At 42.7% G+C, this 211,975-nt stretch overlaps 9 protein-coding genes and 1 long non-coding RNA gene across 16 annotated transcripts; 3 read left to right on the plus strand and 7 right to left on the minus strand.

Annotated features, from left to right (window-relative positions):
* Positions 1–2,405: 2,405 nt before the first annotated feature.
* DCP1A (decapping mRNA 1A) lies at positions 2,406–34,400 on the plus strand. Its single transcript, XM_014869601.2, has 10 exons — positions 2,406–2,559; positions 3,559–3,599; positions 5,373–5,500; positions 13,902–13,968; positions 18,338–18,476; positions 21,882–22,001; positions 25,235–25,987; positions 26,695–26,760; positions 28,771–28,989; positions 30,465–34,400. Exons 1-10 carry the CDS (start codon positions 2,425–2,427, stop codon positions 30,543–30,545), a joined length of 1,749 nt encoding a protein of 582 aa, XP_014725087.2. The 5' UTR covers positions 2,406–2,424; the 3' UTR covers positions 30,546–34,400.
* Positions 9,051–44,366, minus strand: LOC148222492 (uncharacterized). Its single transcript, XR_015806077.1, has 3 exons — positions 43,027–44,366; positions 24,394–24,494; positions 9,051–9,576 (listed from the first exon to the last, which is right to left on the minus strand). It is a non-coding gene; the product is annotated as an uncharacterized LOC148222492 (long non-coding RNA).
* A 281-nt stretch (positions 44,367–44,647) lies between these two features.
* On the plus strand, positions 44,648–66,645 carry TKT (transketolase). The gene is made up of 14 exons (XM_014869598.2): positions 44,648–44,848; positions 49,549–49,666; positions 50,988–51,101; positions 51,749–51,846; positions 53,458–53,649; positions 54,443–54,561; positions 55,443–55,636; positions 56,175–56,339; positions 56,947–57,103; positions 61,533–61,663; positions 62,702–62,785; positions 62,957–63,050; positions 64,637–64,759; positions 66,351–66,645. Exons 1-14 carry the CDS (start codon positions 44,742–44,744, stop codon positions 66,536–66,538), a joined length of 1,884 nt encoding a protein of 627 aa, XP_014725084.1. The 5' UTR covers positions 44,648–44,741; the 3' UTR covers positions 66,539–66,645.
* Positions 66,646–68,375: 1,730 nt separating this feature from the next.
* TMEM40 (transmembrane protein 40) lies at positions 68,376–85,325 on the minus strand. Of its 5 annotated transcripts, XM_014869552.2 has the most exons (17): positions 85,190–85,325; positions 84,497–84,749; positions 81,049–81,266; positions 80,653–80,707; positions 80,138–80,223; positions 77,244–77,300; positions 76,503–76,642; positions 75,779–75,932; positions 74,315–74,422; positions 73,762–73,815; positions 72,867–72,902; positions 71,774–71,806; positions 70,359–70,424; positions 70,006–70,077; positions 69,851–69,925; positions 69,131–69,193; positions 68,376–68,684 (listed from the first exon to the last, which is right to left on the minus strand). In XM_014869552.2, the coding sequence occupies exons 6-17, from the start codon at positions 77,290–77,292 to the stop codon at positions 68,665–68,667; spliced, it is 870 nt and encodes a 289-aa protein (XP_014725038.2). In that variant the 5' UTR covers positions 77,293–77,300; positions 80,138–80,223; positions 80,653–80,707; positions 81,049–81,266; positions 84,497–84,749; positions 85,190–85,325; the 3' UTR covers positions 68,376–68,664. The 5 variants fall into 5 exon arrangements, with proteins under 5 accessions (XP_014725038.2, XP_088027297.1, XP_088027298.1 ...); XM_088171171.1 differs by lacking the exon at positions 81,049–81,266 and having other exon boundaries at positions 84,497–85,325; XM_088171172.1 differs by lacking the exon at positions 80,653–80,707 and having other exon boundaries at positions 84,497–85,325.
* Positions 85,326–85,473: 148 nt separating this feature from the next.
* On the minus strand, positions 85,474–87,883 carry BRK1 (BRICK1 subunit of SCAR/WAVE actin nucleating complex). The gene is made up of 3 exons (XM_014869605.2): positions 87,722–87,883; positions 87,554–87,636; positions 85,474–87,477 (listed from the first exon to the last, which is right to left on the minus strand). Exons 1-3 carry the CDS (start codon positions 87,837–87,839, stop codon positions 87,451–87,453), a joined length of 228 nt encoding a protein of 75 aa, XP_014725091.1. The 5' UTR covers positions 87,840–87,883; the 3' UTR covers positions 85,474–87,450.
* FANCD2 (FA complementation group D2) lies at positions 87,848–122,197 on the minus strand. Its single transcript, XM_014869553.2, has 43 exons — positions 122,119–122,197; positions 121,825–121,959; positions 121,159–121,226; positions 120,342–120,445; positions 119,764–119,827; positions 118,941–118,993; positions 117,916–117,994; positions 117,245–117,369; positions 115,807–115,894; positions 114,763–114,867; positions 113,997–114,097; positions 113,409–113,517; positions 112,811–112,846; positions 112,292–112,435; positions 111,917–112,051; positions 111,489–111,620; positions 110,245–110,352; positions 108,295–108,404; positions 107,719–107,779; positions 106,908–107,033; positions 106,060–106,133; positions 105,831–105,971; positions 104,949–105,049; positions 104,531–104,646; positions 103,725–103,833; positions 103,102–103,200; positions 102,092–102,201; positions 101,740–101,886; positions 100,518–100,634; positions 99,566–99,694; positions 99,253–99,368; positions 97,639–97,752; positions 96,962–97,089; positions 95,545–95,644; positions 94,724–94,846; positions 93,444–93,537; positions 92,864–92,935; positions 92,000–92,038; positions 91,502–91,576; positions 91,238–91,312; positions 88,668–88,814; positions 88,063–88,149; positions 87,848–87,972 (listed from the first exon to the last, which is right to left on the minus strand). Exons 1-43 carry the CDS (start codon positions 122,183–122,185, stop codon positions 87,895–87,897), a joined length of 4,341 nt encoding a protein of 1,446 aa, XP_014725039.2. The 5' UTR covers positions 122,186–122,197; the 3' UTR covers positions 87,848–87,894.
* A 1,367-nt stretch (positions 122,198–123,564) lies between these two features.
* On the plus strand, positions 123,565–128,100 carry EMC3 (ER membrane protein complex subunit 3). The gene is made up of 8 exons (XM_014869606.2): positions 123,565–123,797; positions 123,874–123,931; positions 124,696–124,789; positions 125,362–125,466; positions 126,161–126,242; positions 126,394–126,473; positions 127,052–127,134; positions 127,853–128,100. The coding sequence occupies exons 1-8, from the start codon at positions 123,643–123,645 to the stop codon at positions 127,979–127,981; spliced, it is 786 nt and encodes a 261-aa protein (XP_014725092.1). The 5' UTR covers positions 123,565–123,642; the 3' UTR covers positions 127,982–128,100.
* Positions 128,101–129,270: 1,170 nt separating this feature from the next.
* On the minus strand, positions 129,271–161,885 carry USP4 (ubiquitin specific peptidase 4). 2 transcript variants are annotated; one of them, XM_014869554.2, is made up of 22 exons: positions 161,742–161,885; positions 161,467–161,624; positions 161,096–161,226; positions 157,520–157,646; positions 156,954–157,099; positions 156,714–156,775; positions 151,349–151,492; positions 150,593–150,710; positions 149,400–149,573; positions 148,635–148,793; positions 147,581–147,805; positions 145,927–146,010; positions 145,463–145,557; positions 136,629–136,820; positions 136,027–136,115; positions 134,918–135,133; positions 134,773–134,843; positions 134,306–134,421; positions 133,671–133,820; positions 132,907–133,010; positions 131,759–131,847; positions 129,271–131,637 (listed from the first exon to the last, which is right to left on the minus strand). In XM_014869554.2, exons 1-22 carry the CDS (start codon positions 161,846–161,848, stop codon positions 131,536–131,538), a joined length of 2,859 nt encoding a protein of 952 aa, XP_014725040.2. In that variant the 5' UTR covers positions 161,849–161,885; the 3' UTR covers positions 129,271–131,535. The 2 variants fall into 2 exon arrangements, with proteins under 2 accessions (XP_014725040.2, XP_088027301.1); XM_088171175.1 differs by lacking the exon at positions 151,349–151,492.
* A 4,419-nt stretch (positions 161,886–166,304) lies between these two features.
* Positions 166,305–167,302, minus strand: GPX1 (glutathione peroxidase 1). The gene is made up of 2 exons (XM_014869607.2): positions 167,003–167,302; positions 166,305–166,904 (listed from the first exon to the last, which is right to left on the minus strand). The coding sequence occupies exons 1-2, from the start codon at positions 167,249–167,251 to the stop codon at positions 166,554–166,556; spliced, it is 600 nt and encodes a 199-aa protein (XP_014725093.2). The 5' UTR covers positions 167,252–167,302; the 3' UTR covers positions 166,305–166,553.
* A 3,436-nt stretch (positions 167,303–170,738) lies between these two features.
* Positions 170,739–194,004, minus strand: RHOA (ras homolog family member A). Of its 2 annotated transcripts, none has more exons than XM_014869610.2 (5): positions 193,877–194,004; positions 176,860–177,017; positions 174,028–174,148; positions 172,693–172,823; positions 170,739–171,998 (listed from the first exon to the last, which is right to left on the minus strand). In XM_014869610.2, the coding sequence occupies exons 2-5, from the start codon at positions 177,013–177,015 to the stop codon at positions 171,825–171,827; spliced, it is 582 nt and encodes a 193-aa protein (XP_014725096.1). In that variant the 5' UTR covers positions 177,016–177,017; positions 193,877–194,004; the 3' UTR covers positions 170,739–171,824. The 2 variants fall into 2 exon arrangements, with proteins under 2 accessions (XP_014725096.1, XP_088027302.1); XM_088171176.1 differs by lacking the exon at positions 193,877–194,004 and adding an exon at positions 186,656–186,722.
* Positions 194,005–211,975: the final 17,971 nt, after the last annotated feature.

A 211,975-nucleotide genomic window follows, 5' to 3' on the forward strand; every position in this document is an offset into this window, starting at 1 on the left:
AGTAATCTACTGTGTAAAAAGAGGGGCCAGAAAAAGAGTTTGTACAACTGAACTGCCAACAGCAAAGCAACAGAGACCCAACCACGGTGTCACAAGCAAATGAAAGAGAAAAAGAGGGTCTTTATTACTTCATCTGCATTAATATTAACATATATTAAGTAGACAACGGTACTTAGGATAATAAATTATCACATCCCATCCGATAAAACCTCAGCAGTACAAGTGAACTATAAAACATGATGGATGCTCTCTTCATTTGTTGAAACACAAATGGAATGTGTCCCACTCACAGTGAAAACACAAAAAACACATCGTGTGCATCATCCCATTTGTGCCCAGCTCTGTGCAAGAATGGGGAACAGGGAGTGAGAGAGGAACATTTCCCCAGCACAGCTGCACAGAGGGCCAGGGAGATTTACACAGCGCATCACTCACAGCACGTGCCTGAGCAGCTACAACTTTGCAGTGTAGCCCAGGACTCTGCCTGTACACACTCTGCTGTGCCTCAAAGCTCAGGAGACACATGACAGCCGTGTGTCATTTCTGATACAAAATATTTTATTCCAATGCAGCAAGAGTGAAGACGTTCAGGAAGAATAAACTCACTGAAATGCAGAACTGGAATTAGCAGATGAAGAGGAAAAACAATCCAGAACCAGAAACCACTGCTCCCTTTTCTTTCTTGCTGCTCCTTGTGATTCACTTTTAATGCAAGATGAAGCCAAGGAGCTTTCACAACTGAGACCTCACACAGCAGAAAAGTTCCTTTGCCAGTAAGTTTTTAAATTTGAAAGATAGCTTTGCTTCACAGTAATCTGGCAGAAAGGAGCAGTTTGATGCAGACATTTAAGATGCCATTTAGAAACAGGGTTTTTTTTAAATTTTTGTTAATTTTCTTTGTTTCAGTTGAGTTCTTAGAATGTTGTTTCTCTATTAAATAGTTTTCAAACTTTAATCTCCTCTTATTGTCTTTCTCTAATATAAACCGTAAGTAAATAATGAGACATTTTACAACAAAGTATTGCCTTTAAGAGCAAACACTACAGAACTAGTGAAAAACCAAATTTTATGGGTTAGGCTCTCCTGTGGCAAAACCATTAGAAGGACATGGACAATTTATGGAGCTCTAAGACATTCCTTAAGACATTTGTTCAGGTTTTTTACTGATGCTTATGCCCTGGGGTTCAAGGGTGAGTTATCACGATGAAGTTTTGTGTCTATAATACTTTTTTCTTTAAAAATACACTTTTATTTCATTCTAGAACTGTTTGATACCAAAACAGGCACATTACTGTCCTGCCACGAAAGCTTTACAGTTTAAAAAAATATACTGGAACTTGGTATTTCCACTTCTTGTGAGAAAGACTTTTTGTGGAACCAAACAACTACTGGATCCTTGTTTATAGCTTGTGCATTAAATGTCAGCCAGTGTGGGAGAAGATTATCCTGTAAAGCTTTATTAAAATCAGAAGTTTGTCCACCTGCAACAAAGAACAACATGACCTGTGGTAATACAGAGCACAGCACACATTCTTTAAATTCTCAGGAGAGTCAGGAGCCTGCCACGAACAAGACTTTGTTTAGAAATTTACAAACCTGGTTTTTTCCTGTCATATTGCACAAAACGCTACAAAGATACTGGAACCTGAGTGATCTTATCTTGGAAGTAGTTCATGCCTTGGTCCTGATGAATATTCTATGCTTTCCTGTTCCTAAAATCACCAGTAATTGAAAAAACTGCAGGAAAAACCTCAGTGAATTGCATGTTACTTCACTCTTGTTTCAGTAAATATAGATATGTAGTACATAGCACTCTACTTTACGTACGACAGCTTAATGTCCTATGTACTTTACCTGAGAAATATATCTGTGAATGTTTGCTATACCTGAAATAAATACTTATTTCCCAAAGTCTTCTAAAATACTGAAAATTCCATATCCCACTGCAGACCCTAAAATACTGATATACCAGAAAATGACAGACACAGGAGCAAAGAGCATCACCCTCAAAGTGCCGGAAGATAATGCCTGAGCTTGTGACCCAGCTCATCACCCTTCACAAGGCTGCCTGCAGTGAACTCTGGATCCTTTGGATTACTAATGGCGTAAATAAATAATAACAAGATGCGAGGGCCAGCCCTCAGCCCTGCCCACGCGTGTCGGAGGGGGCGCGGCCCGGGCCAAAGCCCACGGCCCTGCAAGCCCTCGGTCGCCGGAGCTGCGAGGGAGGGGCGGGGACCCGGGAAGGGGCTGCGGGTCCCGAGTTGAGAAAAGGGACCCGGGAAGGGCCCGGTGGGGCGGGGCCCCAGCAGGCGGGCGGAACTGCAGGCTCGGGCCGAGCGCTCCAGCCGGCGGCGGGGCCGGGCGCACCGGTGCACCGGCTCTGCTGTTGCCGTTCCGCGGGCGGGGCTGCCCGGATCCAAGATGGAGGCGGCGGGCAGAGCGGGGCAGGAGATGAGCCTGGCGGCCCTGCGGCGGCACGACCCCTTCATCACCGGCATCGCCGACGTGACCGGCCAGGTCGCGCTCTACAGCTTCAGCCCCAAGGACAACGAGTGGGTGAGTCTGGCGGGGCGGGCCCGGCCGTGCCCGCGCCCCGGCAGCCGCCTGGGCCGGCGCGTCCGCACGGGGCCCGCGCGGGGCTGCGCTCACCCAGGGGCAAGTTTGGGGTTTGGGCGCGTTCCCCGCACTGGTATTGCGGGAGAGGAGAGGAGAGAGAGGAGGCGAGAGGGAGAGGAGACAAGGAGGTGGAGGAGAAGGGGGAGGGAAAAGCGAGGAAGAGGAAGAAGGAGAGGCGAGGAGGAGGAAGAGGGAGAGGAGAGGCCGTGTGTGCGCTCGGGGAGGCGGCGCCGTTCCCCCTCGGATCGGGGCAGCGCTGGGGCTCGAGGTCTCTTTGGCATAGGGTGGCCAATGACTTTTTCTCCTTTTTAATCGTACTTTGTTATTGTTGCTCGTGTCTGTTGCACAGAACCCTAATTTGGGAAGAGGGGGATTCAAGAAATGTGAGTGTTCGTCATTGCCTTAAAACACAGTTTTGTCTTGACCACCGTGTTCGTCACAGAGCAATAGAAATGGGAATACGGGAAACTTCTCGTTGTCACGTGCAGCCCTGGAGCTGCACAGCCTTCCTGCACTCGGGTCACCAGCCCGTGCTGAGGCTCGCTCTGGAAGCTGGGCCCTGACACAGAGCCATGGCCCGTAGTTCTGCCGTGCTGTGCTGTTGTTGCCGTCCTTGGAGTAAAACCGAAACAAAACCTCTGATATTTGGAGTGTGCCCCGTCAGGCTCAGCATGGGAAGGTTGTGGAACACTTTATGTATCACATCGGCAAATTGAGAGAGTGAACTAAGTATTTTGGAAGGGGATTTAACTTCCTAATATTTCCAATAAGAAAAAATTGGTAGTTTCTGAAAATAGGAGAGCATATTTTTAGACCTGTGATGTCAAACCTTATGGAAAGATAAAGATATTGTAATTCTCTGTAATTAAAACACTGTCCAAAACCAACATTACTATGTGAACAAACACATCCCTCAAGCGTATTTGTTGTCTTTTGCAGGAGAAGACTGACATAGAAGGGACCTTATTTGTGTATAAAAGGTAAGGATTAGTTTGGTTTTTTAGGTGGGGGAGTATAGTGGTGGTGATGTTTGTTTTCCTTCCTTAAGAAAACAAACTCTAGAGGGCTTCCTGCAGAGCTTTCATACTCATCATTTTTTGCTTATCCAAAAATTAACTGCTGTATACTCATTCAAAAAGAATAAACTCTGCACATAGGTGAATAACTCTGTCAAAAGCCCCTAAAAGTACTGCTGAGAAAGCATAAAACTTGAATGCTACATATGTACCCACATCAAAAGTTGGTTTATTGAGCTTATTTATTAATCCAGTAGCATTTGTTAATGCATTGAGTTTGTTAAATGCCATGCGTCCCTTTGTCTCCTAAAATCCATGAAGTTGATGATGAAAACAGTAGAGATGAGAAATTAAATAATGTGTTTTAATTTACTCCTGGACTATAGCATAAATTTTTGTAAATGGATGAAGTTGCCCAAAAACTGGACATCTCGTAGTGTCTTGTTTTGGGGCTATTTAATTTCCTCATCAAAACCATGGAAGAAATTTCCTTTTCTTTAGGACAGCTAAAAGCGAGGGAGAACCAGCACATATTATCCTGTATGAGTTCAAGTTTTAAATTACAGGCAAACAAAAAAATCTAAATGGAATAACACCTTGTTGAAGGTAAAAAGTAGAAATAGTGCAGACTTAAGCCATCCTGAAGCAGACTGTCATAATTTGGTTGTTGCCATATTTTATCCTGGCACTATGTAGGGAAGTTCCTGTTACTTCAGCTCCCAGCTTGGAAATACTTAGTGTAAGAAAGTGAACCAGACTTAAGAAAAATAACAAAACAAAAACCAAAGTAAAAGCTTTCAATGTCACTAGCTGATGATTTCAGACAAGTCCTGTGAGGTGCATTAAGAGACTTGCTTGTGATGGTAATGGTTGTTTACCCTGTCCTTGGAAGCTCTTGACAGATTTTTGTTGTTGATCATTGGGTACAGGTGGTCACACTGTTACAGCAGTGTTTGTATTTACCAGCTAATTGTCTCATTTTTAGTCTGCCTTCGTTGTACTGCTGTTGTTGATGATACACCAGCTTACAAGCACAGCTGAGTGCTGACAGGACATTCAGGCAGCAACAGAAAACAGATCTAAAATATCTTGAACTTTCAATGCTTGCTCAATGTTTTCTTTTTCCCCGTGGTGTCCAGCAAAAATCTAGATAAATAAAAATTGCTTCACTAAGCAATATAATTCTGAATAATTTACTTTCAGGATATTAAGTCCTTATTTCCAGTGTTTCCCTTTAGGAAGAAATTACTGTTTATGGTTCCCCCTGTAAGTGTACTTCATGCTATTTAAGACAGCAGCTTTTTTTATTGTCATGTCTATTTACAGTAAGGTAATGGTGCTGTGTAAGTGGTTTGGTTTTTTTCCTCTAATAAAAAAGAATCTAAAATGCCTCAAAATGATCTTATGTCAAGTATTGAATACATTTGCATTTTAATAGTGGACCTGCCCTAGTTTTTTTGAATAGATTTTTCAGAGGCATATCTTTGATTCAGCAGTTTAACAGTGTAGAACTGTAATGTTAATCCTAATCCTGCTTTGAGGTAAGTATAGTTTGAAATTGAAATTAGATAGCATGCCAAGAAATGGCATAGAAAAGCAAGTGTGAACTTCAGGACTACTAAAGCTTCACATAATAAAGCAATGGAAATTTGAGGATGAATTCATAGCTTGGTTTCAGAAAATTACTTCTGTTGGTGAAGATATTAATCCTTGGTTTTGTTTTAATTGACACAATAGGTCAGCTTCTCCTTATCATGGTTTTACAATAGTGAATCGACTGAATATGCACAACCTGGTTGAACCAGTAAATAAAGATTTGGAGTTTCAGCTCCATGAACCTTTTCTTCTCTACAGAAATGCCAGCTGTGAGTATAACTTCCCCTAATCCAAATAAACTTCAGGTTCAGTTTTATAACCTAGATCACTTCTGATTTACTGTGATGTCTGTTTCAAATATAATGTAATGGGGCAGGTTCCATTGAGATATCTGATGGTGTTTTCTGTCTACAGTGCTAAATCTACTTAAGTAGCTGGCTGTTCTATTGTATTATGATCACTGCCTGCTTTCATTAAAAAGCAAATATACTACCAAAGTGCAATATTGCTCTGGTCTTTAATGATCTGGTAGGTTTAATCTAAACATGTCTCCCTTCTATCAGAATGTTCCCCTGAGTTACAGATGCTTTGGTGTACCTAATAGACCAGTCAAATGTTAATCCCTTCCTTTTTTCCCCTTGGAAGGCCTCTGGGATCTGTAAGAAGTAGGATAGATTCCATGGTGGTGGCAAAGAACAGCCTAAGGCAGATGGTCATCTCAGTTTCATAATCTTAACAATCCTCCTCCTATAAGTGTCACGAAGAGAAAAAAATCAAAACTGGTCAGTAAGTGGAAAAGTCTAGGAGGCTAGGGAAGTGACTGACAACAGATTGGGAAAAGTACTGTATTGAGTTGAGTGTCTAAGCAGATTGCTTGGTTTGGAAGGAAGAGGAGCTGTAGATGGAGGCAATAGGGATAGGATGGACCTTAAGATGTCAGGCAAGAATTGCAGCTGTGAGGTTGGTGACATAAGGGAAGCAAGAAGTTGATTCATTTGTTGGACCTGCTGATGGTATAAGGAAGCAGGAGCAGCTGTGGAATCACCATGGTGTGTGACACTGACTAGAGGATCACTTCAGGGAAGGAATCACAGAATCATTTAGGTTTGAAAATGCCTTTAAAATCATCACACCAAGCCGTTAACCCTGCACTGCACAGTTCACCACTAACCCACATCCCCCAGTGCCACATCGATGCATCATGTAAATACCTCCAGGGATGGTGGCTCCACCACTGCCCTGGGCAGTCTGTTCCAGGGCTTGACAACCCTTTCCATGAAGAAACTTCTCCTAATACCCAATCTAAACCTCTGATGGGACAACTTGAGTCCATTTACTCTTGTCCCATTACTTGTTACTTGGCAGAAGAGACCAAGCACCACCCTGCTACAACCTCCTTTCAGGTAGTTGTAATCAGAGAAGGTATAGGCTGTGTGTGAGTTCATTAGAAACCCCTGAAGCCAATTGTTTTCCTTTCCTGATAAAAACTCTCCTTTTCCTGTGGGACACTAGTGCATTAGACCTGTGGGAGGCTCATGGGTTTAGGGTAGAGATGACATAGAATAGTACAAGGAAGGGAGGAATTCACACAAAGGTCAGCAAGGAAAAAATTACAGACTCGATGTGCGAATTGCATTCTGAAGTAATCAGGAGTATATTTTTTCCTCTTGTTTTTTTGCCACTGACATTTTAAAAGACTGGTCAGAAATTTTCCTTTCTTTCATTACCCCATCCTGTCTTCAGTGATTGCAGATGGAAGATGTCCAATGCAGTTAGTATGTCATTAGTTACTTTCTCAGGTGCCACAAATAAACTGTAGATGAGTTTTTGTGCCCTCTGAGAGTGTTGGCTTTGTTCAAATACAAGCTTAAAAGCATTGAAAATGGCATCTAAGCTTTTTATTCCTTATAATTTCCTCACCACTAACTCCCTTACATTTTGCATTAAGCTGTTTTGTTTTGGATTATTTTCCTTACATAATGTTTTCCAAATTTTCTGTCTCCTGAAAGAGTTAGAAAGCAAATTATATAGCTGAATGATGTTAAAGCTGTTTGCCTCTATTTGCATAGTATTTGTGAATTTGCAGACAATTTTCAACACCTGTATGTTTTGTTTGTCTGGGTAGATCAGGGGATTCTTGTCCAAGTTCTCTTCATGTGGAAGCATCTCCACTTCCATTCAGTTGTCCGCTGGCATGGAAAACCTTTGCATTTTTGGAACTAATTTAAATCAGAAGTTTAAGCCACTATACTATAATGTGTATCTCCAAAGGCTTCATGTAGTGTGTCTCTAATGGCTTAAGGTGAAGCTCTTCTGAGATGCCTTAATGACTGAAAGAGGATGTACTGCTGGTTTGTGTAAGGAAAAGCTTCCTCTTAGACAACCCTGTGTCTTGTAGAGTGGCTTTTATTGTGTCCTTGAAGAAATCTACTGTCATCAGTAGAAGCCCTTTATGAGTAACTTGCCCTGTTAAGGTTGCTGAGTGATGGAACTGCTGATTCTGTTTCCTTAGCTTACAGATGGGTGATAGCTCAGATTATCCAGTAAAAATCTAAAATCATGTTAATAGTGCTGTTGGCAGAGACAAAGGTATTTTATGCCTCTCTAGTTACCTTGTAACTGGATCAGTAACAAATAGAGATTTGTGCTTTGCCATGGCAGGGTAGAAACAGTGGAAGATGATCAAAGCAAAATTATGCATTTGGGGAGGGTTCCATGTCAACAATATTTATATTCAGTGTGGTACTACTGTTTTAGACTTCATGTTTTTACTTTGTTCATGGGATTCTGTCTTGACTTAAGAAGACAGTAAGGCCAGGTCTGTTCTGTGCAGCAGATCAGACCTCTGGCATTTCTGACTTCAGCAGCACAAGAGCTGTTCTGAAGGCAGCAAGTAACTTATTCCAGTCTGTGCAGAGCTGCTAACAACTTATGTGAGGAACTTTGCAAGCAGTCTACAAACATTAGTTTTGCTTGGCTGGAGGCTGTAAGAATGATTTGCCTGTCATACTATATCATAATATTTTGTGGGGTTTTACTGTTCTTTTGTAGTTTGATTTATTCAAACACTCTTACTATACAAAGGAATTGTTGGTTTATTGCATATCAGAACTTACATTAAGCTGTAGACATGAGAAACTCTATCCAATTGCACAGAGACATTTTCATACTTTAGACCAAGACTAGGTAATTGCCATTTTATTCTTATGGGAAATCACTGATTTTCACAGCTTTTGAGGGGAATCCTGCCATTTTTTCAGGGTGAGGCATGAAGGAATCTTCCATGGGCATTGTGGAAGGAGGACAGATACAGTACCTTTCTTGTATATGCCTTTTGCTGTTCTCTGAGCAAGATGGAAGACACTTGGGTCAATTTGGTTTTCATTATTCTCTGAGGTTCCCCCCCAACCCAATCCTACCTTTTTCATATTTCAGCTTTTAATGGGGAAATCTTTCCTCACAGAATTTTTGTTCTCAAAATTATTCTGGCTACATGATATGGTTCCAACCCCAAAAGAATACCAAACCTGAAAAGTTGAATGTAACACTGCCCCAAAACTCACACCATTTATTTGTGGGGCATAAGACCATAAAGCAAAGATGATAAGAGTCTGACTAAGAAACTGTGAGCTACTATACCACTTGAAGTGGTAATTAGAAAAAAGGTATTCTTGTTTTTAATGTTACAAAAATTAAGGAAAGCCAATATCTCCAAACATGAACAGACCAAGAAATTGCCAAATTGAAGAGATTGTTTGACTTACTGTAACATATTTTAAATGTAGAATTACTCTAAAAATGGAAAAAGTTTGAGATTATGCTTCATACTTAATGTACTATTTATTATTTCTTACTCAGGAGTAGGTATTGTCGGGTTATTTGATCCTTGTTGAACTCTCCCTCTGGACACATGCACATTCTTTGGAGTATTCAGGGTATTTATTCATGAAATACTGAATCCCAATGACCTTTTTTCTTTTAAATTAACCTAAGCTTGTTTTCTCTTATCTGTGTTTTGTGGAAAGAATGTTAAACTCTGTTTTAAAAAATGCATACAGTTCAGCCAGTAACAGTAATAACAGTCCAGTCTGAAGTTCAGTACTTCCTTTAAATCTGTAATGTGAGGATCTGGAGCTATTAGTTAATAGTTTGCTAAATAATTGAGGAAAATTAGTGAAAGTTTTAAGCACTGATGAACTTACCTCCTAAAGTCTGCAGGAAGGATTCTTCTGAGCCTTTCTCGTTTATAACTTTTCCTTTGTATCGGTGGTGTTGGTCTTGATTAAAAGGGTTTTTAATCCAAGCCAGTTCATTTGGGAGGTCAGGTAGGCTGATTTCCATGGTGCTGAAAAGACAGTTGTTTACCATAAAAGTTGGGTATTCAAATAAATGGTCCTTGTTTGGTGTGGGGTTTTTTTTGTTTGTGGTGGTGTGGTTTTTTCCCTTGCTTCTTATTCCTGTCCAGGGTAAGAGTTAGTAACACAAAAATAATGGACTTTGGAGAGGTTTATACATTTAAGTGGAAAACTCAATCACTAAGTGCTGTCTTCTGGGCTTGTTGTATTATTGATGGAAACAACTTGTATCCTGAACAGGAGAAGTGAAATGAGTTGCATTAGAAGTGTTTCAGAGAGCTCCTGACTGGTTTCAAAATTGGTAAGGAAAGTGTCTTGTTATCACACATGTTCCATTAAGTGTAACATATCTCTGTGATTGCTGAGGCTGCCTGGCTCTCCAGCAAGCACATTAACCCAGTCTGAGATAAGAAAGGAGCCTGTTCTTCATATCTTCATAGCAGAGGAAGCAAAGCAAACTGGGGGAGGGGAGGAATGATTGAAAACTGTAAAGAAGTTCTAAAAATACATTATTTGACCTGAAAGATGGCACTCTTTCTGCAGGAGGTTTTTTCTGTGGTTTGGGTTTCAAAGCAGCAATCCCTCTATTCCCTATAATACTCAGGTGGCAGTTAGTTAAAGTGTTCTGAGCTTGGATGCTGTTTGGCACCTGCTGAATTACCCCATGCTCCTGCTAGTGGCATTGTGCTGTGTAATATATTTGTGAAATGGCTTTAGGTACTCAAAATAATAGGAAAGGGAGGAACTTCTTCCATTCATGCTAATGGTTTATAAGTCTGTGTGGTAGGCTAATATCTACATGTAAGAAATAAATATGAAGAATGTCAGTGACACAGAGCTGACTCACTGAGGAGAGGTGCCACTTCAGCTGACATTGCTGCTAGAAGAAATACGAGCTTTAAGGAGAGAGCTTTATGTCATTTTGCCTTAAACTCTATTTGAGGTGTAGAATGATGTATATATGTGCTTTTCTTGTTCTCTATTGTTACATTATGGGAGGGGTTTCAAAATACCAGTCCTTTTCTTTCAAGAGTTTGAAAAAAATTACACTTCCAGTTGTTCTGCTTCATTGTATGGCAACATCTAAATTGGACCTGTAAAATAAAACTTTTCTCTCCTTTCTATATACTCTTCCAGATAGTTAAGGGAAGTTTTAAACAAATCATCTCTTTGAATGAGTTGAAGATGTATTTGTACAAATGGATAAACTGCCTAGGGGAAGGGAGTGGCAGTGTCTTGAATGGAGAAATTGGCAGTGCTGATGAGTCCACGTGCACTTCCTCCGGCACGCAGTTCCATTTTCAGTTTTCACTTCCTATGAAGTGAAAACTTCCCAAGCTTCTTGTTTGTGCTCTCTTATGCTCCTTTGGCCTTTTGTGAAGCTGTTGCAGAAACAGGATCAAGAATGTGGTCTGCACTAAGATGTACCCAGCTGACATAAGGGAGAGGGGCCCCTTCGAGGTACAATGGGTTAATAAAGTTGCAGGAATGTGAGGGTGGGGACACTGACTCTTCCTGCTTACTTAAAATGAGAGCTGATGTGAAACTACAATTTGGGGATGCAGCTTCATTTTATGTTGCCTAAGGTGAGGCTTCTGCCTCACAGTGACTCTTGGCTATTCCCACTCTTAATCCAGATTATAGAAGATTCCAAGACCTTCCTTTTGGTATTATTCAGTTGTTAGGCTTGAGCAGGAAGTCTTCCATAATCCTTCTGTTCTCTCAAAAGCTCTTTGGTTTCCCATTTCAGTTTTAATCAGATTTTAAGGATTGATCCAGACAAGTTTGGAGAGAAGTCGAGTGTTGTGTTTAGATAAATATTTATGGGTCAGTGTTTCTAACAAAATTTACATATGTCAGAGAAGAACATAGATGAAGAAAATGGATGACTTCATTTAGTTTTATAAAACCTGATTTTGTCTGTGGTATAGGTTACTCATTACTTCAGGGGTGTTAAAATGCACTCTGAATCCTGAAATCCTGAAAGACTTGCTGGTGATGATTACAAACTACTGTTGCTTGATTGCTAAACATCCTGCCCAGCATGCAGTGTAGAAAAGCTGGATGGAAAAATGAGTGGCTTCTGCTGGATGAAACTTGCAAGAACTGCAGTAGAAAGGTGCCATCAGACATAGGAATGTTCAGCTAATATTTATGCTGGGTATAGCAAAAAAATCGTATTTTAAAAAAGCTGATAAGAACCAACTCTATAAGGATGTTTTTAATTGAAGCTGCAGGCATGGAAGTACAGTATGTATATAGGAAAATATCTATTTAATAGTTATGCTGTTGAGACACACACTTCTGGGGAAGGGAGCTGAACTGCCAGTACAGGAGGTCTCTTGGGAAGAGGAAGGCAAACATTCCAGCCTGTTGGACTGTACCTACATTAGTGCCCAAGTTCGTTTGTAATCTGCTTTGCATCTTTGTAATATTGTGTAAAATTGTTTTGCAGTGACTCTCTATGATTGCTTGTCAGTACAAAGTGGAAAAGTGCCTCATACTCCACACCAAACGGAGATTTGGATCTATTTGTGGTCTTTCTGGCAGAATTGAGTGTGACTTTTATCATTTGTCCCTTTTAGATATTATTATAAGTTCCTTATCTTCATTTCTTCAGCAAGTATGCTTTTGAAGCAGCTTTCTCCTCTTGGCAGTTTGTCTGATAATGAAGTAAAGGGAAAGAGCTTTTCTTCAGTCCTAAGATATGAGCTACTTCTTTAGTCATGTAACAAGCTGGAAACTTTGTAGGTTTCTATGCAGCAGCAGATCCAGTTGTATTAAACTGTGAAGTTTAATAGAAGCATTTTGTAAGCACTGGCTACATGTAGGAAATGTGTTTTTATTGGCTTTGACTTTTGTATATGGATTTCTTTGTTTACGACTTGAAAAGCTTTGTTATCTATTACTTAAGCTGGAACCTCAAAAGAAACTAACACCCAAATTAATACAGCTGTTATTTAATAAAATAAAGAAAAGCCAAGAATTTCAGCTTGTTGTAGGTCATTCTTCTAGAAATGAGATGTTTACTTGACTTCTTGAGGATTTTGGCCCAACAAAGTACACCTGGGATAAGTCAAAGGGCCAGAAAAAGTTTGGTAAATAACTTTTTGCCATGGCTTGATGTAATTTTTTATTGGGCTTTGCTTGAGGTTTTCGAGAATCTTTTAGAGGAAAAAAGTGAGTAAAGAAAGAAAAAGGATTTCACTCTGAAGTAGAAATCTACATCTAACTGGAAATGGTTGTATAATTTTTTTTTTAAACAGTCCTTTCCTTCATTTTAAGTATATTTATAATCAGTGATTTCAGCTACGTAAAATCATTGACATGAACTGCAGTATGAAGATAAGTTTTAAAAGGCTGAAAGCATCTTTTCAGAAATTAAAATACTTCAATGGTAACGTGTATAAAGTGTTCAATTGCCTCTGATGTTCTAGAACTTTATGCATTGACCAACTTCATAGGTGTACTAAGATTTAAAATAATCTGCTTTGTGGGCTGGATTCAGTACAGTTCTGAAAAGAGTTGTGGATCTTAGTGGCAGTAGTGCACTGGGGGCAGTGAGGAGAGGAGCTGGGGTGTGGGTCAAGGCCCTTGGGAGGATTGCTGGGGAAGGAGCAGCTCATGGCACTCCGGACCAATTTCTCCCTCTGATCGAGGCTCCGTGGTCGAGCTCCAATTCTGCCAACTTTCAATGTCATTTAACTTACTCTGAAAGGCACAGTGAGGCTGTCTTGCTGAGCTGGAACCGTTTTGCTCTCATTGCTTTGTCCTTGACACCTTCAAAGAGCAGGGGTCACTATGAGTGTAGTTTTAAGCTGTTCCATTAATGTGACTGTGTGATGGGAGCTTTGGTACTGCTTCCTTCTGGAGAGAGAACCTTCCAGAGAGGCTCAGACTGAACTGTCATGCTATAATTCAAATGTTAATGTTGGTCTTTGAATTTGACAAACTTAAAAATCAGGGTTTTTTTAAAATGGATATTGCTTGGCCTAGCTTAAATAATCAAGTCCCTAATTCAAAAAAGGAGGTTGCAGTGGTAGTGAGAAGCACCTACTGGCTAAAACATTTTCCTGCCACTTCTATTTACAAACAGTATCAAGATTCTATAGTTCTTACATTTAATCTGACTGAAGTTGTATTTATGTTTGCACATGTGCTATTTCTGATTACTTTATAAATTAGTAGGTGGTGACACACAGTATTTCAATGGAAATTGATGGAAATTCATATGTTGCAAATCTAATGGTCTACTTTTTTGCTATTGATTTAATTACTTTTTTGTCTTACACTTTCTTTTTTTCTGGTTTTCTAGTGTCAATTTACAGTATTTGGTTTTATGACAAGAATGACTGTCATCGAATAGCAAAACTCATGGCTAAGTAAGTACTGGGGCCTTATTATTCTGTAAGCCTTCTCGAAGTTATTAAATATGTCTGTTTTTTTCCTCACTCTCCTAAAAATGGAAGAATACAACATTCTTGTTCATACAGGGTTTTTTTTTAACTAATGAAAATTACAGTTTTGTTTTTAAAAAAACTGCAGCATTAAAATTTTTATTTGAGTGATAAAAAAATGAGTTCAAGTGTTAGTTGGCATTATCCAAAAAAAGCGAGTATGAGCACTGTGTATTATTTCATATGCTATTTTGTATAGGGATGGTGGCAAAAAATTTTCTAATGCAGAGAATGTAATGATATAAACGATGGTTGGGGATTTTTGGTTGGTTTTGTGGTAAGCGGGGGTTTTTTTGGAGTTTGTGATTTGTTTGGGGTTTTTTAAAGCTTAGATATTATTCCTAACTAAAGCAAAGAGATTGAAGAATAATAGGATAACTAGGTAGAAGTGTCTAGAATTATAGTGGGTTTAGGAGAATTAGCAAAACTGTGGAATAATAAGAGCTTGGTGTTGCTAATTTTTGGATTTTTTGATAGTTACTCTTGCTAAAATGCAAAACATAGATGTACTGCCCACGGTATTTTCTCATCCCTCATTCTCAGTTTTGCTCCTCTTTGCTATCACACTGCTTTCCTGAGCCCTCTTATCTCTTGCATGCCTTCAGCAGCATGTCAGGGCTCACCAGTCAGGCCATCCTGGAGAATTGCACAATTTAATTACATGGAAATATATTTAATTAAATAAATTAAAACTGGTCGCAATGTAGATATTTTAAGCTGAATTCTAATTTATTAGTGTAGGGGGTGTGATGTGGGTTATTTTGGCTTTTTTTTTAATTATTATTTTTGCACAGACCAAGTGATAGACATTGGTATCAAGATGTCTTTGTAAATTGTTTTTTTTTTCTCATCCTGATAACCCCATTTCCCACTTTTATTTTTTTCTTCCTAGTTAAGTTTGACTTCTTACTGTTACTTAGTTTGTCCACATCAAAGGATTAACTATAAGGATTAAAGGAAAACAATTGTATGCAACTGACTCTTGGATGTTGTTACCAAAACAAATAACAAAACATCTACTGCCTCTCTATAAACAGAGTATCAGGAGGACATGTCTTCTCTTCTAATCTAAAACCATTAGGTTAATGTTTGAAGTGTGAGAGAGCTGAACCCATCAAACTCTACCCTGTTCTTGTTTTGTCACACACAGCTACAATGCAGATCTAGGTTTGGGATAGCAAACCTTGAGTTCACTTGGTGTTGAACTGATGTGGTCACTGTAGCACAAATGATGGGCTACAGATTCTTCAGGAGTCTTAAAAAATGTGATCAGGTAACAACTAGTCTAGCCATGGCACAGCAGTCCATAAAGCACATTTAACCCTCTGGCTGCTTTGCAGCATTTACATTTTCTTCCAAGAGTATTAATTTTGTTCTGTGGTTTTTTGTCTCTGGGATGGAAATTTGGATTTGCACCCTTTTGTTGAGGTGGAGTTTTTCTTAATCACTGACAGGAAAGAGTGCTGCCTTTGTAATACTTGAGCACTTTAAAAACATAACCATAAAAGGTTTCAAGGAGATTTGCATTCTCTTCCCTGCATTTGACTTGACCTTATTGTGCCAGACTGAGTTAACAAGATTGCAGACCATCCATTTATATTTTGGTGACTTATCTTTGAAAAGGAAAGTAAATTAGGCTTTGTAATCACAGACTTCACTTCTCACGTTCTCTCCCTTCCCCTGCCCTTCTGTGAGGTTGTGCCAGGTATATTTTCAATGCTGTAGCTCCAGATATTCTTCAACAAACTGTCACAGCAGCTACTGTGTCCCTGAAGGAATGTGTGCCTCTTCCACCATCTGATATAATGGAAAGAAACAGCAGGCCTTACTTAAAAAAGATTTAATCCTGCATTGCACACAGAGCATGTTCAGTGTACAGATTTGCATTAGTTGACTTTTTTCTTTCCCCAGGAAAGGTATTTAGGTATTTGATATACAGATTTATTCTCTTAAAAGAATTCTAGAATTTTCTGAAATGAAAACATTTCATGGGAGTCATGCAACTCCTGATTTCAGAAACAAATAATTTGTGTCAAGGTGATTGATTGACGGATGACCTTTCTAGAAGAAGTAGGGCAGAAACTGGAGGGCTTCAAATATTTGAGAAAACTATTGCATTCTGACCTATAAGTTTGTAGGGGGGTTATTTTTAGCTTAATTCATAAGTTTGTTTTACTCTGTTTAGGTAGTGAGACCCAAAGTGGCTTGTGAGATACAGGTGGCAGACTAGAATTGGGAGAGAATCTCAGAGTTCTAGGGATACAGTTTCACATTTTATTCCATCACCATCATTGAAATGTAGCATGCACAAGGCAGAAGGTGGAGTTTGAGCTATTAAACAATTACCTTGATGAGAAAAGAATTGTAACAAACACTTAAAAGGTAACAAACACTTTATAATGAACAAGAGAAAAATACTATGAACTATATTTTAGAAATTTTGATGGAACATTTCTGTGAAATGGATGCACTCCATGAAGGTGTTTAGTTTGAGTTCAGTGAGTACTGTTTTCCTGGGAGGATGTTTTATTGAAACCTTCTGGGCCAACTAATTAAGGCAGAAGGAGAGTCTGAGGAGTGAAGCCTTTGCTTTGCCTGCCAGGCTGCACGTGTGACTTCACTTGCCCAGAATCTTCCCTTTGGCTGAAGTGTTGGTTTTTTTTTTAATACAATCACACTGGCACTTAACATCTCAGCAGAATATTCTGATTCTCTTACCTTGCTCTGTCTCACCATTAGTTTTGGAGTCGAGTTTAGAGAGGTCCTAAGCCAGAACTGGGTGACCACGTGAGGTGATAGAACAAAATGTTCTCTCAGGGTGTCACCATAGAAACACTTGTAGAATATTGAGCTGCTTCATCCAAACGAGCACATGCTGCAGTTCTCAGAAATTATCAGGGTTACATTGGCCTCCCTATTGTGAGTTACCTTGCCAGGTGACTGCTGCTTACAGGGAAGGCAGGAAGTAAACAGAAGATGGTTAAATAACCAGCTTGTATGATGAAAAATTCTGAAAGCAACATCGAATTGTTAAAAGCCAAATCTAACCCTTTTCCACCTAAACTCTAGTGAAGTAAATAAGCTTGGTAGCTAGAAAATCACAAAGAAACTTCCAAAACTTGAACTATTTTTTTCCTCAGAAATGTCAGCATAGAGGTGCATATAAATAATTACACACTATAAAATCTATAGTTTGTCCTGAATCCTAACTGACCCAAAGAAGCTGAAGGCTGGAATGATTGACACTTTCTGTGATTGTTGTGATGGCACCTCTTGGCTCCCCCCTCAGCCATCAGTTCTACAGCATAAGAGTTCTCAAGTGACATGCTAGCTCCAGAGCTCTGCCCTGTTTACAGTGATTGTTTTTTCTTAACATATTTGATTAATGCAGGCTTTAAAAAGAAGGGATTACAGGCTGCTGTGTGTTTATTTCAAGAGGATAAGCTTTAGTGCATTGCACAGCCATGTATATCTTGTGAACTGCATATGGATTAGGAGTATATGCTGCTTTTACTTTTATTAATGAAATGACCAGGTACACATCAGCTTCTTGCATCTCTTACCTGTGCTTCAAATTGAAGGTTTTGGATACTTGAGGCAGGCAGAAGTGGAGTAGAAGTGGTGAACCATAGATACCAGAGGCAATGCAGGTAATTGTAATTGCTACAGGGCAGCTTGAGAAGAAAATGGTTTGCTGTTCTTTCTGGAGCCTTAGGTGGGGGTGTGAGGGGTAACTTGCTCTAAGTCCTCTTGCAGACTGATTCCAGAGACATCTGGTGTGAGCTAGCTCTCTTCTTTCCCACTGTCTCTGTTGCATAATGGTAGGGCTGATCCTAAACTAGAGCTGTTTTGGTAATAGGTTTTGTTGAATGACATGGCTTGACTTGGCTAGATATGGAAAAATGCATATTAGGAAGTAAAGAGTAAAAGTGTCTTAGTCTATGGTGTAAAACATGCTTTTTGTGTATCACATGTTGGATGTCCACATATTTAATTGTAGAAATGTCTAAACAGAAGAATTTTGTAGGAGTAGTGTTTACTGTGGGCAAACTTTGTGAGAGACAGACTAGTGCTCTGTGAATGGGAGATAAATCGTCCAGACCATTTGACAATTTGTCTTGTATAAACCTTGTAGCAAATGAAGACTTGTGTAACTTTGGTCAGCTATGTGTTAGGCTTTTATTCAGGCAGAAAAATGGGTTAATGTGCTGGGAGTACTTTTTTCTTTACTGCTTTTTGCAAGATGTTAACTCTAGTTAATTTTTTAAATCTTGTTTCTTTTTTCCTTTTACAGAGTGGTTGAACAAGAAGCTCAGAGATCGCATCAAGTTTCCCAGGACAGAAAAAGTCCCAGCAGGACCAATGGCTGCAATGAAAACAGGCCCATTGACATCCTAGAAATGCTTAGTAAAGCCAAGGATGAATATGAACGAGTAAGTAAATGTCTGTTGTCTGGAAACGAGTTTTTGGCACTTCAGCTGTGCTTTGTTTAAAGGGTGGGCAGTCTCTGCAATAGTACCAGCAGCCTTGTTTTCAGACTGAAGTGTTGTCCCCTCCCTCAGGAGCACTGTACTAGGAAACATTCTGTGATTTCAGGCAAGATGGATTGAATTCTGATCATGTGATCCAACTTGAAGTGTAGCGGGGTAAATCCATTTTTTTATAATGATTTCTCCTGCTGTGAGAAAATCTTGTCTCTGAGAATACCAAATAAAAATTGTGCCCAACAGCATCTGTCTCTTCTTAGTCTCAAAAGATGTCTTGTGGTATTAGAGACTGAGTCATTCAGTACATTAGTAGACTCTATGAAGCATATTTCTTACTAGCTGTAGACTAAATGTAACAATACTGTTCCTTTGTCTTTCTGTTGCCCAGTTTATTGCTTCTGTCCTGTCTACTGTGTCTCCCTTTAATAAATGAATTCATCTCAGAAGGAAAAGTCTGTTACCCTTTGCCAGTGCTAAATTCACCAGATTACATAATGAGGAATGTTCATTCTCTTAGGAAAGAATTACTTTATATAGTCGTGAGGACCAAATTGATACGTGCAGGGTGAATATAAAGGTAATGTGTGGGAGATCCAAAAATGGGAACAGAGATTCTGAACACGCCTCTTCCACAGTGTAAGAATACAGGAATGTGCCATAGTAAAGCCATGTGTGAGTATTGCATTGAAGAACTATGGTGTGGCTTCTGTGCCTCTCCTGCTGGGAGAAGAGGGAGAACATTTGTACAGTGCTTGACTCCTTCCAGCAGTTACTTGTGCAGCAGAGTTCCTTTGAGTACTTGGGATTTGAGTCTTTGTGAGATTCTAGATGGTTACAATACAGTGTGGGATGAGGAGAAAAGAGTATGTGGATTAAACCTTGTATGAGCCAACTTAACCTGTCACTGTCTGATGTACATTGAGGTCAGGTCAATGTGATAAGCAATACAGTATCTTTGACCCAGGCTTGATACTAATTTCTGGAAATCAATCATGTTCTTTTAATGCTTTAAAATACAGATGAAAAAAGAAATTCTGAATGTGTGTCAGTGCTGTTTGGGGAGAAGGTGTCTCTTGTCTGAAGGCCAGCATTGTACAAGTAGGAGCTTTTGTGAGATCACAGAAGGAAACATCACAACCTGCATGATTCATCTTTCGGTGGTGTATCAATTTAGACAGATTTGAAGAAATTGAAGGCTTTTTGCAAAGAAGGGAGAAAACCCATACCACAGGAATGCACTGCTTTGGTAGTGACCTCCTGGGTGTGATGAAGCCTTTCTCCCTCTGTGTCCTTGCAGTATTGGATAATACACATTTCCAGCAGATGGCTGTTGGATGACTTGGGATATTCCAGCTTCTCTTCTAATTTTCAGATCTTTTATACGAGAGTACTGAAAAGCTTTTGCTAGAAACAAAATTCCTTAACATCATGGATGAAGCTCTGTAGACAAGTAGAATTCTAATGAACAGGAACCGGTATGCAGATATTTCAATGGCCAGACAACATCTGTGGTGCTAATAATACAACAGTGAAATAGTCAGGGCTTGGGCAACAGCAGAGCTACATTAAAATTGGAGGGTTTGTATCTATTTCTTCTTCTTGTTGTATATTAGTGTGTTTGTTTCTTGGTGTTTTTAGAATACTGGGGAAACTGCAAAAATTGCTTCATTTGATTTTTGTGTGTACACAAACAATAAATGAACCTGTTCATGGTGGTCCCATCAGTGCCTGCTGTGACTGTAGTGCTGTACAGTTGTCAGAAAAGCACAACTGAACAATTTTGGTCAAATTTCAAGCAAACTTCTTTGGAGAATGTTCTGTTGACCACCTCAGCTTTAGCAGCAAACCCCTGGCCTGACACATTAATTTTGGAGCTCTTGTAGCCAGTGTGTGCCAATGTTAATGTGATGAAGTAACCAACTTGTTTGGAAGATGTTTTCTTTCCTGTCTTAATTTTTTTTTTAATAATTTTATGGCACTTGGTAATTATACATGAATTTGTATTTAGGAGCAGAAAGTACTTATCTGCTGGTACATTCCAGATGGATCATACAGTAATCCTTGTGTGCAGCCCACATGAGATTGGCAGAGTGTCAGCATGAGAAGGGGGCAGAGGGAGCGAAAAAGAGATTTATGAAGGTCTGAGTGATTTAATCTAGGATTCCACATCAGCTTAATCCTTCAAGTACACACTACATCAAGCCCATATGTGAAAATGAATGAACTCTGAGATTTATTTTTTTAATGAAGTGAATGGATACTTTTTATAGCGTGGTTTTGTGTGTGTATTTCAGTATGAGCAGGGAAACATACCACAGCTTAACTTCTAGTGAAAAGAAAACTCTGCCTTTGCTGATTTTATAACTAAAAGGCCACCAGCATTTCAGGTACAAAGAGTTTTGACCTCCAAGTTAGTGGCTAAAAGTAAGTCAGAAATATGAAAGAGTCTTGCTTCTCTCCTCTGTCATTAAATCACAATATATGGGCTTGATTGTTTTCAATTAGAATTTGAAAACAAAAGAATAAAGCTCAGATTGCTTTTTAATCCATTGCTATAAAGTTTAACGCATATTTTATTGCTTTGGGTAAAATACCAGAGCAATCATCATGTGTCATGCCAATGGTTAAGCTCTATCATATGCATCAGGTGTAGTTTACCCATTGAAAGCTGGATTATTCTACAGTCTGGGGTTTTCCACTGGTGATTTTAACAGTAATAGAATATCTATATTTGTTTATTTTAATATTTATTAAAGATGAAAGTCAACTCCATCTGAAACATACTCTTATAATACAACTCTCTTGCCTGGTTTTGTTTTGTTCACCAAACAAAACAATAAACCAAATTAACCCTTGAAAATAAATGTACATGGTTGGTTAAATCTGGTGGAAATAAGTCAGTGACAAGCTGTCTTTCCCTCCACTTAGAGTGCTTTCTGACAGGATTTCTTTTTCTAAGCAATTCTAGTTTGAGTTCCTGATTTAATGAAGTGTAGCAAAGTTTTCTGTTAGTGGCCAATGCAGATACAGGATGTAAAAAGGCCACATTTTCTTTAATGTATCATTTTCATTCTTGGTGAAAAAGTATAAAGCCAATTGTATTTTCTTGTTGTTTTTCTCATAATAATAAAGAGTAAAAGCTTTATGACTGCATACCAGATTCTGGATGTCTTGGTATGATTTTTATTTGCTAAGATTTGTGAATTCCAGAGTGTCTTACAAAAATCAGTGCTTTGTACATCATCTGTATTTCAGTCCCAAGTGTCATGTAAACAGGACTGTATAGTGGGTAAATATAGACTAAAACTCATGTATTTATATATTTTTTTTTTCATTTTTTTCCCTCCTCAGAATCAAATTAGTGACTTAAGTATTATATCAAGTTCTGGAATGCAACAGAATTCAAATCTTCCAAAGCCAGAAAGCACAGAGCCTTCAGAACAGAAGTCTTCATTACAAGTGCAAGAGCAGGTATGTTTCATCCAGCCGTAAACAAGGGGTTATTTTGTTTTTTTTTTCATTTAGTACCTTGTTTTAGTACCAAAATCAGGTTTTTTTCCTGAAGATGCCTTCAGTGTTTGCCTAATGTATTACCGTTAAACAAATGAGTTTGAAGACTTTTAGCATCCTAAATTCTGTCTTTTGACTTAGCATTTTAAAAATAAGAGGCTGTGTCCACATTACTGTGAATATCCATGTTTAAATGGGCCACCTTGGCTTGTGGAAGAAGTCAGTCCATGGTAATGTGTGGGATGACTTGGAGAGAAGCAAGAAGAGATGCCCATGCCCAGCAGTCAGGTCTTTTCACTCAGGAGCTCAATCCCCAGTCTTCTGTGTCAGACATTTACTGAAGGTTTGTCTGTGCTTCAGAACTACGGCCGTGGTCGTGCACAAGGAAGCTGGGGCTGCATACAAGACTTTGTAGTGATAAAAGTAGAGCACCGAGTGAGCTGTGCGGTGACTGAGCTGCCTGTGGCACGGAAGGCCCGTGGGCCTGCTTGCAGCGCCACCCAGTGGGCACGGCACGGGCACTGCTGGTGCTCCTCGGAAACGCCCCGTGGAAAACTCCTCTCCCTGCCGTGCTTCACTGGGGTGCTTCTGATGCCGTAAATCACCGTGCCCGAGAAATGAAATCCCTTAGGAAAACGTGAGCGAATTTGCACTTGGTACTTGTAATAAAATGCACAGTTGGGAGGAGTAGTCGTAGTTCGGGTTAGGGCTGGGGCTGGGCAGCAGGAGTCTGATTTATGGGTAGGGTAGTAACAGTTCATGAACTAAAATGAGGGGTGGGGAGTTTGCTGGGATTATTTCTATCACAGCCCTTCCAGCCCCTGAGCAGCACTTGTTTCTGGGACAGTGATGGAGTGACCCCTGGCAGCCAGCTTTGCTTGCTGCATGCCATGTCTGGAGACCTGGCACCAGGGCTGCCTGAGGCTTTGCTTTCAAAGCACATATTTTCTTTGGGTCATTCCATGTAGACTGTACAAAATCAGCTGAAATACTCTACCTGACAGTGCATGGAATTGCAGAGCAGGAATCAATTAACTAGTAAAGTTAAAACTGGAAAGAAAGATTCCAACAAATTGCTTTGAAGTAATTAAAGGGAAAGTTATTTATAGAACAAGTAAAATGTCATATTTTTCATTCTGTTGAGCTATTTTAAATAATAGCTGCAGAGGTACTGGAAAAAATAATTGGTAATATAAGTGAGAGTTCTGTAAAGCCAGTTAACTGGGTTCTAATATATCTCAAATGTGTTGGTTCTGAGCCACATTTTTAGTAACACGGACGACTGAGAGACTACTGGAAAAACATTCCATTTCAACTATAAAAGTACATTTTTCATCTAATTAAAACAGATGACCAGCAAAATCAAAAAATAGTGTGCATATGATAAGTACAGTGAGATTGCTAAATTCCCTCCAAAATGTCAGACTTGCATGTTGATTAACTTCATCTCATGCTAAAGATACCACACATTTGGGAATAAAAATAAATGTCTTCTGTATAATATTATGTAGTTAAGTGTTGTATCTTGGCAGTTCAAAATTAAAATCAGTTGTATCATTAAATGTTTCTGTGCCAGCAGTCTGCAAAACTGAACCAGAACACTAGTACTGAACCATGAATTAGCAGAGCTGGGACTATAGAGCTTAATTTATCTGAAATCATTTCTGGAGAAACCCTCTGAGCAGCAGCATTCTATTCCTATTAAATAAAGTGATCTTGTGGCCTTTATGCAGCCCCTGATGATAAAGGTCTTCATAAACACATGGAGTTGATGATATGCTCAAAGTACACCTCAACCAGACAAGGTGAAAGAGGGAAAAGTAAGTTGATGTTTGAGACTGCCCAGTCTGACAGGGCATGGTAGAGATTTCAGTTTATTACTTGACTATTGTATGTATTAATAAAGGAAGGCTGGTCAATTAATCATACTGAAGTGACAGCTGAGTTTGAAATTATCTGGAACAGTGATTTTTCTCTTAATGGAATCTTTATGGTTGAAGGACCGGTCTCCAGAATGCAGGATCAGTGGAAAAAAAAGTAAGAACAACTTTCTAGGAAAATATTCCTAACATAACTAACAAGGTTTTATAAACTATAGAATGTCCCAGCCCCACAATGAAAGGGTGCCAGACTTTAACTAGCTAAATTTGAATTTCAATAACAGAAGAGATGAGTAACCTGGGCAAAAGACAGTGTGACTTCAGGCTCAAGGGATTCTTGTTGGGCTGTTTGTGTGGCACCTGTGCTGCTGTGCCTTGGCTGCTGTTCTCTGTACTAGAGAAATCAGAGCCAGCAGAGCAATGTCATGGTGCAGTGGTTGTCATTATGAAGTAGCATCTTTGTTTAGACATACCATCAGAATACACTGGAATTGTGCTTCAGGCCATTTGGTCTTCTGAACAGAATGTTGTATTTCAGTCCAGCTGTTTTACATAACTTCTGGTCCTGTGCAACCTCAAAAAAAAAAGGAGTATTTTGAGATCAGTGGTATTAATAGCTGTTTCTTTTCTCTTTACTGAAGCACATTTTAAAATACTTTCAGTAAAATATGATATTCTTAAAACCATATTTTTTTAACAATGGTCGGTGGTGTAGGCTAGATGTATATTTTTGGGAGAGACTAAGGGACTTGTAGATGTAACTGTGTACATATAGGCACTTTTCAAGTAGGTATATGTTTAGGTTTATATAAATTCTATTACCTATTGTAACATCTAGGGAAACTGTCTACGTATGTATTGCTAGTTCAGTTGTGCAGCTTCTGTTTTTTGTGTTCCTTTCCCATCTTCTAGGCCATTTAACTATTTCCAATTCTGTAAATTCTGTGGTGATTTTTTCAACATGTATGTTTTTCCCTCCACTTCCCTTAAGTGCCTTGTGTAGTTAGGGCTGATGGATGATGGCAGGTGCCATGTTCCTGACAGAATGCATAGCCATCCCCTTTCCTGACTGCTACTGCAGAGGCTGTCCTGAGATGGCCACAAGGAAAAGCCATACATAGCTAGGATGTTCCTCATAAATGAAATTAATTTCAAAATTCTTACGAATAGGGCACCCTTGATACCCGAACTGTATTTTATATGCATTTGACCTAGTTGTCTCTCTGAACTTCCTTGAATTTGTAGTAGACTGTGTGAGCTGCACAGTCCTGTATTTAGTTCTAAACTGAAAACTTCCTTCTCCCTTCTTTCTAGCCTTTTCAGTCAAGGCAGAAGCATCTGACTTTGGAGGAACTGTTTGGAACCTCTGTCCAAAAGGAACAGCCTACAGCCCCATATCCCAATCCGGAGAGAATGGAGAAGCTGCAGACAGATGCATCTGCCAGAGAGCACAGTTTGCTTTTGCCTTTTTCCTTTGACCAGTCACCAGTAATGCAACAATCCCTGGGGAAATCTGAAAGTCCGAGCGTTAAACCCAGTGCCAATCAGCAGGACTGTTTAACACCTATGATAATACCTCCAGCTTCAGTTTCCCAGCCTGATATGAAAAACGTTTCAAGCTATTCAGTTCGTTTAAGCCCTGTTCTTAATTCAGCCTCGACAATGGAAGCTGCCCCTGCTCAGATGCTTCCTGGCCTCAAACAAAGCAACAGTATAATGCAAGTTATGCAGCAAGCTGCCAAGCCCATATCCCCACTGGTGAATCAGCCACCATCTGAAGTGAACCATGCTCCACAGAATCTAATGGCTGGCCAAAGCCAGCTCATAGCACCCTTGACTACAGCAAACACAGGGACTGTCTCAAATGCATCTCATACAAGTGTTGATCTTCTCCAGAAACTCAGGTTGACCCCACAGCATGACCAAACACAACAGCAGTCTCTTGCTAAGACTCCCTTAACACCAAACATCTCTGCCTCGGTTGGCCAGCTTGCAACACCAGAAAGCTTCAAAGAGTCTCACAGTAAGCCATCAGCCTTGAACAGCAAGATAATCTCTCCCCTTCAGGTATTCTGTGGGCTTTGATATCCATGAAGCTTTAGACTGCATGTATTTTTCCCTTGAAAACTGTGCTGTTATATATTAGCTGTTTGAAAATAATGAAGGACTTCCACTGTGTGGTATTGATTGAATGGCTGAGTTAGAAATCCAGTTCCATTAGTTTTGTGTCATTAACATCTGGTGTCAGTGACAGACCTGTCTGCAGAGCAGCATTTTCAAACTGCTGCTGTTAGTGGGTGAATAAGTCCTAAAGATATCATCTTGTGTCAGAAAAGTACTGCCCAGAGCTGGGATCTGAGAAGGGACAGAAGGTTGCAGGCTGAGCACTGTGATGAGAGGTGATGTGGAAGTCTAGCCTGTACCTTATTTGAAAGTATACAATTAATAATTTCCTTTTTCTGGTTATTTTGCTTTGAGTGTTTTGTACTCCTTCAGTTTTGACCCACTTCTTCTGTGGGTACCTGTGGACTACACTGAGATATGACTTTATAGGTTTGCCATAATATTGGAAGCATAAAACATAAATTCAGATTTTACCTCTTTTTCCAGCTTTGCATTGATTATATCAGTTTTACAAAATTGATCAAATTGTATCTAAAATCTGTTGAAATTTGCCGTTTTGTGGCTTTCTTAAAAACAGAGAACCACCTCTGGAAATTGAGCTGTGAATGGTAACCTGTGAATTTTGCTTTTTTTTTTTTTCCTTAACTCAGACTGTACAACAAAACAAGGAACCAGAGGTATTTCCACAGCCGAAAACTTTGTCTAAAGCAAGTCAAGTAAGTGGATAAGTTGCTAATTGGTCTTAGGGGTTTTCTTAGGAGAAAAAAGATAGCTCTGGTACCTAGTTGCTATCTCAAATAGTCACCATATTTAGGGAGCTGTTATGAAACAGAAATGTACTGAAGGAAGGAGGAGCTGCTGTCAGTGCACTGCTCTTTTACAGTCCCTCTTATTGTTGGTTCTAATGCAGAAATGAAAGCACATTTTTGGATTGGCAACCCTGCACTGAGTTTGCACCATTTGAACTGGGACTTTTTATGTGGCAAGCAGGGAGTACTAATGCCATAATATTGTAGTAGAGCCTATTAGCCTTGGCCCAATGTTAAAGCACCCCAGAGGCTTAAAACGCAATCCTTGCCTTACTGTGTCTCAGTTTTCCTGAGATACCTTGTATTTTATGGAAAGATACAAAGTAGAAAAAATTGAAGATGAAGAAAAAAATTACAAGTAATTGCTACTGTAAAACTTCTAATGGCAAGTTTTAGCGAGCTAAAAGCAGATTTAAGATTCGTAGAACTGCCTTGGGTAACAGTTTAAAATAATGTCAATTTTAAGTTTCAGATTGCAGTTGCAAAATAACTTGATAATAGTTAAGTGCTCAAGAACTGGTTTTAATTACCTTTTGATTACATATTCATTTTAGGACACCATCTGTATTTTAATTCTACTTTTCCCTTATGCACCCACTCCTTTTTCAGATCTCTTGCCTCATTCTTGTCAGACTTGCTCTCCATGAAAGCAGTTTTAGTAGCATGCCCAGATCTAATTGTGAAGGCAAAAAAAACGGCCCTACTTGAAGTAAAATGCTTTTTTAGCTAGGGGGCTGCTATAAAATAAGCTCTACAGTCTGTTCATGACCCAGTTAGTAAATAATTACCCAATTAAAAGCATTTTATATGGATTTGGAAATTTTAAGAAATATGTGCATATTGTGTAGTAAACTGTCAGTTTAAACACATTGTCTTCAGCTAAAATCCCACGCTGTGAGTCTTCACAGTTTTGACTACAAGAAAATCAGTTTTCTAGTTCTGCTGTTGTTGATGTAATTCTATACACATTAACTTTAGATGGCTTTGGAGGGCTTTTTCCTCTGGAGATTGTTGGTTATCCAAGGGGAACTCCTTTTGCTGACATATCAAAGGTCTTTACAAATCACATTTAGTGTTGCTTTTCTTTGGAGTGAGATTGGCTTTTTTATTTTCTCTTTGTTTTTTCACCATGTTGGTCATCCTGGAAGCCTGGGCAAAACACAGATTATCAGCCTGAGTGACAATTGCAGTTATCAGGAGATGTCAGAGTTACTCAAAGAGGACATTTATTCATGTCCTGTTGATGCAAATGTAATAGTCCTATAAATGTGCAATTTATGTTTAAAAGAAAGAGTGGTGAAGGCACTATGTGCATTTTTGTAATGAAATAGAGACAGACCTGTGGAACCATGAGGTGGGAAGATGGTCCTCAAAATATTTTCGTCCTATATCCCCCCAAAAACAGAGAATATTTCAGTGTCCTCCAATGCTTCAATTATAATTCAGCAGTCTCTTTAAGTATGTTTGAGATGTGCTTTAAATTTGAAGTAAAGTATTTGTGGGAGACCATAGGAGTGGGGGTGCAGGAAGCAGGACTGGTCTTTCCAAAAACTCCGAGGGAAAATAATTTGCAAAACAGCTACAGGCTCCTTTGATTACTTAGGTGAAAAGCTCAATTTTAGTTGTGTGTGTTATGTTTTAAAAATTCTGGAAGGTAGCAACCACGTGAGTAGGAAGGAGTCTGCATACAACAATGTTTAAGGCTGTTATCTTCTTCAGCTTTGAAAGTGAGAAGTACTATTGGTACTAATCTTCATAGGTAGATATTTCTTGATTAAGAGCAGCTATTCTGCTGTATCTGACTGAATAATTGTGGCTGCAATTCATTTAATTTTCTTTGTGCTCATCTCTCCAGCCTTTACAGCATCATTCATTCTTACTGAACACAGTGCTTATTAATTTTTTGTTCTTTTACAGGTGGCACCTCCACAGTTTGTTACAGCCACGACGACAGTAACGCCTTCAGTGCTCTTGTCTCCAAGTGTGTTTCAGCAATCAGCTACAAAAGCTACTGAAGTGGAGAATAAAGCCAGTTCTTCTTCGCCTTTAACACTTGGAACAACAGAAATTCAGACTACACCTCCTACTGTTCTCAGCAGGTCTCAGCTTCAAGAAGCACTGATACATCTAATAAAGGTAGTGTCTATACAGACTCTGAGGGATGGGGTTCCAAGCACAGAAGGCAACACTGACAAATGCTGTATCCCTGTAATTCCTTTTGCCCTGAAAGATTACAAAATATGTTCTTTTCTGTTATGGAAGGGGCAGGTTACTCCACACTGTACACAGAGTATGGCACAGCTTGCTCCTTTTGCTTGAGATGTGGAAGACTTAGAATAACAGAGTACCTGGGATGTGTCCTTTCACATCCATATGAATTTCTAGACAAGTGAGGAGTATCTTGCACTAGTAGAAGCTGGTATGAGAGGGGAGTTGATTTTGCTGTCTTTGCAAGTGTTCCACTTCCTCAAGGAAAGCTTTCCTGTTTTCACTTTCCCAGAACCTTTCCTCACCTTTACTTTTAGTGTGTTTCTTTGAAATGGAAATTGCAAAGTTTTAGCTCTGCTGTTTTTAGGGACTAAAAAGTTCTGTTGAATTAAATCTTTGATGTAGGAAGCAGCTGTGCATTGAGGCCATTTTGACTTCTAATGTCATGGTGAAGTTGCCATGAATGATAAACAGTTCTTTCTTAGCTCAGGATTCTCTTGCTCACTCCATGCTGGTGTTAGTAGAGCTTATACCCAAAATGCAAGTCTAAAAATAACAATCAAAATCTTCCCAGTGACCAAGTTGTTAGAACCAAAAAGGTCATTACCAGATCCCGTCATTACGTTGCCTGATCTATGTATACTTTTCTTCTACTGTGTGTATGAGTTTTCTAATTCAAGACTTAAAATAATCTTGGCACTGAGCTCAACTGCCAGTATTCTCAGTGGTGATTTTAGAGAGCTGACAGGGATATTTGTCTCCAGTCAACAGAGAGAGAACTGAATGAAGACCAAAATAGGCATATCCTGCAGCATGGGAGTACTCACACAGCACTCTCTAAGCAGGATACCAATTGCTGTTCAGATCTTGTACAGAGAGTATTACACCCTCAAGCGAACTGATTAGATACCAGTTTTGTAACTTGTCGTTTGAAGGAATTAGACTCGAGAAATATCTGTAAATATTGTCCATAGATTAAACCAATTCACTTCCCAGTCATGCTTTGACATGGGAATTCTTGTAGAGCACACTGCAGTCCCATTCGGCTGGTCTGCCTGACAAACAGCATCACATCTGACACTCAGGCAGATTGGATTTGGGAGCCTGTACACAGAATGGGATTCTTTGTGCCTAGGACTATGGTTTGGACTCTGGAGGGAAGCAAAATGTGGCCAGGCTGACACAGTGACTCCTGTTTGTCTGAGCATCCAGTGTGCCTTCAGCTGCTGCCCAGCTTTGTGGTTCACAGCCTGTGTGTGTTCCAAAAGCACCTTTTGTTCAGGCACACAGCTCCTTCCCTTATCAGCTGCAAGGAATCCTTATCACAACTAAAGTGGCATTAAATTAAACTTCTTTTGCATCTTTTCACTAATGTTTCTAATGTGTTTCTCTTTTTCCTGCAGAATGATTCCCGTTTTCTCAGCACTATCCATGAAGTCTACTTGCAAGTCCTCACCAAGAGTACAGACAATATTAAGCTATAATTGAAGCTGAATCTACTTAAAATATGTTCATTTTAGAAACAATTATGCCTCATCTATAAAACTAATATTTTTGTAAAAGAATATTTAGTTTTCAATGTCTTGAATTTGAACGTGTTAGGAAAGATTATTCCTTAAATACTTATGAAAGTAATGTTCTCAGAATGATCTAGGTTTTCACTGTGATCATCACCAGCAAACTTTTTTTTTATTGGGGAGGGGACTTAAGTTGCATTTGAGCTCTCATTTAGCATTAAGTGAATGTGCAAATGTTTGCTCTGGCTTTCATTCCTGGCTGTATTCACTGTTCAAGGATTACAGACTCAAAACTATTTCAACCAGCAAATGCACAGTATAGTACACTACAGCACACCAGAACCAAATGCAGTTGTAGGAACCTAGTTCCTGGTTGAAGGACTGAGGAAAATGAGAGCAAAATGCTTTGTGATGAAGCTGACAGGTGTGGGGAAGGAAAGAGTCTGGAAGCCAGACCATTGGAGCTAAATCTTTAACAAAAGGTCTAAAAATGTCATTAGCTCAATACATTGGCAGTCTCTAGCTAATGCATGTAAATTCATCCTTTCAGTGTTTCATTAATCTTATTTGCTTCTGCATACTGACATAAAACACCCAAGTGAGCAAGGCCATTTTCTTTAAAAAGGCAAAATTTGAAATATGCAAAATCTTCAGTGATTGTACCTCTTTTTTTTAAGCAACAAAGTAGTTGGATGTCAAAATTCTCATTTTAAATTTATAGTTAGGAGACCACCACTGAAAGACTCTCTTCCTGTTCAGCAGTGTTTGATAAAATTTAAATATTTTGTTCCCTTTTAGCTTAAGGATGGACCACACCATAGCTGGCTTTCACTCCTCACTTGTGTTGGAAGTGCAGTGTTGAAAACTATGCAGATGGGAAACAAATGCATGCTTTTTTTTCTGTTGCCCTTTCCCCAAATTATTAGTGCACACTTCATAGTCTGAAGTTTATCTAATTAAAATATTACTGCTTTGTATCTGTGATTTAGTAAGTTACTGTTCACTAAGAATTTAACTGGGTACTTTCCCATTTGAAAACAGAAAATTTTTAATTATACTTTTTCTTTTTTATGCTGCTGTGTTGGTTTATCCAAGGGTTATATTTATTTCTTAAAGGCATGCAAAGGTCATTAATCTGAGTTCAGGTCCCAACCTTTTCCAGCAATAGTAGTTTTAAAAGATGCTTTTTCAGTAGAGAAGTGTTGGGTTATTGAGTAAAGAGATAATCTGTAGTGAGTTGTGATGCACTGCTTCATTCTTTTCCCTCAAGCACTATTGAAATATGAAGAAAAATATTGTTTGGCTCCTTACAACATATATGTATGCATAGATATCCTAAGGATTAGTTAATGTTGACGTAGTCAAGGTGCATGGCCATTTCATTGGAAACTAGTAATTGAGCTTTAATTGTGACTTGTTCACAAATCAGGATGTTTTAGATACAATATTTACGTTTTTATGTATTTGAACTATTTTAGTTTTTTCCTAGCTTTTTAGTGGAAAATATATTTTGTTTAGCACTACCTGCCTTCTGAAAAGCTCTTCTCAGCCTTTTAGTTCAGTGTTTCCAATTAAAATATATAGTATATTGTTAGAAAAATGTTCAAGATTCAGGGAAAGATGCTAATGTGCATTCATCAAGAAATATATTGGATTTAATGGTAGCATTTGAATTCAGCAATACAAACTCAGACTTATTAAGGAAGATAGGAGCTTCTTCCATAAACTGGAGTTACAATACTGTGTATGCACCTAAACAGTGAGACTCAAGTTAGATTCAAGGTCTAAACTGATTTTGTGTTGGGCTTTTTAGGAAAAGTTTCACTGAAAGGGACAAACCAGGGAGCAATTCCTCTGAACAAAAATGATCGGTCTAAGCCAAACAGAGGATTGCTCTTATCTAGATTGAGCAAAGATGATGGAGTCCATAACTTCTCACTTCTCATGGACAGCTTCTGGTTTCTTCAATGAAAGATTTGATAAAAGTTTGTAAGAACAGGAATGTTGGAAGCTGATAGTGCACGTTGGTACTGTTTGCTAAATACAGTCGTATCCAAAGATCTGTAGAAATGATAGGAAGGATTGTATTTTGAGTTCTTCAGCCATATACAAAAGTAATAATACTTTGAATATCCTTAACTTGTGAGGGTTCCTGGGCAGATGGAAACAAGCAGCTGGCAGATTCTTACTTCACTTTGGTTTTAGTGTGTCCTGGTTGCAACAGGTTGATGGTTTACATCCCTGCCCAAACTTTCCAAATGAACTGGCAGAGAACCAGAGTTGAAATCGTAGTGTCCAGAGCAAACTTTACACCTTGAGCAAGTGCATGTGTTTGTTCCAAGCTCTGTGTGGGGCCAGCAGACAGGGAACCCCCCACTGCAGAGCTGTGACAAGTGCCAGGGGGGTGGCTCTAACAGATAAACTCCTTCGATTAAAAGGTTATTGTAAAACACAAGCTCTATTACAGCATAAAAACTGATTGTTTTTCTTTTTAATGTGGACTGTGTATTTAAAAACCTTTTTCCCTAATTTTTAAACATTTTTTTGTAAGTTTGAAATAACCAGCTTCTTGAAGTGCTTGATTTGTGTTATCTGCATGTAGGGATAACCAGTGTGTAGCAAGTTACCTTGGGGCATCACAGGAAATTATTGTGACCATTTTCAAGTGATTTTTTTTTAACTGCTGGCTTAATGGGGATTTTATCTATTCTTTATGGGAATCAAAATATTATTAGTTCAGACTACACTCCTCAAATTAATTATTATCTAAGCATGTTTTTTGTGGCCCACGTTAAGTTACTTCAGGTTTGAGTTTGGATTTTTACTTTTTCCCTAATCAAAGACAGTTTTAAACCTACAGCTGCTGAATTGTTCAGGAAAACCAAAATTCTCAGTTTTGTAGTTAGACTTTTTCTGTTGTTATTTAACAATGCAAAGTTCATATGAAAGGTGCCTAACAGCTATTAACTTTAGAAGCAGAATATCTTTCCAAATTAAACAAGATTTGCAGAATGAGTGATAAAAAAATTGAAGTGATTCATCCTGATTTATTATGTGTAACTCTGTGTATAAATACTCAATATTTAAACACTTGCTGCTGTATGTATCATTTTTGCTTGCATTTCTAATTGCTTCATTGTGGTTTATTTCTGAAACCCATTATGCCATGTGTAGTCACTGATAGAATTTCTGGAATGCTTTGGAAAGCAAACTTTAATTTGAGACTTCTTGGTTGTTAAAAGTATTCTAAACAAATCAGCCACTTTTTTTGCCAGGTATTTGAGTTGCTTTGTACAGCATATCTTTACAAGAGGAATGTGTGCAATATGTATCACCTCATGTTTGTCTGGCAACATTACGAAAATGTTAAGATGCAATATCTTCCTTTCACTTCAAGATGGAAAAGTTGCAGTATCTCTGATTTGGTGGTATATTTATTTTTATCTATTCAGTGTATGGGCATATGGTTAGTTAGGTTTTTTTATGTACATTATGTGCTTTTAGTAATTTCTGAGTTTTATCACTTCTGCATATGCACCAGTTGTAGCCATTTGCATGTTCTTTCAATATGAAGACCATGGGGAAGGGAGGCTTCAGCAAAGATTTCTGGAAACCGGAATAATTGTAAGTCAAAAAATGTAGATACTGCATCATTAACGTTTTTGGTATGGTGTGGGTTTTATAGCACCTATGTATGTTTGCAGTTATTAAGTTATTGCATTAATGTTTAAGAATGAGCATTTTTTCATCCAAAATTTTGTATGTTTGCAAATATATTTTTGTAATAAAACTTGAAAACAAATGTTTCAGCACCTCCTAAAATCTTGTGATGTTTCCTTTTATTTCTAGAGTTCTATTAGCCTACTGGAACGTTCTATTTTTATTTAGGGTTAATATTTTCCAGAGAAGAAACTCAAATTCCATACTCTATTCTGGGGGTAGAACCATATTGCATTTGTCCACTAAGAAAATGCAATCTGACTGCTTGAAGGGCACTGGGGAACAGCCTCTACAAGGCCCTCTGCAGCTGTCAGCAGCCTTGTGTTTTGAATTTGATAAATAGATATGTTTCCTCTCACATTAAGAAATGCAGCTGCACTTTCACTGGCTCCAAAGTACAGCTCTGTGTTTAGTGTTTTCTGTATCACTTTTTCTTTGGTATCCCCTTTCATCCATCTAGACATGGCATTTGATTCTCAGTCCAGTCTTGGTCTTTGATCTAAGACATTGGAAATTGCAGTTGTCCTCCTACTATGTCTGATTGATACCATGCAACTGATTGGTCCAGATTTCACAAAGCAAAATAGGGAAGCTGATGAGGAAGAAAAAGTTGATCTTGAAATTAAATAAAACCTTAGGCCTAAAACCCTAAATCTTAGCTAGATACTTGTTCCTATTCTAACTGCCCATAGGAGCTGGTGATTGCAGGGCAGGTCAAATGTCAGGGACATTTGTCAGGGACATCATGCCGCTGGAGAATGGCATCTGTTGCCCTGATGGTTCATGTTGGACTGATGCCTGTACTGCGTCCAGAACCAGATTCTTCTTCTAATAGAAGATTGCCATACAAAACAGGTACAGAAGTCATGGATATACTGCAACATAATAAAAAAAAAAAGTGGAAAACTGCTTAGAATCAAACTTTAAATTTTGGAATCTAGATCTAAATTCTATATTAGGTGTGTTGCCTGTCTGGTCAATATCAATAATATTTTTTTCATTCTTAGTGCCATTAATCTGTTTGTCTTCTCTGGTCCAGGTATTCCTCTTCACTGTTATTCACATGAAATGCCCCCCCTTTGGTTTGGGAATAAGGTAATACTTCTAAATTTCTCTGTGTAGCTCCAGCTAAACCAGGCATTGTATAAAAAGTTTATGCAAACCAAAATATTTTTGGCCTTTTCTCTCTTGATCCTGTGTGTTCTATAGTCATGGTTTTTTTAAGTATATGAGAGCAAAAAGTCAATCCCTACTGTGATGGTAATATGGATGGTACTGGATAGAATCAGAGAACAGGCATTAGGTTCCTAAAGCTCGTCCTCTAAAATTCAGATTTCATTTGCAGGCTTGCAGAATGAAATAACAAGTTGTAGCTTATGTTCATGGGCCAAATTAATTGAAGTTAGTGGACTTGTGTTTGGCAAGGGCTCAACTATACTTCCTTCTCACTATAGAAGATAATATAGAAAGCAAGAAACCTGTCATTCATATAGGTTTTTTTCATTTGTTAATAGGATGCCTTCAAGTTACTAAATAGTCTTTATCATGGCTGAGGTAAATGTCTCTTCAGTTTCGTTTTCTAATCAAAATATTAGAAATTATAATGTATGTTATTGAAAGATATTTCCAGTGCCCAGTAGTGGAATTTTTTCACCTATCTTCACACAACCTCAGGTGTCAATCAGCTTCCTTCCAATCTTCTAGATTTTGATTGAGGGATTTGTTTTTTGACCTGACCTATAATTAATTTAGGAGAATTAAACTTCTGTGATAGATCTGTAACTTAAAATACAGCCATGAACTGTAAAGCTCATCCTTGTCAGTTATGCAACAATTTTTCATTTCCTTTTCATAAGACACTCCTAATAAGGCTCAAAAAGCATTGAGAAAAGAGGGCAGTGAAGAGAGATTTTTATCAGTTGCTGCATTTTTGAAAGAGCACTGGCAATAAAACAAGAGGGAAAGGACAATTGAATAGAAGATTCCTGAGAAGAAAACAAGGGAAGGAATAGCAAAAGAGTTTAAGTAAATATGAAAGGGGATATTGTAGAGAGAAAAGTATGGCCTGTGAAGGTATTTCCTGAAGCACAGAAGAATTTAAGTGAGAGTTTTGTTTCCATACTGTTGCATGTCTTCAGGTATTTTCAAAGCTCAAATGCAGATTACTTGTAAGAATTCAGAGTATTTCAGGGTGTGTTCAGAAAATGACTGGGTAGGCATGATTTCCTTGCTCTAATTCTTCAGGTCTGCTGAGGAGTTTTTTAACCTCTGGTAATGAGGCATCAAAGTGGAGTTGACTGATCACATCAGGTACCTAATTTTTGTCTTTGCTTGGTGACCTCCCATTACAGTTTAAAATCTGCTACATAGAACAAGGCTGCTCATATCTGGTTGCCCTTTGTTTTTCATTTTAAACAGACCTTTAAAAATATTTCTACCACAACCCATACTTTAAAATTCAAGCAGGTTCATTTTACAAAATCAACCTTGGGAAATAAAACCACAAAAGAATAAGCTTTATATGCTGGCTGAAATGAAAGCACTCGCCCTTAGGCCTTTCTTGGAAACACACAAGGGATGTGATGTAAATGCACAAGTTTTACTTCTTTTTTTCTCTTCTCATAAATAAGTTAAGAAGCTTTTAAGAGTATCTACAGAGCAAAGATCACCTGGCCTGGCTCCTGTATATAAACTCTATGTTGGTCTTATTTTAGAAAGCATATGACTTGCACATCCTGCTCCTAGTTGTGGTTCAGAAGAGGGATGGGAGAGGCTTAGCAGGTTATCCAGAGTTCTCATGTAGGTTTGAGATTTATGGGTGATGCTGAGTGCCTTCTATGGTTTATGTTCTAAGCATCAAACAAATTCACTTCTGTCCTCTGGGGACACAGTTCTCCCACGTAACAAAACTGCTGCAAATGAAGCTTCTGTCGTCTTATACTCCCCACAAGAATTGAGGTGTGAGGGTGCAGTTAAAGCCTGCAGGACCTGGATGTGTACAGAGTCTCTTGTGGTTTACAGCAAGCCCTGCTCCTGATGTGATCTTCAGGATGGAAGGCACTGCCATTATAAGGAGAGAGAGAGAGCTTTACTTTTCAATGGTTTAATAGGAAAATCCTGCCACAACAGAAACTTTTACAGAAAACCGAAAGGTTTGGTTAGAAACACATGCAGTATTTTTAATAACGGTTTGAAAATAGTATTATTCAGATAAGAAGATAGCTGTCTGAGGGAAACTACTAACATAACAAAAATATGTGAAAGTAATGTAGATTCATTATCTGTAGTGCCTGGGCCTGTGATGTAGCTTTATCTGTAACATAATTTTCTATTAAAAAAGCTTGATCTTATTACTGTTCTTATACCTGTTCTCGTGCAGTACATATAATTTCTTACAATTACTAGTGATGTGCTGCACAGACATCGAAGATTTTTTCTTTTTCTTTAATTCATTAGCCACTAAATGATGTTATTACTGAAGATGAGCTGGTCACTGGTTTTGCATGTGGAAGGATGTGCTGGTGGTGCATAATGAGAGAATGCTCTGGCATCAATCCATTTCATCCATTCTTGAATGATTTCCTTCTCAAAGGGCTTCTAATGCAGCTCTTCTTTCAAAGGACAAGAATAGTCAAAGTGTGTTGTGTTGCAGAGGTCAGGCTGAAGAGGGTTTTTCCCTTTCTCTCCTATGCATTACAGCACAACTCCTGCTTTATTTGGACATTACAGCTGCTTTTACACCTTTCTAAATGGGCACACTCTGTGGAAGCGTTGCTGTTTGGGAGATCTCACTTCGCACAAGTTATCATCAATAACTTTATTCTTTTAATTTGGTCAAATGCAGTTAATTGAATACAGATATTCATTTAAACAAAGACTAAAGAGATTAATAACTTCTGAGCTTCTTTGAAGAGTATCATAGAACTTGAGTCAAGAATCAGATAGAGGAAACAAACATGGTGAAGTACTTGTGGAACATCAATGTCTTAAGTAGGCCTTTCAAGCACAGATGCAGGCAAAGGCCTCAAATTCCTACTGCATAAGTATTTCATATTTGTCTTCACATAATTTGAAGAAATTGCAACAAATGAAAAGTCAGATTATAAATTTAAATAGTTTTGTAAATAATAGCATTAACTGGTTATACTAAACTAATCCAAATACCCCAGAATACTGCAATATTAGCATTACAAACTTTGATTTAAATACTGTAATTTTTTGCACTGCTAGTGGAAATACTTTCCTAAATATCATCAGCCCAAAATTAGTCACTGTGAGTACCTTTCAACTGTGTGAGACATAAAATGCTTTTGGATTTCCTCTGGCAGGCTTCATGTTAGACAGACATAAAAATGTCTCATTGTGTAAGACTTGTCTCAAGTTATTTGGTTTAATCTGAACATTTTTCATGTATCATAAAATTGTCATAATTCTTCGGAAACTTTGCAGGTTTTGGGTTGGGTTTGGTTTTTTTTTAGTAAATTACATTTTTATTTAGAGGCAATATAGAAATTACTGTGGTTTAAAATTGTTTTTATTTCAACATTTGCTAACTCAAAAATGATCTGTTCTGTTATGAAGCTTTCCATACACATTTTTCCTTTTGCAGACAATTTTATCAGCTGCAGAGAAGGTTTTAGTTGAGTTGAACTATGAATCTATTATGTTTTTATGTATCTTATCTTTGTATCTTGCTCTCACAGACTTCAAAGGTGGATGGATTTCCCTTCTGGATGTTTCTGCATCAGGTGCTACACAAGAACCTTGCATTTTCCAGGTAGCTGGTTATAGCTCTTTGCAGTCTGTGTAGCACCAACTGCTGTTGTATGGCAGCTAAAGGATGTTGGGAGTGGTTTTCATGCTCCAATGGGATCTGCAGAGCTGATCATTATTTCACAGCCTGCTGAATATTCTTTTCACAGGGTGTTTACTTGAGTGTACGCTTGTGCTTATCTAAAACCACTTGCTATCACTGATGGAGGAATAGAATTTATTTTGAGTAAGATGTGACAGAGAGGACTGAGTCTCTGGAAAATTTGCAGCACCAGATTTGGTCTGACAATGTACTGCGTTCCCATCCATCAGGCTACAATGATTGGAATTCCACCACAACTCCACTGTGAGTGGAATTTCACTTCTCTTTTTAAGAACTTTGCAAATGAAATGAAACTTGTGCACTACATGGAGATGTTTAGGACTAGCAAGGTGACAATTCAGGACAGCAGTGACTGGCAATTCCAGTTCAGTTTAGAATCCATACAGTGCTCAAACTGCAATTGCACAGCCTGTTGGTCTCCTCCCACACCTCCACACATTTTCTTTACTCACTACTGTTTGGATTTTGTAGTGATGAACTCTTACTAGACTTGGATTTGGCAATCTTTTGAGAACAGTTTTTAAGGACAAATTTGGCACGTAGCCCCATGGTAGCTAATTGACCTGAATTCTAGCAGTGCTGAGTGCATGCAGCTCCTGTTCTGGTAAACAGGGTTGCATGTACTTATGTCAGCAATGCATTTTTGCAGTATCTCAGCAAATGTCAGTCATAGCTGAGCTTTCATGCTTCTGCTGCACATAATGCCCTGACGCTGAAACATGGATGAAGGGATGGAAAAATCCAGTTATCCTGTGTATGTATTTAATAAGCTGTCTAGTCTAGTAATTAATACTGAAGCTAACAAGATGTGATTGTATGTTCTGAAGCAAGACTGTTTGTCCATACATTTGCATCCTTGTTTTAATCACATTGTACATGGTTTCAGAGGCAAGTCCCAGGAATGTGGAAGAAATGTTGACTGTTGCATGCAATGTATACCATGACTTCAGCTATTGCTTTACAGTCCATCACACTTGGTCAGAGTTGCAGAAATAACACGCCTCTTCAGTAGATCAAAGTGGAGGCACTGACACAAGGTGGAATTTCATCCTGTGAATGCTTAAGCTGCTGTTTTAATAACACAATACCACAATAAGTACTCAGTGATGCAGTACAAGGATTCAGGGAATGGAGGGGGAGTAGTGGGAAGTGATCTCCAAATAACATTGTCTAAGCTAAGTCCATCTTAAGGTCTTTTTACCATTCAGATAACAATGGAGGAAACAAAAGAAGTTGTGAGCTGTAGTAATACTGGACTGATCCAGATCATCCCCTTTATTTTCTTACAGGAGGGAAACAGGAAAGCACCCTATGTCCAGCCAGAGACGGCACTTGCTAAGATTGCCATTGCCAGTACACTTGGGACAGTTTAGGAGAGAGCCATCCTTACGAGGCAATTCAAGAGCACATCATCACTGTGATCGCAGAGACTGGACCACAGGTATTACTCTTCAGTCACAAATGGAATCAGTCTGGGCCAACAAAGGCAAAAGCAAGGCTGTGATCTGGCCAGTTTATATTTAAAAGAACTGTGAGACAAAACACAGGACATTGACAAAGGAGTAGGGAGCTACTGAACTCCATTTTCATTAACTGTCGTCTCACTTTGCCATTACCAATGATGTATGCAGAGAACAGTAACAGCCTGGCAATACTCACCTCTTACTTACATTGTAGAGACACAAAACAGGGAGTAAATTAATCTGTTAGAAGCAAAAACTTAGTGTAGAAATTACTTCATTGTTTTCATTGTACTTGCTTCCATTTTGATATTTTTCTCCTATGTTTGTAAATACTAACAGCCATCCAGAAAGATGAAGTAGCCATATCTCTAAAATAAGCTTTTCATTTCCTGATGCAAATATATTTACAAAGTTCTTTGTTTTTTTTTTTTCTGCAGCTGAAATAGGGTGCACAACCATGTTTTCTTAATGTATCTTTGGGCAATATACAATACTGTGCAATTTGGCATTATAAATGTGATTTCACTTACGCTTGGCCTCAGTTGAAGAATTTACTTTATTCACCTCTTCTAAACCACAGATTAGAGAAGACCAAATTACCCAGCCTAACCTCACTCAACTGATATGAATAACTTCATGTCAGTGAGATGATGGTTGAGGCAAATGTCAACATCTGTCTAAAGAACAGTGTTTAAAACAGCAGGGGTGATACAAAAATTGTCATTCCCTTCCTCAGTGCAGCCAGTATTTTAACAACTGCTCTCAATTCAGTGAGCATGGTACAGAGCTCAAGCTAATAAATGCTGCTGTGCTACTAAAATGGTTCTGTGGCTTTGACTACATCAGCAGGTAGAAGATTCCAGTAGAGCAGGTCTATAGAGCACATGAGAAGGTCCCCATCTGCACAGTAAGGGAGTTTAAATTCTGCTCCAGACTAACTCTTGTCTGTCCTGTTGGACTGAATACTCATTAGCATCTGGGATGTATTAGCTGCTTTCTCAGACTGAATCTTCTGTTTCATCTTTATTTGAAAGGAATCCAATTCATGAGGTCTGGAACTGCTCAGCAGAGAAAGCCAGAGCACAGTGAGCAAGGAACAATCAGGAAACTTGATCTGAAATGGTGGCTCAAGCTGCCTTAGTCTTACCTTCTGACCATATGGCTGCTGACAGAATCAAGTGTGCTGTTGCCTTGAGAAGACTGACAGATTGTGGAAAGGATGCCAGGATGGAGAGAGAAGAGGAAAAGTTGTGCAACATTCTCAGAGAAGTTGGTCACACTCACTCTACAAGATCAGTCTGATTTTAGGCCTATTTGAGGCAATGGCACAACCAGATCCCAAGCAAAATATTTGCTGTGTGTAGCGTATGAAAGGTTCATTTAAGAATCTTGTACAGGGAACTTAGTTTTAATTTACTGTTACCTCACCAACAGTTAGGGTAGATTTTATAGTGTAAAATCTGAAAAGGAAGAGACAAAATCAGTATTTCTCATAGATGCTACTTGTAACTCTTGAGATCTTTCATACTCCCCTACTGACAATATTCCTTTGAGCATCAGAGCTCCAACAGGACAAAAGAAGTCCTTATCTTGTGCCAAAGTGGATTTTAACAGGGATGTTGTGGGGAAACTGCTGTGACAAATGGCTGTGGATTGTCTCCACCACGTCTGGCAGGCCTGTGTCTGTTTCCTCAGCTTGCATCTCTTCGGTATCATTTCCTGCACAAGTAGATACTTTCTAGCTACCATGTGTTACTTAATTTCCAAGCTGCTGTTTAGACATGGTGGGTTACAAGGTGTACAAGGTGCCTTTTTGTACCCTGAGAAGAAACCTGCACAAGGACCCTGAAAGTGCATTAATACCCTCATTTCTTCCCCCTCTGCTCTGCCACTGAAAGCTCTTGGCATTACAGTCCATGTCTCAGAGTTCCTAAGTTTAAACTAAGGCTTGTGTGATTCTTATCAGGCTCTTCCGTATCCCGATTTTATTGTCCATATCATTTCAGAGTGTATTACTGAAATTAAAAGATTTCAGTAACTGGTTCTGCAGAAAGAAAAAAAAAAAGGTAATTAGCCTACCCTACCCAATTATTTGAAGTTTGAATATAGATTGGAGCAGAGCGAATGGCAGTTGCAGCAGTTAACCTTTGTGTAGTGCTCTCCAGAACAACCTCTGAACTTTGCTACTGTCAAGTCTGGTTGTTTGGCTCTGTTTTACCCTTCCTGGCCTATTTTCAGTCTAGTTTTTCTTCTGAAGATTTCTATTAAAAGGATTTTCAAGAAGACAACTGATGAAACAATTTTAAAAAGCAGTTAAGCTAAGAGAGTGGTGTCTGCTTTTATTTCTTCTAATAAATTGGTTAGTTTGTGGAAAAAAGTTTTATCCTACCTTGCTAAGAATTCCACATGCTACTTCCTCCTGGCAGCTTGCCAAGTGAGCATGGCTGAATGCTCTGTACATGGAGATGGTTTCCTCTGTCTCTGGAACCCAGAGTCTGCAGAACCTTGAAGATGAAGGTGCAGCGTTTTTAATGAGAGTGGTTCAGTGTCTTCTGGAAGTAATGATAGCAATAGTTCACTACATGTAACTAGGATATTTTAAAATCAATACAATACAGTTTCTAGGACAAACTACCAGTGGACAGAACATTCAAATACAGGAGTGCAGTGCAGAAATGCCAGGTTTAATTAACAAGATCTGAGCTATCTCAGAATCATAGAATCATCAAGGTTGGAAGATACCTCTAAGATTCTCAATTACAGCCTTCAACCTAGCACTACTACTTTTTGTCATTGTTCTCTGATCAACCTTTTTTTTGTTTGTTTGTTTCTAGATTGTGACTTCTAGCACTGCTTGAGCTTTCTAGAACAAATATGGAGTATTTTATTTGCCTATTTAAGTATAGTGTTAATGTCATAGTGTTCAGAATTGCTAGAAAATATGTATTGGCTCATTGATGGCTGGTGAAGTCAATATTTTATGCAGAAGTCTCTGTGTTCACCGAATTTTTTAACGTGTATTTTGGAAATATGTATTATATCCTGACAGGAAGTCACATGGGGCAAGCCTGCAAGTCTGAACCGTTTCTCCTCTGTGGAAGAACCAGGTTACTGTTAAGCTGTGGGATACTGTGACATTCTTTTAGAGACAGGAACAGGCCGGGGGGCAGATCCTCAGCTACAGCTTTATGGAGCAGGGGTTGAATCAAGTCGAGGGGGGTCATCCTGCCTCTCTAGCCGGCCCTAGAGAGGCACATCTGGAGTTCTCTATCCAATTCTGGGCTCCCGAGTACAAGAAACACAAGGCACCTCTGGAGAGGTTCAGTGGAGGCCACAAAGATGAGCGATCTGGAGCATCTCTTACGAGGAGAGACTCTGGGAGCTGGGCCTGTCTACTCTGGAGAAGACTGACGGGATCTCGATAATGCATATAAACGTGTCAGACAAGTGCCAAGAGGATTGTGCCAGATCATTCAGTGGTGCCCAGCAACAGGACAGGAGCCATGGCCAAAACTAAAACACACGAAACTCCAGCTCAACATAAGAGAGGACTTCTTTACGTTGTGGATGCCAGAGCACTGGAAGTGCCCAGGGAAGCCATGGTGTCTCCCTCCCGGCAGACATTCCAAACCCACCCGGGCCTGTCCCTGTGTCACCGGCTCTGGGTGACCCTGCCTGGGCAGGGGGGTTTTACTGGGCGATCTCCAGAGCTGCCTTCCAGCCCCAGCCCTGCTGGGACTCCCCGAGCGGAGGCGAGCGGTCAGCGCGGCTCCCCCGCCCTCAGCGCCGCCTCAGCGCCGCCTCACCGCGCGCCGCGGAAATGGCGCCCGCGGGCAGGAGGCGGGGCGGCCGTGCCCAGAGCAGAGCAGAGCGGGCCCGGCCCGGCCCGCCCCGCCCGAGGGAGGGAGGGAGGATGGAGGGAGCCGGCCGCTCCTCTCTCCACCCCCTCGCTCCTCTCCCCTCCCCCGCGCTCCTCTCTCCGCCCCAGCGCTCGGCCCTGCTGAGCCGCGCCGCCGCAGCCCTCCCAAGCCCATCCTTAGACCAGGTCCAGCCGCCGCCGCCGCCCGAGACCCGCAGCCGCTGCGGCCCTCCCGCGTCGCCCACATGGAGGATTACCACAAGCCCGACCAGCAGACGCTGCAGGCGCTGAAGGACACGGCCAACCGGCTCCGCATCAGCTCCATCAAGGCCACGACCGCGGCCGGCTCCGGGTGAGTGAGGGAGGCGGCGTGCAGCGACCCAGCCCCGACCGCACACCGGAGCCACGCTCCCGCATCCCGGGGCTGCATCCGGCCCCGGGATGGTGCTGGGAGGGGCCGTGCCGGGCTCCCGCTGCCCGGAGACTCTCCGGTGTGCCGGGAGCAGAGCCCCCGGTCCCGCGGGCTCCGCTTCCCGCCCGCTGCGCGGGGATGCCGCGGGCCCGCTGGGGCGGCGTGCGCGGGGATGGGGAGCGGGCAGGGCCGGTCCCGCCGAACCGCGGCACCCATGGATGCGGAGGTGGCACGTGGGCAAATGGCGGCCGGGGGCTCCGCGGGCAGAGCCCGCCCCGGCCGGGCCACGACGGTCGCCGGTGCCGGCGGGTGTTGTGACTGCGAGAGAGGCCGGGAATGCTAAGTTGGTGCAGGACTGGAAACCAAAGAATTTGTGCCCGAGGCGCAAGCGGCTTCTTTTTCATTGCGTGCCCGTCAGTTGGAACTAATTCTGCACAGAATTTCAAGTGAGCCCAAGTGGGATTATCTGTGCAATGCCCGCGGTCTCCAATGGGCAGTTTATTCAGGCCTCTGGACAGGATTTAGTGTGGGCTCTGATGTGTGCAGATTCCAGGGTTATCCTTTCTTTGATCGTGCTTTACCTATGGAAAAAAATCTCTGCAAACAATCCGCTTTTAGTCATGTAAAATTAAAGCCATTTTTTCTGCTTGAAAAATGTATGAATGCTTCCATATAAAGTGCTGGGTTCTTTTTTTTGCATATATCCTGTCTTGTTGCAATTTCCTCCTTTGAACCTCTTTGAAACTGGCTGCAGTGTTTAAAAAACATCTGAAGGAATCCCTTGGATGCTGAGGTTTTTGCGAAGGAGGGTGATGTGTAAAATATTATAAAGATTCTTTGAATTGCGTTACAGTCCCCGCCCTGTGCCTGGCATGAGCTGCCTCACATGGCTGAACTTTACTCGTTCTGTTTGCAGACAGCAAATGAAAGTGCTGCTGTTGTTCTTCCTATGAAATGGGGTGTTGGACGTGGGAAAATTCTCAGCAAGTCAGAGCAGTGCTTTTTTACAAATCTGTGTCTTGTTGGGTCCAGTCTGGAGAGAGAGAGAAGTATGGGATACCCAACAACTGCCCTTTTAGTTCTTCATTTGTTTCAGAGCTGCAGTGTACAGTATTACACAAGTCTGTGTAAAAGTGTAAATTGAAAAATTGTGCTTTTATAGAGCTTGGGTTTCTGTGTTCAGCTTCCAGTATGCATTTTAAGCAGGCCACGGGGATGTATGTTATTAGTTGTCTTATTAACAGATAAAATTATTTCTCTGTTTTGTCTGATGCGCTGTTAAAGAATAAGGATCATGCTACAGCGTCTGTTTCTCTTCTGAGGTCCATGAAATTCACCAGTAAAACTGGTGAATGCCCACCATACTGATGAAGAAACAGTAAAAGTAGTTTTACTCATGCTTTTTATTCCCTGGTTCATGTGTGCTACAATGCTGAGTCCTTTTAGCACAAAGGCATTTCATTAATCCCTCTGGTTTATTCTGCCACTGGAGTTGTGTAGTCTGAAATTATTACACAACCTGATAACAAGCAGATTATGAAAGATGGGCTCTTGAGGGAAGATTCTGTTGACAAGTAATATATTTTCTTAATAAGATTTGATTGCCAAGATGATGGTGTAGTAACATGCTCAAAAGACATTCGGTCTGTTGTGGAGTTAGGCAAAGCATGTAAATTTCCAAAGAGGCTGTGCATTAGGAATATGTTTTCCAAAAACAGACAGTGTGCTTAAATTTGCTTAAATTACTGGTGTGCACTAAGGATGGGAAAAGTTTAAATAGAAGCTTACAGTTAATTAAAAATATGAATTATTTTGATGGTTTTGACTTTGTTAAGGAAATGCCTGTTTGTTAAAGGTGTAGTTTGTAACAACATAAGGAAATACTTGCAATAAAAGCACTTCAGAGAAAACAGAACCTGCCTACTACTTTCAAGGAAGTAATTTCTGTGAACTGTGGCATGTATTGCAACACAAGTGGTAGTGTGGTAGATATGTCACACCAGTTCTTGCAGTCTACTTCTTTTACCTTCTGCTAAAGAAAGTACAGCCTTTGCCTGGACAAGAGCTAAGTCAGTCTGATCCTGAAGTTGCTCAAACACATCACTTTGAGTATTTCATCAGCTGGAGTGGAAAAATTCAGTGAACTAGAAAAAAAAAATTGTGTTCAAAATGACTTACATGGGGAAAAATTTTGATTAGTTTAGTTGTAAAGATTGAACATACTTGCTTTGGGGTGTGGAAGAGTTTTTTCTTTTAGATAAGTAGTGCACACATTTCTATTGATATGGGTAGAGTCTCTGCTGTAGCTGATGATAAATTGCTGCAGTTTTGAAACAGCGTGTTGGCTTCCTAGAGCAGGATGGATACATTCTTAAAAGTGGAAGTTGCAAGAGTTTCTTAAGAGCCAGTTAAGTTTCATAATATGTGGTGTGATCACTTGTTGCAGATTATTTTTTCTTCAGTTTTTTTTTGGTTTTGACTCAATGTTCCATTTTAGCTTTCTACCACTCTCATTTCTAGTTGAAGTGTGTGGACAGATGTAGATGGAACAAATATCAATAGATGCTCAGTAATAAAATACCTCCACGAAAACGACTCGGAGCAATCATTTTACCCTTTTTGTGTGCATCCAGGATCTTGGTGTTCTAGTGCACTTTGGTTTGGTTTCCTACTGAAGAACTGTATTTCAAAGTTAAGGGGTTTTTTTGTTATTTCTGATAGTAGAAATTCATTTAATTAACCTGCAGTTTTAACAAGATTTTTTCCCAATTTTCAGGTAATTTATTAAATTTTTTCTACTCTTTTTATTTCCACATGCTACCATTTTAGGTGGTTTAAAACTTTTTTAATCAAGACCAGGAGTTCATAGAAGTATGGTTAAGTATAAAGTTAATAAAATTAAAGGAATGAAAGCTTTAAACAAGCATGTAAGGCTTATTGATTAACTCAAATACATAAATATTTACTAATACGTTTGAACCATGGTTTAAAGCTAATTCTCTTGGTTCCCTGTGTGTGAGTACTTACTAAGGGATGGACACTAACCATAATTTGTATTTTGCTAGTGTTTTGCATGTTTTTATTCTCTTCTTGCAGTTGTGTTGGGCGGGAAGGTTTATTATTATCAAAAGAAAATATTCTGACTAAAGTTCTTGTCAAAGTGTTGTCTAATGCTAACGTGCATGGTAAATTTACATGTAGGAAACAGAAGTGACACTTTCATAGTCAGTTTGTCCTGTTTTACAAGTAGGATCAAATATTTAAAGAATAGCATGCTAAAGATGAAAAAGTAAATGTTGGTAGAAGAGGAAGTGAGATGAAGCTGCATTTTCAAGCTCCTTACTATGCATCATCCACTTTCCTGTACTTCAGTAGCAACGGCTGATATCAAGAATGGTGCTGTTTACACCAGTAAAATCCGAAAAATGCCATTTTCCACACTCAATAAAGGTTTTTAAAGAGCCTCCTTACGCCTTTTAAGCTTTATGGCAAGTGAAAAGCCAAGGATGGTAATCCCAAATTGTCGAGTAGTGTCACCCATTCCAGGTGTATAAGAACTGCAGTGATCATTACATAAATTACAGCAATGTAGACAAATAAAAGTAATTCTGTGCCTTTCTATTGCACTTCGAATGAAATATATACCTTGTCATGGAATAACTCTATATTTGCTATTTGCATAACCTCTTTACATAACTTTATATTCACTTGTTGGTACTTTATGGCACAGTTGCCTGTGAAATGGGCCTTTGTGTCCCTAAGGCAAGTTATAGTTGAAGTGTGAATTCATGCTGCTGTTATCCCAGACAGCTCAATGGGAGAGACTATGCCAGATACCTAAAAATGTTTGATAAGACAACTCATACAATATTTCAAACTTTTAAAGATGTAGATGTAGAAAATGTTAGTTCCCCTCTTAACCAAAGATTAAGCAATTTAGTGTTTTACAATGTGTATCCGGGTGTTTACTGGAGACTGTAAATTTCCATATCCATTTTCAGTAGAAGATGAAAACAAGAATTGCATTATTTAATGTCCTTTTTAGAAATCAGAATTATTATTCTGTCAGCTCTAATGTGGTACAATGAAATGGTTCCTAAGTTATACAATTATAAATGTTCCAGAACTTTCTGCAGAAGTTAATCTTGCATTACCAATCCCTGCATGTGCATCAGAGCCTGAACAAGTCCTGATGCCATGCTTTTAATTTCTCCACTCAGCAAGTGGCTCCAGTTCTGTGGAAAGCTGTCCTTGTTTCCTCTGCATTGGGGTGAATTTCTGAGTCCAGATAAATCAGCGGAGTCTGATTTCAGGCCCACGCTGTCTGACTGTCCTGTGCTTCAGCCACCCCTTCAGGTGGTGGTCCTTGGCATGGAGAAGAAGGGAGAGCTCTAAAAGAAAAATCCTTGATGTCAGCAGGGTCTAGATTGAACATCCACTTCAAGCAGTTCAGAGGCTCCCTTTGTCTCAAAGTACAGCTGATTGGCACTGGGGGAGCAGCACAGGGGTGGGTTATCAAACACATCAGCTTTGTGTATTTTAATGCTGATGAGTTTGGGTCTGATAAAGTGTTATTTTAAAGATGCAGTCCTGAGCAAACAATAACACCACTGGTAATCTTGGGTCTTCTTGACTTGTAGCCACCCTACATCATGTTGCAGTGCAGCAGAGATCATGTCTGTGCTGTTTTTCCATACCATGAGGTACAAAGTGCAAGACCCCAGAAACGCCAGCAACGACCGCTTTGTTCTTTCAAAGGTAAATAAATAATTACTGGTTTGCTGTTCTGTTGCAGTCTGCTAGCAAAGAGCTGTCTGTCTGTAGATTAAATTGACTTGTCTTCTTTGACTTGTGCTTGCATACACTTACATCTGCACAGAAGTCTGTTGGAAATATTTGAGAGCCTGGAATTTGTCTGCTTCAGAAAGAGAGAAGATGGCTGAATTAAGTTGCAGCATAATTTAAAAAAGGGTCTTTGTAATATATCTTGATAAGTCTTTACTATGTTAAGTTGTTCTAATGTTAAATAAGAAATATTATATTGTCTGTGTAATCTATCAGGATGCAATAAGGTTTGTTTTGTTTTTCTAACGAGGCAGTTGCAGTTGGCTTTTGTGCTGTCTTATTAAATGCAACCCTGCTGTTCTGCCTGCAGCCACGTCACAGTGGGCACTAATTCCTGCCAGCTTCTCAGGGAGCATTACACAAAACAGGGCAGGTTAGTGAGTAGTTTGTAGTTTGAATTCCTACTGTGCCACTATGGTAGTGCCAGTAAAGTCACTGTTACATCTGAAGCCACTGTGTTTCAGAAAACACTTAAACCCCAATCTGTGCTGGCTGTTAGTGTTTCTGTCCCCTTTTACATTGTGTCCTTGCAAATCATGGAGATATATTGTTCATATGACATAAAGGCAGGTGAGGGGCCTTCAGAAAATGTAAAACATGGCAAGTGATGTAAAACATGGCAGATGAAGTGCTCCAGTGATGCACATTCTATCTTTGAGACAGAATTCCTCAAGTGGTGGCACACAGTAGTGCTGTGCAGCCCATGGTGAATGTAGATACAACTGTTGCCATTTCTGGTGGCCACTCTGCATTAAGGAATTGAGTGAGCAGCAAGCAGTTGATGCTGAAGTGAAGCACTGAGAGAGTCACCTCCTCATGTTTACTTTACCTCTCCAATTAATCAGTGTTTTTGTCCAGAGTTGCTAAATGGCTTCAAGCCTCTGCCTGCTCTTTTGACTCCTGATGACTCCAGGAGTGAAAGATGACTGCTCCACAAAGGTCTGAGTGTTCAAATCTTAAAACTTTGCCTATTGACACTCATTGCATTCAACCTTGAGTACATTCATACTGAATAAGTTCTAGTGAGGTAACACCACCCATCTTGCTGGGGTGCTGTAAGCAGGGGCTGGGGAACTTGGAAACAAGCATCAGTGTGGATGTGTGCATTGTAAAACTGTTTAAAAACTCCTGATTAAGAACCTGATTTCAGGGTTTGTCAGCTTTGTAGAGTTTTGTCTTGACAGTTGGGAATTGTGAAACTTGTGTTTTGTTTACAATTTCTGTTTCTCTCTAGGGTCATGCAGCACCAATTTTATATTCTGTTTGGGCAGAGGCTGGCTTTCTACAAGAAGCAGAATTATTGAACTTGAGGAAAATTGATTCTGTCCTAGAAGGACACCCAGTGCCAGTGAGTGCTCATAATCTTTGATACAAAACTGTTTTTTCTGTAAAACAACAAGTGCATGTATTTCACAGGAATTTTGGTTGCCAGGTACAGGAAAGACAAAGACTTCTAGGAAGGATGGTGGCATTTGTGGGTTCACAACTGAATTTGAATTTGAGCTGTGTTTGAATGAGCATGTAAAAATGACCTTTACTGTTGTAGTAAAGTTCCCCTACAGCCCTGCATGGCAGTATTTTCCATTTTATAAATGTTTAGGTAAAGTTCCATCCAGGCTTCACTTGTCCTTTAAGCAGCTTTGAGGTATTTCAAGAGTTTACACCCAGTTTGGCCATCTCATTGGTCCTTCCATTCCCAGCCAGTTGTTTAAATTGATTCTTTTTTACACAAAATTATCAATTCTTAACTATTGCCATCCAAAGCATAGTTGAGAAATTCATTCCCTCTCAGAGAGCCCAGTTAGTTTGTGACAGTCATCATGAAGGAAACCTGAATGGCAAGGAAAGCAGAAGTTCAAGGCAAGATTTAGAGGGACTTGCACATTGTTATGGCTGAGAAGCTGCATTTTGATGCATGTTGAACCATCTTCTAGCACTGGAAATTACTTCCTCTATTTCATAACTGTAAAATAATTGTTATCTTTTTATTCTCAGAGACAAGCCTTCACTGATGTGGCTACTGGATCCCTTGGGCAGGGTCTTGGTGCTGCTTGTGGAATGGCATATACTGGCAAATTCTTTGACAGAGCCAGGTAATTCCATTTTCATACTTCATGATTGCAGGCATTTAATGGGAAAATTTTGTTAAAATAAATTAGATAGATTAGATTCATTCTCCTTTATTCCATCCTCCATGCCCAGATCTAATTTCAAATTCAGGTTTTAAATGATAGATAATTACAAAGCTGTTGCCAGTGAAACTATCAAGGGTTTAAGAATTAGCAACAATTAGTGCATTTGTGTGTTTCTTTTGTAATCTTGACAGCATTGCAAGCTGATGTTCCTGAACAGAGAAGACAGGGAGTTGTTGGAAGAGCCTCTAACTTCCAGAGAGTAACAGATACCCATTTTGGGATGTGTCCCTTTAGAAGGAAAGTGCAAGGTAGAGATGTCTGTTCAAAGTCAGATGGCAAATAATGGAGAATGTTGGCTGAGGAACTGTTATGGTAAATAATAACAAAATTAAATCATAAAGTAGGGCTCCAAAATGTTATCAGAAAGGCACTCGACTCCACAGAGACAAAAATGACTGCTCCTGCCATTTGTTTTCTGCACAAGAAAAGAAGATGTCTAAAGGCAAATCTGTATGAGGAGGAAAATAGCCTGATGTGGTTGATATATTTTATTTGACAGTTCTAGTACATCTGAGCATAGGCTGCCCAGTTAATGTGTCCTACACTTCACTAGCTTGAAATCATTTCTGTGAAAGATGACTTGCTGATTTTAATTGAGTTTAGCAGATGCTACGTGTGGAAAAAATCTAACTAGTGCTTACATGACAAAAGGAAAAGGTGGTCTTGCGTGCAGCACTGAGAAGCAGCTTAAGTGCAAGGAGTTCACATTTAGCTGAAGGCAGGTAGGAATCAGATCAAAAGTCTGTTATAGCTTCATTTTGAGTAAAAAAAGTTACTGACGGCCATCTTGATTATTTTGTTTTAAAAATACATATTTGAAGGCTAATTTACTATTCTTTTTTAAATTTTAGTGGGTAATAAACATTTACAAAGGTTTTGTCATGCAGAAGAAGAGTGGTAGTAAAAGACAAATGCTGTGACTGAATTCGGCAGAGATGAGGCAGTATTCCTGCTGAGGTTCAACTAAATAAAAGGCTTCAGTGGTTGGAGAAATAGTCTACAAAGTCATATCATGTTGGTTATCTTTTTTCCTAAACTCTGAATTTGTTATTCAGCATGCTTTAATCCATAGCTGAGCTCATCCACAATTTAGAGTTTCCTGAAATGAATTCCTGTTGGTTGTCCTTCCAGAGGGTATATAGGAGGAAGCAGAGGTAACTGTCCCTGCATTGTTCAGGATCTTGCTGAGTCACAGTGACAGTGTTCAAGGGGCCTGTTCAGTCAAGCCTTGCAATGGGAGGCTTAAGACTTGATTCTTTTTAGACAAAGATTTGGAAAGGAGTGCAGTATTTCTCATCTTATTTTTCTAACGTGTAACAACTCAGAACTATTTTAATTTGATTTGTCTAAGGTTACGTAACTTTAGCTGAGGTGAATGCAATGAACAATGGGAATTGAGTTTGGGATGGAAAAATGAAATTAATTCTTACTATGAATTATTGGAGGAGTCTTGATTTAATAGCGCTTACACATCAAACCTAATTTATTTTCATTTTTAATTTCTTCTAGCTATCGAGTGTACTGTCTGCTTGGAGATGGAGAGTTATCTGAAGGCTCTGTTTGGGAGGCAATGGCCTTTGCTGGCTTTTACAAGCTTGATAATCTTGTTGCTATATTTGATATTAATCGTCTTGGACAAAGTGACCCTGCTCCTCTGCAGCATCACGTTGAAATCTACCAGAAACGCTGCGAGGCCTTTGGGTATGTGAGTGGGAGAAGCTCAGGATAATCTCTCGTTTGAAAATGTGTGTTTTATTTGCTTCTCAGAATTGTTCAAATGAGCTTTCAGCTCTAAAGGATTCCATCAGCAAGGAAGATGGTCTTTCATAATGTCCAATATTGTTGACTCCTGCTGCAGCAGGAGTATTAAAAGTGGCAGAATTTGTTGGTTTTGAGGAAGAATAAGGACTACTTGCATATAAATCTTAAAACTGTTTTTAACACATTAAATTCAGATTTTATAACTGTGACCCCATGTCCAATCACAGCAAGTAGATCAGAAAAAAACAGGATGGAAAGTAAGAGAATTCTTTGTGAATAGGCTTTCATTTAGTTTCATATTTCTATGCAGATGCAAAGTCCATGCTAAAATATCGTCAGATACAATAGAAACCAAATTATGCCAGAGTGTTCTGGGTTTTTTTAATCAACATCTATTGTCAGTGTTCATCTGATTTCTAGATGTTTGATCTGCTCTTGTGATTAAAAATGGCCATTATGTCTGAAGAAATGTAGGATAACTTAGTTATCTGTGGGCTGTGAATTTTGCTTGTAGCTGTTGAACCCCCTGTGACTCATATTGCATTATAAAAAAGCAGCTGTGCTATTTTTTATGGTCTCAAATAAATGCTAGTTCGTGTTTCTGGCATACTTTGGTCTCTTAAAAAGACACTGCTCTGGAATTAAGTTAGTATTTGTTTTTGTTATTGCTGACTACCAGAGAATGTCACATGCTAAAACCCTTTAGAAACAGTTGATCTGTTTGTGTTCTTAGCTGGCATGCCATCATCGTGGATGGACACAGTGTGGAGGAACTTTGCAAAGCCTTTGGCCAGGCCAAACATCAGCCAACAGCCATCATTGCAAAGACTTTTAAAGGCAAAGGCATATCAGGTAATAAAACAATTATTGCTTTGCATACACAGGCGGATATGATGTGTACCAAGTGCTGCACTAAAGGTACCTGCACATCTGAGCAACAGCACGCAAAAGGTTTTCACCCTCTGTAGCTCTCAGCAACTTTATTGCTGACAAAATTGGTTTGGTCCTATCAAGTGAGATGTGTGCTAGCTATGGAATGTTCTATCCGTTGGATGGAGCAAATGCACACTCAGTGTGTCAAGGGTTGCCATGATTCCCTTTAGCCACAGCTTTTAGCAGCACTCAGTGATCTTGCCTTTCTGACCAGATAAATATTAATAACAGCAGTGAATATCTTCATTCCTTTTCGTTGAGTAAGCAAGCAAAGTTCATTATTTGCAGTGACTGAGGGAAAAGCAGTGTGTCAGCCAGAGGTGATTTGCCTGTTAGTTCCGGGTGCACAGATAAGAGTCATCAGAAGCTATTAAAATAAAGCTGTAAAACATCAGATCTTGTTTGAATTGGACACCTTGGTTAACTGCTGTTTCAAACTTAAGTGAGCTTGTTTACATAAAGCTAACTGTTGAAATTTCATGGGAAATGTTCACACTGATTTATTGGTTGCTTCCTGCCACACTTCAGTCTGTTAGGTGCAAATTTCCAAATAATTTCAGTAGAAGATGCTGGGATTTTGTTACAAGTTTGGAATATATGTAATTTGATTATGTAAAATTCCTCCTATTTGTTTAAATATGTCTGTCTTAATGCAGTTGAATACTACTGTAATTGCTCAAGGAATTTCTTCCTTGAACTGGACTGTCATACTCCACTGCACTTTTATCTGGATAAAATCAGCTAAAAACCTAAATTGTTTTTATGCTTTTCTTACTTGTAATGGGATTTTAAATACACAGGTGTTGAAGATAAGGAGAGCTGGCATGGAAAGCCCCTTCCAAAAAATATGGCTGAGCAGGTCATTCAGGAAATAGATGACAGAATCCAAAACAAGAAAAAGCTTTCTCCAGCCCTTCCTGAAGAAGATGCACCTATAGTAAATATTAGAAACATTAAGATGCCATCTCCACCAACTTACAAAGTGGGAGAAAAGGTATTCCCTTCTTTTTCACTGATGGTCAGATATTTCAAAGTGTGAGATTGTTTAACTGGATTGCAGGAGGCTTTGTGTTATCCCTTGCCACAGTTGCAACTACCCACCACTTCTCAGTAGGCAGACACTTATTTCTGTGATGTGACACAGACAATCAACTTGCTGGGTATAAGAGAATATAAATATATTAAAATATGGAGATTCAAGTCACTCTTCTTCAATCCATGATCATTATCAATTTTCTAAACTACTTTATGTGCCTTTGAAATTGAAGAAACTCCTTGAGGTTCAGTAAATTTCCATGATTGGAAAGCAAGGTTTTAAACATTTCCTAGCAGGATTGGCAGAGACTTGCCAGTTTCAGCACAGGTGTATTTTCTAATGCTTCATTGTGGGTTTGTTTACTCTTCTGTGTGTCACTGTTTTCATATGTACTTTTGATAGTGCTATCATCTGAAAACAATAAAATAAGAACAAAAAAAAAAAGCTTCTAGAAAGCAGCAAGTCACAGCAGCCCTGGTGTGTTTTCCTTTTGCAGTGGGCCACCCGCAAGGCGTATGGGGTTGCACTTGCAAAACTGGGCCACGCCAATGATCGAGTGATTGCTCTGGATGGTGACACAAAGAACTCCACCTTCTCTGAGCTCTTCAAAAAAGAACATCCCAATCGCTACATTGAGTGCTACATTGCTGAGCAGAACATGGTAACTGCTCCCTTGGGTTCATTGAAAGATCAGTATGACCATTCAGTGTGAGTCCCCTTAGAGTGGGGGTCTAAGACTTGCTTTTCAAATAAATGTGAGGTAGTTGCAGCAAAAACCAATTTAGGAAACTAGTTCTAATTTCAATTTTGCTAAAGAAGGGCCCTTTTAGTAAATACCAGTCCAAATAATACAGATAAATCCATTCCCTCTTACTAATGATGATTTTTGTCTGCTGGACATAGTCCAATGGACATAGTCTTGCTGAGAATGTAAGCCTTAGATCCAGGAGTAGAAAGAAAGGGATAAGGCTTAAAAATCTTTGAATGGCTGCTTTAAGCAGATAAAGAAAAGAAGCTGCCATGAAGAGTCTGGCAGCTGGCAGTTGAAGCATGGAGCAGAGGAGATGCAGGAGAATAAATACTGGGAGGGTGAGTTGCTTCCTTTCCTTTCTGAAAACACCAGCATTTAGAAGCAGGACTAAACAGATTTTTAATCTGTGTTGAGAGCTTCTTGCTAAATTTTTAGGGCAAGGAGTCCCACAGATGATATCCTGGAAACCACTGATAAATGAGGAATTCACTGTTCTTGTCCAATGTCCCTCTTTCAGGTGAGCATTGCAGTTGGTTGTGCCACTCGTGACAGGACCATTGCTTTTGCCAGCACTTTTGCCACCTTCTTCACGCGGGCGTTCGACCAGATCCGCATGGCTGCCATCTCCGACAGCAACATCAACCTCTGCGGCTCCCACTGCGGGGTTTCCATCGGTAAGGGCACCCACGGCTTCCCACAGCACCCCCATCACTCACTGACAAGTGTCTGGCAGTCACACGGGTCCTGCTCTGTGGAGGCAGGCTGTACTATAGCTGGGGTGCTGTAACAGTGGCAGCAGTGATAGGAGGAAGTTGAATTTGCAAATCCACTTTTGTTGTATTTAGAAAGAATGAGAAAAATTTTAAGCTGTCATAGACTTGTTTTTCCTCTCCGGCCTGATGAAAATAGGACTTGTCCTTACATGCTTTTCTACTGTACAAGTAAAGACTGATATAAAGGGATTGGACTGAAACTAAGAAGTTTAGGTTCTGTTTCATCTTTGCAGTTGATGTCTTCTGTGGAGAGAATAGTCATGTGCTTACCTTTGTTTCCCAGTGTCTTATATGAGAAACTAATGATACTATTCTTGCACAGATGCTCTTGTCCATCAATCTCAAAAACTCTTTAAAGATCACACATTTGAAATAACTACTTCAACTTATCCCAGTATTTTTTACTATTGAAATTGTTAATATGGTGATTTTAAAAATCCAAAACCTCTTACATACTGATGAAACGAAAACTGTGAAGCAGTTACATAATTCAGAAAATTGAATCATAGAAATTTTTGAGTTGGAAGGGATCTTAAAGGTCATCTACTTCCAACATCTCACACTAGATCAGGTTGCTCAAAGTCAGGCAGGACTTACCCTTGGTTGTCTTGAAATACTTCCCTCTCCCCCTGTGTCTTAGTACAGCTTCCAGAAGAATCTGTTCCAGGATCTTCCCAGGCACAGAGTGGTAGTTGGTAGTTCCCCGGATTCTCTCTTTTCCCCTTTTTAGAACTGTGTGCAGTGTTTCCCTTTTTCCAGTCACTGGAGCCTCCACCTGGTACTGCTGTGACTTTTCATGGGGAGTGTCTTTGCAGCTCCACCAGCCAGTTCCCTTGGGACTCTGGGATGCATCTGGTCAGCTCCCATGGACTCCTGTATGTTGAGATTCCTCAGGAGGTCAAGAGCCTGATCTGTGTCTGGTTCTTGTTGCTGAACACCAACTACCACCCAGCCACTCACACACTCCCTGTTCCTGCAGAGAGATTGGGAGGAGAATCAGAAAAAATTTCTGAGTTAAGGACATTTTAATAAATGAAGCAAAGTAAAATATACTGCTACTAATAATAACAACAATTGTAATTATAAAAATAAACCTGAAAAACAAGCACAATACAATTTCTCATTACCCACTGACCAATGCCCAGCCTGTCCCTGAGCTGTGATCAGCCCCCTCCAGCCAACTTGCCCCAGTTTATATGCTGAGCATGGCATTCTGTGGAATGGAATGTCCGTGTGGCCAGCTTGGGTCAGCTGTCTGGCCCATGGTCCCTCACAGCTTTTTGTCCATCTCCTCACTGGCAGAGCATGAGGACACTGAAAAATCCTTGATTTAGAATAACACCACACAGCAACAGCCAAAACATTGGTGTGTTATCAGCATCATTCTCATCCTAAATCCAAAACACACCACTGTATCAGCTAAGAAAAAAATGATCTATCCCATCCAAACTCAGGATATCTTACAGCAGAAGGAACTTGGCTTGCCCAGGCCCTGTCCTGCAGTCTATCCACGTGAGAGGTGTGGGAAAAGGGTTAGCCAGTGGAGACCAAGGCAGCAGAGCCAGCACATCTCAGAGCAGCTGGCTGAGGGCCCTCACCAGCAGAGCCTTCTCTGGTCTTGGCTTCCCACTGTAATTGTTCGAAACACATCAGATCAGATTGGAGTTGGTTTGAAGGAGGAAGAGTTTTTATTTTTTATATGAAATGCATAGACATGACCCATGAAAACAGGAACAGACTTGCATACCAAGAAGAAAAATACAAGTAGACATTCATGCTTGAAAAACTAGTAGGTATTTCTAGGGAAAGCGAAAGAGAGGGAGAGCTGACGGGGTAGTAAATTAAAGCTCTGCATACATCAGTTTTTCAGTTGATTTAATAGTTTTGGCTGGCAGTAAGGTTTGGAGGAGAGTTGGATTATTTTTTTTTCCATTTAAAACAAAATAGTTAATTTGATCTGTAATACTGGTAAAGATTTAGAAATGCTTCATAAACAAATGTAATCTCATCCCAAACCTCCAACTTAACTTGTAGCAGTATAGTTCTCTGGAGCAGAAACTGTATGTAGTGTGTACCAGATTATGGCTTCTGTATGTAATTAAGGGACAGATTCTATTACAAGCCTCTTACTAAAATCAGTCCTTCCACCTTCAGACTTTTAGCAAGCAGGGGCAAAAGCCAATTTGGTTTGGTCTTTGCTGATTTAAGAAGATAAAACTCCTTTGGGTTACCTGAATTGTCTCCTAGAAGTACACTTCCCAGTTTCAATTTTCAGCACATGAAATGTTCTGCTGGGAGCTGTGACTGTGAAATGCAGACTTGGATTTATAAAGTTGTTTGAGGTACGAATCTCATTCAAGCCTCAACTTGATTTTCAAAAAAGAATATCAACCCAAAGTTTTGCAACTTACCTAAAGTGTTCTATAAAGAGTTATACGATGTTAATGTAGGTTTTGCAATGAAGAGTTACAAAGTTATTCAGAGAAATCCTTTAGCAGTTAAAAAATTCAATTTTAAATGAAAGGGTATGAATGAAGCATACTTCCTATTAAAACTTTGGGCCTGCATGGAATTCAGAATCCCATCTGTATCTGTGGTGAAAATTGAAGTTTTATGTTTGCAGTTCTAGGTAGGCCTAGGCTTCTGCTGCATTGAAATTTGAACCCATTGCATTCATGAGAAATAGCTATCACAATAACCTTCTGAACTTAGTGCAAGTTCACTCCTAGACCAATAGTTGCTGATGGACCAAAACATTAAATAACTTTTAAGGTCAAAAGAAAATAATGGAAAAATCTGTGTTTTTCAAACTGAACATATAGCAAAAGAAATCATAGTGTACATGTGTCAGGAATAGAAGTATTAATTGTTTAGACTGTTTTATATCCTGGACATTTGCTACTGTTAATATTAAGCAACAACTTCTTTTATTAAGCTATAAGTTTTGCACATGTAATTGAAAATTACACTCTTATTTGATCTGTATTCCAAAACCATGTAATTTGGGACTTTGATAAATACTTGGGGCCAGACTAACTTGGTCCTTATCTGTAAGTTACTGTGAATTGAAGAGCTTTGAATATTGGTGGTATTGGCACCACCGTAGCAAAAGCAGGACAAGTATGAGTAACATTCTACCTTGGATAAGATTCAGATTCAGGATATTAAAATTATCACCTGATAATTTTATTCTTCATAATTTCATTTTCCTTCTATGTCTTCATTGTGTGGGTGTATTTTAGGAAAGGAAAATGCCCACTGAATCCCTCTCATTCAGACTACACACATTTAGAAACTGGGATGTTGAGAGGGTTTTTTCACGTCGTGATTGAAAGCCGAGACTTCCTCTTCCTGGTCTGTGCTTACTTTATTAGCAATGTGCAGTGGCAGAGTTCAATTGTTGACCTCTTTAACATGTTTAAAGTTCTCCAGAATTTTGTGCTGCTCTTAGGAAAATAATCTCCTCCTTCCTCGTGAACTCGTCCTTCTTGAATAACAGGTAGTGGGTGCATGTGGGAAGTCTCTTTGCCCTGCTGCTGCAGGCTGTGACATGAGTGGATTCAGAGCTGTGTGCATGGTTGGTCTGGAGCAGTGCCATTCCCAAAGCTCCCTTACATAAGGTCACAGGGGGCGGGGGGTGTTGTGGTGGTTGTTCCTTTAACCATGGAAAATCATGGCACCCAGCACGTGTCCTGGCTAACGGCTCTTTTTCATAGATCTGCAGTTTATGCCATGAGGCGCTCAAGTTGTTGAATTAACAACACAGATTGCTCCTTAAAAGACCTTTTTACAATATTAAAAAATACATACATACCCTTCATTTAATTTTGAAATCAGCCTAAGAATTTGAGAGTAGTTGTACCAATTACACTCTCCATTTCTGATGGGACACATGCAATTCTCTTTTTACATTTCCAGCAGTTTAAATCTGGAGGAACTCTTTTATTGACAAGTATAAATTTTGCCTCAGCATATGTAAATCTGAAGATGTTTGGATATCTTGTGACCCTTTTTCTGTATCTGTACCCTTCCTATTTCGTTGTATTCCTTTTGTTTTGTTTTATTGTTGTACTTTATTTCCCATTTTTTCTTTTTAATCCCAGTTCTCTTTCTTTTTAGTCTCTTTCTATCCTTATTTACTGTTTAGATGGTTCCAAGTTTAAGGAGAAGATGATTCTTTTCTCAAGCAGGTAGACTTGCATGTCGTGTGTGTGCCTGATTTTATCCTTTTCTCCTTTTTTGCCTGGTTTACATTGAACCTCACTTCTGTATTGAGTGATTGTCAAAAATGTGCACTTGTTCTTTTGTAACCCTGCTTTAATTCTTTCAGGCGAGGATGGGCCATCTCAGATGGGACTGGAGGATCTGTGCATGTTCCGGGCTATTCCCAACTCCACTGTGTTTTACCCCAGTGATGCTGTAGCCACTGAAAAAGCAGTGGAAATAGCTGCCAACACCAAGGTTTGCATCACAATATTTCAGAGCCAGAGAATACTTCTGTCTTTTGTACTACTCTTGTTGCTTCTGGCATGTTTCTTGCATGTCTCTACCCACGTAAATTCTTCACCAAGGCTCCAGCAGGGCAGTGGGATGTTTTCTTTTCAAGGAAAGGTTGCAAACATTCTGTCCTGGCTAGTGCAGAATGAACAGTCTGGAATGCTGTGGGCCAGATTTGGGGAGATGTAAATGATTACACAAGTGCAGTTTGAATCTATATTGAGTTAGAGTAAGTGTAACTCCCTTAGTTCTTTAGCAAACCTAAAAGTGCTGTCCTAGTGCCTTATCTCTGGGGTCAAACTTGAAGCTGGATATGGAAAGATAAATTAATGTATTGAGGATTTTCACCATCTCCATGATTGGTATTTTCCTTGGCTGCCATAGAAGTTTTTCTTGAGAAAGGAGCAAATGATCTGAAAGAATTCAATCTTGCTACTACAGGTTTTCAGTGAAGGAGTGTGGAAATCTGGTGTGTAACAAATGTGATGAGTGGTTTGTGGGAAAAAAGATGGAAGATGGGGAAAGGAGTGGGAGGAGATTAAAGTACAAGTTTGCTGCTTCTTCTGGAACTTGAACTGATGGAAAGCCTTTTTACTTGCTTTCAACCCAGAATTCTTCTCTAATTTAAAATTGACAGAGGAAAAGTTGCACGTGTATGATAAGGTTCTAAGAGTCTAATTAACTCAAGTGGGATTCTCCATTTCCACAAGAGAACGAAAGAGAAATAAGTATCTTGGAATCAGAAAGGAAATTGTAAGTTATCAGTGTGCTTTAAGAGGAGGTGAAGTGTTTTGTACTGTTTGAAGCAACCAGCTGCCACAAAGGACTAATGGGAATTGGTGGGGCAGAGTTTACTTATAAGAACCAGAGGCAACATTGGAGGGTGAACATCAAACAAATAGAAAAAGTCATCTTACTATATTTTTTCCCATAGGATTTATCAATTACAATGTCAAGACTTTTCTGTTTTCCTAACTTCTAACATTTTTACCTTGGAAACAGGGCATTTGTTTCATCAGAACCAGTCGTCCTGAAAACCCTGTCATTTACAACAACAATGAGGACTTCCACATTGGACAGGCAAAGGTAAATACTGCACAGATAAATAGAACCAGAAAAAATAGGCAGCGTTCCTTTTTTAAAATCCCTTTTCCCTCTAAAGTATTGCAAAGATTTGATCTTTTCATTAAAATCTCTGGAACTATTAAAGAGAAATAAGATTAAGTGTTAAAAGCACATGGACATGTTCTCTTGCAGGTGGTTTTGAAGAGTAAGGATGACCAAGTGACTGTGATTGGAGCAGGAGTCACTCTTCATGAAGCACTGACTGCAGCAGAGCAGCTGAGAAAAGGTGGGGCTTTTTTCCTTTTTGTCATGTAACACAGAAAAAAAAATCAATTCCAGTCAGCCTAACTGCTCACCCTTTGTACTGGCAAACATTAATTACACTGTTCAGACACTGTTCAGTCAGGGACTATTAGCTGATACAGTACAACACAGCATGCAGCTGCCAGTCTTCCCTTGTGGAGGTTTTAGTTGGTTTAGCAGCATTAGTAGCCATGAAAATTAACAACAGATCACATCAAGGTCTTCTTAGAATTGCTGATCTGTGATAGTGCCCTATGGGCAGAGGCTTGGGGCCACTGTGTGAGAAGCAGGAGTGGCACCTGGTCTGGCTGGGCCAGGTACAGCACAATTGGCTGCGAACAGACTGGGGGCAGGTTCCAAAGCCCAGCTTGTCACTTGTGTGTGCCCGTGGGCACCTGGCCCTGGGCTGGGCTCACTGCTGACCTGGATTCCTTTGAATGCAGCAGCTCTGAACTAGTGTGGGAGAGGCACAAATCTGTGGCAGTGCTCAAGTCACTGACATCTCACAGCAATGGTAATCCTTCAATAAAATACGAGAAAGAAACCATAAAAAACCCATCTGTGAGTCAGGGGCCTCTGCCCAGGAAGAGATTACAAACAGCAGGAGATAATACAGTAATGCTGGTTGTGGCTTATGGGGAGCTTTGTGTGCAGCATCTGGGTGGACTGATACTTTGTCATGACCTTGAGTCACCAGGCTTAGGACATTCTGAAAGTTGTATTTTCAGAACCATTGTTATTTTTCTACATTTACCATGGTTTACAATGCTCTGCTGATCTTGAAGTCTGAGTAATCACCTCTTGAGAGATAATCCCATAGTGCAGAGGCAGGGTCTAATACTCAAAATGTATTGGCCAATTAAGAGCCTTCAGTCACAAAACTGACAATAGGGCCTCTTCATGTGTAGGAGTCAGCCCAGTGTTCAGCCAGCCAGGATTAGAGACAACCTCACATAATTGCTATTCTTTATAAACAATTGCCATTTGTGTGCAGCTTTAATGAGCCATTTGGGCCTGCCTTATGAGGGCAGGGCAGATCTGGGTTGGGTGCCAACCAACCTTAAGGGTGCCCTGGTAGGGCTGGGCAGCTCAGACAGGCTCTGAGAGGTGGCAGCCTGCAGTGAAGAAAGAATTCAGAATGCCTACACACCAGAGAATCAGATGGAAATTGTACTTGGCTTGACAATAAAGGTAAAATAAAGGTCTGGGAAAAAAATGAACAATTGACAGTCTGAGTAAGGAGGATTTTCTGGTGACTGGATTCTCTCTGACCTGGGCAAAGCCAGTTAGGTAACTGTTTTGCTGATGGGTGCTCCTGGTAACCTTAAGTCACTCATCCAAGCCTCCTCCATCATGTGAATAAATGGATATCACTGTTCCACAAGGTGCATGGAGAAAGAACATATATAAAAATTAGGGTTGGCTGGATTCTGCAGTAGATGAGCCATGGGTACAGGTACCTGGGAGTTCATGTGGGCAGTTCTCATAATGGTCTAGGAGATCACAGCCATTGCCTGTACCACTGGCATTGTCTTGCATGTTGCAAATAATTTTCATTTATTTATGCAGAAAAAATCTACATCCGTGTGATTGATCCCTTCACTATAAAGCCCCTGGATAAGAAGACAATACTTGAAAGTGCAAGAGCAACCAAGGGCAGAATCATCACTGTTGAGGACCACTACCATGAAGGTGAGCAGGGTCTGGGAGGTCACTGCCCTCAGAGGCTGGAAGCTCCCAGCTTCTGACCTGACACAGCAGTATGGGACCTGATGTTGTCATCCCATTAAAGCAGAAGAGAGATTTCAGCTTTTTTTGGTGCTGTTAGGATTATAAGTGACACTGAAGGTTGAAAGGTTCCTAAGATGTAAGAGGTAATCAGGGCTGCCTTTCTGATTAACTTGGCCTTGTGTGCCCTTTGTGTGCCTGGTCTGAGTGAAGTCTGGATTCATTTGTGCCCAGTGAAATTGTAAATTCCTGCTGTGCTGCAGGGATTCTGCTCAGAGTATTCTCTGAAAGGCTGTACAGCAGCTGCTCTGCAGGTGTGAAATTGCAAGAGACCATTGCTGTGCAGGTTTAAGTATTCCATGTGTCCAAAAGCTTGGCTCCAGGTTGCTTGAAACCAGATGGTTTCTACAGTTTTTCCGTAGTTACTCTGAGATAAATTCCCTTTTTCTTCTCAACCATCATAGATATCTACTAAGAGAAATTAATAGATATAGTTATGGGAATATTATCCTAATTTAAGGTCAGCAGCACTCTTGCCAGGTACCTGAAGTGAGCTGGTTCTACTGTAAGTGCTGGATACACCATGCTTTTGTCCCAGACTGTGGATGGTGATAGATCACTGAACCTCATCATTTTCTAGCTTAGTGTTCAGCACTGGACAAGTATTTTATGCAGGTTTGCAAGAGGGCAGAGTCTTAACTGTGAGGTGCTGAACAGGGGCTTAGTGCTGGCACAGTGCTCTGTGGTGCAGGCAGGGCAGGTGTCTGTGCATCAGAACCCTGAGTGCATTGCAGGCCCCATCACACTGATCCCACCAGCTGCATCCACAGAGGTGCCTCTGGCTGCAGGCTCAGTTTAAATCCCATCATGCCTGGAGCTGTGGACAGCCCCGTGATCTTGGATACACTCTGGCTGAAGGGTTAGCACTAAAGTGCCTCTTCTACCAGGTCTCACAGCACATGCTTTTGACACAAGTCCTGTTTCCTTCTTCCCTAGTACTTCTGCTTCCAGTGTCTCTCCTGCCTCCCTGCAGTTCCCATTGCGTTTTTTGTCCCTGTGACTGATAGTGAGTCAGAGCTGAGCTCTGAGCAAAGGTTGTGAATACATTACATAACCCAGAGAGGTGCCCAGCAGCACGTACAGACAGGCACTGTGAAAAGATGGAGCTCTGAAGTGCTGCTGAGATTGGTTGGAATTTCAGCACGTTAAGTACACTTGTAAATGCTCTTCAGTCAAAGTGTATTTTTAAATTTGGTTCCTGGTGGCTGGTCCCAAGGTGATGAGAGCTTGCTGACAGTCTTGTGCCCTTGAGAGGCAGGTGTATCCTGTTGCTGATGGCTGAGTACTTAGGAAATGGCAGCCTGCTTGTCCTCAGAATGCCTTTGATACAAGATAGGGTTTTCAGTCTGCAGTTCGCCCACTCAGGCATGTGTGATTGTGCTTTCCTGAAGCTGAGAATGGAGGCTGGGAGTCGCCCCTTTGCTCAGACACACACCCAGTGTGGATGTTCCTGCTGGGACACTCTGTCAGTGCCGTGTCTGCCCTCTCTCCACAGGTGGCATTGGCGAAGCTGTTTGCGCCGCTGTAGTGGGCGAGCCCGGTGTCACTGTCACTCGCCTGGCTGTGTCCCACGTGCCCCGCAGCGGGAAGCCAGCTGAGCTGCTGAGGATGTTTGGCATTGACAAGGATGCCATCATGCAGGCAGTGAGGGCAGCTGTGTCCAAGTCCAGGAACGCCGAGTAGTTCGAAGCATCTCATGCTGTGTAATGGAAGAGCTGCATTCGGAGAGGTTAAGGCAGGCAAAGGTGCTTTATGTAGAGAGTTCTAATAAAAATACCAGCTTAAAAAACCTTCTGGGGTTTAATCTCTTCTTTTCTCTGCGGTTTAGTGTTGTCGGGCAATACCTGCATGTTTAGAGTCCCTCCTCTCTGCATTGCCCCCAGCCATTTAAAACCAAAGGCAAGGAGGGAATACCCAGTGTGCTGGGTTATGCTGAAGTGGAGTGAGATGTTCCAGGTCCTGGGGAACCAACGGGAAGATGGGGTCCAGCAGAGCCCTGGGCTCAGGAAGAACATACTGAATGCTAGTGTAGACAGCACAACTGAAGGGAGTTGAAACTCTTCATAGGAACTTGTAGTTTTGAGTTCTTGGCTGATGCTGCAGCAAGGGTGATGCTGAGAAGGATTAAAAGATCTGGAAGAGGAGCAGGAAATTCCCAGGTACTCAAGAGGATGCAGCTCACTGTGTAAGTTGCTTTTTTTTTTTTATTTGAGAACTGACTTTTCTCATGGGACCTGCTCTAAGTGGCTGAGCTGTTCATCTTGCATGGTGGGATGCACTTGGTGACTTTTAAAATGTTTTGCTGTTTTTAAATGTTTTGCTTATTTTGCCCTTAAGCAATTTCTGTTAAAATTAAAAATTTATGTTTACTGCAGAGTACCAAATTTAAAACATTAAGTATTGAAACATGTTTGCCATCCTGACTGTTCCACAAATTGCCTTTCAGAAAGACATTAGACAGCAGAGGACACTAAAAAAGCCCTTTTCATCAGAGCAGGGTGACTCTGCCTAGTTTTCAGTTCACCCAAAAGCCATTTGCCACCAGCATGGCTACACTAGTTTGAGTAAGACTTTATCTGCAGACTAACAAAAATATACAGTAGTTTGGAATGGTGGAATATTTCTACAAAGACGTGTAAATGAGAATATAAATACTATGAAATAACTTGTATTCATCCTTCTTGCACAATTTAGCCCTTGAGGCATTGGGTGGCAGCTGTGCCATGTTGGTGCAGGCCTGAGTGCAACTGTTGGTGTTTCTGGCAGTGCAGCTGGAACTGCAGGCAAGAGTGACTGACAGTGGTGCTTCAAATTGCATACAACAAAAAGTAACTTTTCTAATCTTCTGAACAAGGCTTGAAATTGTTCCTGTCAAACTGAGCTGTTTAGGTTCACAGCTTTCAGATTTACATTTCCTTAAAAGTCCCTGTTTGAGACTTTTTCTGTTCAACTGGTTGCCTTCATCATTTTGTGGGTATGAAGACCTTACATTTTTACTGAAAATTTAAAGATAACCCCTTTTGTTGCAGTCTTCCTATGATTGCAGTAGCCCTACGTTCTTGCAATGTGTAATACATCCTAGAAAATGAAATGAATGTCAAAGTTCCGTGTTTATTTTACTCAAAGAAAGAAAAGGATTGGGGATGAGTCAAATCAAGCACTTTGTTTTTCCCCTGAGAAAAGATGAAATCTGCTGTTGTTAATAATCTCATTACTGCAGCACTCTGTCAGTGGCTATAACATCTCCCCAGCTCTCCTCGGGTGAAACCACTGCCCGCCCCCTGCTCCGAGTTCTGCCACAATCAATTCATCATCCCCAGTGCCAGCACTGCCAGGGCTCAGCCACGAGAGCAGTGCCAGCCTCTGCCTGCTCTGGGCAGCACCGGGGGGAAAAGGAGACCAAATTTCCTACAGAAACAGCCAGAGCCTAACCCAGAACCAGCACAGGATATTGGTCTGTTGATTTTGGTACACCAGAGGCAGACTGGCGTGATTTGTTAGGAATGAGCTGCCACATGGCTGCCTGGGGGAGGGAAGGTGAATGTGTTTATATTTAAATGGAATTGAACACAAAGCTACATCTCCATTGTCTTGCAAGCTCTGCTGAGCCCCAAACCATTTCAGAATCCAGAGTGGGGCCCCAGACCCCAGTTTCAGGTTTATTTTGGAGGGAGTGATGTTTTTTAGAGGTTTCACATTTCAGTATTTCACATTGGCCATTTGGGTGCTAGGTTCACCTCATAAAGCAGTTCCTTTAGTACTGGAAATCTGGACACCCAGGTTTGGGGAACTCTCCTGAAATACTTCTCCTAGGCAGCTTTCCTCATGGCTGTGGGATGAAGAAAAAGACAGCTGTCAGGACTGCTGTGTTCAGATTGTGCTATATATGTGCAGCTTTTCAGTATTCTTCATGTTTTGTGTCCATAAACATGGATAAACATGAACCAGGAGTCTGAAGACCCAACAACTGAAGCCTCCCTCCACGCCCTGAATTTTTATTTAAGCTATAGAATTCTTATAGACAGAATGCTTCAGACACTGCCAGGAAATAGTATCCCTGTGGAGTATTAAAAATGTGAAAATGTTCTGCCACAAGGAAAGACTCAAGATTAATTAATTTTCAAACCCAAGCAGCTGTAATGAACTGTAGTAGAATATTCCTTTTTTTTTAAGGCAGTAAGATTGGAAATTGTCATTTAAATGAGTTTGTCTTAATTCTTGACCAAACCAAGGTCCAGGGAAGACAGATGCTATCAGTAAAAAGAGCAACGTTACCTCTTGGCCTGAATCTGTCAATCAGAGGAACAAAGCTGTCAAGGACACTCCGAATTCGGTACACTAGGTGTGAAAATAAATATATAAGATAAGCAGCATAAAACATAAAAAAATAGAAATATGGCAAAACCCAAACACTGACACTTGTTTAAACAAGCACACCTGCACTATCATTAATAACAAAGATCAGTCTCAGTCATGAGAGAACCATCCACAACCTCCCACCATGTTAACATGAGATTATGAGAGGAGACCAGTTCTTGGTTGGGGAGCCATAACTTGCTGCTGGTGGCAGCTCTCCTATACCATCCCTAGAGATTGCCAAAATGCCCAGGTTTTAATATTTCCAGTAGCTGCTGCCATCCAAGTTCTGCCCCGAGCTCATCCTCAGTCCCAGGGGAGTGCATGGCAGCCAGGATGCAGAGCATCTGGGATCTGGATCTGGGGAGACAGGCCTTGCTGCTAAAATTACACGTTGTCATGGCGACACAGCATTCGGCCATTGCTGCAGAAAGAGGTGACTCAGGGTCCTGTGATCACTGAGAAGGAAAAATGAGTCAGCCTCTCCCTTCAGTAGCACTAAGGGTGCCTGTCTGCAGCCCCCCTGTAATTGGGAGATGTTGGGAGGGAGCTACGTGGTGAGTTATGGAATCTTGATCCCGGTGGGTTTATGGGCCTGTGGCAACTGTGTGACCTTATCCTTAGTGCAGGGACACTTACCTAGACCAAAGTATATCCCAGTGGTTTCCAGGGAAGCAAAGGTGATTAAACCAATCCCAAGAGAAATAGTCCAATCTAAGGCAACAAAGTAAATGTTAACTTTGTTCATTTTTCTACAGTGCAACAATATATCCTTCTACTGAATCTCGCCTTACCTTTGTGGTAGTAGTAGCAAACTAGTAAAGCTCCAATTGCAAAGCAAAGAATGACAAAATGAAAGAATTCATCTGAAATTGAGAGGAAAGATTAGGTCACAACTGCAGCCATTGAATCAAAATTCACATTTAGGTAGAGAGTATCACTCATGGAATGAAATCACCTTCCTTGAGATTTCTCAGTTACTAGGCTCAACGTTATGAGAAGCCTTGATGATTTTCATCATGAAGCCTTGATGAACTTATACAAGCACTCATGTTGGAAAAATAAAGGTTTTTTTTGAACCAGAGATCTTATTCTTGGACTAAGGTTCGACAAGTTTGACATCAGTTAGATTTAATAAATAACTTACCATCCTTCCGTATGCCCATCCACCGTACTGTGCACTGAGGAGGGTGAGTGCTCTCCTTCTCATATACTACAAAAAAAAAAAATCTTTTATTGCCATGGAACTGTGAAATTAAGGAGTTTAAAGTTTATTTCACTTTGTGTATCTGAAATAGATTGTCAGAGCAGAATATATGTTTAGTGGTCTGCAAGCCGTTCAGAAAGATCTAATTAGGAATTTTAAAATCACTCCAAAGAGCATGGTTTTAAAAATGAATTTTAAACCAGATGGCTGCATCAACAATACTGAATTGTTTTAAAGCACTCTGGGTCTTTTCTGCCTCTTCTGGGAAAAGCCACAGTCTCAGGATGACAGTGGGGGAGTAAAACCATAGTAAAAGGGAGCTTCAGTTTGATTCCTGGGTGCTTTGCACAACCACATCTACACTAAAAAGATCCCCTTCCTTACTGAGGATGTGAGAACCATCCCTCTTACTGACACCTGACATCAAGTACTTCTGCATCTCCCAAGATAAGATCTGCTGCTGAAATGAGTCTCCTGAAGCTACATTGGCATAGAGAAAAAGTAAAAACAAATGAGGTATTTTAGAGGTTTAAACATAGAGCAGTTTACTCTTTGTCATGAGCACAGTTCCGAATTCTCTTTTTTCTCCAACGGTATTGCCAGAAAGAGCTGAGTATTTTACCATCTCTCCAACAACAGGTTCAAAGCAGCAGCTTTTTCCTTTTCCCTTTGTTGGTGGTTTGAGTAGCCCCTGAGGCACCTGCTGTACCCAAGCCTTTGGGAGTTGATTCAGCACAAGTTTCAGGTGCTGATTTCCCCTACACTGGGCAACCCCTGCCTGGCAGTGAATTTTCTCTAAAGATGTAACAGGTGAGTACTGGAACCGTCCTTTACCCTTGTGAGCTGTAGATTTTGCTGTGGTGCTTTTGAACCACAGAGCAACTGAACCTTGCCAAGGAATTCTGTTCTGGGTCACCTGATACAGGCATCCCATTTTTGCCTCTTTGGGTAGTCTGGATTGATCACATTCTGGTTTGGGGGCAAACTCAGTTATTTTCTTATTAATAACATAGCACTACATTATTCTGACTCACAGATACAACTTTGTGCAGTTGTATGAATGATCTATAGATAAAGAATTTAGCAGAACATCAAATCACACTTGACAAGTGTCTGTCCTATATTACTCCCTAAATACAACAGTCCCACTGTAACTTGGCATCATGGAATGACTTGCACAGCATATCTTCTGTTAAAGCATTCCATGTTATCTTATTACCTGGTTTCAACCTTCTACTTTTTGATTAGACAATCTCTAAGGCATCAAGGAGCTGATATTGCCCTCACCACTAAGCAAAACTCGGCCCTGTAAGAGCATTCACAAAATAAACTTCTGTTTGCATGTTTGTACTCACAATCTGCATCTGAATCTTCTCTTCTGGCAATCTCTGAAAAGTAATATAGTTTTGTTACTTCTGATGGAAAAAATACAAATATAGAGCTTTACACCAAACTCAGCACCAAAAAGCACAGTGAGTAATCACCTATCTGCAACAAAACTGGGGTGAGTGGTAAAGAGGCCAGACCAAGTGGAAAAGTACCATGACCCTTTCTGCACCTGGCAGTGTGGGGAGAACGTGGCACTGCAATGAATCCCTCTGCCCTGGTGTTCCGTGTGGCTCCTTGCGGATAGGTAACTCAAAAACCTCCCCAAAGAATTATGCTGCAGTTTATAACTTCTCCACTGCACAGGACAGAAATGGAGCAGATCCTCTCCAAAGGCTGCTCCACTGGGCTGTTTGCCTCTCTTAAGTCATCCTGTGGCCTTGGCCTGGGCACAGCAGGGATGAGCTCAGTAAGGCAATTAAGCCGTTGGCAATTTCCTGCTTTGGGCTTTTTACAAACATTCTGGGGCTGTGCAGCAGTGTCTGGTAGGAGGAAGTCTGCCTTCAGACTGCCTGTCTGGGCAAGCCTCTTGGCTGGTGCTGTTGCTCTGTTGCCTGACATCTGGCTTTCACCTGGCACCTCCTGCTGGGAATACTGTGAGCTAAGGGAAGAATGCATGTGGAGCCAAGCATCATTGTTTGCAGAAACCAGGTCCCAGGTCCCTCTCAGCCTTGCACCCCTGTTCAGCAGGAGATAGAGGGCTTCAGGGAATGCTAAAAACTGCCTCTAGCTTTTTTTGGCTAACACTGAAAAGTTGCCCAACAGAACTGCTGGGTTTTCCCTTAGAGAATGACTGCTATAATCTGATTTTATGAGAACCTGGCAGGCCTACAAAAATGGGTTAGTCTGCCAGAACACCTTGTACAACTCACTCGCTGTCAGCCAGTCACTATCACAGCCTTGCAACAGAATGTCTGCACCATGCCCAGGTCCAACACCAGGTTAACTGGAAACCAAGGGATTTACAGCCTGAGAGTTATTTTCTAATGTCTCAGCAGGTCAGAAAGAAGACAATGCAGTTATAGTTATTCCAGCAGGATGAGGTGACCTGGGAGCACTTACCTGAATCTCTGTAGGGTACCACCTCTGCTGGTATTCCTAAAACATGACAGAGATGAGGTAGGTGAGTACCTGCAGTGTCTGGTGCCAGTGCCAGCCCATCAGCTCCCTGAAATCAGTGTGGGTGTGTAACACAGACAAGGAAGAGACCAACTCTAACTCCTTAAAGAGAGTGGTTCTGCAGGGGGTTATGCAGTCAAAAAGTGAGAAATGACTGAATTCTTAACCCTCCCCTCTGCCCCCCATATTCCATCTCTCTAAGTATCTGGTGTCAGGTAGAATCAGACTCCTGTGAAAACAGATTAGATCTCCTAATGTCAATTTAAATGAGCTGCTCTTACATTTGGGCTGAGCTCAGTTTAAGACGTTAATTAAAATATTAATGCTTTACATTTTTACATCCATAGTTCTATAGGTATTTCTGTGTACTGGCACAGCACATTTTCTTCATCTGCATTGTACTTATTTGCCATTTTTCCTTTGGTAGGAAAGCAAAAGTCTCAAGGTGGTCCTTGCTGATGACCTCCAGTCAGTGCTGTGGGCTGACTGCAGCCCCTGTAAGTAGTGGCTGTGACAGATGCTTTCAGAACCCTCTTGCTGCATTTCAGTGGCAGCTATGCAGACCCAGACAGCAGGACTCCTCCAACAACAGCAGATTTTACTGTTTTTCTGGTTCAACTCTGTGTACAGGGCATGGCTGAGTGTCAGCATTAGTTGAGCTTCATCTTGTAGGAAATGTCTTTCCTACAGCCAAATTCTGACTTGTCTTTCTTTTACATCTACACATGTTAATGCACCTTTGCTCAATAGCCAAATCAAAGAGTGCAAAAAATAATCCTTTTTTGGTTTATACTGGTTGCCTCTAGTAAAAGCCAATATTGTTGTCACTTTGTCCTACCGCCAAGTAACTGGCCTTCAGTCTTCTGTCTTCCTAAATCTTCCTCATCACTGTCTGGATAAGAGAAAATGTTTGTTCATCAGAATAAAGAAAAATGTGCTGGCAGCATCAGAAACAACAACACTGTAGTTGTTTGCTCGTAATATAACCATACGAAGGTAAAAATCACATCTTTGAAATGCAAGGATCACTATTGGGTGCTTTTGCCTCACAGCTCCCTTCAAAGCTGGCTGAATAGGTGAAACTCAGCAAAACCTGAAGTTGGATTATCTTGTACAAAGGGCTGTAGAGAGAAATTAGGATCTTTTATTTGGTGAAGGAATCTTGCAGCAAATTTCTATGTTTCTGAAACCAATTTCCACAAGAGTAGGGGGCAGCCACTATTTTGCTGATTCTGAATCAGGTTCTGATGATTTTTTAATGCTCTTTCTTTCGTACGATTTCTTACTTTATTCAAAGCTCTACAGAATTGCCACATCTCCTATGTCAACCCTTACAAACGTGCAGTCAGACTAAGCTATGTACCAGGGAAAATAAAATAAATCCTCTTTACCTTGTGTATCTTCATCCACGGACTCATGGGATGAGTTTTCAGACTTTTTGTCCTCTTCTGAATGTACAAAATTCCTTTCCAATCTCTTCAGGAGTTTCAATTTTTCATCTTTTTTTTTTTTAATAAAGAGAGAAAGAAAACATTATCAGTGATTAAACTTTCTATTTTACAATTACAGATCTCACAACGCTTTATTAAGAGTTGCCTAACAGGAAATCAGACCCTTTGTTTCATTTCAGCTGTGTTTTTAGCACACAAAGGGTAGTACAAAGCATCAAATGAAAGCATCATACACACTACAGTTTAGACTTTCTTAAATGGTTGTGGTAGACACCTAAAGTTTCATATTCTGGCGTTTAATTATTCATAATGTTACCCCTGTGCAAATTCCCACTCCCTGAAGCAGCTGCAGCTGAAGGATGCTTCAGCAGGAGAGGAGTGGCTCGCCCTGCCCTGGGCTACTCCTGCCAGGGCTCCCAGTGTGGACGCCGCGGCTCCAGCTCCCTCTCGTGGCACAGGAGCCCTCCCAGCCAGGCCACACCAGAACCCAACTGGTTCTGGCTCCTGTGGCCAGGGCTGACTCTGAACAGCTCCACACCCAGCTCTGTGCTCAGGGCCAGGGCTCTGAGCATATCTTCATCAGGAGGTGCAGGATTTGGGCACAGACAAGAAGATGGGATTCCTTCTCCTCCAGCTCCTCGAGGCTGCTCACAGCCCAAGGGTCTTGTTACCAACATGTCTGCTCTGAGAGATGACCAAAGCTGGGCTCTAGACTGGGAGGTCTCTCCCCTTCAGAGAGATTAAGGTCCCTTCCTTTAATCAAGGCAGAAGCAGAAACAGGATGTTCTTGAGGGTCTCCAGTTAAATTTAGGGTCATCTTAAGTGAGTGCTCCTCTGTCATCTATTAAAGACAATTAATAACTATGGACCCTGTGAAACTACCCTTAGTTTTTCACTGCACAACCAGGCAAATAAGTCCCTTTTATCTTGTTGCCAGGTTCACCACCCTGTGTGCCATCCCCCGTCCATTCATTTTAGTTTTACATGTGCTGCTAGGGAATAATTTGTAAAAATATTTTCACTGGCTCATCTCTGGTTTCTTACCACTGTGAGTGCTCAGAGGAGTCCTGGCTGGCTGGATAACAATCTGTGCAAAAAAGTCAGGGGAAACTTTCTCAAGTCAGAGAAACTTTTTTGGAAGCATCATCCCAGGACATGATCTCTCCCTAAACACAGGGTTTTTTTCCCCCAGAAGAAGCCAAGTCTAACTGCAGTAAAATTCTAATTTTGGCTCCCATTACCACCATACCTAACTGCCTTTCCTGAGCAGTACTTCCAGACAGTTCAGTTGTTCACTAATAATCACTTCCAAGCACATAACAGAGTGCTCAAGCTGCTGTCAAGTGCCACTGGCCCTGCAGTAATTTTAATAAAACAACTGACAGGAAGACGGGTAGGACTCACCCTTTCCTTTGGAGCTGGGCAGCTGCCTGTACCCAGATGGGTTGGAAGTCTTCAGCAAAAGGTAAAGAAGAGCCATTGCCCTGACACCTTTCTTCTCTATGGCGTTCAGGCAGGCAGCACAGCCTTCAGGGAGGACATCACAGCTGTTAAGGAGCTGAAAAGAAGGTAAATAAATAGCAAATGGTTTTTGCAATAAAACACAGCCTGTAGAAGCACACACTGATGTGCAAATGAGTGTATCCCACTCTGTGGGAAATGTAACCCCCTGCTCCTACTATAAAAGGGGAAACTGAGGATGAAGAGTAATATCAAAGATGGGAAGAGAATGTAAACTGCATTCAGTGACTCAGAGCAGAGCCATCAACTGGAAAAAACAGCATGGAGGGCAATAGTTAACTATTCAGAGAGCTGGACAAATACAGCTATAGGGTCTGAAAATGGCCATACAATTGCTGCAATATCTTACAGCAAAATGTCACTAACAATGGTCCTGCTTAGAACATCGTGAGCTGAACTGATCCTGAGGAATTTATACAAAACCAGTTATTTCTGCACATGGAGAGCAGTGAAATAAAAAGCAGTGGCCTGAACCTCATTTATCTAAGTGCCCTGTTGCACCTTTTAATATATTTCAGTATATCAGATAGTGGGACTGTGTGTTCTCTCTCCCCAGAGTATAGTAGAAAGTAGTATAACAAGGATAAGTGTTTCTTTGGTAACTTACATTGTTCTTTTCTTCAGGATTCAGGATAGGTGGGTCAGTAGTGGCCAAGCATTTTACAAGTGCTTCCCAGAATGACTGGTTCATTTTCTCATGATTCTCCAAGTATTTGGCATCAGCAGCAAATACTCTCTGAAAAATGTCTGTAAGGAACACAAACGTCACTGTGCAGGAGTAGAAGGGGTTTGCATGACAGTGCTCTTGTGGTGCTCAGTGCAGGTATGGAGACAGACACCAGGCTCTAACATATTGCCCAATACCAGCACACAGGAAAGAGAGTGGTGCTCTCTTGTATAAAGCATCTCATTCTGCCACAAAACAGTGGACAAATGTCAACAGTCCACACAAATGACTGGTGTCTCTGTGATGCTGTTGTCTCAGTTAGAGAAGCATGGCAAGTGTTCCTGAAGTATCCTAGCTATTTAACAGTTGCTTATTCTGACCATGCTGTCTTACAGACAGGCACAAAGACCCCAAGGACTGGATACCAAGGGACTGAGATTGCTCATCAGGCATTTAATGCACAGTAAAGTATCCTTCTAAATTCCCACTTGCATGTGGGAAAGCCTAACAGGAGTCTGTGGAAAAGCTGGGAATTGACTGCTGGTGTCTCTTTCACAAGCAAGGAGATGGATAGGGTGTGTTTTCAAAGGAAACAGATTTCATTGACTCATGCCCATCCTGGCAAACACTGTTGTGCAGTGTGCATGAGCCAAAGCTCTGATCTTTGTGTGCTTCCCTCACCTTGCTGTTCTTCAGTAAGATCTGAGATTGGGACATCCAAATTCTCCATTGCTGTGCCTGTTTGAAAGGGGAGAAAAAGTACATTTAGAATCAGGTCACTGACCTTCCTGGTTTTCTGTCTTTGATTTTCTGCAAACACAGTGTCTCTCTCTGTGCCTTTCAGTTTTGAAATCACTTCTCTGTTTCACATCATGGTTCACTTACCCTCCTGGGACCCAATTCTTGACTCCTCCAAGTGAGCCCTACTGAGCTTTAGTTATTAGGAAAGAACAAAAGTCTGATCATCATGAGTAAAACAGAAAGAAGTCAGACTCGATCATTCACATTGTTGTTTTGTGAAGCTACCAAGGTATCTAATTAAATATTACCACAGATGTGAGTAATAGGTCGGGTTCCATTCCTGAAACAGAACACAGTCCTGTACCTTTAACATTCTAATACTTAAAATGTATCAGCCAGGAAAAAATAGCAGAAATAGTTCCTAGAAAAGTCTAACAAGACTTTGAATTCTTGTCTCACAGAAAACTTTGATGCTTCAACATCTGTTCTTCCCAAGTTGTCATGAAGAGGAAATTTCCATTAACTTTAGCTTTATGAATTACAAATTTTTAAGTGTTGATCCCAGATTAATTACTGGTATTTGCCACAGAAACAAATGTTCTGACATCCCCAAAATTCAGCATTTCCTTTTGTTTTGATAAACTTTCCACAGAATTTTTGGGCTGAGGCTGGAATATTCTGATGGTGCATATTTTGTGGTGGCTGTGGTTCTGAACTGTTGCCTCTGCCTAGCGTGGTCCAGGCATGCTGCACTGATGCATCTCCCCTCGTGCAACACTGCAACTAACCCTCAGCTGTACTGAGAGATGCAAAAGGAGATTTTTGGGGAGCCTGAAGCACAGTTTCCATTATGCAGGATGCAATAGAAAACAGTTCATATGTCCACACTTTTTCTTACAGTATGACTTTTGGATCCATTCAACAAAATACTTTCAAGCAGTTTGAAAAGTAAGCATATCCTTCAAATTTTCCGGAGGAAAACCTGTTTCTTTTCCTACTGGCATTTTCAGTTCTCTAAAGACCATTAGATCAGTCTAAAAAATATTCTAATACAAAACCCAAAAGAGATCAGTTAATAGCTTCAGAAGGATACTGTAACACATAAGCAAACATTCAAACAGAACAAATTTTTAGGGTGTCAGTTCTCAGATAGAGGAAATTAGACACAAACAGTCTCTGGGAAAATTACATAACCACTTTCAAAAGCTCAGCTCAAAAAAACTGGCTTATCTGCCTCCAAAGTATATTGTGAGACAATAATATTTTAACAACATTTTGAAATTGTTTCCATTTGAAATTATTGAATCTATGCAACAGATCTGTAGATCTTTCCCTTTCCCTGACTTACATCCAGCCTTTGCTGCTGTAGCCCTGTGAGAGCTGTGAGCCTGTGAGCACCCGATAGGGAATGCAGGAAATGCATCTGTCCCCTCTGTGGGTAAGCACCAGCTGATGTGGAAATGCAGAAACCCAGCACACCACACCCTGGACAGACTCGTTCTTGGCCACTCCATCAAGAAAATCAGTTCATAGGCACATATACCTCCAGCTATGGTTTTCTGCCTTTTTCAGTCTCTTTCTTGCCTTCTTGTTTGCTCAGTTTAGACCTTGCAACAGTTGCTTGTTTAAGCTAAATCCTTTAGGCCTCTCTCTGGACCAGAGCTAAAGGAACAAAAGTACTTTAAATATAAACATTTTTTCTAACTGATTTAAAAAAATAATTTATAAGTATCCTGATATTTTACTGTTGAGTGAAACTCAGGAGGTTTGTCTTTGGGGTTCCTAATACCTAGTGAAGGCCACTTCCAGTGACATTTTAAGGCAGCTTGCAGTTCCCCTGACAGGAATATGTCACAGCAGCTGCCCTATCCCAGCTTTGCATCATCCCAAAGACAAAGTGAGCAAATGGGTACTACTTGACCCGTCCTGCCACGCACACAGGAAGAGCAGATTCAACACTGAAGGCAGGGCAGACACTGTCATCTTCATCTGCTAGCAGACTGATTTACTTCAAAACTGCTCATTTGCTGGTCCAAACTGAGCAGAGTGCTCAGCTGTTCCAGCAATAGAAACACAGTTGCCTAATGCACTTCTGCATTTTGCTGTGGTAAGACCTGGATGCCACAGGAGGATCCAGGAGCAACCAGCATCTGCTCCCATCTCCCTTTCTGTGCCTCCAGCACAGCTCGGCCCAGTCACTCACCAAGATTTACATTAACCAAGGAAGTTGGGTACTTAATTTGTCTTAGACTATGCACAATTAATTCCCCTGTGGCTCTTCTGGAAAGAAAATCAGATCTAAACAAAGGATAAGTATAGGTGCTTAATTATTGTATGTTTTAAAAGTGACTTAGTTGATTATACCGCATAATGAGAGAAGGATGATGATATACAGGCATTTCAGCCTGGCCATGAGCTCACTGGGGAATGACATGAACAACAGACTTCACCTTGCTTTCCTCACAGTAAATCAGAATTTAATTGCAGTGAGGTCTTTTTAACACTTTAGAATAAAATTTGTGTGCAGAGAAGTCAGATTTAGAAAGTGAGGTTAACAACTTCCATACACGAGGTTTTGCTTAGCGAATGAAATATATCTGAGAGAAACTGCTCAATGGGATAACAAAAAAAATGCTAATAAAATAAGGTTGCTTCCACTTCAAGACAAAAATCAGACAATCCCAAACCTTTTCCCTTTGAAACGACTTTTACCTTTCATTTTAAGTTATATGCTGATGTCTACACTTGCTAAATTTTATTTTAAATATGAAGTCCCTCAATGTCCTTCTCTCAAACCACACCAAACCAAACCAAACCAACTTCTTAAAGCACACCTGCAAGTCTTAGGTCGGTCCTAGCAGTTGGTTCCACGGGAAGATGTCCTGGCAGGCCGTGGCTGTGGTGAAAGCTGAGTTTCCTCCTGTAAGACAACAAAAACTGATCCACACCAGCTCAGTTTGAAACCCTTCCTGCTCCAGTCTCCTCGAGCTGTGGTAATAATTCTGCTGCCCTTCCTGTTGTCAAATGTAGCTGAAATGTGATACAGAAGCAGCAAAACTCAGACTTTTGACTCTCCTTGAAGGCAGGCGTGTAGAGACCCAGCAAGTGAATGTCACTGCAGCAAGAGCAGCTCCCAGGCTCGCTCTGCCCAGCGCCATGGGGGTGAGCAAGGAGCAGGCACAGCACATCCACTCCTTACAGCTCCAGCATTTCTTTCCTCCCCTGGTTTCACAGCAACCCCAGACACTGTGGCTGCACTGCTGCCAGCCCCACACCTGTAAGCCCTGCGGGGTTTGCTGCCCGTTTTCCAGCTCTGCCTAAAGCATTGACGTGCAACATTTGAAATTACCTGCTTTGTGTTTCTCCTTTCACACCGTGTGCCTCTCTGTGGTTGCTGCAAAGCTCTGAAGGAAGAACATTAACTCATCAGAAGCCAGAAATGTTCATGCTTGTTGTCTGAGTAAAACTAAGGCAAATAAATCTTTCTCTTTGCATAAAGTGTTGGGCTTGCCGTGACGATTTTAGAGGAAAAGAAACTATTTAAAACATGAGGAAGTTGAGTCAAGAAGAGAGGTTAGAGGGAAGTCCTGTAATCCCCATAGCACCAGAAACCTTTTCCTGTACAGTGGCTTGATGCCTCAAGCAGAAACCAACAACCCAGCAGTGTAGCAAGAACCAGCACGGAGCCCCCAAACGCCCTCAGGCTTGACCCCGAGAAGCTGCCGAGCCCCTCCCCAGCACTCACCTCCAAGGCTGTGCGGCAGCTCAGGATCCTGGGCCGGATCCCAGCCCTGCCTTGTGCCGGTGGCGGGCGGGAAGGCGTCAGGGCCGGGCCCTCACGTGGCCTCCCTGACTCACGGAGTGAGCGGCGGCGGCTGCTCCGTCTCCTCTGGCTGCAGAGGTCACACTCCCGGCGTGTGTGCCCTGTCCCCGGGCTCTGGGGAAGGTGGCTGAGGGCCATTCCTGCTGGCACCCATAGAGGAGCTGTGCTGCTCCCAGCCTGTCTCGGGCACTAATGGCCCTCAGCAGCCCTGAGCAGCCAGGAGCCCTCGCTTCTGCTCGTGGCTGCTCCAGCACAGCCCCTGATCAGGCTGGAGGCTCAGGCCCGCTTGTTTGGCATCCCTGGCACATCAGGGGATGTAGAACCCGCTCTGTGGGGAGAGGCCCTGGGCTCTGGCCAGTGACAGCAAAGGGAAATGTGCCCTCCACCCCACTTGTCCACAGCAGCCACAGAGGGTGCTGACAACACAAAGCTTCTGGCTCTGCTCAGCCTTTACCTGCTGTAGGGTCACTGGTGCTCCCCTCCAGCCCTTCTCAGCACCTCTGACACCCATCTCTTCAGCACAAGTTACCTGGAGTCACCCCAGGCTGCTTGCTGCGCAGGGCAGCTGCTCCCTCACTGGCAGCTGATGCTTTCTAAGCCAGCCAGCCTTCCCCACAAGAAAAGGAGGGTAGGACAGGAGGGGGCAGATTCCTCCAGTGCACCACAGCGGAAGGTGGCAGATGCTTGGTCACCTGAAGAGTGACAGCCAGTGTCAAAGCAGACTCCCTGGGACACCCCAATAGCACAGTGCTATTGATTACACCAAGGCGTGGTCATGTAAGTCATTTGTCAAATTCAGCTAATGGTTTGACCTCGGTGCAGTTGGTATCCCAGGAAGGACTGTACTCCCTCTCTGTTCTCACTTCTTCATCTCCTGATGCTTCTGGAGAGACTGACACGGGTAAATTAAGTTATACTCCCTATAGCAGGTGTGCATTTATTTTTCTTTTCCAGATTGTTTGGCTGTTTGCTGTGGTTTTCTGGTATTTTTTAGAGGGGGAAAGGATTGGAGTTGGTGTTTGTTTAAGCAAGGTATTCCACTACTTTTCTACAGGTGCCTATTCAAGTGCCTTTTCTCACCTCCCCTGACATTTTTAATCACATGTAACATTGAACACTTAAAGCAGTTAATACCCTGCATCTACTGCTGGGAAGATTATCTAATGCTTTATCATGTAGCACACATGTTTACTTGGCCCTTATTTGGGAACCATCCTCTGAGAGGTTTAGGAGAATGGTGATTTAGTCTTTGCATGCTGGGAAAATTGCTTCCAGGAGGGGTTTAGAGAGGTGAGACACAGGCAGAACAGCTCTTATGCTTGACACTAATTGGGTGCAGTGTGTGTGTAGATTTGTCACAGAGGCAGGTTGCATGAGAAATGTAGAAATACTCGTGAGTGTAGGAGGGGCCCCAGTGATGTTACACAGAGTAGTTATTGCTCATTAAGTCATCATTTCAACATTCCCATGACTCCTCTTGCGCTACCGTGACTTTCATCCAATGGCTTGGTTAAATTACTCCCTCCTGTACATTTACTTAGTTGCTACTTATTTTCCTTTATTTAAAGTCTGCTTCAACAATTGTTGTGAGCCTGAAGCAGGTAAATGCAGGGGGATTATGCCTTACTGCCAGCTGCATTTTGCAGACTACAGGTGGTTTACAGCTACCTTCCTGCTTTTTAAACTATGAGACTTTTGAGACAGAAGAAAAAGCAACGAACAGTGAACACCACAACCTGCTTCCTAACCTTCCTTCCAGACCATCACTGAACCAGTAACGTCCTGTTATGCTGAAATAATGTGAAAGATGTTTGCTTTTGGCGGGACAAAGCCTGAGGTTTAACCATGAAAGCTTTTGTGGAATCATATGGGAGTAGTAGTAGTAACTTACTAGGATATTTTGGAAATTTTTTCTCATTCTGTACCCTTCTGTGGAATTACTTGCCAAAATAAATAACTCATTGTATTAGTATTTTAAATTAACACAGTAAAATTTTTGATAGAGCCCGTTAAATTTAAGGACTAGGCCTGTTTGAGCAGGCTAAATCAAAGGCCAAGGATGTATCACTCACTTCCTGGAGGATTACTGACCTCCTCAGGTGCTGCTATCAACACCTCATGAGGCAGAAGAGGGAGTGATTCCAGTACTGACAAGCACAAGATCCTCACCTTAATGGCTACAGGTAAAGATGAAAACGTTCCCTCCTTGTGGGAGCTCCCTTTTATTATGGTCAGCACATTACAGGCTCACAAATGGGCTCTGAGGGATGAGAAGGAAGGGTTGTCTGGCCCCTGGCCTGACTGAGCCAAGTGCTGCAGCAAGCACAGTGATAAACATGGGGTCTGAGGATACTCTCCTCACCCACTGCTCTAACTGGAGAACTGCTTCCATGAATGACCTTCAAAAAAAAATCAGCTCCCTATCTGCTCCTCTCCTCTTCCTTGTTCTCCCAGTTCTCTGGGCTCACTTTCTATCCCCAGTCTTCTGGTCTAGCAATAGGGCTGGAAGTGCCTCATGGAAGCAGAAGCAAAGGCAGGGGAGCACAGATGCTCCCTGGGAATCACCAGGAGCCCAAGGGACAATTCCCAGCTTCAGTTGATCCTCCCTCTTGATAAAGCGCTTTTCCTCAGCACTATTAAGCACATAAGCAACACCAAGGATTTTGATATTTAATCCTGATGTTTTGTGGAATGGGTTTGGTCCTATAATCCATTTTGTAATCCTGTTAGCAAGGCAGGCTGACACCTGTCCCCCACTGCTTTGTCAGCAATGTACCTGCCAGACAGCAAGGTCAGGAAGCAGAACAGCCTACAAAGGTAAGAAGGCATGTGTTGGTTACCTGGTGGGGTTACCTGTTGGCACAGGGGCAACACAAAGAGTCACAGAGCTGGGTTGGGGCTGGGCCAGCAGCTCTGTGCACTGACCAAACTGGCTGGGGCATCTCCCAGCCCAGCGAACCTCAGACATCCCACAGGCCCGACTGGAGTCAGCAGGACTCAGAGCTTGATCTATCCATTATTTCCCCAGGATATTACTCTCAAACTTCTGCTTCAGGACATACCCAACAATAATTCTCTCCTCCTCCAAAAAGAGGGTTCTGTCAACTACTGGGTTCACACTTCTGTGATATAAAGTGAAAACACACAGGCTGTGACAGACTGCATAGGAAGAAGGATGGGGAAGGCGAGTGGAAAGGTGAGTTCATGGTACAGCCACCCTAAAGCTTTTATGTACTCTAAGACCAAGTTCCCAGGTCCCAGGACCTGCAGAGCTCAGAGCAGTACTACTGGCAACTTTTGGAAATTGGACACAAAGTCTCAGTGAATTTGGAGACCTCCCATACTCCTAGGACGTTCCCATCTCACTCACCTGGGGAGCAGCAGCAATCCCAGCCTGGCAGGGCCGATCTTCTCTTTGTGGGACAACTACACCAGTGACATCCACTGCTGTCGGTGCCTTGGCACCAGGATGCAAGCAGATACCATCTTCTGGGACCTTTAAAAATTCAGCCTTGCAAAGCTCCCAGGATCAAAGTGTAGCTGTCCCTCAACAACTCAGCTGTGTCCTGAAACATTCCTCTCTTGAGATCACCTCAGCTCACTGAATTATGAGGGTCAATCACCTGCAACATAAAGGGGGCGAAGGTACATTTGACTTGAAAACTGTTTCCTAAAATCAAGAGTCTGCTCGCAGCAGGCACTGAGAGCCCAAAGGGTTTTTACTAAAAGCTAGAATGATTTGAGAAGTCTGGTCCAATCCATTCATCTTAGAAGATGTACTCTGGATCACAGACTACAAATTTTTTGGGCTATGCAAAGCTTGACTCAAGCTCTAGATCCCTCTTCTGCTGACACCACACAAAGGGTGACGCCAATACACCTTGTCTTCCACCCAGATAAAAACACTAATAATAGCTAATAAAGCAGATAATAGCTCATTCCCAACCCTCAGAGCCCCTAATGAGGACTGCTGGACTCCTCCAATCATTCCATGAGGCCTGGCTGCCTGTCCAGCAGGCAGTGAGCACCACAAGCCCACTGTCTGTCATCTAAGAGTGCAAACCTTTCTCAAGCTGAAGATTGGCTCAGTCTCTCTAGGTCAAATCTGGCACCTTAATAAGGGGCTTCAAACCAGCTTTTCTGCAGTTCAGGCTCTGGGAAAAGGTCTCAGACCACCAACAGGTCTCTGCTGACCACAAGTAGAGCACCTAGACCTCTCAGGAGATGAGGACAGCATGGTGCGAGGACAGAGGACACTGCCATCTCCTGCTACATTAAATGTGTGGTAGGAAGAACAGCACCACTAACACGCCACATAAATCAGTCATCTAAATTAGAATACACAAATCCACTCCAAAAAAGTTTAATGTAGGTTCCTGGGGCATCATCTTCTGAAAAAAAAAACAACCAAAACCCAAAATACAGTACAAAGAAAAAAGGCAAACAGAATTCCCCAGTATTTGAAATAATGAAATGTATCAAAGCTCCAACTATTACAAGGCTGCTGGAGGAAGTAGTATCAGCCTGAAGACCAGGAGGCTTCACCTCCCAGAGACAGCCTGGAATAAGCAGCACCCAACCGACAAACCTGGTTCCTTAGGGAACTAGTAAGACTCCCTGAAAGGAAAAGGGCAGAATTCTGTACTGCAGTGAGCTGCCCAGCATCCCTGCTGGGAGATGAACCAGACAGGCTGATCCCACACTGCTGAAGCTCTGTGAAAGCACATATCCTGGGAGGAGTAGTACCTTCCAGCAGATCCCACCAACTGTGTGGCAAAACCTACTCCTTTGAGAAATCCTGGTATCAGAGGAAAAAGAGCCATTAAAACAGCCAGTCAGGAGACCAGGAAGGGATCTAAGACATACCATGTTACTAGCTGGGAACAGAAACGAGCAATGGATCTTGAGTTAGGTCAGCTTCATACAGACCCAGTCCCAGGGATGACTGTGATACCCTGTGTGTCTCCCATTCAGTCTTTGGACTGAATTATCTTAGCATAATTTAGGCAAGAACGTCTGCTGGTCTCTGCCTCAACCCCATCCCATTCAAAGCACAGCCAACTTCAACATCCAATTAGTTCAGGGCCTTCTCCAGATAAACACTGAGTTATCTCCAACAATGGAGATCTCAGGACTCCAGCACACAGTAAGCAATGCATGGGCCATGGCAGTACTTGTGATGTACTTGAGCTACGGAGCAGCCAACTTGGAGCCAAGAGAGAGCTGCTTTCCTTCCATCTGTCAATCTTCAAATGACAACAGTCTGATTTAATATAGCCCCAACACCTAAGGGCAGTGACCCATGGCTGTTCCACTCCACTTCAGGGCTGCCACAAAGCACTCATTTTCAGAGGTACTATGCTCAAGAAGCAGCCAAGCCTCCCTGATGTTCAGCCCAACCTGACAGTAACCATGAGAGCTGAGGGAAAAGCTGGTGGAGCACTTATTCAAACAACGGAAACAGAGATTCCTATGGAGAACAAAACTATGAGCTCGGAGGCAACAAGGAACCAGCTGATGTCAGACAGCCTCAAAAATATAACAGACATTAAGTAACCCAGGTGCTCAGTGAACACTGCAGACAGGAAAGTGTCATCACGAAAAAGCTAATATTACAGTTGGAGAATAAACCAAGACATTTAAAGCCTGCTGGGAAGCAATAAAACCTTTGCTGACACAAATTCCATGGACTCCCCAACAAACGCTAAACATGAGCAGTGAATCTGCAGATGTAGATGCCCTCTGAAAAACTGAGATAAATAGAGGAGTGGTGGGAAGGGCTGAGAGACCTCCTTCTCCTTGCCACTTTCCTCGCAGAGAGGAGAAGCACCTCTTCCCATGAGCTGGCAAAGGGTCCTCTCCTGTGGCATGTGCACCACGCCAGGTGAGCCTGCTGTCCCCACACTGCCCTGACATGTGCACATGTGAAGGCTGAGACACCCTCCAGACCACAGGAATCACCAGATTTTCTGCTGTGATCCCAGCAGGAGCACAAAGCACCCTAAAGGCCAGTTAGGTGCCTCTAGGAGCTGAGAACGGCCTGGCCCGCGGCCCCTGCGGCACAGCCCCCACGCGTGGGAGGAATGTGTGCCCGAACCCCGTGGGTCAGGCGGATGGAAGGGCAGGCTCTGGACATCCAGGACGGTGGCAGGGAGCCGGGCATCCCGCGGCCCGGCCCCAGGCAGGCACGCAGAGAGCAGGCAGGGCAGGAGCACAGCGGTTTATTGGCAACACGAGCAGAGGCGGCGGCGGTGGCGGCGGCGAGCCCCGAGCGGGGTGCGGGGCGGCGGTGCTCCGGCGGCGGGGGCCGGGGCCGCCCCGGGCCTATGTCAGCGTCTCCCCCTTGGTGACCTACAGGAAAAGGAAAAACCTCAATCAGGGCCGGCCCACGCGCGGCCTACACCCGGCCCACCGCCCCGCTGCTCACCCGGGCCTCGATGTACTCGATCCTCCGCTCCAGCGCCGTCAGCTTCTCGTTCAGGGTGGCCAGTCGGGACCGGCACGACATGTCTGCGGGGAGGCAGCAGTGAGACACCGCGGGCCGCACGGCCTGGCCCGGCCCGGCGCGGCCGCAGCCCCCACCCCGCGCCCCTACCGAAGGAGTTGAGGAAGTCCGCGATCTTCTTGATGGAGCTGGTGATCACCTCGATGTACTCGCGGTTGGCCCAGTCCTGGTGGATCTCCCGCTGCACCGGGTCCTCCTGCACCGACATGGCCGCCGCCGCCGCGCCTGCGCGGGAGCCGCGCCCCGCCCGCTCCTCGCCGCCCTCAGGGCCGCGCTGCCGAGGGGCCGGGCCCGGCCCCGCCGCGCTGCTCGCTGCCGTCCGTGTCGCTGCCGCTCGGCTCCTGCGGGACGAGCCGCCGTCAGCGCCGGGGCTGCACCCCCCTCCCCCTCCCCCGCCTTGGACAGGCGCAGCCCGGCGGCCCCCGAAGTACCTCCTCTGCGGGGCCCTCCGCCGAGTCCTCCGAGTCCTCCTCATCCGAGCCCCTCTCCTCAGAGCCCTGAGTCAAAATTTCTTCCCCCTAAGTCGAACACAAGATCTGTGCTGAGTGTATGTGAAGCGGCCAAAGCGTGCCAGGGTGGGATGAGAGAAAAGGACATTTTGTTGTCTTCTTAAATAAAAAGATTTAGAGTTTAAAAATTCAGGTTTTGTTTAATTGTCCTGCTTCTACAATGAAAGATGAAAAGCCAGAACTGGCTTCTTTTAACGCCACACATGATAGTGTGTGAAGGTGTTCAAGTGACCTTTATCTCTTCTCTCTTGTGCATGTAGTTCTTGCCACAGAACAGCCAAAAAATCCTCATACCTGTTCATTACGATCAAATCTGACCCCTCAGTGCAAGAACCTAGAGATGCAGACTCTTAATCCTGAAATAAAATGCTTCTTTCTCCTGCACTAAACATGACTGTACTATGGTCACACTGAATTTGGCCTTTTAGCTATACCCACACACAAAGGGAGAGTTAGAGTTGTCTGGACAAGATGAGTATTGTCCTCTCCCAGATTTTAACTGCCCCAGGCAGGGCAGTGATTCTCACCTGAAGATCCCGATTTTTGAGGATGCCAACCCAGAAGGCCTCCTGGCAGTGATTGAATGCCAGCATTGCCTTCACTCTGTACACAAATTGTTCCAGAGACTTCTTCAGCAACGGCACATGGTTGGTCAGTCCAATGTCTTGGTGAATCTAAACAACAGTAAAATGTGATGAGGACTGATTCTTGCCTAAGTGTTCTGGCTGTTTAAAAGCCATTGGTTATCAGGTGGGATGGACATGACCCCCACAAAGCTTGCTCAGATGACATCACTTCTTGGCCAAATTATAGCTATTGTTAAAAAATAAAGCTCAGATCAGAATTTCGTGTAAACTGATCCCTTACAACAATCCAAATATCCACATTCACCTGGATTAAAATAAAAGAAGCTTGGTTTTGTCATAAACTCTGGAGAGAAGCTAGTAACTCCTATGCTGAATTTCCAAGCTCAGAAAAGAAAAAACAAGAAAGGTGTTAAAATACAGCACTTCGATCACAACCTTTTCTTGCTCGGTGCCTCATGCAATTCCTTTTACATGGAATGTGTGTGCACTATAATCTCCAAAGACAGCTTCTCTGAAGCAAAGCAGCACTGGCTTTTGAAGAACTAGGACAGGAGGAACAGATGGAGTTGTGTGAGTAAAAACCACCAGAGGGAGGGCAGCTATGCCAGGTATCCTAAGAGATTTAGCTCTGGGTGAGCATCTCCTTCTGCTAGGCTTCAATCTGCAGTACAGAACAGTCATTGCTAAAACAGAAAGCCTGTCAACCTGCCAAAACCTGCACAATTATTTTGTACATAAGTATTTTTCTCTTTCATGAGAACACTTTGTAATCTTCTGGGATTAAGATGCTCTCATTAGCTGTACTCTGAATTCAGGTCACCTGCATTTCTTGAAAGAGTTCAACATGCCTGGACAGAGTGACACTGCTTTGCTTCAAGTTCTGCCAACAGGGAATGGGTGATTACCAGCAGCAAGCTGTTTTCTAGCCTATGTAATAGGCAGGAGCTAGCAATCATCAGCAGTAATCAGAACCAAATCAGCAGAACCTTGCTAATGACACAGTCAACACTCACAGTGCTCCCTGGGCCCTGGAACCTGCCCAACTGCATGCAGGCAGTTTGAGGACTCAACAAAGCACAGCATTGGCAAAAATCTGTCTCCAGAAACTGTCCACGTGCCCAGGGTTAGATATGTAAACAGAAAAGAGGCTTGGAGTGAAAGAGGAAATGACGAATACTTAGGAAATTACAGGTGAAACTGATTGCTACTGCCTGCTGTGTAATAATGCTCTTTAAAGACACATGTATTGAGGGAGACTGACAAATCCTAGGTTACATTGCACCACGGGTTAGCAAGCATTCCTGAGGTTTGTATGAAAGTGAAATCAAGGTGAGTTTAACAAATGTTGGTGTCAACTCTTCTTCAAACAAGTATGGAGCATTCATTGCGTACATTTACTTGCCCCAGATTCAGTTTCTGCCTTGTCATTCTTGCAAAATGTTTTGGCACACAGACCTGTACCAGAGAAGTGGTAGAACACAAGTGTTCATTAATTGCAGCTCTGTGCTAACAGGAACCATGGGACACAGCACTTGAAAATGCTGGTCAAGTGCAAAGACAAACATAACATGGAAAGCTATAATGCTGTTATCCTGCTTAGAAGGTGAATTGTGACTAAAGCAGGCGTGAGGGTTTCACTTTCAAAAGTGAGAAGAACTTTTTAGCATTGTCAGGGTTTGTGCCAGCTTCCAATTCTCACCCTGTGCTGAGCGCTGCAACAGCATGTTCTGATCTTCAGCTAAAGTATCTATGCCTCCTGATGCCAGCTCTGGCCTGAATGGGTAGCAAATCTGGACTAGGAGCCATGCTGGCAGCTGGCTTTCTCCCTTCAACTACTTTGGCCAAGCTTCCTTCTTGGACAAGTGTTCATGAACCTTTTAGGAGTCAGGAGCAAAGCAGCATACATGTTCTTTCTGTCTCCTCCCGTGTGATTCTCTCTTGCAACAAAGACTGTCTCTCCATACTGTAAGCAAAGTTCTAATCCTCTCCTTGCTTCCTGCCCCAAGTCTCCCACAGAGACAGACAGATTCGTTACCACCATCCTCCTTCTCCCTTTGCCCTTACCAACATGACATTAAAGTCATCTCAAGAGGACTTTGAGCAGGGTTTTTCCCCATCCACCTCCTGTTGCTGATTGTTCTGACTCACAAGGCTGTTCATCTTTGGCAAAGCTTCTCTCCTGTATTATCAATCTGGTATCTGTACTTTGTTCAAGGTCTCCAAGGCTGTAGCTTGTGTCCTCAGAAACAATCCCTTACAGATACCAACAACCAAAGATGTCCAGAACCTCTGTGCTAAAAAAATATCATGCCAACCTGACCTAACATCCAAGTCAGCCAATTGCAGAATAAATGCTTCAACTTTTGGGCCATTAAACTCGGAGTTTTTGCTTGCACAGACACTGCTGGAAGCATGCAAGTATAACCTGCCAGTGCCCTGGGAAAGCAGTGGAAGGGAAATAATACCATCCTTAGGACAGGAGTTTGTGCTGCAGTTGGAACTTATCTTACCTTGGAATGACCACACATGTGATGAAGTTGTCTGGTACTCAGCTGCAAGGTTTTCAGCAAACTCTGCACATCGTCCTGCAATAAATAAGCAGACCAGAAAAATCATTCTCAAAGGACTTTTCCATGGGGAAACAAGAATATTGAAACAGCCTTAGTCCTAGCAATCCTTTCAAAGGGTTATGGGATAGAGGTAAGATGTGTGTATGCAGCAAGTATCAGTCATAATTCCCAGCTGTTGGCAGCCAGTTCTGTCCCCAGGATTACCGTGTGCTTTTTGAAGCTGTGGTCCAGGAGAGGCATAGCAAGCTTCAGAAATGCTTCTACAAAGAGGCGGCCGTACTATAAAAGAGAGATAAATATATCAGAAAGCAAATGTCTCCTTCTCAAAGAACCATCACAAAGTCAGATGAGATCATGATACAATCTTCCAAGCTACTTTCTTGCTTAGAAAAAGATTATATTCATGTGAAGGCTGTACTGGAGTATACAGGATCAGTAAAGGGTCCCACTTTGATCACTGCAAAAAGAGGCTAGAAGGACAAGGTCTTATCATTGTACACATCCCTGGTTTTATCCACCAGGCATCTGGGAATAAAACTGAATTAAATGCAAAATGTTAGAATCACTATACATATATATGTATAGCAAGGTGTAAGGAACACAGCATCTGCTTCTTCCAGAGACTCTACTGCACTAGAGGCAATGATTCAAGAAAACTGAAGAGAGCAGTTTAAGTACCAGCTATCTTGAACTTTTGCTTACCTTCAGACAGATGTTGAGTACAGGCCTGCTGTCAAATACCTACATGGACAAGAGGAAAAAAAGAGTCAGATCAATCCACATGTCTAAAGAAAACCAGGTAAGCACATTAAAAATGACCCTTCATGGCACACCCTTGTGAGTGTGTGAACCCTGCTCTAAGGCAATATCCATTCTCAAATTTCAGCAGGAACACCACATAAGCACATGAACTGTAGTGGCTGTCAGGTGGAAGCCCTTGGCAGGATTGCTGTTCAGTGGTCTAAGATGCACCTTTTGCAGATGGCACAAAATTATCTTAGCAAGTCTGAAGTTCTTAACAGTTTGGGACCCAAGAGACCCAAGCCCAGATGATGGGCAAATAATTTCTTAATAGACAAAGAAAAACTGAGATGGGAAAAATAATGTGAAGGTAACTCTGGTGCTGCCATGGACTAAACTGAACTATGGACAAAACCAAACTAAGTGGTCCAGCTCTACTCTTTATGCTCTCCAGAGCCATCTGGAGCTCAGATAGGGCTCCAGTGAATGCTGCTGTATAGAAAAACCTGAGCTTGCCAATTACCACTTCAGAGATGAAAAAATAAACAGTAATGATCAACCTAAGCAAGGAAAAAAGTGGAGCTGTACTTAACACCTTCTAGCCCAAACAGCATCACACTCAGAGACAGTGAATGAACCAGCTCCAAAAATGACAGAAGGGGATATTTCATCCAGTGGGACTGGGCACAGAATATAACTGGCTTTAATTATCACCTCCAGGTTGTTCCACTAGTCAGTCACACTTCATGTTTTTCCTTGGTGCTGGGAACACCAGGCCTTACTGGGAATTTGGAGGTAAAGGCAGAAAAACAACCAGAACCTCACCTTGACCAAGTTAATGAGGATGTGAAAATTCCGCACAGTGATGTTCCAGCGAAGCAGCTTCTCCAGTTGCACCTGTGGGAGGCAAGGGGACAATAACCCAAGAGAGTGCATTTCCTCCCACCTTGCTGGATGTGCTTTCAGCATTTGCTGTACCCAAAGCACTGTAGTTGTTCACCACAAGCATATTTATCACAGCAGAAACACTTCATGGCAATTCCAGCCTGATCAGTGGCTTTAAGTGCTAGGAGTTAACTCACTTCCCTGCTCTCAGAGCAGCTCTTGCTTGCAAAATAATGTGCTCCCACACAGGTGTGCAGACCACCTGCACAGTTTAATATTTTGCTGATTAATGCCTATTATCTCGTTGCAGCTTCTGCTTGATTTGCTAGATTTTTGACATGGTGCAAATATCAGGAAGAAAAGATGCTACTTATATGTTACCCTGCATATCAGTGTTGATATACATTGATGAATGAAGGTATCTGACTGCATTTCCTAGACAAAGTTCAGAAGTAAATTCCTTTACAATTTATACATCTTTATTGTACCATCCTGTTTAACTTTTCTTCCCCTTACCTACCTCACTTGAGTCTGATGGTTTCCCAGCTGGGATGCTTTTCGCTGAACTCTCCAGCTGAGCCATCATTACTCTGAAGAAAACTGGGAATGTCTGCCTATGGAGAAAAATGAAAAAACTGAAAGTCAGCTCTGAGCATTTAGATACGCTGTTTGTCACCAGAATGATGCAGAAAGCTCAAAGGTTGCCCAGCTGGACATCCTTCTCAGTAGGAAATCACAGGAGATTGGCCCCAGGACTCATAAACATGTCTAATCCAGCCCAATTGCCCAGACAGATGGAGAATCCTGAGAAGTCACTAGCACTTCCCCAGTGTGAATGACACTTCCTTGTAGCTGCAGTGATGTCTGGAAAGGCTGACCCAGAACAGAGACTAGACAGAAAAAAAAAGAATAAAAGCAGTATTTACTGAAAGGATACACCTTGGGCAGTGCAAGAGCCTGGCCAGGGCTACACCCTAATCAAATCTAAGATGGATCCCAGTCACGAGTCTTTACACTTTTATAAGTTTTGGTTCATCTCCATTGTCAATTGTAGACAAATGGGTCAATTGTCTAACCACAGCCCCAGATTGTGAAGTCTCAACCCCCTGGCTCACCCCCTTTCCCTCGCCGTTGTTTCTGCTTTTTGGGTAACAGGTGTCCTTGATACTCTAGCTGGGAAGGGATTGTTTATTCTGACTACCCTGTCAAGAGAACTCACTAACACTTAATATGAAGTTTCAGAGTTACACACTAAGCAGCACAGAATCTGAAAAATATAAAAGCTAAAACCCAAGACATCAGTAGGGATGCACAGTGAAAGGCTTGCAGCTCTCAGCATAAGATGATTTTGGAACTTTCAGAGTGCAGGAACTTTCTTCATCCCTGCTTTCAAATTCATATGCCAGGGCAGAAACATCTGAGTGTGTTTTTGCACACTGCATACCGGCCCAGATTGCCTACAGCCACTCTAGGCCTCTGAGGCTGACTTTTGGAATGCTTTATACCACCACAGCAGCACAGAGACAACACACCTGATGACAGCAGTTCATTCTCCAATTATAATGGCTTACAGCAAGAAACTCAACATCATGTTAAGCACAGAGCATTCCACTTTGGCATAAAGCTACCACATGCTATCTGTTGCATAGTGCCAAAACAATGTTTATAAGTGTCCAGAGCAGCCACCACAGTACCAACATGAAATCGCAATAGACCACAAAATAAGAAAACTAAATATTTAAAAGCAGAAATTATCACTATGCATGTCATAGAATTCAAAGTTTCTATTGCTACAATTACCTGCTTAGGGTAGGATAAGTAGAAGAACATCCATCTTTGGCAGAGTTCATCAGTTCAGGAACACCAACACTGGAGATTTCCTCTATAGCTTTCAGGATGTTATCTGTGTGCTCCAGGTAGACACTAAATCCAAAACCAACAGAGCTGATCAGTAGATATTATGCAGAATGACACAACAAGGCCTTGAACACTGCCCTACAACTGTCAAGCTCTTCCCTGCCAAAGGCAATCATATGCAGGAATCCCAAGGCACTACTCAGAACTGGACAGTCATGTCATTAAAAGCTACCACGATCTGAAACATACATAGATTCAGTATTCCCTCATTCTGGTATTTAGGAAGGACAGGCTGGGAAGAGTATGAGATGATATTGCCCTTTATGGGAGAGAACACCCAACCAGTATGGGTGACATTGAAATGGCTGTCTGCTATAGGCCACCTGGAAGAGAACAAGCCAACAAAGCCTTCTACAGACAGCCAGGAGTACCCCCATGCTGCAGGCCCTGGTCCTCATGGCAGACTAACCACTGTGACACCTGCTGGAAGGACAGCCCAGCAGGGCATAAGCAATCCAGGAATCGTCTGGAGGGCATTGATGAGAACTGCCTGACACAAGTGACAGAGAAAAGGTGCTCAGCTGGACCTCACACTTCAAGCCAAGAAAGAAACTGTGCTTTAGAAACAGTGTAGAAACAGGGCTTTAGGCCAAGCTGTGCAAGCAGGAAGGCTATGATTCAGAGGGGCCATTCCTCTGCAGCAACAGTTATTTAAAAAAAAAAAAAGTGTCTTGGTGTGCCTCAGGGAATGGCTTGAGCCTTACCAGAGCAGGGTGTGCAGGGCACTGTTGAACTGGCTGCCCTTCTCTCGGTCTCCACTGGGCTTCACCCAGGACTGGCAGAGGAACTGCTTTGCTAGAGAAGCTGGGAAACATAAGTGTTAACTTAGTGAAAGAATAATAAAAAAAAAAATCCTTCTTCCATATAAAAGCGGTATGTTCAAATGATTTTTTGAAAGATCACAGTATCACTACCCCTCATGTGCCTGAACTTTCTAAGTCAGAATGCATTTTCCCTAAGAAGCTGCAAGGCCACAAGGACATATATCATGATAAAGTATTTGCACATTCAACATGTTCCTGGTCTGGAATACCTGTTCACATCAGAACCATGGTCCACCTCTGGCCACTCTGACAAATTTAAGTTAAACCTTATTTGTTTGGTAGCTCCTACTGTGTGCCATCTATTTGCTTTTAATAAGGCCATATGCAACCCTTAGGGTATCCAATTCTAGAAATGGAAGCCCAATAACAAATGACTTGGCCTTTTGGCTACAGCACTGTAATAATTAATGTGAACAGACAAGTTTAAAGTCTACAGATTTCTGAAATCAAAACTGCTAACAAAGCTCCTTGTCTCTTACAGAAATGTTTAAAACCAGGAAATGATTAGTTAAAATAGGTTATTGTCTGCCACAGTCAGTCAGTCGTTCTCCCAGTTTGGGACTGTTTAAAATAGTAAAATTGTCTGTAAGGAGGGAACTTAAAATTCTGTGTTGCTATGGGGATTGGAGAAGGATAAATTCTAGAGGTATCTTAGTATGAAGAGGAATGGCTGAGAAAGGCAGCAGTCTGGAGTCTTTATTTCAGTGTGTGCTGAAGTGGAGATCAAGTAGTTTTCTTGTATATTCCCTGCAACCTGTCTTTTATCTGCTGTTTATTTTACTTATCTTAATGGGTGCTAATCTATGAGAGAAGCTTTAACTGAAAACATTTGTAGCATGGGGTTAAGAATGTCCACATTTTCCTCTCTCTGCCCTGGTGTAACAGCTGTATTTGCAGCTCATTTCCATAAATTTTGGAAACAAGCTGTCACAGACATCTGTACTTACAGCAGGAATTTACATCAGATAAAGTCTATGATCACTCACCTCCATAACCAGTGATTAAACTGGTACCAACACTGAACAGCAGGCTCATGCTTAGAACTCCTAAAAGCTGTGAAGCTCTGATTTTTTAAAACCACCAGCTGAAAGAGCTGGAGTCTGCCTGTCTGCATGTGACTGAGGCACAGCAGAACAAATACCAAAGAGGGTCCAATATATTTACTGCTGTTCCCTTTATTAATGGCTAGGACTGTTCTCCAAGTAAGATTATCAGGATGTGAAAGGAAAAACTCTCTCTTGAAAGGCAAAAGACCACATTAAAACTCATCTAAGATAAGTGATTCTTCACACATTACCCAATTTCTCCTTCTTCCAGCCAGACATGGGTTTCTCAGCAATGGCAATCAGGAGCTGAGTGAGGATATAGGCACAGTGGAAGCTGGGAACACTCTGCTGGAAATTCAGGAGGTACTGAAAACTCTCACTGGGGATGACAGGAAAGGGAAAAGGTAAAAACAGTTTAGAAAGGGTAATGTCTCAGACACATAAATAAAAAGGAAACATTAGACCATCTGAGATCCAAGGTCTCCATATCCCAGTGTTTTGTCTCTGGCAGTGCCCTTCTGAAGAAGGGGAGATAAGCCACTAATACATAGGAATTCTGTCACTGAGAAAATTCTCTCAAGCCCCAGCCACTCTGAGTCTAGCAACAGCTTTATATACCGTTTTTGCCTAGTGTACCTGTAAGCATTTTAACTCTCCAGAACATAATCATTCTTTCTGTGAATCCTACTAATCTCCTTGGCTCAAATAGCATACAAACGAGATCCACATATTCATGCAGATTTTACATTTTTTACTCCTTTAATGAGGTTTTACTACACTGCCATTCAATTAAATACAAAGCTCTGTTTGAAGCAGGTATAGTCTCTATGAGAGCTCCCAAACACACATTTACCCATAATGCCCACACAAAACAGGGAAAAATCCCTGAAATTTGTTAATTTCAAATCTTGTGAAATATAGATTCTACCTTATCAGCTCCTCAAGAAGAAGAAACTCTGTCTCTCCTGGCTTTAGCCTGTCTGCAAGCACCTGGAGAGCTGACCTCAGCAAGTCAGTATTTTCATGCTGAGAAAAACCATTCCTGAGGGGGGAAAAAATCCAGTTCATCATCAGATTAGAAGAGGTATCAGATGCAAATGCATATCTTAGCCTATTTCGCAAGATGAAAAATACAGAACCTGGATACTCAAGACAAGTCCTGCAATAGCAAAATTATAAATGGACACAAAAAATTGAAAACTCGATGGGGATGAAAAGCATTGAGCACAAACAATATTAACTTTTCAGTTAGACTGCAGATCTAGCTTGGTGAGGAGAGGCCATTTCCCATAAGTGGAGGTCCATATATACTAAGCCAATGCTACGTAGACCTAAAACAAAGGATGTATAATGACAGTTGCTGTGCAAATGCAGTGATCATGGGTGGTCACCTCTTGAACAACAGGTAAGAGGGGGAAAACTCTACAGATCTTCATTATTTCTCTGAACTCCCAGTGTCTGTGAGGATATGTATGCTAAAAATAATCAAATACATCCACATTCCAATTCTATAGACTGAGCAGGTGGACTTGATAATGGCAATGCTCAAGTGAACCTGTACCACACAAGTTAATTAACAACTGGTAGGTAATGTAAGAGGCCTTGACTAAACAAATGTAAAAAGAGCTGTAATTTGGTTGTTGAATTTTAGTGGCTGAACAGCTCACCCCAATATATGGCTGTCTGACCTACAGCAAAACAGATTTTACACTGGACAGCACAACTGATCTTGAGTTGTCTGGTACAAAACTGACCAGGTTCTTTGATTTACAAGATAGGTAGACTCAGGAACAACCAATACTCATACTGGCTAAAGAGGAAATGACAAATCTGGGAATAGTCACAAGCTGATTGGGGGCCCTGAGGCTCCAGTAGAGGTCAAAAGGAGACAGACCTTAAACCTCCCATTTTATGCAGTTACTACTGTTTATGAAGTACAACAAAGGTAAAATGTTTTCCACATGCAAATCTAAATTAGGGTTTAGAAAGAAACTTTTATGATACTGTCCTGGATTATATTAGCAGATGCAGAAGTCTGCAGGCTGCACAAGCATTTCCAAGTTGAACATTTATGAAGCCAGCTTGAATGCATCTACAGCATTGGCTTTTTGCCAGTGAAATACACATTCATCCTTTCCCACTGGCAAAAGAAATTCTTCAAATATTTAGGATTTAGGCAGTGACAACTTAGCAAAGGATGAGGGGAAGGAAATGGGAAAGGATGGGTAAGAAATTCTAAGATCCCTAGGCAGACTGGAAATTGCACAGGTAGGTGTACCAGTGTGCTTCCTGTGCTCATCCTGACCCAAAAGCCCATTGACTGAATTCTACCCAGATCAGTGCTTCATCACCTACAGCTTTAGCACAGCTCAGAATCAGGCAAGGAAGCCTGGCTTAACTAAGAAGTGCTTAGAAGCCTCCAGCCACTGCAGAGGGTTGTTTTTCATGGCTGACAGGCCTTTGGCAGGGTGCAAACACTTTAAAGAAACAAGGAGAAGCAACAATAAATAGGTACAACTGTGGACTTTTCTTTTAAACTCACCAAGCAAATAAGGAGCGAAAAGTCAGTAACAGCAGTTGGTAGCAAGAGGACATCAGCTGGTGCTCCTGGATGGTCACTCCTGGTTCATCTTCTGCACCCTGATTTTGTACAGATGCCTTTAATATAGAATAAATATTTCATTAAACACTATTCCAAACAAAGATAATGGCACAAGAATCTATTTCCATAAATTTGATGTTTAGAAAACCTGAAGAAAACAAAGTGACTCTTTTCCCCTCCAAACAAAATGAAAAGTATCTTTACAGGAGACAAAATTTGAGGGTTTTTTTGGTCAAAATTGCTGTCCACTGACCTGAAAGTAGTTATGCATGTTCTCCATGTGCTTACACAATGGCTTGAGTAGATCAACCACACACATAGCAACTTCCTTGGGAGATCTCTGACACAGATGGGAAAAGCCAATATCCTTGTTGCCTCTTTCCTGCAGCAAACCCAAAAGATCAAAGTTGCTTCATTAGCCTCTCTTGAAAATAACTTCAATTACTCTTAGACTGCTGCCAAGCAGTGCAATTCCTGATGCCATACAGGGTCAGGAAGTGTCACAGGATAGGAAAGCTGGCTTCTGCTGAACAAACACCACCAATTCAGACAAGTGGATAACATTTGACTAGAAGGATAAAACTGATGTGACACACAGCTCTCTTATAGGATCATTTAGGTTGGAAAAAACTTTAAGATCAGAGAAGCCAACACTTTACTCAAAGACTAAGAGAAGACAGTTTCTGCATGTGGGAATTAAGACATGTAGAAGGACAAGGAGAAATAACAATGAATGTGAGGATCCCATCCAGTTGCAGTGCATTTCTCAGTTTAATGCAGTGGGACATGCATTTACTTTCCTCCTGAAGGCATCAGCAAGGAGCCCCTGCACTCAGGGAGATTTCTAATGCAGAAAAAGCAGAAATATGGATGCAGCAGCTTCTGCTGGCTGCTGCAGCCATCTGGCCTGGCTAACTTTGAACAGCACAGCTCTCCATAGGGAGGTCACTTGAATTTTGAGGCTACAAGACTCCCTCAGTTAAATACCCTTTCCTGAGACATGCAGAGAACCTGATGTTGCAAACGTTTCAGCAAGAGCAGTGTACACCAGTCTTTTGAAAGAGCAAGTGCTGCTCTGGCACACAGCTGGGTGTCACACTTCCATTTAAACAGCAAGTGAAAATAATTCTGAAAAACATTGCTCGAGAAAGGCCTGGAAGCCCCTGATGTGCTCTGCCTCAGCCCAGGCCTGCTGCTGTTCTTGCCTTTGGAAAGGGCACCCTCCTTGTGGAACCCGAGGGCAGCACATGTTCCAGCTTCCAGCACAGGTCATCCAGAAGGAAGCAAAGCTCAGCAGGCCCCAGCTGCACAACTTCACGAGCCTGTAATTAAAAGAACAGTCAATCTAAGGACCCAGCTGTTACTGTAGTGCCTTGAAGCCCAAGTTTACCCTCTCTGTTTCCAGTTATGATGCCTGGACTAGCTAACCTCAGGAGGGACTTATTTGGTAGATGGTTTTATGGCTCCCCCATGGCAGGTGTGGGTCACTGGTTCTGGTTCCTCAAAGCATGAAGCCATCCTGATGCTCTAAACAGCTGAGGCAATGTCAGTACAACTTAGCAACTGAGAAAGAACTGATTTATATACATTAACATTGAAAATAAGCTCCTAAAGATAAAAAGAGGTTTAAGCCCAGAGAGTCATAAAATTCACCGAGTAACAGTCAAGAAGTGTTCTGAAATAATGCCATATAGCCCAAGAGACTTGTCAAACAGTCTTCCAGTTGGCCTGTGACCTGCATGCACAGAGACAGCTGTCTGCAAGGGCAGACCAGGCTGTGCTCCAGCCTGCCATGGCCTTTTCACATTTTATGCATTTACTGTAGCTTGACAAAATGAGACTCCAGATGGAGTCAGCCTGCCCACAAAGAAGGCAACAAAATTAAACACTTCTATTTTCCACAGCTATAGCAATGCAGTTTTTAAAAGCTCCCAGATGATACACAGCACCCTGCTCACTGAGAGCACCTCCATGACCCCAGTCCCACATCTGTGCTGTTTATGATCTCCTGATGCCTTGAGACACTTGAGATTTTGCAATACAGGCTTTCATTTATGTCGTAGGTTCTTTTTGACAGGCAATACTTAGTGTATTTATCACCCTATATCTTACTTGTACTCAATATTAAAGCCATTTTCTTTCCATTAGATCTACACATGTTATACAGTATCTTTCACCTTCCATGAAATATTTACATAAGTTTGTTTTTAATATTACTGTATGACATGTCTGCTCTCCTCAGGAAAGTTCTATTTTGCTCAGTGCCTTAAATACTCTCTTGGGACAAATGCTCTCCTGGTCCCCATCTCACAACCCTGGACCAACACATCTGAATACCTGTTGTGCATCTCAATGGAACAGAAAGGGCTAAAGCCTGTGAGAGAGGCCATTACACAATCAGTGTGGGTTTCAGGCTGTTCCCCTCACCTCTGTGTGCATCTCTGTGTCCAGGACAGACTTTGTGAGCAGCCCACAGTGCAGCACAGTGAACACCTCGAGGTCCAGCTCTCGGAAATACGGGCGATAGCTCTGCAGCTGTGCCAGAGGATTTCCTGCCTCTCTGTCAGTAGCAGCCTGAAAAGGAAATTGCAGAAGAGTGGCCTTTGTTGGGACAATTTACAAAATTCTGATGGGGGGGCAGGTGCCAGAAAGCAGAACTGAACCACTGACTGTAATTAAGTTTGGAATGAACAACCCCTCTCTCAAAGCTTTTGTTTATGCTTCTATGGCATCTTCCCTGTTCTGTGTTCCTTGCAAGTCCCCAGGGCTGTACACCCACCTTGTCCAGCTCAGAGAGCTCAGTATCAGGCTGGTTTCCCTCAGAACTGTCATCTGCTTGAGAACGATCTGCAGAACCAGCTTTGCTGCCATCAGCCTTCTTTTTCCTTCCTTAAACAGAAAAGCAACTTCAGAATCAAAGGCTACACACTGTGCTCAGCACTTGCAGCCAGCACAGGCTGGACATTAATCAGCACTAATAAAGCATGGAGCACAGATCAAGTGCTCCTTCAAAACACAGTATCTAAAGTGATGGATCCTCCTCTTTTCTGCAGAACACAGTCAAAACTTTCCTTCTGTCTCCAACACATGACAGGCCTAGACCCTGCTCAATGGGTTTGGCACAGGAGGGAAAGGCATTCTGATCTGTGGCCTCCCCCATTTGCTCTCACTGAATGGAATGTGAATTTTTGTCCACTTTGGCTTAAGGCAGACATGTTCCCAGGAAATGCTAAGCTAAACTAGAAATAAGTTTAAGCTAGAAACAGAACCAGAGAAAGGAAGAACAAAGCAAATCTGATTCAGCTTGAAAACTGAGAGGCAAGTTCTGTGTCTTCTCTGTGGGAGCTAGCAGTGGGAAAGGATGAAGGAAAGATTTAGTTGTGCAGCAAAGCCATGACAAGGTTCCCAGGACATTGGTTAGGTACAACCTAAAGCTCAGGGGTTTGCAAGACAGCTCAAGCCACAGATTCAGTACCAGATGCCACAAACCCATGAAAGACAGAACTTATTGCTGCAGGTGAAAGCAACCAGTGAAAGCCTTGGATTTTCACTGTTACATGCTATGCATCAGTTTTCCCAAGGAGACAGACTATCCAACACCTGTTTGGTGAAGGATATTTTTCCATCTCCACTTCACTGCAACAGGAGTTGATGAGGTAAAATTTCCTGCTAGATAGACTTTACCAAGAATTTAGTGCCTTAGGCACACACAAGTGCAAAGGCTGCAGTGCAATCTGCCAGTCAACGCCCATCACATCTGTTTATGTAAACATTTTAAATTTTCTTTACCACTCCTTTTTCTGGCTGGACCAGCAGCATTAATGGATGGTATGGCCTCCGGGGACTCAGAGTCAAAAGTAGCTGGTGGTGGGACATAGCCAGGAGTTGCTGAAAGAGCCAAAATGTAGAAATTGGGTTAATTCAGCTCCTGAATGACAACATACAGGTCAGATACATATCTTAAGGAAGTACCATAAATTTCACTGTCCTTGTGGAAGTGTGGAGTCTGTGAGATAAGTGTCAGAGTGTGTGTATCTGCTAATGAGCAATGAGCTGGAATAGCAGTGAGTAGGGGAGCAGTGGAGAAGATTAGAGTCTCTGGGATTTGACCAGGCTACTGGGAGATGGACAATGTGTGTCAATAACTTGGGGGATCTGCAAAAGTTTGTGTGCTTGTGACTCTAGAGTGTGTAATTTGTGTGCTCCTCACTGAGGAAGTAATTAAGAAGAGCAGTTTGGATTTGGACAAATTGAAAATTATAGCTGTCCGCACACAAACTTTTAAAACTGAAAAACTGCCACTGTAAAACTGCAGTGTGTGTTACTATTTGCTTCTTCCATTGATGTCTAATGTCACCCCTTTCACTTCATAGCTGGTACAGGCCCAGAATGTACAAATGTTTCTTACTCACCTGCCAAGCATTTTCCCAACACATTCTGCAGCTCTGTGATGTTCTGTAATCGAGTTAAAACTTTTCCCTTCATCTCAGCATCCTGTTGCTGGCAGAAGGCATTTACAACCTAGAGATACAAAGCAGGACCACTGAATTAGAGAGATTTGTACCCACTTTGCTACTTTTTCTTTTCTGAATAACATTCTCAAGTCCTGAATAAATACACAACACAGAACAAGTGGTCTGTGTGACCAGGTTCAGACTCATGAACAAAGCTCTTCAGAAGTCCAGTTGGTGCAATCTATAAAAACCAACAGGACAACACCTATAGATAAAATATTAATTGAACAAGAGGAATTAGCAGACATCACATTGTCAGGTTCTGTCACACCTGTGGCTCTGAAGACCCCTTGGCACTTCCCAGGTCTGCCAGGAAAGAGGCAGTCCTGGCAGAAGAGCAGGAGGACTGGGAGGGAATGTGGAATTGCACCAAATCTGCCATTCTCACATTACCAGAATAACCCCAGCAGGAAAAAATCCCACTGTCCATTGATGTTAGCCAATACATTTTCCAAATCTTCTTGAAGGCACTGCATTTTACTCTTCTGTTAGCTCACAGAGGTATAGAACAGAGAGCACAGAGCATCCCCAAGAAAAGTAAATTCTACAGCCTCTCTGAAAGTGGAGCACAATCTTTCTGTTCAGTAACAAAGACCACAATATTCCCTCCTCTCCAGCTTCCCCTCTCCTGGCTGACCAGCCTCTACTCTCCTAGGCTTCCCTCATCCCTCCACTCCAGAACCTGCAGACAAGGCTCTACTCACTTCACGAAACCAGTTGAGAGCATAGAACAGGAGTGAGCACAGAAATTCACGCTCCTGCTTGGATAAAGATTCCAGCTTCCCTTCAACCTCCAGGTCAGTCAGGTACAGGGGACAACCTGGCACAGAACAAGAAAAGTATAGGTTGGACTGTGCTACCTACACTTTGGTCTTTGCATGGACCAAGTCTCTCACCAAAGCCTGCATCAATACCAGTGGCTATTTAGAGAAAGGCCCACCAGCCACTCCATCCCCACACAGAGCAACTGTCTCCCTGGCCTCCCTTCCACTTTGTGGGCACAGAGCACCTCAGCCTCCTCACAAAATGCCCAACTCCTCCTGCAGCTGGAGGAAATCTGTGCAGATCTGGCACAGGAACAAGGCAGGCAGCCAGGCTCTATAAAAAGTCCATTTCCCATACCTAGTAAGGCATCAATCTCCTCCAGGCTTCCACTGTTTTGCTCTGCAGTGTAGAGCCTTAGCAACCGGAAACAGGGTGACAGACACATGGGTGACACTGCCCTGGGGGAAAAAAGAAATGTTTTATATATCTCCAGAATGCCCACCACTTTTCCATTATGTCCTGTGTCCTTCCCAGGCCACCTTGCCTATGCCTTCTATTTTGCTTCTTGCAAGTCCCAGCAACACAAAGCAGAAATGCATCAAGTGGGTTAGAAAAAGACTTCCACAAATTAGTAACTGGTGATTGCCAGTTTTCTGCAAAAGCATGTAAGGGCAGGAAAATGGCTGCAATGAACAAAAGATAGGGTCAAATTTACTTCTGGTGGAAATCAAAGTTGAGCAATTCATAAGGAACTGTAAGAAATTGTGCACAACAGTTATAAGCAGTGGAGAAACCTCCTTCAATGTTTCGCAGTGTGCCACTGTTTCAATTCTGAGTGATAAAAAATAACATTTTTCCACAGATGCATACAAAATAGGTATATTTTCTCTCATTTTAAAATGATCATGTCTTTTTCAAAGTACAACTAAAATCTCAACAATATCTTACGACAATAAATTACAAATGATGTGAAGGTGCAAATAAAAAAAAAAGAGCCTTTTATAACCTTAACAAGTCTATGACTCTTATGATTCTTTTAACTTTGGTGTCCTCCTGTTTACTTTGAGTTTTTTGTATCTTACAGGCTTCCTCTTCCATTTGCCAAAGACAACGCCCTGATTTTTCATTTTAGGCTGCATGTTTGTGGGTTTAGCACTGTCTACCATCATGACTCACCCAAGATCACCTAAACAGATCACCTTTACCTCTGCAGCCATCCCACAGATAAATGTCAAATACCTTTTACTTTGGTTACTCGCTCCAGCAGTGACCCTGCCAAGCTCACTCTGTGACACCAATGGTAAGAGGTTAATGGCAATTGCTTCCTGACTTTGATCTTCATCCAGATTGTACAAGGACTTCACTGGGAACAAGAATGAACTGCAAGGAAAGACAGACAAGGTCTTGTTGGCAACCTCAGTTCTCAGTGACAGAAACACTACCAATGCTTTATTTGTGACTAGCATACCCATGCACTGTGGGACTGAGATCCACCACGAAGTCACTGGGAAAATCTTCCACCAAACTCTTCCCAAACCCATCCTATAAAGAGAAAAAAAAATTGCTCAGCAAGGGGAAGGATGAAGAAAGCTCCAGCAGCAGCAGTGGAAGATGCAGAAGATAAGGCCAAACAAAAGTATCCTGCAACTGTCACAGTAAGAAAAACCCCATGGCCTGCAAGGAGAGCCAAGGGCTGCCCTTTAGAGACACAGCCAGGAAACATTGCTCAGTGTGCACAACCAATTTCTTCCCGGCTCTTTGGATGTGGACTTGACTACAAGTTCCAGAGAGATGCAGAGAGGCAGAGCAGCCCACATGTAAAAGGAGTGCCCAGCAGGAAGAAAGAGCTATTCAGCAGCCTTCACAAACCTCTTCCTATCACCATAAATACCATTTATTTATTACCATTAATGACTGTGGCTCTTCCAAGATCTTAGGGATCAAATAGTCTTAATAGTCTGACCCACAAACCAATTTCAATACTAAGCTTAAAGTTATTTCAGACTCTACGTTTGTCTATGAATAGGAACAGCATGCTTTGAAATGTCACTCAATTTCCTTTAAAAGGCTTCCCTGTTGTCATGTAAAATTTCACAAAAAAGAAGCTGTTAAAGCACAATGAGGAATCTGCCATAATCAAAAAAAGCCAAGAGAGCTGAATGGGGATTTTGTATTTGACCAATCTCTCACAGAACAAAACAAGTTCCCAGACTAGAGTGAAATCCTCAAATTGACTCTATCTTGATAATATTTGAAAAACAATTTTTTCTGAAGAATTCATGTAAGTGATTAAGTTCAAATTGCTCTGCAATGTACCAGGAGCTGCAAGTCCAACTTGCCCTTCTGCTTCTCAATTAAACTGGCAAATTCATCGTAGTACAGAGCCAAGACCTCTGGTGTTTGCTCACAGCAAAAGCTCACAAGGTCCAGTAGGGTAGACAGCTGAAAAGAGAGAAAACAGTGCAGACATGGGTAAGGTAAATGGATCCAATTCAAGGTTTTACACCTTCAGTCCTTTTTACATTGATTTATTGTGAAGCATATTCAAAGCTTCATCTCTAGAGTAACAACCCATGGTGAATATTCTTGAATAGACACAGATTCAAGAAAGAAGATGGGTCTTTTAGGGTCCTCTGCCATGAGATAACACAGAGTCTGCCCAGGATCACTCATAAATAGAATGCCAGAGAAGAAAGTTCTTTAACAGAAACGAAGGAAAAAGGCTGCCAGACCAATCCTGTGTAGCAGAAATACTTTCTTTGGATGGCCTGAAAAGCACAACTACCAAAGCTAAGAGGATGGCCATGGTCACCTCTGGCTCACTGAAGCAGATTGTCCTGCTTCTTTCCTTTATATTTGAAATATCAGCTGAACAGAAGACTTTCACTAAATGGCTGCAGTGCTGCTTGTTCTGGTGTAGCAGAGGCAACACCAGCAGGCACCTTTGCATCTCCAAAACCATTTTTAATAGACTCTTGGCTCTGCAGTCAATGTACAAGAACCTCAGGCTCAGGAAAGCCAACTCCCAGACTCACACAGTATTTCAGTTAAGACTGCATTTCTAGTCACCCCTCTTTGCTGACCATGTCCTCTCTGTGTCCTGCACTGCCCTGTTCTTGGTACTCACCTGCCCGTCAGACTCACTGTTCAGCTCTGCTCTCTCCAGTGAAGCAGCATCTCCTTCATTCCTGGAAGCAATTGACAACCTTGCTGTTGTGGCACAAGACTGAAGAGACAGCAAAACCCATCACACACACAAGGTTCTCTCTCCAGAAATCGGAGAATTACACATGAAAAAGATTTCTTTGGAACACATTAGGAAAAGACCTGGTGCTGTTTGGGACATCTCTTTTAGATTTCCCTGGATTCAAACACAGAGCACCTCAGGTTATTCAGGCTAGAGTCAGAAGCTGATCTGTAGTCAGTGTTCCATTTTCTTCCAAGCAACAGGTCGTGCAGTGTGGTCAAGGGATCCACAAACAGGTACTAACAAGGAATTTGGGATGCCTTTGAGACCAGCATCAGAGGACCAGCACTGCACAGGCTGAAATACCAAACACCACAGTATGCAGAAGAGAGTTTTAAGTTCCTGGATTTGCCCAAGATGTGCATGAGCTCAAAGGCAATGCCCTCCTGTCTTTGTTTCACTCCAGGTCTGAGCTGAAAGCCATGTTAAATTCATCTTTGCAACGTTTTCTCTCACCTTTTTAATGCCACGCTGCCTATCATGGAAACAGCACCAATAATCCCCATTTGTTTGTGGTTGGGAACTGTGCTGGAAAGCCACTTCCTGATCACCATGTGCATATCATCCTGAAAAGACACACACCATGTCACCACAGAGGTACTTGTGTGCATCACTCACAGTTCTATCAGCATCTTCACTTAATGTCATCTCCAAGGGCTACAGAGGGATGGTTTATTAGGATTACAGCTTTGCTTAAGGAATGCACATTTTGATGTTTCATTTATTATGAAAATATGGCCCCCAACTCCAAGTAAGGCTCTAAACAGCATTAAAAGTGATTTGGTTTGACTTTGCTCTAACTACTACATGAAACATGTGGTTGGTCCAGGTTTCAACTACAATTAATAGAAAAGTATGTTTAAAAAACAGCAGATGGTCCTGGAGCCTGTCACACCCAAACAGCAGCTGCAGAGCTGCACTTCAAAACACTGTCAGCTTCAGGAGGCTGAGAGATGGAGCAGTTTGAGGTGAAGGTCCAGACAAACTGTGCAGTGCAAGGAAAAATGCCTAATCTACCTGCAGAGATCTTCATGTCTAAGAGGCATCAGCTTAGAAGAACACTTAGAGAATGGTAAGAGTAAGTTGGCTCTCAGGCTACTGATTTCTTTGCTGACCTACTCTTGGAGTCTTCAGTATCACCGAGGATAAAAGTCAAATTGCCAGCCTTGGATCTCCACAGTTAGAAACCCTCTGCTCAAAATAAATTCTAGACACTCTTTCCCTTCTTTTCACAACTTCTGAGGGTGACAGGCAGACATCCTGATAGCAAGTTCTCCTGGGCTACAAAGTCATGCTGTGTGTTGCCAAGACAATTTTCATAAGTCACACGTAAGACTCAGGGTGGGAAGTGGGGAAATCGCTGAGGAAACTAGTTCAGAAAGGAGCTAAACCTGCCACACACCTGGGAATTTTGGCAGTGAAGAGCTCCAATTTAACACGGTGAGTGGGAAGGACAAAATGACTACAGACATGCTGTTTAACATGCCACAGACCAATCAGAAGGAAAGGAAGAGCAGTTTTCCTTTATAGTCTCAAGTTAGCATGTGCAAGCATCTACAGCTATAAACTGTAAAAGAAAGACAGTCCTAATTTCTAAGAGATGAACTTTATGAATGGGAAGATTTTAAACCCTGGCATCTCTGTTGTGAAATAAGTATCTTTGAATTATTTCTTTATCTGCTATGCTCAAGGATTCAGAAATCCAGACAAAGGTATCCAATGCCACCACTGTTATGCTGCAACTGAGTCACACAAGGTATCCCTTTCAAGATGAAGGTGGATTTAGACAGACCAGGTTTGACAGCTTTTCATGTTTAAACCAGAGGCACAGAAGGTATGAAGCCTACCATTTCACAGCAGAGTACTGTGAAATTCAGTTCTTCTAACAAGAGAATCTTTATTGTCTCTGGTGTGCTGAATTTAAGTGGCTGAATCAATACAAACATCTCAGGGAAGAAACTGAACTGTACTTTCTGAAGGCTTCCAAGTGATGGAGAAACAGAGCTGTTCAAGGAGGCTGCTGAATTTACACTTCTGCAAGGCTCAGCTAGACAAAGCAACAACCAACAAGACACCACGCTGGTGACAGCCCCACTTTGACTGGGATGTTAAATTAGGCACTACCATCAGTACCCTTCCAACAACATGTCTAACAACTCTGCCATTCTTAGATGTACAGGAGAAGGAAACCTTTCTGGGAAAGATGAAAGGTACAGTCACTGTGATAAGCCCTTGATATCAGGGTGGGAAGTCTAGAGCCACAAGCTGACACTTGGGGAGAAGAGAATTTTAAGCTCAAGGATATCCTGACATCAAAGACTGTTCATAGATGACGCCAGTATTTAGTTAACCTAGAAGAAGAACCAAGGCACAGCCTGGCTAACTTTCTGTTGTGTCTCTGCTCACCTGAATGTAGCTCCCTTCTTGCTTCTGGCTGAATGCTAAAGTGCTGAGGATGTAGAAAAGCTTCCGGATCTGGCATGGATTCAGTTTCTGTGTAGAGTCTAAAATGGTCTGGAAGAGAAGCCACAAACTAGCTCAGAATACCAAGAATTCCTTTCCATATTCTCAAAAACACATAAATCGTCAACTTCAAGGAAGATAATTAACTTTACCTTTTTTGTACACACATAAAAAAACTACACTCAAATTAAACAAATACAAATTTTGACAGACTATTGCTCTGGCCTTAATTATGGGAGTTCATTTCATCAGAGGCTGAACGGGAAGAATAATTTGGCTACTATAAGCATTTTGGGAGTGCTCAGGACAAATGACAGTTCTCTATTTTCTATCACAGGTTTGGTCACAGGATTCAAAGTATTTGACAAGCAAGTAATTTTCATTTAACAATCAACCAACTAAACAGCAAAAAGTATACAGCTTTCCCACAATGTATAATTAAATAACAGGGAGCACCAAAATATCAGAGAGATGTGGGAATACCCACACCCACCCTCTTCAAAGGCTCTTAAATACAAGCTGTCCTTAAACTGCAAACCACCACAGATGGCGGAGTGTTCAAGGCAAGTACTGTTACTGATACATGTTTGCCTTGCTGTTTAGCTCTTCCCCCAATCTCAACTTTGACTACTTTTGGAAATAGGCAACTATGCAAGTCTGATTCTACTTATCATTCTTAGAACTCAGTAGTCCCTTTTTTTCCTCCCCATTGAGTATTTTCTTCTTTTAAATTTTAGGATATGTTTTTTTTCATCTCTGCAAGCAATTTTGTTTTAGGATTCAAATACTGGCTGAAGTACTGTCAGTCTTTCAATGCAGAGAATGCACAGTCCACAAAGGGAGCAGGTTTTTGCCAAGTTTTGAAATAGCTCATGTAAATAAAGACAGCACTTTTCTTCCATTGTAGGCACCATTCCATGCCTGCAATTTAAGCATTTTCCAGCTAAAGGGAATTGTCTATGTCAAGTTCCCCTGTCAAAAAACCATATAGTCCTGTTTTACAGCTCTCACTTTGACAGCAGATACCCTTCACTTCTGAAGTGAAGTGCCTTTTTCCAGACAGAAAAGCTTTACAGGTACAAGTTTTTCCAATACCTCTATTTTGGAGAGGTACTGGCCTATTCTTGATGTGAGGCAAAGTGGCGTAAGGGACACAAAATCCAGTAAAAAGCCAGAAATGCACATACCTTCACAAAGGTGGCATAGCGCATCAGCAAGGACGTGTGCAGCACCACCAAATCCGTGAGCACGTCCAGAGAAATGTCCAGCTCTGTCTCACTCCCACTGCACACATGAGTCACCAAAGCAGTCACAACCTCCTAAGGAAAAAGCCACCAAAAGAACCACAGTGAAATATCAACAGAAAAATGGTTGCCTAGCTCTGCTCATATGAACGATGTTGATCAAGTGCAGATAATCACAGCAGTCATCGTGCCTGAAGTCACTTGCTACCTGTCTTGCTGTGATTGTTCCCCCATCTTCTCCTTGGCCTACTCTTTGGCACAGACTGCTCTCCAAAGGCTTCCAACCGCCTGAAACCCCTAAAGGATCATGACATACACTCTAGAACAAAGTGCAAACGCAAATAAAACAGCTGCCATCCATCACACTGTACCTGCTGGCAGTAGGAGTCAAAGGCTGCAAAAGCTTGTTTGTACATGCAGCTGCCAAAGGAGACCACGGCTGGGTGTGCTGAGTGCAGAAATACCTGAGCAAGGGCTAGGATTGAAGGGAAGAAGTCTTTGATAACCTGAAACACAGACACCATGAAAGAGGAGATTACTGTTGCTTGTCTTCAACATATCCAATGCTGAGGAAAACTCAACTCCAAAAAAGCATATGACAGTTGCAACAGAGGACATGTATCTTGGGACACTGATCTGGACTAAAAAAAGTACATGAACATTACTGGAAAGGTATAAATAATGCAGCACAGGACTAGATCATTGAGAGATAAAAGAGAGAGTCCCAGAGCAGGATCAGCACTGACCGTTGAATGGTTTTGGAAGGCATTCTGTATCAGCTGTTCTGGCATGCAGCCTAAGCGGATTTTGCTCCTCAAGACCTTCTCAGTTTGCTTCCTGTTCCTGGTGTTTGTAGAATGGATTAGCAGCAAAACTATCAGATCCAGAACCTTTTAGAGGAAATAACCATGACTCATTATGCTGAAATATTAAACATCCAAGTCAAAACTTGAAGTCTAAACTGAGAAGAAAAAAAGAATTCAAAAAGCCCCAAGATTCACAAATGAAATAAAACCTTATGAGTCCAACAGAACAGAATTAAAGCAGAATAATTCTGTCCCTTAACATTAAGAAGGGATGAACCAAGAGTTACAAAGAAAATGGATGGTTGTTATATTTGGAACAAGTCCAATACCAAAAAGAACCACCCATGAAACATCACTGCCAAGTTTCTGCTCCAACTACAAAAATCTCTTAATCTACAACCATGAAGAAAGCCCTTGAGAAACCAAGAGAAGAGGACATTTACAGAGCAGAACTATTACCTTATGGTCAGACACAGATGTGCTGTTCTCAATAGCCTGAGAGAAAAAAAACGAAGCAAGCTGTTAGGCTACAGTACAATACTATATTCCAAAACCAAATCAAAAAAGGTAGATACCAAAACTCTGTGACACCCTGCTCACAGATATCTCTCCTCTACAGCAGGATACCTACAAAAGTCAGCAAACCGGATCTTGCCAACAACAGAGAATCCAGAAGGCATTAAAAAAAATAGCTGAAAACTGAGTTTGAACAAGGACGTTCTCAAACATCAGTCTTGAGAAAGGAGCTGAGGTACTGAATAACGAGGACAAGAAACAGCCTCATGGTTTACACTGAAATGCAAATTAAAATTAGATTTAGCCTAATACCAGCTAATATTAATTTCTAGCAGGACATTTTCAAGCACCTTAAGGCTTCACACAGCTAAGTGTCAATATACGGGTATATATTTTTCCTCTCTTGCAGAATGAAATCTGTATCAGTAAAATGAAGGGCTAACATTTGTTTTTTCATACCACATTTGATTACAAGAAAGGCTCAGGCTCTATCGAGGAACCCAAATAAGTAAGGAAACCAGGACTGAAGCATGTATCTTACCTTAATCCATGCTTCAGACACATCTTTCTGAAATCTCACAGCTAACTTGATCACATCAAAAAGTAGCTTCACACAATTCTGGCTGGTGGTCACTTGGCTCAGAGAAGAACTGCAAATCATCAGAAAGAAGGAGACTCAGTCCCTGCAAATACTGTCACAGAAGGAGCAAGGCAAGCCCAGCAGTCCCAGCAGTCACTCAAAGCAGCCATTTCCAGAGGGAAAGCTCTGGCAAGGATAGGGAGTTGCACAAGAGGGTGGAAACAGAGGTTGCAGAATCATACTGAAGGGAACTTAAAAGAGATAAACTGGTAGCAACATTATTAAAAATGAAGTTGTTTATCCCCATGCAGACATGGAGGCAGATGGCAAAAAGGAACTACATTCAAGGCAGGAGAAGCTGTCTCAGCAAGGAGTGACAAATGTATTGCATTAGTACCAAGCAGGAAGGAATAAAGGTGTCCGTGCCTTTCCACAAGACAAATCAGGCTCGTGTATGTAGCCATTGTGCCAGAGAGACCAGAAGAGGAACAGTTTAAGTTCTCTTGTCTCATCCTACCCTTGGAGAATCCTGTAAAGCTGTTTAAGTACCTGGCCTGGACTTGGCTTTTAATCTTCTTCTGAGAACTGTGAATCTGCAGGGGCAGAACACACGATGACAGATCTAAGCTCTTACGAAGATCAGAAATCACCTGTAAAGCACAAATCCATGCACAAATCACTGTGACATATGAGGGAAGAACAGAAAAAGCTGAGGAAAACTATTTCCCATAATAACCCTAAAATTATAAATCAAAACTCATATATTTTTACAAATTCACAAGTATTTAATCTTGTCCAAATTTAATGTTTTTAACTTAGAAAATGAACTAGCAAAACTTTTCTCTTCACCTGTATGTCATACAAAAGACAGAAATTTTTAAGACCTACTCTCTGAAATACCCACCTATATCTGCTTTACATTGCTATGAACTGTTTTTATTCTATTTAGCAGCTGAGTAAGATACATGACAGCCTCAGGAATTCTGGGACATGCAAGTTTACCAACCTGACTGCTGTGCAAATGCAGTGTACCAGCACAGACTGGCTTCCATGTCATAGGCACACTTTTTTTCACAGGGGTCTCCCTGAAGGGTTTGGGCAGACCACAAACCTCATTTGGCTTAGGCTGAGGCTTCCTCAACATATGAAACAAAGTGTGTTTGATAGCTCAGCAAGGCTGGCTTTGATTCCTGGCAATATTAAAATTTTACTTGAAAACATTAAAAACATACAACTGTGTGTGAACCAACTTCCCTCTGTTAAAACACACACTAGTAGGGAAAACACACACTTCATTATGAAAAAGATACTGTACCTCTACTGCATCTGCTGCCTTGACATTTTGGAGAATGAATTTTACTACTACAGGCAAATCTTCCAGTTTTACAGAAGGCACAATGGTCATGGCAGACTGTCGTACCTGACAAGAGAGCAACATTCCATCAGCTGGAAGATAAAACTTCACAGAAACATGGGAAGTGGGAAAGAGTCCTTGGAGACTTACAGTCCAGCCTTCTGCTCAGAGCAGGAATATTGTCAGTACTAGATCAGATTCACCTTGGCTTTGCTGAGTCTTGAAGGATGGAGGAAACCTCCAATCCCTGCCACCTCTTTGATAATTTATATCAATGCTGCAGACCCTAACTTGTTTTTCCAAATGTCCAACCTAAACCTCCTGTTGTGGCCACTGCACCTTATCACTCTTCAACAAGAAGAGTTTGACTCCATCATTTTTTAACTGGCTTTCAAAAGGGAAAAGCATGTAGGGTGTGTAGACTGCTATGTAGCACCAGCCTTTTGGGACTATGTAAAACACTATTTATGCACTCAAACGAAAGGGTTTTATTTTATTCATAAGAAGTCCAACTCCAAAAAGTGCAGCAATGCAACATATCCAAAAGACACAAGGCACATCATCATCTCTTCTCCTTTATCAGCACTCTGCAGAGAAAACCTATTTAATTATTTAATCACCAATCTGCCTTTCCTTAGAATATAACAGTCTAGTCTGGTCACTGTACTTAAAAATGAAATATTGACAAGAAGACTTAAGACAGGCAGTAAAAAATTACGGCAGCAGGATAAAGTGCTTCTGCATTTGCTAAAACATCTGTAATTTGAGTTCCTGGCTGTTACAGCATGCATTTAGAAAACTTCTCTCTGCTCTTTGCTGAGCCCCTCACACATGTTTCAAAAACCAGCTTTAGCTTCTGACCTTTTTCCAACTTCAGGAGCTCAGGACTTTTGAAGGCCTACAGGAGTCAGATTTAGCAAAATACTTAGAATGAAGAAACAGTTCCAGCTCTCGTGTTGCTAAGCAGGGGTTGGGGTCTGCTGAAGTGCTCAGTAAAACTCTCACCTCAGCCACAAGGTCTGCATCAAGGTCCAGACGAGAAAGGGCATCCAGGATTGGCACTGTCAGCCGTCTGCCCTGCTTCAGCAAGCAGCTGATACACAGGGAAGAGAAAACAAATGGTCCTCTTAACAAAACCAGGAATGTATCTTTAGTGTATTGTATGGTTCCAGGAGTTCTTGTGGCCACTGCAAAAAAAAAATCTCTGAAACTGCCAACAACATATGCCACTGGCATGATGGAAAACTTGTTCCCTAAATTATTACTCCTCATGTAAGAACTACACCTGTGTTAAATAGCCTCATGGACTTTCCCAAAATTCATGTAATCATTCTTGGTTGACATCCCAGTTTCTTACAAACTTTCTCTAGCAAGAAGATGCACTTAAATTTTGTTAGCTGAAAAATACCTCATCTGCAGCATCCTGGTAACTCTGCCTATGCTCCCTAATTCATTTGAAGTAATGAGTTGTTTTCTGCATCAGAAATGAGTAAAAGCTGTTGAGAATATGGAAATAAGTATGCCTTGATGATACTGTTTGGATTTCAGCTTTCAAAATACACAAACAGAGAAAAAAGAAGTCTGAGGAGTTTGATTAGCAGAGGAAAAATAGGTGGAGTTTTTTTTATCTAGAAGCTCAGGTAATAAACTGAGAATGAAAACAAAGTCACAATTTCAGAGGGTACAAGGAACAGGATGCACTGCTTGCAGTAATAATCTGCAACAGTGATCACAGATTTGAAAAGGTAATTAACACCAGCATAAATGTGACCTGTGTAATAACAAGAATTAGAAGCACAGACTACTCAAATTATTGTGTAAAATGAATACATCATTAAAGAAGACAGTTGTAAGGACTAGCCTATGGCAGTGCTCCCTGGGAGGATAACTCTTGGCATACTGATCAGTTATTTGGATCAGTAAATATGTTTGAGAATAGTATATAAAATAGCCAGCAAGTTCTGTTTCATGCACACATTTACTGTGTTGTGGGTCTGGGGTTTTTTTATTAATAAAAACCATGTTGATACTTACCACAGCAGAATCCAAGACAAATCAGAAGTTGTCAGCAGTAATATCCAAGTGACTGATCATAGATTATCCAGCAGAAGTAGAGAGTACTTAACTGGATGCTACCTGTGCTGTCTCCGGGTAGTCAAGAGTTTAATAATAATTTAGAAAAAAGCAGTTTTGGAGCATTGTCTAAATGCAATGTCGTTTGCTGGATTGCCTGTGCTGTCTTTAAAAGCACAACAGTAAAAATGGAATGTCCTAAGACAGTGGTAGGTGTCCCCAAATGTCGCAGTTAACAGGAACACAGTACTGTCCTAATACTTCAGTCAGCTCCAGAACAACCTGCATTAATGCTTCTCGTCCTTTTCTGCTAAGTGCAAGGGGGAAAAAAACAAAACAAAACAAAGCCTCCAAACCAAATCATCCATACCTGAGCTCTCTGGCAACCTCACTCTGCTGGGAATCCTCCAGGATCTCAGGTAAACTGGTGATAATATCGTGCTGGATTGGTACTGGAGAGACACTAACCATCTGCATTAACTTCTTGACCAGATCCTGCAGACAAGAGGAGCACTGGTGAAATGAACAAATCTTTCAGCACAACAACAATTTTATGCATCTAAGGTCTCTCAGTGCAACGTCTGCCTCAGTTTATGCCAACTGTCCCTTAACTCATTGTCCTGCTGACATCATGAAGCAGAGCATAGACTTTTGTGGAACAATGGTATTTTACAGCTAGGATAGAATCATCTTGGTGAGCAGAGGAAAGGAAAACACAAGAATCTTCCCAGTGTTTAGTACTCCAGTAGAGAGTAACCCATAAAGACCAATTGACTTAGGGAAAGAAGGAAAAGAATCACCAGAGCAGGAACAGAGAAGTCATCCCCACACACTTGCAAGTATCCAGTACCTTGTTAAAATTAAACAAGAGGGGATTGTAACTTCCTGCCAGCAACAGCTTTAAAATGGGGTCATCTGTCTGAATATATGTGTACAGATATAAATTTATGTAAAAGAAGACTTAGACCATTCCAGAAGTTGTTAGGCATTCCAGAAGTTGTTTGGAAAAAGCATCCATGTGATTGCAGCTCTGGTACCCACCTGGCTGTCAAGGAGCCTGTCAAGCCACTTAAACTGATTGACGATGAGCCGGGGGAAATTTGTTCCAAAGGTGCCCACACTGAAACAGCAGGAAAGGGCACACAGGTTAGTCAGACCTGCAGACTCAAAAGCTCTGCTGCTGGTCAGCAAGACCAACTAACTCCATTCTTAAATGGTCATTAATACATAGAAAGAACTTCACTCTTCTTACAGTTTGATAGGAGACAAGTGTAACAACATCCATTTTTCAGAATTCCCAAAGGATTCACAGCACAATTAACAGCTTATCACTTTTACATCCAAGATCCTTTAGAACTCTTGGGTGGAAACAGTTCAGACCTTGTGACTGTCTGAGTTAAACCCTCCTCAAACAAGACTTCAGTCTGAGACAACTTCCTGGACTACACCCCTGTGCAGCATTTGTATCCTGTACTTCAGCACTGGAACAAAAACTGCAGCAGCAACAGCCTCAGCTTCTTTCTGCTCCATGGCCTGCCCCACTAACTCTGTAGTGAGCACTGAGGGCACAGCAAGAAGAGATGAAGTGGTCAAGTCTTGCCTGTGTTACACCTCAAGATCTTCCACTCCACTGTGGAGTTCTACCTTCAAAAATCAAGAGATTCTCTTTCAATTTCCCTTGTTTGAACTTGCAATTTTAAAAGGAGATCTGTTTGCATCTCCCAGCCTCCTAAAACTCTGCCAGCAGCCACTTACATTTTTTTTTTTTAATGACGAGACGCTCTGTAGTCCCTCTGCTGAAATAATTCCTAAGCTTGTGTAATTAGCTGCAAAAATCACAATCAATGTCTGCATTTCACCTTCTAGAAATCCGTCTTCTGCTTTATGGACTCACAGATTTAAGGTCACGGTACCTCACACGTTATTTTACACAGGTACAAAAGAAACTCCCACATCAGTGCAAACTGCCATTCAGGTAAATTTGAAGTAACAGCTAAAGTCAAACAGCTGGTGATTGTCCAAAAGAAATTTCATTTCAAGGCAGAGAGAAGCCAGTTTATACTCACATGTCAAAAAAGAATTCGGGGATCTTTTCCAACAACAGTGTTATGACAGCAGGCTGAAAAAAAAGGAAAAAGACAGCGTTAGGATGACTTACTGATTGTGCTGTGTTACTGCCACTAAAACTGACCTTCCAGAAAAGATGAAATATACACAGTGAATAAAATACCTGAAAGGCTCAATAAAAGTATTTCCTGTAGGAGAAATCTCTTTCTAATGCTAGAAATGAGGCACACAGCCCAAGAAGTGAAAACCACTTTTTTTTTTCAGAGGGTGGTATACACTATCCACATAATCAGAGCACATGGGCAGAGTGTACAATTCCTCTGGGCCAATGAACTTTTCTCAGAACCTGAGCTGCTCTTCACCACACAGAAAACTAAAGCATCAATGTTAGGTAAGTTCAAAACCAGTGCCCAGCTCTAGTAGTTAAAAAAAACCAAAAAACATTCTCCACAGTGGAAGTGGCTGTATCTTAACAGAATTTCCCATGGTTGACCTGAGTCATCCTCTCTCATTCTGCTGCTGCTCACCTTTGAGAGGAATCTGGCTCTGTGTTCCCTACACCTTGCTACCAGGTATTTGAAGACCATGAAATTTCTCTTAATCTTCTTTTAAAACAGAACAAACCCAGTTCCCTCTGTCTCTACTTGTCTGCCATGTGTCTCAGGCCCTAAGCATCTCTGTGTCCCTACAAAAACAAACTGGACACTATGTCAGATGCAGCCTCATCTGCCTCAAAATCAGTTCTATTAATCCTTTACTTAAGTAAGCAGAATGTTCCCTACAATCAAAACCATTGTAAAGAGCAAGCTAAGGTGTCCATACCTGTAAGATCTTAATCCCAAGAAGCAGTTTAATGAGGCTTTCACAATATGAGTGCACCAGATTCCTGCAAGATGAAAGATACCAGCACAGTTGTGTCAAAAACATTCTGGGAGAACAGGCTGTAGCTCTTCCCATTAATGTTTTTTTTTTCTTTTTAAACTACATACAATGACTTAAGGTAACACATGGTAATCATAGACACACAAAAAAATATTTAAAACTGCACTTTAGCTCTGAATCAGCTCACTCTCTACAAGACTAGAAATGTGAAAGTCTGTGGTAAAGCTGTATCTCCTGGAAGAAAAAAAAATCTCGAAAAGGAACTGACCTTCACCCGTCCTGGGAAATTTTTTTCACAGTATCTGGCTGCTGCCATAAAATGCCATGGAATCCAATGTATGCCATGGGCAGACAGTAAATTCTGTATCTTAACACTTCAAACTCCCTGCTTTTAAACAACTACATCAGCCATCCTGCCTTGGAGCAGTGGAGCCTTTAGCTGCACTCTGGTCAATGTCACAGCACATAACAAGAGACTGGCTCTGACTGAAGGGGAAGGCAAAATACATTTACTCCACCTCGACCCCTCAGTCCGTACAGGCGTGCAAGGCAAGAGGCAGTTCTTGAACTGGTTCCTGTCCTTGATGTGAGATTCCAGGCCACTGATGAACTGCTTCACAACCTGCAAAGAAGAGAGAAGTTATCCACCCTGAAGGGACACCCCAGCCAACTGCTGTCCTTTAGGATGAATTTTGCAAGCATGATGAGAACCAGGAAGAGCTAACCAGAGAACTGCAGACAGAAACTGCCATGGACGGAATGCTGGATAATAAACGAATGCTAGTCCAGACCATTTCCAGAGGAAGCACTGATTGTTCTTCAAAGTAACTCTAAACCAAGTGTCTCACATTTTACTTTGATTTAAAAAGGCTTTGCCTTTCTTCCTTTTCAGCTGAGACAGCAACATTTAATGTGACGAGGGCTGCACCCAAAAAGCATTTGCAGTCAAATCACTGGCCTCAGGACTTCCACCTGGACTTGCTGTCTGGGGAGGAGCACCACATCATGGTAGTGTTAATGCTGCCAGCTCCCACCCAACACAAAACCAAACCCAGCTTCCACCAGAAAGCTATGCAAGTGATTTGTCTGCTGTAAGAGTCTTTGTCTATTGAATAATATTGCCAATGAAAATTATTTTGACAGTCAGAAAAACAGTGGGACTAAAAGGCTGGAATAGCACCACTGAGACAACTGGAAAATCTGAACCACAGAAATCCAAGATAAACTGCTGTGTTGCATACTTTTGTATGGGACTAGCAGGGACAGGCAGCTGCATTTGCCTATTTTCCTACACAGCAAACAGCTTTAAAGGTGGCTCCTGCCAAAGTTACTTACAGCTGGGTAAGTAGGGTGCTTCTCCAGGGCCAGGCAGAGTTTCTTCTGGAAAGTTATTTGATCAACAGCTAAGGAGACAGTTCAGAAAGGACATGAAGAATGAGACACCGTTTGTCCATTCAATATCACAACAGCTACACCAAGTACAAGCTCTCAAGCCCATCCACCAACATTTCTGCATTTGCTCTATTGAGAAGTTCAGCTGGCAAGAGCCTGACTGGAATCAGCACTTGTGCTTTCTCTAATGAAGGCTGAGTAGCAGCATTGAAGACACTGAATACAGAACTTCCTGAAGGCCTTGTCTGAAATGAAAGGCAACAATGCCACATTTGTTTCCCCATTTCAGAGCTCCTGCCTCTGTAATTCAATACTGTAATCACAGATGCAGTCTAATATTTTTCTATATACCTCCAATAATCTTTCAGAAATCTTTAGACTTAACAGGTATACACCCAAAGAGGTGGTATAATGAGTTTAGGTGATGCACTGAATTCAGCAGGAGCAGGAGGTATATAACAAATAAGAGGCCAAATGAAGCTTTGCTTGAATTTTGAAACAAGTTAGCTCAAGAACTTTTGTGCTGCAAGTAAAACACATCATTACTTTGTACTAGCTATCCTTGCAGGTTTTGAACTAAATCAGAAGGAGCAAATGCTAAACTCATACCTATTTCATTCTGTCCCTCCCCAGCTTTCAGCACAATTCCTGATGTCCTGAGGAGCTCTTCAAAGACTCCCTCATTCTCCAATCCACAGAAGGCAGAGGCATTTTCCTTATCAGAAATCCGTGACTTCTTGGTTTCTGAGAAAACAGGACATGCTGCATCAAATATATAAAAAATCAACAGTGTCATTAACAATCAACATTATCAAAAGTGCCATTTTGGCCTTATCTCTGCTTGGGAGCTGTTGCCTCTACTAATGGGTCTCCACCCCACTAAGATGATACCCAAGCACCTACTTGGCAAGTCTGTCTTGCAGCTCTCTTCAGAAGCATCAACTTTCCACGACTTCCTTTTTGAAATCATGGTAACAAAACTTTTGTTGTTGCCTAAAAAAATGCAGGGAAAAGACAAGTGTTTAATTAATCTCTTTTTAAAGCATATCTAGAATGTACTAGTGAATAACAAAAGGAAACGTGACAGAAATTGAGAGTGCTCAAAGAAAGACAAACTGACTGGGTAACCAATATCACACATTTTTCTGCTGTGCAGGTTGAAATTTTAGAGGTTGTCATATTTAAATAGCACAATACGTCACTTTTTCTAAAATTCAATTCCACATAAAACAAGGGTTGGCCTTTCATTCAGACATCAGGCAAATTAAATGGCAAATTAAAGTGAGCAACTATGAGGACTCAGATTGCATCCGCTGAGCTAAACTCAAGACCCTCTCCACATGCCTGGACAAAGCAACAAAGGATTCACAGATGAGTGTGAACCCCACATGAGCCCAACCACATTAAGTGACTCTGTTCATGTCCCTAACCATGAATCATAGCCAGTGAGCTCTGTCAGCACAGATCTCCATCTAACCCATGCTCTTTTGGGGGGATCACAATGATTAGAAAGAAAAAAAAAAAAACAATAAACTTGACTCACCGTTAAAACTTAAGGGTTATTAATAAAAGATGTGTGTGCATCTCATACTAAATTTCAACTGCCTGGCAGAGGCTAGTAAAATGAGTTACTTAAAACATCAGCATAGAAGCGGAACAATTAAAAAACAAAAGTGCAATGAGCCTTTTACAGCTGTTTCAGGTGTATAAGTATCTGAAAGACAGGTGCCAAGAGGATGGCGCTGGACTCTTCAGTGGTGCCCAGTGACGGGGTAAAGAGCAATGGCCAAGACTAAAACACAAGAAGCTTCACTTCGACATGAGCAAAATCTTGTTTAGGTTGTGGATAGCAGAGCACTGGAAGTGCCCAGGGATGTCGTGAAGTCTCCTTCGCTGCAGACATTCCAAACCCACCCGGGCCCGTCCCTGTGTCACCGGCTCTGGGTGACCCTGCCTGGGCAGAGGGGTTGGACTGGGTGATCTCCAGAGTTCCCTCCCAGCCCCAGCACTGCTGGGATTCCGTTCTGGGTGCGAGGTGCAGCCCGACAGCCCAGCCAGGCGTCAGGCTAGCAGCTGTCCGTCGCACCTACTGCCAAAGGCTGGGCACTGCCTCAGGCGGCCGTTTCACCTCAGCTCAGCTCAGCCCACCTCACCTGAGCCCACCTCACCTGAGCCGAGCCGAGCTCACCTCCCGTCCTCTCCCGTTCCCTCCGGGCAGGACAGGACGGGACGGGACGGGACGGGACCGGACCGGACACCTCACTGTTCCCTCACGGCGCTCCCGCCAGTCGCGTTCGAGTTTCCCGCCAGCGGCGCGCGCTGACGCCGTTCCGCCGGCGGCGGAAGGGCCGCTCCCGGAAGCGGAAGCGGGGCGTGCGGCGGCGGCCCGGTGTCGGCCGGAGCCGGGCCCGAGGCGGCACCGCCGCGATGAGCGAGCCCGAGCTGCTGCTGGACTCCAACATCCGGCTATGGGTGGTGCTGCCCATCGTCTTCATCACCTTCTTCGTGGGCATGATCCGGCACTACGTGTCCATCCTGCTCCAGAGCGACAAGCGCCTCACGCAGGAGCAGGTGTCCGACAGGTCAGGGCCCGCCTCGCCCCCGCCCGCCCCCCGCGCCCCCCGCCCGGCCCGCTAACGCCGCGTGTCTCTCTTCCAGCCAAGTCCTGATCCGGAGCAGAGTCCTTCGAGAAAATGGAAAATACATTCCAAAGCAGGTACGGAGCTGCGCGGTCGGGCTTTACAAAGAGGATGGCTGGGAAAGGAGCACAAAGCGCGGGGCTCTGTCCGGGCAGTGCCGCGGGAAGAGCAGCGCCCACAAGGGCCCGCGGGGTCGGACGCTGGCGGGTCACCCCTGGGCCAGGGCAGTGTCTAGGAGTGCAGATTCTTAGGAATCTTGGACACAGCACTGCTATATATGTCTTTTCCTTGACATGTATGTTAGCTGTCACTGCTCGGTGTTTTAACTGCACGCTGACATGAACTGTGCCTCCGAACTGTCGTGTTTAATATCTGCCAGCAAGCACACAGGGATGTAATGCAAGCTTAGGATAACGAGGTGGTCATACAGTGTCAGCTGAAATGTTTGCTAAACTAAAAATGCATTGCTCATGTTGTCTCTGTTGATACCAAATGTGTATTTTCTGAAATCCAGAGGTCAGCTGGGCAAGTATGTTCCATGTATCAGTATTGGTGCTCCACCAGCACAAAGAATTTGCACAAAACACTAAAAGCTCTTTAATTAATAGGTTTTCTCTTCAGAGAATTCCTATAGTTACTTTAAGAATTTTAAAAAGCCAGAGATCTGGTACTCTGGATGCAGAAAAACATGAGGAGCTTTAGAACACATGAGCAGTGAGGCACCTATCCCAGGAAGGTGTGTTGTGAAAGAACTCCCAAGATGTCTGAATGTCTGAGCAAGAACTAATGCTTTTGTTCTTTTACTTCTTATGGTGTTGGCATTGTCTTTCTCTGTTTTCAGTCTTTCTTGTCCCGGAAATATTTTTTTAATAACCCCGAGGATGGATTTTTTAAGAAAACAAAAAGAAAGGTAGTGCCTCCTTCACCAATGACAGGTATGTTAAGGTATCCTAACTGCAGCCAGGTAGAAAAACCTCTCAGTGTCTGCCGAGGGTGGAAGGTGAATCAGCTTTGCAGGGAGCTCAGGCAGTGTGAGGGAGGGGGTGGGAGTGAGAGCCCTCTCTTGGATCACAAGAACATTAGATTGCTTTACATGACCTCAGGGTAGCCAGGAGTGGGTCCTGCTCTCATCTCCTTTTGCCAGTGTGTTGCTGCAGCTCCTGCAGGGTCTTCTCTAAAGTGATTTAATTTAACTGAAGTATACAGCAAATTAGGAGCTTGTTGTCCTTCTTCTACCCAGGTCAGCTCACAGAGCGTCAGGCAAGTTCAGAGATCTGGGGCGAGGGATGGGGTCAGACACAGCACAGAACACAACACTGTGGCAGCAGCCACGACCACAGAGGCTGCTCATCTCATTTAGTAAAGTATTGTCAGCACTGGAAAATTATAGATACTGGGATAGGACTCTTGTCTCATGCAGTTTCTTAATTAAATTAGCTGACATGTAATGACTTGTTTCTCTTTATTGTGATGTGCTGATACTTCACAACCCATCTATGATTTGCAGATCCTACCATGCTGACAGATATGATGAAAGGGAATGTAACCAATGTTCTGCCTATGATCCTCATTGGTGGTTGGATCAACATGACATTTTCAGGATTTGTCACAAGTAAGTGTGTGGAATAACATGGGTTTGACTGTGTTTCTGAAGATGACCTTGAGGGTCTGAGCTGCATCAGAGATTTGCTCCTCGACCTGAAAGCAGTCAGGTAGAAGCAGCATAAATTTGGCTTGTGGCACTGCTGCTCTTCACTCTATGACTTGCACAGATTTGCTTGTCCCATTGCACCCAAAGGGTGGAAATTGTTTTCTGAGTATTGGCCACGGTCTCAAAGAAAGTATCTCATGTACTTGGCAACAACTGTAGTGACAAGAACCAGTATTTTATTAAAACTGCCTAAACTTCAGGCTGATACAGTGGATTTTCCTCTGAACCTGTCCAGGGAATTGGTTACTGTGTGGAATGTACATATCAAAATACTTAAATTCATAATTCTGGGTTTTTTTTTCTGTATTGTTAATGTGGTAACTGTTTCTTTAACAAGGGACATTCCCTTTCATAGTCAGTGAAGTAATACTTGTGAGGGTTTGGTCATCTGATTAAGTTTCAGAAAGTCTTTTCATATTAAAATTAATACAGAACTGCAGCTTTTTCAAAAATCCAAGTTAATTTTTTATTGTGTATGTTGTACTCAGACTACATTAGATGTAATAAAAGAACTACCTGCTTACTTTACCCTGTGCTTTACAGTCATGCAGTGTCACTTTGTGAAACTGGGCTTTTTTTCTCCTTTGTCCTGCAGCAAAGGTCCCATTTCCTCTGACGCTGCGTTTTAAGCCAATGCTGCAGCAGGGAATTGAGCTGCTCACTTTAGATGCGTCCTGGTAAGCCCCTGTCCTCAGCAAACAAGGTCCAATTTCTACTTGGAAAACGTTGAATGTGTTAATAGCCCTTGGATGGTCTGTGTGTGCTGCTGGAATGAGGTCATGAGCCAGCTCTGAACTGACAACAACTGTGCTTGTTCTGATTTGTCAGGGTGAGCTCTGCTTCCTGGTACTTCTTGAATGTGTTTGGACTCAGAAGCATTTATACTCTCATCCTGGGCCAAGATAATGGTAAGGCACTTGTTATTTCTGGGAATTGGCTGCCCTTTCCCTGGGATGGTGTCTGAGGGAGTCAGGGGAAAAGTTTCCAGCAAAAAGCTCTAGAATTCCTTTCTCATTTCTGTGAAGTTACTTACTGTCCCTGGGCCAGGTTTGACATCACCTGCAGCAAGTACCCAAATGTCCTTCACCAGACGCTGGCTCATAAACTTCTATGGTTGTTAGTCCAGGATTTCTTTCCCATGAAATCAATGTGCAAAAGTTTTGTGCTCAGGTTTGTTTTATTTCTAGCAAGTGTTTAAGGAAAACTGCAAAGATTTCTTAATGTTAGATGTGGGGCAGGACAGATGTGCATTGGGAATATGGAAAACTATTTTCCTCAATTTTTCTGCATATTTAATGCAAATCTGGCTAAGATGGAGCAGGTGGGAGCAAGATGTCTTGTGAGGACTCCTTCTGGCACAGAAGTATTGCATTCTGCCTGTTGCTGCAATGTTCTCATCTATAGCTAAAAACCTTCCCCATGGCACCATGCTCCAGGGAATGCTGTTTAATAACACAGAAATCAACTTCTCATTTCTCATTTGTAGCTGCAGATCAGTCCAGGGTGATGCAAGAACAAATGACAGGGGCAGCAATGGCCATGCCAGCAGATACTAACAAAGCATTTAAGGTACAGTATTCCCACCTGCATTCCTGTTTGTGTGAGCTCTCAGGGTCATAGACTGCATGTAACACATAGTCTCCCTGTGTGGAGTAAGGGAATTGCTCTGGATTCCTGTTCCTAAAATTAGACCTGGCAGCTTAGGAAGGCTGTGGGAGTTGCTCTGGCAGAGCCCAAATACCCTGAAGTAAACCTGACAGATCAGTCACTGCTGGTACAAAAAGCTGAATTCATGTCCCAGCCTCTGCTTTTGCTAAGGAAGGGTTTTTGGGTTTTTTTTACCTTGAGGTGTAGCTCCAAAGCAGAAATTGGCTCTGCAAAAGTTGTGTTAATAGTGCAGCTGAGCATGAATCCAGCAGGCAGCTGTGGAACTTGGGTAAGAAAATCAAGTGAACGAGTCAGTTCAGTGGAAAATCCATCAGGATTTTACCATCTTTAAGTTCTCCTAAAGCACTTTCCATAGGCACTTGTTATTGGACTTGCCTCTGCCTTTCACAGCCCAGGTTTATGCACAAAGGACAGACCTGGTTTTTGGTTTTGTGTACTGTAGAAGAGGTTTAGCCACACATAACCTGCTGCCTGTGAAGTTGGGATGGCCTACTCCTGGAGTTTTTAATAGAAATCAGTGTTTGTTGCAGTTTTTAAAGCAAGCACTGCTTTGTGTAGTTCTTCTCCAACTAATCTTTTGTTGCTTTTCCTTCTCTACTTCTGCTCACTGCCAATGCAGACGGAATGGGAAGCCTTAGAATTGACAGATCATCAGTGGGCCTTAGAAGATGTAGAAGAAGAGCTCATGGCAAAAGACCTCCATTTTGAAGGCATGTTTAAAGAAGAACTTCAGACCTCCATCTTCTGAATCTGAGCATATGCTTTTGTCTCTTCTTGTAAAAGTTATTTGAAAAGAAATATGTTATCTAAAACTATATAACGTATTTTAGCAAGGCTGAGAATAAAAGAAAAACATCATGTTCAGAACTGCAGTGCCCTCACTTTGATTTGAGTCCAAGGACACACATACACACTATTTCCCCATTAATTTAATCCTTCCCAAGTGCATTTTTAAGCACCTGAGTTCCCACACAGCCCTTCCTGCCTGCGAGCATGGTGTTACCAAAGAGTGCTTGGCTGTTATTTACTGGGCCAGGTGGGGATAATAAATGCTTTAAGCTGCCCACCTTGCACTGTAGGGAACAGGGAGCAACTGTTCCTGGCTTAGCCCTGCAGGAACTCCTCAGACCTCTTCCCAGGGAGAACAGTCCCGGCCTGGAGAAATGCTTTATAAAAAGAAGCTCTGGCTGTTATTTTTCCCCCCTTCTTTATTCTGAGCACCTTTTTCTCAGAGTGAAACTAAATCCTCTTCAAAGTAGGAGCTGACACAGAACTGTAACACTGATTTTCTGTTCTCACCAAATCATCTTCCCAGTGAATAGGGAAGCTGCCCCTTTGCTTTCCCTTTTTCCCCCTATGGGTTTCACACCATGTTTTGGAGGTCAGCCCTTCACAGCAAAGCTCAGCAGCAGCTGTTCTACATTAAGGCTCATAAACCCTCAGGAGCTCCAGCTGAGATCAAGCTCCTCTGCTCTTACACTGTAATTTTGGCATGAAGATTTCAAACCTTCTCACAAGGGTTTCACAGCCCACCTTGACCTGCAGGACTTGGACAATCCACACACAAGCCCATTGCACTTGCTCAGCCTTTTCCAGCCTGCTTTACAAGTGTGTTCAGGTTGCCTTGAGGAGGCAATTACAGAGACTGCAGGACAACTACCTCAGTGCTACAGTCACAGGCAGCCTTGATGCCCCTGGAGAAAATAGAAGGCAGACCAGGAGACCAGGACCTCTCAGGGATCTGCAGAGGAAGAGGAAGGATGAAACCATAGCTGAGGCTGCCCAGTGCCACAAAAAGCAAGGACAGCTTTGCTAGAGCACCAGGTAGCAGCAACCCAGGACTGCAGGGAGAAAAGGCAACCCTGGAGCAAAGTGAACCCTCAGCTGTGCTCTCAACGGCTGATTTTCTCCCAGATCCCCACTAGCTCTGCAGGACTTGCCCCCCCCCCAGCCCAAATTACTCCTAGAGCACCAGGCATCCCCACAACCAGCAGACTTAGGCCAGGTAATGAAAGCCGGAAATACAACAGAACCCAGTTTCAGTGCAAACCACTCTTTAATTTTCCTCTTTGTACAACAGAGCCAGCCACTTACAAAGTGCTAGTCTAAAAAAAAAAACAGTCTGGTATTACAGCACACACACACCAGCCAAAGCCCAGCACTCAGAGGCAGAGAAAGCAGAGCTGGGCCACTTGTTCTGCAGTACAACACAGTCTGTTCAGCATCTGAGATTGAGCTCCACGGATGCATTTCTCAGTGTCAGCACAGGTAGGGAGGCAGAGGAGAACAAAGGCTATTTCAGATCGATTTCTCTTTTAAAAAGGTCTTTTACAGTCCTCCCTTTCCTCTATTCCCCATTTTGGAATGCCCACATGACTTACTTTCAGGGTAAAACAAACAAATGCTGATTAGAGTAATTTCAGTGCAGTGCTACAGCTTAAAAATTGCTTTTTGCATGCTCCCCTCAGTAATAAGGAAAAAAAATACAATATTGAGTTGCAAAAATAAAAATAAAATTAAACAGCAGAAGCAACTAAGCAATTGTGATCTCAAAATTCATATTTTAATGCTTTAAAAGCAAAATTCCACAAAGGAGAATCACATCAGTAGCATGCTGGCTAGAGACAATGCCCCCTCCTCCCCATCACTTTCCAGTGCCCTGGCAAAGGGCTGCCTGGTGCTGTCCTCCCAGGATGCAGGGACAGGCACGCTGCAATTTCCTACAGGGCCTGTTGCCTGGAGCTGCAGAAAGGTGGGGCTGAGCTGGCAAGTTTGGAGATAAATGGATGAGCACTGCTGACCACCACAACAGAAGGCGATGGCCAGCACTGAAGCCACAGCAGCTGCAAGCAGATATTCTAGGGGGAACAAAAAGCACACTGATAGCCAGTCTCAGCCTTTCATTCTGCCAACACACTTGGATCCAAGAAGGAAAAACCCTCCTGTTTGGTTCACTACCTTGAGCTAGATCTTAACCTAAAAAATACAGGCTAAGGCTCTGGAATTTTTTCCCATTTTTCACATGGAAGACCAGTTCTCCACTGAGACTCACAGGGATCTCTTTTCAAGAAAGCTGTACTTGAGTCCTAAAAAAGCAACACACAGTAAAGGAGGCCAGAGCATTTGCCAGTTGTGACAAAAGGATGGAGCAAACCATTTTACAGCAGAGGCAAACAGGACCTGGGACAGGACTATCACACCTGCAGCCCCACAGAGGGTGATCAGGTGAGGATATAAAAGGCAGCACTCAAGGGTGGAGGAGGGCTGAAAGAGCAGTCCAGAAAAAAACAAAGTTGCAAGAGAAAAGGATGAAAACTCACGCAGTCCATTGCACTGCGCTGTCACCCATACAGGTGACAGCTCTCTGACAGTGCTGAGCTTGGCTGGAGACATAAATGAGCAAAAAAGGATAAAATGCTGTCACTGCACAAACCATAGGAGAAATGCTGGCAGCAGAAAAGTGCTTACAGAGCAGCTTGGAAGTGAGGGGTTTAGGAGATGGAAAAGACAAGAAATCATCAATGTTATGGATGATATTTTCTCTGCAGAAGAACAGGAGCCAGAGCAGCTGTATCCTGCATCTCCATGGGGATCAGCCTGCACATATGCCACACCACAGGCAGGTATGATTCACTTCTGGCCAAGATTCCTGCATCACTGGATTCAGTGTTTACATGAAAAATGCTGAGTCAAAACCACCCAGAAGAGCTTCAAATGCATCAGTGAAAGGATGCAAGCAAGAGAAACGTTTGTTGCTTTGCCGGGGAACCTAAATACAATGGCAGAGACTGCAACAGACCAGATGTACAAAAATTTGAACTGAGCTGCAGAAAGGGTGCAGGAGGCCTCCCTGACACAGGCAGGGCCCAACAGCAACACCAGAGAGCTGGCAGGAAGCCCCAGTGCCGATTCACAGAATCGTACCCACCATTCTCCTCCATGGGCCCCTGCAAGGCTCAGCTGTGCCTGGCCTCCAGCTCAGGCTGCCCTCTCCCAACCCCAACTACAACCCTCAGCCCAAGAACCATAACCCCCACCCCCTGCCTCTAGCCACAAAGCTCAGCCAGATTTTTAAAAGAACTTTATTGAAGCTCCAATATATATTATTTTTGGCCTCTAAATACCCAAGTGTCAGCACCTATTCCTGGCTCTTCAGTGCTATTCTGCAACCCCCAGCACTAAATCTTTCAGTGCTTGATTTTCTGCTTGACCCCTACAGAAGGAAGAAAAATTTTCAGGCGCCTCAGGCATTGCTTTACAAGAGCAACCACTGCCATAGTGGCTGAGTGCTGGAGGTGGTGCTCAGTTGGTGTCCATGCCATCACACTCTTCTTGGGGAGCAGAAGGGGCAGAATGTTCCTCGCTGTTTCGGCGCTGATAGAACAGCACATACGCAGCTTTTGTCTACCAAACAAAAAGAAAACCCATCTGAAACCATCCACACAGCTTGGCTGCAATGTCACACCCAAAGCAGGGAACCACACTCTCAGCACAGAGCTGGAACAGCCTCAAGCCAAATACTCACCACTATTTGGTCTTCTGAAGCCACCGAGACGCTGCTGTCGTCAAAGTAGTACCACTTGTCGTTCACCTTGTTCTTTGCGTAGGCAGTGTCTGTCAGGGTGAGAAACTGCAGCTCAGCATTCTGGGGAAGGCTGGCAGGGAACACACACCTGGGACACTGGGAATCCAACCACGTGTGTATGGGAGACCAGGAGCCAGCTTTGGCATTGCCTACCCCAAGCCTAGTTAACCAACATAAACATCTTCTACAATATGCTGGCTGGCCTAGCTAGTCTAGGACCAGGTTCCACATACCAGGTTTATCCCTGACAGCTGAGATACAGGGAAAAGAAACTTAGGGAAAAAACAATAGTAGACTTTGTTCACTGCTCTTTAGTCAGAGCTTTCCCAAACACACACAGTTTAAGACTCTGCATTTTCACTTGAAAGAGGTTTCCTGCTGCTAATGGATCTGATTTGGTTCTTGCAAGAATCCTCACTCAAGAATGAAGTCAGAAGTCCCTCAATATCTCCTCCAGCCAAGACTTCTGTGACTGTGATCTCTAACCTCAGAACATGTGCCCCTTCAGCTATAGGAGCTCATCATCCTCTCATGGTAAATTGCTTCTGGGTGGTTGTACAAGTGTCACCTACAGCATGCATCTCCATGGACACCTGATACAGATAACTCACCTACAGACACTTTTCATCTATGCTGCAGCAAAACTAGTGACAGAAAACAAAGACTCATCATGTACCAAACTTGTATATAAATGGGTTTTTCTCCTGATGAAATGACATTTTCCTATGTCAGTCCTTATCAGTACAAAGGTGGAGACATTCTACTGTCAGCCAGTATCATAATTTCAGGTTCAGCACTGAAATTTTTGACTCCACTCATAAATTGGGAAACACCACCACACAAACTAATGACAACTAACCAGGGTCCCACAGACATCAGTCAGACCTCAGGCCAAAGTGCTGCTACCTATTTGCCCTCCATATCCTGACAGGACCCCAACATGATACTCGCCTGCACGCAGAACACAGTTTAGTTTTGGACCAGACACCTTAGGTGAGGGCTATTGCAGATGTTGCAGTGCAGAGCCCTCCCATGCCCCCTCTGCTCATGTTTCCTTGCACACAATGGACACAGCAGCAGCTACTCACAGTGGCCCACTCCCATGGCTCCATAGTGATTGGAAACTGCAATGAGGTCATACACGTATGAGCCTGCTCTTGGGTCACAGACAAACTCGGACATGTTCAAACCCCTGGAAGGAAACAGAAAAGTATCAGTACACCAGTAACCATCACTTTTTTAGGAACTGAAGCACAACATCAGTGCTGCTCTGCTGCTCAGGGCCAGGTGTTGTTAGTGTGAAGACCAGACTTGTTACCCCTCCCACACAAGGCAGGTTCTGACAAACACACCAAGCACAGCCAGGTTTAGAGGGAGGTGTTGAATAAAACACAGTTCAGAGTGTCCCTATGAAGAGTGAGATAGGAATAATAAGGGATATGCTTCATCCCACAGCAGGATGCTAACAAGCAGAAGCAGAGGGACAAGGCAGGCTTTCTTCTTGTAATTGTGCAATATTCAGTATTACAAGTGCAGCACTGCCCAAAAAATTTCCTAAAATTGCTATAGAAGTTCACTTGGTTGAATCACATGGGCTTAATCCAATTTCAGAAGAAACAGCACTTGCTTGTAACTAATGCTCTTTGAGATGTATAAAGCTGAATAATATTAACAAAAACCACCTCCCAAAAAACTAACTCCCTCAAATCATGCCTGCTGTCCAACCATTCAAACCCAGAAAACACCTGCTCCAGTAACAGCCTTTACAACAAGCCCACCCAACAGAAACATCAGAAGTACATCTTTCTTGACAGTTCTTCAAGCTCTTCCTAGCTTGAGGGAAGAATCCTACCTGATGGGGAATTCCACAACAGTGTCAAGTTTATCCCTCCAGTATCTGCTGTATGAGAAGCGTTTTAAATGTACCACCAAAATCCTGGGCAAAGACCACAAGTCAAACTTCTTCGTGGCCTGTTGATGTTTCTTACAGTTAGGGCAGTACCTAAGGAAGGAGTAACAAACAAGGAAATTAATGACTGCATCAAAAGAAAAGCTTCTGGCCTTCCATTAAAGATGCCTCACTAGCACAAGTACAGTCCCTGCCTTACAGAAGGCACATTGTCTCTGGAATATGCAGGCGAACACATTACCTCAGAGAATTCCAAACTCCAACCTGCTTTCACTTTATAGTCTCACAGCAAGTATGTTAACTGCACATTGTACAAAAATTAACTTTTAGAATGGTCATTGGAAGCTACATTCCCACTGACATTTTTTTTTCTTAAATATAGGCAGGAAACAAATATTTTTATTAACCCATGTCCATAGCCTACTGAGTCAATGACTTAATACAGATCTGACAGACTTCTCAAAGATGAGGACAAAAGGACAGACCTGGGAAATTACATTCATCCCATGAAAAATCACGTGAACTCAAACAGTTATGGTATTTTATAGTAAATAAGGCAGGCAGGCAGGGGTTCTTACCATGGGTCATGTTCACCAAGTGTTTCCATAGTAGTGAAGAGCTCTATGCAGTCTCTGAGGGCTACTACAGCCTTCTTCTTCTGTGGTTGTAGCATGCTTCCATGTTTTTCAAATGCCTAGTGAAAGAGATGGGTGCTTTATTCAATTCCATGTACTCTCTAATCCCTGACATCAAGAAATTACATCCTCACTTTCCCCACACTGCCTATTTCTGCACCTTCTTCCCCACCCAGACAATCTTCTCCAGCTTCCAGCCACTCCCTTCTTATGCTAAATAGTCCATAAGAGAAAATGTATGTCTTCACTTGGGTTTAGAGCTTTATCAAGACAGTAGAAACTGTCTTATTCTGTTACAAAAATCCAGTTTATTCTGTGACAAAGATAACCCAGCAGAACACTGTTTACTGTCACCTTTTAAATACCATGCAAATTTACATAGATTATTTACGAAAAGAGCATATTACAACCTGTGCCTCCTGTTCATCATAAAGTAGCCTCCGTGTCTCAGAATCCCAGTCAATAGCAACTGCAGAAAAAGCTATAAAAAAGAAGAAATATTTACTGCACAGGTGGAAAAAAAAGGGGGGAAAAATACAGCAAGAAAATAATTACCGTTCAGTTTTAAGATTTTTCCTTCAACAATAGAGTTTATCTCCGAGGTCCCAGAGGAATTCACAAGGCTAAATGTGAAATGCTGTTTCTTGCAAGGCTGCAGATCTCTTGCTGACTCCACTTGCATACATCCCTCAGAGTGGCAGGGATCAACTTCTGTCAGTTTTTCCTTGCCTTCCTCTCCACCATCCTGATGCTCCATCTCTTCAATGTCTCCTGGAAAAAAATTTCAAACAAGGACAGTATTACAGGGCTTCAGTGAAAGTTTAGATTGACACCTCCCATGGACAGCTGCTTGCATCAGACTGTACAACACACATCAGTTATGTGGAGAGCAATGGAAAAGCACACAGGATAAGAAACCTCTGCTTGCTAACCACTCCATCTGAAGCTGAATTTTCTCCTTAAGCAGATGCCAGTTTAGGAGAGTGCTCAGTTTGCAGGTTAACAACGACTCCTCCGACAACACACCCCAAGAAGCAGCCCCAAGAGAGAATCAGCAATGCTGCAGCTGGGTGTCTTCACAAAAATGAATATGTAAGTCAACAGGAAACTTATTTCCACTCTTTGGGGAAATGGGCAGGTTTTTTTCCCATTTAACTTATTCCAGCTCTTACCCACAGTGCTACAATAGTGAATCAAATAGGGAAGGGAAACACTCATATGCCACCAGCATTAAAAGCTTCCTAGTGAGCATGAGGCCTAGGAATGAGACTTGATTCTGTGTCCTCCAACAGACAAATTTCTCCACAATCTGTGTGACCTAACAGGCCAGTTTTCATTATCAAAGGGCATATCAGGAAGGGCTGCCTCTGGAGGGAGCCACCTGGATACCTCAGTTAAGCAAGGACTTCCCTAACACTGGTCAGGATGAATGCACATCCACACCTTGTTCTCCAGCTGCTGCACCATCTGATCTCCCTAGGAAGGAAATGGTCTACAAGATTCTCCCTGTACCAAGCAGATGTCCAGCAAAACAGTGTGGTCTAATCATGGTGGAGAAAACAACCTGCAAGAGCTTAAGCCAAATATATACAGCACAAAAAAAATGCTGTTATAGAAAGCTTAGAGTCCTGAAAAGCTTCCAGCAGATTTTGAAGGGGCTTTACCTTCAACCACACCATTTGAGCCATTGCAGGTTCCTCTGTCTGGGCAGGGTGGGGAGTATTCTTCTGCCAGAGGGAGTTTCACACAGCGACTGAAGAGAAGGGATACATTTATTACACAACCATACTGCAGCTGTGCACCAGAACAGCAGCACCCCCCTCTACCATCAGCTCTTGCTGCCCAGTTCCCTCCAGTAAACCAGAACTCACCCAGTACGGCATCATTTACATTTACATGACAGCACCAAGAACCCTCAGAATGAGTTAAACAATTCCCTACATCTCTGCTCTCACTGCTTGCTCCATGTTTCACTGGCCACATATTGAAAAAGTAAGTTATGGTGGCTCCATCTGTGAGCCCTTAAAACATGCCCTGAGTTCTGTTCCTGACTCCTTTTGCAAAGCTGAGCCAGCAATATATGTTACAAAAAACCAGGACCTTGAAATGTCCCTGGGGCTTCAGACACTAATGCAACGCAAATCCTGGTTTATACAACCCACACAAATTAAAGAAAATTCTCCCTGTTAACAAGGATTCAGTAATCCTATTACAATGTAATTGAATAGAGCTTGGCATAGGATTCAAAGGTACAGCCATGACTCACCTGATCTGCTCCAAAACCACACTGTACAGGTGATCCACAGTGAGCTTGTGTTTGGGCACAGATATTAACAGTGGCTGCCCAAAGAGCACAGTCCCTGAAGTATTGCTGGATTGCCTCATTGTCTTTTCCCGAAAATAAATGGAGAGAGTAATGTACTCCGAGCCATCCTCACTTGGCTTGCACACTTCATACCTGTTTGAAAGACAGGTATTTCCATGGGTTATTTACACTGTTGAGAAGCACAGCAGGTAGGACCAATATGAACTCAGTTCAGCAAGTCTCTCTAACAGTACAATAGGGTTGTGCTGTCCTCATGCTAAAGAGCGGTTTCCTGAACACTCCCCATGGCTCACAGTGGCACAGGACACACACCTGCAAACAACTCAGCTGCCACCTTCCCTCTGTCTTTAATCCTAATTCAAACCACTATTACAAATCACCTCCCAAGACACTACCCTGACAACTCCACAGTGCTTCCATCAGTGAAAAATACTAAATGTACTTTGAAATCCCTCTGACGGTGTTTCTTCCCCCTGCAAAAAGGAATCTTCTTGATACCTTGGGTCTTGCATTCTCCCAACCTCTCAGTTTTATGGCATGAGCTACACCATCGAACAGCTAATGTTTCATAAAACCAAGAGTCTGGAAACATCTGCTTCATAGAAAAATCCAAGGACAGTAAACAAACAAGAAAAATTCTGGAAGACAACAAACAGCCTGGGAGAACAGTGAAGAGACTGTGATGCAGTTTGTGCCCTGGGTGAAACAGCAAATGAGCTATTTGCAGCTGTTAGAAGAAAGGCAAAAGAAACCACGTTGTCCAACCCTATAACACTGTTTGCTTCAGGCCTATTCATTACAAAAGATTCCTTTTCAGGAATGCCAAGTCACACTGCTCTTTAATTTAGTGAGTCACCTGTCCCAGATTTATCTTAAAACTGCAAGAAAGATTTCATGAAAGATATCACTACACATAATGACCAAGACCACAATCACATATCTGAATGCCTCAAACTCCTAAGAACTCTTTTACATTAGACAAGCCACTTCCCTTCTCTCAAGGACAGAGAAACATGTTTTATTCCTGTGTACAGAGCAGAGAGAACAAATTTCAGAGTTGTAATTCTGCTTCATTCTACTGACAACAAAAAAGTATCCCAGCTTGGGACTTGGACTGAGTCAGCAGAGTACATGAAGGAAAACATCCTTCTAGAGAGTCCCAGCCCACCGAGAACACAAGAGCTCAGAGTCAGCACAAGAGAGTCCAATGCCAGCAGCTGTTGAGGTTTTCTAGGCTGTCAGTGCTATTCAGCTGGACATCATCACTGCATACAGTCCACATTTCCTAAAGTTTCCTGAGAAACAGCACCACAAAGACGTGAATTATTTCACTTAGTACTGTTTAAACACAAAAGGCCATACTTAGTCCCAGAATATAATCTGTGATTAACACCAGGTCCTATGAGACCTTTAGCCTGGACTCCTGTAACACAGCTCAGTGCATGACACTCCTGTGACTCCTCTCACACAACCTACACCTTGCTCTGCAAGCAGCAATTAATGAAGCCCCATTTACACTCCACCCTCATGCATCTGAATGAAGCCCAGCCCATGAGAAGGAACAGAAATAAAAGACTATTCCCACAGGTAGGGGTCATCCATCACAAACAGCCAGCATGCAGCACCCCACAACACTCTGCAGAGAGCATCTCATACACTTCTCACCACAGCATAACAGATCTGGTTACTCAAGTGCCCCTCTACCCACTCCACTCAGAACACCCTTTACATACTAGTACTAAAAGCAGACATATCAGAATCAAGATCAGTCATTTTTATGATCTCCTGAGCAACAGCTATCCCTTAAAAAGAAGAACCAAAACCAAAGTACTTTATGTACAGTGTAAGGAAGGCTGTAGAGCTGACACTGAGTATTGTTGGACAATACTCCATAATTCTGTATGTTACAACTTAATTGAAATAAGATAACATGAAGATGATGCTACTCCAGACAACACAACATGGTTTCAGAAGTCAGAAACATTAGCACAGCTGCTACCACACTGCTCGATACTGGCTAAGTGCCTCTGCACTTAATGACAACTCAGGGAAGTGTCTGAAAACTGCTAAGCAATGGGGTTGGACTTGACAGTCTTATTATATAGAGGTTCAGGTCTGTGGTTTCAATTCAGAAAGGAGGCAGTGAGCAATAAGGTAACTTTTGTGCCACTGCACAATGAAGGTAAGCAAGTGCACAGAAGGATATGAAGGAACAGAGCCACATGAAAGGACACTGGAAGCAAAAAATACTCTGAGCCAAATAGCAGGCTAATATATAGGTTGTATGTTACTGAAACATTCCCTCACAGGTGCTATGATATTAGCTCCAGCTGCAAAACATTATGTGGACCACAAGTTAATCTACAGCAACAACCAGTAAGTCTATTTTGAAAGAGAATGGAGCAGGGCAGGAAAAAATGCCACTGCAGAAGCTGCCAAACAGACATCCCTAAAGGGGGTTACTACTGCACACCAACCCAGAGATGCTGCTGAGAAGCCACAACAGGGTCAAAAGTAGACAGTAAAAATAAACATAGGATTGGGAAAAAAACTGAGAGAAACTGCTGCACATATTCTCATCTCTTCTAGGAAGTGGAGATACTCCTATAACCTGTTTACTTTCTTTCATAACAGCAGAACACATACAAACAAGTAAACTAAGATCAGAGACTCAAAATGCAACTTTATACAAGGTTTATACAAGGCTTAAATAAATACAAGTACATTTTGGAAAGGACGCAAACCCTCATTTCCAACAAGAAAACCCCAGTTCCAGCAAGTGTGAACAAACTTCAGTCTGCTGTAAGATCCCACACATCTCAAATGTTTCATATAAAATTACTGGACCTGCTGGTCTGCTGATCTCACTAACTCAGTTCAATAATTGCTGTAGCCTCAGTCACACTAACAAACCTCACATCTCTGCAGCCAGTGATGTTTGTTCAGGACCATGAACTCATCTAAATGTAATACACAGCATGTTGTAAGAGAAGGCAGAAAACATGGCATGTATGGCAAACTGAATAGATCCTATTCAAATATGCACACTTTTATAGGTTAAAGGTGACCTGCAAATCAATTTGTGAAACGTTTATCAACATAATCCATGTTATGTAATATGCCCCATTAGCCAGGCTAAGAGAAAAGTTGATCCATCAGAACATTTTTCTTCTTAGTTCCTAAGAACTAAGAAGAAACACTAAGAGCAACACCCTTGAAATGGGCTGTGGAGTTTGTTTTTCTGTGGTGCTTACCTGAGCCCTTGTAGGCCGGCTCCAAGCTCCAGCAGGATTCCCTGGTGATGGGACATCACCAGCATGGTCAATGTGTGGGGGTTACATTGGAGCGGGAGCCGGAGGTCCTAGTGGGGCTGGGCTTCCCAGAACCTGAGGAAAAGAAATAGCAAGTGTTTGGGTTGTGTGCTGAATGCTGTGCTCTGCTTAGCCTGGGCAATGAGAGCATTCAGCACAAACACTGAACTACTGGCATCAAATTGATTTGCAGACCACCTTTACAGGAGTGATTTCTCATCACTTGCCACAGCCCTCCCTGTCCTTCCACAGAACAACATGCTTGGAGAGAACCATTTCCAGTACTCTGAGAAGTGGAATACTCCCACCATTCTCTGGCTGCACTGCCCCCGCATGTCGGGTCAGTGACCTTGTTTCAAAGCTTCTACCAACTCCCTCCACTTCTGCATCTCAGCTCTTCTCTGATAAATATTAACACAACTTGATCCAGGACTAGCTGACAGTTCCAAGCCTGTCAAGATGATAAAGAGAGGAGTGCAAAGCCTTGTGAAAGAACAGGCTTGGAGAACTTACAAAATTTCCAAATTCTCCTTCCCTTTCAGTAGACTTGGAAAAGAAAATGTATAGTTGTGTCCTCGTGTGTAAAAGGTGCCAGGTTCATTTTGGGATGCATTTCAAAGTTACTTAAAGTCGCCCAAATATCACGAAGCTCAGTGGTATTTGTTTCTTCTTTCTGAGGTTTTACTATCAGAGACCTAAACAGGTAAGATAATACACCAGAAGAACTGATGAACCAGAAACTGAGCAGTTCAGAGGGAAAAACTTATCTTAGAAATCCAGGGCACATCTTTATTTTCTATATTGCAACCCATTCAGCTTAAGTTCCCAATGGAGTCCAATTCTTGCCCTCTTCCTCACTCCCCCAGATTCAGCAGCCCCCACCACTTTAGTGGCACATTAAAATTCAAAATACACATCTCAAGATGTCCAAGATTTTTTTGCCCTGCAAAAACTAGAAGGCTGAATGTGTCTTCCCTCATACCCCTATGGTGATAACCAGAAAAAACCGCACAGTTTTTCCACCACTGAAATAGCTCATTAAAGGCAGCAGCTCAATATTCCATACATCCCACATATCACACATTTCCCAAATTTCACCAACAGCACAGTCTGGACTACAGTATCTATGTCTGCAGATCACGTCCTCTGTCAAGCAAATGTTCAGAAAAGCCAAGGCCCATTCCAGCTGCTCTATTCCTGCTGTGGTGTGTTGTGAGAATTCCTGCTCAGTGACATTTCCAACCAAAGCATTCCAGAGAAATCTATGATCTGCTCAGTAACAAACCAACAGAGGCCCAAATCAAAAGCTGAGACTTAACAGACACTGGTGTCAAAAGCAAGACACCAGTACAGAAGTACTGACTTTAATTTTTTTTAAGTCACAGCCCTGCTGGAGCACAGATCTCCTGCAGTGTTAGGAGTTTTTGAATTTTGAATTGAGATGTGTGTTGCCAGCTGGCCAGTGCACAATACAATAAAATCAGAGGTCTGGCAAACCACAAGGGTATTGTCACAGGCAGGCCTTGGCTACTGCACTCAGCAAAGCAAACATGCAGAAACACTGTAAGAGACTGACATTCATATTTAAATTTTTCAATCCTGAGACAACTTAATAAGATGCTAAGAAACATACAGAAGGCAAGAACTGCCAGTTTAAGTTACAAACAGATCCTACAGAACCACTGAAACAACTGATTTCTGCTATAGGAGATAGCCAGAAAGGTGATTTCTGTTACAGGTGGAAAATCTGCTGGACTCTGAGCAAATGTCGTGTTTAGCAGGGGACAATGAGAGCAAGGAACAAAGGAACAATTGGTTGGCAGCTGCTCACAAACCCTGGGGCTTTGTGCTGCCCTATCATTACCCATTCATTCTTTGGATTCTCAGAGTCCAGCAAATAACCACAGATGATTACTACAACAACCTTATTTTGCTTCTGCCCGTGGAAGGGAGGAGTGCTTTTCAGGTAAGGAAACCATTATACCTTTAAAAAGATTATTTAAACAGAAGGGTGAGGTCTTCAGTTTATCACAACTTCTCTCAGAATCCACTCAGTGTGGCTATCAGGAAGAATAAAAGTAAAGGCCTGTGAGCCCATCCCAATTCAAAGACTAGGCAACAAAATCCTTCAGGAATAGACCTCAAAAATCAATAGAACCCACTGAGCCATCTGTAATTTCAAAATGTAGGTTTGGGGAATGCACATAAGTTTTGGGGAAATATACATGAGAAGTATCTGTTTCTGAATGTGCTCTACTGATTTAACTCTGTTTTAGATAGTTTTTATCTTTGTTTTCTAACCAGTGAAAGAAATTCAGCATCAAACTGCAACTACTTAAAACAAGGAACAAGATAAACACATTGCAGTTTTCCTGCAAGGAAGTCTTGCTAGTGGACATTACTGGGAAATCAGAGCACATGATAAATATATAAAAGGGACAGGATCAATAAAACATGAACAAGGAAAGAGTTCAAGCACATGAGACAGCAAGTTCCACGAAGTATCATTTAAATACAAGAAATACTTTGATTCTAGAAAACATTTTACTTGAATAAAAAAAAAAATAACTAATGGCACTCAGTCATATCCCAGGTTGCATTATATGTCAGCTTGAAGCACATCTATGTTAATATTTAGTACCTAAGAACATACCCTGCAAAAGGTGCCAGGACTACCAGATAATCCCTTTCCAGTTTGCTTTTCCCACCTGATAGCTGACACACCTCTCATTTGGCTTTGCTTCACTGAGCCCAACACCCTGAAATCATGCAGCTCCCCTATGTGATTTATAAACAAGTAATGCTATTAAAAAACCCATCTTAAAGAACCCATCTGTTCTGTAACTTCTGTCTTCCTAGACTTGAAGCTGGTATGTTTTAGTCTTATCACACAAGGCCATTACATGATTCAAACAAATCTTAGGAAGAATTTAAGTTTTCAAAACATGATAGGCAAGCAGCTTCCAGAAGGATTCTTCCTTTCTTAAAAAGAAATTGCTGTCTTGTCAGTCCAACACCCTAGAAAGTGTTCTCAAGAGTTTCTTTTGTGGCAATAAAACCCCTACACTGCTGTACTTTCTAATAAAAGACATCTGCTCCCCTTCATTAGGTGATACAAAGACAGTTTTCATTCAGTAACACGAGAGAGAGATGCATCACTCCATGTGATACACTCCACTCCACAGCTCTATTACCAGCGGAGCATCTTTTCCAAGCTGAACATTTCATGGACTACGCAGGCACACACAGCATCCTTCAAGTCATTAGCAGCAAGTCTCTTCCTGTCACTCCTCTAAAGAATTTGTCTTAATTTAAGAAGAAAAAAAAGGTTTTAAGTGAGAAACTCTTCTTCACTGACTTCGGGGAAATAGAATGTTTCACAACATTTCAAGTGGAAACCAGCATGTTCTTTAAAGGTGGAAGGTTCTGAAAAACCTATTTTTTTAAAATATTTTTTATTCCTCTTTTTAACAGAGAGATATTAGCTAGTAATCTAAGAAGTTAAGTTACTGAGATACCAGAAACTCCTGAATTTATTGGCAGCAGCAGTCTGAACAAACAACCACCACATACCACATTCCCCAGCCACACATTACACAGAACCTACAAGAGGGCAGAAACCTGATCTGCCAAATCAATGTCCATTACTTTTGGCAGAAACACAACAGCTTGAGCAGCACTTGGCAAGTTCCTCTTTAACTGTAAAATTATCCTTTCTGGAAGAAGCAGAAGGCAGAGATGTACATCCATGACTACAAATACATTCCCTAATGAAAAATAGGTTTTGAAGCTGGCAGGACAAAAAATAATAGGTGGAAATAAAGTGGAATTCAAGAACCTTCATACTACTCTAACCATTTATTGAATGATTTAATTAAATCTTAGAACACCTAACAGCAGACTTTTTATAACCAGACAAGGCAGGTAGATTGTCTGCACTAAAAGTATGAATTATTAATTTGCCTTTAAAAAACTTTCCTCTTTATGATCAAGTGTTCCTCTGCTGGCTTTTTGAGACAAGACTTCCTTTCAATAAAAGAATGCTGGTTTTTAGCTGTAGTTAGAATATTACTTTACATCTTTTTCCTGGCAGCATAACCCATTAAAAAGACTTCATATGAACAGTTTTTTCCTAATTCTTGCCGTGGTGCCTGGCTGCTTGCTCTTGCCCCTTAGTGCTGAAAAGATCTTGGAGGGTGTAAATGGAAAACAAGGATTTGCAAAACTTCATCCTGCCACCTCTCCTCTTCCTTGGAAGGCTATTTTTAACCCAGGTCAGTTCACTCACTGTGACTCGCAGCAGCACCTCATTTCCAGCTCATTTACAGTTACCCCGCACATAAAAGGAAGTGGCAATTGCAAAGGAAAATACACTTGGAGCTGCAGGTCAGCCAATGCTTGCCCCACTCCCCAGAGCAGGTTTGATTCAGACACAGTTGTTTTCTGTGGAGGGATTTACAACACGTGTATGAAAGCAGGGCTTTTTTTGCAATTACTGCTGTAGCATCATGCTTCTTGTTTTTAAAATGCTTTCCTTGCTGCAGAGACAGACAGACTTACAAACTAACACTACAGATTTCACAGAAGCCAAACGTCCTTCCCAGAGATCCTAATTGGTCACACAATTGAAGACAACTTTTACAAAACACCATTACATCTCGGCAATAAGGTCACAACAGACAGCAGGACAAAAGAGCACCAGAGTGCCACAGCATCCCACCCCATGAAAGGTTCACATGGCACCAGAGGATATCAGCACCTCTCCACACAGACCCAACAATTTCATGGCAGCAACATTCTTGCACTGGAATGTTCTCACATTTCAGCTGCAAGAGAGGAACATGACTTTTGCTCTCTTCACCTCACCAGATGTCAGAGGTAACTGGAAATATCTCACCCACCACACACATGTAGAACATCAAGCCAAATCCTCAGCTTTGCCCTCCCAACCACAGTTTAGATACAAACAATGTTAAATACCATCAAGAGTCTATAAAGAACCCCCAGTCATGGTGCTCTAATAACTATGATGGATTTGGAAAGGCAGAGTACAACAGCTTAAACATCATACTATCCTAGTAACAGCCCAAGGCTTTTGGCTGATTTAGAAAACATAAGAACAACAAGCCTGAGCAAAAACTAAAAATGTCAGAGCATAACTGTAATCCAGACACAATTATGTCTTAAAGAGGCTTGTAGGAAGTTCTAAACTACATAACACAGACCAAGCTAAAAGTTCATTATGACCCAAGGGCCATGACCTCCTGTGTTAGAAACACAGCAGCTGAACACTGCACATGTTGACCTGCTGGTAGGAGCGGTGCTGCATTGCTGCTGAGTCATGCAAAAGGTCTACAGGAAGGCTTAGGTATTGTGAGGGGACAGGAAGGAGGTTTTAGAACCTGAAACCAAAGTGAATGTTTTGCAGTATTCGTCACACATGGCATTTTCCCAGTTACTCACACAAAGATGTCGTCTTTTGGCATGATATGATTCAAACCTTCATCCATTTGGAAGATTTTGTGGAATCGGTGATTATACACATCTGTCACCACCATCTAGGACAGCAAGTGAGATGTGCAAAGTGATTATAGTCAAAGTTTACATAAATTGAGCCAAACTACCTTTAAATTCAAGCAACAGTTTATTCCAATTCTCTATCACAACTGTCAGCACACCAGCATCAGTTGTACTTTACTTTTCTGTCCCTTCTCTTAAACCTCTCTACTACAATGAACGATCAGAATAAACACAGACTGTTTCGTGCATCCTTTTAATCTTACAAGCAATGAACAGCATTTTAACTTGTTACAGTTTTGTCACTAGCCCGTTAAGTTCAGCTTACTACCCATATAAAAGCTAGGCCACCAAAATGCTTCAAGAAGAAAAAAATATTTATCAAAATTACTGTCTGCATTTATCCTTACATTTTCCACAGGAACACCAGAGAGTTTGGAAAGTGATTCACACAGATCCGAGATGGCCCCCATCATTGGCACCACAACCCGGTACTAGAAACAAAGACAATGTTATGCATACACCAGGCAAAACAAACCCATGCAAGGCAGACAGCCAGAAAATGGAAATAAAATCTTAAAACTCTTAAAATTTACAGGAGTTCTATTGAAGTTAAGGTCGTAATCACACACTTCAAGGTCTTCTTGATCTCAGCTTTACCTTGCAAAGCAGGGATCTGGAGGGAATGAAAGCCATGAACAGCTGGCCTTCTGCTGTGATCAGGCTCAGCAGTAGTAAAATCCAGGGAAAAAATAATCACCAGACACAGCAGTTTGCTCAGAACATAAAATTGCTGTTTCTTTCTGTGATAAAAAACATCTTAGAGCCATTCTCTTCAATGCTGCTAAAGGTCAAGGTAAATACCTTGACAAACATGGAAATATTGCCAATCAGTTCCTCCAAAACTTCATCAGGACATCCAGTCACTCTCTCTGGGTGTCCCAGCTTATGATGCTGTGACATTTGGCAAGCACAAGGCTACTTTAAGGATGCGTGTGTCCATTTGAAAATAAAGCGGGGGCAAATTTACAACAAGTCTATTGAGGAGGCTGAAAAAGGAAACATGTAATTTTTCTTTTTTTTTTTTTCCCTCAAGAGGAATTGTTTTTCAATTCTGTTTGAAATTCAGAGGCCTTACCCATTTAGAATCACAGAATCACAGAATATTCTGAGCTGGAAGGGAACCACAAGGATCATCAAGCCCAACTCCTGGCCCTGCACAGAATACCCCAAGAATTCCACCATGTGCCTGAGAGGGTTGTCCAAACATTCTTTGAATTCTGACAGGCTTGGTGCTGTGACCACTGCCCTGGGGAGTGTGTTCCAGTGCTCAACCACCCTCTGGGTGAAAATCCTTTTCCTGATTTCCAACTAAACCGTCCTGACTCAGCTTTAGGCCCTTCCCTCAGGTCCTGTCACTGGTCATAAAAGTGAACAGGTCAGTACCTGCCCCTTCGCTTCCCTTTATGAGGATGTTGAAGACCACAGTGAGGCCTCTCCCCTCAGTCTCCTCTTCCCAGGCTGAACAAACCCAGTGATATTGTAAGGCTTCCCCTCCAGACCCTTTACCATCCTCACGGCTCTCTTTGGACAGTCTCTGATAGATCCATGTCTTTTTTGTATTGTGATGACCTAAAATGCCCCCAGCATTTGAGGTGAGGCCGCCCCAGTGCAGAGCAGAGCAGAGCAGGACAATCTCTTCCTTTGACAGGCTGCTGCTGCTCTGCACCCCAGGGCACAATACAAGTCACATTTTTACATTTTCCAAGGTAACATGAAGCAAACAAGATAGTGCAAGCACATTGCAGCTTTCAGGGAGCAGCACATCACAAAGGTCATCTCACACCACAGGAAGCTACTTCCAGCTGACCATAACCTTAGTTCCATGAGCCAAGCGTTTACAAAGTCACTTGACTTCACATCCCAGATTTTTCATTAGAAAATCCGTACTACCTCACTCAAAGGTGGACATCAATATCCTTTAGATTACTTTAAGAATTTCAATTTTAATATCTAAAAGCGCTCAGATGACTTCAATAAATTTGTGTCTTCAACATTCCTCACCTGGACAGGTCTGCGCTGTGGGTCTGCATATACCAAGGTAACTTCCATGAGACGATCCCTCCTCAAGGGCAGTGGGAGAGTCAAGTAACAGAAGGGATCAAAGGTCACAGAAACTTTAGAGCATTTGGGACAAACAAGGGTAGACTTGAAAAGACCGTGAAAAATATCCACAATGATGGAATCATTCCTCAGCCTATGATTCTCCCATGCCTCTTTTGCCACCTCCTATTAAAAAAAAAATTAAAATATATTAGAAGTTATTTCTTGCAAGGATTTCTACAGTGAGGTGAGCAGCAGGACCAAAGAAAACTTGGAAAATTGATACTGATAGGTCAATCTCATAGGGAAGGGGGTTCTACCAGTATGTGTATGTCCAGCATAACACACTGGGATTTCTCAGTGAAATTAAGGCCTGGCATCAAGTCAAATTTAATCTATCTGTTTTAGCTGAGTTGGATCAGGTATTCCTTGGTGCACACAATGCCAGAAGCATGAATGGAGCTGAGGGGACAGTGACAGGGTCACATGCTGCTTTTCAGGACAACCAGATATGCTCCACTCTCCAGAAGGAATGGAGTGCTGCCTCGTGCCTTGAAAAGGCAACTGCAGTTACAGCTTTCAATAAAAAAGCAGAGGTTTTTTTTCTTAGGAAATGATGACCATGTTTCACAAAGACAGTCTAAATGGAGACAAATTACAATTCCTTCACAGGACAACTTATAAACTCCTTACCAAAGGGCATCTCGTATTCGTCTATTCAGGGCAATCAAAAGCTGCTCTTAGCATGAGACTTTTAGTCTCAGGAAGAAAACTGAAAACAAGAAACTTACTGGGCAGCCTCTATCAGGTAAACCTCATAAGATAATTACTGTTTTCTACTTAGGTGGAGTGCCACAAGGCATGACAAGGTTGTCTTGCCCTGTGCCAGAGACAATACTATGTAGGAAGGATGTTTGTGTGGTCTGTGAGCAGGAAGGCCAGGAAGTGTCCCAGAACCCAACTAAATGCCCTGGGAAGCACCACCTGCCCTATCCTTAAGTAAAGGGCGCTGTACCGAATCAGGTCTGCCATTGGCATCCTTCAGCTCCAAGTAGGGCTTCTTCTTCACTCTGTTCAAATCCTCATGCAAGCCATCTAGTAGAAAAGCCAAGAGCTCCTGGGAATCCTGCTGCTGGTATCCTGAAAACTGAGGAGCAAATCGTCCAACCTGTGTCTGAAACACAAAAGCAAGAGTGAGGGGATACAAAACACTCAGGTTGGGGCTTTTGCAGAGGTCGGCTCGCCACTACATTCTGTTGGCAGTAGGCCATGGTGAATTGGATGCTAATGCAGGAAAAGGTTCCAGAACACTTTCCCCAGCTACTTTCAGTATTTCAGCAGAAAGTAGCTCTACATACTGAAGCAATGAGAACATCACATCAATAAGTAAACTTATAGACAAGAGGATGAGTTTTGATCTTCACTTTATAATTTAAATTCTTAGGTTTGTAACTTGCACACCTCACTGACCAAAGTTCACAGCTGGCAACTCATATGACCTTGCCTAGTTTGGCAGCAAAGATCATTCTGATTCATCTGTAAACAGCTCTCAGGCTGGGAGGGCATTTACTAAGCAACATTTAAGAGCAGTAGCCAACTCTGAGGAATGACACTACTCACTGGCAAGTTCTTCCCTGTACCTCAAAAAGCATTCACAAACCATGAAATACCAGAGTAATTCTGTCCTTAATGCCTCCATAACATCAAAATATGTAGCAGCCACCTTAGCTTTCACTGTTTCTTCTGTCCCAGATGTGCTACAGGAACATGACACACTTACTTTAAACATACGTGGGGCCACGTGAGACTGTCTCCCAGACCACATCTGTTTAATGAGATCTGCATAGGCTTCTGCAATTTCTCCCCTCATCCCCAGTGGGTTGTTCTGATTTATTTCAGCTTCATATTTATCTTCCAGGAAGTAGTCAGTCAGAGGAGGAGTATTGCTCAGGCACTGAAAAAGTATTAAGGAAATTAATTTACTGCATAGGACAACAGACAATTAAACAACAAAACCAACATTCACATCAGAGCATGTACCAAGTTAACTGGTGAGAGCTGAGAACTTGTTTAGTAAAAAAAAAAAGAAAAAATTAAGGCAGAAATCTGCATTTGAAAGACTGATATCTAGAAAATTAAAGCATAATGGTAAATACACCGAAGAAAAAGTAATTGGTCCTTAACATGACTAGTTTGCATGATAAATTAAGATTGAAGTATGTTTGAGTTAAGTCACTTTGACAATAAAAAATTTTAAAGTTGTCTCTTAGCTAAGTCCAAGAAAACAGAGTGGCTTAAGGTTACCATGACACAGCTGAAAATAAAGTCATGTGGAACAAAAAGCAGGGCATCCCAAGTTTATTGTGATGTCCTGAATACCACATGCATAATGCACTACAGTTATTTTAAGACCTGTTCCAGATTTCAAAGCCATCACAGTGACTGAAGTCATTTCACAACACTGGTACGACACTAGAAGTTTGCCCATTCTTTAAATCAAAGTTCATACAATTTGTCTCATATTTTAACTTCTTAGCAAAAAACTACCCTTAGCAAGTTTTTGCATTCTTTCAAATGAACAAAACAATCCTAAGAAATTAAGTTTAGAAGTAAAGAAATAATTATTAGCTTTGCATCACCGTTTCAGCTTCAAATCTTCCACAATGAACAGCCTTAACACCTTGCACTTTTTTCGCAGGGCACAGCACTAGGGCCTTATGTTACAGTTACCTGTTTAATACAAGTTCTCCTGGCCATCTGAGAGGCCACATATTTCAGATTCAGTCCCTAATACTGTAATGTGTTTTATAGTACTAATGAGCTAAACATAAGCCAAAATAAACATTATTTTTTGGTCTGGGCTTTTTTGCGGTGTAGTCTCCTCACGGAATCACATTAAATATTCTTTTCTTTTAACAGTTTTTAATCCACAGTATGTATGAGACTGATATTTTATTTAATTCTAATTCTTACCTGTAATGCAGAATTCATGAAGCAGGTATTTCCAAGGTTACTGAGTCCACAGAGTCCAGGCTGTGACAGGGAAGCACTGTCCCTGCAGTTGTAAGAGTTACAGCCAAATGCAGAACCTCTGAAAAAAAAGACAATACAGTGAACTCCACAATGAGTTTGTTGAGTCTCAATATTACTTAAAAGTCACATCAAATACAAGTCAGAAAACTGTTTACTAAATTTTTTTATCAGGCTACCTGTTTCTGCTGCTTCATAGGGACTGAATACTGAATACCAGGAACATGAAATGTACATGCTAACTTTGGAAACATTAATCCTCACAAAGTCTATTATTAATTTATGGCTCATAACACATTCATTTCCCCTGTCTGTAAGCACACAGCACACTATCCTAATGCAGCAAGTCTATATAACACACTCTGGGAAACAATAAGAAAATTATGATCTGTACCTGGAAAGGCTTCTACCGCAATGGCAGACAGACTAAGGAATATAATCCCTTCCCTCATGCTCTGAGTCATCTCAAAAAACAGGCAATGCTCTGGCAGTTAGTAAGCTCTGGAACATGCACTACTTTGGCAAGTGTGCAAAGAACAGCAAAAGCAGTGGTTTCAAAAAGCAATTTTTGATAAACAGGTACACAAGAGTAGTAGAACTCCTCTAGGGCACCATCACACTCCTTTTCTACACAGGCAAGGATGCATGGGATCACTCACATGAAGGGTGACGAAACAAAAAGAACATTCCTGCTCTTACCCCCTGCCCAGGTGGGAGCTGTTCAGTCCATAGGAGTTACTGCTATCACCGTTAGTAATGACAGAAGTGGCAGACACTGAGGAATAAGAACTTGCTGATGATTTTGAAGAGGTAGTAAAGTTTCTGCTAGTTGCAGTGCTTGATCTGGGAGAAAGGAAAAAGAAGTAGAAACAGTGCTACTACTTTTTTTAACTCCAGCCCCACCTCCCACAAAACTCCAAGGATTTGCTGAGCTACAGTTAGTTACCCCACACAGAATTTACTGCTTTGATCTTCTTGATCACATTTCCAAACAGTTGTCTGGAACAGAAACATCAGAAAAAAGTACCAAAAGTAGGAGCAACAATTATTGCTTAAAGACAAATCTGGGTCCCAACCAGAAATAAGTAGCAATTCAGACAGTGTGAGTGAGAGGAAAGCAAGCTTTAATTTTAGGAGTAAACCACCTTGAAATATGCCGAGCAAAACCCCCCAAATCTTAAGACCACAAAACACTCTACCTGCATTAAAAAGTGCCCAAGTCAGTCCTTCCCTACCTGAAACTCGGACCATCTATTCAAACACATTAATCAGGAAGAAGATAACCAATAAGGCACTAAAACTTAACAGTATACTGTCATAGACAGTCCCATAAAAAAACCAGCAAAACCACTGGGATTTGGTCTAATCTCTCCACCTCTGCCCAAATAAACACACAAAACCAAAAGCAAAAAGGTGCAGGATACTGACAGCCACACAACAGTGGCTTACTACCCCCAAAATAGAGCAGAGATCCAGCAGAGGACAGGGCTTTCAAGCTTCAGCTTGTCCATTTATTATTTTTTATTTGTTGCCCTCGTTTTCTAATGATATAAACTAAAAATGCATATTCATATTATATTTTAGTGCCATAGTTCAGATGGTACTAAAAAAAAAAAAGTGCTGGAAAACCTCAGTGGGGAAAAAACTACACAACAATGAACAAGCCATAATGGCCATGACAATGCAGAACAGCTGGACAGCCTCAACAGTTTGGAAATATAATGGCAGTAAAATAAATACTGAAGTAAACAAGTAACAAGAGGAGCTTCCAGATGAATTTGGAAAACCCCAAACACAGTCAAAACCTGAAGCATGCTCAAAAACCTCACCAGCCAGCACAACAAAAAAGTATACTGGAAAGTATCCTAGAAAGAATGAGATCTACCAGAATAACTGAGAGAACCATTTCTGGGACAATACACAACATTCTGTCGTTATATGCTGGAGGTGAAACTTGAAGGTTACCTGGACACCACAGTGGTATCAATGGGAAAACAAAAGGTCTAGACTATACAACAATCATCAGACTCATGCTCATACATGTGGGTTTCAAGGGTCAAGAATAAAACAATTTAGGTAACAACAGCATATAAATCCAGCAAGAACACATTTTTAAATGAAGTAGTGAATTATCTAGAAGCAAAGAGGAGCAATCTAGAAGATGCTAGACTTGAGAACTGAGCACCTCTGCTTGACACATTTGATCTCTCAGAGAGAGAACAGAGAAACTCAGAAAATCATATGAAGATCTCATTGGTGAAATAGGAAAAGGAGGACAACCTCCTAAGGGATTTCAAGATTTCCAATAGAAGCATACAGACAGTGTTTCATCAAGAGTCACATGGCAACAAGAGTTTCAAGTACTTCAACAGCATCCTACACAAACAAAAAAAAAAGCAAAGAATTACAAAGGAAGATAAAAAACAGATCAGAAAGCAAAGTAAGACACAAGTCACAAAGTGGGGAAAAGCCTATCCATAAAGTCATCCTGGATCTTGAGCAAATTCCAGCTAGAAAATTGGGAAGGTTCATATAAGTAGCAAAACAAGAGAGGTTAACAGCTTTCCATGTGAGATTAAAAAAAACAGAAATCAAATATATTTGGGAAGATAAAGAATTCTACATATTCCTACACTTTCGAAGTTACTCATCTATGTGTAACTACTGAAGAAAGCATTTCCTAAGGACAGTTGCTTCCCCTCATTTCACAAGATCCTCACAAAGGCAGCCATTGATTCCAGGTGAAGAGCACAGAGAACAGCTAAGAAAAACATTTTTCTTTGAAAGTTTCCCACTTTAAGCCTGGAAAGCAATTGTTAATGACCCCACAGTACTGCAGGCTCTCAGGACTGCCTCATTCACACACAGAGGTGACAACAGAAGACCTGGATGCCAAATATTTATCCCCAATGCCACAAAACGGGTTTCTGTGGAACATGCAGACTTTGACTGGTCAAAGGCATGTGTCCCCTCTATTGCCACCTCTCTCACAGTATGTGAATTCTGCTCCCTCAGAAATGGAGGCCCCAAGACCTGCTCAGAAGAGAATAATATTATTTCATCTTTGACATTTGGGACTTGGAATCTTCCAGAATGTTCTGGCCTACTCGGTGGGTTACCACTGAAATACAACTTGATCTTCACAATACTGAAGCACGTTGTCCCCAGCTGCAGGTAAAGACAGCTGCTTTATGTCTTGCTACAAAACCTGTCAAAAACCCACACCAATGGCAAGTGAGGAGAAATCTGGAGACTTAGAGGACAAAGAGGATAAAATCAAATCACTCTCAATCTATATTGATTGTTAAGTAAAAAAAAAACCTCCTGCACTAAGCAACTCGAAAAAATATTGTAAAAGGCTTTCAAGTGGTTGAAAGGCATGTAGAAAAAGTGTTTCAATTCAGCTGAGGCCACCTTCAGAGCACTGAGTAGAGTCAGTCCTCCTCCGTTGCAATACCAATAATACAATAGTAATTTTGTGACAAAAAGTTTTTGTCAGAGCCAGAGCAGCTGAGATTTTATTCAATTAACAAAGCAGAGGCCATAACAGATGCTCATTTAGAAAGTTCTTACATGCAAAAGCCTCCATAACTTATGTTACATCCTCAGGACCCCTCTGCAAGCCTGGCATCTGCTGCAAACTCAAGCACTTCAACGTAATGGAATAAAGACCTGCACACAAAATATTTAGCCCAGTTGCTGAAGAAGTCCTCTGAAATCACAGTGTCTGCACACAGTGCCATGAGTAAACAGAGGAGCTGGGAGAGGAAACAGCAGGAAAATTCTACCTCCAACCAAAGAACCAAAAGGTATTTTACTGCTGCATATTGTGAATGGACACAAATAGCTACCAGGCAGATGCTAAAACCAACTTCACTCCAGTTTTCAAATACAGTACCTGATGGAAAATGTTATTTTTAAAGAACTAGCACAAGTTCTTGTTTGCTTTTGCTAAGAAAATTATATCCAGGATTAAAAAAAAAAAAAAGTGTGCTAGGACTGAAAGGGAATTCTGCTAGTTCAGGACTTTATTTTGGGGGTCTTGTACATAACAATTTAGGAGTACTAAATTCCACAGAGTCATTGATACAATCTCCCTTCAGAAACAAAGTATACCTCTAATTTTGAAATTCCTAGAATAATATCCATATTATTCTATAATACATTCTCTTTTCTGAAACTTTGTCTAGAAGTAAAAGTAGTTTCAAACTATTGTATAGAGGAAAGTATTTTGTTCTTTAGAGGGCAGCAAACTAAGCAACAGCAGTGGCCAAGCATAGGCTGAATATACCACCCAAGGACTGCTGTGGAGTTTAAGAGCATTTTTCCTGTAAAACGTCAGTCAGATTGATGGCTGGGGAAACACAAGGACGACTGCCAAACCTGTGGAAAAGCCATTTCCTCTGGTAGGGAGCCAGTGCCTCAGACAAGCAGCAAATGGTGGGGAAAAATCCTGATGACACAGAACCACCCACCCCATGGTCACTTTGCACACATGCTCTGCGAGGAGGAAGGATATGAACTCCCAGCTCTCCAGAACCTCTTCTGACACTTGGGCAGTGATGCAGGTGCTCACCATTTCTCTATCAACAGCAGAGAGCTCTACATCCTGTTTGGTTTATGTCATCGTAACTTTAAATTCGGGAAAAACTCCCTCATAAGCTTTCAGTAATAAACTGATGCAACCCAGAAAAAAAAATCCTCCAAATATTAAGTTCCTCATGTATTTTCTGGGGCTGAAGCAAAAGTTCGTCTGAGACAGGATGAAGCACAAGACAAAGTACAAAAGAACATATAATCCTTGTATCACTTAATACAATTCTTTCAGCCACCATTATCAGCATCAAGTCAACTTCACCAGTTTCATGCTATAATAAGTAAATATTTTTATGTCATTACAAAATACTCATCTCCAATCCAATAACCCCCTCCATTTATCTATCACTAGAGGTTAAATCAAAGCCTTTACATATCAGGCTAGCTGCTGACAAAGGACTACTCTGAGGCCTGAGAATGCTACACAGCTCCTTTTTAGGTTTGCTTCATATGGAAACAAAAGGTTATGACCTGGTTTTGCACAGCTGCCTCTCCCATGCTGTCAAACAGGTACATAACAATGTTTAGCTGCTTTCCACGTGACACTCCTACAGAAAGTTCACTGTAATCCCATGGCCATTCCCTGATTCCTTTATACAGTATGATCTCTCAAAGTACTGTTTCAAAATAGGTTTCACTAACCTATATGATCAACTCTTCAAGTTTAACATTAGTGCATCTTGATTTCAAATGAGATCACTTGGCATCAAGGTCTGTAAGTTAACTGTATTGTACAGAAAAGCATTTTCTTTATCAATATCAAGTCTGATGGCCCTTTGGATGGAACTGAGTAGGCATTAGACAGGCAAAGTCATCAAATTTCATTTTCTGTAGCAGGACTTGATATGAGCAGTTCCTTATCATTGTAAGCAACTTCCATTCTACACCATTCACTTTATACACATAATATTTCACCAAGCCCTGCAATTACCCATCTCCAAATCAGACAGCACTGAGAGAATCTGTGTCACAGTTACAGGCTTCTCTAATTGCCTCCTGTTGGGGGAGTGTTGGTCAGCTATTTCTATATCCTTTTTAAAGAGTAACTACCAGAACTCTGAGCATTCACTACTGGCAGGTTTGGAAATAGACTCCAAGATCCTTTCTGTTCTACAACAGCAAAGAACAGATTATTTGCTTCACTGTGCAGAGGTGTTTTTAAAGCAGACTAGCTCAATGCAAATAGCACTTTTGTCTCCTAAGCACTATAGAAACCCTAAGCTATTTAATCCTCATACAACCTGCTTGAAACAGGCTTTAAAACACACTCTTGCTAAGAAAAGAAACCAGCAGCCGGAACCACTGAAGAATATTTATATTTGAGATTTTTCTCTCCTTCCAAATAACCAAAACAAAGCAAGCCACAACAGCCAGTGATAAGCAGGCTTTCACAGAGAACATATGGTCACTAAAGCCTAGCAAACAAGCTGCACAAAATAACAGAAACCTTTAGAACATGCTTGCTTACTTTGCCAGGCAATGCTGTCCAGGCCACGTGCCATCTTCATTTTTCACTTCTATCAAAACAACCTGAAAGAGAGTGCAGGTAATAAAGGTAACTGCAAGTCTGTTACACATTTTGCAAAAGCATTAGCAAATCCCATTGTCAATGTTTGCTCAAAGCACATAAAAGCAAGTGAAAAAAAAATACACATTAGCAAAAACACTACATGAAACAAAATAAGAGAGAAAATTTTATGCCCCTTACCTGACCCTGATAGAGCCCTGCATCTTGCAGTGTGCTATCCAGCTTGCTGAGCTGCTCATAAGTGTTACTCATATACCTGTTCCATAGCCTGGTTTCCTTCTCAGCTGGGATATTGAATAGTTTTCTCATTTCTTTCTCAATGGTAGCTGTTCAGGAGAAATAAAAAACACCAAAATACCTAAAACATGAGTGCTTTTGAAAAAACACTATTCTCATTATCCTCCTCTGATTTTGTTAGTAATAAATTTACTTGTACCTCTAAGTTGAGCCTGTTTTGCCCTTGCAGTGTTTTCTCACGGTCCTTATCTCAACTCATGAGCCCTTTGTTTTTTTTCTCTCCTCTGCCCAGCTGTGGCAGGGGAGGTTGAGTGAGCAGTTTTCGTGGGTGCCTGGCATTTGGCCAGCGTCAAACCACGACAGATGCTTTCTTCACTTTAGTGATGTACATACAGGACAGCTGACATTCAGCATTTTTACATGTGAAAAATACTGGAGGTTCTGGAAGGCAAAGATTATCTCTTGAGGCAGCCTCAGAGCACAGCTTCATCTATCAGAGAACTACTCACCAACAGTATCTGCCTTGCTGAAGTGGCAGCTGATGACATTGTCAGGATCGCTGCTCTCGCACAGCTTCAGCTCCAGGAGATAAACCTCAACCTTATAGTGCTTCACAAACAGCCCATACTCCACCACCTGCACGCAGGGAGCAAAGCAACACAAAGTAAATACTGAGCAGTCCTCTAAAGTACACAGGTCTAAATACTGGGAGCCTTCTGGAGTATTGACAGTCAAGGCAGAAACTGAATAGTGACTCGCTCCCAGATTCAGTCACCAACTTGTTTGGGGAGTTTTGTTTGGTTTTTAAAATGGGAAATCTCAGTGCTTTCCTTCCACAGTGCAAAGTTCCAGAGGGCCACCATCACAGTTGAACCGACAGTGTCAGCTAATTACTCATGAAAAACATTTGATAATATAAAGCATCGTAGAAGAAAATTACCTTTTACCTCTAGTCTTTGACTAAGTTTCATAAAAAGAAGGAAAACAGGCTAAAACACTGGAGCAAAAACTCTTCTATCAGAAGAGAGCAAACCAAAGCATTATTTTTCTGCATGGTACACAGAATCTGCCTCATTACTCTCTCCTAGCAAGAATAGAAAACTACCACTGAAGTTGTTTTGATGACACTGCTTTATTTCAGAGTACTTTTCAAATCAATTTTGCATTTGAGAGAATATTCCAATAGGTGCATTTACTCATGCCACTAGCTCCCAGCATATTTTTAAAAATGCTTCCCTAAAACTGGACACCGTTCTTCACCTACAGATCATAAAACACACTATACCAGAAAGAAAAGCGCATTTCACAGGCCAGTTATGAGACAATTGCAATGTAACAGGAGTAAGAAAAAAAAGAAAATCCCACACCTCAATTCTCTCCAAAGTGCCTGGCATCTACAAAGCCTCTGAAACTGAGACCATATTTCATTGAAAAAGCTGGTATAACTTTCAAGAGTAACAGTGAGAGGCATTTGGATAATTACCTTAATTTGCTTTATCTTTCAGTCAGACCTGAATTGGTCAGGTAGTTGGACCAGATGATTAAGTCCCTTCCAAATGAAATATTCTATTCATGTGACACCAGACTTGGTATGATCTACACCTAACATTTTACAGAAAAAACTAACCAGGTTTGGATAGAAACAAAGAATTAAGACCTAGACTAATAGTGACAATTACACTAAATTATGCTTTCATCTTCTGAGGACTGTTGCTTTTAGAAGGTTGTATTAGATCTGCAAAGTGTTTTAAAGGTAAATAATTAACAAACACATTTGGAAATGTCTTCAGTACTTTGCTGTTACAACAGAAAGTAAAGCTCCCTGTTTAAATAGCTTCTTGACAGGCAGAGCAGACTTCTTCATAAGAAAGAAAAGAAACTAAGTAAAAAGTTTTCCATTTATTTTTCAGAATAAATGTCACTAAACGTGACTTCCCCTTCTCCAGTATTCTGTAGTTAGAAACAAATAAGAGCTGTATTCAGAAATGAAAGTAACTCTTTCCAAGAGGTTTTTGATCAGATCATTGTGTCCATTAGGATGGAGGAATGGAGTCTCTAATCACCTGCAGATGTCTTTTAAACTGCATCTGAACAGATTCCTTGTTCTCTGCCAAACTACAACTCAGATCATGCCACTGGACAGCAATCTCAGCACAACTCAGCCACTGAGTAAGCACATTAATACAGCTTCCAGTGGGACTCTATAGATGACTGCCCAAAAATATGGCTTGAGACTATCAAAAGAAACTTGAACCACAAATAAATCTAGTCTAATCCTCCTGTACTTGGCTCTGATCATCAAACACTGAGATGGAAAAAATATCTTTTAAAACCATAAAGATGCCTGAAAATTGCTTCCCAGATCCTACTTTTATGGCTATTTTAATGTATGAATTACAGTTGATCCATCTGTAGGAAAAGTCTTAAAGCATTCAAGGACCACAAGTTTAAGTGCTTGACTTTTAATGCTGTCTGGGGAATACCATAACTAATCCTGACCACATTCTACTCAGGTGCAGCAGTGCAGCTTCTGTGTCTCACTGACCCACTGGATTTTTGTAAGAGGCTGTTACCTCCCACAAACCTACTATTCTGCTATATTTTAGCATCTTCTTAAATATAAAAATCCCCTTCAGTTACCAGGTTAACAACAGAGACTGACAGTTTCATAGCAATTCAAAACTTTAAAAATTTACTCTTAACTAGACCCAGAATAACCTGGCATGTTAGGTCTGTAAACCAGCACAGGCTCTGAGCTCTACCCCCTTGGTTATTGCACATTTGGAAGCAGCATCAGATACCACAACAAAAGAAGGCTCATGCAATTAGGCCAAAGTGTTTCCCCAATAGCTCCCAAATCTCTTGTCAACTTCCAAATTTTTCAGCAAAGGGAGTGTGCAATAACATGCCAGATTTTGTGAGAGCAATCAGCCAGTTCAGCAAGGAAAACTCCCTCACTTGGAGAGACACTGATCAGTACCAGCACCAGTTCTCCCCCTCAGCGCAGACTTGCAATTCCTCAAGATGTTACATGTTTCTCTAAAACCACATCTCCTTTATAAGCTGTAATTATTTTCTCCTCTCATATTTCTTGCTTCATGGGATTCCTGTCTATTCAGCTGAGTGAACCTGAGGTCACCTGGTGTCAGAATTTCTTACTACATGCAATTTCTAGTCCACACTGAATGACAACACTCCAGTACCCCGACCAGCACTTCCTGATCTTAGTTTCCTTCTGATGCCACACTTTCCTACGTCGTGCACAGCTGGGAGTAACCCTTACTTACACCATAGTGCTGCTTACACATAAGTGACGTTAATTCCATACATTATATCAATACTTGGTGTAGGGACTAGTTTTTAATAAACCCCACAGACTGGCATTGTTCAATTTAGTCAGTACAACAGCCTAAGACTAAATAAAAACGGAAAACCTTTTACCTATTTTACTTATTATTTTAAAAACAAACAAAAAACGCAAACAAAAAGCAACCAAACAAAAACCAGCAAACACCAAAACAAAAAACAACACATGCCAATTTCACCTTCCAGAACAAGTTATATACTTAGAATGCATACATAACTGCATTTGTCAGCCAAAAATACGACTTACAGGACAAAACCATTTATCCATCTCTTTGTAAGGATTTTAGAATTACATAGTTTTGGAAGAGAAAACAAGAATCACCTTAGACTCCAAGGAATCCCCTAACCCATCTGTACTAAAACACTCATTCTGTCCTGAAAATAAACAAGTTTGACCAACAACTTACACTTATCCACAAAGTACAAACTATTCCATGCAGTATAAAAGCACTGTACTAGCCCAAAGAATCATAACCTGAACAAGGTTCAAGGTTCTTGCCCCAAATAAACCATCAACTCAGAACCCCTGAACATTCAGGCTTTTTGGCTGAAACACGGGCAAGCTGTTCCTTCGGACAAGGCAAAAAGACATCATGTTACTATCTCCAAAGAGCTGCTGAGAATCCCATCTTAGCTGACATCTGGCAAAATAAACCGCTTAAGTTTGGTGGAGATCAAAAGATCAAACCAGGAGGAGAAATTGATTCAGCCATACTTACTTTCCTCACAATAGGCTGCTGCCCGTCTATGCAGCCATACCACGCTACTAGCTTGTTCCAGGCTTCGGTGGGCACCAGCACGTAATCCAGCTCATCAATGAGGTGTTCTTTTAAACTCTGAGTTTCTGGATCTAAAAGGGAGACAGACGGCAGAGAGCAGGGCATCAAACAGCACCTTTTCTTCTCCACACGTACTGCCAGGACACCAAGAAACAGCAGCACTCCCAAGGAGGCACAGCCGGGCCGGTCCCCTCACGCACAGGGCGGTGCGGCCGCGCGCCCTTTCCAGCGCTCGGTTCGAAAGCGAAAGCAGCGCGGGGAAATCGCCCCGGCCGAGCCCGAGCCGCGGCCCCGCTGCCCGCAGCACTCACCGCCGAACAGGCCCGAGTTGTCGATGGGCCCCGGGAACAGGCCCGCGTTGTCGACGGGGCCCGGGAAGAGGTTGGGATCGCCGGCGCCGAACATGTCCCAGCTGTCAAAGCCCACATACTTCTTCCACTGTTTGAACCACCGGCTCTCCACCAGGTACCTGCAACATACGGCACCGCCCGGCGCGGCCCCTCAGCGGCGGCGCGGCCCGGCCCGCAGGCCCCGCCGCACGCAGGGGAGGGGGACGGGGAAGGAAGGGAGGCGCGGGTGTGCTCACCAGGACTCGCCGGGCCGGAGGGCCGTGGCCAGGAGCGGCCCCAGCTCCGCCCGCTGCTCCGCCGGGTCCGGCCGGGCCCGCTCCCCACCGGCCGCGGCCGCCGCCATGTCCGTGCGCGAGACCCGGCGCGGGCGGAGGTCGGAGCGCGCGCGAGAGCGCGGGCGGGCACGCGCGGGGCGAGTAGGAGGGACCGGCCCCGCCCGCGCGCGCTCCGTGACGAGATGGGCGGGGCCGCGCGCGCTAAGGCGACGGCCGCCATCTTGCGGCGGCCTGTGAGGGCTCTTAGGGGTGGGGCTGGTGCCGCGCTGAGGGCTCCTACAGGAGCTGCAGGGAGAGCCCGGGGAGCAGGAGCGCTCACCCCCGCAGGGATGGAGCTCCTCCCTGAGGGGGCTTCGTCATTGAGAGGGCTCCCGGGCCGGCCTCTTTAGGTCCTCAGGTGAAAGCACTTCTGCGAACATACTGTTCCCTTCCGCCTCTGCAGCGGCACCAGCCCAGCGTTCCCCAAACCTGCTCTGGGTGGCTGCTGTCAGCCCACTGCTCCGACCTCCAAACACTTTCTCACCAAGAATCTCCTCCCTGAATTATGGCTCAGTGAAGATGGAACCCGAGTTGAAACCTTTAGTTCTCCATAAAGATTTTAATTTTCTCAGGGTAGCCTCTGACAAAACAGGTGGCAGAACCATATAGTTGGACTGTAGTTTCAGTTACAGACACTCCATTTTCTGACGTGGAGCACACTGGTGAGGGCGTTGGACTCCGAATTGTTACAGGAATAAACGGGAGAAGGGGTGTGACCGACTGGGAAGCACTCAGGAGTTTGGGTTTAGGCATTGATCCCTGAGTAGCATGTCCTGTGCTGTTCAGGGAGCTTGTCCTTGAGAAGAGAGAGCCTTCGGAAGAATTTTTAAAATCTGCCTTAAACGGATACAGCAAAGAAATCTCTTTACCTTATGTGAAAAAAAGGCAGGGGTGATGTGGGGGTGCTGTGACTGCCTAGGCTGGAGGGTTCTGTCAGCACCATGGGCAGGTGGGCTCTGCCAGCCTGGCACTGCTACAGCAACCAGGGTAACGAGATAAAAGCCTTTTATCTTCCTGACAGCAGGGCGGGTCCATTCAGTTTACACTGAAAGAACCATTTTCTCCTTCCAGTAAGATCTGAGTGTTGTTCAGTTTTTCTCAAGAGGGCAGGGCCCCTTTGGGCTCTAACACTCCCTATTATGGCAAGGCTGGGTGTGTTTTTAAAATGAGTCAGCTATTCTGAGATAGTGCTTTTGTGGCTGACCTCACTCAGCTAATGAATTACTGACTCCTCATAGAAAGTGTGGTAAACAATTAAATGGTTTAATTCAGGCCTTTCTGATTCGGTGCAAGAAAATTACATTGTTACAGTTTCACTGTAGACAGAGGTGTCTGTGTTCTGCTGTCTCCTCAAGCACTTTCCTTTCAGCCACTGACTTCTGCCCTGATCTCCAGCTCATCCCGATGGGTGTGAATGTGTCACTTACAGCAGCAAATCCTCCTCAAGTACCACAGGACTAGAGGCAGGTGTTCCCAGCCTGCCTTATGGTGGCAATGATCAAACACAGTGACCGAAATCTGCCGAGGAGAAATGGAATTTAAATAACTGAAAGAACACCTTGTACAGGTTGGGTGAGAAAGGTCTCAGACTGAGGCTGGCGGGGCTTCTGTTGAGTAGACACTTCTGAACACCACATCTCATCAGCCAGGATTTCAGCAGATAGCTCAGGGGTTGGTGGGCAGACCACTAGGGAATCTGGGAAAGGGAGAAAGGGCCAGGAAGGATAATTTTTCTTGGAACTAGTTAACGCTCCTGACAGCTTCAAATATTTGAACTTGTTTTAAGGATCTAAGAAGTTGGTGGCAACTATCAAGAAGGAAGGTAAAGGGGGAAAGAAATCACTGGGAGCGGGGACAAGTAGGGGATAAACGCTTTCTAGGAAGGAGAAAATACATGAAACTTTGATGTGCAGAAGAATGGAAAAACAGGAACACTAACAGAAGGATTAAGTGTTTGCAATTAAAGTGCAGGAGAATGGAAAAGCAAGAACACTTACAGAGGGATTAAGTGTTTGCAATTACAGTGTAGTGTAGGAGTGTATATGTGACAGACAGGAGATGTTGAAAGGACAGCATCCTCAAGCCACAGAAGCAACCAATTGTGCTAAAGTAGTATTTATTTTAAGGTTTCCCTCTGAGTCAGTCTGTTTCTCTCTGGAATTACAGAAATAGAACTGGGCTGGTTTATAATCCCTGAGAAATCGCCTGGGATTCTTCATGCACTCCCTTCAGCACAGAGCTGCTGCATGTGGTGAAATGTTCACTTCCTTTCATCACGACACCAGCCCAGGTTTGGGTGGGAGGTCCTGTGTGGGCACCATGCTCCACTGTCCCTGTCCCTGCCAGAGAGCTCCAGCCAGTGCCCTCTGTGCTGCAGTCCACTGGACCCCAGAGCCAGCTGCTCTCGGGAATGCTGAAACATGACCAGGAATAACAAGGCTGGGCAGCTTTCAGCCACACTGCAGAGTTCCTGCTGGTGTGCTTACATTGAGATTGTTCGTTTTCCTGCTGGCATGGCTCATTTTTGTCCTGGAGTCATGTCACTGTCCTGCTTCTGGCACGGCTGGAGCTCTTCTGGAGCTGTTGCTTTGTTTTTCTGCTAGCACAGCCCCAGTGGTCAGAAGGTACATAAATCCTTTGGCCATAGGCATAGAATAAGCACAGTGCAAGGTGCCTTTCTGACCAGCATGCTCGGTGAGAGACCCTTTTTGGCAGAATGGAGCTGCAGCAGGTGTTGAGGTCTGCTCCCTGTAGCCCTGGGCGTTGTCCAGAGCCAGAGGCTGGTTAGGAACAGAGGAGGCCCCAAACGGCTCAAGTTTGGTGAGTCAGGAATGAGGAAGTGCCCCAGCTCACACTGTGAAGGATTTTTCAGTGCCCTGTATTTCTGCTGCTCATGACCCCTGTACTGTCCACCTATTTCGACATCCTGCATTAATGAGGGAAGTATAACTAACTGAAAAAATAATCCCCTCCACCATGCATCATCTGCTGCAAAGCTTACATAGCTGCTGAAAACATCCTGTTTTTTTCTATGAAGCTGTTCTGGGATTTAAGAAATAGCCCGGTGAGGATTGTGCAATCTGAGTTCAAAGCTCAATGACTCAGGGGTAGCAGCAAGCAGGGTGGTGCTGGTTGAAGGATTTATCCAGTCTCTCCTCAACTTCGAGTGATTCTTGGATATAGGTATAGTAACAAAGCAACTGTGAATTTGTGAAGCGAAAAGCTACAAATAAGAAAAAAAACCACCAAACCCTCAAATCCTGAGTGTTTTATTATGAAAATAGTGCACTAATGCTTGAAAGTGTTATGCCTTCCCTTAGAGAGCCCAAGTTTCTAGTCTGGGTTAGGACTCCTCAGTCCCACACCAATTTTATACTCAGTGCTGCAAGGCCTTGTGAGGAGTGGCTTGTAATGAAAACATGCTCACAGAGCAATTTAAGGAGTGAAAATTTTCCTGTAGGAGTTGAGGTATTGGGCAGAAGCATGGCAGGTGAAATTTGGCACAGGCTCATGATTTTCTGCAGGAAACCAATCATAATTCCAGCCGTTTAGCAGCAGTCTGTAAAACCAGGATTGCTGAGGAGGGCTGATATGTCAGAATTATTACTGAATCATAGAATCATTATGATTGGGAAAGACCTCTAAGATCATTGAGTACAATTGTAGCAACTTCTCATGAAGTATTTCTCAGCTCCATGGTTAGCTCCATGGTTAGGAGTCAAAAAACTGTTAACGAAGAAGTGAAAAGAAAAAGGAAATACTTCCTGGCACATCTACACTTGGGAGTGTCACAATCAATTCTGTGTGCAAAGGGAAACAAGGACACTCTGAGGCACGGCACAGTTTCCAGTTTCAGGGCCAAGTGGTTGAATGGGGTGGTATGTACTGGGAACGTGAACAAACTGGTTTGTCACATGATTCCCTGCATCGTGAAGTGCTGGGGATGCACAAAGGTGCTTCGGGTCTCATGGAAGACTCGGCAAGCATGTGAGGATCTGTGTTGGGCCACACTGATGCAAAGTGGGATTAGAGCCAGTGAGGGGACAGTGGGTGCCGCTCCTGGTCTAGGTTCCCCCCCAGGCTGCAGGATCACTCATCTCCCTGCCCCAACAGTTACTAGCCTGTTGTGGCCCGTTGCTGGTAGCCACACTGGGAATTCATCAGCCAGTGTAAAATCACTCCCTGGCCATGTGTGCCAGTGTGTTCCCTCTGCAGGGAAGCCTTAAGGGAGATGCAGTGAGCAGCAGGACAAGGTCTGTTCCCTGCACCCTCCCGCTCTGCCAGGCTCGTTACACGTGGGGCAGAGGCAGGACTCGGTACTGATTCACAGCTTGCAGAGCTCATGCCCTCGGTTTAGTTCAGCCTGACTGCACGGCTGTGCTCGAGTGCTCCAAGTCTGCCCCGGGAGCACCCACATAGGCTGATAAACAGGTAACAGACCCACCACGTTTTACCCAACTCACACAGATTCACCAAGCCACAGCCTTAAGGAAAGTACACATTTTTTTATTCAGAGAATCACAGTAAACGACTGAGACTCACAGCTGCTTGCCCTGGTATATCTTCCCAAACATTCCCGTGCAGCTTTTGAAAACATCAGGCACACTTCAAGGATTTGGAAGATGCACCATCATAAGCAAAATCTGCACGAGACATTGGGACTTCTGCCAGAGCAGCAGCTCCCTGAAAGAAAAACAAGCAGGTATGCAGCAAGGGGAAAGGGCAGGAAACTTTCTAGGCAACCTTCTGCAGAAGCAACTCGATGTCGTCCTGGATCTTGATGGTTTCGAAACTTCGGCTGTAGCGTTTGAAGGGCACGCCGTCAGGACCAATGAGGAACTTCTCGAAGTTCCAGGCGATGTCGTTGCGGCAGACCGGGGACCAGATGATGTACTGCGGGTTGGTCATCAGCGAGGACGGGTCGTCGTGCGGGAAGGGCAGCGCCTCTTTCAGGAAGGTGAAGAGGGGGTGCGCGTTCTTCCCGTTCACCTCGCACTTCTCGAACAGGATGAAATTAGGCTTGTACCCTTTGCCAGGGCGAACGTGCTCGAGCATGGGAAGGATCTCATCGTTGGTGCAGTTTTCCTAAAGAAACAAAGGTAAACCCGCCCCGAGCAGGGCCCGTGAGGCCCGGCCGCGATGGGCGGCTCCTCCCCGCTCCCCGGCCCCGCCGCTCGCCCTACCTGGTGACCGAACTGGTTGCAGGGGAAGCCGAGGACCTGAAGCCCGCGGGGGCCGTAGCGCTGCTGCAGCTCATTGAGCTGCAGGAAGTCGCGCGTGGTCGTGCCTCAGAGCGACGCCACATTGGCCACCAGCAGCACCTTGCCCCGCAGCGAACCCAGTGACAGCGGCTCCGCCGCGCCCAGGGGCCGCGCCGACAGCCCCGCCAGCCCCGCCAGCCCCGCAGCACGCCCGCTCGCTGCCGCCGCCATGGTGCGCACTGCCCGCCGAACGGCCCCGCTCCCGCCGCACCGCGCTCCGCCCGCCCCGCCCCGTCCCACCGGGAGCCGCCTCCGACCCTGCCCCGAGCCACCACCCGCCTCTCCCGAGTGCTGCCCCGCCCGGGCATCGCCCCACCCCGGGCTTGGCGGGGCGCGGAGAGCCGGCCCGGGCTGGCTCTGAAGGGCTCGGGGGGCTTTGACCAGTAAAATGCAGAGCAGGGTGGTTTTACAGCCCAGGGCTAACAGGGAAGTATCGCCGATCCTCGGAAACGCTGTGGTAAAGCAGTAAAACACTGAGTGGTCCCAGCCTTCGAAGGGACATGGCCACCCCTGTCCAGGGGTGGCACCGAGGCTGCAGCATTCTCCGAGGACACCACTGCCACCGAGCATGGCTTTGGGGAGAGAAACACCTTCAGTTTGTGCATCAGGAAGAGGAATGGGGGGTACAAGAAAGAGAGGCAATGCATTCCCTTCTTCAGACTCCTGTAATTTTTCCACCTCTTTGAGGCTGGTGAAATCTACACACAGGGTTACAGCTTGGTATATCTTTACTAGATAAAGAGAAGTAGGCTCCTTCTTCAACTTCAGGGTTTGCTTTTCTCCATCCTTGACTTTTTCATTTCTTGCCTAACTGCTTCAATCTGTTTGCAGGAGTGTTACAGCATGCAGTATTGACTGCTCTGCTCCCCACAGCTTCAAGGCAGCCCTAAGGGAACTGGGCTGTTTCTTGTGCTCACACCAAGCAAGGCCTTCCACAGGCCACTGCCCTCCCCCAGAGCACCCTGAGAAGAGGCAGGTCGGGGTCAGGCCTTCTTGTGTCCATGTCCATGGGTTGGACCAACAGCGATTGTGGAGCAGCACAGCCTGGCAGGAACAAAGAGGAAGGGCCTCAGCTCCAGTGCAGCTTCCAGAGGGAAGCAGGGAGCCCCTGCTGAGGCTCCTGCCAGCATCTGCGCCAAGTGAGCTCCGTTCACAACAGCCCAAGGTCAGACAGCTGCTTATCAGCCCTGGCCCCCAGCCAAGGCAGCCTGGGCCCCCGCCAGAGCGGGGGGATGCACTCTGCCCCCCCTTGCTGTCTGCTCTCTTTCATGCTTGGGAGCAGGGGCTTGTCACGAAATGCCAGCTGTCACTAACAGGCACCACATAATACTGCCTCTCTGCTCTGGGTGCCCAGGTGACTGCAGGATCTGGGGGGTTGCTTTGAGCCACTCTTGGCACCTGCCCCAATGACTGGGAATTGGAATAGTTCCCACTGTGGCAAGTTCTGGGGACTTTCCTGATTATCTTGCATCTTTGGGGACCTGCAGTGTGTTGCAGCAGTGATGGCAGGAGCCATGTCAAGTGTCCTGAGAGAGATTAGTGCTGGAAAACGGCTGATGAGCAGAGGGCACGTGATCCATGTTTGCTCTTGAATAAATTGATGATTACAGTTGACAGACTCCTCCTCACCCACCCCTGGGCACAGGGAGCCACAGTTCCTGAAGAAGAGGAATTTCCCTTCAGGGTGACCTCTAGGGCGGGGCCACATCTCTGCTTCCACTTTTGACCTCAGACTGGCATCTTCACTCCTCTGTCTGGTCCCAGGGAATTACTTTGAAGCAGGAGAGTTTACTTCTGAAGTCCTGCCCTTTCCAGAGAAGCACAAGTTAGGGCTTTCCCTTCCTTGATGAGCGAGTTTTAGGGGCACGAAATGAACTTCCTTGTTGGCTCAGAGCTATGGCTTATGCCTGGGCACATTCTGTGCAGCCTACTCAGCTGAGATCCAGAAGAGTGCTAGAAACACCAGGGGGACCAGGTGGGTTCAGAGGACCCCTTTTGGGCTGTGTGATAAGTGACAGTTGCCCTACAAGGTCAAAAAATTGCTGTTTAACAGCAACTGTGGTGATTACTAACACAACAGCAGTGATTACTATCATAAAGGCCACAAAACCACACCTGGCCTCCTGCTTATATCCTGTCCCCACTCCTGGTACTGAACTCCCTTCCCCTGCCCAGGGGGCTGGTTGGCACTTGTCTCCTTGCTTTTCCACTGCCTCTTCCACAGCTCCTGCCTGGATCACTCTCCATTAGTGCTGAGCATTCATTTCCCAGGTCAGGTCTGGCTATCTGTGTCCTCAGCTCAGCTTCATCCAGACCAAATGTGGCTTCCAGAGGTGACAGATGTGGCAGGAACCCAGAGAGAGCCAGGCTGCCAGCCCTCAAAGGCTGGAAAGCTGACTGATAACTGAGATGATGGTGTAGGCCAGCAAAAACTTTGAGTCACACTGGGCTAGCAGTCACTGCTGGGTTGAACAGCAGCAGATACACAGCCATAGGCTTTGAAGAATAGATAACCTGACTCCAAACCCCTGTAAGAGCTGTTCTGTAACTGTGGCCATAGCGGACTGCAACCCCACATCCCTGCAAGACTGAAAACCCCCAGATTTTCTCAACTGCAACATCCCCCCAAAAAAGGGAACTGCAAATGAGCAACCAAACTTGTCAACATGCCAGCAAATTAAATCCTCCCTGGTAGGCCACAGCTGCAGTTGAAAACTTCCTGCTCTGTTCCACCCAGTCACCTTGCAGGGGGAGGACAAACACCCAGGAGAAGGAGGAAAGGGTGGGGTGAGTGAGACCATTGGGCTTGTCAGACAATTCACTCTGGATAAATTCAATCTGGCTAAAGAGGAAGGACAAGGACGAGAGGTACAGGGCACTCCTATGGCTGAGTCTGTTTCTCCTTTGCTGCAGGAAGAGCAATCAGGAATTGTCCAATAAAATTTTTAAAAAGAGACACAGGTGTTTTGTATGCCATTATGGGATGCAGCCAGGTGCTCAGACATGGAATGTCATCAGCAGCTGGACTCCCTCCTACCCAGCCCAGCGAGGAGGCTCTCAGCTCAGCAGCAGCTGCTGTAAATGCCACTGTGAGCATGGAGATGCCCACTGCTGTTCCCCGGCCTTTCCAGGAGCAGCACAACCCACTCTCCAGCACGGCTGCAGCACAGGGCCCACACCTCGAGCCCAGCCCATGCTGCAGGGCTTGAAGTCATCCCTCATGCAATGCCATGGCAAACGCCCTGCCAACGTGCAATCTCTGCCACTGCTCCAGTGCAGCCTGGCTGCTGCAAACCATCACATGCTCCCACAGAAACACTGCATCTGCTCCTCCCTTCCTCCTACACAGCCTCCTCCTGCTCCTCCCCATGCTCAGGACTGACAAATCTCAACTGAGGTACTCTCATCTCGCTGAGTATTAAAAGCTTTGCTGCTCACTGCAGGGGCCAGGTGAGATGCTGCAACTCAGCTCTGCTCCAATATTTGGAAACCACCACGAGCAGCAGATGGGTATCCCTTGCTGGGAAATAAAAATTAGTATTGAAGCACTTGCAACTACTCAGCAAATTCTCTCTCAGCTTTATCAAAAATTGTGTTTCTAATTCAGGCTGTCAGATGCTGGGACAAAAACCCAGAGTGAGGAATACAGACACCAGGATACAGGGAGCTTAGAAAACTGCCTTTATTCTATTAGTTCTTGGAAAAATGAAAATACAGAAAGAGTTTAGTTGGCTGCAGAACAGCAAGAAGTTCACAGGTTAGGAGTCTGATCACTACATGGTAACCAAACTTACACAAAAAGTTTCTTTTTTTTTAGTTTTGAAACTGGGTCCAGCAATGAATTTAAGGCAACTGAACAGTTCAGAAGCTTTGAGTGTGAGCAGGCTGTCTTTTCTCATCCCTACAGCACGTTATGGAAAAAACTCCTCCTGGGTGTGCAGACCACTCAAATCATTCAAATGGGTCAGACTCTTACAAATGAACAGGGGAAGAGGATCAGCTGCTTTCCACCGGACTTTATTTTCAAATACAGTTTCTTAAAAAACCCAGAACACCTTAACGCAGAGGTTACAAGTAACAGTATTAGGAAATCCAATTATACAAAAAATACTACATCTAAGCTGGGGTAAATAGATTTATTTTTGGTAACATACATTTAAACTGGCACTAATTACACAGTAACTAAAAGGTAACTAACATGAAACCACAGAACCCTCACTTTTCCTTAGCTGAATGGGACTTGGTCATTTCAGAGTGATCACATTTTCAAATTAATGTTTTACACCAAGCCATGAAAATCAGATCTTCCTAAATGTGATAGCACTGAAGCTACTCTTGATTCCATACAGCCATGTAACGGTTGTACTCAATTAGAATAGGACGTTAGTTATAAAGTAGTTACAGACCAATCCTCTGTGTTGACAGCTTTTTCTCTTTATAGAGACAAGAAAGAAGATAGAGAATTGTCTTCAATTAGCGCCTGGCATATCCTGTGAGTGCAGAAAAGGTTTGTTAGAGGAATGTTGAGGTTAACCTTGGGTGCACAGATGAATTTGATGCAGATTGTTATAAAAATCATGGTTGGCTTCTAAATACTGGTAGCAAGATGACTCGATTTTTAAATCTCTTAAGTAAATTATAGATAATGAAAAAGGCCAGTAATCATACACTAGGATTAATAAACAGCACTTCAAAATTACTCAAGTGCGGGGTGCTGCTTTGGCCATCTTCGTCTGGCCACGCTTTATAAGAGAAGGCACCCGGACTTTTTCTTGCCACGCCGGGCTTGCAAAGCAGCTCTAGTGGCCATTTCAAACACCTCCCTCACACCGTCTTTGGTCTTTGCCGAACACTCCATGTACCCGAATGCACCAATGCGGTTTGCCATATCCCGGCCTTCCTCGGGTTTGACAGGCTCCTGGAACAGCACAAAAGCAGCAGGTGAGAACAGCCCAAACCCACACTGCTCTTCCCATTCCTGCCCAGCTTCCCAACAAATGCAAGGGAATTTCTGGATTAAGTACACATAATGAACCGGTTAGTTGTTAAAAGTCCAATGTCAGAGAGCATGATCAGTTTTCTGATATCTCTGAGCTTGGAAGCTGCAAGACATTTTGAAACTTGGCAAGTGATTGCCTATTTCTGATGAAACATTTATGCAATTCTTTGCTACCATTGCAAAAAAGCCTATGAACAAATCCCCAAATCAATGCCTCAGTCTTTGTATAAAACCCCCAAATATTATGCTACAGGTGCAAAAATTCCTGGTCAGAGCAGAGCATCTGCAGTCCTATACCCAAGCTGGGGGTTTCGGGCTCAATCAGAAAATGAAACCTGGTGTTGCTCAGGAATGAGCAACAGCAGCTGTGGTTATTACCTCAGAAGACACACAAATAAAAGTGTTTGCTGTCACATCCTGAACACACCAAACAAAAAACAGCTCCAGAGTGCATGCAGAGTGCATTCAGTTAAAGGCAACAGACACTCCCTGGTGTCTGCTACAGGTAGGTGTTGATCACACAGCCCACAGAAACCAGCAGCCAGCTGTAGGTGCCTGTTTATGCTCTGCTACAACCACCACAAACTTCTTTAAGACTCTGAAAGGAACCTGCCTGCTTCATTTTGGCCAGCTCTCGTCTTGTGTGCTCGTCATTCCTCAGGTCCTTCTTGTTTCCTACCAAGATGATAGGCACGTTGGGGCAGAAATGCTTCACCTCCGGGGTCCACTTCTCTGGGATGTTTTCTGAAAAAAATACATAGTCATGACTATATAAAACCCTACTTATGGGGAGAGTTTTATTTTAAAGGTTTTACACATTGCCTGAATCGCTGTAGCTCAATAATCCACATTGATGCACTTTGTTCTACTCTTCATAAGGAAGCAAATAGACCTGTTCTGGTATCACAAAAAAAGACAAGCCTGTCTGTGGTAATTTAAAGGCCGAAGGACATGTAACATCTTGGCTTCTCTACCTGTCAAGGGTTAGCACAAGGGACTGGAAAGTTATAGAATATTTTGCTTCAAGAGAAACCTTTTATTTATCTCCAGAAGCTAGAGATGGGCACAACACTGAAGCCTAAGCTTTAACCTCTCTTCTTTTCCTAAAGCAACACAAAGTAACCCCTCTCAGCTCTACCCTTACTGCAGCAGAACTGTTCAACACGCTAATTACAGATACACAGGAACAAAGGCTTGGGGTAAGTAATTTCCAATCTGCCATTTCTCCCAGCATGCAGCAAATGAATTTGTTCTCATATACAAGCAACCTCCTCCTCACATCCCTACATGACTTTATTTTCCTAGTGAAAGAAGGACTTGGGGGCTTTTGAAAGCAGAACCTTGACAAATTCTATATAGCAGGAAGTGCTGAACAGCCTAAAACATCTGGCTGTGCTTTCTTAAGTTCTTAGACATTTGAGATTCACCAGTGGATGTACCTGCAGGCTGCATAATCACTTTTTATCTTCATGAAATTCCATTCAGCTTTTGAAGAGACATTCACTATTATGCATTATGGCATATTTTCTTGCTTGAAGGAACAACTTAGACAAGGATTTTGAAGCCAGTTTTTGCACTACAGCCAAAATATCAATTCTGCAGCTGCACCTGGAGTGCTCAGGTGTGCTGGCCTCTAGATGCTGCACATCTGAAAAGCTGCCTTGCAGTTCACTGCTCCCAGGGACCCTGGCAACCCAGACACTGGTGAGCAGGAAGGGAGAAGAGGGAAGAAAATTTTTACAATCTGGGCAAACAGAGTGCTGCTGCAGCTCTCGTGATGCTCAGCATTGCTGGAGAATTCCCTAATGTCTGAAAACTACACATTCAAACCAGCACCAATTCTGAAACTAGGAAAGCTCCCAAGGGAAAAGATATTCTACAGTGCAGTTTCCAAGGGGAATATATTTATATGGAGAAGTGGTTCTGATTCAGTTAGAGATCTACTTACCTAAACTATCAGGACTATCAATTGAAAAACACATAAGTATAACATCAGTATCTGGATAAGAAAGCGGTCTAAGTCGATCATAGTCTTCCTGTCCTGCTGTATCCCACAAAGCCAACTCAACCTGCAAAATTAAGATAAGGGATTAGTCAGATCACCAGGAAAGTTCTGATTCAGAAGCCAGGAACTCAACAGGAGTGAGTTCAACAACACTCATGGTCAGTGCCATTCAAAAGGAGGAGACTACCAGTTTTCCTTTGACAGGAGAACTATTAGGAATTTTACATTCTGTAACTCTAAAAATCAACTTATTGCTGTTCATGAGTCTTTTCTTTATACCTATGACCACCCTCAATTCTCTAAAACGATGTAAAAGCTACCAGCGGAAAAGCGAGACAGAAGAATTGAAGGGAATCAGCTCCAAAGGGCTGGGAAACTCTCTGACAAGCATCTCAGAAATAGCAGTTCTCAGTGGAAGTGGACTAAGTATATGCTTTTTAGGATTATGCACATTTTCAATGAGTTTACAGATGGAACCTGTAGTGACTAAGGAATGTCAAGATTGTACTTATTTGCGCACAAACTTAATAAAACTGATTTGTGTGTAAAGCTTCTTGTTACTAAGAAGTAAAGTACTTAATGTTCTTGATATTTCTGCTTTTGCTGAAGCTAGGGGAGAACATCCCCATAGGATTGTTTAAAACTGTAGAAGGAATAGCCAACATTTAAATCAAAGAACTTAAAAAACTATAATCAAGCTCTTTAGGTATATATATTCTTGCTTAAGATTCTCTGATGAGTCTGCCTTCACAATGGAGTGCGTGCCTTCTTCTTTAAACTTCTGCATTTAAAAATTCCAGAAAAAAAGTCCATAGCAGCTCAGATAAAGACAGATGGCCAGAAATGGAACCCAAACATGAGTCTGCACGTGCAATGCAACTCTCTGTTTAAATTGTGAAGAGATAAAGCCTTAAGTTGCACACATACACAAAAATAATGTTCTGTATTTCAGTCAGAAATACTCCTCCTCTCATAGTCACCTCTGCAGTTGCCAATATGAATTCTGTGGCAAATGTTCATATTTTTTAAGAGATGTCTGTTGATGGTTCCTTCACATGATGCTGGAATCAGCTCCTAAAAACCACATCTACCTCTCTGTCTTCATATAACTTCTGGACATTTCTGGTAATGCTCTGCTAGGAAGACAGAGGTAAGTGGCTGTCAAACAGAAAAGGCTTAAGCACTGCTCTCCTACAAACTTTTGTAATCAAATTTTCTGAAGACCAAGAGCTTAGGTAAAATATATCCTCTAGTTACAAAAATAAAATCAGCTGATACTGCTCAAGCTGTTCATGCTATTTTCCTTTAGCTACTGGCTGCATATTGCTGATAGGGCATGACTCCCTGTTCACTCATTCAGAGATGTAGAGATTCAGGCAGAAAGGAATGAGGAAGTTAGACTTGGTGATAAGAGAGAGAAATGGATATCATACGTATTTCAAACAACAGTCCTTATAGTCTAAGATGCAATATAGAAACTGCAGAACGTGTCAGTTGGGGAAAAACATGTCCTAATATTAGTCTAAAAGTAAATTTTCTTTTACTGATTCACATTATGGGAGAGGAAAGCTCTTTTTAGACTCAAATAGCGTGAACTATCATGATTAATTCCATAAATAACCCATCCCTGCCACATTAGGAAATCAAATTTAACATAAAGTCCAAAACTAGCTCAAACCCCTCCTTTTCTCCAGTCAGGATCAAGAGTGAGTGATTTCAACCCATCAGTCACTGCATCTGAACTAGAATGGACTGAAAAATGTCCTGGCTGTCCCTGAGCCAGAGCAAAGGCAGTGTCCTACAGGGACACAACAGGGAAGCTCAGCACCATCAGCACCAAGACCTGTCACATGATTGACCTGCAGTCCCATGGCAGGGGCAGCTCCGTGTGGTTACAGTACCCAAACAAACACAGGCCCAGGGTTTGCAGCTGAGCTTTCAAGGTGCAAAGTTCCTGCTTTGAGTGCTTCTGGAGTATCCTGGAAAGTGACAATTTTGCACATCACCCAGCCCTCTGCTGACCCAAGTGCAGAAGGCAACCTACCCAGGGATCAGCCCCTACAGCAGCCCCTTGGAGCAACTGTCTGCTTGTATGGTAAACAAAAGGACTCAAGAGGTCTCATATTAAAAACTGACTTTCAAAATATTTAAAATTAAAATGAAATCTTTTAATAATTAGTTTACTGAAGTACAAAGTAAATAAAGATGAAGCTCAGTGAGCTGTGGCTGCACTTGGGTCTATGAATTATGTTCCTTCAGACAAGCAGGACAGACGATGCTGATGTACACTACAAAAATCAACTCCCTTGATCAACCTGTCTGTCATCTGTTCTCAGAAGGATGCTGCATGTTGCCAGGAGTTGGTATGAAAAAAACCAGCTCTCCAGGAATTAATCATTGTTAATTACAATACCAGGTCCCCATCAAAAGAGGGACTCTGTTCCAAAGGCCAGTAGCCCCAGTGCCCTCAGCATCTTTGCATTGCTCCATCCCCTGCCACCTGTTATAACGTTCTACTCAGACTGATTGTGTGGCTTTTAGAACCTCAGCTTGTGTACAGTTAGAGGCACCTTGTTAAACAGACACTGGATATGAGCACGTTCTAGCAAGGTCAAGATTTTTTCTCCACAGGAACATATTTAATATTTAAGAATATATTTACAATATAAGCACTAAGCACGTGTGCTAACCATAATATTAAGGAAGTGTAGAGATGTCCATGTTATTCTGAACAAACACCAGTTCATTCTGGCTCTTGGAGAAGGGTTCACGTACCTGCTTTCCATCCACTTCAATATCTGCTACGTAATTTTCAAAGACAGTGGGAACATACACTTCAGGGAACTGGTCTTTGCTAAATACAATCAGCAGACAGGTCTTTCCACAGGCACCATCTCCCACTATAACCAGCTTTTTTCGAATGGCTGCCATAGCTGAAAAACAAAACAATGACTTGTTAATTCAACTGCTACAGCTTTTAAATGAGATGCTAATAATTAATAAACCCCGAGTCTTCAATTAATAAGATTAATTTTAAATTGATTATACATGTCCATTAGAGAGACAGACGTATCTGGATTTGGGTAAGTTCAGATCCTTTTAAGAAGAAAAACACTCCCCAGCACTTATCAATATACCAGTGAGCCCACTAAGCACAAGAATAATAGGAAGGAAAGCCTGGTTTAGCATTTATTGATCTGTTCTAAAGGCTGAGATAGCAGCACCCACAGGTAACAAATGAGTGAGCAGCACTGTCCCAGGGCACCCTCTCAGGTCTTCTCATTTACAAGATGCTTCAATTTAAGGCAAGTAACATTTTCTTATCACACTGAGTTGTCTTAACTACAAAGTGCCAGTCAGCTGGACTGAGGAGCACCAATACAAGGATCTCAAGGTAACCAGTTTCTCAGATTACAACCAGCACTCTGCAAAAGATTTTGGCAGGACACATCTCACTCCTCAATCTGCTTTCCTGGGCATCACTGCTCCCAGGTTAATAGAGCCTGCTGTCAGCTTGCTGTAAGTCAAGGGAGTACTGAGAAATGGAGACCCACTCCAGTTCATCTCTGCTGTGATGATCGATCTGTATCAGGACCATATAAATCTATGACCTGTTCATAAGCAACTCTGGCCTCAAAAAGACAGTACAGAAGCTTGAAAAGGTTTAAGGAAAGCCTGGAGTCAGGGTGGGGCCGAAGCAGATGGTTGGTTTGGATCCGGCAAAGCAAACAAAACCAGCACTATGTATGTGCCTGCTCTCAGTTTTCTCCAGGCATTTATTTGTGACAAATGCAGGGACAAGCCAGAGATTCAGGGAGCGACCTGGCTACACGGGAGTGCAATGAGGACAGAACCATACGACTTTCTTCTCCATAACAGAAAGGCACTCCAGGGGAAGCCGCTTAGTCATCCCATGAAGCTTCCTGGAAACGGAACAAACAGCAATGCCACCACAATACCTATGACTGCATGACCAAAACACCACAGAGGGAGCACCCTGTGAGCTAACTTTTGCCATGACAAACACAGAACAAAGTTCTCTGAGGATGACCAGGGCTGCTGGCAAAGGGAGAAGGCCTCAAAGCAGCACAGGAGAGATTTAAAGGACACAGCAACATTTTATCCTTTTCACCTCTTCTCTTGCCTCATGAAATTAAGTAAAAAGGTAAAACTACCAGCTAAAAGCAAACTTTGGTACTGTTAGGTGGTGAAGAAGCAGTGGATATTACAGAGATTCTGTACTTCTGTTCCAGGTACCATTTCAACCCACCAAGCAGCAAGGGACAAGGACAGCCTTGTCAGACACCACTGCTCAAGTGATCCACATCCATGTCTAAAGTGAATTTCTTTCACCTTGCAAATATATATGTACACAAGTTAAAGTTATTTACCTTAGGGACTTGGGTTTATTTTTACATTTGTGGACAGTTTTAAATGATCCAAGCCTTATAAAAGTTTTTTTTTTCCATCGCTTTAGATGGTTTTGAATACTTTCTAGCAATGGTAATATTTGAATTTTACAGAACTGGAAATTATCTGTCCTCTGTACAACTCAAGATCAACTACTTGTAACTTTTATTTAATGTCAGTTTTGGCTAATCTGTCCTTCAAGTCGTACAAAACTTCTGAAGTCATCTACTCATGTGTTCCACAATATTTACAATGAGAAAATTTCCCTCAATGTCTACCCTCACCCTTCTTTGATGTACTATAAGCTCATTACTGTTTATGCTGTTTTTTGGGGCCATAAAGAAATGGATTATTCCCTTTCCCCAGTGCAGTTGAGAATACATGCCTTCATTTAGTCTTCTCTTCAGGCAGAACAATGCCAATTTATTCAAGCCTTCTCTGTAACTCATATTTCCTAGACTTTCCCATTGCTCCCTTCTGGGAAGAGTCCAACTGGCACAAATTTACCTAAGCGTGGAGCCCAAAAGCTGAATCCAGTATTTCTACTAGGGCTCTATGGAGAGTGCCCAGAGCTGAAGGATTAATTTCATTAATCTTCTGGGATATCCTGCTGCTTAAACACCAATCTGGAATTATGTGTCTTTTTCTTTCTTCTTCCCCTCCCCAGAAGACAACACTGTTGATAGTCAGCTTTTAAATCCTGATAGCTCACAGACTTTTTTCATTCAGATTCTATACAGTGAGTAGCTCTCTCTTCACACAGCTCAATATCCACTGCCAGACTTTTACTTATCCTTATAGTGACTGATGGTTTATTCCACCTTCAGGTTCTAGCTCTGTCCTCCAGTTTAATCACAATCTGTCAAATGTAAGTTTAATAGTAGTGATTCCCAGATAATTATCTAGGCCATTGATGAAACCATCCTGGAGACACAGAGGGCAGCTGATGGAATGGGATAACCTGTCTTTCCCTGCTATCCTCCCTCCTTCTCCCTTCTGTGCTGGTGGCTGGGACTGGCCCCTGATGCCTTAAGCTCCCTGCAATATCATCCAGGGTAGGTAACCTTTTGGCATTACCTACAGGTAAATGTATTTTTCAATGGACTATCAGATCAACTCGATCTTCCTCTAAATACTTCCGTCACCTGGATTATTTTTCAAGTGTTCCTTGCCAGTTGAATTTTATGCTTTGGCCTACTATATAACTATGTCTAAGACCTACAAGGAAACTACAGTTGTGTAAAAAAACCCCAAACCCCTTATTTAATGTAGCTCTTTCTACAAATCCTTCCTGAAAAAAAATTGAAAAATTTATGGATATATATATATATATATATATATATAAATATAAAAATTATTTCAGGAGCTTTATTTTATCTCCTCAGTATCTTTTTCCTGAGAAAAGCCTATCATGAAACTCTCTGCCTGAATGATTCCTGAGATGTGTTGACATCATTTGTACCAAGATGCCCTTCAGCAGTGTGTGCTGAACCACTTCCTCCCCACTGCTCAGGACCCACCCTATGAGGCTCTCCTGCTCACAGAGTTGTGTAGGACTGTCACTAGGACATATTAAACCTGCCCAACAGTCCCTTCCATCTAGTACATTCAAAATCTAGGGAATTAAAATTCTCTCATCAGCAGCTTCTAGAGGATCCTTCTGGACCATCACAAAAAGCCTCAACCACATTATCATTTTTTGGTGACCCATGGCATCCTCGCATTTTTTACTTCAGTTTCACCTTCCACAGCATTATCACAAAACAATTCCCTCTAGAACAAGTGTGTTGTATAAAATTCAATTCAGGAGAGAAAGCTCAACACTTATAATCTCCAATTTTCAGAAGCAGCCCAGATTATAAATGCTGGGTAGACATAAACAACTCGAGATGTCAATTCTGATCATTGGACAACTCCTTCACCTTGGAAGGGAGACACCAAAAATCACAAACACTTCTTTCTACTTATCATTATCAATGAACCATATAATGGTTTGGGTTGGAAGGGACCTTCAAGATCATGTAATTCCAACCCCCTGCCACAGGCAGGGACACCTTTCTCTAGACCAGGTTGCTCAAAGCCTCATCCAACCTTGAACACTTCCTAATTTAGGAATTCCTTGAATTTCCTAATTTAGAGGATTCAGTGTACAGATCAGCATCTTTCAGCCAGTAATTTTTCGCTAAAATAAATACATTCCTCTCCAGTGGGCAGCTGTAAGCATTTGTCAGGTCTGGCAAAGACTCAGAAAAACATCATCTTGGTAGCACAATAGAGAAAAAAAAATGGATTGTTAGAACACAGCTGCATCTTAGTGGTGCGTGTCGCAAGGACAACACTAACAGCATTCACAGCAGTCAGGTCTTTCTGCTGTGTTCTGACATGCTCTGGTTTTCTTCATCAAGTATTCTGAAACATGGAAATACATCAAATTTGTACCAGCAGTATGTGGGAATCAAAGCACTTTGCTGGCCTAAAGAGTTTCATTTAAGATGCACATTACACACAATTTAGTATTTGCTACAGCACAGCTTTTCACCAGTGAGCACATGCCTACATTAAGAGCTAAAAGTCCTCTATGAACTACCTGAGAGGGTATAACAAACAGACCAAATCCATGCTACTACTACCTCACTGTAACTGAACACAAGTACTACATCCTTTTACACAACACACAGAGCTGTGAGAGTCCAATAAACCCAGAAAGCTTCTGGGACTGAATCACTGATGATGCATGCAGAACATTGAGCAAGAAATATTTTATCCCAATTAGTGTAGCAGAATGGCTGCAGTGATCTTCTAGGAGAATCTGTGCTGTCTTCTGCAGCAAGGCAAGAGATCTGCAATTTTTCCTACTCTTAAATGAACCACTCCTCCCACCTTTGAATTTATAGGATTCTCAAAACCAGCTAGTCTGCTAGATTCAAAGTGGAAACTCTCACAACATGACTCAAGTGACTCATCTGAATGGAAGAGATTAAATTATGACATTTCCCCAGCCTCAGCCAGTGTCTTTCACAGGTATTACAGGAGCTTTAGACATCATTTACTCAATCCCACTAACATCACAGGAGGTTACAACACAAGGAGCTCCTGTTTGCTGAGTTGCCAGACTAATATCCTTGTTACAGGAGGCTGCTGTTTCTAAGGGCAGTGACGCTCCAAGGCTCCTGCAGCATAAAGCCCTGCTTGTTAAGGGAATCCACCAAATACTCCAGAAGAATTAGAAATGGGGAAAATATTTTTTCCCATGTTCTAAACATACTCCCCCCAAGTACTACCCTTTACAGCAAGGGAATTTGCCTCTTCAGCATGCTATTTATTTTTCCTAGCAACAACTGTTCTAGTGCCTCCTCTCCTGCAGGTCCCAAGGCCACACAGCATGAGTGAGGATTGTGGACACGCTGTTGACATTCTGAAGTTGGATAGGCTGGCAACAAACATGCCAGGTTTGTCTGTCTTACTCTGGATCTCATCCTGGAGAAAGTAACTGAGGGAAGAAACAGCCCTTTACTATCACATAAGTATCACAACTATATTTAATTTCAATTATCAGTTAACTACTAGTAAGTTTCTGTTGCCTGCCATGCTATACAGGCAGATCCTTCACATAATGCAGAATTTTGTAAAAAAAAAAAAAAAAAATTCTGGATTACTGCATGTCAGCAAGAACTCAGCAGAAGCAGTTCAGCATGCAGAAAGGATGCTGCAGGGGATGGGGGGAGAACATGCTTTAAATTCTCTCCCACCTAATCTTCCTGAAGTCCTTAAAAGCAAAATGTTGGAAGGTAAAGGTATAGAAATCTTAGAAAGACTGCCTTGCTGTTGACTCCTCTACACAGCACTGAAGCAGTTTGCTGCTGAGTGAATTACAGCCTGGCACTTTTCTCACTTGCTTTATTTCCCCTCGTTTAGTCAGCCCTGCCCTGGGCAGCAGGAGGCTGAGGGACCAGAAGAAGAAACCCTGCTCAAGTGTCTCCCACCCTGACCAGTGAGGCCCTGCCCTCTACCTACCACAGGGGAAAACTGACTCTGTCCCAGTCCCTCAACTGCCTCTGCCTCAGAACCTGCATTTACTCTTAAAATATATCCACTTTTGTTAAAGTCTGAGGTGGAGGAAGAAAGAGTTTTCCCAAAGAGAAGATGAGCAGACTTTTTTCACAGTTTTCTGGCCATTTAGCAAGGTCGGGCATCAACACTGAAAACTGGCAAAGCAGTTTGGAGTCCAAAGTTGATCAGCCCGGAAGCAAACAGGACAGTGCAGCTGTGTAATGTCAGTGAAGAAAGAAACTGAACACAGAGATCTGAGTGGGTGAAGTGGCCAAAAGACTATGACAGGGAAGGGGTCAGGCAAACAGGCGAGGAGAATGGCAGAAGGATGTAACCACTCCACTAGAACAGAATTCAGAATTCCCACATCTCCCAACAGCAGGCAAGCATCTCAACCCTCTGCTCCACCAAAGTCCCAATGGAAAATGTCAGCAACTATGCATTCTGTAATCCTTTTTTGCTTCTCACTTCTCATTAGTGAAAGCACATATAAACAAATACCAGAAATACTGCAGCTTGCTGCTGAAATGCTAATCCTGCCACCTTAAATGAGCTTCCTTCAGCATATGTAAGCCTATGGGTGGTATCATTCCACTTTTCCCCACAAAACCAATACAGGATGGCCCTGATCTTACATAGCAATAGTTGTGAAGTAGAAGAAACTGTGACCCCAGTTCATCCCTTAGAGAAGCTGCAAACTGGAAAGTCAACAGCCTTGGGACTGAAACAAAAGTAAGAAAAAATATTACGGGAAAACATGACTCAATCACATAAAGGAGTCAGATACAATACATGTTTCTGCTACAGGGTTTCTGAAGGATCCTGGAAGACATACATACCCCAAAACATGCAAGTGACCACTTATTTATTGTCTGAATTGATCTGTAGAGCCACACTGACAGTAAAGCCAGACACACTGAGCTCAGAGTGATCTGCTCTTCTGACACCATGAACAACCTGCAATCAAGCATTATTGGGATGGAAACTCAGTTCAGTTCCAAGCCACTAGAATCAAAAATACTACAAATGTGAATGTGGTCACCTCTATCAAGGGGACAGTCAACACATTTCATTGTAATGACTGAGATTTTCTTAATTCTATGCAAGTTTGCCTGTGGACACTTGCACTCATAAACCAAAAAGCCACATTATTTAAAGTGTTGCTAACAAGGCCTTTGAGAAATAGCTATATTTATATCCCTTACTGCAGCCAGTACATAAAGCAGTTTGACAGTACTGCAAAATAGACCTATTTCTAACTACAGCACTATGTGGGAGCAGTTGGCGAGGAAAGCTATCTGCTGGGGCTTTTGGGGAGGGTTGCATATGAAATCTAACACTTGAAAGAAGTTCCAAAGGTGGCAAAGCATAGGGCAGGCTACTGATGTTGCACATTAAATTTAATCCACAGAGAAATGGAATTTTTCTGCTGTAAGACTGAAGTACAATTCTGAAAAACTGACACAGAAGGTCAGCATAGTATCCAATGGGATTAAACACTGAATACAGGTCCTTTGGGAAGGTCTTTGGACAGGGCAAGCTGAGTGTTCATCGCTCTGATAACAGTTCATTCAGCCTGTGTCAACCAGGCTCAAGTCTAGCATGTTTTACTAGTTTGGAAAACGTGCCTTGCAAATAGAGCTGTATATATCCAGAGCCAGCTTTAAACCAGGAGCAACATAGCTGTGTTCACCCCCAGCTAATAAACCTCCCCAGGTCTCAGCTAACTCCACAAATAACCAGCTCAAGCCTCTTTGTACTACATCACCAGAACTGGGAACAGGGTCAGCTTAACTGCATTAGGTCTTAGCAACACTGGTTGCCAGCCCCAGTGAACCCTTAATGACTGATCAATTTTATCCAGGCAGTAAGAGTTAACCAAAAGTACACAATAGGTGTTTAATAGGCACGGGTATACAGTGCATCTTCGTTAAGGACATAGAGTGTTGTTCATGCAGCCTCTGCAATGGCTGTGATGGGGCAGGAGATTCCTCATGCAGTATAAAGGCTGCCAGTGCAATGTTTTGGAGGAAACCTGAATCAGCTGTCAGCACTAGATCCGTGCTGTCATGTGGACACAGCACGTCTAATCCAAGATATCATGTGAAGTCTCAAAGTAGGATTCATCCTATCAAATTACAGCCTTTGCCCTTGCCCTCCTCTTCAGGAAAAATCCTGTGACACAACACACAATTCATCTTCCTCTCAGAGAAGAAAATTGCTTTGGATTCTAATAAATTTGCTTGATTTTAAAGCACCACAGGAAAGAGCAAAACATTTTGCTTTGCTCCCCTTCCCTGTACACAGCACCTGCCTGTGCTTTACAGGAATGATGCCTCAGCACTGCCAAGTGCTCCCAGGAACACACAAACTATCTTTTTTAAAACACCCAAATCATGACCTGTGCAACCCTCTACACCCAGCACTGTGCCACACAAGCAGCTCCAACATGGACGCTGACCACTGGACCAACTTGCTCCTGCACCTAAACTTACACCTAGAGAGTCACAGACCATCTGTTGCTGCAGGTCTACACACATGGAAATAGGGACACTGACTTAGGGGTTAGGTGTCTCCATCTCAGTGCCTGGCATTTCTCATAAGATCAGGACTACATTCTTCCACTAAAGGAGAAGAGGAAAAATGAACAAGAAGCTTCTCCCTGCACGTTCGCCAGCCTTCAGCTCAGGAGCTTCTTGGGTCAGATGTAGTTCCCATGAATTTGGTAACCTCAAACAGATTTCTCCTCCATGAGCTTGTCCAGACTCCCTTTGAACCCATGTAAACTTCCAGCACACACAACATCCTGTGGAGGGAGTTCCCAGAACTTAATTACACATTGTGTAAAGCCACTTCCTTCAAATTCAAGATTGTCCCTATTAGTTTCTTTTACTGCCTCCTAATTCCGAAATGGAAAGGGAGTGAACAATTTGCCTCCACTCACCCTCTTCCTGCTGCTCACATAACAGCCTTTCCAGGCTCAAGCACTCTAACACAGAGCTGGTTGGTTTTTGTTGTTTTTTTTAATTACATTTACACCTTTGACAGTAATGACTGTCTATTCCTGGAATAAGGAGTAACAAAGTGGCAGAGGTATCATGGTGAAGTGCTTCAGTCAGGAGAGCCTCTGATAGCCCAGCAGCAGAGCACCGTGTACCTTCCCATCCCACATTGTCCACCACAGCTCCAAATGCCCCAGGGCTGCTGCAGCACAGCTCCAGGAGCAGGAGCCTTAAATCCATTCACAGTATCAGAGAACCACACCCAGAGATGCGTTTCAAGTGCAAACAAGCCACTGCTTCCCCAGTACATTTCACCCTGTGCATTAATTCAAGTACAGACCACCTCGACTTTAAAAGAGCAGTAACAGAGAATCCCATACCATGCTCCTCAGTCCAGGAGTCAATTATATTTTCTGCATTATGATGAGGTTTTCCTTGTCACTTCCTCACTTCTTTGGCCTATGCAAATTTCCCATTACTGGAATTTTGCATTTCTTCCAGGTGACCACTAAAAAACACAGCCCAGGAATCCAACTCCTTTATGTTTTCAGTACACGCAGATTCACTTGCATCTCCACTTGCCTTTCACAGCTGCCTCTTTCTACTAAATTTAATATGAACCATATTGATTTTGTTCTGGTTTAGTTTCTCACTGAAAATGACATGCAATTACTGTCACATACTAACTGAAGGCTAAGATGAACACTTACACTTAAGAACCAAACTAAAACAATTAACACCTCTTGTTTCTATTTCCCCCCAGTCCAGGCTGAGTGACATTGCCTTAATTCTTTCCTGAACACTTTGTTACTTATTCCATTATTGTACCTGGGATTGATGTCTTAGTCTGATGGGATTATAATCATTAAGATTGTCCTACTTCTTTTTATTATTACTGCATATTAGCATTCTTTCAAACTCAAACTGCTGCAATATGTAAAGAGCTTTCTGGAAAAAAAATTACATAAACCCCCTCCATTTTCAGGCCAGAGATCTTCAGAGCTAAAATATATATCAAAACATAGGTGTCAATTACCAAATATGGTCAGATTAGGAGTGCAATATCATTCAACCTTTTTTTTTTAAACTTAATGAGATAATCAGAATACCTGATTACACGGAAGTTCTCTGTGTATAGATAAATAACTGCCAAAAGATAGGAAACCAGGCAGAAGGAAATGCTCAGCACTCTCAGAAAAACACCCGTGGAACCTGCACAGCTCAATGTTCATAAATGACCTGAAAAAGCAAAGAAAAATAGCTATACAACAACACTTACTGGTGATGTCAAGATGTAGAGGTAATAAAGGCAAGGGCTAACTGTGATGGATTTCAGAACTCCAACAGGCTCTGTGCCTTGGCAATAAAATTTGAAAGAGAGAAATGTGAAGTGATATGCAATGCAAAAAACAGATTCAATTTCCTATACAAAATGATGGACTGGGAGCTTATCACTGTCACTCAAGGACAATATTCAAAGGTTATAAAGTTAATTCCTTTAAAATACAAGCTCAATACTCTGAAGTGCCACAATTTTCAAGATTCCAGTATTAAGAACCAGGAGAAAAGGAACAAACCAGAAACCATTAAGATGATGTCGGAATCCATCGCATGACTGCATCTTCTGATGTGTGCAGCTGTGATCCTCCCGTGTCAAAAGGCTATAAATGAACTGGAAATGACTCAGAGCAGGGCACTCGGATGATTAAACTACACAGCAGTGACCATATGAGGAACAACTACAGCAGAACTGGAAAAAGGACAGTCTGGAAGAGATACAACCACAGAAGAAAAGAACTGGAAACTTCCCTCAAATCCTAGGGAACGGTGAGCAAATTGGGGCCTGAAACAAGGACCAGAGCACATGGGACAAGCCAGTTTGAAAGCAAAGGCAGGCAGGCCTCCCAGCAGGACACATGGCAAGGCTTCAGCACATTTCTACTTTTTAGATCCATAATTTCATAGTTATTTGAGCTCCTTTTTCCTCCCAGTTACTTTCCACAATTTTGAGCTTCTGTTTTCTATTTTCTGTGTTCAGTTACTACTGTTCTCTTATTTCATCTGTAAGGCTTTCTTGCACTGTTTTTTAAGCGTGAACAAAACAGATGCCTTCATTTCCTTTCCAAGCCAGGTTATTTAATTCACATTCAACACTTGGTAGGAGAAAAAAAAAACTGCAAAAGAAGGTTCCTGAAAAATCTTTTTAAAGCATGTTTAAATCAAATTTTTAAAAAACTAAACCAGGAATATGTGCAAGCAAAACTCTGTCTTGACATTGTCAGTGTTCATCCTGTTAACACCAAACTTAGCAGGGTGTTCCTGATCAACTACCTGCAAAATTCACCCCTATACTGTTCACCTCCCTGTTGCTACATAATCAGTAAATTAACACCATTTCAGAACCCGGGGAAGAAGACTAATTAGAGCATTTCTTTCTTATCTTCCTCTACCATGACAAGTCCCTCTCCAAGGCTGAAGGCAAACTTTGGCTTTTAGGGGCAGAAAGCAGGATTTTGTCCTCAGGATCTGTGGCTGCTGTTGCTGTCCTTGTCCCCCCCCATGGAACATTGTTGGTCATTTACCCTCACTGACTACATCTTTGCTATCTGTTGGCACAACGACTTATGAGAGCGCTTCTCTTACGCAATACCGAGTCCCAAGATTACTTTGCACAAAATGGGATTAGGGCTTAATATTGAGGTAATTATAGTAGATCTGTGGATTTCCATGCGTGTGTAATCTGCAAAACGCTTTGCATTTGGGCCACTTTTTTCTCGGTGTCCTCTCTTTCCAGACACCTCCTGCATGTCAGATGGGATGTGGGGCACATCACACTGAGCAAGGCAGGCTTCTGCTTGGGCATGGTGGCTCTGTCTTCAGGCGCTGGCAGTAAAGCACATATGGACAAGAAAAACTAACGCTAACTTTTCCAGACAACCATCTTCTTGTACCCACAACTGACACTCACCTGTGCTCCTCCCTCTTCTTCTCCCACCACAAGACATCTGTTGAAACTGCACTGGTTTAGATCAAACACCCAGCAAGCCCAACACTGCCTCACACATGCAGGTAGCTCAGACAGAGTAGAAGAAGGAGCAAATGCACTGAGACCACCACAAGTGTATTTTCTCACTTGACAGCTTGATGGTAGTTTTCTTTTTTTTATTCTTTATGCCCAACAGTCCATCTGATAGTGTTTTCTCCTCTGATTCTACCTGTTTGGTTCTGAAGCCATGTAAATCATTGTCATTCAAAGCATTCCGTGGTCTTAGTGCAGACTGAGGGAGAGGCACCATCAGTTTTGATCTAGACCAGAGTGTGCTTGGTCATGTCTTTTTAAGCATCCCTTGTATGGAATCCATTCCTTATCTCTGATCACTCTTTTCAGCCTCATCTTTGCTTTTCCAGTTGCAATGTATCTCAAAGCACATCTTTCTTTTTGCCAACCCACTGTAATCAGTGTGTTGAGCACTAAGAGCCATGATGCTATCCCTCTGTTTTCTTTTTTTTATTCCTTTCCCAAGGCCCCTCATACAAACTCATATAATCTCTGTTGAACACTAAACTTCCCTTTTCACAGAATTATGGCAAGCTCTTCCTTCTCAACGGCAATAATTAGCTGTCACCCCATCAGTGCATAAACAAATTAAGACTACCCTGCTTTGTATTTATCTGGAACAAATTTCATTTGGCATTTTGCTGCCTGTAATTCAATCAGAAGGACAAACTGCAATTCTTCCTAATCAGCTCTGGTCTTTTCTTCCCTTCTTCCTCAACACCTTTCTCACTAGATCATTTTTGAACATGCTGAACAGTAGAGATGTAACACAGATCCCTCCTCTTGTCCCAAACTTCCCTTCTCTGTGCTTCTCGAATCATCCAAAACCTCCAGCATATGAGCTGCACCATTTCCTTTGCAAAAGCCACATTGGCTTTCTGCTACTCTAAGTTGTTGGTCCATCTGGTTAGCTTTTTTTTGCCTTTTACTTTCTAAAAAGACACTGAACTGTGATATCCTGCTGAACTATCTTTAAGAACTGCTACCACATAAATCCTCTTCCACTTCTGTGGCTTCAAGGTATTGAGAAGTTACATAGTGTAATTAGTAATTCGGTCATTTCAGGCCCGAGTTTCCTTTGGAACCCTTGGGCAAGCACCATCTGGTCTTGGCATCTTGTAACTGTATTTATCACTTTGCTCTATAAATTACTTTGCTGACAATTCAAGCAGAGACAGATCTTCCAATGAGTCTTGTTCTACATAAAGAGAATATCTGGCACAGAACCTCTTTGGACTCCTGGATTCCTCCACGGGAAACAGGAATGTACATAAGTCATTGTTGTACTCATGGCTTCATCATCAAATATTTCTTTCAGTTCTCCATCTATTGGCCCTCCAGAATCCTGTACCTTTCTTGTTTCTAATGAACTTGGAATTTTTTATTTTTTTTTGCTGCTATTATGCTGTTTCTCAAGAGTCTCTGGCAAGTCCTTGTATTTTTCATTTGACTTGCCACAGTTCATGTCCTTATTTACTTTTCTGGTCAACTTCATGACTTAAACTTTCTGAAGGCTGTATTCTTATTTCTAACACTTTCTTTATCCCAAACTGCATGCTCATTCTCATCTGTCAACATTCCACAGTACAATTTAAAATCCTCCCAACGACATTTTCAATTTCAAGCGCAGAAGCCTAGTTCTGCTGTGGTTTACATGGAACCCAGCCTTTCCAAACAGCTCTTGGACCGAGGTTCAAAAAATGAGCCAATTCACTTGGTCAGCACCCAGTCAAGATCTCACTGTGAGATGGCCTTCTCACTTCACACAATTTCAACAGAGCAAACGGGAGGTGAAGAATAAAGAACCTCCAGGTGTAAAATAGAAAAATGAAATGCTGGCAAAGAATGCAGAGATAACTGATACTTGGACAGCTGCTAGTTCTTTCAAACCACTGACACATGCAATGACCATCTTCCTTAAAACTGTGAAGATAAGGAAAAGGAATCCCTTTGTACACATCCACACTAGCAACCTGCTCCAAATGTGACAGTTCAGGCCAGGTGAGACAGAACTATTTATGGTTGCAAAGCACTGCTAATTAACTGAGCAAAGAGACTGAATTGAGCTCTGTTTCTGATTAAAAAACAGCAATAAAAAAGCAAGCAGAAAACCCACAACTGTCAGAGCCTGAGGAAAGCAAAACCTCATATTTGGTGTACTGCCCAATTTTACTGGGTATACTTGTGACTCTCCATCTGTTCGTTTTACAAGGGACCTTGGTCATGAAAGGTGGTCAGAGAAAGACAGCAAATCTTCTGATTAGTTTAATTAGATGATTCACTTAGGAAGGATGGGCGGTTAGTTGTGTGGATGGCAAATATCTTAATTAAAAGGTGGTCTATAGATATTGTAGTTCAACTTTTATAGTCTCAAATGTCCTTTCTAAATGAAAATATAGTCATAGGAAAAGGACAGAAGAGAGGAAGGATAGGGCAGTGTCACTCTACCAACTCCAATTAGCTTTTGGTACTTTATTGACAGTTTAGGATGTGGTAACAGAGATCCTACCAAGACCAGAAGGCACCCGGACACTGAACAGGTGTGTAAAAGTAGTTTAAAAGTAACTTAACCAGTGTACCACAGACAGTATTTTGGGATATTTTTGTTTATTTTTGAGATTTACCGAAAAGTAATAAGCAACTACCTCTTTCTATTTAGCTACCCACTATTTATAGCAGGAGAGGAATTGTATCAAAAGGCAAGGAGCAGAGGATTTTAATCATGCATTCAGGTGTGTGCAGGTGCACAGCTCTACCCTGGGAATGGAATGAAGGTCAGTTGTCATTTGGCACATTTATTTTGCATTGCACTGTTCTATATTACAGAGTTTCACCCTTATTATGTGTTTTACTAGGACAAGCTCATCGTGGACTAATTTAAGATTTCAAGGGCACACTTGCTGTACTTTATCAACATGCTAAGTTCCTCAAACTCACCCAATTAGACTTCTCCTCCACATTAGTTCAAACTGCATTTAAAGACACATTTTAAGGTAACAGAGCAGAACACGAGATGAGATTTAGGATTAAAGGTAAAAGATGGTGTATGCGTGGAGACTTGGAAAGAACCTGATGATACCACAGCAGCAGGGAATAAAATGTTAGAGAAACTGAGACGGCTAATGAAAAGGTAGTCAAGGTCATAAATGTCTAGTGCAGAGCAGACCATAGGCATGGTGTGAAGAAGAGTCCACAGGGATCTGGGCAACTTAAATATATTGAGAGAAAAAGATTAAGTGTAAAAACCAGAAAAAACAAGAGTTACTATGAGAAAAATGAGGAAAGATGATGATACTTCCAAGACCCCCCCAAAACGTTTTCATTTGGAATTTGCTTATCTGAAGAGCCATCACCAGTCCTACATCCTGGTGGCGGTTAAGATCATTTAGGATGTTTTTACTGTCAATTCCTGGCTCGGAGAACTCCCCGCCTCTGGCGCTCGGCTGCTGTGGCACTCGGCCAGAGCGTGAGCTTGGTGAACGAGGAGGGATAACATGAGAGCTGCTCAGCTGAGCTCTGCTGTGACTGAATTTATTTTGCCCCTTGCGTGAAGGTGCATTCATGTCTTGAAAAATTATTTTTAAAAAACCCATGTATTCTAGTGTTAAATGATACAAATCACCCATTCAAACTAATTTATGTCAAACATTTATGCTGAATATGCTGTTAAACATTCCAGTGAACTAATTAAAGTGAAATAAGTCTAATGTTTTTCTTTCTTTAGACATGCAGCCTTGGTCCAAATCGGTGCCAGAATTAGACTGTATATTTGAACGAGAAATGCCAGTGCTGTGTGACTGGAGACCTGGATAAGACCAGAACAGGGCAGGAGAAAAGCACACATGTATCAGAAGAGCCTTCAACAGCAAGCAAATATTTTCACAAACAATCTTTTCAGGGAGGGGAAGACTTAGTATTTCCATACTGCCAAATATATCCCGAAATAAAGCCATCAGAGAACCTAATACTTTGAGGCACAAATAACATTTAGGGCACATAAAATTAACTTCGGAGATTTCTGAGATAAAAAGAAGATTAGCAAAAGTCTGCTTCTGGAAGAAGTTCACCATTTCAAAGTCACACTGATGGCAGAATTGGCACTTAGGCTAAGCTCTGGAGGGGAAAAAAAGCAACAACAAACTTAACATTACCTAGGGAGGTCTTAAGCTTTAATTTTCTCCATATACTGTATCACATGGAGAAAGGGTGGGTGGGAACCACTGCTCATGAAGGGCTCCCCTGCAACAAACAGGTGAACTGTACCGGGAGAGAAACAAAAGCTGGATATGAGGCAGCAACTAAAAACAAACAAACCCCCGTTCCAGACACCTCTTAAAGGGATATTAAAGTAGTCGTGGCATCATTTGACTGAGAACAATACTTCATCCTGAGAATCTGTAATAACTAACTCTCCAGACCTCTGGGAGAAGTTTTTGGGTCTTCTTTTTAAAACCTAAACAGCAGTCTCGAGGTTCCTCTTGCCCTCGAAGGGGTTTCCTGGCAGAAAAGATTCACGCAGGGTGTAGTTTAACACCGAGCAGTTCTCAGCCCAGGTTAGGCTGTCGGGGCACAGGACTCTGGTCGTGTCAAACCACCCCCGGCGTTTTCCCGGCCTGCTGCAGCCGCCCCACCGAAAAAACACCGCCCAAACTTTCCAGTTTCGCTCCAAAGGCCGATTCCTCCCCAAGATAAAAGTTCAACGGCGCACAAATCCCTGGCAATGCCTCCGCAGGCTCCCCGGCCCGACCCCGTGTGCCGCGGAGGGCCCGGGACGACCCCCGAGTGCGACCCCCGGTGCGGGCGGGGCGCGGCCCCGGTATTGGTGACGTCACATAACAAGCTGCCACTCACCGGGGCACCCCCGGTGCCGCCCGTGTCACCGGCGGGGCCGGGGGGGCAGCGCCGCCTCCGCCTCCCTCCGCACCGCCCACGACCGGACGGCGGTACCGGGTCCCGGGCGGGGCGCGGGCGGCTCCCGCGAGGGAGCCCCGGGGCCGCGCCCCTTCCTCCCCTCCCCCGCTCCCGCGGCCCGGAAAAGGCCCCGTTACCGACCCCGGGAACTCGCGGAGGAGCTACCTCCGCCTGCCCTCCCCTTTTGTGCGCGGTGGTGGGGGGGAGAGGCCCGGCCGGGCCCGGCCACCCCCGCCCGCAGGCCGCGGGCTCCCGGAGGGGGCGGGCGGGCCCCACCCGGCGGCGGGAAGGGGGAAGAGGAGAAGAGAAGCCGGCGATCCGCCCCCCCGCGCCCCCCGGTCGACAGAGAGCCCCCCGGTACCTGCGGCCTGCGCTGGTCCGGCTCCCGCCGCCTCCTGCTCCACAGGCCCGAGCGCGAGCGGCGGCGGCGGAAACGGGCGGGGCGGGCCGTGCGCGCTCCCGGCTCCGCGTGCGGCGCGCTCCCGAAGCGCCCCGCCCGGCCGCGCGCGCCCGCCCGCCCCGCGGCCAATCGGCGCTGCCGCGCGCGGGGGCTGCTGGGAAGGGGCGCTATAAAAATGCCGGTGCTATTTACGCCGTGCGAGTTGGGGAGTGGCAGCGCTGTGGTGTTGGGCGGGCGGTGGCGGCGTTTGTGCTGGCCTGGGGCGGGAGCTGCCACCTCTCCTTGCGGCCTCATCGGTGCCTACACCATGAGGAGCTATCGATGCGGGCACGGCCCCTCCTCACCTACTGGGGGAAAGGCAGCTGTGCTGGGGGCTTGAATCGCGCTGCCTAGTTTGCCTGCGGGTGGTTCATTTCTCCCTTTTCTTCCGGTGGAGTCGTACCTCGGTTCCTGTGCATGGTTCTGGGCCCCTCGATTCAGCAGACACATTGTGGTACTGCAGCATATCCAGAGAAGGGCAATGAAGCTGATGAGGGGTCTGGAGCACAAGGTCTGTGAGGAGCAGCTGGGCGTGTTTAGCCTGGAGAAAAGGAGGCTCAGGGATGACTTTGCTACTCTGCACAACTCCTGACAGAAAGTTGTATTTAGGTGGAATTGGCCTCTTCTGCCTGGTAACGAGTCATGGGGTGAGAGGATGTAGCCTTAAACTGCACCGTGTTGGACATCAGGAAGAATTTCTTCATGTAGTAAGGGTGATCAGATATTGGAAGAGGCTGGTGTGTGCACACCCAGGGAGGTGTGCAGTCACTGTCCCTGGAGATGGTTAAGGACAGGTTGGCTGGGGCACTCAGTGCTGGGTGACATCAGGGAGTTTGGTCATAGGTTGGATTTGATCTCCTGTCTTTTACAACTTAATTGATTCAGTTAAAGGTGGGTGGGGCAATGGTATCAAAGTGCTCTGTTTATCTATGGGCCTGTTTATTCTAGTGGATCAGATGAGCTCTGCTCCTAGCAGGCACTGAGCTTTGTGGTTGCTGCTGGAGGAAGCTGAGGGCCTCACAGGCAACACAAGGCAGGGGCTGGAAGGGTTAGACTCACTGGCAACAACTCCTGAGCATGTCTGTGGTGAGCTTAAGGCAAGGACTGCCCACATCTGAGAGCCCTGTGGTTGATGCATCATTGTTTCTTTCCTTGCCCACCTGAGAAGGACATTTGGAACTGGCCTTGGGGGACTCGGGGGGGCATCACTGCAGAGAGAATGTGTGCATGGAGAGGGTTGATGACAAACAGGCTCTGCTGTTTCTCAGGGTTTCCTTGTGAACAGGCACAGCAGCCTTTAGCTGGCATTTGGGGATGGCCTGTTTTACCTGGGCACTGTAAGAGAAACTGTGCAGTGCTGTTTCTGATGCACGATCTTTGGGGTTTCTCCCCATCCTCATTCCCTCATTTGACAGCATTTGCATTGCCAGCTAACTTTAGCCTGACCTTTTTACAGACTACTCTGCTCTGGTGCCTGTAGAGGAAAGTTTACTGCTTAGCCCCTCTCAATAAGCAGGTCCCTGGGACTGGCTTGTTCTGTAAAGCATTGCAAGGAAGGTGGCTTTTTCTTAGCAAGCAGACATTTGATTTTATCTGATAAATTGTTTTTATGGCTTGGTACCAGTTCTTGATAGGTGAATGACAGTGTGCATAGTCGGAGGCCCATGATAGTTTATGCTGTAGCTGACTTCCACCTCTGATGCTGAGAAAGAAGTTCATTTGCCTGAAGTCCATAGGGAAATTACCCTGTGGTTTGGACACTGGGTTGGTGGGACTTGAACCAGAAATCAGTTATTTCTAGGCCATAGGTTCTTTTCATAATTGTTTTTTGTTGCTGTTTGATAGAGATCCTTGTGGCCTACAGTTTTTTTCATGATCCATTGGGAAATTTGGCCTTTGTTTACAAAACATTGTCAGGTGTTTTGATCACAGTGTGTGTGCTTCCTTTTCCTAGCAGTAGCTCCTTGCCCAAGGGAGAGCACTCATTGAATTTGGATGGGTCTGTGGCCCCAGGTCCTGCTCTCTTAGGTGAGCACTGTTTGGGCACGATGTTAATGGAAGTACTTCAGGAGCTGACTTTTCCCAGTTTGGTAAATAGGTAGCTATAATGGTTTCAAAACTGATTTTAATCAAGGTAGCCAACAAGCTCTATTGCCAGCAATGAGGATCCTCAGTCTGTCTGTCTAAACCACACCTTCTGAAGGTGTCTGTAGTGTTAACTTGCCACCTTCTCTTGTGTGTTATTGTTCAAAATAGTCCTCATCCTGACTTTCACGATGACCAGGGCCCCAGTAAGTTTTGTGGGTCAAGGGTGAGAAGGTGCTGCAGAAGTGCAGCTCTTCTCACATGACATGTGGGGACTTCATGACCAAACTAATAGTTTCAGAATACATTGCTTTAACTCATAAACAAACTCCCTCCTTCCCTTTCTCCTCCTCCCTTCAATTTATTTCTTGCCAAGATAAGGGCCCATACAGTGGAAAAAATGGTTTAACTGAATGCCATGAACAGCTAAAACATCCCTGAATGTATTTTGCAGTTATTTTTATTGCAGAGATACCTTTTGCAATCAGTTCCACTTAAGTCAGACAATCTTTCAAATGTGTTTACAGCTATCAGGAAAAAAAAAACCAAGGACTGAGAAGAAATAATAGGAAGCAGTAGCTAAGAAGTTTTTTCCCCGTTACAGAATATACCATGGGTTATATTTTTGGTCAAGCTATACACTTCACTGAAGAGTAAATGTAGTTTCTGTGCCAGGAGAGCTTCCTTCAAACACCACATAATTGACATGATTTACTAAAAGTCCTTCCATAACCTACCCATTAATTAATTGCGATATCATCTGCTTTTAAAAGTCTTGTCAGAAACTAGGAATAGTATCTAGAACTGTTTGCCAACCAAACATGATGGTATGTCAATGTTGTCTTTGTTCTGAGCTATAAACTGAGTAGTGTAAATCATCTGTCTAATGCAATAAAAATGTGGGTTTGTCTGCTGTTAAAAAAAAAAAAAATCCAGAAATCCCCAACAACTTACCCTTCTCAGCTGGTTTGGATATCCAGCTCCTAATGTCAAGAATTTTATCTGAACCCAGGCAGCTTAGGATCATAATGAAAATTAGCAGGTCAAGCCAAACATGCCAAGTGCCTTTCCTGTTTCCTCATATGTGGCCTAATTAAGAAAATGGGAACTCTCCCAATGGTGCCAATATAAAAAAAAGTAGAACCAGCAGAGTCCAAACCAAAAGGAGATCTGTTTCTTCCATGTAGGACATCAGTCTTCCTCTCTGCCTAGTCTACACCGCATTTAGGCCAAGTGCAGGCCTTGATGAATTCAGTTTTTGATCTGCCTCAAAGATAAAGAATCCTGAAGGGCAAGTCACCTGTCTGAAGTCCTAAAGGAAGTGGCCACCTTAAAAGCCAGTCCTTTAGCTCCTCCTTCCCTCTTGCTGTAGCAATTAACTCACTTGTGTTTGTCCATGGGTGGTAGTTTGCAGCTGAGCGCACGGATGCTTTGATGTGTTGCTGTCATGGCAGCCCTGATGAAAAGACAATTCCTGTGCTCTGGATAGGATTTTCACGGAAGAGTGAACTGCTTGTTCACACAGATAGGGAAATCCAAAGCCTTTGATATGCAGGGGGTAAGCAGAAGCTCCAGAAAGTTCCTGGCCTCTAGCTGTGGTTGGAGAAAGGATGCCCAGGAGCCCTGGATCAGTGCAGCTGAAGTGTCTGACACAGGTTTGTGTGGGGCACAGGCACCTCCAGGGTGGCATTTCCCTGTAGCAGGTCTACTGCAGCAGGAGAAAGCAGCTCTGCATTCCTGCTGAGAGAATCCCTGCTTGGAAGACCTTGATGCTTAGGGGAACACTGGTCTTCCAAGAACTGTGGGTCTTCAAGCTTATCCTCTGCCTCTGTGAGTGCAGCAAACACTCTTTCAAGTTCTACAGCAAAGCCATCAGAACTCTCTGTGGTCTGTGTTCCCTGTCCAAGTGTGGGTTCCTCCTGCTCTCCTCATGTGAAGGTGATTTACTGCCTGAACTGAAAGTTTATCTTGCATCCTTACGTGGGAGTTTGTATCCATGAGGCTGCTGCACCTCTCGGAGATCCTGGCTGGCTCTTGGGCACAACAGCTCCGGACTGCAGTGACTTGCACAAGCTCATCCCTTAATCCTAGGGTGACCCACCTTCCTATCTTCCACAAATAGGGCACAAACAGCTCCTCCTGCAGTTCTGAAAACCTTTCCTATATTTCACTACCATCTTGTTAGAAGTCATTTATTTTTCTACACAATTCTTTCAGCTTATGTCTCAGTTGAAAACTGAATTATTTCGTTTATTTCACGCCAACACAGCAACTTTGCTTTAAGCTTGTACATGGCATTTTGCTGACCTTACGTCAGCAGAAGCTGCTGTGGCAAGAAAATGCAATGGCAATAAGTTTACTTTGTGGTATGTTCAGAGAAACTTAATTGAATTTAAAACCCTCTCAGAAAAATGTAGTTTGATTAACAGGCAGCAAGAGCAGTGAAGTTCAGTTTATGTTCAAACTCAAAATTATTCCAGAACTTTGAGTTTGTAAATGGAGCAGAACAGAGAAAATTCAGAGATGTTCAGTAGAATCCAACAATAACTCTATTAGACAAATATTAATGCTGTGTAAAACAATAGAATATAGAATAGAAAGGGAATAGAATATTTCAATTGTACGATAAGGCATTTAATATTAAATCTTTGTGTACCTTAAGATAAGTTTTCTTCCTCTTTTTGGAAATTAGAAATATTTGGAAGAGCTCTAGTAAATTGTGCTAGAAATAAAAGTGAAGTAAAAGGCATTTCCTTTTCAGTTTTAAAGAGTAAATAGAAAAGAATATAATGATGCAAATTGATCCTGAAACAATTACGTTTCTTCAACATTTTACAATGTCAAAACTGTTTTTTCTGTGAAGTGCTCATGCTTCTCTTTTCCAATTTTGTTTCAAGAACCAGCAAAAAACCCTTTGGCCTTAAGTGTGGGGCACAAACATTCAGCATATGCAATACTCCACTTAATCCTAGGCTGGTTTGTTAGCAGAGGAAACACATCAGAGATAACAGCTAAGTTTTCATAGGTGATTTCATCCTGCCATTAAATTTCATTAATGCCATTAAATGAAACTGCCATTAAAAGCTCAGAAAATCAAATATTTTTCTCACAGTCAGAAGTGAAGGACCAGTGGGTGCCCCCTCAGTTTGAAATGGAGTGGGAAGGACAGACAGACCTGGCAGTGACCTACGGGAGCCTGCAGTCTTGCCTGAGCAGGACACTGCCTGTGCTCTGCTGCCTTGCTGCTGTCTCCTGCTGCATCCTGGAGAAGCCAAAGCACAGAAGGAGCACAGCAGGACACCTTCCATGTGCTGACACCTGGAATCCTGGCCGTGCCCTGCTGCTGTGTAAGGTTCCCCTGATCAGCTGCAACAAGGCAGGATGAGAACTGAAGTTTTAATAGCGCTGGTTGTGTTTGGCTGGGGAGTCCTGTACCACGAGGAAGCTATTCTGGAGACTTCCCCTGCCTGCGTTCAAAAAATGGGAGAAAATGCATGACTTCCTCAGTTATTCAAGTCCCGTGCTCCAAGGGACACTCGGACAGACTTTTAGGCCGCCTGTATTACTTTCAGACAGAGGAGGGAGCTGTCAGCTCAGCATTGAGCTTTTCAGCAGGGAGAGGTGCCCACCTGGGAGCAGGCTAAACTGTCTGAGCAGCCCACTGAAGGGACGTGTTCAGCTTGATGTGCTGGAGATGGAGCTAATTTGGAAGTGCTTAAATTTTCTGCTTTAAGTGCGTGTATGGAGTGTTTGTGTCCCTGTACAATGAAAACCACAGTCATGAGTCTGCAGGGACAGTGGGAGCAGTGGGCCTGAGCTATTCAGAGGTGGAACATTTGGCAGTGTTTTAGTTTAAAGTTTAAAAAACATTTTGTTGCTGTAGCAGTGTCCCCCTCTGTTGTACCAAGAGCCTCAGAAACCTGGACAACACCTTCTGTCAGTGTCCAGAGCCAGAGCACCCTCCTCTGTGCCACAGTAATGCAAACAGCCCTTTTATCTGGGACACCTGCCAGGCAGCAGAAACAGGCAAGGAAACAGCTACATTAAACTGGTCTGAGGTTGACTCAAGCCAACATGGACTGGTCTGAAGTGGAATAACAACCTGATTCTATCTCCTGTTTCTCCTGGTACAACCCATCAGCAGCATTCCTGCCTCAGCCAGTGGCAGGGTTGTGAGGTATGGCTTAATTACAACCTGAAATAAAAAGAATTTCTTCAGTAGATATTGCTTTACAACTGCATCAGTCATCTTCTGTCCAGCTACTGGTGGCAGAGCTCCAAGTGGACTGAATGGGGCTGGTTTGGCAGGTATGTGGCGTGGTGGTGGTTGGAGCGTGCAGCTGGGCAGAACAGGGTTGAGTCAGAAGCCCCAGTGACGTTTCTAACTTCAATTTGCCACAAAGATCTTTTTCTGCTTCATGTGGAGCTGTCTTTATGCAGTCTTTCTGCCTTCAGAAACGTGGCTCAGCCCCAGTTTCTGCGAGTCACACACATTCATTTGTTTGCCGTTGGAAAAAGGGGAGTGAGAAAATGTGGTGTCTGTGTTACATGTTTAGGGACTGGTTTTCACTGTGCTTGTCCTCTGGCAGCAGTTAGGTGACAAAGATTGAAAGCATGTCTTCCCACCCAGGGTATTGTCCTTTATTTCTCAAGCCACAGAGATAATCTCTGTCAGATGACTCCATTTTAAATTGTAGAGAGACCCTGAACTGATGATTTAGGAGCATGCACTCTCTTTGTTGTGGTTCTGGGTTTGGTGTGTTGCTTTGTGCCCAAGAAGGATGGATTGTTACTCAGCCAAGGCTAAATGTGGAGGTAATGGCAAACGCTGTATGAAATGGAATCTCTTCCCAGCCCCAGTCAGTCCTCCAATCCCAAATTCTTCTTTCCTCCAGGAGCTGGTGCTAAAAACCAGCAGCCTTTCCTTTGCCTCAGTCAACACACCAGCATCAGCATAGTGTTAATGTTGTGATCTGGTCTGGATTAATGGCAAACCTTGTGTGTCATGTACAGCAGAGACTGACTCACATCAGCTCACTTAATCACTTATTCCAGGAAAAATAACACTCAAATTTGCCAGAGAACTGTCCCTGACACACTGAAATATTTGTGAATTCAAAGCTTTTCCAACTCAGAATGACAATTTCTGGACGTTTTCTTCTAAAATTGTTCATACTGAAATGTGGGGATTGTACAAAGAGTCTTGACAGACTCTTAAATTTGAGAAGACTTTGAAATTGATCACTTGGACCAATAGGAGCCTTTGTTCCAGGTAACTCAACTCAGACTAGTGTAGAGTTGCACAAAAACCTCTCAGGGAAAACCAAGGCATAAACCTGGGATTTAATCTCTCAATTTCATTGAGAGGTTTTTTAAACAATATTTTAGCCTCAGTAACCCAGGAAAGGGCTGTATCTATCTGGAAAATATTACTTTTCTCAGTGACAGACTTGATGTGGTCCTTTCATGTTAGGTATTCTTTTTTTTTCCTTTTTTTCTAGACAAGAGACAAAAGTTGCATGAGGAAACTGCACAGGCATGAAACTTCCCCTCTTGTATGGAAGGAGCAGAGGTTTCATAATTAAATGGAAAAAAAGCTTGCTTTCGGGCTTTTGAGTTTTGGCACAAACTCCTGTGGGATCTGTGTGACTGGCCCTCCCCAGCCTCTGCACAGTGTTGTATTTCTTTACGAAAATAGGGCCTTTGCTGGTACTGGAGTAAACAGAGGAAAATATAGGGGAAATGTGCTGGGCAAGGGGGAGCAAACTGGGTGTGACGTGGATGGCTCTGAGTTAACTGCTACAGTTGAGTACCTCCTTTTAATTTACTTAGTAAGGCCATATCCCAAGGCTGGAGACTCTCCTGTGTTTTCAAAGTGATTCTGTAAGGGTTGTCAGACGTGGCTGACTGATCCTTGACTGGCAGCAGGACCAGAACCGCCTCATAAACTTCTGAAATCTTGGGAAATTGATTTTACCTGCAAAAACAACAACAACAAGATCAAAATATGCAAAGCTGAGCCTATGTCTGTGACACTTGGAGAAGAGAAAGAAGGTCCCACTGAGGTGGAATAATGTCAAAAATCACCTGTGTTTAATAGCTTTTATTATGAATTATGTGCCCACTACAACATGAAGTAGTAGGAAAAGAAAGGGAAATATGAGAGTATGAATAATCAGGGTTTCTGAAAGTCCTTTTGGAAGCCTTCCCCCTCAGATTTACAGCAGCTCCTCACAGATGTTCTGTAGTTAGAAGAGTCTCATGAAGTATTTTTGCAAGACAGGGGTTTTTTTTTGCCAGAAAGGAGATGAAAATCTTACACCAAAAATGTCTTTTGACTTTAAATTTGAAGTTGTTGTCGCAATGTAATTCTTTAGAGAGCTGCCAGAGAGGTTTTTAAAAGCACTATTTATATATGTGCATTCAAAACAGGAGTACAACATGGCTATAAGAATTTAATTTTCTGGTTTTGAAGGTAGCAATTAAGATTGGAACAAATGTTCCTGCTTGTTGTTCCTGCTGCAGTCACTCTAGTAAAACTAAAGGAGAACCACTGTCATGAAAGCTCTGTTGGTGTCATTACCACTGGGCTGCTTTGCTTTGTGAAGTGTCAGACTCTGGTTAGAATGACATTGTGTAAGGCTCTTAAAGTCCTGCTGAGATCCCTGAAGCCTGTTAGGGGATCCCTCATTAAAATTCTGGAAGACAGTCTAAATTGTCACTTGCTGTAGAGAATGAGCTTGTTGACAAGTCCGCATTAAACTCAGCACTTTTTGTAAGCACAGTTTGCAAACCAGAGAGACAAAGTGTGGTGTGTTCCTGATTCCCTTCTTGGTTCTGTCTGGGTGGAAAATGGAAAAACACTCTGGGTAAACTATCTCATGATTTCAGCAAGAAAAACACCCTAAACTTAATCTAGACTTCGTGTACAAGAGAGGAGGTTAAAAAAAAAAGACAGGAAGGCCTGGTTTGTTAATGTGTATTCTTCTGTAGCTCAAAGACAATGGAAGACAATCCTCAGGGTAAAGAAGGAAATACACAGCTGCTGCTAAGGCAATGGAAGTTGAAGGCGTGGCACAGGAGGAGAAATAAGAGAGTATTTCAATGCAAATGTCCCTATAAAATACATTTTTCACCAGGAAAAGGTGAAAGCCCCGTGCTTTGTGTGTGTGTGTGACACACTGCAGTAGGAGGTACCAATATCCCCAGCATGGGGCAAAGGGAGATACTGTCCTCTGGATCAAACACAGGTGTCTGTGAGAAGCATTGCTACCAATGTAAGAACAGATCCTTCTGAGCACTGCCTGGCACCTCAGGAAGAATTTGGCCGGACCAGTTTGGTCATGAGTCAAAGTTGCACACACAGATTCCAAGTGACTGGAGCTATAAACAGCTTAAAATTATTTTCAGGGGAGTTAAAATATGAATAATGCATCTCTTCAGGCTTGTAAGTGTCAGGAAAATTAATCCACAAACACCAGAGGTTTATGTCCAAAAAGGAGACAGAGGAGTCCTTTTTGCTTTATTCGAATAAAGGGAGAGGCCATGGGACATTCCCCTGGGATCTCTCAAATTTTCGGAGGACGCAGCCTCCTTTTTATCCTATTTTCCCGGCCGCATTTCCCTCTCTCTTTCCCCATTGGCTTAGGTACTTGAGAGGCACAGACTTCCCGGAACGCCTGATACCTGAAATTCCCCTCTAATGTATAACCCTCCCTTTTAATTTTTAATTCTTATAGAATTCATAGTTTTCCCCCCGTTGCTTCTTTCATCTTTCGATATCCAATTTCATTTATCAGCAGCCCTACACTTTGTTTGTAAAGGCAAATATCTCTTTCCATTCATCAATCAGTGGAATCCATCCCATTGTTTCTTTTATCTCTCAGTGCTAGCCTTATCTATAGGCTGATCCACAACTCATTTGTAAAGACAAATTTAACATTCCTCTCAATCCCTCCTCTTTTATTTGTTTAATAATTGTCTTTACAAACTTTAGCTATCATTGACTTAATTTCTTGTTTCTGAGTTCTTTTTGGTTTTGTAATTATTTGGAGTGACATAACGATCTCTGGATCAGTAGGCGTGGCTATTACCTGCATCCCTTTGATCACATGTTGAATAAGTTGTACTAAGCAAGGGATCATGCATGGTAAAAATATTAGAGTTGCTACAGCACATAAGAGGAAAAAAAGTAGTTGTTTAACCCATAGTCCACCAGGTAGCCAAGAAAACATGTCCCATTCCCATAAAGGTTTTTGCTACTTTTTCTCCTAAGGTCAAAACAATTATTTTCCCATTTTTGGCTCCAACCTAACTGATAATATAAAGGTAACATTATTAAGAGAAACATTCTGATTGTGTAATCTAATTTCCTAACTTAATTTTTACTTTCACGTTGTTTTTCACACCACTTGTGGCGAGTGAAGGCACAGAAACAGCTTAACATAAAGAAAACAATGACAGCAAGGGTTGGTCCCCAGTGACTGGAGATCTGAGAGGAGGGATGCCCACACAAACTATTTCAGCAGGCAGTCTGTGGGTGGGCACACGAGGCTTCCCCCGATGTCGACACACTGGCTGCTGCTCCAGTCCACTCCTGACGAGTGTCAGTCGCGGCCTCCCGTCCTTCTCCTCCAGTTGAGATGTCCAAACCTCTGGGGCTGCAGAGACCTTGACCCGAGTGTGATGGGTCTACCCATGTTCAGCTGTCTTGACGGCTATTCCTGTGGTCAGTAACACCTGGAAAGGTCCACGCCACTTCGCCACCAGTGGTGCTTCTTCCCACTCCTTAACTAGGACCCAGTCTCCCGGTTGGATGTTGTGAACAGCAAAGTCCAAAGGCAGGGTCTGTGCCAACTGAGCTTCCTGTCAAAGAGATTTCACAAGAGACAGTATCCGAGCCATATATTGTTTTAAATACACATCACTTATCTTTATCCCCCCACTCGGCTGAGAATTACAAGGGTAAGGAATTCCAAAGATCAATTCAAAGGGAGATAATTGAATATCTTCCCTGGGTCTGGCTCTTATCCTTGCTAAAGCCGGGGGCAGGAGCCATACCTACGGCATCTTAGTTTCTATTACCAGCTTCAGGAGATGTTTCTTTATTTCTCCATTCATCCTCTCAACCTGGCCCGAACTTTGTGGGTGCCAGGGGGTATGGAGGTTCCACCGTATTCCTAAAGCAGTCATAACTCCTTGAAGAATTTTTCCTGTAAAATGAGTTTCCTTATCTGAATCTATCACTTCCACCATCTCTTATCTTGGAATTTTTTTGTTCCAAAAATATTTTAACAACTGATCCTGTAGTTGCTGACACAGTTGGAAATGCTTCTGGCTACCCGGTTAATTGACATACTATTACCAGAAGATATTTAAATCTTGCCACTCGAGGCATTTCAGTAAAATCCACCCGGCATCTCTGGAAGGGACGTACTGCCCAACGCCTCCCTCCCCTGGCCAGTTTCTTTGTAACTTTGTTGTTGGTTTTAGCACAAGTCAAACAGCCTTCAGTGGCTCGCTTTGCCAGGCTAAAGAGACCAACAGCAGTGTTCATTTTGAGGAAGGCTTCTGCCAGTCCTCGGGAGCCCCAATGACTCCCTTCATTAAGTTCTTTTAACAATTGTAAGGCTAGAGTTTTTGGTATCCACTGCTTACCATCCCTTGTAAACCAATTATTTTCTCTTTTCTCTGCCCCACTTTTTTTAATTATCTCAAGTTCCTCTGGTGGAAAAGAGAGTTTCTCTGGCAGCGGTGCAGTTACTGGGAGCAAAGGCAGGATCTTAGAGACTTCTGGCAACAATGCAGCTTTGAGAGCTTCTTCATCAGCCAGTCGGTTTCCTATTGCCTCCTCCGACCATCCTGCCTGATGCCCCTTAATGTGGATTATCGCCACCTTTTTTGGTAAATTCACTGCCTCCAATAGGCGAGAGATTAAGTTCTCGTGAGCTAATGTCTTTCCTTTGCAGCTTAATAAACCTCTTTCTTCCCATAGTTTTCTAAATGCATGTATTACCCCATATGCATATTTAGAATCAGTAAATATATTTACTGTCTTGTCCTGGTATAATTCACAGGCTCTCACAAGCGCGTACAGCTCTGCTGTCTGAGCTGATCAGGTGTGTGGTAACCTCCCCCCTTCCCTTAATTGCTTCCCATTCACGATAGAGTATCCTGTAAATCGTTTCCCTTCTACCACCTTGGAGGACCCATCAATGAACACATTCTCTCCCTCAGGCCAGGGAATATCCCGTAGATCTTCCCTAGCCCGTGTCTGGAGGTCTATAACCTGGATACAATCATGGATTTCTTTCTGGCCCCCCTTTTCTCCAGGGCTATTTAAATAAGAGGCTGGATTAAAAATTTCCCCACCTTTAAATTCTAAATCCTCCTGTTCCATTAAACAAGATCCATACTGTAATAATCGAGCACTCGTCATCCACTTAGAGGCTCTCTCAGTTAGCAAAGCTTTAATCTGATGTGGGACTTTAACAATGAGATACCCTCCCCTTGTCAGCTTTCGGGCCTCAGCCACCATCAGAGCTGTGGCTGCAAAGTACTGCAGACAATGGGGCCAGCCTCTGGCACCGGGTCTAACAACTTAGAAAAACAGGCAACAGGCCTCCGTGTTCCCCTATGCTCTTGCACCAAAATTCCTTTAGCATGACCCTGTTTGACATCCACATATAGCTGAAATTCTTTTTCTGCGTCTGGAAGAGCCAAGACTGGGGCCTTAACCAATTTGTCTTTTAATTTCTTAAAGCTTTTTTCTCCTTCTGGTGTCCATACCACAACATTAGGACTGTTTTGAGTTAAAAAGTTATATAAAGGTCTGGCCACCACAGAAAAATCCTCGATCCATGCTCTACAGTACCCCACCAACCCTAAAAACTGCCGTAACTCCTTTTTAGTCTGGGGTAATGGTACCTGTAAAATCCCTTGTATCCTTTCTGGATTAATACACCGTAACCCTTCGGACAGAATGTGTCCCAAATATTTGACCTTCTTTTCTACCAACTGTGCTTTCTTTTTGGATACTCTAAGTCCCTTTTTTGCAAGAAAATTAAGCAGCTTTACAGTAGCCTCTTCAACCACCTTTTCCTGTTCCCCTGATAAGAGCAAATCATCTACATACTGCAACAACTTGACTCCTAAGGGTGGAGTAAACTCTCTTAATATTTTTTGCAAAGCTTGCCCAAACAGAACTGGTGACTCTGTATATCCTTGAGGGAGTACTGTCCATGTCAATTGTTGTTTTATCATTTTCCCTCCTTCCTCCTGTTCCCACTCAAAAGCAAAATACTGTTTACTATCTTCTGTGATTGGACACCCCCAGAAAGCATCCTTCAAATCCAGTACAGAATAATACTGATGTGAAGAAGGGATTTGATTTAGGATTGTGTATGGATCTGGAACTGTGGGATGCCTTGGTTTGACAATCTCATTTATTATTCTTAAATCCTGCACCATTCTGTAAGTTCCATCCGGTTTCTTAACCGGCAGGATAGGGGTGTTATAGGGAGACATACACGGGTTTAAAAGACCTGCTTTTAGCAGGGACTCAATAACAGGCTGTAACCCCTTCTTTCCCTCCCTTGAAAGAGGGTATTGCTTTTTAGACACCACTTGTCCTGGTTGCTTCAAAGTAATTTGGAGAGGCTCTATGTCCAGTTTCCCATATTTCCCTGGAGCTGCCCATACTTCGGATTTATTTTAGCATAAGCCTTTTCAGACATTTTACACAAAGATATCACAGTTTCGGACTCCGTGTCACTTCGTACAATACTAATTTGCATTCCCATTCTAGCCATCAAATCTCTTCCCAGTAAATTACAATCACAATTAGGAACAAACAAGAATTAATGAAGTTCAAATCTGTCCCCCACATCTATTAACAGCGGTTGAATAAAATGCAGTCGCTTATCCTTCCCGCTTACTCCTTGAATAACCAAGGATCTTTTTGACAATTTCCCCCCCTTAGGTATAAAATTTAAGGTGGACCGAGAGGCCCCCCGTGTCTACCAAAAAACACACCTCCTCTCGATCCGGACCCACCTTAAAAGTTATTAAGGGCTCTTGAGTGGTGGGTCTTTGGTATAATAGGAGCCCCTGACACCCCTAATAATCCATTTCCATTATCCTCTGGACTTCCTCCTCCTGAGGGTCCAGTTGTTTTTGCGGACACTCGTTTTTCCAATGCCCTTCTGCCCTGCAGACAGCACACTGGTTCTTCCCCAGCCGCTGTTTGGGTCGGCTGTCCCCTGCCGAGGAGGGAATCCCTCTGCCACTTCCTTGTGGCCGCCCCTGTCCGCTCTGTCCCTGGGGACCCCTTGGACCCTGCGGTTTATTCCTCTGGGGCTGCAAAAACTCTGCCATCATCTTTGCTTTAGCTTCTGCCTTTTCCTCATCCCTTCTTACACATATCTGCTGCGGTTTTCTAACCAATTCCTTTAGAGGCTTATTTTGCCACTTTTTATCTTTTTGTACCCCTTCCGTATATCAGGCCAGGCTTTAGTAACAAATTGTACTTTAAGCAATGTGTTGAAGGCTGGCCCTTCAGGATCCATCCCCCCGTGCTTCCTCAAGGCATCCCTAATCCTCTCCAACCAATGAGGGCTTTCCTGTTTCTCCTGCTCTAACGACATAGCCTTAGCTATGTTGTTAGTTCTGGGAGCCGCAGACTTGATTGCCCTGATCAAATAAGCACGGCAATCACGGTGAGCCAGACTGGCCTGGTTATTTGGGTCCCACTGGGGGTCTGCCTGGGGGATGGCATCACCCACCGTAGGTGCATTGGGTCCAGCCCCCCCTGCTGCTTGTGGATGTTCATCCTCCCACAGCTGCCGAGCTTTCAGCAAAATCATTCGTTTCTCTGATGACTCAAACAAAATTCCCAAAAGAAAATCCCAATCCTTCCATGTATAATCCGCATTTCCCAAATATTCCTCTATCTTTTCCCCCACCCCTATGGGATCATCCAAATATGGAGGTAATTCTTTTTTTCAACCCTCTTATATCCTGGGTAGTGAGTGGTACAATTACAAACCCAAATCCTCCCCCTTGACCCCCCCAAAGGAACTTGACAGAGTGGCATCTGGTGTACCCCTGTCTCTTGGGGGGCTTCTGATGCCCTAAACTGAGTTCCTCTTCTAGTTCTGGGGGGTGATACAACATGCTGCTCCCTTCCCCCTACACCATTATCCTTCTCAGGTGAGGCTGTAGGAATAACATTTCCCTGATCCCCTTGCTCTGAAAGTTGAGGATACAGACGACCTGCAGCTGGCTCTGGGTCAGCTAGCAACACTGGAGGACAAGACGGGGGAAGGTACTGAAAAACATTCCAATCCTCACCACTTTCCTCTAAATACCTTCACAAAATTCGACACAAATGAATTTTATCTGTTCCATAAGTAGCCATATAAGTCCCCTTGCCAACTTATACTCTGGCCACACAAAATAACAATATTTTACCATAATTTCCATAGTTACTTCTGGGTGAATATACAATCTTTCCCAAGACTTCAGCATTCACCCCAAGGGACTCTCCGGGGGTATTATGGGATCGTCATCCCATTTGCCGGGGCCCCTTCGCGGCTTTACCTTTCCAACCCTCTCTGGGTGCCCCGTTTTACCTGTGCTACCCTCCATGGGTGCCCTCCCAGGTTTACCTGTGCTACCCTCCATGGGTGCCCTCCCAGGTTTGCTCCCCGAAGATCCCATTTTACTCACCGGTGAGATTTTCAGTAGTCCTTCCCTGCGGACTCTTCACGGACCCCCCTGGTCCGCCACTCGTCTGTCTCCTGGACAGTCTCGGGAACCCAATCAATCGCCCGGTGCCGGCCGGCACCGAGGGGAGCTGATCACCCAAACTGGGTGAGGCGCGCCTTCAGCTCCGCTCGCCGCCCGCCGCCCCGGACGGTGGAAAGATCCCGGACGAGCCCCCAAATTGTCAGGAAAATTAATCCACAAACACCAGAGGTTTATGTCCAAAAAGGAGACAGAGGAGTCCTTTTTGCTTTATTCGAATAAAGGGAGAGGCCATGGGACATTCCCCTGGGATCTCTCAAATTTTCGGAGGACGCAGCCTCCTTTTTATCCTATTTTCCCGGCCGCATTTCCCTCTCTCTTTCCCCATTGGCTTAGGTACTTGAGAGGCACAGACTTCCCGGAACGCCTGATACCTGAAATTCCCCTCTAATGTATAACCCTCCCTTTTAATTTTTAATTCTTATAGAATTCATAGTTTTCCCCCCGTTGCTTCTTTCATCTTTCGATATCCAATTTCATTTATCAGCAGCCCTACACTTTGTTTGTAAAGGCAAATATCTCTTTCCATTCATCAATCAGTGGAATCCATCCCATTGTTTCTTTTATCTCTCAGTGCTAGCCTTATCTATAGGCTGATCCACAACTCATTTGTAAAGACAAATTTAACATTCCTCTCATAAGTGATCTTTTATTCACAGAAAATCAAAGCAATGTACAAATGTAGTTGCTGGCCTTGGGGACCGAGTCTGAATGACTCCTTGTCATTCACAGTAGTTACCAGAGATGGTGTAACGTCTGAAAGGAAGAATGAAAGCTCCATTGCGATTTGTTAAATTAAAAACCACCTCAGTATCTTGTTAAATAGCTGATAATCAGAGGTGCAGAATTCCAATCTGCTGTTTAGGGCTTTGATAGCAAGAAGAGGAGCTCGTAGACTACAACCTACCAAAGTTTTTCTTCCATAACTTTTTGAAAGTTTGCTTGTAGTATCCATGGAAATTGTCCATGGTAGAATTACTTGTCCTGCCACTCTGTGTCTTGGCATTACTGAGTGTTTTGCCTGTCACTGCCATCCATTCTGTTTGGTTTGGTGGCTAGTTTTGTTTTAGCTGGATCATAAAACACCCGGGTTTGTGTGGTTCAGGACTGGGATCTGAACACAAGGTGAGAATCTAAACTTGACCCTTCTGTTTTCCAAAGGAGGTAGGAAAGAAGTGTCTGTCTGAAAAGTTCCTTCATAACTTAAAAACTGCATTTAATTATGAGACTATTTTTGCTAATAGATCCTAGGGGGAAAGAGTTTGCTGTTTAGCATTTGTGACCTAAATAGACAGTTAACCACAAGAATAATTTGCATATTTCTTAACACTTTTTGTCTGAAAAGATGTTCTTGCCTTTTCTTACTCTGTAACACTAAAATTTTCATTCCTGTCATGAGAAAGAAGCATTCCTGTCCTGCAATGGGAAATGGATGTAAATCTGAGGGCAAACCAATGGCTCAATAGTTAATCCTTCCGTGCATCTCCTCTTTTGTGTTAGCAGAGGCATCAAAAGGTCAAGGGCTGAAGTGCTGCTGAGCTCTTCACGCTGTTTGCCTCTCACAGGCCTGGCCCTCGTGGGATGCCAGGTTGTATATGAGCCCTTCCTTGGTCTCACCTTGAGGTTTTCCCATCGACAGCACCTGCATTTCAACAAATGAATAATCTTTTAGAAAATGTATCAGTTGTACAAGAAGCTCCACATTGGCAAATACTAGAAGTTTATGTGTCAGTACTGGGTGCTTAGAAGTGGAATCTGTTATGCAGAGGGGTAAACCTGTGCTGTCTTGTGTAGCCTTTGTGAATGATTCCCAGAGACCTTCCTTCTCCCAGCACCCCTAACCCTGTGCTTAAGGAGGCCAGTGGCCAAAACCTTACTGACTTAAATGAGCCACACCCTGGTCCTGGCTCACTGGACCAAGCAGCACCCAAACAGCCCTTTGTGCCCTCACTCTGTCCACACAGCCCAGTCCTGCTCTCTGCCAGCACAGTCCCTGCCCTCTACAGTGTCTTTCCTCTGCAGAAGAACTACCAGATGAGCATTTCCATGTGCCTGTGCTGCCTTCCTTACAGTTTTTCCCACAACTGATGGTCTCCTTTGGTTGCAAGGAGCATAGTGCCACTCTTGGTT

Source organism: Sturnus vulgaris, chromosome 11 (genome assembly GCF_052056855.1).
Source record: "Sturnus vulgaris isolate bStuVul1 chromosome 11, bStuVul1.hap1, whole genome shotgun sequence".
NCBI lineage: Eukaryota > Metazoa > Chordata > Aves > Passeriformes > Sturnidae > Sturnus > Sturnus vulgaris.

Bases quoted from the DNA above. Each gene is read 5' to 3' on its own strand.
- EMC3 (XM_014869606.2), top strand. From the start codon at position 123,643: ATGAGCGAGCCCGAGCTGCTGCTGGACTCCAACATCCGGCTATGGGTG. The intron at 123,798-123,873 runs GTCAGGGCCCGC...TCTCTCTTCCAG, and splicing joins CAGGAGCAGGTGTCCGACAG to CCAAGTCCTGATCCGGAGCA. The intron at 126,474-127,051 runs GTAAGGCACTTG...TCTCATTTGTAG, and splicing joins CATCCTGGGCCAAGATAATG to CTGCAGATCAGTCCAGGGTG.
- USP4 (XM_014869554.2), bottom strand. From the start codon at position 161,848: ATGGCGGCGGCCGCGGCCGGTGGGGAGCGGGCCCGGCCGGACCCGGCG. The intron at 157,647-161,095 runs GTAAGTATGGCT...CCCTGCGTGCAG, and splicing joins AGCAGCCTATTGTGAGGAAA to GTGGTGGAGTATGGGCTGTT. The intron at 131,638-131,758 runs GTGAGTATTTGG...TTTGTTTGGTAG, and splicing joins CTTCAGAAGACCAAATAGTG to ACAAAAGCTGCGTATGTGCT.
- TMEM40 (XM_014869552.2), bottom strand. From the start codon at position 77,292: ATGGAGAATTTGGATGTCCCAATCTCAGATCTTACTGAAGAACAGCAA. The intron at 70,078-70,358 runs GTAAGTTATTTA...TCTCAATTTCAG, and splicing joins GATGGGCATACGGAAGGATG to ATGAATTCTTTCATTTTGTC. The intron at 68,685-69,130 runs GTAACGTTGCTC...TTCATCCCACAG, and splicing joins TGACAGATTCAGGCCAAGAG to CCATGAGGAAAGCTGCCTAG.
- TKT (XM_014869598.2), top strand. From the start codon at position 44,742: ATGGAGGATTACCACAAGCCCGACCAGCAGACGCTGCAGGCGCTGAAG. The intron at 49,667-50,987 runs GTAAATAAATAA...GTTTCTCTCTAG, and splicing joins ACCGCTTTGTTCTTTCAAAG to GGTCATGCAGCACCAATTTT. The intron at 57,104-61,532 runs GTAAGGGCACCC...TAATTCTTTCAG, and splicing joins CCACTGCGGGGTTTCCATCG to GCGAGGATGGGCCATCTCAG.
- RHOA (XM_014869610.2), bottom strand. From the start codon at position 177,015: ATGGCAGCCATTCGAAAAAAGCTGGTTATAGTGGGAGATGGTGCCTGT. The intron at 174,149-176,859 runs GTACGTGAACCC...TTAATTTTGCAG, and splicing joins TTGAAGTGGATGGAAAGCAG to GTTGAGTTGGCTTTGTGGGA. The intron at 171,999-172,692 runs GCAGGTTCCTTT...GTGCTGTTCCAG, and splicing joins AGCTGGCCAAAATGAAGCAG to GAGCCTGTCAAACCCGAGGA.
- BRK1 (XM_014869605.2), bottom strand. From the start codon at position 87,839: ATGTCGGTGCAGGAGGACCCGGTGCAGCGGGAGATCCACCAGGACTGG. The intron at 87,637-87,721 runs GTAGGGGCGCGG...GCCTCCCCGCAG, and splicing joins GGACTTCCTCAACTCCTTCG to ACATGTCGTGCCGGTCCCGA. The intron at 87,478-87,553 runs GTGAGCAGCGGG...CTTTTCCTGTAG, and splicing joins TCGAGTACATCGAGGCCCGG to GTCACCAAGGGGGAGACGCT.
- FANCD2 (XM_014869553.2), bottom strand. From the start codon at position 122,185: ATGATTTCAAAAAGGAAGTCGTGGAAAGTTGATGCTTCTGAAGAGAGC. The intron at 107,034-107,718 runs GTGAGTACCAAG...CTCTCTTTTCAG, and splicing joins ACAGTGAGTCTGACGGGCAG to CTGTCTACCCTACTGGACCT. The intron at 92,936-93,443 runs GTAGGTAAGGGG...TGCCTCCCACAG, and splicing joins AACCATCAGACTCAAGTGAG to GTGCAACTGGAGAAGCTGCT.
- DCP1A (XM_014869601.2), top strand. From the start codon at position 2,425: ATGGAGGCGGCGGGCAGAGCGGGGCAGGAGATGAGCCTGGCGGCCCTG. The intron at 2,560-3,558 runs GTGAGTCTGGCG...TGTCTTTTGCAG, and splicing joins GCCCCAAGGACAACGAGTGG to GAGAAGACTGACATAGAAGG. The intron at 5,501-13,901 runs GTGAGTATAACT...CTGGTTTTCTAG, and splicing joins TCTCTACAGAAATGCCAGCT to TGTCAATTTACAGTATTTGG.